General features: G+C 45.6%; 1 protein-coding gene and 1 long non-coding RNA gene across 2 annotated transcripts; both read right to left on the bottom strand.

Moving 5' to 3' along the window:
* Positions 1-46,419: 46,419 nt before the first annotated feature.
* On the bottom strand, positions 46,420-181,563 carry LOC138285433 (uncharacterized protein C4orf17-like). The gene is made up of 7 exons (XM_069225383.1): positions 181,494-181,563; positions 168,790-168,930; positions 158,825-158,965; positions 83,025-83,106; positions 80,772-80,937; positions 53,470-53,513; positions 46,420-47,060 (listed from the first exon to the last, which is right to left on the bottom strand). Exons 2-7 carry the CDS (start codon positions 168,871-168,873, stop codon positions 46,780-46,782), a joined length of 798 nt encoding a protein of 265 aa, XP_069081484.1. The 5' UTR covers positions 168,874-168,930; positions 181,494-181,563; the 3' UTR covers positions 46,420-46,779.
* A 230-nt stretch (positions 181,564-181,793) lies between these two features.
* On the bottom strand, positions 181,794-287,122 carry LOC138285385 (uncharacterized). Its single transcript, XR_011201588.1, has 3 exons — positions 287,045-287,122; positions 244,956-245,159; positions 181,794-182,012 (listed from the first exon to the last, which is right to left on the bottom strand). It is a non-coding gene; the product is annotated as an uncharacterized lncRNA (long non-coding RNA).
* Between the last annotated feature and the right edge of the window lie 1,236 nt (positions 287,123-288,358).

The following is a 288,358-nucleotide window of genomic DNA, read 5'->3' as shown; positions in this document are numbered from 1 at the left end:
CGTCCAGATAAATCACCACACTGTGATTCAATAGGTCAGAAAACACGGAGTACATGAACCGTTGAAACATGGAGGGTACGTTGGTTAAACCAAAAGGCATGACTCAGTGTTCATAATGGCCAAATGGAGTACAAAAGGCTGTTTTCCATTCATCTCCTTCTTTGACACCTAAGAGATGATAGGCACCCCCCAGTTCCACTTTTGTAAACCATTTGGCACCTTGGATGGCGTCAAGTATATCTCTAATAATAAGGGGTAAGGGATATCGATCCTTGATGGTTATTTTATTAAGCCCATGAAAGTCAACACAGGTATGCAGACCTTTCGTTTTCTTTGGAACAAAGAAAAGAGGAGCCCCTGCAGGAGATGAAGAGGAGGCGATTAAACCATTCTGTATATTATCATCTAGGTATTCTTTAAGTACGTTTTTTTCTTGTTCAGTCAACAAATACATCCGTCCAAAAGGAACCACGTCTCCTCGAATCAAAGGAATGGCGCAGTCATAGACCCGATGAAGAGGTAAACCAGGTTTGCAAGGCTTCTGGAATACATCACAGTATTCTTGGTAACAACTTGGTACTCCCTGTATCATATTGATATAGAACTCGTATATATTAAACCCTTTGGGGACCAATAAGAGTTTGTGGAGTAACAGTTCTATTGGCAAAATTATGATGATAAAGATATTGTTCTTGTTTCCCAATTGATATATGGGTTATGCTGAGTTAGCCAGGGAATTCCTAATATCATGGTATGATTTGGAGAGGAAATTAGTTCAAAGGTAATGTGTTCCTGGTGTCTCCCAAAACGCAGACAAAGAGTGGGTGTAGTATCCACCACTGGTCCTGAGGTTAAAGGGGACCCATCAACTGGGTGGGCTTGTTCCAGCATTTCTTTAGGAACTCGTGGTATACCTCTTTCTTTGGCCCAAGACTCATCTAAATATATGCCGCTGACTCCATAATCCAATAAAGCAAAAGCCTGCTCTTGACTTTGGGAACACTGTATCGTAGCGGACAGTATAAACAGAGCTGAGGTATTTTCTCTGGAGGAACATATTGAAGGTAAGTCTACTCCTCCTGTCCCCTTCCTCCTCACAGGGGGCAGGAGCTGGCGTTTCCCAAAGGTCTGGAAGGACAGACAGGACACATTCGGAACAAGTGGCTATCTTGGCCACAATAAAGACAAAGGCCCTTTTGTTGCTTATCCTCTCGTTCTGATTCATATAAAGGACCATGGACTAGGTCTATCTGCATGGGTTCTTCTTCTGTAGACTTATTCGCCTCAAGATGGATTTCTTCAGGATGACGGGTTGTGGAATGGGGTAATCCGGACTGATACTGTAAGCAAAGCTTTCGCCATTCCATCTTACGTTCCCAAAACCTAAACTCTATACTCAATGCTTGATCCATCAGTTCTTTCAGAGATCTAAATTGAGTAAAATGCATCAATTCATCTTTTATTTCTTCTCAAAGTCCTCGGCGAAACAGGGTTACAAAAGTGCGTTCCATCTAAGTGGTCTCAGCTGCTAGCTGTTTAAATCGGGTTATGTATTGTAATACATCCTGATTGCCTTGCTGTATATCACGTAATGCTTCTTCAGCAGCTGCCTCCAACCCGGGTCATTCAAACATCTGCTTAAAGAGTTTAAGAAAGGCAGGATAATTAGCTAATACAGGATCCTCAGCAGAGACCAAGGGGGTCGCCTAAGCTAGTGCGGGGCCAGACAAGGCACTGATCAAATAACCCACCTTGGCCTTGTCAGATGAAAATCATAAGGGACGAAAGGCAAAGAAGACTGTCAAAGAGTCCAGAAATTCCTTTACTTTATGCGGATCTCCAGAATATCGAGGTGTTGAGGTGGACACAGGAGGTATATCCACAGGTAGAGAAGACAAGGCATGCAGTAGTGTGGTATTCTCTGCCCGCAGTTGTTGTAATTCTTGAGCTTGTTGTTGCACAGTATGGAGCATGGATTGTGCATTTTCTACAACATCATCCTGTGGTCCCTCCATGGTCTTCAGGCAATGCTGATTCTTTTGGCATTGCAATCTGTCATGACCTGCACGTCTCTTACCACCGTAGGCTGAAGAACTTGGAGGAACACCCGGTTGTTTACTGGTTCTGAACTGGCCAAGATAGGGGCGACCCTTTCTAGTAGCCACTGTGCTGCTGACTGAAAAAGACCGTCCCCTCCAGAAGGAGTCGCAGCAAAACGAGCACAGAAAAACGGTCCGTGGCGGTTCCAGTGTCCTGAAATGCAGACTGCCGGCCCGACCGAGGTCCGAAAGAGGGACGCTGCGGTAGTCTGGGCGTCACAGGATTGGTGAATGTTTCGTTATTTTGTGATCAGCCAGTTAGAAGGTGCGAGATACAATGGAAAAATATATTTTAAAGGAGTTGAAATCATAGAGGATACAATTACATTTTCTCTTTTTCTTAGCTCAGGTGGAAGTAGGGAATGTATAGTTGCTCCTACTACCCATTTGTCTGTTTTACTAAGTCAGCCCTGAGTTTCAGAATTATATTTGTCTAATATGTTTCAGTGATTGCATTTTACAGAGTGGGGGGGAGGGAAGAATGTGCATGTGGCCTGCAGGTTGCAATTTGCATCTAGTCTTCCTATCCCACTTTCTGCCCTGGAACATCTAGTGCCCTTTTCTCCAAAATCCCTCACTTTACCTGCCTACCAAGTGGTATCAATACTTTTGTTTTCTTTTGTATAGTGAAACGGTACTCACCAATTCTGATTGGCGTACACACCTTGAACAGATTGGTCGGCAGTGGTACAACCCTATGAAATTAATCTGATTGCCACACACACCAGGTACAGCCTGGTCGGCAGTGGTATAACCCTATGAAACTGTACAGTTGTTGGCCGGTGGCAGCTGTAGTGGATCCTATTTAGTTTTAATGAGGAGTTTAGCTTAGCCTTTTGGCTTGCAGGCCTGTGCCCCTGACTTTTAACCTGCTTAGCTTGCTCTGTCTTAGCCTATTTATTATAATTATCTCTTTAAAAATAGCTGCAATGTTTATAATTAGTGAAATGTTTTGATTTTACGTTATCCACTCTGTAAAAGCGTCACTATCAGCGTCTAAGTTAAGTGAGATACGTAGGTATTCACATCAAGTCCTTTTCCCACTTACGTGTGACAGGAACATAATGACTTTTGGAGGGAATTGTTTATATGATTGCCACCCCAAGCATGCCTCCTTATCTATTGTTTGGGAACATACCTGCATCAGGGGTCCTACAAGATCTGTATAAATGTATCTCACGCAGACAAGGTTATCAGAGGGATTACTACCACATGTGATTGATGCTGCACGTCGCCTTGATGCAGACCCAGGCTTTGTGTCCCCAAGGAGTCTGATCTAGAGACCTCATTCCAAGGTAATAAGGGTTGGGGGGGCTTTTGTTATGGGCACGGTACTGGCAGATTAGGTTTATCACATCTAGCTATCTTTAGGTTAGAGATTAGGTTCTCCATGCAAGGGAACTAGGGCCTATTTCACATCTTATGTTTATTGCAAGATGGTGGGGGTCTTTGTATTCACGACTCTTGTTTTTACAATTCTGCTTCTTGCATTGTTCATTAGCCTAATCATTACAGTTCATGCATTTTACAGTAGATTAAAGTCATGGTAATAAACCTATTGAAAATCTTCCTGCATCTCCTTCATTGCCTGTGTGTGACTGAAACTTATTGTTCATGTGAGAAAAGGGTACACTCCTTTCCACCACGACTCCCCTGAGATGTCGCACTCTAGAGTCAATGCATAAAGGCAGCCAGAAATCACCTTTTACTGTTTATGTTTTTGGTGAGGTACTGCTTGTGGACCGGGAGGGTTGGGTTGACAGATGCAACTTGTTGTAGGATTGGCCTAGTCGCCTACAAACAAAAGTGCTGTCATCCCTATACCAGCATTCTCGCCCAGAGTCCAACTACGACACAGCCAAATATCTTGAGTTTCCCAGGTCCAAGAGTAATTAGCATGCGTAGTCCAGGTTTTTCTTAGCATTCAGTGCATTCCATATTGGGCGCTGGTCTTGCAACCTTATAACATAATGCAGGTGTCTCCAACCACTAGATCAAGAGCTTCCAGTTGCACATAAATAAGCACCGGATCAATAAATACCTGTTGGCTTTCCTTGTGAAGTTAACTGAAGGCTGTGTTCATTTTACATTGTTATTGTCAGTCTGCAGGCAGCAGGGCCTGATAATGAGCAATGATCCAGCTTTATAGCCCACGGTGGAGCACAGAGGTAAAGAACCAAGGCCCATATTTATACTTTTTGACGCTAAACTGCGCTAACGCAGTTTAGCGTCAAAAAGTTTTGCGCCGTCTAACGCCATTCTGAAGCGCCATGCGGGCGCCGTATTTATGGAATGGCGTTAGACGGCGCAATCAGACCGGCGCTGCCTGGTTTGCGTGGGAAAAAACCACGTAGACCAGACAGCGCCGGCGTAGGGGGAAAATGGCGCATGGGCGTCTTAAAATGGGGCAAGTCAGGTTACGTCGAAAAAATCGTCTTAACCCGACTTGCGCCATTTTTTAACGACGCCCATCCCCCATCAACATGACTCCTATCATTGTAAAGATAGGAGTCATGCCCCCTTGCCCAATGGCCATGCCCAGGGGACTTCTGTCCCCTGGGCATGGTCATTGGGCATAGTGGCATGTAGGGGGGCACAAATAAGGCCCCCCTATGCCACCAAAAAAAAATATAAAAAATAAAAAATTATACTTACCTGAACTTACCTGAATGTCCCTGGGGTGGGTCCCTCCATCCTTGGGGGTCCTCCTGGGGTGGGCAAGGGTGGCAGGGGGGGTCCCTGGGGGCATGGGAGGGCACCTGTGGGCTCATTTTGAGCCCACAGGCCCCTTAACGCCTGCCCTGAGCAGGCGTTAAAAAGTGGCGCAAATGCGCCGTTTTTTGCCACGCCAACTCCCGGGCGTCTCTTTTGCCTGGGAGTATAAATACCACGTAAAGGCCTGGGAGTCATTTTTTAGACGGGAACGCCTCCCTTGCATATCATTAACGCAAGGAAGGGGTTCACGCTAAAAAATGACGCACATTCCAGGAACTTTGGCGCTATTCGCCTCTAACGCCATAGTATAAATATGGCGTTAGTTGGCGTTAGTTTTGCGTCGAAATTGCGTCAAAAAAAACGACGCAATTTCGGCGCAAACGGAGTATAAATATGGCCCCAAAGCACTGAGGTATTTAACTCTTCTATAAAAGTCCTTGTCAACTCAATATTGGAGCAGAGAACTACATAATAGTTCTTATTGTTTTAAATGGGATAAAATTAAAATGAAGGGTTAACTTAATGATTTTAATTTTCACCCATTTAAAAGAATGGCATTTGCAAAACAGCAGGCATCTGGCGCTCAGGGGCCGAAATACACGTGCCATATATATTTTTCCAACTGTCCTTTCCTTTGTCATTTTTCAGAGTCTAATAGCTCCTTCCTGTCACCAAAATCACCTACTCGTGTTTGATTTTTCTTGTCATTCAATGCAGCTTTTTTTTCTCTGTTTCTAGTACACTGCCCCCAAGTGTAATGGCATGTACACATATCCTGCCTTTGCGGTCTTTCTATCTAACCAGCCTGCATCACCTGTATCCTGAGTATTGCAGCTTCACGTTTTGCATTAGACTGCTGGGCTTGAATTACCCAACCCCTGACGTATGCTTGCCTCGTTATGACTTGCTTTCAGGTCTGCACCGGCTGAAGGTGGCACACATGACATTAAACCACTTGGTTCTCATCCCGTCAGTACCTTGTTGTTTGCTGACCCCTGCCTTTCCTCTTTCTTTCAGTTTTCTAGACTCTGTTTCTTTTTTTAACTAACCCGACAGCCACATTCATAGTTATTTTACAACGTTTTGTGAAGAATTCTAGACTGAACAGGCCCATTTGGAAACTTGCCTTTCTTTGCCTTTCCTCTGCCGTCTGAAACGCCCTCCATCCTATGTCTAAATACCGTCAGCCACTGTTAGCGCGTCAGACCTTAATAAGTAAACGTACAAGGGGACGTAAATAGGTCGATGAACCTTTTGACTTACATTTAAGATGTTGTGAGAAAGTAGCCTCTTTCTAGCCTTTTTACCCCCACTTTTGGCCTGTTTGTGAGTGTATGTCAGGGTGTTTTCACTGTCTCACTGGGATCCTGCCAGCCAGGACCCAGTGCTCATAGTGAAAACCCTATGTTTTCAGTATGTTTGTTATGTGTCACTGTGACCCTGCTAATCAGGACCCCAGTGCTCATAAGTTTGTGACCTATATGTATGTGTTCCCTGTGTGATGCCTAACTGTCTCACTGAGGCTCTGCTAACCAGAACCTCAGTGGTTATGCTCTCTCTGTACAAATTATCGCTAACAGGCTAGTGACCAATTTCACCAATTTACATTGGCATACTGGAACACCCTTATAATTCCCTAGTATATGGTAATGAGGTACCCAGGGTATTGGGGTTCCAGGAGATCCCTATGGGCTGCAGCATTTCTTTTGCCACCCATAGGGAGCTCTGACAATTCTTACACAGACCTGCCACTGCAGCCTGAGTGAAATAACGTCCACGTTATTTCACAGCCATTTACCACTGCACTTAAGTAACTTATAAGTCACCTATATGTCTAACCTTTACCTGGTAAAGGTTGGGTGCTAAGTTACTTAGGCCCGTATTTATACTTTTTTTAGCGCCGCATTTGCGCCGCTTTTTGACGCAAAACGGCGCAAACCTACAAAATACGATGGCATTTTGCAAGTTTGCGCCGTTTTTGCGTCATAAAACGACGCAAATGCGGCGCAAAAAAAGTATAAATACGGGCCTTAGTGCGTGGGCACCCTGGCACTAGCCAAGGTGCTCCCACATTGTTCAGGGCAAATTCCCCGGACTTTGTGAGTGCGGGGACACCATTACACGCGTGCACTACACATAGGTCACTACCTACGTGTAGCTTCACAATGGTAACTCCGAATATGGCCATGTAACATGTCTAAGATCATGGAATTGCCCCACCAATGCCATCCTGGTATTGGGGAGACAATCCCATGATTCCCCGGGTCTCTAGCACAGACCCGGATACTGCCAAACTGCCTTTTCAGGGGTTTCACTGCAGCTGCTGCCAACCCCTCAGACAGGTTTCTGCCCTCCTGGGGTCCAGCCAGGCTTGGCCCAGGAAGGCAGAACAAAGGACTTCCTCAGAGAGAGGGTGTTACACCCTCTCCCTTTGGAAAAAGGTGTTAAGGCAGGGGAGGAGTAGCCTCCCCCAGCCTCTGGAAATGCTTTCATGGGCACAGATGGTGCCCATTTCTGCATAAGCCAGTCTACACCAGTTCAGGGACCCCTCAGCCCTGCTCTGGCACGAAACTGGACAAAGGAAAGGGGAGTGACCACTCCCCTGACCAGCACCTCCCCTGGGAGGCGCCCAGAGCTCCTCCAGTGTGCTCCAGACCTCTGCCATCTTGGAAACAGATGTGCTGCTGGCACACTGGACTGCTCTGAGTGGCCAGGGCCAGCAGGTGACGTCAGAGACTCCTTCTGATAGGCTCCTTCAGGTGTTGCTAGCCTATGCTCTCTCTTAAGTAGCCAAACCTCCTTTTCTGGCTATTTAGGGTCTCTGCTTTGGGGAATTCCTTAGATAACGAATGCAAGAGCTCATCAGAGTTCCTCTGCATCTCTCTCTTCACCTTCTGCCAAGGAATCGACTGCTGACCGCGCTGGAAGCCTGCAAAACTGCAACAAAGTAGCAAAGACAACTACTGCGACACTGTAACGCTGATCCTCCCGCCTTCTCAACTGTTTTCCTGGTGGTGCATGCTGTGGGGGTAGTCTGCCTCCTCTCTGCACTAGAAGCTCCGAAGAAATCTCCCGTGGGTCGACGGAATCTTCCCCCTGCAACCGCAGGTACCAAAGAACTGCATCACCGGTTCTCAGGGTCTCCTCTCAGCACGACGAGCGAGGTCCCTTGAACTCAGAAACTCTGTCCAAGTGACTCCCACAGTCCAGTGACTCTTCAGTCCAAGTTTGGTGGAGGTAAGTCCTTGCCTCCCCACGCTAGACTGCATTGCTGGGAACCGCGTGTTTTGCAGCTACTCCGGCTCCTGTGCACTCACCAAGGATTTCCTTTGTGCACAGCCAAGCCTGGGTCCCCAGCACTCTAACCTGCATTGCACGACCTCCTGAGTTGTCCTCCGGTGGTGTGGGACTCTCTTGTGCAACTTTGGGTGAGCACCGATTCACTCCACTTCGTAGTGCCTGTTCTGGCACTTCTGCGGGTGATGCTTGCTTCTGAGAGGACTCCTTGTCTTGCTGGGCACCCCCTCTGTCCCCTCACGCAATTGGTGACATCCTGGTCCCTTCTGGGCCACAGCAGCATCCAAAAACCCTAACCGCAACCCTTGCAGCTAGCAAGGCTTGTTTGCGGTCTTTCTGCGGGGAAACACTTCTGCACAACTCTTCACAATGTGGGACATCTATTATCCAAAAGGGAAGTTTCTAGCCCTTGTCGTTCTTGCAGAATCCTCAGCTTCTACCATCCAGTGGCAGCTTCTTTACACACACAGCTGGCATTTCCTGGGCATCTGCCCACTCCCGACTTGATTGTGACTTTTGGACTTGGTCCCCTTGTTCCACAGGTACTCTCGTCTGGAAATCCATCGTTGTTGCATTGCTGGTGTTGGTCTTTCCTGCAGAATTCCCCTATCACGACTTCTGTGCTCTTTGGGGAACTTAGGTGCACTTTGCACCCACTTTTCAGGGTCTTGGGGTGGGCTATTTTTCTAACCCTCACTGTTTTCTTACAGTCGCAGCGACCCTCTACAAGGTCACATAGGTTTGGGGTCCATTCATGGTTCGCATTCCACTTCTAGAGTATATGGTTTGTGTTGCCCCTATCCCTATGTGCCCCCATTGCATTCTATTGTAACTATACATTGTTTGCACTGTTTTCTATTGCTATTACTGCATATTTTGGTCTTGTGTACATATATCTTGTGTATATTTGCTATCCTCATACTGAGGGTACTCACTGAGATACTTTGGCATATTGTAATAAAAATAAAGTACCTTTATTTTTAGTATATCTGTGTATTGTGTTTCCTTATGATATTGTGCAAGTGACACTAGTGGTACTGTAGGAGCTTCACTCGTCTCCCAGTTCAGCCTAAGCAGCTCTGCTAAGCTACCTTTTCTATCAGCCTAAGCTGCTAGACACCCCTCTACACTAATAAGGGATACCTGGGCCTGGTGCAAGGTGTAAGTACCTCTTGGTACCCACTACAAGCCAGTCCAGTCTCCTACATTGGTTGTGCAGCGGTGGGATAAGTACTTTGTAACTACTTACCACTTTTGTCATTGTACTTTTCATAAGAGAAAAATATACAAAACAAGTTCAGTGTATGTATACCTAACCAAAAAGTTTTGCTTTTCTTCTCTCACTTCTTTGCTAAGTGCTGAAAAGTACCTCTAAACATTCTAAAAAGTTCTTAAAAAGTTTTAAAAGTTTTTTTTCTGTTCTTTAAAAAGTTCTAAAAAACTTGTTCTTTCTTTTTCTATCCCTTAAACCCTTTCTAAAATGTCTGGCACAGGCCAAACTGTTGATCTGTCCAAACTTGCTTATGATCACTTTAGCTGGAAAGGAGCAAGGAGTCTCTGCATTGAAAGAGGTTTAGGGGTAGGGAAGAATCCCTGTAGAGAACTGTTGGTTAATATGCTCATTGAACAAGATAAGACCAGAGTTGGCACTTCTGTTGAGAAATTAGCTGATGGTTCCCAATCTGACCCTGGGGCACCCCTAGCAAAGGATTTAGAAGGGAACCTTCTCAACCTGCCCATTAGCAGACCACCTAGCATAACTGGTACTGATGTGATTTCACACCACAGTAATAGTGTTATCTCACATAACAGTAAGAGTGTTCCTTCCCATCATAGTAGGAGTGTTACTTCTGTTAGCCAGGTTGTTAGAGTGCCATCTGTTAGGGACAGGTCTCCCTCTGTTCATTCTCACCATACTTCTGTGTCAAGGAATGTCCCACCCACCCACCCTGATGACAGAGTGTTAGAAAGGGAGTTCAATAGATTGAGAGTGGAACAATCCAGGCTGAAGCTCAAGAAGCAACAGCTGGATTTAGATAGACAGTCCTTGGAGATAGAAAGAGAAAGACAGAAATTGGATGTTGAAAGCCATGGTGGCAGCAGCAGTATTCCAAATAGTCATCCTGCAAAAGAGCATGATTCTAGGAATCTGCACAAGATAGTTCCCCCTTACAAGGAGGGGGATGACATTAACAAGTGGTTTGCTGCACTTGAGAGGGCCTGTGTTGTACAGGAGGTCCCTCAAAGGCAGTGGGCTGCTATCCTATGGCTATCTTTCAGTGGAAAGGGTAGGGATAGGCTCCTTACTGTGAAGGAAAGTGATGCCAAAAATTTTACAGTTCTTAAGAATGCACTCCTAGATGGTTATGGCTTAACCACTGAACAGTACAGGATGAAGTTCAGAGAAACCAAAAAGGAGTCTTCACAAGACTGGGTAGACTTTGTTGACCATTCAGTGAAGGCCTTGGAGGGGTGGTTACATGGCAGTAAAGTTTCTGACTATGAAAGCCTATATAAGATGATCCTGAGAGAGCATATACTTAATAATTGAGTGTCTGATTTGTTGCACCAGTATCTACTGGACTCAGATCTGACCTCTCCCCAAGAATTGGGAAAGAAGGCAGACAAATGGGTCAGAACAAGAGTGAACAGAAAAGTTCATACAGGTGGTGACAAGGATGGCAAGAAGAAAGATGGTGAGAAATCTCAAGATAAGCATGGGGATAAGGGTAAAACCAAAGATCCCACTTCAAATCTTAAACACTCTTCAGGGGGTGGGGATAAAATAAATTCTTCATCTTCTTCTCAACCTACACAATTTAAAAAGCCTTGGTGCTTTGTGTGTAAAAACAGAGGCCATATGCCAGTGGATAAGTCCTGTCCAGGTAAACCCCCTGAGCCTACCACCACTAATACATCAAGCTCTAGTGCCCCTAGCAGTAGTGGTACTAGTGGTGGGACTGCTGGCAACAGTCAAGTTAAGGGTGTAGTTGGGTTCACTTATGGGTCCATAATAGAAACTGGGGTAGATAGTCCCAAGACAGTTTCTGTCACACCTAGTGGCATTGGCCTTGCCACACTGGCTGCTTGTCCCCTTACAATGGATAAGTACAGGCAGACAGTTTCAATAAATGGTGTTGAGGCCTTGGCCTACAGGGACACAGGTGCCAGTATCACTTTGGTGACTGAAAACCTAGTGCATCCTGAACAACACATCATTGGACAACAGTATAAGATTATTGATGTCCATAACTCCACTAAGTTTCTTCCCTTAGCTATAATTCAGTTTAGTTGGGGTGGAGTTACTGGCCCTAAGCAGGTGGTAGTATCACCTAGCTTACCTGTAGATTGTCTCTTAGGTAATGACCTAGAAGCCTCAGGTTGGGCTGATGTAGAGTTTTATGCCCATGCAGCCATGCTAGGCATCCCAGAGGAATTGTTCCCTCTCCTTTCTACTGAAATGAAAAAGCAAAGGAGAGAAGGCCTGAAAACTCAGGATCCCTCTCCAACAACAGGTAAAAAGGGTATCACAGTATCCCCTAACCAATCTGCCAATCAGGATATCATTCATGTGGTGGGAGAAGCCTCTCCTGGGGTGGCACCTGTTCCAAGGGAATCATCAGCTAGCAAAGCTGTACTCCCTGAGGTAGGAGTACCTCTCTGTGGGATAACTAACATTGGTGACAAAAAGAGCACCATCTTAGTTAACATGGAGCATCCCTCCAACCCTCCCAGAGAAACTTTAGTGCAGAAACTCTGCACTGCCTCACAACACTTAGGACAGCATCCCTGCCCTAGTGTGGAGCTCATAGGACAGCATCCCTGTCCTGCTCCAACTCAAGAGAAACAGCATCCCTGTTCTCTCTTCCAGCCATATGGACAACGTTTTTGCCCAGTTATGGCTTTACTGAGACAGCATCCCTGTCTGGCATTTCCATCACTACAAATAGGTTCAGTGGACAATTCCCACTGCTCTAAACTAAAACTTATTGATAGAAACTCTGAAAATACATCTTCACATTGTTGCTTAGCTAAAAAACTTCAAACAGGGAGGTTTACATCCCCACAGGGAAGTAACCATATAGTGGATGATAAAGGGAGTAACCAGTCTATTGCAGAGCTACTCTCTACTTATCACCACTTAGACAATAAAGTCTCAACTGGCCAAGGTTAGCCTTATTGTCCTTTGTTTGGGGGGGGGGGAGGTTGTGTGAGAAAGTAACCTCTTTCTAGCCTTGTTACCCCCACTTTTGGCTTGTTTGTGAGTGTATGTCAGGGTGTTTTCACTGTCTCACTGGGATCCTGCCAGCCAGGACCCAGTGCTCATAGTGAAAACCCTATGTTTTCAGTATGTTTGTTATGTGTCACTGGGACCCTGCTAGTCAGGACCCCAGTGCTCATAAGTTTGTGACCTATATGTATGTGTTCCCTGTGTGATGCCTAAATGTCTCACTGAGGCTCTGCTAACCAGAACCTCAGTGGTTATGCTCTCTCTGTACAAATTGTCGCTAACAGGCTAGTGACCAATTTCACCAATTTACATTGGCATACTGGAACACCCTTATAATTCCCTAGTATATGGTACTGAGGTACCCAGGGTATTGGGGTTCCAGGAGATCCCTATGGGCTGCAGCATTTCTTTTGCCACCCATAGGGAGCTCTGACAATTCTTACACAGGCCTGCCACTGCAGCCTGAGTGAAATAACGTCCACGTTATTTCACAGTCATTTACCACTGCACTTAAGTAACTTATAAGTCACCTATATGTCTAACCTTTACCTGGTAAAGGTTGGGTGCTAAGTTACTTAGTGTGTGGGCACCCTGGCACTAGCCAAGGTGCTCCCACATTGTTCAGGGCAAATTCCCCGGACTTTGTGAGTGCGGGGACACCATTACACGCATGCACTACACATAGGTCACTACCTATGTGTAGCTTCACAATGGTAACTCCGAATATGGCCATGTAACATGTCTAAGATCATGGAATTGCCCCACCAATGCCATCCTGGTATTGGGGAGACAATCCCATGATTCCCCGGGTCTCTAGCACAGACCCGGGTACTGCCAAACTGCCTTTTCAGGGGTTTCACTGCAGCTGCTGCCAACCCCTCAGACAGGTTTCTGCCCTCCTGGGGTCCAGCCAGGCTTGGCCCAGGAAGGCAGAACAAAGGACTTCCTCAGAGAGAGGATGTTACACCCTCTCCCTTTGGAAAAAGGTGTTAAGGCAGGGGAGGAGTAGCCTCCCCCAGCCTCTGGAAATGCTTTCATGGGCACAGATGGTGCCCATTTCTGCATAAGCCAGTCTACACCGGTTCAGGGACCCCTCAGCCCTGCTCTGGCGCGAAACTGGACAAAGGAAAGGGGAGTGACCACTCCCCTGACCAGCACCTCCCCTGAGAGGTGCCCAGAGCTCCTCCAGTGTGCTCCAGACCTCTGCCATCTTGGAAACAGAGGTGCTGCTGGCACACTGGACTGCCCTGAGTGACCAGGGCCAGCAGGTGACATCAGAGACTCCTTCTGATAGGCTCCTTCAGGTGTTGCTAGCCTATCCTCTCTCCTAAGTAGCCAAACCTCCTTTTCTGGCTATTTAGGGTCTCTGCTTTGGGAATTCCTTAGATAACGAATGCAAGAGCTCATCAGAGTTCCTCTGCATCTCTCTCTTCACCTTGTGCCAAGGAATTGACTGCTGACCGCGCTGGAGCCTGCAAAACTGCAACAAATTAGCAAAGACGACTACTGTGACACTGTAACGCTGATCCTGCCACCTTCTCGACTGTTTTCCTGGTGGTGCATGCTGTGGGGGTAGTCTGCCTCCTCTCTGCACTAGAAGCTCTGAAGAAATCTCCCGTGGGTCGACGGAATCTTCCCCCTGCAACCGCAGGCACCAAAGAACTGCATCACCGGTCCTCTGGTTCTCCTCTCAGCACGATGAGCGAGGTCCCTTGAACTCAGCAACTCTGTCCAAGTGACTCCCACAGTCCAGTGACTATTCAGTCCAAGTTTGGTGGAGGTAAGTCCTTGCCTCCCCACGCTAGACTGCATTGCTGGGAACCGCGTGTTTTGCAGCTACTCCGGCTCCTGTGCACTCACCGAGGATTTCCTTTGTGCACAGCCAAGCCTGGGTCCCCGGCACTCTAACCTGCATTGCACGACCTCCTGAGTTGTCCTCCGGCGGTGTGGGACTCTCTTGTGCAACTTCTTGTGAGCACCGATTCACTCAATTTCGTAGTGCCTGTTCCGGCACTTCTGCGGGTGCTGCTTGCTTCTGAGAGGGCTCCTTGTCTTGCTGGGTGCCCCCTCTGTCCCCTCACGCAATTGGTGACATCCTGGTCCCTCCTGGGCCACAGCAGCATCCAAAAACCCTAACTGCGACCCTTGCAGGTAGCAAGGCTTGTTTGCGGTCTTTCTGCGGGAAAACACTTCTGCACAACTCTTCACGACGTGGGACATCTATCTTCCAAAAGGGAAGTTTCTAGCACTTGTCGTTCTTGCAGAATCCTCAGCTTCTACCATCCAGTGGCAGCTTCTTTACACCCACAGCTGGCAGTTCCTGGGCATCTGCCCACTCCCGACTTGATCGTGACTTTTGGACTTGGTCCCCTTGTTCCACAGGTACTCTCGTCTGGAAATCCATTGTTGTTGCATTGCTGGTGTTGGTCTTTCCTGCAGAATTCCCCTATCACGACTTCTGTCCTTTTTGGGGAACTTAGGTGCACTTTGCACCCACTTTTCAGGGTCTTGGGGTGGGCTATTTTTCTAACCCTCACTGTTTTCTTACAGTCCCAGCGACCCTCTACAAGGTCACATAGGTTTGGGGTCCATTCGTGGTTCGCATTCCACTTCTAGAGTATATGGTTTGTGTTGCCCCTATCCCTATGTGCCCCCATTGCATTCTATTGTGACTATACATTGTTTGCGCTGTTTTCTATTGCTATTACTGCATATTTTGGTATTGTGTACATATATCTTGTGTATATTTGCTATCCTCATACTGAGGATACTCACTGAGATACTTTGGCATATTGTCATAAAAATAAAGTACCTTTATTTTTAGTATATCTGTGTATTGTGTTTTCTTATGATATTGTGCAAGTGACACTAGTGGTACTGTAGGAGCTTCACTCGTCTCCTAGTTCAGCCTAAGCTGCTCGGCTAAGCTACCTTTTCTATCAGCCTAAGCTGCTAGACACCCCTCTACACTAATAAGGGATACCTGGGCCTGGTGCAAGGTGTAAGTACGTCTTGGTACCCACTATAAGCCAGTCCAGTCTCCTACATTGGTTGTGCAGCGGTGGGATAAGTACTTTGTAACTACTTACCACTTTTGTCATTGTACTTTTCATAAGAGAAAAATATACAGAACATGTTCAGTGTATGTATACCTAACAAAAAAGTTTTGCTTTTCTTCTCTCACTTCTTTGCTAAGTGCTGAAAAGTATCTCTAAACTTTCTAAAAAGTTCTTTAAAAGTTTTAAAAGTTTTTTTTCTGTTCTTTAAAAAGTTCTAAAAAACGTGTTCTTTCTTTTTCTATCCCTTAAACACTTTCTAAAATGTCTGGCACAGGCCAAACTGTTGATCTGTCCAAACTTGCTTATGATCACCTTAGCTGGAAAGGAGCAAGGAGTCTCTGCATTGAAAGAGGTTTAGGGGTAGGGAAGAATCCCTGTAGAGAACTGTTGGTTAATATGCTCATTGAACAAGATAAGACCAGAGTTGGCACTTCTGTTGAGAAATTAGCTGATGGTTCCCAATCTGACCCTGGGGCACCCCTAGCAAAGGATTTAGAAGGGAACCTTCCCAACCTGCCCATTAGCAGACCACCTAGCATAACTGGTACTGATGTGATTTCACACCACAGTAATAGTGTTATCTCACATAACAGTAAGAGTGTTCCTTCCCATCATAGTAGGAGTGTTACTTCTGTTAGCCAGGTTGTTAGAGTGCCATCTGTTAGGGACAGGTCTCCCTCTGTTCATTCTCACCATACTTGTGTGTCAAGGAATGTCCCACCCACCCACCCTGATGACAGAGTGTTAGAAAGGGAGCTCAATAGATTGAGAGTGGAACAATCCAGGCTGAAGCTCAAGAAGCAACAGCTGGATTTAGATAGACAGTCCTTGGAGATAGAAAGAGAAAGACAGAAATTGGGTGTTGAAAGCCATGGTGGCAGCAGCAGTATTCCAAATAGTCATCCTGCAAAAGAGCATGATTCTAGGAATCTGCACAAGATAGTTCCCCCTTACAAGGAGGGGGATGACATTAACAAGTGGTTTGCTGCACTTGAGAGGGCCTGTGTTGTACAGGAGGTCCGTCAAAGGCAGTGGGCTGCTATCCTATGGCTATCTTTCAGTGGAAAGGGTAGGGATAGGCTCCTTACTGTGAAGGAAAGTGATGCCAATAATTTTACAGTTCTTAAGAATGCACTCCTAGATGGTTATGGCTTAACCACTGAACAGTACAGGATGAAGTTCAGAGAAACCAAAAAGGAGTCTTCACAAGACTGGGAAGACTTTGTTGACCATTCAGTGAAGGCCTTGGAGGGGTGGTTACATGGCAGTAAAGTTTCTGACTATGAAAGCCTATATAACATAATCCTGAGAGAGCATATACTTAATAATTGTGTGTCTGATTTGTTGCACCAGTATCTAGTGGACTCAGATCTGACCTCTCCCCAAGAATTGGGAAAGAAGGCAGACAAATGGGTCAGAACAAGAGTGAACAGAAAAGTTCATACAGGTGGTGACAAGGATGGCAAGAAGAAAGATGGTGAGAAATCTCAAGATAAGCATGGGGATAAGGATAAAACCAAAGATCCCACTTCAAATCTTAAACACTCTTCAGGGGGTGGGGATAAAACAAATTCTTCATCTTCTTCTCAACCTACACAATTTAAAAAGCCTTGGTGCTTTGTGTGTAAAAACAGAGGCCATAGGCCAGGGGATAAGTCCTGTCCAGGTAAACCCCCTGAGCCTACCACCACTAATACATCAAGCTCTAGTCCCCCAAGCAGTAGTGGTACTAGTGGTGGGACTGCTGGCAACAGTCAAGTTAAGGGTGTAGTTGGGTTCACTTATGGGTCCATAATAGAAACTGGGGTAGTTAGTCCCAAGACAGTTTCTGTCACACCTAGTGGCATTGGCCTTGCCACACTGGCTGCTTGTCCCCTTACAATGGATAAGTACAGGCAGACAGTTTCAATAAATGGTATTGAGGCCTTGGCCTACAGGGACACAGGTGCCAGTATCACTTTGGTGACTGAAAACCTAGTGCGTCCTGAACAACACATCATTGGACAACAGTATAAGATTATTGATGTCCATAACTCCACTAAGTTTCTTCCCTTAGCTATAATTCATTTTAGTTGGGGTGGAGTTACTGGCCCTAGGCAGGTGGTAGTATCACCTAGCTTACCTGTAGATTGTCTCTTAGGTAATGACCTAGAGGCCTCAGGTTGGGCTGATGTAGAGTTTTATGCCCATGCAGCCATGCTAGGCATCCCAGAGGAATTGTTCCCTCTCATTTCTACTGAAATGAAAAAGCAAAGGAGAGAAGGCCTGAAAACTCAGGATCCCTCTCCAACAACAGGTAAAAAGGGTATCACAGTATCCCCTAACCAATCTGCCAATCAGGATATCATTCCTGTGGTGGGAGAAGCCTCTCCTGGGGTGGCACCTGTTCCAAGGGAATCATCAGCTAGCAAAGCTGTACTCCCTGAGGTAGAAGTACCTCTCTGTGGGATAACTAACATTGGTGAGAAAAAGAGCACCATCTTAGTTAACATGGAGAATCCCTCCAACCCTCCCAGAGAAACTTTAGTGCAGAAACTCTGCACTGCCTCACAACACTTAGGACAGCATCCCTGCCCTAGTGTGGAGCTCATAGGACAGCATCCCTGCCCTGCTCCAACTCAAGAGAAACAGCATCCCTGTTCTCTCTTCCAGCCATATGGACAACGTTTTTGCCCAGCTATGGCTTTACTGAGACAGCATCCCTGTCTGGCATTTCCATCACTACAAATAGGTTCAGTGGACAATTCCCACTGCTCTAAACTAAAACTTATTGATAGAAACTCTGAAAATACATCTTCACATTGTTGCTTAGCTAAAAAACTTCAAACAGGGTGGTTTACATCCCCACAGGGAAGTAACCATATAGTGGATGATAAAGGGAGTAACCAGTCTATTGCAGAGCTACTCTTTACTTATCACCACTTAGACAATAAAGTCTCAACTGGCCAAGGTTAGCCTTATTGTCCTTCGTTTGGGGGGGGGGGGTTGTGTGAGAAAGTAGCCTCTTTCTAGCCTTGTTACCCCCACTTTTGGCTTGTTTGTGAGTGTATGTCAGGGTGTTTTCACTGTCTCACTGGGATCCTGCCAGCCAGGACCCAGTGCTCATAGTGAAAACCCTATGTTTTCAGTATGTTTGTTATTTGTCACTGGGACCCTGCTAGTCAGGACCCCAGTGCTCATAAGTTTGTGACCTATATGTATGTTTTCCCTGTGTGATGCCTAACTGTCTCACTGAGGCTCTGCTAACCAGAACCTCAGTGGTTATGCTCCCTCTGTACAAATTGTCGCTAACAGGCTAGTGACCAATTTCACCAATTTACATTGGCATACTGGAACACCCTTATAATTCCCTAGTAAATGGTAATGAGGTACCCAGGGTATTGGGGTTCCAGGAGATCGCTATGGGCTGCAGCATTTCTTTTGCCACCCATAGGGAGCTCTGACAATTCTTACACAGGCCTGCCACTGCAGCCTGAGTGAAATAACGTCCACGTTATTTCACAGCCATTTACCACTGCACTTAAGTAACTTATAAGTCACCTATATGTCTAACCTTTACCTGGTAAAGGTTGGGTGCTAAGTTACTTAGTGTGTGGGCACCCTGGCACTAGCCAAGGTGCTCCCACATTGTTCAGGGCAAATTCCCCGGACTTTGTGAGCGCGGGGACACCATTACACGCGTGCACTACATATAGGTCACTACCTATGTGTAGCTTCACAATGGTAACTCCGAATATGGCCATGTAACATGTCTAAGATCATGGAATTGCCCCACCAATGCCATCCTGGTATTGGGGAGACAATCCCATGATTCCCCGGGTCTCTAGCACAGACCCGGGTACTGCCAAACTGCCTTTTCAGGGGTTTCACTGCAGCTACTGCTGCTGCCAACCCCTCAGACAGGTTTCTGCCCTCCTGGGGTCCAGCCAGGCTTGGCCCAGGAAGGCATTTTCAAATGAGTGCATTATTTTTCTCTCTATTAATACATTTTCTACGCAAATTCATTACTCAGAATACATTAATATTCGTTAATAATTTTATTAGAACACTTGCTTTAGCACCACTGTCTGGCAAACTTTGTCGTTCAGTTCCTCTAACCCCATCCATTCACTTCCAGACCAGTTTCCTCAGTGCCTCTCTGCTGCGCTCTCTGACACAGGTTTTATCCATCGTGTTGAAGTCGCTCAGTCTCGTTGTCCCTGCAGCCCTTAGTTCCCTCTCCCTCTGTGCCTCTATGCCCAGCTCTTCCTTGACATCTCCTCTCTATCAACGCAGCCATCCCCGTCTCCCCTCGCCCGCCCTTTCATCTTTTGACTGTCAGTGTGCACCTGTCGGTCGTCTCTGCCCCTTGTCCCTCAAGGCCATTGTCCACCTTCTGTGCTTCTTGCTCCCCCCGTGCCAACACACTCTTGTCTCACCTCTAAAGCTTTTTTTGTGCCCCCACAGACTATAAACTATATAGGACCAGAAACCGCCATAAATAGCGCTTCTGTATATCACACAATGACTAACTGACCTGCCACGACTTCAGTTACTTTTTCAAGTTAACACTTCATCCACATTTTCTACTCATGTCAGGGAACCCGCCCCACTAGCTTGCAGCTACAGCCTGTAGCATTCTGCTGCCAAATGTGCTTTTTATGTACCGTGGAGTTCTCTGCATACCCTTTCCTGGAGCTGTTAACCCACGGCCTGGCACAGAGTCTGTCAGCGATGCCAGACAATCCCAGCCTTGACATTGGTTGCCCCAGTGCCCTCTTATGAGTACTTCATCGTGTGAGTTCACTGTCCTTCAGGACAGGCAGCGCCGGTCACGCACCTCTCCAATGGTAGTTCACCCAGCAGGACACGGAGTAGCTGAGTGAAAGACTTGAGGTCCAATGTTCCCCCAAGTTGGTGACCTCCCAACTCCCCTCCCCCACTCCGTCGTTTAGAGGTGGTTATTCCATGCTCCTCTCCATTGCGGTGAAGTTTCCCTGTCTCTCCTGTCTTTCAGTCAGTGGTTCCAACCTCCTATCTGCTCCCAGGCCCCCGCCTGCTTATTGCAGTGTGTCGTCTTCCCCTCACCCCCAGTTCTCCCTATCTTTTAACTCCCCATGGTGTTCCCTAAACTCCCCCACACCCCGGCCTCCTCCGTCAGACTCCTTGTCCCTGTTACCTCAACATCTCCATATTTCTATCTGCCCGTTTTACACTTTCTCTGTGCCAACAATCTCCTCTCCTCGTCAATCCTCTGTCTGTCCTATTTGCATCTCTCTTACCAACGTGCTGCTGACCATCCTCTCTACCCGGTACACCGTGCTCGGCGCTTGTGTCACATGCCTGTCTGTCACCTCTGCCCCTCAAGTACCGATGTATCCATACGTCTGTCCGCCTTGTGCCACCGGTGCCGAAGCCAATAAGCTCATGTCTGTCCTGTCTGTTGTTGCGCCTGTCCCCTTTCCCCGCCTGCCCTCTCTGCCAGTACTTCAGTGTAGCCCTGCTCTTCTGTGCCCTCTCTGCATCTCAGGTGCCACTGTCTCCACACACCCGTTTGTCCCCCACCACCAGGACCAGTGTTAATACGAAACTCTCCGCCTCCTCTATCCCCGATACATTGCACTCCCTCTGCCCCCGGCGCCATTGCGACATGCTCCTCTTGTCTGCCATTTCTGGGATCAAAGTCTCCCTGCACCTGCCGGCCGTGTGCCACCAGTGCCCATGTTAACATGATACTGCCCACCGTCTCCGCCCCTTTTTCTTTTGTCCCTTTGCAGCTGTCTGCCCTTTCTGCCCTCGATTCCACAGTCAGCACCGTGTCTGCCATCTCAACACCTCTTTTACCCATGTCCGTGTGAGCCTATCCATCCTCTATACCCTCTAGTAACCTATTCCAGCCTACCCTGCATGTCCCTTATTAACTCCTGATGTAAGTAAATTACAAAGAATTGGTGCATTTCATTCAACATGATGAAATTGGGCTGATATCTTGAAACTGCGCCATTTAGCGCCAAGCACGTAGCAAGTCTTTGCCAGCAAGGAACTTTTTGCCATCATCAAAGAACTCACCAAACCCAAATCCTGCGCCACCGACCCTCCACACTCCCAAGACCTCTGCACCTCCCTGTCAAACTACTTCCACCGCAAGATCATAGACATACACGAAAGCTTCACATCAGCGTCTCCCACCATCACCACCACCGACACAGCGAACAACACAGCACCCTGCCGCACAAACGTACTGAACTCCTGGACCCCTACCAATGATGAAGGCACCAGCAAAACCATGAGCTCCATCCACTCAGGCTCCCCTACAGGCCCCTGCCCCACCACGTCCTCAACAAGGCCAGCGAAATCATGGCTCCCCAGCTCCGTGCCGTCATCAACTGCTCCTTCGAGACCTCAACCTACCTGGATATGTGGAAACACGCTGAAGTCAACGCCCTGCTAAAGAAGCCCAAAGCAGACCCCAGAGACCTCAAGAACTACCGGCCCATCTCCCTCCTCCCCTTTCCTGCAAAGGTCATCAAGAAGATCGTCAACGGCCAACTGACCTGCTTCTTGGAGGACAAAAATGTTCTACATATCTCCCAACCTGGATTCCACAGGAACCACAGCACCGAGACCGCACTCATCGCCGCAACCGACGACATCAGGACCATGCTCGCCAAAGGCAAAACCGCTGCCCTCATCCTCCTAGATCTCTCGGCAGCCTTCGACACCATCTGTCACCACACCCTGGGCACACGCCTCTACGACGCTGGGATCCGCCAAAAGGCCTTGGACTGGATTACTTCCTTCCTCACCGGCAGAACCCAGAGAGTCCGCCTCCCTCCGTTCCTGAAGCCACCACGACCATCTGCGGCATTCCCCAAGGATCCTCTCTCAGCCCTACTCTCTTCAACATCTACATGGCTCCGCTCGCCAACATCGTCTGATCCCACAGCCTCAACATCATCTCCTACGCAGACGATACCCAGTTGATCCTCTCTCTCACCAAGGCCCCAGCCACCGCTAAGACCAACCTCCACGACGGACTGCATGCCTTCTCCAACTGGATGAAGATGAGCAACCTCAAACTGAAGTCAGACAAGACTGAGATCGTCATCCTCTGCTCCAACCGCTCCGCATGGGAAGACTCCTGGTGGCCAGCTACCGTAGGAACCGACACAACACCCACCACCCACGCACGCAACTTAGGTTTCATCCTTGACTCATCTCTCACCATGACCCAGCAAGTCAACGTCGTCTCATCCGCCAGTTTCAACACCCTCCGCATGCTCCGCAAGATCTTCAGATGGATCCCCACTGTAACTAGAAAGACGGTCACCCATGCCCTCTTCAGCAGCAGACTGGACTACGGCAACGCGCTCTACGCAGAATCAACGGCCAAGCTCCAGAAGAAACTGCAACGAATACAGAACGCCTCCACACGCCTCATCCTCAACATCCCTCGCCGTAACCACATCACAGTTCACCTCAGAGACCTACACTAGCTTCCCGTCAACAAGAGGATCACGTTCAAGCTCCTGGTCTACGCTCACAAAGCTCTCCACAACGCAGGCCCTGCCTACCTCAACGAGCGACTTACCTTCCACACTCCCACCTGTCAGCTATGATCCGCCAACCTCGCCACCGTCCCTCGCATTCATCGGACCACAGCTGGCAACAGATCCTTTTCCCACCTCGCCGCCAATACGAGGAACTCCCTCCCGGTTCACCTACGACAGACCCAGGACCTTCTGACATTCAGGAAACACCTCACGACCTAGCTATTCGAGCAGTAGCAGCCCCTTTCCCCCCCTTGAGCACCTTGAGACCCTAACGGGTGAGTAGTGCGCTTTACAAATTGATTGATTGATTGATTGTCATATTTCTTTGACAATTCCACCTTGGTATGTACAGCTCTTTTATGAGGGGGATAAGCGAGGAAGAAACTATGTTCTCTATGTCATCATGTTCCTTTTCCGATCATTATTCTACCTCCTTTATTCCTCCGTGCCACTGTACTTCTTCCTGCCCAGGCCTACTTCCTCTGGTGAAGCCATACACCTGCCAGTCCATTCTAATCTGTGGCCCATGCAGATGTCTGCCCTTGACTCCTGTGCAACATGCCTGTCCCTAACGCCTCTGCCACCATGCGCCTCTACACACACTTTGGTCCCCTTTTATCTGTGCGACCATGGCCCTTGTATATACTCTGTGCCAGCATGGCCCCGCACACTGTCGCTTCTTCATGTACCTTCATTGTCCACTAAACCTTATCTGATCAATGTCTCCTCTATGCCACCTTGGCACTGCCCTTTCTCTCCACCTACTGTTCACTTTGTGTTTTCGCAACACTGCCCAGCCTCATGTTCCTAGTGTGCCTCCTATCATATTTCCTGTCCCTTTTGTCACCATGCTCTTTCCTGCCCTCTTCCCTGTCCCTTCTTTGCCACCACACTCAGCATGCTCCTCACAATTTCATCCTGCAGTTCCATCGTGCAGTTTCAACCAGACCTGTACACACGGTCCTCCACGCACCCTCCAGCCTCTTTACTATTGTTGGTAGTTTCTGCCACACCTACTGTGCCACTGCCCCTCTGCATATCTCCTGAACACTGATCCCATTGTGCGAGTTGGGCACTGCCCGCCCTCTCTGACATCTGTCCCTTCTATGCAAGTCCCTTTTTACTCTCGTGCCAATAGACTACTGCCCACCACCTGACAACGGTTTCTAATGTGCAGCCATGCATGTTACCCTATCCAGACCTTCCTGTCTGTGCCATGCTCTCTAACCCTCCAGGATGTAGAGAAGGGCTAAGACTTCAGCTGCAAACCATAGCACACATGTTGTGCTTCAATATCAATCCTTGTCAAAAATAATATATTGTCATGATCACTTTATTGCATGCAATGTAAGATCTTTATATATATATATATATATATATATATATATATATATATATATATATATATATATATATATATATATGCATAGTCCACAGTCCTGCCTTCCACGATCACATCCATCCAGGAAAAAAGCCCTCACTCTGAGATAATGCTATACAGGAAATGTTATTCAGAGCTCACGCGTATCGACCATCACAGTCTTTTCTGATAAAGTGAAACAAATCAATATGGGGTCTGGAAAAATTTAAATTAGCTGTGGGGCAAAAGGATAAGCCCAATTGTAGCAGGGAATGTTCATCCTCACTCAATTCATAGTCAGAAAGATTTATAGCAGTTAATGTATCCTCACCCATTATTTGTTTCGCTTGTTCTGACGAGAGTTCCTCCCATTCAGCATATTTCCTTGTTTTGCTGTACCCGTCCCTCCTTGTTTTCTATCTCCTTTGTTGCCTCCTGCTCCTTTTGGGGTTTTGTGACAAGGGGCTTGGTTAAATATTTAGAGGTGGAAACACTTGTAATAAATTCCAGTTTCCTTAAAGAAATCATGTGCCTGAACTCCTGGCATACTGCATCATATTTTTTCCCAATGTTATCAATGAAAAGTATGGACTCATGTTTGACGATATTATACTCTCTTATATTTGTTTGAAATTTCCCTTTTCATAATATGTCACGTAGGATGGTCAATATTATTAAATTAATTTAAATAATATGCCACTGGCCTTTTAAAGGGGATTAGCTGGAGTGAACATGTGATGTTTGCGGGTGTAATAAAAATAGCTAATTCATGTTCTGTTTTGTGCGAGAAGAATTGCGGTTTTATGTTACAGAATTGTTTTGTTAATGTGTTGTGAACCCTGTGTATTTCTTTGTTTATGTTCAGTTTATATATTGTGATGTTTTGCCTTTAAAAGAAATGGCGGTTTGGTCCACACTTGTTATCGGGCTCTGAGGAAGACCGTGAGGGTTGGTACAGGTGAGCTCTGAATACAATTTTTCCATATAGCATTTTTTCGGAGTGCTAGAACTTTGGCATTGTTTGATGAATCTTCACAAAATTTTCCAAGAAAATACAACGCTCACTTCAGCACCTGGTTGGAAATTTTCCGAGTGATCCGTCAAGCAGGGTCTGAGAAAAAGGGGGGTCCCAAAATGCTTTTTCCTGTGCACTTTTCCATAGGGATTTTGAATAGCAATAGCGCCTGAACCACTGTACGGAATTACACCAAATTTGGCAGAAAAGTAGCTCTTAGTTCAGAAAGAGCCCTTTTTGCTATTTAGTATAAATCCGTTCAGTAGTTTTAGAGAAATTAAAGAAAATCCAAATTTGTATATATAGGGACATGAAGGCCTTGTGAACCCTCCTGATCTTGTGCTTGGATCTGATTGGCTGCCAACACTTCAACAAGGAAGTGTTGGCAGCCATGCTGAGACTCTTCTTCAGCCGAGTCCCAGACAAAAATGAAAAAAACCAAGCATTTGCAATGTAACGGGTCTCGCATTTCTCCGAGATACAGCTATTAGCCGTTGTAAACTCCCAACCGGACGTTTCTTGCCACATTAAATGGAAAAAAAGAGCGCAATCGCGCTGCTACAGTTTACTCGTAGTGAAACCTATCAGCAAAAGTGCAATTATCTACGTAACCAGCAAATGTGCAAATATGTAACAGGGTTGATGTCATGGAAAGCGCTCGACTTCTGCCAAGCGAGATCACGCTGCAAAAAAAGATAAAAAGTAGTCTACAAACCGGATGGAAAACAGCGAGCCTCGCATGTTTTCAGTACTTGGTCACTGCGCTCGAGGAGGACTAACCACCGGAAAAGGCAGGACGTATGCGTGCCTTCTACTAATGAAAGCAAGCAGATTTTGAAAGGCAAGCCCACGAACCAATTAAAGCCACTGACATGGACGGGGGTCCAAGCCCTTTTCTAACTACTAAAGCGTCTTGCAAGCGAAACGCATGCGCAAGTGCATGCAACGCAGGCTCAACCCTAAAAAGGAGCATGGTATGGACACCCTGACCCCTTATCTCATTTTTTCCGGCAGGGGTGTGGTGTAAAATTAAATAAAAAAACAAGGGTGGGCCCCTGCTCTTGTTTTATTGAAGCCCTGAGTGGGCTAGGCCCTGGGGACATTGCCATATTGAATGCGGGTGTTGCCTGCTCCCCACAGGGGACCTCCACCTCCCTGGGCCTATTATAAAACACATGGGGCAAATGTTTGAAATTCAATGCAAATTCAATGGAGGGGGGCTGCACGGCTGCCCGCAGCCCCAGGGACTGCCAACTCCCCAGGGCACATATCAATGCGGGGGCTGCCTGGCCCCCCTGCAGCCCTGGAGACCGCCACCGCCCTGGGTTTATCATGTTAGGGGGGGACCGCATGGCCCCCCTCAAGGAGCCATTAATGGCCCTGGGGACTGCTACCCCCAGGGCCAAATTCTGCTATGTCCCGGGGGGCCCAGCCCAGGACACTGCTGTTTGATGTGACTTGGCGGGAACTGACAGCTCCCACCAAGTTAGAGAAAACACTCCGGTCGGATGAAGTGAGAGCTGCCAAACACCTCTCACATCATGCAAACTGATGTTTCCTCTGTTTCCCTGCCCACCGAGATGCAGGCAGAGAAACAGAGGAAAAACTGATTTCACAGAGAGGGAGGTGACAGCAATGCCAGCTCCCACAGGAGGTGGAGAGCTCGCTGGGACTGCGGGGTCCTTCAGGCTCCCCCCAAGGTCCCCAACATTTTCACTGGGTACCCTGGGGGGGATCCAGGTCAAATGGCCGGGCCCCGGGGGATGGGGTCCCTAGAGCTGAGATCGTCACTGTGGAGGTGGGCTGTGTGGACTAAATAAATAAATATTTAGGCTGTGCCTCAGCGATGGGGTCCCCAAGGCAGAGATAGGCCCGGAGAGGGGAGCCATGTGGCCCACCTCCCCAAAAAAAACAATTGAACATTTAGCCTGGGTCCTGGAGGATGGGGTCCCCAGGGCAGAGAACAGTCGGGACAGGGGCCACACAGCCGCACAGCGTGGGGTTGAATGATTATATGGGTTGGCCACAGGTCCTGCAGCCAACCCCTGCTGCACACAGCTGAAGCTTGGGGCTTGTTTTATATGCAACCTCAGATGTCCAATAAGACTTGCTTAATCTCTTAAGGGAGTACATGCGTAATAAACTAATTGTACGTGCATTCTATTGTTTAAACTTTCCAGTCACCCTCATAGGCTGTTAAATACTGTAGTGATGCAATCGCACACGGAATGTTAAAGTGCTGTTGACTTGCATCGAGGCACTTGTCTTTCTGCCTGTGCGTTAAAAAGCCTTGTTTATTTTAAACTGTGAGGATTGACCCTCGCCACGGATGTGTGTGTGTGCAGATAGTGGGTGGATCAATGTAGCAGGCCAATCATAATGCTTTTGTTCGAGTGTCATCCTGGCTGTGGGTAGCAGCACTTAATGCCCAAATGCCAGTGCTGTCAAAGAAATTCAGACTATCACCTCAAAAGTGCTTAATGTATGATTTGGAGGCAGATTTTTGAGTTTCCATAAGCTGATCATCTTAAGAGTTATGCATGCATTGTAAGAAGGTCAGATATATTGTGGTCTTAATTAATAATACACAAGTAACTAATTATACGGCACAAACCGATAATTTAGTCTTACAAGAACCCTTTTCAACAATTAGAATAAGGAAGAGCTGTAAAAACACATGTTTACAAATGTATGCACTGTAGTCAGCATGCAGCTCCTTGACACAAGTTCATAACTCACTGAGCTATAATTTTAGAACTGTAACTTGTGACCTGTGGATGACAAAATGATCTCTCAATCATAAGCAGTAATTGACTGAGCTATCTACATAAAATACAAATGTATGCCCTGGATGCTACCTATTGTGGTTTGCAGCAGGCATATTAACTCTCCATGCTAGATGATGAATCAAACCTGGGACTAGATTGCACAGATTTCTTTAGCAAGTGCATCAAGTTGTTTAGTATCCATTTATCTTCCTTATCAGGGGGTTTACACCACTGTCAAGGCCGTTTTAGAACTTCTCATTGTTCACAGTTGTAAGTTATAATATATGTTTTTTAATAGTCATAGCTTCGTGGGAATGCACAGTTTGCTGTATGTTGCGTCAGTTTCTTGCCTGCTCCTTCTTGTAGGTCCTCCATTTCGCCACTGATGAAACCCACCTTTTCCACACAAAATGCCCCTTTTTATTGCTGCTTGGGAGAGACCAGCATGCTGAGCTTTTCCTATTTGTGTTCAGCAGCAGCTGACACCTGTAGTAATCGCAGGACCTCCAAAGCTTGGTCACGAGGCTTTGGTCACACGAGACTATAACACTGGCCAAACCTGCCACTAAACACTCATGGCAAGCCTCACAAGCCTTCCCGTGTGAAGCCTAGTTTTTTTCCCTTTGACTTCTACTCTCTTGTGTCATCTTTTGTCTCCTTCACACCTTTTCCTATCCTATCCATTCTTAATTTTAGTTTTCTACTCCTTTCCATATTCTTTCTCAAGTCTGTCTTTTCTCTCTCAGCCCGGTGCCCATCCGCGCTGCCCTGCCGTCAGCTGGTGGGTGGTCATTGCCTCTCTAAACACTTGCCTTACTTTGAGGTTATTAAGGTTTCTTTAGCAAGAGCATCAAGTCCCTCTCTTTCTCGTACTCTCTCTCACCCCATTCTCTCGCTCTCTCTCACACTTCCCACCTCCCTCATGTGTGCGTATGTCTTCTGCTCTCCACTTCTTTCTCTCTTTCTCCCACACTCTTTCTGCTCCTTTGTCTGGAGTTCATTCACCACTTCATGCACAATCTACCTATCCCTCTCTGTCTTCCTGTCTATCTATTCTGTGCAGCTCTCATCCCTGCCTATCCGCCATGCCACATAATTCCACAACACAAATCCACTACACACCACACAATTCCACCCCATACAATTCCACAACAATTCCAATCCAACCCACATAATTCCACTCCACACCACATACATCCACTCCACTACACACCAAAACACGTGGGTAAAAGACATTGGGGGTTATTCCAACTTTGGATAAGGTGGTAATCCGTCCCAAATGTGACGGATTTACCACCAGCCGTATTACGAGTTCCATAGGATATAATGGACTTGTAATACGGCTGGTGGTATATCCGTCACTTTACCGTCACTTTTGGGACGGATTACCACTTCCTCCAAAGTTGGAATAACCCCCATTGTCATTTACAAAGCGAATAGCTCTGACTCTTGCAAATGCGAGACCTAATGGCATTGCTAAGGCTTTTTCATGGTAGAATGGAGGCCAGTTTAACTGCTGGTGGGAGCCGCTTTTGTTGCTGGGGCCAGGCTGGATTCGGTTCCAGCCTGCAGCGCTTCAGTGCTTTACAAAAATACTTCATAAACAGTGTTAAAGCAAGCCCAGTTAGACCACACTCACTTCAGAACCATTTGTTTTAGCATTTGAGTTGTTTCCTAACTCCTGCAAGGGCATAAAGAGCTGAGCTGACCTTCATGAATAAGGGGGGAGGGGGGGGGGGGGTGACGGGTCTGATGTTGCTTGGCTCACAGAGACTAGTTCATGAATAAAGACTCTTCAAAATTAAAAAAAAGTGGATTTATTTAAAATGCGGCTGTTGGACTGCATTTCAGTTTAGCATGTTAAATCCTACCATTGCATTGAGTGACAACTTAGAAACATGCACGCCCCTCTACCAGTGCTCTGACGACGATGCTATTAGTGATGGACGCCTGTTTTCTTTTGCCCCCTAGATGTGGCCTCGGGTGTTAGTATAGATGAAGTAACATTACAGTCTATTGTTTTGTGCAGAGTACATTCTGAACCGATGTATTTAAAGGTGCTCTCATGTGATGACTAAGAACAAGGAGGCACTGTGAAAAAAGTAATTGCCTAGGATCACACAACGTGGTCAAGTAGCCAGGACTGATGCAAGGTTTCTTGACTATAATGTTGTGAAATTCGGCCACTACATGTTTATCTCTTTCTCTCTTCTGTTTGTGATCAAAGCTTAGGGCCATATTTATACTCCGTTTGCGCCGAAATTGCGTCGTTTTTTTTGACGCAATTTCGACGCAAAACTAACGCCAACTAACGCCATATTTATACTATGGCGTTAGAGGCGAATAGCGCCAAAGTTCCCGGAATGTGCGTCATTTTTTAGCGTGAACCCCTTCCTTGCGTTAATGATATGCAAGGGAGGCGTTCCCGTCTAAAAAATGACTCCCAGGCCTTTACGTGGTATTTATACTCCCGGGCAAAAGCGACGCCCGGGAGTGGGCGTGGCTAAAAACGGCGCATTTGCGCCGCTTTTTAACGCCTGGGTCAGGCATGGCGTTAAGGGACAAGTGGGCTCAAAATGAGCCCAGAGTGCCCTCCCCTGCCCCCAGGGACCCCCCCTGCCACCCTTGCCCACCCCAGGAGGACACCCAAGGCTGGAGGGACCCACCCCAGGGACATTCAGGTAAGTTCAGGTAAGTTTTTTTTTTTTTTTTTTAAATAATATTTTGTGGCATAGGGGGGCCTGATTTGTGCCCCCCTACATGCCACTATGCCCAATGACCATGCCCAGGGGACAGAAGTCCCCTGGGCATGGCCATTGGGCAAGGGGGCATGACTCCTATCTTTACAATGATAGGAGTCATGTTGATGGGGGATGGGCGTCGTTAAAAAATGGCGCAAGTCGGGTTAAGACGATTTTTTCGACGTAACCTGACTTGCCCCATTTTAAGACGCCCATGCGCCATTTTCCCCCTACGCCGGCGCTGTCTGGTCTACGTGGTTTTTTCCCACGCAAACCAGGCAGCGCCGGTCTGATTGCGCCGTCTAACGCCATTCCATAAATACGGCGCCCGCATGGCGCTTCAGAATGGCGTTAGACGGCGCAAAACTTTTTGACGCTAAACTGCGTTAGCGCAGTTTAGCGTCAAAAAGTATAAATATGGGCCTTAATGCTGTGTGTTTAATTCTTTGAGGTGCTAAATAAGAGCACTGTGTTAAATTACAATTGAGCTACGCATGTTTTGAAAGGATTGGTGGTGGTAGTGTTTGTGGAGGTTAATGTTTTTAATGCATAAGCTAAAATGAAAAACAGAGCACCCACGTTTAGTGAGTACATTGAGTCAAATTGCCCCATGAAGCTACATTTTTATCCATTGTCATCCATGCTTTAAATAGTTAATCCACCCTCCTGGCCCCATTCTACTATTTATTTCACATGTAAAATGGACCATATTTGCAAATTCTTCAAAATATTCTTGAGAGGCGAGAAGCTCCCAATCACCTCTTGCAGTGTTCAGGTTCATTCACTGCACTTGCTCGTTATGTGCAGTATGAGGTCTAGACTGACAACGTTTTCCAGGGCTGCTTTTGATTCCCAATCCGGCCATGGAGAAGTGGGAATATATTGCCTCAAATTCACCACTTTGTGATTCCTGCAAATTGTTTTATTTCCCCTGCCTTTCTTGTGTTTTTCTTTTCTCGTCGGTGCTTTCATTGATGCTGCTCTTGAGTCAGGGCCAGATCCTTTACAGTCTAGTGCCACCCAAAGTCACTCTTCCTATTACAATGGCACCTGGTGCTCCGAAGCTCGGCAAAGTCCTCTATGTAATTCCTGTGATTGTTACCAGCATTTCCTATTGGAGCATCAGGTGAGATGCAAAGGTTAATGGGGGCACCATTACTTACGGTATATTCATTCTGTGTGTGCTTGCGTTGCTAAATATAACTGTTGTACTGCCTCAGTGAGCATTACCACATCTGCTACTCCTTTTTACTACAAACCAAGATCAACACTGTGTTTTCTTTTTCTCTTCCTCCTCACAACTACCACTTACCCTCACAGGATCCCATTGACTGAGGTTAATTCATCTCACAGCCTGCACATCTCTTCTGGTCTTCCGGTGGAGACTGGTGGATTTGTATCAAGGCCCTTCCTTAAACCTTCCAATGACTCTCACGAGTTAGGAGGGTTTGGGGCCCTAATAAAAGATGGACTCCGATGCTAGTCATCTCCACGCTTTCAATCAGGTCTTAGTAAGATCCAGAATGGTTTAGAGGTCGCTCGACAGGATCGATTTTTTTGTTGACTGAGTTGAGTAAAATGCAAACAGATTCCAGAACAACAGCTTCTAGTACTTCGTCCGGGTGAGACAGAGCACTGAAAATCAGGCAGGTAAGGGCTGCTGGTAATACCAGGACTGGGGTATATAATACAGCAACCGGAATGGCTCCTCCAGAGAAAATGTCAGAGTCTCCATTTCATAATAGAATGCAATCCTTTCGTACTGGTACAGAAAAGGTGGCCTTTGTTCTCTCATATGTAACTAAAGAAGTCCTCATCTGGGACCAAGTTTAATAAACTGAGACAGTCCCATCTTGTCAAATTGTTTGACCTTTGTTTACATTTTCAACATGTTGTTTTTACATTTAGGATGTTTGACAGAGGTATAACTTCATAAACCACTCATTTGGAGCTATTGATATTACGTCAAGGAAAAAGAGAAATATTATCTTCATCAGTCATTTCTAATAGCTGAGAGCCGAAGCCAATTGGTTGAATAAGACTGCAGTAGGCATATTTTAGAATGGTCCTCAAGAAGTATTGAAAGATCCATTAGCCTTAGTCAGAAATCGTATTACGGAGAGTGATGAGTTATTCAAATTAATGCTACTTATTAATATATATTGGGAGACATCATGGTTGGGCTCATATGTCATAATTCCTCAACCTAGTGGAATCCTACGATATGCACAGCCTTTTTCAGATATATGCAGCATTGTCACGCCCTATAAAATTATATTATAAATTAGAGCAAACAACCTGATTTCAATCTGCTTGAGGCTAACCTCCTTTGAGGGGTGGGGGCTAGACCAGGAAAAGATTTAGGGGAATATTTATGAGAGGCTCTCAACTATATCTGTGAGGCCACGCAAAGCCACTTTGCATGGCTTTGAATGGCCTCATAGATATGAAGTGAGGCAAGGCAGCGGAAATCACTGCGTGATATGCTACCCCGCCCTACGCCAAATCCCCATAAATATGTCCCTTGGTCTCTCTAAAGCTCCTTGGTGATCAAAGCCCCCGAAGCCTGTGGCCAACTTTGATCGGAATGAGAGAAAGATGTGAGTGATCTTACAAATGAAGTGTGGCAGGAGGCCAAGATGCCCTCCAGAGAGGTTCCCATGGCTAACCGATTTCAAATGATTCAACTACGATTTCTGAATAGGGTCTACACTACCTGCCTTAATCTCTGGTGCTTTAGGAGGATCTCCTCTCCAAACTTCCTCAGGTGGGGGAGTGGCATTGGGGATTTATTTCACATCAGATGGTTCTTTCCGGTCCTACAACGCTATTGTGAGTGTGTTCTGTCCATCTTGGGGCGTGGGAGAGACAACTGGGGTGGGATTTGGATCCATAGCGAAGCTCACTCTCCTACATATAACAACCGATGTTGATTCCACCAGATACAAAGCCACCCTACTAAGCACAGGACAACTAGTTGCTAAGTGAGAGATAGCAAGTGAGTGGAAGAGAAAATCAACCCCAACACTTGGCGACTGGGCACAGGGAATAGATGACAAACATGTCAAAATATGGAGTGATTGGCAAACCTACAGAGATATAGATGTGGCCTACGACACTCCCAGGCATGTGTTGATGTTTCATGGTTAAGAAAGCAAAGGCACCGGCCATATTCACTGATATTGATGATAGGAAGCGATTGCCTTGAACCACTGTCATATGGAAGCAACTTATGTAATAGTTGTGGCGATGCTGGGTGTGGTTCTAAAATGGAGGGAGACGTACTTTGTTGACATGTTACTAAATGCCAATAAATGTTTCATAAAGAAAGACAACCTTACTAAACCTGACGCAGAGCATTTCTGCATATTTATTCCTTCAAAGCTTTTTATTGTAAATATTTGCTTTTTTAGTCTTTTATAACGAATAGTCTTGCACACCCGAAACATTTAAACCGTGTTTTTGTTTAAAACAAACTAGTGCATTAAAAATAGGGAATTGTGTACACTACAGAAAAAACACAATGACTATAACAATATTTAAAGGAATGTACAGCTTATATCCATCACATGAATCCTCAGCTGCTTTTGTTGGGCCTAAAAAGCCTTTCACAATATACAAGGAAAGGAGTATGAATGTAAATGAAATTACAAGGGGCGGGCTTGGGTTTGTCAGGGCAACAATTTTTATTCTGCATGAAGGCCTCTTGGAGAGACAGACACAGAGACAAGAAGACATGACTAGAGAACCCAGAGATGCAGAGAGGGAAACAAGGACAGAGGAACAGGGACAAACAAGGACGCAGGAAAGTGGATATTGGAAAAAATGTCATCCAATGGAGGTTTTTGCATTGCATTCTGAGATCTGTAGTTCTGTTTCATTATAAAATCAGGGCCCTTATTATAGACAGGGTGTACTGTCCGTGTTCACGCCACGGCACATCTTTAAGCAGATGAACCAGGTACAAAGGAAGACAGTACATTACAAATAATGTGCTGCCCTTGGGCAGCCACAAACTCATGCCATTAATGAAATACGGGGTGGCTATTTGAATCAGCTGCTCCGTCGTGTTCTATGCAGATGGCAATCCACCTGCACTTCAAAGAGGCAACAGAGATCCCCTGCAGGAGGGTGCAGTGAGTGAATGAACCCACTCACAGGAGGATGTCTGGGAGTTCCATGAGACTCTCTTTAATCCCTCCAGAGGGTTGCCTTCGGAGGGAGCGTGCCTCACTTACTGTGCACCATCTCTTTGTGGCACACAGACAGTGCACTTCCTGACTATTTTTTGCCTCTGCACCCGCGTCCATAGTACGGCACGGGTGCAGAGACAAAGTGGTTCCCTTACTTGCATGGGACCAAGCCACCATGCAAATGAGGGAATACCCCCTCAGGATACTGCTACATGTGCATCAACGCTATCAGTATTACAGTTGAGGGCGCATCAGAGCCTGCAGCCCCTTTTGCAATAACTCAGGAGCCCAGGGGGATGCAAAAAACAGGTACACACACCTGTTTTGCCTCTGGGGCACTATATACAATACAGCTCTGGGACAACAAGTTGCAGAATTCAAAGAACAAACCTGCACAATATGAGCTACTCATATATTAACATATGAAACGTGATAGCTCTGCATTCCGTAATAGGGCGTCTGCATGATTTTGGCTTAGCTATCCCAGTTCCATGTCCGCAATGGAGACAGCCACCCTTTGACGATCAACTATGCAGGCTGCCAGTAGCAGGCTCACACTCTCATACCTCCTACATCCTTTTATGAGCACCATCATTTTGAAACCTCCCATATGTGTCTCTAGTGGTGTGCATCCTGAATATTGAACCACCAGTATCAGTGGGACAGCAAATCAAAGTCAAAATACCAAAACAAAATTTTTACAGAAAAGAAAGTCTAGATTTATACTTACGTGATATATATATCTTGAAGGCACATTGATGTGGAGTTAGGAATAATAAATCAATACTTCTCTCTATTTACCTACCTTTTGATATTCTGTCCTCAATATTATTATATCTCAATATAGCTGGTGTTGATATTCAATAGTACAACTATCTCTAGATAACTTTTCTGGCTGAGCTCAAAGACATGAAAACTGCATCCCACTGTATCTGCTGATCGATCCTCCTTTTATGATGCCTTGCTCCCAGGCACTGCAACTCATGATTTTGATCAGCTTCCTGTTCATCCACGGCAGAGTGCGTCTGGTGCTACTATGCCATACTGTTTAGAGACAGTGCTCCTCTGCCAGTTATCCAATCTCCCATGCCATGAGCTTCTCCTCTGCTCTGCCTGACTCCCAAACATCCGATGCATTAGGTTCACCATGCTCAGTGCCGGGTGATTCTACTGCAGCAAAATTGTCCATATTACTTTTGTTTAGGTAAAACACACAAACAAACGTAATATGGAAACACAAATAGCAAGTTTTCATAGGTTCATTTAGCCCCAACACCATGTATACATTCTGACGTACACCTATCAGTCTTTTTGGTTCGAATGAAATAATTTAAGACTTAAAGTTGCAGAAAGTCCTATTTTATTAAATGAAATCTCAGGACCTGAATCAGATTGCTTTGCATACAAGACTCTGTCTTTCAACTCGGTTTGTGACAACTCGAGCCAACCATTGAATGTTAGCCATCAACACTTGGGGTGCTGGTCCCGGACGTCCAAGTGTGTCATGGAAACAGAGAAACTGCAAGAACCAGAGTGCTAGGCACTACAGGCTGACCAATGTCAGGAAGGACAAGGGGTCACGTGGCATGCGCAAGAACCTTGATAGCCTTCTGTGTCTGAGACACGGTTTGGTTGGTCCTAGAGAATCACACACTGGCTTTAACATCAGATACTCCTAGTACTAATATAAGCTTGCTCTTTATGTTCTGTATATTTTATTGTGTTCCTATAGGTTAGGCTTGCTGTCTACATGCAGAAGTGCGGAGAGCCAGTGCCTTCCCACCACATGTGCATCGAAGAGGACTACATAGCTTGGTAGTCTGGAGTTTTTACTCCATGGCTTTATTGAATGCAATACATCGCAATCTCCAGAATACTGGAAGGATGCTGCATGTTTCATGGTGTAGACAGCTTGGTATATTTTGTAGAAAATGAGATTGGCCACATATGGAAAAGAGACAAGATGGCCATTTTATCTCTTGATTCCAGGGGCACATGTGGGGTGATGTACGCACGAATATGTCTTTTTATATTGCTTCAGGAGGTAAAAAGCCTTGTAAAGTCGAAAAAGGTAGTTGTGGCAAACAAAGGCAACTGAGTCCTGCTGTGTGGGGATGAAGGTTGAATGTTTGATTGTGTACTGAAGAAAGGAATGAGCTACTCAGAGCAGGAGGTCTTGGGGCTTACAATTTCCTGTTTGTTGATAGATTGTAAGCAGAGAGTATCACATGGCTTTTGCACACTGCAGTGTGTGTGAGTGTTGGAGTGTAAAGTTTTAGTAATGCTTTTAGTGACCCAGATGTCAGCTCCAGGTGACATTTATATACACATTTTAAAAGCCTAAGATAGGAAAAAGCTGCATTAACACATATTTTAAAAGCGCTCATGTTTTATTTTGTGGCAAACACAATGTACCTACCAGAATTGACAACGTGCTAACAAGATTAAAATAATGTTGAAGTATATTTTAAACATTAGAATAACTGCTAATAATGAAACAAATTTAGTTTACATTGTTTAACGTGATTTATTAGCATAGATTCATGTGTGCATTAAAAACAAATGTACTTCTCTGTCATACTTAACGTAATGCTCTCACAAAGATTGCAACTATTAATGAAATGTTTTTGAATATACTAATGATATATTATTAATGGTGAATTTATAAGTTTGCATATGATGTTTGTTTTATTGATAACAATATTAATGCATTATATTTCTTGTATTAGCATAACTAGGCCTGAAGTCTTTGTATTTGCAGTCATGTAAAAAGTGATGAATCCTTTTTTTTCCCTCTAACATAATGTGTGCATTAAAAAAAAAGTACTTCTCTGTCATACTTAATGTAATGCTTTAACAAAGATTGCAACTATTAATGAAATGTTTTTGCATATACTGATGATATATTATTAATGGTGAATTTATAAGTTTGCATATTATGTGTGTTTTATTGATAACAATATTAATGCATTAGTTCTTGTATTAGCATAACTAGGCCTGAAGTCTTTGTATTTGCAGTCATGTAAAATGTGCTGAATCTTTTTTTTCCTCTAACATCAATTTTTCCATTAGGTTGTTTCTCATGAATATTAAAGGGCCTCATTGTTCACTGTACAAGACTTGTTAACCATTGACCTTGATTCTGGTACATTTAGGCCTGTGGACTGAAAGCTAAAGCAGTTGATATTGTTAACCTAAACACTCACATGAGAACTGTTGAAATAGCTTACACCCTGAGAAGAATGTGCATTGTATCAAGTGAGGAACAAAATTGTAGTAAACTATTGGAGTCACTCAGAAAGAGGAGATGACTCTGGACCAAACCTGAGAATTGTCTGTCATGCTGCAAATTTGATTTGTGCTCAAATTGTAATTGGACATTGCCCCTTTTGCGTGATGTGGACTCATCGAACTGACCAATCAAGCTGTTTTGAGTATTTCTAATTAGGGAAGGACTTTGTATGTTTCAATCAGTCCCCCTTAGAGTGTTATTCTGTTTCCTTGCTCCCTGGATGTTTCCTGATTGTTTCCCTGTGCAGCCTGTGTTCTGCACTTTCCCCTCATGGTGCTTCTAATGGACCTTGCTGATAATCTAAATGCTTTACTGATGAAACTGAATTGAATGCTGATCCTAGGAGAGGTATATTCTATTGCGAATGCTGTATTTTCCCATGAACTACGTTTCTTTACTAGAAATTAGCATGCTGACACCTGCCTATTTATTTTTCTGGTTAGTTTAACTTGCATGAGATAGATGATTTTTCAAATTATTTTGTCTCTCTTGTTGACTTTTGCTCGCATGTGTTGGCCCGCTCCCACACATGCTTGACCTAATTTGGCAAGAAGTAGGGATAAACCCTGATTTCTAAATCTTTGTAATTTGATTTGACTAATGTATTCACAGTCTGATTTAAAGAGTATTTCTATTTCTCAAACTGTGCCATTAGTGATATGCATTATCCTTCTTGAATGTCTAATGGAGTTGATGTTGAGTAGATTAAACTTGTTTCGTAGATCTGGTCAACCCATGGTTTTTATTTACCTTTACAATTTGATTTTGTACACAATTTATATGACTTTGGCTTTCTGGTTATAAAATAAAGCTTTGAAACTTTTATTGATTGGAGTTTTTTTCTGTGGCCACATGAGTCATGGTGTTTCAATTTATTGTGGGGTTTGAAAAAATTGGGTATGGTTAACCACATCCAAAGATCCTTCGACCTCAGAGAAGTGTTTTCAAATTCTTTGAAGGATGAGGAAAAATGCATTAACATGAGGAGGGGATAGTGCAAACTCACTTTTCTTATCTGCATTGGGTGGGGTGTGCCTATCTAATCCTACCTAGCCTAGTGGTGGACTAGCAGGCACAAAAAGCAGTGGTGTTTGTACTTGCCCCATAATGTACTGAGTAAGTGCAGAGTAAACCCAACTGTTTCCGGAAGGATATGTGAAAGGTCTATGTTGTATACTTACCTTTAGGAAAACTGTGTATGTTCACTAAGGGTTGTTTGCCAGGTCAGTTGATGATTGCTCCATCCATCCACATAAAAAGCAGTCCCTTGTTCTTAAGCATTTCATGGTTTTTGCTATGCCCCTTATCGCCAGTTCAGCACTGAAGCAAGTAACCAGAGACCTACCCTGCCATTGGCAATGAGTACTGCTCACATAGGTCGCTGCCATTACCCTGACTCAGAAAATATAGGGAAACCAGGAACTGACAAAAAGAACAAGTTACTTACCTTCGGTAATGCTTTTTCTGGTGGATACAGTATCTATCTGTGGATTTCTCACCTTTTGAATACTCCTAATGTGCTAGCATTCATGGAAATCTTTTCTGTCTTGTTGACGAGGACATCACAATAGTACGGCTCCGCATGCGACTCCATCTGACATCATCGGAGCCATAAAAAGTCCTCGTTGGTGTGCTGACGTCAGTTTCACCCACTTTTTTTTGACCATGCCTTTGAGGAAAACTGACGAACACCAACAACATCACAAGCACAACAGGTGCAAACTCATTACAGAACTACAGAATATATATATATGTATGTATATATATATATATATATATATATATATATATATATATATATATATACGTATATATATATATATATATATGTATGTCCTTATACATTCATTTGAATATATAAACATATCCAGAAATACATATATACAATATACATACAACTAATATCATTCCTGGTATAACCAGTCAGGCAACAGGGAGGTGGGTGGGACCATGAGTAATCCACAGGTAGACACTGTATCCCTCAGAAAAAGAGTTACCGAAGGTACATAACTTGTTCTTCTGATGGATACATCTACCTGTGGATTCCTCACCTTTTGAATAGAATCCCAAAGCAGTACCACACTCGGAGGTGGGTGCCTGTCTGGTTATACCAAGTACTCCTGCAGCACTGAACGGGCAAATGACCATCTCTCCTCACTTCAGAGTCTAAGCAGTAATGTTTTGCAAAAGTGTGGAGGGAACCCGAAGTTGCTGCCTTGCAAATGTCAACAACAGTTACACCTCTAGTCAAAGCAGAAGTGGCAGACTTAGCTCTGGTCGAATGAGCTCTAATGCCCTCAGGAGGATCTTTCTTTGCCAGCGAATAACATATTTTTATGCAAAGAATGACCCACCTTGAGAGTGTTCTTTTGTGGACAGCTTTGCCCTTCATCTTGCCATTTGGCCTTTGAAGAGCTGATCATCTGTCCTGAAGTCTTTCGTACTGTCCACATAGAAGCTAAATGCTCTCTTCAGATCCAGACGATGCAGGAAACTTATTAGTCAAACCCTTAAGAAACCTTAATACTATAGGGGACTTAAACAAAGAGGGTTGATCAGGTAAACAAATAAAAGCGGACAGTGCGGCTAGGTGACTGTTCAGTGCTGCAACTGTGCAACCTTGTTGCGCTGATGAAAGAGCAAATTGCAAATTTTAGATAGATGGGTCTTTAAAGGATCAATGTGTCTCCCCTCGCACCATTTAACAAATTTTGCCCATCTGCCCGCGTAGACGGTCTTGGTGGAGTGTCACCTGGCCGATAAAATAACATCCACCACTTCAGGGGAGAGAGAAAAAGAACACAGATTGCCCTGTTCAATCTCCAGGCATGTAGGTGCAAGGTCTGGAGGTCAGAGTGTAGAACCTGCCCCTGCAACTGTGAGAGGAGGTCTGCCCTGTGAGGGAGACAGAGCAGAGGGCACAGTGAGAATTGTAGGAGGTCTGTGTACCACACCCTTCTTGGCCAATCCAGGGCTATTAATAGGACGTGGGCCAAGTCTTGGCGAATCTTCCTCAGAACCAGTGGAATCAAGAGTATGGGAGGAAACGCATAAAGCAGCCGGTCCCTCCAGCTCAATTGAAACGCATCCCCCAATGTTCCCTGCATTGAATACTTGAGGCTGCTGAACGATGGGCAGTACGTGTTCTTATGAGTGACAAACAGGTCTATCTGAAGGGTCCCCCCCAACTGGACGACGTGAAGAACCACCTCCGGATGGAGACACCACTCGTGATCGGCTGAAAAGTGCTGGCTGAGAATGTCCGCACATATGTTGAAAACTCTGGGCAAAGGGTTTGATGCCATGCAAATCTGATGGTCCTGAGCCCAGGACCAGAGTCGCAGAGCCTCTCTACAGAGAAGGTACAACCCTACCCCTCCCTGATATACCACATTGTGGTAGCATTGTCCTCAAGACTTGTACTGACTGACAGGAAAGGAATGGGAGGAAGGCCTTGATAGCCAGACGTATCATCCGTAACTCCAACAGATTGATGTGAAACATTTGATCTACTGGAGACCAAAGACATTTAGGCCCTCATTACGACCTTGGTGGGCAGCTGAAGCCGCCCGCCAAGATCGGACCGCCAGGCGGCCGCCAATGTGGCCGCACCCCCGCCACGGCCATTTGGAGCTCCCCGCTGGGCCGGCGGGCGGAAACCTAGTTTCCGCCTGCCGGCCCATCGGGGATCTCAGCCGCAACACAGGAGCCGGCGGTGTTGCGGCCGTGCGACGGGTGCAGTTGCACCCATCGCGCTTTTCACTGTCTGCATAGCGGGGCCCGCGACTCCCGGTACTGCCAGCCTTTTCCTGGCGGTTCAAACCGCCAGGAAAAGGCTGGCAGTAGGGGGACTCGTAATCCCCTGGGCAGCGCTGCTAGCAGCACTGCCCTGGCGGATTACTACCGCCGGAGCCATTGTGGCGGGAAACCGCTGGCCCCGGCGGTGCGACCGCGGTGCTTCCGCCGCAGTCGTAATGACCCCCGGAAGCACCGCCAGCCTGTTGGCGGTGCTTCCGTCATAACAGCCCTGGCGGTCTTGGACCGCCAGGGTTGTAATGACCCCCTTAATCTCCAGATCCCCCCAATGCGCTCCTCACCCTAGAGTGGAAGCATCCCTTATGACTGTGGTCACCGGAGGTGGAAAACAAAACGCCATTCCTTGCAATAGGTTGCCGTCCACACTCCACCATCGAAGATCCGCTGCAGTGTCTCTGGAGATTGTTATTGACTCCTTAAGATCTCCTTTGTGCTGAAACCACTGCTTTTGGAGGCACCACTGGAGAGCCCTCAGTGCCAACATGCATGAGTGGCCAGCAGAATACAGGAAGAGAACAGACGTAGGACCTTTAGGACCGGAACATCCGCTCCATTCTGAAACATTGGAGGCATAGCCTGAATGTCCTGAATTCTCTGAGGAGGAGGAAAGGCATGATTCAATGTTGTGTCCAGTACTGCACCTATGAACAGGAGGTGCTGAGAGCACTCCAGATGAGATTTGGGCACGTTCAACGAAAAGTCTAGGTTGGACAACAACTGGGTTGTCATCTGCAGATAGTGCAACACTAACTCTGGGGACTTGACTTTGAGCAGCCAATCATCCAGGGAAGGGAATAAGAAAATTCCCTTCCTTCTGAGATGCACAGCAACCACTGCATTCGCCTTTGTGAAGACTCAAGGTGCGGAAGTAAGGCCAAATGGAAGGACCGCAAACTGGTAGTGCTGCGACCATATCATGAAACGGAGATACTTCATGTGTGACTTTAGAATGGAGATGTGTAAATATGCATCCTGCAAGTCGATAGAAACATCCAATCTTCCTTGTCCAGCGCAAGAACCAAAATCCTCAGGTTCAGAATGGGTCTCAAACAACCGTCTTTCTTGAAAATCAGGAAAAATATTGAATAACATACCTGGCCCCTTTGCTGCTCCGGAACCAACTCCACTGCACCCTTGAACAGCAGATTTTGAACTACCTGCCAAAGCAACAGCAGGTGCTCTTTTGAGCAAAAAGTTTGTTGGGGACGGAAGGGAGGGGGAAACTCCCAAAAGGGAAGGGTATAACCATTTTCTACAATGCTTAGCACCCACTCCTGAAGAAAATGAAGCAACCTTCCCTCCACACCTCTTCACTCTCCCTACATGCTGCTGAAAGAGAAGAGAACTAGTGCTGCTTCCCTGACAGGTTCCCAGCGGAAAAGGAAGAGGAGGAGGAAGGCTGCTGGGCGACCCCATGTGATCTAAGTCTTCCACGACCTCTGTAGGAACTGTAGAGGGGGTTGACAGGCTGGTGACCCTGGAACTGATACCTCCCTCGAAAGGATTAGCTAGGGCCAAACCCCCTGAACATATGGAATGGTTTGTAGGTTGTGGAGAATGTCTGAAGACCCAAAGATTTAGCAGTTACCTTACTGCCCTTAAATCTTTCTAAGACCGAGTCACATTGGCACCAAAAAGTCTAGATTCATCAAATGGAAGATCCATTAGAGTGGACTGTACATCAGAGGAAAACCCAGATCCTCTGAGCCATGCATGCCTTCTGGTCACATTTGAAGTCCCCATCGCTCTAGCAACAGAGTCCACAGTGTGAAACCTGATTGTATCACATGTTTCGCTACCGCTTAACTATATTGCAAAAGCCCCGCAAAATGGCCCTGTACATCCTGCAGCAATATAGGAATGACCTCTTTTGCTGAATCCATCAATGCACAAATGTACCTGCTACGCACACAAGTTCCATTGACTGACGTTAGTGCCATGCTTCCTGAAGAAAATGTATTTTTTGCCAATTGTTCCATACGCTTGTATTCTCTATCGCCAGGAGTTTTAGGAAAGGATTCAGGAGCTGATTTAGATGAACAAAAAGCTTGCACCACCAAGCTTTCAGGGGTTGGATGCTAACCCAAGAACTGCCGGTCACCTGGTGCAACCCTGCACCTTCTGGCTATGGTTTTGGAAACTGCAGAAGTAGTAACACGCTTCTTCCACATATCTAATATTGGCTCTGACAATGCGTCATTAAATGGACGAAGGAGTTCTGATGACGAGGTAGAAGAATCGAGAACCTCAGTCAAAATATTGGATTTTAACTCTGAAGCAGGCAGAAGCAAGTCTAAAAGTTCTGCTGCCTTTCTAATTACTCCATCATATGAAGTAACCTCCGGAGGAAGCATACACCCAGGGGATAACAATTCCCACTCAGGGGGATGTATCAAGCCCATCTGCTGTCTCTAGTTCTTAAAAGTCACGAGAAGGCACTGGTATCGCTCCTTCCTCCAGAACCTGCTGTTCCTCCAAATACTGCTGTTATTTTAACAACCTCAAAGCTTCCCTCTTTGATCTCAGCCTAGATTTCAGGCACTGTGTCGATAAGAGAATTTACGAACATTGATGAAGTCTGCTGTGGCAAAGGTGAAGCCGTAGGCAGCGCCGGATCCCTATTCTGCGCCGGAGTAGATTGAGTCGACACCGGTTGAGGTCTATCCAATGTCGGTATTGGTGCTGCCAGGGCCGTAATCTCCGACTGTGGTGGTGTCTTCTTCGGCGCCGATCCAGTCCACTCATGTGGAGCCAAAGGCAGAAAAGGCATGAATGGAACCTGCCTATATGGTGCCGATATGCCAAGATTAAATGCCAAAGGACCTATCGGAATAGTAGGCACACCAGAGGGGATCATTGCACTATTGAAAATGCTAAATATAGCATTTAAGAAATCAGACGGATCTGTTCCCGGAGCCGGAAAGGCTGGATACTCTTGCTCCTTTTGTGGAGTTTGAACTTGACCTGTCACCTTATCTTCCACCTCCTGACCTTATGCGGATGCAGGAGAAAATTGAGCCACAGTACTTGAAGGCGACGCTGATATCTCCACCAAAGACGGCACTGGTGACGCCTCAGGTGACTTCTGTTGAGAAGAGAGAGTGAGACTCACTTCACAAGTTGTGCAGAGCCGAGATCTCAAAGTCGAAGATACAGATCGAGAGCTGTCATCTCAAGATGAGCGACACCTTGATCAATGACAACCTCATTTCTTGTGCGATCTCGAGGATCTATGCGAAAAAGAGTCCTCCTGAGGCCTGGAACTTCGTCGGCCTCTCTTCTCTTTCTTTCCTTATGACAGAAAGAGCTTTGCCTCTCTTTCTTTAAGAGGCTTCGGATTTATGCTCTGACAAGACGGGCATCCTTCAACATTGTGGTCCGAACTCAAGCACCAAAGACAATTCTCATGCGGGTCAGTCACTGACATATGAGCCCCACAATCCCTACAGGGCTTAAAGTCAGAATTCCTAGGCAGTCATTGTAGCAATAAAAATATCTCCCTCAAAACAATTGTAACACAATGGAGAGTAGAAGGTTTTTTTTGCATCAAAGGTGCATAAAAAAGGGAACTACTTTTTATGGCTCAGATGACGTCCGACAGCGTCACGTGTGAAGCTGTACTATTGTGACTTCCTCATTAAGGTGGGGAGGTAGAAAGAAAAGATTTCGGTCAAATGCTGATGCAGTGGGAGTATTCAAAAGGTGAGGAACCCACAGGTAGAGGTATCCATTGGAAAAGTACACATACCATGCATGGTTGCTAAAAAAAAACTGCATTTTAAAGTTATTTTACGCTTCCACTCTCATGTTAACCACATTTAGAGGCTGCCATGACATTTCTAAATCACAATCTAACTGGCGATTGATGCAGACGCGACATTATAAAGGAAAGCCAAAAGTCCATCGCAGGACTCATAAAGTCGTAGGGGAAGCAAACATGCCACTGTGAGCCTGGGCATGACACGGTTGACGCCTTGCTCATCTCCCTAAGGTGCTAAAAAGCCTATTTGCTGATGAGGGCCTTAGTTTATGTTCCTGTGGTTGCCTCGTTGACCCTGGAACCCGCATTATCTAGGAATATATACCAGAGGTACCAAAGGGAAAGCCAGTGCAGCTGTGGCGATCCCTGACTAGTGCTGAATGACAATTGTGAATAATACATTGGTTTCTTTTCTAAATTTACAGGTAACGTGGCATTTATCTCAATGTTTACTTTTTTATGGTTGTGTACCCTAGCCCTTTCACGAAGACTAAACACACCTTCGAAGTATCGTTTTCTCTCTGTATTATGGAGTGTTTATTTCTTAAACGTTTTACCATCTCATAGAACACAAACATTTGTATAAAGATTTCATCACGTACAAAATCATGTGACAGCAAAAAGAAAAAAATACATGTTTCCAGTATCAGAAGAAGTGCACCACAATACATCAGCAACCCTCGGCTCCTTAATAGATACAGCCAGTTAATTTTGTATCTGCATTTATAGTGAATGGTAGAAGTCATGACTTCTTTGTTTTCCTGTTTCTATATGAATAATAATAATATTTAATATATTTCTACACACAAATGTCATTGAAACTAAGGTTAAGGAAAAAAATCACAATAAGCGAAATTCAGTGAGCTCTTATAGTGTGGAGGCATTTATCAGGAGGGTAAATCTATTGAGTTTGCATAGAGCGGCAGACAACAAGAGATTTTGCTGCCTGGGCTTCGTTTGCACGCAATTCGTTGGCCTCCGGATCCTCCAAGGAGGGTTTTCCTGCTGATGTTGAAGACTTGGAGAAATGCAGACGGGCCTTTCCGTTCACTCCTGCCATGGGTTTCGGGTTCTGCTCCAGAGTCTTTGGCCTGCTGGGAGGAGTCACATGGGTACTGCTCTCTAGACCTGGGGCTGTGTGTTGCCACGTTGGCACATGCTGCTTTACATCTTTGTGGTTTTCTAAAGATAAACAAAAACTGTATTAAAGACACTGTACTACTATTTTGCATTGGATGTTTACCAGGGCCTTCCTCGGGAGGCCACAACAGCTTGCACCACCCATTGCTACTGCCAGCACTGCCAATGATAGTACCTACACAACAACTACCCATCACGCAGCTACAAGTGTGACAATCCAGACTATAACAATATAGAATATAGCTATAAGAGTGGCTTGGGCGGCAGCTATTAGATGTTTTCAATGCATATTGTATAACAAGCAACTGTTGCTCTCCTCATCTCTGAATTACACAAATAGTCATAAGTGGCGCTGTTATCAATTACGTGTCGATGCCATGCACCGGAAACCACCGGCTCAAATTAGCACTGACATGTATATGTTCAGAACTTCCAATTTTATAGAATATGAGAAATATGTTTGTCATTTTACTGGGCCCGATGATTTTATTTGTTACATGAGAGGGCCAGGGCATTAAAAAAGTTTGAAGACCATTCCACTAGATGAGCACTTCCCAAACTGTGGGTCACGACCCACTGGTGAGTCGCAAGCTGATTTTTGGTGGGTCAGTAAAGTCTGAGCACTAAATAAAGATGACTTTAAATTTTGTGTTTATCTTGTTACATTTGCCTGCTTGAAAGACAAAGGTCAAATGTCAGGCTATGACTTCAGACAAATTGCTGTTTCTTCTTTTAACATTGGATTGATGTTTACTTTTCTTTCTCTGATTGCAAAATGAGAGAGGGTTATAAAGTAAATTATGTGAGAATCTTGCTGGAGTACTAGGAGTGTGAGAGGAAAGGATGTAGAATATGTTTTTTTGCAAAGCACAACAAAATGTAAATACCTGTAAATGAAATGTATGCGTTCAGCAGTTAGGAAAGCAAAAATGAAGCACGTCAGTAAAATTATGTCTGTGAAAAGTAGGTGGCCATTTCAACAGAAAATGTGCTTACTTAAATGGCAATGGGGTACTGCACGATGTTTATGTTATGTTAAAACATCTCCCCTCCTCATGTCTATTAAAGGTAGGTGGGCCACGAAAGTTTGTTGTTCTATAAAGTGGGTCATGGTTTTAAAAAGTTTGGGGACCACTGCTCTAACACATGCTAATGGTTTTCACTATGCTGTTGATGTTAATTGATCTAGATACTTTCACACCCAAAAATAACTTTTTGGGGACAGTAATTTATATTAGTAGAGCATATGAGATATGGAAAACAAACTGAAATGCTACGGCAAAATAGACAATGGCGGTGTTTCTCTTCGTAAGGTCTGGCTGAGAACAGCTTTATCTCTTATTGCTTACGATATGTATGCACAACAAAGGAGACTCTATTCAATTGCACATGCCAATGGTGGGGATTGTGCGTGGTCCTCTGGTTCTGATTGTCATTAATTTAAGTCTAGCTGTAAAAGAGCTTTAGTTCTCACTGCCAGCATAATAGTTATACAATAACCATGTTAAGGGAAATAACCACACACTAAACCCTAGTAAAAATTTCCTAAATTCTGGTTGGTATCTTTGTCAAATCCTTTGGACAATAACATATTACACTGACATTTATCCTAGAGGCAAAAACCTACTATAATTCAATGCATCCTAGGCACAGTACCTGAGCCAACTACTCTGAATTCTAGAACGTCGTCCAGCACACTGCAATGTACTGCAGCGACACTGAAGCACTATGCTACAACACAGGAACATTAATCCGTCATGATGCAATGTACCAGGGATATAGTAACCAAGCCCACTACACTGCAGCCGGGTGTGAAATAAACACACCCCACTGTACCACTGGAACAATAACAGTTTAAACAGAAGTTCTTTATGTTGCCTTTCACCCTCACACTGCACTACATTCTAGGTTCACTAAACCATCACAGTGTAGTGCACCTTAGCATCACTAACTCACCGAACTGCACAAATAACCACAAACTCAGCATCATTCACAGCATCCTATAGACAATGCGTCACAACACTCAAGTCTTGGCATTCTAGGGATAGTTTCCCTCCCTCCAGACTAGACTAGTCACACCACAATACCTCATTGAGCCCTAGCAAAAGTGATCCATTTTATGCAGGATTATCTTTGTTACATTCCTAGGCCCTGGACCCATTACCATGACCTGCATTCTAGGGGCACTAACCCATCAAAGTGAATTCCATTTTAGTCCCCTTAAACCGTGACACTGCCTTGCAACATAGGTGCATCAGCAAAGCGTAATTAAGTGTATCCTAGAAACAGTGACAAACTATGTTGCCATATACTGTAGGGACACTAACCTACTGTGTTGTAATGTAGCCTGATCCACCACACTTCACTATAAGGACACTAACAGACCAAACTAAACTGCCCTCTGACCCACCATACTGTACAGTATCCTAGAGACAATAAGCCACCACAGTGCATTATATCCTAGTGGCACTAACTCACCACAATGGATCGTGTGGCCTATAGATATTGTCACAACACTGGAGTCTAAAGTTGCTAACACCCCAAATGGCACCGCGTTCTATATAGAGTAACCCACCTCACAATACCTCAACATATTGCATACCAAAGTGTCACAAACAAATAATGAAACTGTAAAATATGAGCAGTGTTATCTTTTCATTTCCAAGCAACAGATAAAATGTATGCTTGTGCAAATAGCTTACCAACATAAAAGAAAGAAAGACAGGTAAACAATTTCTAAAAGCAGAACTCATAAAAATTGGAAATATGGTCCTCTAGTGAACTGAGTAACCGAGTAGAAAAAACAACTGAAAGGACATTTGCCACAACTGCTACACTGCCTGAACCAATGATTATAATCCTTTTCCGTTGCACCTTTCCAGGTTTTAACACACATAGCCGATGGCAATTTAAAACACAAAGGCTTGTTAGAAGCGAGTACCGTCACTCTCTCCTGACTTCTTTAAATAGTGTTCAAATCTATCAGCGAATGTGAAGAAATGCATGAAAATGGGCTTATGTAATGGACTTGGTGATCCCTTCCAATTTTATTGAACTCAATCTTTGTGAAACTTGGTTATGGAACTCTCAGGGCTCATGAGCAGCCATAATGCCACGAAGCAAGTGATGATTGACAGTCGTCTTGGGTATTTTGACGAAATGGAGGATAGAGCAATTAAGCAATCTGCTGAAGAACATCTAAAACTATAAATATAAGGGGGCAGTAGAAGTGCTCACAGGACCTTCTATAAACTGTTGGTAAAATGTACACAGCACCGGGTCTGAGAGAGCACAGTGCGCATGTGTGTTTGGCCGGCCCGAGGAGTGCTGTCCACTCTCCCTCCTTGCTCGTCATGGCCCATGGCCCCTTCCCTTTAACAAACGGGGGAGGGTGTTGGGTAGGGGGGGTGACGCGTGTAACGAGTAAAATATTATGCGGTGTAGTGTTTGTGCGAGTCCAACTTCAGTTGATGTGTGTTCCAAACTTTCCAACTATGTGAGTGACTCCATATCTGTGTCCTTTCTGAATCCGGAGTTGCCTTGAGCTAGGCAGGAAAAGCCCATCATGTAGCGCTGGTCTTTTTCTCTGCATTCTGAAACTTGGAGTATTTTCCAATCGTAAATGCAGGGTTGAAAGCATGATGAATCAAAGTAAAAACAGACAAGGTTAATGTGCCTTATGCACATCCATTCATGAAGGGGCTCTGGAGAAAATATTTTATTATGAGTAATAAATATTTAAACAATTTATAATGTAATTTGCATAAGTGTAGATGAAATGAAAAAATAAGACTGCTACATAAAATCTTTAACTGAACTCGGTGATTATACATTTTCAGTCGCTCTTGTACAGTGCTTTAAATGGGCTGGTACTCACCGGTACGGAGTACCGGCACTTTTTTATTTTCTCCCCTTGAGTACCGGAACTTTTCCTCTGAGAAGGAGAGTACCGGTACTCACGGGGGTCCTGGCATTGACGCAAGTCGTGCTGCTCATGAATTCCTGCCTCGTCAGCAGTTTTAGTTTCAAATGCCTCTCAAAGGGTGGAAGCCGGGGCTGAGCTGCTGTAAGAGCGCCGGAGCAGCGGCTCTTGTTTGTAGGACTCGGTGAGCTACCGGAGCTGCATTGGAAGTTACCAAGGAGGGGAGAGGTGAGGCTGCAGGGCGCTATCTTCAGCTTAAAAGGTGAGGGTAAAAGGTGATTGTGAAACCTAATGGGCAGGGGTGTGGGAAGCATTGTTCAGGGCAGTGCAACTTGTTTAGTAAGCCCGTTGTTTAAAATGCCTGCACATTTTCACCCATCAGCGTTTTAAAGTGAGGGCGTTTGCGTGAAAGAAAATCCCTGCCCTCTCCCCCATCTTTCCCGATTAACCTCAAAGAAAAACTACATTAGAGGCAAAATAAATTATTTTTTGTAGCGTTCTACAATTGGCAACCCTTTGCTTTAGATGGAAAACCAGATCCAAACCAATTGTTACATGGAAGATGTGACATTTTCATACATTTTTGAATTTTAGAGGCCAAACCTGTGCATTCTGGGATTTGTAGTTCTTTTTTTCGTTCTACGCAAGATAATAAAACAATCTCAGCAATAAAGCATGTATTGTAAAAATCAGGGATGGATTTAAAATGTTACATTGGAGGCCATTTGGGACTACCAGCCCCTGCTCACATATTTTATGGGAGTCCACACACATTATGCATAGAACAAAGATCAACAATGACCATGTTTTGTTATTTGTTTATGGTGAATACTGAATCCTTCAGGGCACTGCTTCTGGTGCAGGATCTGCAACATTTTTGAGAGCTGCCACTGTTCGGCAGTGTATGTGTAAAAAGACAACATGTGAGCAGTGCTTAATTTGAGCCGGTGGTTTCTTCTCCGGTGCGGGCCTGGCACTTATTTTTGAGGGCCGCCACTTATTTTTCTGCCTCAAGAATTTATTGCAAGCGAACGACAGAAGAAGAGAAAAACGAAAATGCTTCACAATGGGAGAAACCAGAAAGCATGTGAGAGATGGAAATCAAAAGCCAAAAGTGTGCGAGTTTGCAGGCACAGTTATGCCTGTGAGAATGAAATGTGGAACTTGTGTTTGTGTGAAACTGAAGGTGATTCAGAGTCTGAAATGGATGTTTAAGTCAGGGGCATCTTAAGGTTTTCTTGGCCCTTGGCCAAACTTATTTAGGGGCCCCTGTTTGGAACAGCTTAGAATTTATGATCCAGTTTCAGCTCTTTTGTGCCCTCTTTGGCCAGGACACTGTCAGTGCACAGACACACTCAGCGAAATTCGAAATGTGTTTACATCTAGTATTCTGGGAAAGTGACGTGAATTTAAGTTTGTAACACAGCATCAGCTCACTATTACTATAAATAATCTCTGTGACACTCTCCCTTTTCTCATGTGTGAGGTACTATTTTGAGATACGATAAACTTTTTTATGGAGGTTACATTCATCATAAACACAACATTTGCCTGTAAAATGCAAACATCACCTACATTACAAATATATTTAAGGAAAACACTATTTAAAACAATCTGTTTAAGAATTAGTCAAGGTCATCAGGGCGAGACTCTCTCCAGAACAGAGCTGGCTCTATCAGAGCTCCCCCTGGAAAGCTGGATCAACGTGTCTGCCATAATGCTGTCTGCCATAATGCGCAGAATGAAACATGCAGATCACAGATATGTTTATGTAGGTAGCTCAGTTGGTTATTGTTTTTGCTGCAGAGATCCTTGTGTTACCTGTCGTTAAAATCCTTGGGATTTGGCTTAATGATTCATGAACCTGCATCAAGGAAATACATGAAAACAGCAAGGCATACATTGGGAATGTTGCTGTTTTTTCATCAATACATTGTTATTCTAAGATTGCTAAAGAAGGATTACTTTGATTAATAATCACCACGTCTTATGTAAGTACTATATAAATGGCCATTAGTGTAAAAACTCATGGACAGATACATCGTTCATTCTTACAGTGCATGCAGGTTTCTGGCACACAAAGCTTAGAATTTCCAAAAACCTAGCCCCGCCCCTTGCCCCGCCCTTAGCACCACCCTTATGCCCACCCCAAACTCCACCCCAGTCCACCACTCTTTTTGGTGAGTACCTGCACTTATCTTTTTCCATTTAAAGCACTGCTCTTGTATATATGTAAGCAAAAAGGGTCCAGAGCAAAGCGTCCATCCCAAACTTTCAGCCTCGGCACTCTCAGAAGGAAACACGAGTAGAGGCAGTGCTCCTTCTGGAGGGACCGAGTGGGGAGAGTTAAGCAAGTGTTGAATGCTACCCGAGGGATTACCGGTGCGTAGCCTATTAGCAAGCATTCCTCCCATCACCTTTTGAATGTGTGATATAATGACGACAAAACATATGAGAAATGCAGATGCCATGTCCAAGTTATGTCAAATTTACATTAAAGGAATTATAAGCAAATTTCCATCCACTTACCCTGTTTGCCATTAATTTTCGCTTCGACAATTCGACTTGCAGGCCTACAATGAGAACAGGAATCCTGTCAGATACACTGTGCAATACAAAAGTTGATACTACACTTCTAATAAGGGAGGCAAAGTGTAAGCCAAACATCCAGGCAAGAGATTTCTCTCCAAGCTTACTAAACTCTTCTTTACGTTCCCAACTGCCATCTATGTCATGGGATGATCATTCCTTTCAGTGAAATTCGTTGTTCTAGAGAATTTTCACAGAAGACGGGCCGAAACAATGAAGCCTCTTCCGGACCACAAAACATTACAGAGCTGCTAAAGCCTCATTCATAACTTTTGGGAATTTAATTAGGTTTTGCCATCAGGTTGAGGGTTTTGTATTTTGTCCTCAAAACGCAAAAAAATATTTTCAACTGTTTAAAAAAAAAAAGTACTTAGTTATGTATAAATTATTAAATTTCCATGTTTTGTGTGGTGCTGATATGTCTTCTTGTGGCACTTTCCGGTGCTTTAATGTTGAGCTTCTTACTAAACCTTTAGCCAAGAGAAACAGAAACTCAGTTAGGTCTGAGAGATCTGGCATGGCGTAGATTGGACAAAGGTTTTTAGGGCCGTATTTATACTTTTTGGCGCACAACTACGCCAACGCAGTTGTGCGTCAAAAAATTTAACGCCGGCTAACGCCATTCCAAAGCGCCATGCGGGCGCCTTATTTATGGAATGACGTTAGCCGGCGGAGCTGACTGGTGTGCGTAAAAAAAAATGACCCACACCAGGCAGCGCCGGCGTAGGGGAAAATGGAGCTTGGGCATCAAAGAATGGGGCAAGTCGGTCTGAGGCAAAAAATCTGCCTCAACCCGATTTGTGCCATTTTTTTTTTACTCCCACCCTCCATTGACATGACTCCTGTCTTAGCAAAGACAGGAGTCATGCCCCCTTGCCCAATGGCCATGCCCAGGGGACTTCTGTCCCCTGGGCATGGTCATTGGGCATAGTGGCATGTAGGGGGGGCACAAATCAGGCCCCCCTATGCCACAAAAAAAAAAAAAAAAAAAACGTACCTGAACTTACCTTAAGTTCCCTGGGATGGGTCCATCCATCCTTGGGCGTCCTCCTGGGGTGGGAAAGGGTGGCAGGGGGTGTCCCTCGGGGCTTGGGAGGGCACCTCTGGGCTCCTTCCGAGCCCACAGGTCCCTTAACGCCTGCCCTGACCAGGCGTTAAGAAATGACGCAAAAGCGGCTGGACGTAATTTTTTTGACCCGCCCACTCCCGGGAGTATAAATACGGCGCACATGCCTCGGAGTCATTTTTTAGAAGGGAACGCCTACCTTGCATATCATTAACGCAAGGAAGGTGTCCACGCTAAAAAATTACGCAAACTCCAAGATCTTTGGCGCTAGACGGGTCTAACGCCAAAGTATAAATATGGAGTTAGTTTTGCGTCGGATTTGCGTAAAAAAAAAACAACGCAAATCCGGCGCAAACAGAGTATAAATATGCCCCCTAGTGTCCTGCAAGCACTTGTTAGAGGGGTCTGGTGTTTTCTTCCTGGAGAGGGTACTCCTGGAACTTTCTGTGTGAAAGGTAAATTCCTCTTTGAAAAAGCTTGACTTTAGGGCTTTTTATTGCAGTACAGCAAGTTTATATAGTTACTTCCGGATTCGTGGGTTCAGTACGCCAATAGTTCTGCCCTTGTACTGACTATAGCTTGGGAAATATTAATGTGCCTAAAGGTCAGGTCCTAGATTATATTGAGGTCCAAAAGTATATATATGCAAGTGTAGGTTTATTATACTTTACTCCAGTTACAAGTCCCTTGACTATATCTTTAAGGTAGGCAGATGTGGAATTAAGAGTAGTAAATTTATACTTGCCTACATATATTTATCTTCTTAATATTTTGACCCTGCTTTTTAACGCTCATTCAGTGCTCCTCAGTGGTCTAAACACAAATTTCTTCTAATGCAGGACTCTATTTGGCTTGAAATACATTGGAGCATGAGCATTAATCTCAACCTCCATATGATGTTGCCCGGAAAAAAGGAAGCTGGAAATGTGGTACCATGGTTGGCTTTTTGCAAGTGGGTTTTTACAACATGTATTAGTGCCCTAGGAACTGTGGATCAGATATTCTAGTTCTCCAGTATTGGGGTATCTTTCATAGATTCACATTCTTGAATCATTCCCATCATTGAAGTGGAAGTCCCACGGTATTATAGTATGCAGTATATATCGGTATAATAGTCTGTAAAGGGAATGCAAAGTTCAGCTTAATAGCCTATCTATGTCCTTTTTAAAAAAAGGAAAAAAGTTGAAAAATGACCAATCAGGCGACAGCACCCTTAAGAATTCTCCCAACAGAGGCATCTTCCCTCAGATTTTCACCACACGTCGTGTGTGAGGGAGTCTCCCTGGGCTCTCCTTAGTTTTGTTCCTGATTTGGTGATCTCAAAATTGCTATGTCTCCATTCCAGCATGCCAGAACTAGTTATGAAAGGACTCTTCAGGGCTTGTGCCACTTGTGGGAAGAACAGACTACATTCTGAAGATCCTCATAGAGAATGTATAAATTGTCTTCATCCATTCCACAAGGTGAGAGACTGCAAGATATGCAGAACTGTTTCGACAAAAACCCTGAAAGACCGTGAAGGAAGGCTTTTACTTTGGCTACAGAAACTCAAAACCAAGACTGCCATAGTTTCTGAGGACGAAAGTAGTGCGTGTGCCATCTCCTCACAGACTTCCAGGAAAAGGGAAAGGTCTCGCCATGATTCCTCACAGTAAAAAAGCCTTAAAAAAGACCAACAATGGAGCTGCAGAAGGCTCCTCGCATGAGGAAAAACAAGAAAAGGCCTTCTTCAGACTCTTAATCTGAGCCCTCAAATCCATCTTCAACCCTTCTGTTAAAGCCTAAATCATTATCGGAACCTGTCTCAAAGAAGTCAAAAATCACTGCTAAGGTATTGTCGTTGACACCAAAAACTTCAAATCTATCATTGACGGCAGAGATTAGGAGCCCAATGACGATTTCACCATTGTCATCTACCCCATCAGCGATGACATCGCTAACTGTAGCTATATCAATGAAGATTACCTCGTCGACAACGACCACCACACTGTCGACGAGATCTATTGCAACGGTGACAAAAACAGCGCCAACACCGTCAATGACCGCATTGTCCCCAGAGAATTCACCTGCTTGTTTGATCAGGCATCCAAGGCCTGATTCGGTAATTTCTCAGGCCGCACAATGCAGGCCAATGAATCCTTCCACCCCAATAACGTCTGCCAGATAAAGAGGGCAGGCAGCTAAACAATATTGGCAAAAGAATTACAATCATGTCAGGTATGACTGTCAGGCTGCAAACTCTCTGGCCTTCTGGGGTGTGATGATTGCCAAATGTGGTCAGACATCACCACATACCTGGATTTACTGCCAGATGATAAGAAGACAGACGCCACACACATTTTGCAGGAGGGCGAAAGAGCGGCATCCAAAATTATTGATTGTGCAATGGATATTGCATCCATAGGCTTCTGGCAATTGGTAGGATTGGCTGTACTTCAACGCCAAGATTGGCTCGAGACCACATCTTTCTGCCCAGAAGTGCAAACTAAAATCCTGGATATGACCTTTGATGGCAGCTCTTTGTTTGGAAAGCACCTTGATGACACTCTACAGACCATAAAGGTGGACACAGAAGCAGCTCGATCCCTCAGAACTCTCCAGTTCCGTACGATGCATTTTCGTGGTGCACATCGCTGTGGATCTTACTCACATCGTGGAGGGTACCAACGTTACCAGCCACAATCTTACCAGCAGTCCTCTTGACCAGCCTACCAACAACATCAATTTTCCCATGAATAGCAAAGGTCCAAAATCCCCTTCCTGTGAGAATGCCCGGAAAGAGGCTAAAGGTTTGGTGATGGGAACTCAAGTAGGGGTATGGACTGTCCCTGTAATAAATCCTACATAGGGTGTACAACCAGAGCATTAAAGATTTGGATACAGGAACACTACCGCAATATACAAAAAAATGACCCCAAACTTCCTTTGGTCGAACATTTTGTGAAATGTCACCCACATACACGAACATTTACTTTTAGTGGCCTGATGCACTTGAAACCACATCCTATTCTTGAACTGCAGTTACGAGAAAATAAAAGCCGACTCATCATTCGTTATGATACTGTACGGCATGGTCTTAACAAGGATCCTGAGTGGCACTATTGGCTTTATTAGTAAAGCTTGATCAATATTGCCTGACAATTTTTATACCACTGATGAACTTCATACCAATGGTCTACTTATCTTGTTCTGTTATGTGCAGTCTGAAAGCAGGCCCAAGTATATCACTTTGTTTTGAAGAGCTGTTGATAACCTAAAGGGACCCCTCTGAATCCACAAGGACAACCCTTATATTTAACATCCGACTGTCTGCAAGTTCACGCCTAATTATTCATTAGTGGCCATTCATGTTCATGTTATTTCTGTATTTGAAAAGGATACTGTTTAATCTAGGCCTGTTACTTGCAAAGCTATTCCTATTATATATGAGTACTTCTCTTTTGTTATTTATCAGTTATTTGTTTGAGTCACGAGTATATTTGTTCTTCCTTTCTCCTTCTACTCTAATCTTACCTCTTACTGTGAACATATCAAAGACACATTTAAATTCTCCATATATTAGGATAGTTAGGGGCCAGATGTAGGTAGGCTTTTGCACCTCGCAAACGGCGAAAAACGCCGTTTGCGAGGTGCAAAAGCCCTCAAGCGATGCAGAAACACATTTTGCGAGTCGGAACCGACTCGCAAAATGTGTTTCCGACTCGCAAATAGGAAGGGGTGTTCCCTTCCTATTTGCGACTCGCACCGCGATTTAAGTTGATTTGTGACCGCGAAAGCGGTCGCAAATCAACTCGCAGTTACCATCCACTTGAAGTGGATGGTAACTCATTCCCAAAGGGGAAGGGGTCCCTACGGGACCCCTTCCCCTTTGTGAATGCTCACAAAATTATTTTTTCAGAGCAGGCAGTGGTCCTATGGACCACTGCCTACTCTGAAAAAAACCGAAACAAAAGGTTTCGGTATTTTTTTCTATTTGCAGCTCGTTTTCCTTTCAGGAAAACGGGCTGCAAAGAGAAAAAAAAAACTGCTTTATTTAAAAGCAGTCACGAACATGGAGGTCTGCTGACTACAGCAGGCCTCCATGTTTGCGAGTGCCTATACTCGCTATGGGGCCGCAATTTGCGACCCACCTCATGAATATTCATGAGGTGGGTCATTGCGACCCCATAGCGAGTTGCAGTCGGTGTCTGAGACACCGTACTGCATACCAATTTGCGAGGTGCAAATTGCGAGTCGCATGGACTCGCACTTTGCACCTCGCAAATTGGCGTTTTGCTACATCTGGCCCTTAGTGGTCCTAAATACATAGTCAAATTCAAGTTCATGTTATTGGTCCCCAATTTCATATTTCATTAGTGTATAAGTATCAAGATTATTTTCCCAGAATATTATTTTGCAACTATACAATAATTACTACTTAGGTAGCTTATAACTAGTCGGCACCCCTTTTTGACTTCTATTACATACACAACATGGCCGACTTTTAAGCCATGGTTTGTAATTGCACAATCTATACCACTGTAAATATGCTAGCAATAACAGGGTTAGCCTTTGTACAATTTGTAAGTCATCAAAAATATGACGATCAACCTATAAGGCAAAGTACGCATGTGACATATATCTTGGGTAACATGCCTACTCGCGTCTTTCACCGTTTCTAACATGGCGCTCCGTTCACATTCTAGTTTCCTCACATTTCGTGTTCCTAAAATAGAAGTAGGACTCGGACGCAACTTTCAATTAAATAAATCCTATTGCGCATGCTCTCGTTCTAGATGATCTCAATATGGCGCCTGACTAACATGCTGCACTGTTAAGCCCGTATTGATTTCTTCCCGATTTCGCCAATGGTATTTGGGTGAGTCTCGGAGATACAGCTACATTGCTATACCCGCAATTAACTTTTTAGACCATTCCATGTGGGTCTTTTTTGTTAATATCATTTATAACTTTCAAGTCTATATCAGCAGACAATGCTAACTATAAAGAATGTAGATAATTGTATAGTAGTAACTCACTAGTTAAATTCACAATACATTAGTAGATCATCTTCTCTTTCAATATCATTCCTTTAATAGTACACTTCAATGTTACGTAAATTCACTTTGACATATTATTATAACTATTTACTGCCGATTAAACTGCTTAGTGCCATTCTGTTTTTGTAATTTTCTACAATACTTAATGTATACTAGCCATTTATTTCTGGTATATTTCTTGTATCTAGACTACATATATTGTTATCATGAACAATTTCAAATGAATATCTCAATGGTATGATTTTCCTTTGTTTTTATTTGAATATCTTTAACAAGGAGTGCATGATTAACTAACCTAGTGGGACTATTTGGATATCCTGGATCATTTACCTTCACATTATATTTTAGCTTGTTGTACCAGCACCATTGTCAACTTTACACTTGTCTATTGACCTTTTGGTTCTCTAATCCTAATATTTGCATAGGTTTTCTTGATATTTATTCAATCTTGACTAACAGGGAAGGGGTTATAGTAAGTAAACACTCTCTTGTCTCTTTTCCCCTAAAGGTGTTTCAGACTAGGTTCACAGGGCTCATTTTCAGGCTTTCCTCTTCGTACACAATTCTACTATCTTTGCGCAGTCAATTGAACACCAGCACTGATGGGTGAGGGCCCTGCACGACCTTCACTTATTCCTAATTCACTAATACTTGGAAGATTCTTTTCTAAGACCTGACTCGCTCATTTTCCATCACTTGCAGCCTTGAGAAAGCCCTAGGTGAACATACCACAAGGGGCGAAACACGTGTTGGCTGTTTTCTTTGTGCAACCTTCAAGTTTCTTCCAATACTGGTTATCAATAAATAAACCAATAAATACACTTGAATCATAACACGTGGACTCAATGAATTCTTGACTGCTTGCAAAGTGCATTATGCAAATTTATTTTCTCAACATTAATCAAGTGGGTTCTCAACTCTAGTATTTACCAACAACATCAACCCTATTGAGTTCCACCATTGGCAGTCTACTCTAGCCAAGACAAAGGCAGCCCGCTTCCACCAGAGATACTGCTAGGAAGCAGTGACAATTTCAAAGCTATAATCCCTCCTCACCATTCAGTGGGTGCCAGAATTTCTCATTACGTACGTCAGTGGAGCAAAATAACTAAGGACAAAGGGTCCTGGATCAGCATGGCCATACTCTGGAGTTCACTCAATTTCCACCCCAGACTCCACCGACAAAATTCCTCTCAGCTCGCCTTCATTTTCTTTGCATGGAGGCTGTGATCATGTTGACAAAAGGCGCCACAGGTCTTGTCCCGCATTCCCAAAAAGAAAGGGTATTTTACTCAATTTTTCCCTCTTGAGGAAGAAATCAGGGGAGTGGTGTCCCATTCCCGACCTCAGGAAACTCAATAGGTACCTGAAGAAACAATTTTTCTGTATGGCTTTTCTTCAGGAACTTCTCCAGCTTCTCAACCATGGAGATTTTCTTACAAGCCTTGATCTCCAAGATGCCTACTTCGACATCCCCATCCATCCCAACCATCACAAATTCCTCAGGTTTACAGTAGATGGTACTCACTACCTGTTCAAAGTCTTTCCCTTTGGTCTCTGATCAGCTCCCCGGGTTTTTACAAAATGTCTTGCTCCAGTGGCAGCTCACCTATGACAACAGGGCATTCAAGTCTTCCCTTATCTCGACGATTGGTTGATGAAGGCTCCATTTTTCCTTCAGGCATTGAGGGATAGTGTTGAGTGTCTTCATCTCTTTCAAACCCTGGGTCTTACAGTCAATTTCCAGAAGTCTCTCCTTACGCCTTCCACAAGGGTAACATTTCTGGGAGCCACTCTCGACACATTACTCAACACGGCATTCTTGTCCATAGACAGACAACAGAAACTTTCCATTCTGGCTTGTTTGCTTTAAAAAAAAGTGCACTTCAGTCTGCCTGATCTGATCACTTCTAGGCATGATGTCTTCAGCCATTTTCTTAATACCTCATGCTCATCTCAAAAAGCGAACTTTGCAGGAGCAATTGGGCAAACAGTGGCTCCAATCGGAAGGGCAATTCGACGACATCATACAGATAGATCACACCTGTCATGAAAGAAGTTCTTCCCTGGTGGACAAGCTCCAACAATCTCTCTGCAGGGCTGACTTTTCTTCCCCCGTTCAGAATACGTCATTACAACAGATGCTTTTCTGGAAAGATGGGGAGCTCATTTACAAGACCTACAGGTTGAAGGCAGGTGGACTACAGAACAGTTGAAGATGCATATCAACTTCCTGAAGCTCAGAGAAATCTCACTGGCTTTCTTGCAGAGAGTTCAAGGTTCCTAAGTGTTGATAAGAACATACAACACAATGAGTATGCATTTCTCCAACAAAAAGGGAGGTACATGATCCAGGATTCTGTCCCAAGAAGCTCAAACTATCTGGCGTGGAGCACTATGACCTCAGGTGGACTTAAGGGCAGAACATCTCCCAGGAGTACACAACTCTCTAGCAGATACCTTAAGCAGAACGTCCCCGAGTTCTCACAAACAGGAATTGAACCAACTGGTCCTGGATGCTATATTTCAACAATGTAGCAAGCCCAATCTCAATCTTTTTACATCACAGGAGAACAAGAAATGCTGGTTTTACGCCAGCAGGTACCCTCAAAAGGGATCCTGGGGGAACTCCTTTTAATGCATTGGTCTGGAATTTATGCCTACGCTTTTACCTTGATCCCACTTATTCCCAGGGTTCTCTGAAAAATCTAATTGGAACCATGCCAGTTGATACTCATAGCTCCACGATGGCCCGGACAAAACTGGTTTACGGAGCTCCTCATGCTGTCAGTGGACAAACACATTCAACTCAAGCCTCAAGTAGACTTGTTGTTGATGAACAATCATCAGGTCCTTCATCCAGACCAAACTTCTCTGCATTTATCAGCTTGACTCCTGAACACCATGAGCTACAATACCTAGACATGCCAGAGGATTGTCGGAATATCCCTGCACAGGTTAGAGCTGATCCTACCAACAAAACATATTGCCTCAAATGGAAACGTTTTTGTCTTTGGTGCAAAAAATCTAAAGTACATCCTACCACATCCCTTCCTCGACAAGTGTTACCGTATTTAGGCCCATATTTATACTTTTTAACGCACAACTGCGCCAACGCAGTTGTACGTCAAAAATGTTAACGCCATTCCAAAGCGCCATGCGGGCGCCTTATTTATTGGATGACGTTAGCCGGCGCTGCGGACTGGTGTGCGTCAAAAAAAATGACTCACACCAGGCAGCGCCGGCGTAGGGGAAAATGGAGCTTGGACGTCAAAAAATGGGGCAAGTTAGGTCTGAGGCAAATTTTGGCCTCAACCCGATTTGCGCCATTTTATTTTACGCCCAACCCCCATTGATATGACTCCTGTCTTAACAAATACAAGAGTCATGCCCCCTTGCTCAATGGCCATGCCCAGGGGACGTATGTCCCCTTGGGCATAGTGGCATGTAGGGGGGCACAAATCAGGCCCCCCTATGCCACAAAAAAAATACAAAAAAAAATACTTACCTGAACTTACCTTAACTTCCCTGGGATGGGTCCCTCCATCCTTGGGTGTCCTGTTGGGGTGGGCAAGGGTGGCAGGGGGTGTCCCTGGGGGCATGGGAGGGCACCTCTGGGCTCCTTCTGAGCCCACAGGTCCCTTAACACCTGCCCTGACCCAGGCGATAAAAACGGCGCCCATCAGGCTGGGCGCCGTTTTTTAAGGCCTGCCCCCTCCTGTGCGTCAAAATGACGTCACAGTATAAATATGGGGCACAGGCCTTAAAGTCATTTTTTAGAAGGGAACGCCTACCTTGCATATAAATAACGCAAGGCTGGTTCCCCCTTCTAAAAAATGACGCACATGGTGGAACTTTGACGCCCGCGGGGTCGGACGTCAAAGTATAAATATGGGGCATTGTTTGCGCCGAATGTGCGTCAAAAATGTTGATGCACATTCGGCGCAAACAGAGTATAAATATGCCCCTGACTGTCTCTAGCCAAGTCTGGTCTAACACACTCCTCTGTCAAAGTGCATTTGGCTGCTATTTCCAGGTATAGATGAACTTTGGGATCTCATTCCTTATGGTTACACAGATTTATTGTCCAATTTCAGGGCATATCCACCAATAAAACAATAAAATCACCGCCACCTGCATGGCAGCTTAGCACTGTGTTATCCCAATTGATGAAAACTCCATGTGAACCAATTCACAGAGCTGAACCTAAGTTCTTCACTTGGAAGGAGGTGGTGTTACTAGCCCTTACCTCTGCTAGGAGAGTAAGCGAACTTCAAGTGTTCACTATTAGGAAACCTCTCCTACAATTCAAAGACACCCTGGTGACCCCCCGAACGAATCCCAAGTTCATACCAAAGGTTCCCACTAATTTTCATCTGAATCAACCAGTTATGCTTAAGACTTTCTTTCCTAATTCGCAAACACCAACGGAACGCACTCTTCATTCTCTTGATGGCAAGAGATGTTGGAAATTCTACTTGCAATGAACACAATATATCCGCACTACTGATCATCTCTTTGTGGCCTATGTTAACAACAATAAAGGCAGACCAGTCTCCAAATTCACCATAGCAAATGGATTTTGTTGGCCATCCAGTTCTGGAACTCTAAGGCGGGCAGGCCTTTACGACAAAAGACTAGAGCACAGTCTACTAGAGCAGTTGCCACAATTGCAGCCTTATTTGCTGGGGTGTCCATTTAAAATGTATGCCGTGCTGCATCCTTAAAGAGTAGGCACACTTTCACCCAGTACTACTGTTTGGATGCAGCACAGACTTCTGATACAGCCGTGGGTCAAGCAATGCTTCGGCATCTTTACCAATAAAGTGAGTCTGTTACTACATATTATATAATGTTATACCCACCATGCACTGTCATATTCATGTCTAGTTGTTACTATGTATTGCACTGCTAACTATTCTGATTCAAGTGTGTGAATCTATGAAAGATGCCCCAATACTGGAGAAAGAATGTGTCACTTACCTGTAACTTCTGTTCTCCAGTATAGGTATCTTTCATAGATTCACATGTGGCCCACCGCCTCTCCTTAGAGGCTCTCCTACATGGTCAGCGAGGTCTATCCTACTAGTGCTTAGAAGATCTGAGGGAAGATGCCTCTTGTGAGTGTTCTAAAGGGTGCTGTCACCTGATTGGTCATTGTTCAACTTTGGTCTTTTAAAAAAAAAAGACATAGATAGGATATTAAGCTGGACGTTGCATTCCCTTTACTGTCTAATTTACTGATATATTCTGTTTACTATAATACTGTGGGACTCTCACTTCGACGATGGGGAATGATTCAAGCATGTGAATTTATGAAAGATACCAATATCGGAGAACGGGAGTTATAGGTAAGAAACAAATTATTTATTTATTGCAAAATATTGTTCGCAATTTGTGACTAGTATTTGTTTAATCAGCAAATTATTTTCTGCACCAGCCTATTTATAGTGTGGTGTGCCACATGCCATCTGCTATTTTCACACTATGCAAGAAACATGCATTGAGTCATAACAGACTACAAGTTCCAGGGTGCAACAGGTTTCTCACAAGACCAATTACTATTACATTCAGAGAAGTAAGGTGGAATAGCACTGCACTCAAGGATTTACATTTTGATATTTTACATATTGATTTATGAGGAGTATCCACTCCTAGGAGATTGACTGTAAACTGCACTATTTGCTCCACCAGAGAAGCAAGAAGAATTCTCATTTGTACAGATGTGTTTATGTTTTCTATACTGACAACATCGTATTAAGGCACTAACACTTTGCTGGAGGGGATTGCTTTTTGTTACGGTGTCATTCTTGTTTCGTCTGCTATAGTCCTTTCTGAAAAATCTCTTATTAAGTCTCTACCAACTGTTTTCTGAGGTTAACTAGCTGAATCCAATACACCTATTCTCAAGTAATAATGTGAATAATACAAATTGAGGAGCTTATTTACAAGCCGCTTGCGCTGTCGGTGCACCACTTTTTGTGACACACTTGTCACACAGGCTGCAGGCCCATATCTGCAAGGTCACACAAAGCCACTTTGCCTAGCTTTTCATAGTCTTGTGGATATGGAGTAGGGCAACATAGCAAAAGTTGCTGTATTGTATTACTGTGCAACAAAGAGGCGTTCCATGGGTGTTGCAGTGGGTGTTCCCACGCAACACCCATGGATTTTGACGCATTCCCAGATTTACAAGATTTTGTAAACCTAGGAATGCGTCAAAAGCCTGCGCCTCCCCACAGGAGGTGTAAGGGAGGCACAATGAGGAGAAATATCCTAATTCTCCTAGTTGTTTCCTTTTTCTATATGTGCTGGCTTCTGCAGCACATACAGTAAGAGGAAATCACCTCCAATGATTGTTTTGTGCAGGAAGGTGTCCCCTCTTGCACAAAATCAATCATTCCTACATCGCAGACACCTTGCACTATGGTGCAAGGGTGCCTGCATTGGTGCATGGCAGCCAATTGTGCACCAGTGTAGGAAGAAAGGACAGGAATGTGCTGTATCTCATAGATACAGTACATTCCTGCCCTTTTCTTTTTACGCAGGGCAGCGCTGCAAGAGTCCTTGCAGTGCTGCCCTGCACCAAAACTTTGTAAACGAGGCCCTCAGTCTCGACTTTGTTTTGATTTGATAGCATCAATACCATTTGATAGCATCAATACCATGCAGACTGGTCTGGCCAAACAGCAAGTTGGAGATGATAAGAAAATCTTGCCACCAGAGGCTTCCAATAATCAAGAATATGCACACAATCCCACAGTAGATGGAAATATAAAAAAATTTTCATCACATTTAGGACATCTGGTGCCCTTGCTGTCTAATCTGTGAAGCAGTTCCAGGGTCAGATAGCTTCTGTGTATAAAACTGAAACTTAGAAGACAGAGCCAGGCATTACTCAAATGCGTACTTTTTCAGTATAAGCTTTTCTCATCATTGTCCATCAGTGTATAGTGTCTCGCAATCTGCACCATGTTTTTCTCTTGTTGTCAGCTCAGTTTCAGTGTATCCATCTGTAGAGCTCTACAGTGCCATGTGATACAACTCTGGGCCTGATTACAACTTTGGAGGACGGTGTTAATCTGTCCCAAATGTGACGGATATACCACATACCGTATTACGAGTTCCATAGGATATAATGGACTCGTAATACGGTAGGTGGTATATCCGTCACATTTGGGACGGATTAACACCGTCCTCCAAAGTTGTAATCAGGACCTCTGTCTCTGATCTGCCCTCACCAGCAAGTCCTCAGATTCCTTTGGTATTCTCTGTGTGCTCCCCTAGAGGTATTTTGATATCCTTCATAGAGCAGAAAAATCGAAAACCGTTCCTCATTTACATTAAATGTTTCAATAGCCTTATCAGGGGAATCCAGGGTATCTAGTTCAAACAGAGCCATCACTGTCACATAGCAGCCCCCAGTCCATTTGGACATATCTCTCTCCCCATTCAAACATACAAACACAGATTTTGTCTGCTCCAACCTTTAGGATTCGTCAAGAGTAGCTCCTGTAACACCACTTCTAAGGGTCCATGACCGGGTGGAGCACCACTTGGAGGGGCCTACTCACTCCAGCAGAGGCCGGGTGCACAGTTCAAGGTCTCAAAAGCTTATGTCCCTGTAGCTCATACAGTAGACCAATCAACTTTCCCTTGGAATCCTTCTGGAAGTCTTAGGTTCAAGCAGCAAGGCAGGTCTCTGGCAGCAGGGTGGTTTTCCGGGGAGCAAGGCAGGCCTCAAGCAGCAGGGCAGGCCTCTGGGGAAAAAGGCAGGCCTCAAGCTGCAGGGCAGTCCTCTCGGTGTCAAGGCAGTCCTTCTGAAATTTTCCACAGGTCCAGGAGTGTACTGAAGAAGAGGCTCTGGAGGTCCAATATTTATTCTTCGTGCCAGTCTTTGAAGTGGAAGGACATCCTGGTTCTTTCTTTCCCCAGCCAAGGATCCAAGAAATCTGGGGTGACAAAGGGCTAATGTCAGGAACCTTTGTGAGTGTGCTGGAGGCAGCCCTTGGACATGTAAATGGGACTGGGAGCAGCTCCACCACCAACCATCCAGGTAAGATGGCCCATCCTGCGAACACATAGGCCCTCATTACGACCCTGGCGGTATAGAACCGCCAGGGCCGCGGCACGCGGGAGCACCGCCGACAGGCCGGCGGTGCCCCGCGGGGCATTCTGACCGCGGCGGCTTAGCCGCGGTCAGTAAAGGGAAACCGGCGGTCTCCCGCCGGTTTCCCGCCGGTTTCCCGCTGCCCCCAGGAATCCTCCAAGCCGGCGCAGCTTGCTGCGCCGGCTTGGGGATTCCGACTCCCCCTCCCGCCATCCAGTTCCTGGCGGTTCTCCCGCCGGGAACCGGATGGCGGGAGGGGGAGTCGCGGGGCCCCTGGGGGCCCCTGCAGTGCCCATGCCAATGGCATGGGCACTGCAGGGGCCCCCGTAAGAGGGCCCCTACAAGTATTTCACTGTCTGCTTGGCAGACAGTGAAATACGCGACGGGTGCAAATGCACCCGTCGCACCTTCCCACTCCGCCGGCTCGATTACGAGCCGGCATCCTCGTGGGAAGGTCGTTTTCCCCTGGGCTGGCGGGCGGCCTTTTGGCGGCCGCCCGCCAGCCCAGGGGAAAACTTGAAATACCCGCCGCGGTCTTTTGACCGCGGCGCGGTATTTTGGAGGGCGGAATTCTGGCGGGCGGCCTCCGCCGCCCGCCAGAATCAGAATCAGGGCCATAGTCCCCCTTTGTCTCACTGTATGGAAGAAATTCTCAAAGCCCAGCAGCTAAGCTATTTACAGTCATGTGATCCAGGATGCAAGCATCAGGCACCAAATGGCTAAGACAAGACAATGCCGACTTCCTAAAGGTGGCATTTTCAGAATTGTGATTTAAATCTGACTTTACCTCAACAGTGATTTGAAATTACAATTCTTTTGAGTCCAGATTGTTCCCAGTCAAAAGTTAGCACTTATTTCATGTAATACGATAACTCAATGTTATTCAATGGGAGAGATAGGCCTTACAGTAGTGAAAATTGAATTTTTGAGTTTTTACTACCAGGACGTATTAGCCTCACAACCACGTCTTTTTAAATACACTCCGATCTGTGCAGTGGGCTGTTTAGGGCCTACCTAAGGGGTGAAGTGTATGTATTAAGAAGGAAGGTTTAGGCCTGGCAAAAAGTTTATCGTGTCAGGTCAAATTGGCAGTTTAAAGTTGTACTAGAGGCTGCAATGGCAGGCCTGAGCCATGTTTCAAAGTGCTACTTTAGGGGGTTGTACAATTAGTGCTTTTGACCCAGTACTAACATTTAAATTTCTGCCCCTGTGTACATGAGTGGTACTTTAGTAAGGACTTATAAGTAAATTACATGTGTGAATCAGGTCTAGGACAATTTTACCCTGTTTGAAGGAGAGAGCACAAGCACTTTAGCACTGGCTAGCAGTGGTAAAGTGCACAGAGTCCTAATGCCCACAAAAATGAACTTCAGAAAACAGGAGGGGTGATGGCAAAAAGTTTTGGGAAAGACAACACCATGGATTTCAGGTCTAAGAGTAGTGATCTTAACTTGTTGATACTTGTCTGTAGGATTCCATATATACTGCACTGGAAAAAATATGAACACCGTGGCAGTATCACCATCTTGGCTATGGGTATCCGGCCTGCCACCAATAGTGGTAACAAGACCCACAGAACCAGTGGCCTAGACAGACCTGTATTCACCTTAACTGTATCCAATTCCTGTTATGTCTGTTCTGTATGTTTCACCATTATCCCCAGGTATCGAAAGGGATGTGTTTCCAAAGGAATTTACAGCTGTGAGAGCCTCTGCGAGGCAGCTCTGCCAGGCTCCCCAGTGGAAACACAAGGGACATTTGTACATTGATGTGCAACCCAGATTGTTCACCATATGTCTTCAGTATATCCAAACCTTGTTGGTAGAGCAACTGTGTGTTTTGTGGTGGCATATGAATGGCTTCACTCAATGCCAGAGTGAATAGTACTGAGGACAACAGCACCCCTGTTGCATGCCTCATTTTAGTTTCCATTCTGCCAAATTATTCCATTTCTCTTCTCTCCAGGTAAGGGATTTGTATATAGGAGCTGAACCATTTTCAGAAACGTAGGCCCAAATTGCATAGCCCTCAGCACTGTGAATAGGTAAGGTAAGGACACTGTGTCAAAGGCTTTTTCTTTGTGCAGTGGCACTAGGACAAGGGGTTGAAGCCCACATCACAGCCTTGCAAACGTAAGCAGGGGAAACATTCTAGCCTTTGCCCACAAGGCCACCATGTCCCTCACTGATTGACCTTGATTAGGCAGAGTCCTGCCTAAAATGCCGTAAGCCAAGGATATTGTACTTCTGACTAAAGATCACAAAAACACTAACAGTGTCAAAAAGAGCAACATCCCATCAAGGTAAATTAAAATGGCTCTGTAAAACATCCCGTGAATGTAAGGCCACAACTGCAGGAGCCATGGGATCAGTGAGAAACACAGACAGCACACATTCCCACTCAAAATGAAACCTTGTGACTTTAGGCACAAACGCAGAACCAGCTTAAGAACCTCTGAAATCTGTGTTACATCAGACAGGTTTCCTTGGTGTTGGGCACACTGAAACTTCGGATCCCACCCAAACCTCAGAGCTACTCTCACCAAGATCAAAGACTGGGACTGAAACATCAGAAGAATATTCCGTATGTCCTAGAGGAGGTCCAAGGGAGGAAAGGCTTGGAACTGAACTGCACACAGAAGAGCTCTCATAAAAGGAAGCCTCTGTGAAGTAGCTAGGTGTGATTTAAGCCTGCTAATAGAGAACCCCAAAGATGTCAGTAGGTTTGCTGTCATTTGTAGGTGGTCTATGACTGACTGCGGCAAGCCCGCCTTCAACAGCGAGTCATTTAGGTAGAGGAAAACATTTATCCCAAACCTCTGAAGACGGGTAGTGACCACCACCAACACTTTTGTGAACAACCATGGGACACTAGTAAGGCTCAAAGGGAGCAAGTTAAACTGAAAATGCTCCTGACCTGGAACCACAGGTAACATCTGTGGGACTGCAGGAGAAGCACATAAAAGTATGTGCCATGTAGTTCAAAGGCAACCATTCAGTCACCCAGGTCCAGGATAGACAGAACATGGGCCAGTGTGAGCATTTTGAAATATTTGGAAGGCATTCAGAGGGCAAATATCCACAATAGGATGAAGCATTCCAGCCTTTTTGGCACAAGAAAATAGTGAGAGTGAGATTCCATCCTCTTTCCGAAGCCTACACCCTCTTGAATGCCCCTTTGGACAGTAAAGCCTGCACCTTTTGTAGCAAGATGGGTAGGTGCTCATCTGAGAATCACTCTGATGTGAGAGAAAGTTGTGGGTTGGAAAGAAATGGAGGACATAACACAGATGGAATAGCTAGGGACCTAAGTGACAGATGTGCTTTAATGTCACCTTGGGAGAAAGTGTCTGATTCTGCCTCCCAAAGCATGATTTTGTGATGCAAAGGGCAAAACAAATTGGTTTTGAGGCTAATACTGTAGAGATGTGAGACTCAGATGAGGGTTGTCCTTGGTGCTCTATTTGATGTCTGTTTGATCACATCCCTTGCCACAAAAGGACAGGGGTGGCTCTTGCAGGTAAGGTGGTGCTTGATGCTGCTAAACACCACCCCTCTGGGGTAACCATGGAGCAAAACAGATAGGGAAACTGCTCAGCAGGGGCGGGAATGTCCAAGGAATGTGCCATAGCTCTATTTTCCTCACAGCGCTCAAGGGCAGGGTTAGTCTTCTTGCCATATAGGTGGGGCCAATTGAAAGGCATATGCATAAAGGATGCCTGCACATCAGTGAGTGCCAAGTTCAACTTCAGACCTAATTACATACTTGGTGCCATCCTGGCTTTCCTAAATAGTTTTAACCGAAAAAGGCCAAAAGCTCCTCTAGGAGTTTTGGCAAGATCTCACTTGCATTGTTGCAGATGGCACACTTACAATGGCCTAAAAGGCAGACAGCACTGACCGACATCAATGCCAGTCTGGTCAAAAGGTTATTTGCTTCTCAAATGCCTTGATCATTTTGACTCCCTTTCTGGAGGAGTTGTGCGGAACAAATTAGTATTTACTTTTCTGGTAAAAGGCTGAACCATCAAACTCACAGCAATAGGATGTTACGTAAGAAAACCAGGGTTGCCAGGTGCTGGTCTGTAGCACCTCGCCACTTGCCTGTTCACTGGTGGGCAAGAGCAAAGCTTCTCCAAAGTGCTCATAAGAGTATTAGCCAGGGCTTCATTAAATGGAACTAAGGACTCTGGCCCAGGGTGCAACGCAAAACGTAATTAAAGTTAACTGACTTCAACAGAAAGCAGTTGTACATCTAGGACCTCAGCCACACGTTTAATAACTAAGGCAAATAAAACACTGTTCTACGTTGGTGGTACAATGATTGAAATCCACCCAGTATCAAGGGAAGTATCAAGCACCCTGGCCTATTGTAAATTGATGTGTAACCAAATCCTTCTTGACCCAAACCAAGATTGCACTATGACTCCACTCCAGCACTCCTTGTTCCTGTACGTTCAGACTTAGATAAAACACTTCCTCTACCGAGGAGCCTTCGTCAGAGGCTCTATCATCTTTTTGGCATGGATTCTGACCAGTGTTTGCCACCACCTGACAATGATGATGGGGGCAATTTACCCTTCACATTACAATGACTCTGGTGTCATGGTTCCTAAACATTCAGACACAGATAAAACACTTCCTCTACCAAGAAGCCTTCATTAGAGTCTCCATCATCTTTTTGGCACGGATTCTGACCACTGTTTGCCACCAGCTGGCAATGATGATGGGAACAATTTATCCCCCTCACATTACAATGACACCAGTGTCATTGTAATGTGGGGGGTAAATTGTGTCAGAGGAAGTGTTTTATCTGAGTCTGAACGTACAGGTATCAGGTGCACTGGAGTGGAGTGAAAGTGTGTAGGAGGCTGGCCTGGTTTGTTCTGGGTACCAAAGGTTCTTACACCTTATACAAGGTCCAGTTATCCTTTATTGCTGAAATGTAGTCAGTGTCTAGAGGCCAGGCTGTGTAGGGGTAGATGTAGCTGAGCAGCCAAGGCTTATTTAGGAGACATGCAAAGCTCTTACAATACCACTGTAGTCACACAGTACTCAAACACATGAAAAAAAAAAGCTCAGTGTTACAAAAATAAAGGTACTTTATTTTTAGTGACACCATGCCAAAAATACCTTAGAGACTATACTCCCTCAGGAGGTAAGTAATATACACAGTAAATACACTAGAATGCAGATATAGCTGTTAAAACAGGTAGTAAACAGTGCAAATAGTGAAAATCACAATAGATTACAATGGGCCTAAGGGGAACACAAACCATATACTAAAATAGTGGAATGCGAAAGTCGGTTTCCCACCTAGGCAAGTGTAGTGTGTAGAGGGGCGCTGGGAGTGAAAGAAAACACCAAAGGTAAGTAATATAACCCACCCCAGAGTCCAGGAAAGCAGGAGTAAAACACAGTACGTTTCCTAGAACACACAAGAAGTTGTGATAGAAGATTATACAAGAACCAGAAGAGACTGCAAGACACCAACAATGGATTCCTGGACCTGAAGACCTGTAAAAGGAGACCAAGTCCAAGAAGCACTAATGAGTCCAGGGAGAATAGGAGCCCCTGATAACCCGGAAGAAGGTGCAAAAGAAGAACCACCGGTAATGAACAGTCAGTACTGCACCCAAGAAGATGGATGTGGGTTCCTGGTTGGTGCAGATGATGTCCCACGCCGGATGGATGATTGCAGTCTGGTTTGCATTGCTGGATTCCGCCAACAAGCCTTGGCATACGCACAGCATGCGGTTAGCGTAAAATGTTGCTGCCCAGGACCAGGAGGGACCTGGTGTCCTCTACCCAGGAGGGGCAGAAAGATAGGGCTCGCAGCAACTCAGAGAGCTCCCAGAAGACCAGTCAGCGTGCACAATCAATCAATCAATCATTCGCATTTATAAAGCGCACTACTCACCCATAAAGGGTCTCAAGGTGCTGGTGGGGGGGGGGGGGGCAGTGCTCGAAGAGCCAGGTCTTGAGCTGCCTTCTGAAGGAGAGGTGATCAGGTATGGCGCGAAGGTGGCTGGGCAGAGAGTTCCAGGTCTTTGCTGCCAGGAAAGAGAAGGATCCTCCTCCGGCGGTGGCTTTGCGGATGCGGGGTACGGCTGCCAGGGCCTGTCCGGTAGAGCGTAGAGTGCGCGGAGGAGTGTAGAAGGAGACGCGGTTGTTGATGAGTTTGGGTCCGAGGTTGTGAAGGGCTTTGTGTGCGTGGGTGAGGAGTCTGAAGGTGATCCTCTTGTTGACTGGGAGCCAATGGAGTCTCTTCAGGTGTACGGAGATGTGGTGGTGGCGGGGTATGTCCAGGATGAGTCGTGCGGCAGCGTTCTGGATCCGTTGAAGTTTCCTCTGCAGCTTGGTGGTGATGCCGGCGTACAGAGTGTTCCCGTAGTCCAAGCGGCTGGTGACGAGGGCGTGGGTGACGGTCTTCCTGGTGTCGGTGGGGATCCAGCGGAAGATTTTGCGGAGCATGCAGAGGGTGTTAAAGCATGCCGAGGTCACCGAGTTAACCTGTCTGGTCATGGAGAGGGATGAGTCCAGGATGAAGCCGAGGTTGCGTGCGTGGTCGGTGGGTTGGGGAGTGCTGCCTAGGGCGGGGGGCCACCAGGAGTCGTCCCATGCGGTGGGAGTAGGGCCGAGGATGAGGACCTCCGTCTTATCTGTGTTCAGTTTCAGCCAGCTGTCTGTCATCCAGTTCGCTACTTCCTTCATGCCGTCATGTAGTCTGGTCCTTGCTGAGGTGGGGTTGTTGGTGAGGGATAGGATGAGCTGGGTGTCGTCGGCGTAGGATATGAGGTCGAGTCCGTGTTTGCGTGCGATGTTCGCCAGGGGGGTCATGTAGACAGGATTCCTACAGCACAGGGACAAAGAAGGTGCAAAAGGAGGCCCACGCAGCACTACACCAAGGGATCCCACGCCAGCGGAGAACCACTCAGGAAGCTGTGCATCATAGGATAGAGTGCTGGGGGCCAGAGCTGTACGTGCATGATGAACTTCGTGGAAGGATGCCAACAAGCCTTGGCAACTGTAGAACACGCGGTGCACGGGGGTAATGTCTTGCATGACGAGGCAAGCTCTTACCACCACCAAAGATGGACATCTGGACCTTAGACCCGTCAGGACCGCTTGAGTCTACCAACCGTGTTGCTGGATCCACACACTTCTTCAGGAGAGAGGACCCACACCACCGGTCTGATGCAGGCTGAAGACAGGTAGTCCTCAGAGGATTGCCTACCTGGAAACAGTTGCAGTTGCTGGCAGGAGCTGAAGATACAATATTGCAGAAGTCGTCTTTGCTTCTTTGTTGCAGTTTGTAGAGTTCCTGGAGGGTTCAGATGCAGTTTCGTAGGTATAAGGGGAGGTAAAGGATTCAGAGGATTCTTGCTGGAGTCTTGCAATCCATATCTGAGGAGACACCCAGGAGACAGACCCTATATAGCCCTGAAAGGGGGATTGGCTAGCTACACAGGTAAGCACCTATCAGGGGAGGGCTCTGACGTCACCTACTGGCACTGGCCACTCAGATGCTGCCAGAGTGCCCCACCACCTTGAAATTCAAGATTCAAAACCCAGGAACACTCTTGAGGAGCTCTGGGCACCACCCCTGCGGTGGTGATGGACAGGGGAATGGTCCCTCACCTTTCCTTTGTCCAGTTTCACGCCAGAGCAGGCACTGGGGGTCCCTGAACCGGTGTAGACTGGATTATGCAAGGAGGGCACCATCTGTGCTCTTCAAAGCATTTCCAGAGGCTCTCAGAGACTACCCATCCCATGCCTGTAACACCTATTTCCAAAGGGAGAGGGTGTAACACCCCTCTCCCAAAGGAAATGCTTTGTTCTGCCTTCCTGGGCATGAGATCCTCAAGCAACAGGAGAGCAGAAACCTGTCTGTGAGGGGGCAGCAGCTGGGCTGCCTGGAAAACCTCAAAAGGCTGGTATGGCAGTACTAGAGGTCCACCGTGGAGCCCCCAAAGTGCATGGAATTGTACAACCAATTCTAGAATCAGTATTGGGGTACAATTCCCAAGTGTTAGACACCGTATATGGCCTTATTCGGAGTTACCATTGTGAAGCTGGACATGGGTATTGACCTATGTCCAGTGCACGCATAAAACGGTGCCCTGCACTCACGAAGTCTGGGAAAATGGTCTTGGACGATGTGGGGGCACCTCTGCTAGTGCAGGGGTGCCCTCACCCACAGGTACTTTGCACCTAGCCTTCAGGGTTGGGAGGCCTAACATATAGGTGACTTATAAGTGACCTGGTGCAGTGTAAATGGCTGTGAAATGGTGCATGCACCATATCACACAGGCTGCAATGGCAGTCCTGTAAAAGCCTCTGCATGGGCTCCCTATGGGTGGCAAAGTAATGCTGCAGCCCATAGGGATCCCCTGGAACCCCAATGTCCTGGGTACCTAAGTACCATATACAAGGGACTAATAAGGGGGCACCAGTATGCCAATTTGGGATGAAATACTGGGTTACCAGTATGTAGTGACAAATTTGGGAAAAGAGGGAGCATAAGCACTGGGGTCCTGGTTAGAAGAATCCCAGTGACACAGTCAAGCATACTGACAAACAGGCCAAAAACCATAAGCACTGGGGTCCTGGCTACCAGGATCCCAGTGACACAATCAAACACACTGACAAACAGGCTAAAATGGGGGTAACCATGCTAGGAAGAGGCTACTTTCTGACATAGTGCGACCTCGGTTGGGGTCAAGAAGGATTTGGTCACTGGTGTCAATGTAATGTGAGGGGTAAATTGTCCCCATTATTATTGTCAGGTAGTGGCAAACCCTGGTCAGAATAAATGCCAAAAAGATGATAGAGACTCTGATGAAGGCTCCTCAGTAGAGGAAGTGTTTTATCTGAGTCTGAACATACAGGAACCAGGTGCACTGGAGTGGAGTCAGTGCAACATCGGTTGGAATCAAGAAGGACTTGGGTTGGGTAAGACACAGGAGTCATCAGAGGCTATACCTCCGGTGCCAGGACTGCTGTTGATGAAAAAGGTATAGGAGCAGGGGTGGAAGTTGGCGCTAGCTAGTATGGAACCTTAGGGAAGTCTCAAGGGGCTTAGACAGCAGCATGGATGGACGCACTACCGGTAAGCCGACAGGAGGCCCTTGCAGATTTTTGGGGCCTGAGAGTGTGCCAGATACACAGCATAGCCTCCTTAAAGGATATAATCTGCTGCAGCATCACATAAACCCTGGAAATTTGGGGCGTAGTAGGACCAGTTACATCACTGACTCCTCAAATGGGGATCAGGAGCAAGATCAATGACACGCTTGATGCCCTCCCAACTTCTCTGGGGAGAGAGAGTAGTTAGATTCGGCTGAGTCCCACTTTAACTGCTCATATATCTTCTTTGACTTTGCCCATGAAGAAGATCTGTTGCAGGAATAGCAGAGAAAGCGGAAATGGGTCTGAGCCCTTGAGCTGGAGCCAATTGTGCACGAACTCTGTGACTTCTTTTGGTATCCGGCAACATACAGTGTCGCTTCACGATCCTGTATCACATTCGGATGCATAAGAGCATATTCTTCACATGGCTTGGACTTGTGTCCTGAGCCCAAACAAGAGAGGTAGTCTTTGTGTGGGCCCATCACCAGCATCTGCTTTCCGACAGTCATGGCACAGTTTGAATCTTGTAGTCTTCCGTAGGGACATCACTCCCTGGCACACTGGAAAAAAATAATTTTAAGAAGATTTGTCAAGTGGAGTGGAAGCCCGGAGCTGCGTTTGAAGGAGCAGGAAGAACGGAATAGGCACTGGGGCACAGGGGTGGCACTTAAATGAGGCTCTGCTCCATCACTTCTGGGCGGAATGAAGTTAACATGAAGCCGCCCTGTGCAACCTAGTGGTGCACTGGAGAACTGTTATCAAAATTTCTGGGTTCAGTCTGGTGCCTAGGGGATATTCTAAATGGGAAAATCTGTGTCTATAGGTATCTATCAAAAAGGTCCCCATAACTGCGTGCATGGCAGGAGACTAAGCAAGCAAAGCCATTCTGCAGGAACTGCAGTACCAGCATTAGATCATATTTCCATGGAACAACCTCCTTCTCATGCACCACTTATGGAAGGAGGTCCATTGATTTGATACTTTGCAAGTGGATGGCCTCCTAGAAGCATGGACTGCTGTGACCACAAATGAAGACAGCGCCAAGCGCTCCACCTCCAGGAGTTGACAGGCACATATTATCCAGGGACAGTGCTGAGAGAATGCGAGGACAGAGATATAGGAAGGATCTGCTCCAGTGCAGACTCAGTTTGATGGAGCGCAGTAAACCAAGCCTTTTAATGCCAAAATGGTGTTCTCACTCAAACTGCTCTTCCCATCATCCACAAGGGGTGCGCTAAGAATTTGCGAAAGCAAAGAAGATGGAGAAAGCAAACAGAATGGTCTCTCGCCAGGGAAAGTCAAAATATCCTATCCTAAACCTCACTCTAACTGAAACTGAGAGAAGAACAAGGACAGTGAGGAACTCATAATGCACACAAATAGATCAATCAATGGAAAGATGAACCTGCTGCACATCTACATGAAAATGTCTTGGGAATTACAGTAATCCTGTAATGAAGGGAACACCTGGCACAGAGGGTTCTCCATCATATTGTTTACATCTCTAATGAGGACTGATGACAAGGAAAGCAGATGGATTCCTACCCATAACACCACCTGCCAGGTCACTATGCCAACATCTTGCAATGAGGGCCCTTCTGAGAAGTTCGCAAAAGCCTTGGACATGGAATTGTCTGTTCTCAGAATCACTTCCATGCTCCAGACGGATTCCATAAATGTCCAAAGGGCCAGGAAAACAGCAGAGAGCCCCTTCCATTTGGAGGAGCAGCCCAAGCCCTTCAGAGACAATAGACCCTCATATGAAAGCAGACCCCGAATGCCTTCCTAGCTGGAAGCCGAAACATGGATCATTAACATCACTGGTTCAGAGGCCTGCAAATGGAATCCCGGTTCAAAAAGATTATGCACTATCCACCACTGTAAATTCCAGATACTGTCCTCCGACACTAGAGTCCTGCTGTCATATTTGCTTAATGCCATTGTCCCTCATGCGATGAATGTGCCACGGACCATAAAAAAGTAGAAAATGTTTGCTTACATTCTACTACTTTTCCTTATCTCAAAAAATGAGGGAGGAGCCTAGATAGTGACATCTTAATTGGCTTCTGCAAAAGAGGCTGAGGGAGCATTGCAGGAGAATAGACCCATTTCTTTTATAACCTGTCTTTTACTAAAGCAAGCACATCCTATGTTTGTGGGGAAGAGGTTCTGATAGCCTTATTGTCATGGCTTGCAGGGCTACAGCACTTTTTTATTACCCCTTGTTACAAGCACTCAGCTGTGGCTCGGGTCCACAACTGTGTGGAGGATAAGTAACAGCCATTATTGCCCGAAAGTACAGGCAATAATCTTAGATTCATGGATAGATGTAGGAAACTAATAAACAACAGTAATACCTTGCAATGACAATGCAACTGAAGATTTTTAAAAAGGAACTAAAAATATACCTACACACGGTAGCTGTTAATAAAGAGTTGAAGTACCACCTGATGTTTTAAAATGTTAGGGACATCTAAGGGGTGTCTAAGATAGTGGGTCACAAACAGTAGTTGGAATGTGCATAGGAAGATGTGTAATATAAATTGAATTATGTGCCCCAGATTTGAGACATAATGTGTCTTTTTACAGACGAGCGCAAAGCGCTCTGTTCCGTGTTGTTATCTCTATTTGGGCTTCAAACCATGCCCATGTCACATCAGGGTCTTTCATTGGTTCTTGGGCTTGCCTTTTAAAATCTGCTTGCTTTCAATAGTGGAAAGCACGCATACGTCATGTCTTCCAGTGGTTAGCCCTCCTCGACCACAGCGACCAAGTACTGAAAACATCCGAGGCTCGTAGTTTTCCGTCAGGGTTGTGAAATCTCGTTCTCTTTTTTCGCAGCGCGGTCGCGCTTGGCAGAAGTCGATCGCTTTGCATGACATCGACCCTGTTACATAGTTAATTGCACTTCTGCTGATAAGTTTCACTACGAGTGAACTGTTATTTCCGTTTGTGTGTCTGCTTTGCACTGATGGCGGCAGTCAGCTCGCTTATGTGAAACTTTTACTTTTCAGTTTATATGGCAAGAAAAGTCCAGTTAGTTATGTGAAACTGTTTTATTTTCATTTTCAATTTATGTGGCAAGAAAAGTCCGGTTAGGAGTTTACAATGCTAATTGCTCAACCTCAAGCAAACGCCAGACCGTTTGAATTGCAAATGCTTGTTTAAAGAGTACCTTCGAACAAGGAGTGCTTCTTCGCACCAGATTACTGGTTTTTATTGTTACCAATTCCCAATTTGATTGATACTCAATGGTGTGGTGATACATATTTTCATATTTTTGTAATATTCGGCTGGTGACTATCACTATATTGTAATATCATATCACCATGACTACAGTCATTAATTTGATGTAGGTGGTGGCCCCTGGCAGTATAATACAAGAATATTATCCAACAAAAATATTATGCCTTAGATGCCATTTATAAAAGCATCATCCCATTGCCTTTAATAATAGACAATGTACACCCAATGGGACAATAATTCTGTTACTGATATTTATGACACATATTTATGCCAGGTAATATTTTGCAAAATATATTCTGACATTCAACAAGCAACATGCAAGGCTGAGATAAAGAGGCAAGTGAAGGTGGTGGAAGAAAAAAGATTGAGGTGGAATTAATTCAGCCTTGGTACAATATATCTCCAGCATTCGTCAGCAGTTGTGGTGGACTGGGAAGTAAAACTGTAAGTCCTAGCACTAAAATCTAAGCACGGGGTAAGTACCATAATGAGAAAATTAGAAATTAACAGTAAGTAAAAGATCGTGTCACAGTCAATTGAAATGCACCAAAACCAATTCTCAAAGTTGCATTGATGTGGTTGAACACCAAGCTGTTTAAGTCCATTCTGTTGATTTTCAACAAACCGCTATGAGAGTCATAATAAGTTACCTGGTGTGTGGGGCTCTCTCTAAAGCCTCTGCTTCCATGGTGGTCAGCCCGTTCATCCGGCTCTGGATCTCCAGGTTTTCCTTGGCATATTTGCCTTCAACATCTTGTTGGCAAGACGACTCCATGTCCATGATTGAGCGAATCATGTCAGCCACCTCCTCCTTTTCTGATATCACAAGAAACATTATAGGTTACCCGGGCCAAAGTTCACAACATCAAAACAAGCTTATGCTGTGAGCTAGGCCTGAATTACAGTTGGGATGTAATGGAAAATTCTCTAATTTCTAGGCAAAGTAGTAAATCTACAGGAGAATCAACTTGCAGAATTTATTTCATCCTAGGTATATATTGTACAATACACTAAAATGCCATTAGATTCAGTGCTTCCTGCAAAAATCATTGGATTTATATATTTTCATCCAGTTCTAAACCAGGTCTCAAACCCTCCTTACGTGTGGTCCTTTAAATATGGTTAGCCACAACACTAATACGCTGTGACACACCCCTGCAATCTGAAAGGGACATATCTCCGAACATTAAAACCTATAAATACAGAAGAACTAAATTGACAGCAGGGAGAAACTAAAAAGAACTTAACAAATCAAATTAAAAATAATACCACAGGAAAGTGGTCTTAACCTCAGTAAAGTGGGATTAACCTCAGGGTGATAAATTAATCTTATGGAACCAAGTAGAATCCCTGATGTTACTCCATACATGTGGCGAACTTGCTTTTTCTTTGTTGTGATTATGTACAAACAGTGTCAATCAAACCAGGATAGTAGCCAGAAAATTAAAATACCCCCACTACTAATGATTAGATATACAGACAAAGGACGACCACTGGGAGGCCGGAGGGTGATGACTTTGAACCAGACACTCACAACAGAGTTTTTTTCACCTCAGATATCCCTGCCAATGGGGTTTTCCTTACAGCCATATTTTCTGCACACTTGCAATGCTCTTTTCCAGACCTTTTCCATCAACTCTGCACGCCTTTCAAACCAGACACCCCAATAAAAGTAGAAAGTTCTCTGAATTTTGTACATCATGAGACTTACTAGAGAGCTCAGCAAATTGGCAGAAAATTAAAAAAGAGAAAACCGTTTACTGAAATTTCTTTCCAGCCTCTCTCTTTAAATGTCACTTCACTCTCACTTCAGTCTCTTCTGCCAGCCACTCACTTTCCTCCCGTGAAACCAGATGTCCTGTTTCAGAATAATTCAAGTTTAACTCTGATATTAGGATATGGTTAGCTAATTTAAACGGTTTCTTGTCAAATGTCCTGCATTAATTGTATAAAAGGACAGTACTTCTGATACCACTGGTCTAGTGCACTATAAAATAATGTTAAAATAATCTTGTCCTCATTTGGCAGGACTGCATTGTACATGTTGACCCCTAAAAAGAGAAGCAGGAGAGGGTGATCTACCAACAGTCACATGGATCGATGACAACAAGGGTTGATAGAAGTCTTGTGAGGCAGTCAGCAGGAATGAAGTTTGCAGGCGTGTCTTATAAGGTGGGGTTTTAATCTTTCTGGAACTTCATAAAGTCTGTCTCACGGTGGAGGTGAAGGGAGAATGAGTTCACTATAAGGGGGCTTCGGCACACAGGGTCCCATCATAAACTGGTTGTAAATTACGAGGTGGATTGAGAGTCTGTATGTGGCTAATGAATATTCATGAATTCTGTTTTTGTGCTACACGCCGGGTAACCCCACACCATTGGCAAAATAAGCTCTAGCTGTGAGGAGGTAATTCCCTAAATTTGCAAGTTATGTTAACACGTTATGATAACACCTAGGTGGTCGAATGTGTCAATCTACACAACATAAATAATAGCCCTTGCTTGCTCACTCAATCACCCGCTCACTGGTTAATAGGTACTGCTGAGGAAGCACCCAGGGAAATGTCACCTAATCCACAGATGAATTCAGAAATGGTTTAACAGACCACTTCAGCATCAATACAAGTTACTACCAGAACAAAATAAGAAAGGATTATTTAGATGCAAGCCATTGACAGTGAGATCACACTGGGAGCCAGAACCGCAGTGGTGTGCTCTGGCACTGGAGCACTGTCAAACTGAGATTTCCTTTGACCAGTGACACTTTCCACACTTCAAAGGTTTGATACACTTGCACCCGAGTACTCTGATAAAACAAAAACCATCTAGCTATCTATCTATACATGTACAACTTCAACCAACCCATAAACTGTACATAGATTTCAAAGGAAATATGTTCTCTACCTTTTGGACTGGCTGTTTGGATCCAGTGCCGAGCATCTGCAAGGGAATCAGTCTGCAAGATGTGACAGAGTTTTGAAAGGATCTGCCGATAAACCAAGAAAGCAACCACATGAAACCCAGTGTGCAAGGCGCACAACACTCACATGATAAATCTATTGCAACTCGGTTTTAAAGTGACTAACAATACCGGCACAACAAAACATATTTATATTATCACAGGACTGTTAGAATTACAGGGAACTAAAGCCTGATTTTAGGCTTGGTTTCGGTGCAAGTTAAATTTGTCAGCCGTCATAACTGCACCAGAGTCATCTCGTCTGATATGCAGTGAATTCATTCGTACTCCAGTGCGGTTTTTTAGTCGGGCTTGAAAGTTCACCTGGCAGCTAGACATATTGCTACCAGATTTTCAAAACAGAGTGGGCTTTGACTTCACCCAGAGAAGTTTTTCTATCTTTACTCATACTATTGACTGTCTAGTGTAGCATTCCATTTCCTGTGAAATGCCTTCATTGCAATGCACGAGGCACTATATTAAATCTAATAAGCAGTGTCAATGCCAAAAAGGTCTCGCTTATAAATGAAGAGCCTCTGTGTGCCACTGAGACACTCAATAGGTCATCATAAATGTACTCTGTCACTCAGCTCTACACTCATACATCCAATCAACGATCCACTGACTCATTCTTGCATTCACACCCTACCCAACTGCAATAAAAGACAAACAAATTCAGCAACATATGAAATGGTATACATTCTGCTTCCCTCCTCCTATCTGTATTGCTGCCAAAGAAAGACAAATCATTATGTTATCTAGTTATCAAAGACATGTTTACAGCATTACAATGTCTTCTGTGTACCCCTGAAAGGTCAAAGTCAGGCAGCAGGAAAAATAAACAAAATCACAGCTTGTGTGGATAGCAAGCATTTTTTGTGGAAGCACACAACTTCTCCCTATTTAAAACAAACACCTGGCTCCCAACATCTAGGCAGAGCCAAACACCACTTTCTAGTGAGGCACACATAATGTTAAACAACACCTGTGCTGTCAAGCCAGACCATAAAAAGTATTCGGAACCATCATGCATTAACATATTATCCTATAGGAGTACTGTATATAGAAAGCAATGTTTTTGTTTGTTTTACTGCCACAGCATCTTTAAATGTTTTAGTCAGGGCTGAAAGTGAAAGCAATACCTATAAGATTTTGGAATGCTTGCTACTCTTTTAGTTCATCGGCACACTGTCTTTCTTCTTTATTGGACTGTTGGAACTGTAGATCAGTGGTTCTTAACATGTGGTCCAATGACTCCGGTGGGGGGGAGGCTTTCGGGGGGAGGGGGTAGGAGGCCATGACACCTACTCGTGGGGCCCGCAGCTGCTCAGAAAATTAAGTATTATCAACAGAATAATACATAAACATGAAAACCCAGCGCAAACATGAACGTTTTCGTACGCTCTGTTATGTGAAGGAACTTGAAATTGGAAGCTAAAAATTAAGTTAGTATCTTTAATTTGATTTGTGGGAGCTGCGCAAGTAATAAAACTGATTATAGTATATACAACTGGTGACGTTAATTTAACCAACACTGGAATACCCCAACAAAAAGAGAACATGCATTAGGAGCAAAAAGGACAAAGTGATATGCGAGAATTAAGCATATCGCTTCGTCTTTTAGAAATAAAACTACATTTTGAAAAGCTCCAACCTTCTCATTAAAATGCAAATTTCAATTTTGATTTTTTGTTTGTTTATGACTTAACTACATTGTTTCATAATTTGTGTATTTATTTGATGGGTAGCTTTTTCTCTATTTGTGTGTATTATTTTGAGGTTCAAGTCATAGAAATTTCTTAGGTGGGTGTCCCCGGCTTCCAATATAATTCAGTGGGGGTCCATCAAAGTCATAAGGTTACGAATCGCTGGTGTAGATATTGCACTGTTCAAGATTGCTCTCGCAACTAGGCCAAGTAGGTAGCAGCAGCGCAATATGGTTAGATCTCAGACACTTGGATGAAGTGAGGTGAACTATTTATTTATAAACATAGGCTACTGTTGTGTTTGTTCAGTTCAGGTCACCTTGTGGTTCTGCAACCTCCCGGGATTTCTTTTTTGATAAAAAGGTGTAACATGCAGTTGTTGAAGTGTGGCAGATGGAATAAATGTATGTGACAATCATTATCTGCTCTTTATGTTTTGTAAATTTTGGTGGCAATAGCCCTGTGTATATGTTTGCACATTAATCACCGTTTTGGCAAGCTACTTCAACCGGAAAGGCCCAATTGGTTTTAAAACAGTATTTAAAAACCAAAAGGGGAAATAAAATGGCACATTCTGACCAGATAACAAGAGTCCTTGGGGCATATTTGAGAAAAATGGTGCTGCACACAGTGCAGCGTCGCTTTTCTTGCGCCCTTTACTGCCCCACCACTGCCACCATGTGTGCGCCGTATTTCAAATACAGTGCACCGTGGTGCAGGGTAGGGGGTAATAGTGGCATTTTTTTATGATGCTATTGATGCACTCTGAAGGAGTAGCGCCAACATTTTGACGCTACTCCTGCGGAGTACATAGGGGCCCATTGTAAATGGTGTGCCCCTTTTAACGCCTGCCCTGAGCAGGCGTTAAAAGTGCCGATAAAAATTTCGCAAGGAAATCTGTTAGATTTACTTGCGCCTTTTTTTGCCCCCCTAAGGGGGGAACGCCCCATTTGCATACATTAAGCCTGGTTCAGGCATAATGTAGTGCAAAAGGTTACAAAGTGGTGCAATTTAGAACTGTGCGGGGATTTTCACCATCTAATGCAGGGATACTCAAAGTACGGCCCGCGGGCCTCATGCGGCCCCTCTGACCATCACATGCGGCCCCCCTGGGCAACAGGAGCAATGGGCAGCTGTTTGCTTGACTCCGCACTAACAATAAAAATATTAAATAGACACACAATCGTTTATTTCAAAGGTAATTGGTGTTAGAGAAAGGAAATAACTAGGGACTCCTGCACCTAACTTTAGAAACGCCTTTATTTTTAAAGACATTGTTCAGTATAAGTGTAAAACAGTCTCTTCAAAATTAAAAAAGTGTATTCAGTTAACATGCAGATCCTTTTCACCTTAGTACAATTTATTATATCAATGCATTGAGATGTATTCATTTAAAAGTGATAGTTTTCAAACATAAATTTGGAAACATAAATTTGGAAACATTAATTCTTGCCCTTATTCTGAGAGGAGCATCAATAGTAAATTAAAGAGGCAAATCACTTGGTATGTGCACTTTATGGGTGGCCTGGGTTCCTATCATACATGAACAACAGTATAATTTATTAAATGAAACACAGAAGCAACTTTTGTGCAGTGCATTCCATGAAATCATGGATTTCGAGGTCCTCTTATATGCAATAATGCAGAAAAAGGAAGTGATATTAAACAATTGACTAGGATTACACAATTTAGAAAAGTGGGTAAACTGGGATTAATTCCAGGCTTTCTGGTTTCTCATTGTTTATTTCAGCCACTAGATGTATATCCTTTGCTTCTCCTACACGTACCTTGCCACCAATCCACCCAGCCACCCCACCCGACCGCCACTTCCCTGGCATCAATGAGGCCCCCAGGCACATCACAGACCAAACTTTTTGGTCCCTGGGAAAATGTTTGCCAGTACCTATGATCTAATGAAACATTTGCATTAAAAAAATTACGCTAATGTGTCGATAGATGGCGCTGGGGGATCTTAAATATGCCCCCTTGTGTTTTCCTTTCTTACCTGCTAGCGCTGGTGACATTTCTTGAAAATAAATGTTCAGCATCATATTCCCATTTAGGTATATTGACAGAAGAAACATACAGCTCTTGGTTGTCATTCATGAGAAATATTTAGGCTTCCCACGTTCCCAGAAGACAATGTTATGAGAAAAAATGTTTTCTGGGGGACGGTGGAGATAATTTCTTCAGCAGATATCTACATGAATATGTGGTGGTATGATGCAAAGTGGAGCCTTACCTCCCCGCAGGCCGTTTTGATAGTGGCTGCCTTCATTCTAGAGCTTTGTCTGCAGGATCAATACATACCACACTCCCTACATCTCAGGCTAGTGTTCGGCCCCTGGTTCGTACTGATGGTGCAGTACTGGTTAATTGACAGCTAAGCACCTGGGCTGCAGAGATGAATGCCACGGCAACATGTGTGGTTGCAGCGCTTTACTAGGTAGGGCTGTTGTACACTTTGGTGAAGTCCAGGTCTTGGATTAAGTGGGTGATTCTGATCCAAAAGTTAAAAGGTGAATTTTGCAGGCGCCTGGGGTACCAAACTGTGGGCTACATAGTCAAAGGATACAGAACTTGCCAGCGGAGCTAAATGAGAGTATAAAAAGCGTAAGCCATCCAAGACCCAAAGGAATCTTACCACATCTGTGCACACTCTGGGGGGGGGACTATGCTCAAAAGGGCGGCCCAGAGTCAGGGGGCCTCTTCTATGGGTCCAACAAGAATAATATTCGGGGCACCTGCACATTTGCCATTAGATGAATTATGAATATTATTCACCCAGTCAAAACTGGTATATACAAGCCTGCTAGGGCATATGCGTTGGTCGATGCTTAAACTCTAGCTGTGAATGCGACTTGCAAATAGGAAGGGGTGTCCCCTTCCTATTTGCGACTCACACCGCAATGCCAAATTGCTTTATGACCGCGAACGCGGTCGCAAAGCAAATCGCAGTTACCACCAGTGTCACACTGGTGGTAACCCATTCGCAAAAGGAAAGGGGTCCCCATGGGACCCCTTCCCCTTTGTGGATGTTGGCAAAAAAAAAAATCAGAGTAGGCAGTGGTCCAATGGACCACTGCCTACTCTGAAAAAACGAAACCAAATGGTTTTGTTATTTTTTTTGTTTTGCAATTCGTTTTCCTTTAGGGAAAACGGGCTGCAAAATAAAAATAAAAAAACTGCTTTATTTAAAAAGCAGTCTCAGACATGGAGGTCTGCTGTCTTCAGCAGGCCACCATCCCTGTGAGTGCCGGGACTCGTATGGGGTTGCAAAATGCGACCCACCTCATTAATATTAATGAGGTTGGTCCTTGCAACCCCATAGCGAATCGCAGACGGTGTCTTAGACACCGTTCTGCATCCACATTTGCGATTCGGAAATTGCTACATCTGGCCCTAGGTTTTTATAATGCTAAATCAAACATCCGCAGGACAGACACACATTTCATCCCTATTAGCTTTCTTAACTCAAGCAGAGAAATAACGCAGGTTGATGGGTGATCTGAATGTGCCCTTTGTTGGCACATATGTATTAGCAGAGAATCTTTAACAGTAATAACCTATGTGTTTATATTACAGAGGGCATAGGTTTGCCACAGGACAATTTATGGTTTTGAAAAATGTCAGTTTATCAGAGAATATTGTGGTGTTAGCAAGATGATATTTGTATTGTGTTATACGGTTCAGGTAAATCAGAGATTAGGTTTCATGCACATTTCCAATTTCAACAGTCAACATGACTGAAGGAGTAGTGTTCAAGTACCTTTCTAGGGGAACCTCAGAAAGTGTTAGCAGGAGCTGATGATGGACGCAAAGTGAAGACCTCAGTATTTCAAAGAACACTTTCCTGCCTTACAACTCTAGAGTTAAGCTTTCCACTGAAGTTTCATGCAACAGAGAAAAACATCAGCAACTGACAATGATTTTCAGTCTAGTTTCAGTTCACTTTGGCATGCAGGCTGCTCAGACGCTGCCGAAGGCGACAAACTCATTCAAGGAGCAGTGAAAAGAATAGCAATATTTTTCTCTTTTTCGTAAATGCATTCATAAAAAAGACTTAAGTACTTTTTTCAGCATGCTCACTATTCTAACTGTACACAAAATTAAATTAGCTTAGTTCTGTAAAGTAATTGCAAATAAATAATTTGTTGTCGCATTACTTTTGCATATAAAAATATAGCGGTTTTCATAGACAGAACTAGATTTACTAAATGTTCCAGTGTTTTAGTAAACCGGGAAATCTTTCATACTTACAGCAGTACGCTGAATTAAAAAAATACGTTTTTATTGACATATATGATATTAAAGAAATAATACAGTTAAAACTACAGTTCCATGTAAGGTCTGAAAGAAAACGCAATCACAACTGATCTGTAACTACAAGAATTTATTGAACGGAATGCTAGCTTACACAGATTGAATGACCTTTTTACGTAGTTAATTAAAACAAGAATGGATCTAAACTGTTTTTTAAAGGCACAGCAATAAACTCCCGCCCAAGGTGGCAACAATGTTCAGGTGAGCTGCCTCTCCTCTGCTCCCCGATTGCAGGCGGTGACGGAGTTGTGACTGGCTAGCCTTTACCAATCCCTCGCCTGATTATAGCAAAGGACCAGTGGTGTCGCGCCGAACATTCGGCTCGGGCCGCAGCATGCGATCCTAAGACGCGCAGCGCCCCCAGTCTGCTATGTACTTTAAGAGGCCCCTAATTGGGCATGGTGCCTCGTTCTTTTTTCAGCGCACTGCGTGTCTAGGCAGGTCTGACCCCCCCCACTCACCTGTTCTTTTCTTTTCTTCTTTCTCTGGGCATCTGGTTGTGCCTTCCTTTATGTTTTTTCCCCCTTCCCATGTTACCCTTCTCTTCCAAGCATTCCTTGTTCCCTATTCTCTATGGTTCTAGTCCATTCTGTTCTATGTGCTTTTCCCTATCTAAGATGGTGTCCTTTTACTTCCTGTTGGTCGTTTCCTGTTTGTTGGTATTTAAGGGCTGTGATTCTTTCTCTCCTTGCGCTGCAACATTTTCTGTTTGGATGGTGTCTTCGCTCCTGCTTCCTTGTATTCCTGTGCTGCTTCTCGTCAGTTCCAGTATATTTTCCTGTATTTTGCTCCTGCTGTTACCTCTTCTTTTTTGTTCCTGTTGCAGGAACCTATGTTTGTGGCGCTACTTCTGAGGGACACGGCCTGCTCTTGGCGTACCCACTGCCTGCAGCACCGTGGCTACCAGAAAGAGTCGCCCCTACTTGGGCCAAGGCCGAACATTCAAGAACAGGATCCACGCCACTTGCTCTGCGGCCTCCAGGGTAAAGCAGCATGTAAGTCGTGGCAGATTGCAGCACCCAATACTCCAGACGTCGTCTAACATCATGGATGATACAGTGGCGGCTGCTGCAGATCCTGATCAATCTCTTCTGGCAACCATTCAGCAACAGGCTGATGAACTGCAACAACTACGCAATGAGAATGCTGCTTTATGACAAGCTTTGTCCTTTCGCAGTGCGGATGTTCCGGCCATCTCCACCTTTACTCCTCGTTTCTCCGGTGAACCAACTAAGCTGTGAGAGGTCCTCGATGAATTAACTGTGTATTTCGCCTTCCGACCTACCCAATTCACCCATGACAAGACTAAGGTGGGATATCTTATCAGTGCATTATCCGGTCCTGCCTTGGCCCTGGGCAACCCCGATGGTATCCTCCAATGACCCAGTATTATCAGACTATCCCACCTTCGTAAATCGGTTTAAACAGATGTTCAGTCATCCAGGATTGGAGGCCTCTGCAGAAGAAGCCTTATGTGACATCCAAAAAGGCTCACAAGATGTCCTCCAATATATTACCCGCTTTCGACAGCTAGCGGCTGAGACCACTTGGGTGGAACGAACTCTGGTAACTTTATTCCGTAGAGGACTTAAAGAAGAAATTAAAGATGAGTTAGTACACTCCACCCGAGTTGAAGATCTTCGTGGTCTGATGGATCAGGCTCTTTCCATCGAATACCGTCTCCAAGAGCGACGTATGGAGAAGAGAAAGAGTAAAGGATCTTCTCAGCCAAGCACTCCACGTGTCTCTATGCATCGTCCCGAGGAACCTCACCCTCCCGCCCGAGACACCCAAGGTGAACCTATGCAGGTGGATACCACTCGAGGCCCACTTTCCGTTAGCGAGCGGGAAGACAGACGTAGGAGAGGATTATGCCTGTATTGCGGTGCTGCCGGCCACATGATCCGGACCTGCCCTGTTCGTCCTCAAAGGCAATCGGGAAACCCCACTTCCCGTCCTCTGTAAGAAGGGACGGGACGGGATCATCAGCTATACCTTCCATCAGTTCATTCAAGGACAATGCCACAACTTTGTTTATGTTACCTGTGACGTTACATTTACCGGACGGCCGTCAAGAGAGAACACTGGCTTTACTTGATTGTGGTACCAGTGGCATATATATGGATAAGACTTGGGCCACGACTCAACAAATACCAACACGACCAAAAGAAATCCGAGAACAAGTTCACACAGTGGATGGGTCCTTAATATCCTCTGGTCCAGTTGATACCACCACCATGACACTGAGTTTACAATTTGGAAACCACCAAGAACACATCTCGTTTGATCTAATATCATCCCCCAATCATACTATCATTTTGGGAATTCCGTGGTTCATAAGACATAACCCTTCTGTAAATTGGGAAACCCAGACTATTTCCTTGTCCTCACAGTTTTGTCATTAGAACTGCTTTGCTTTATACACTTATTGGTCACCCAAGAGGTTGATGCCTACTGAAAGTATTACTGGATGTTCCATCAATACAGTTCAAGGAGTTCCCGATCACTATCTAGAATTTCAAGATGTGTTCCAAAAACCAACCAGACCTGTGTTACCCCCACATCGAGATTACGATTGTGCTATTCCCTTGGAACCCGGAGCTCTCGTTCTCTTTGGGAGGATGTATTCACTCACGGAACCTGAAAGAGAAGTACTAAAGGAATATGTGCAAGAAAACTTACATAGCGGTCTTATTGTACCATCGACCTCTCCTGCTGGGGCTCCTCTCTTTTTTGAACCCAAGAAGACGAAGGATCTTCGTCCCTGCCTGGATTTTCGTGGGCTAAATAAAATAACTATAAAAGACCGTTATCCTTTGCCCCTCATTAAGGATATACTAAAGGCAGTCAGAGGGGCTCAACGATTTACCAAACTGGATCTTCGTGGAGCCTACCACCTTTTGCGTATTAAAGAAGGAGACAAGTGGAAAACTGCTTTCCTGACCCCATTAGGTCATCATGAGTACAGAGTTATGCCATTTGGTCTTACTAATGCCCCCTCCATTTTCCAGAGATTTATGGATTCAGTATTTTCTGATCTCTTGAACCATACGGTCGTCATCTATTTAGACAATATCCTTATTTATTCTAGACGTCCTGAACTTCATCCCTATCACGTTAAACAGGTCCTCTAAAGACTCCGGGAACATCAACTGTCCTGTAAACCAGAAAAGTGTGAGTTTGACAAGACCGAAGTCAAATATTTGGGATATCACCTTAGTCCCACTGGCATAGCTATGGACCAAGAAAAGGTACAAGCCATCCTAGATTGGCCTTCTCCTTCCTCTATTATGGAAACACAATGTTTTCTAGGATTGGCTAATTTTTATTGCCAGTTTATCTTAGACTTTGCAGAACGAACCAGCCACATAACTCAAACATTAAAAAAGGAAAATCTAAAGAAAGGCTTTGTCTGGACCAGGGCAGCTGAACAAGCTTTTCAGAGTCTAAAAAAGGGCTTCACTCAGGCACCGATATTGAGGCACCCAGATACCAACAAACAATTTATTGTTGTTACAGATGCTCTGAAAGAGCCATCGGAGCGGCCTTACTCCAACAACAAGAAGATGACGGTCTTGAACATCCTGGGGCATATTTATACCCTGTTTGCGCCGGAATTGCATCTGTTTTTTTGACGCAATTCCGACGCAAAACTAACTCCATATTTATACTTTGGCGTAAGACGCGTCTAGCGCCAAAGTCCATGGAGTTTGCGTCATTTTTTAGCGTAGACACCTACTTTGCGTTAATGATATGCAAGGTAGGCGTTCCCGTCAAAAAAATTGACTCCGAGGCATGTGCACCGTATTTACACTCCCGGGCAAAATTCACGCGCGGGAGTGGGCGGGTCAAAAAAAATGACGTCCAGCCGCTTTTGCGACGTTTTTTAGCGCCTGGACAAGGCAGGCGTTAAGGGACCTGTGGGCTCGGAAGGAGCCCAGAGGTGCCCTCCCATGCCTCCAGGGACACCCCCTGCCACCCTTGCCCACCCCAGGAGGACACCCAAGGATGGAGGGACCCATCCCAGGGACATTAAGGTAAGTTCAGGTAAGTATTTTTTTTAATTTTTTTTGTGGCATAGGGGGGCCTGATTTGTGCCCCCCTACATGCCACTATGCCCAATGACCATGCCCAGGGGACAGAAGTCCCCTGGGCATGGCCATTGGGCAAGGGGGCATGACTCCTGTCTTTGCTAAGACAGGAGTCATTTCAATGGGGGTTGGGAGTCGAAAAAAATGGCGCAAATCGGGTTGAGGTGAAAAATTTGCCTCAGCCTGACTTGCCCCATTTTTTGGCGCCCAAGCTCCATATTCCCCTACGCTGGCGCTGCCTGGTGTACGTCATTTATTTTCACGCACACCAGGCAGCGCCGGCGGCTAATGCCGGCTAACGTCATTGAATAAATACAGCGCCCCCATGGTTCTTCAGAATGGCGTTAGCCGGCGCAAATTTTTTTGATGCAAAACTGCGTTAGCGCAGTTTTGCATCAAAAAGTATAAATATGGCCCCCTGTGTTCTATTTGTCCCATGTACTTTCTGCGTCGGAACAACATTACTCAGTACTTGAAAGGGAGTTGTTAGCCCTGAAAACAGCCTGCCTTGAGTAGAGACAGTTTCTTATGGGTTCCAAAGAGCCCTTCGAGGTGAGAACAGACCATTGTAATCTACAATGTTTACATAATTTTTTATGCCAGAACAGTCGTCAGGCTCGTTGGGCCTTTTTCGTCAGTCAGTATGACTTTTATGTCACCTATATTCCTGGATCCCAAAACATTCTGGCTGATGCTCTGTCTCGCCGTTATCCAGATTGTACTTCTACCCCATCACAATATCTACTTGAGCCCAGTAAAATCATCAGAGTAGCTCAGTCTTTCCTGGATGAGGTACAACTGGAATATTCCAACCTGACTGATCAAGAAGTAAAGAAACTGAACATATGTAAACTGCAAGGGTATTATTATTATAAATACTTGTTGTTTCTCCCTAATAATGGAGCCAGAGAAAAGGCACTACAAATGTGCCATGATTCGCCAGTCGCTGGTCATAGAAGCATTAAGGCCACACAAGAACTACACTCGCGAACTTTCTGGTGGCCTACTTGGAAATCGGATGTCGAAAGATAAGTTCAGGCTTGTCCCATATGTGCTCAAGTAAAGATTCCCCGTACCAGACCTGCAGGATTACTACAACCATTACCTGTTCCACCGGCTCCCTGGCACACCATTTCTACTGATTTTATGTGTTCATTACCTCCATCAGCAGGGAATCGGGTTATCATGGTCACCATAGATTCCTTTACTAAGATGGCTCACTTCACTGCTCTGAAAAAACTACCTAATTCCCTAAAACTAAGTCAGATATTTATCCATCATATTTTCCGTCTCCATGGACTTCCACACAGCATTGTATCTGGCAGGGGACCTCAGTACATCTCCCAGTTTTGGAAACATTTTTGTAGGACACTGAATATCAACATAGCACTTTCATCGGGTTTCCATCCTCAAACCAGTGGACAGACTGAGCGTCTCAACCAGGGATTGGAGCAGTACCTTTGCAGCTTTTGCAATTCTACTCAGAGCAACTGGAACACTTACCTCCCTATCGCTGAATTCTCTTACAATAACTCTGTCCATAGTGCCTCCAAGGTCACTCCTTTTTTCTGTTCTTATGGCTATCATCCTACCTCTTTTCCTACTACTCCTCAGTCTACCTCTTCTCTTCCTGCTGTTACTTCTTTCTCCAGACGACTTTTACAGATCCATAGATTGATTTGCTCTAACCTGCTGAACACCAAGAGATACATGAAGAGAATAGCAGACAAGAAACCGAGGGATGCTCCAGAATATCACCTTCAGGATAAAGTGTGGCTTTCATCAAAATTTCTACCTTTCTCAGAATAAGTTCACACCTCGTTACTATGGTCCTTTCTGAATCCTTCAGCTGATTAATCCTGTCACTGTCCGTCTTCACTTGCCTCGTACCTGGAGGATTCACCCGGTCATTCATGTTTCTCAGCTCAAAACCTATGTACCTGATCCTTACTCTCGTCAGTTTCCCTGTCCTCCTCCTGTGTTAGTGGATGATGTACCTGAATATAAGGTACAGGAGATTTGTGATTCTCGTATCTTTCACCGACGTCTTCAGTATTTGATTAATTGGAAGGGTTACTCTCTCAGTGAATGCTCTTGGGAAGATGCATCTTCTGTTCAAGCACCTCTTTTGATTTGTCATTTTCACCGCTTATTTCCGCACAAACCTGGGCCTTCGGGAGGGGGAACTACTGTCGCGCCGCTGCACGCGGCACGAGCCGAACATTCGGCTCGGGCCGCAGCACGCAGTCCTAAGACGCGCCGCGCCCCCAGTCTGCTATGTACTTTAAGAGTCCCCAAATTGGGCATGGGGCCTCATTCTTTTTCAGCGCACCGCGTGTCTAGGCAGGTCTGACCCCAACTCACCTGTTCTTTTCTTTTCTTCTTTCACTGGGCATCTGGTTGTGCCTTCCTTTATGTTTTTCCCCCTTCCCATGTTACCCTTCTCTTCCCAGCATTCCTTGTTCCCTGTTCTCTATGGTTCTAGTCCATTCTGTTCTATGTGCTTTTCCCTATCTAAGATGGTGTCCTTTTACTTCCTGTTGGTCGTTTCCTGTTTGTTGGTATTTAAGGGCTGTAATTCTTTCTCTCCTTACACTGAAACACTTTCTGTTTGGATGGTTTCTTCGCTCCTGCTTCCTTGTATTCCTGTGCTGGTTCTCGTAAGTTCCAGTATATTTTCCTGTATTTTGCTCCTGCTGTTACCTCTTCTTTTTTGTTCCTGTTGCAGGAACCTATCTTTGTGGAGGTTTTTTCCCCTTTCAGGGTTTTTTGCCCCTATGGCGCTACTACTGAGGGACATGGCCTGCTCTTGGCGTACCCATTGCCTACAGCACCGTGGCTACCAGAAAGAGTCGCCCCTACTTAGGCCAAAGCCGAACATTCAAGAACAGGATCAACGTCACTCGCTCTGAGGCCTCCAGGGTAAAGCAGCACGTAAGTCGTTACAAGTGGAGGGTGAAATTGGTGGACACAATCCTGAAACTAGTGGGAGAACCATGAGGGAGAGCTGGTCTGGGCTTGAACTGGGGAACTGCCAACCAGGGACAAAGACACTGTAAGCTAGGACGTCGGGTGCCATAGCAATGCAAGGCAGATGGTCCCTTGTGCTGGGCAACCAGTAGGCTAGATCTAGGTAGAGAGCACCAGCATCCAGTCAAGATGACACCAAAAGGTCCAATGGGTAGGAGAAAGCAGCAAACTGATATAATTTAGAGAAGACATGTAGAGTGCTGATACCACAACACAGCCAAGAACTTTAAGTGTTACAAGGAGAGGAAAGTAGATATGAAGTGATTGACATAACATAGGGACCATTCCTATTTGTATTGAGAGCAGAGTGTGACTGTTGTCGGATTCTCCCCAGCCCCGGGACTTGCACAAAAACATGCTAGCTGGGCTCTGACTAGCTTCACTTGACCCGTGTGCCGCTTTCCGCCGTCCCGTAAGTGTTTTTCGTTTTTTTCGCTTTTTTCAGCACCTCGCCGCCGGCGCTTCTGCCCCCTTTGTGCCCCCCTGATTGCTGTCTCCCCGATCGTATATTGTGCCATTTTGTTTTTCTGATTTTGTGCTTTTCTTATTGTAACTGCTTGTATTTTGCTCGTTTTCAGTGTTTTACCCCTTGAGCGCTCCCCGTTCCCTGCCGCTGCCTCCCTGCGGCCCCGCCCCCCTCGCGCCCCCATTTGCCGCTCCCTCCCGCCTCCCGCCTCCCAGCTGCTCCTCCCTCCCCCCTCCCTTCTTAATGGCTGGCGCTGCGCGTCCGCGCCGGAGGCGCGCCAGAGGCAAGCCCGTCTGCGCCCGTCCGCGCCTGGACCGCGCCCAGCGCCACACCCCCTGGCCCTCGCGCCCCCCGCATCCGCTACTCGATCAACGAACTCCGCGCCTTCAACCCCGGCCCCTCCACTGAATGCTACCGGGCATCCCCGAAGCACACTAAGGGGGTTATTCTAACTTTGGAGGAGTGTTAATCCGTCCCAAAAGTGACGGTAAAGTGACGGATATACCACCATCCGTATTACGAGTTCCATAGGATATAATGGACTCGTAATACGGCTGGTGGTAAATCCGTCACTTTTCCGTCACTTTTGGGACGGATTAACACCTCCTCCAAAGTTAGAATAACCCCCTAAAGGACCTTTTTCCTGCCGTACCTGCAACTTCTCCTGCATCAGAACGACCAATCCAACTACGAAAACATCCAACCCCAACCACCTGAACTGCATCCTCATCAACACCCGCTCCGCACGAAAACACGCCATCGAGCTCTGGGATTTGCTCGACACCACTGCTCCTGACGTGGCTTTCCTGACCGAAACCTGGTGGAACGACTCCTCGTCTCCGGACATCGCCATCGCCATACCGGACGGCTACAAAATCACCAGAAGAGATCGAACCAATGGAATCGGCGGCGGAATAGCCATCGCTCACAAAGCTACCGTCAAAATCAACACCCACTCGGACGACACCCTCAGGACAGCCGAACACCTCCACTTCCAGATCCACACGGACCCCAACACGACCCTCAGAGGAACCCTCATTTACCGCCCTCCAGGACCAAGAGCCCCCTTCAACGACACCATCGCTGACCTTGCAAGCACCCACGCCCTCGCTTCCCCGGATTACATCCTCCTGGGAGATCTGAACTACCATCTGGAAAATGCCAACGACGTCAACACCGCGTCACTGACCTCCAACCTCCTCAACCTCGGTCTCCGCCAGCTAGTCAACACACCTACCCACATCGCCGGTCACACCCTTGACCCCCTCTTCACCTCTAGCAACCACATTTCCTTCAGCCACACCTCCGAACTCCACTGGACTGACCATCACTGTGTCCATTTCACCTATAAGAAAACCACAGAGCAACACCGCATCCAGCTACCTCCCCACCGCCGCTGGGGCAAAGTCACCCAAGAACAACTGACCAGCACCCTCATCAACAACCTTCCACCCGACGCAATCGACCCGAGCACAGCCGCCATCAACCTCCATCAATGGATCCTCGACTGCGCCAACACCCTTGCCCCTCTCAAGAAATCCACCACCATCCAAGGAAAGAAAAAACCAGCCTGGTTCACAGACGATCTCACCACCTCCAAAAGCAACTGCCAGAAACTCAAAAAGAAATGGATCCAAGAACGCACACCCGACAACCTCGCCGCCCTCAAAAACGCCAACCGCGAACACCACCAAGGGATCCGCACCGCCAAGCGCGCCCACTTCACCGAACGCATCAACAACAACGCCCACGACTGCAAAGAACTCTTCGGCATCGTGAAGGAACTCTCCAATCCGAAAGCCAACTCCAACGACATCCCGCCCTCCCAGAAACTCTGCGACGACCTCTCCACCTTCTTCCACCAGAAAATCACCACCATCCACGACAGCTTCATCACCGGTCCACCGCCAGACCCCACCCCCGACGTCTCCTCCCGCGACTGCCGCCTCACCGCCTGGACCCACGTGGACGAGGCAGAAACCTTAGCAACCATGAACACCATCCACTCAGGCTCCCCCACGGACCCCTGCCCCCATCATGTTTTCAACTCAGCCAACGCCACCATCGCCCCCGAACTCCGCAAGATCATCAACCTCTCCTTCACTTCTGCCACCTTCCCGGAGAGCTGGAAACACGCAGAAATCCAACCCCTCCTCAAAAAACCCAAGGCTGACCCCAACGACCTCAAAAACTTCCGTCCGATCTCTCTCCTCCCTTTTCCAGCGAAAGTCATCGAGAAGATCGTCAACACTCAGCTCACCCACTTCCTCGAAGACAATTCCATCCTGGACCCCTCACAATCCGGATTCAGACGAAACCACAGCACTGAGACCGCCCTCCTCGCCGCCACAGATGACATCAGACATCAAATGGACAACGGCGAAACCTCAGCCCTCATCCTCCTCGACCTATCAGCCGCTTTTGACACCGTCTGCCACCGCACCCTACTGACCCGCCTCCAGGAAGCCGGCATCCAAGATAAAGCCCTCCACTGGATCTCATCCTTCCTCTCCGACAGAACGCAGAGAGTCCGTCTCTCCCCTTTCCGCTCCAAAGCCACCAACCTCATCTGCGGCGTCCCCCAAGGATCCTCCCTCAGCCCCACGTTGTTCAACGTCTACATGGCCCCCCTCGCTCAACTGGCCCGCCAACATCATCTCAGCATCATCTCCTACGCCGACGATACCCAGCTCGTCCTCTCCCTGACCAAAGACCCGATCACCGCCAAAACAAACCTCCACGAGGGACTAAAATCCATCGCCGATTGGATGAACAACAGTCGCCTGAAACTCAACTCCGACAAGACGGAAGTCCTCATCCTCGGACGCACTCCCTCAGCCTGGAACGACTCATGGTGGCCCTCCGTCCTCGGACCCCCACCCACCCCTGCCAGCCACGCAAGAAACCTCGGCTTCATCCTGGACTCCGCCCTCACCATGTCCAAACAGGTCAGCGCCGTCTCCTCCTCCTGTTTCAACACCCTTCGAATGCTCCGCAGAATCTTCAAGTGGATTCCAACAGAAACCAGAAAGACGGTGACCCAGGCCCTCGTCAGCAGCAGACTTGACTACGGCAACGCACTCTACACAGGCATCCCAACCAAAGACATCAAACGCCTCCAACGTATCTAAAATGCCTCCGCCCGACTGATCCTCAACATACCCCGCCGAAGTCACATCTCCCCTCACCTAAAGGAACTCCACTGGCTCCCGGTAGACAAGAGGATCACCTTCAAACTCCTGACCCACGCTCACAAGGCACTTCACAACACCGGACCCTCCTACCTCAACACCAGACTCAACTTCTACACTCCAACACGTCAACTCCGATCCGCCAACCTCGCCCTCGCCATCGTACCCCGAATCCAGCGCAAGACATCCGGCGGCAGATCCTTCTCCTTCCTCGCCGCCAAGACCTGGAACTCTCTCCCCACATCTCTTCGCCAGACCCAGGACCTCCTCGCATTCAGAAGGCTCCTCAAGACCTGGCTCTTCGACCGCTAAACCAGCAGCGCTCCCCCCCCCCTCAGCGCCTCGAAACCCTGACGGGTACATAGCGCGCTTTATAAATACTATGATTGATTGATTGATTGCTACACGTGGAGCTTGTAGTCAACATCTTTATTGATCAACGTACAACATTCAACTGACGTATCATTATCTCATAACCGTTAATGACCACACCTTAACACCTCCCAGAATGATTGTGTAATCTTTTATTGAGTCCACTGCTCACAATCCTAAGACACAACATCTCCCCCTTGTTAAACAAAAAAACACAAACAAAAAGACATGAAAAAAATAGCAGCATTACATTTCTTCAATCAGCCGTCTAGGTGGTTGTACAGTTGGCTAGACCGTCTAATATGAGGTAGTTGAGCTGGTCCTGGGGTTGACCCGAAGGGTACAGGGTCTAGTGTCTGATCAGGGCTTTTAGGTGGAATTCCCTCTTCTGAAGCCACAGAAAATGATGGTTAGTTAGACAGATGTTTGAAATGTGACAAGTCCCTTGTGATGGATTTGCCGGGATGGTGTGCCATTATCATGTGTCCCTTGCGCTTCACAACTTTCAAAAGTTCAACATCAAATAGAGGATCTGTCTTTCATTTCCATTTTTTCTTGATGAGAACACTATTGCCCTTATCAAACATGATCTCCTGAGTTAGACGAGGTTGATCAGCACATGTCTTCATCTGACATTTACGAGCCTCGTTATCATTTAGGTTTCGCTCAGGGATCCACTGTGGTAACTTAGTTCTTATTGCTCCCCAAACATCAGGTTGGCAGGGCTCTCTACAGTGGTAGAGTGAGGGATGGACCTCTAGGCACAGAGGACTTGACATAATGCTTGACTCACCCCAATTCCCTCCAACGATGCATCCTTGGATCACTTGTTTCAGGGTCCCTATAAACTGCTCCATAACACCGTTGGCCTGAGGCCACAAGGGTATACTTTCTGATGCTTGACACTGAGTTTAATCTGACACTGCTTAAATTCCTTGCTGTTGAATAATGGACTACTGTCAGACCTGGAAGTGTTTGGAATGCCCCACTCTGCAAATATGTAGTCCATCTGCTCAATATCTTTGTCATGAATTGCTGATAACTTGTCCTCCATCATAGGAAAACGGGAATGTTCATCAATGGTGTCCATTTGCCAGGGGCCCAAAGAAGTCTGCAACCATTCTTTCCCAAGCATGCGCAGGAAGACTGGACATGGTTAGTGGATGCTGGGTCACCTTAGGAGACATGCAATGGCATAAATGATACTTTTTTAATTTCCTCTCAACTTTCTCGTCCAAACGAGGGAACCACACTTGATCTCTCTTGGTGGCTAGAGTGCCACAATGCTCTTTATGAGTGAGTTAAATGACTTGCTTTCTCAGACTCGCAGGTACCACCATCCGGGATCCTCTTAACACTATGCCTTCTTTAGTGACAGACAGTTCATCTTGGACATTTCAATATTTTTAAAATTCAGCGTTGTCACTTAAAAGTCGAACATTCTGTCTCCATGATTGTGCTAAATTTATGTTTTTGAGGGCAGGCATGTCCATATGGGCATTCATAGCAGCAGCAATCTGTTCAGTTGACAGAGCCGCTGTTATGCTTGACTTTACATGGAAGTTGATGTATTCCTCAGCAGCTTTCGATGTTGAGCTGTGCCACTGTATGGGTACTCTTCAGAAATAGTCTGAAGGGTTTTAATTCTTGCCTGGCTTGTGCACAATTGTATAATCATGCTCTTGTCAATGCAACCTGCCCCATTTCAATGTGAGGGGTCATCTTGGCCTCTGGATTTTCAAATATGGTGACCAAAGCTTGGTGGTCTGTGACGATCGTGAAATGCTTTCCATACAGAAACACATGAAAATGCTCACAGGCCCCTACTGCAGTTAGTCTCCCTTTTTCCAGCTGGGACTAGGCACTTTCTGTGTCAGATAAGCTTTGACTGCTGTACGCCACAATGAGTCTCTGAGCATTTAGATATCCATTATACTGAGCAAGGATTGCTCCCAGCCCTACCGGGCTTGCATTAATAGTGATCTCAGTGTGCAGTTTTGGATCAAAGTAAGCCATCTTAGTTGCATTTTAATTTTCATGCTTTATGCTTTTAAAGCTGTGGTCACATTCAGAGGACAATCAGAACTGGACATTCCGTTTTGTCAGATCTCGCAATGGGGCACTCACTGTGGCAAGGTCAAAAATGTACCTGAAACAATAGATGCCCGTGCCCAAAAGGATTGGGTGACATCTTGTCTTGTGGGAGACTGGTTGCTAATATTGCTTGCACTTTATCAGGCTCTGGAGTCATCCCTCCTTCAGAAATTACATGCCCTAAGAACTTGAGATTTATTTTGTGAAATTCACACTTTTTGCATTTAGGCCCATATTTAACGGAAAATGACGGAGTACGACACTGCGCCAAAATTGGCAGTGCCTCGCTCTATTATTTTCATAACACAGGGATGCACCGTCTTTAACTGAATATCGTGCACCCCTGTGTTGTCCCCTGCGCTGGCGCTAAATTGAGCTGCTTAGCGCTAACACAGGCATCCTTGCACCATCGTGAAAGGATGTCTGCTTCGAGGGGTTTGATTGCTTATGTGTGGGAAGGTGTCCCTTCCTGCACATAAACAATCACTAATGGTGATTTGGCACTTCTGTGTGTGCTGCAGAATGCAACACACACAGAAGTGCCAAAGCATCATTTTGAAATGATTGTTTATGTGCAGGAAGGGACACCTTCCCCTACATAAACAATAATTTCTGGCATTTTGCTCTTTATATGCATGCTGCAGAATGTAGAACACATAGACAAAGCAATAACCAAGGAGAAATAAAAGTATTCCTCCTTGTTGCACCTTGCTAACGCCATCCCTAGGGTAACGTTAGATTTTGGCACATCCATAGGTTTACGAAAACTTGTAAATCTGAGGCAGCGTCAAAAAGCAATGGGTGTTGCTGTTGCACACCCACAACAACACCCATTGCACGCCCCTTCCACGCAAAGGGCTGTGTGTGAAGGGGCTGTATTTACAAGGTGGTGTTAAGCCACAAAAAGTGGCTTAACGCCACCTTGTAAATACACCGCAGGGCGTTGCGCCACCAGAGCGTCACATAAGGTGACGCTCCAGTGACATTAGGGGCTCATAAATATGCCCCTTAATGTGAGACCTATATCTGTAAGAAACTGACAAACCTGCTTGAGAGCCTTATCATGTTCCCTCTGTGTTGTTCCAAACACCAGTATATCACCACTGCAAATGAAGGCATGTGTAACAGGTTGAATAACTCTGTGTTTAACATCCTGGAATATTTCTGCAGCAGATGACACTCCAAAGCTCAAACTTTTCTTTCTGAACAAACCAACATGAGTCGAAAAAAAAGTAATGTACCTGCAGTTTTCTTCCAGTTCAAGTTGATAGTATACTTTGTGTAGATCAAGAAGGGAAAAAGTAATGTACCTGCAGTTTTCTTCCAGTTCAAGTTGATAGTATACTTTGTGTAGGTCAAGAAGGGAAAACAATTTGTCTCTATTCAGCTGCATGATCAGATCTAGAGTGTGTGGACCAGGAAGTCTCTATCCCTCGATTGCTTTGTTGGCTTGATGCACCTCTATGCAGATGTGCACTGCACCCTCACTGTCCTTTTTTGACACTGCCACTACGGGCAACAGCATGTCTTAGCAAGGCTTCTAGTTCCTTCTCAACCGCTTTTTGTAAATAAAATGTTATTCTGCAATGTCACTCTGCATCAGGCCGGATGTATTTTAAGCCGCATCAGGCCGGATGTATTTTAAGCCTTCTAAGGCCATGAAACAGGGATGGGAACAGACTTACAATTTCAGATTGCATATTTAGGTTGTAATTGATAGATATCAGTCCCATGTCAGCAGCAGTTGCAAAGTTAAGGAAGCATGCACTGGATATAGTGCCTTGAAGAATGAGAATTGGGGCCTGTACAGATGTCTTCTTGTGCCACAAGGTTGGTGTGATTAATCCTTGACTACACAATGGTTTGGAAGCAGCCCAGATGTACAACTTTGTATTGGACCCTGTGAGTTGCGGTACAAGCGACAAACGGTTAAACTAGTCAACTGACATGATGTTGACCAATGCCCCGCTGTCAATTACAAAGATTATGGGACAACTGTTGACTTTTAGTTTTATCTTGGGGCAATAACCTTAAGAGTTCTTTTGTTTCGTTAACTCACTTGTTTTTGTAGTTTGTTTGTTCCTTTTGCATGTGGCAAGGCCCACATGTGCATGTCGCTCTTTTTTAGACACTCTTCGCTGTCATTCGATGATGATGTTGACTGATCCTTGCAGGATAAACTTGATGATGATTGACTTCCTTTAGGTTTTACCTGTCTCAATTGAGCTCGCTTTTTGTCTCTGTGTGGCGTGGCAAGTCTGATGACTGGACATTTGCTTTCGTGTGGAAATGAAAACCCACTTGGGAAACACAATCTTTCTTTCTTTGAAGATGTCGACTTACGGGCATCGGATTAAACTTAGCTCCTAATGCTTCTTTGATCTGACGTACATTGTCTCAGTCTGAGATTTTCTTTATCACTTCTTTCACTCCATCACTAGCAAGGTTATTTTTATTAGTATTTTTCTTGCCATTTTAAACATCTGATGCATTTTGGTACATAGTGCAAATCAACATCATCATCAGTACAGTAATAAAGGCACTGCATATCAAACAGTGCTATTTTAATAGAGATCTTATAGTTACTCCCCAGTAGCATTGACCATGTATCGTTCAGGATGGGAATTTTCATCTGTGCTCACAGCAGTCTGCTTGTATCCTCAAAGCAGCATGATATCTTCCCTCAGCAGTCAATGAAGTTTGAACTAAGGTTCAGGTATGGCCTGTAGGCAGTGTATATATGTATATCCCAGATAACTGTGTATCCGGAGCAATGGAGGAAAGAGGAGCCGCCTGGATAGGTCATATGAACTTAGTTTTTCACAGAGGATGGAGTATAATATAATACAATGTAATAGCCAAGTTAAACAGGTCACAAGTCAAAAGAATGTAATTCGAACTAAAACTTCCCAAGAGGAATAAACTGTTTCTATGAACGGTACATCTGGGGGGGGGGTTGTCCAACAGTAGGTATCAGATTCTTATATGCATCCTACGAACAAGTTACTTACCTTCGGTAACACCTTTTTTGGTGGATACACTAGCTACCTGTGGATTCCTCACATAATGAATTTTCCCCATGTGCCAGCATCCAATGGAAATTTTCTTCTAGCTCTACACGTCGACGAGGACGTCACAATTGCCCGACTCCCACACTACGCCATCTGACGTCATCCAGGCAATAAGAGGTCCTCGCCGGCGTGCTGATGTCAGTTTTTACCATTTTTTACGTGCCTTTGAGGCAAACAGGTGACTACCAACAATACATATTTGAAATTAACTCCATAATACCATATACATAACTACAAAACTATATTTATATATATATATATATATATATATATATATATATATATATATATATATATATATATATATATACATATATATATATATATATATACATACATATATCACATATTAAAACAATGGCAACAGTATATTCATATCAATAATATACAGATACACACCCAAGGAAATCTTGATAAGACCATCCAGGCAATGGGGAGGCGGGTGGAACCGTGAGGAATCCACAGGTATCTAGTGTATCCACCAGAAAAGGCACTACCAAAGGTAAGTAACTTGTTCTTCTGATGGATACAACTACCTGTGGATTCCTCACATAATGAATAGAGTCCCAAAGCAGTACCGCTCTCGGAGGTGGGTGCCTGAATTGTCACACCAAGAAATCCTGCAGCACGGACCGTGCAAAATGGCCATCCCTCTGGACTTCAAAATCTAAACAATAATGTTTAGCAAACGTGTGGAGGGATGCCCAAGTTGTGGCCTTGCAGATGTCAACCGCAGGAACACCTCTAGCTAAGGCCGAAGAGGCCGACTTAGCCCTGGTGAAATGGGCTCTTATCCCAACAGGAGGTTCCTTCTTTGCTAAAGAATAACACAATTTGATGCAAAGAATGACCCACCTGGAAAGCGTTCTCTTCTGGACAGCCCTGCCTTTCCTCTTCCCCACGTAACCGATGAAGAGCTGATCCTCCTGTCTGAACTCTCTCGTCCTGTCGACGAAGAAGCTCAGCGCTCTTCTTGGATCTAGTCGGTGTAGCCTCTCTTCGTTCATCCTTTGATGGATGAGGTGGAGGATAGAAGGAGGAAGGTGTGATGGACTGTCCTACATGAAAGGGTGTAACAACCTTCGGTAAGAAAGCCGCCTGGTCCTTAACACCACCTTGTCCCTATAAAAGGAAGTGTATGGGGGTTCCACACTAAAAGCCTGGAGCTCCCTCACCATCCTAGCTGACGTAATGCCAACCAGGAAAACCATTTTTAAAACTAAAAACCTTAAGGAACATGAATGCATTGGTTCAAACGGTGAACCCATCAGAAATGCTAACACTAATTTCAAATCCCACTGCGGCATAACAAATGGAGTGGGCGGAAACTTGTTAGTGAGACCCTTAATGAACCTGAAAACTATTGGGGACTTAAACAAGGAGGGTTGGTCTGGTAGACACTGAAAGGCTGACAGCGCGGACAAGTAACCCTGAACAGTCGCAACTGCAGAACCCCTCTGCGCTAAGGACAGCGCAAATGACAAAGGGGGTCATTACAGCCCTGGCGGATGGTGTTAAAGCGGCGGTAAGACCGCCAACAGGCTGGCTTTTTTTTTATTTGTATTATGACCATGGCGGTTACCGCCATGGTCATCCGCCGCTTCACCGTTCCGGCCGCTGGGCTGGAGACCTGGGTCTCCAGCCCGGCGGCCCTCACAATACCGCCGCCGGTATTTCGACCCGGCTTACCGCCGTGGATTTCCAGCGGTAGGAACCGCCATGAAATCCATGGGGGTAAGCCCTATCAGTGCAAGGGAATTCCTTCCCTGGCACTGATAGGGGTCTCCCCCACCCCCCATTACCCCCCACGAGTCCTCCACCCACACCCCCCACCCCCCTGCCACCCTCCAAAGGGGGTACACACCCCCTCCCCACCCCACCCCAACATGCACATACACGCACCTCTACACGCACACACCCCCAACATGCACATACACGCACCCCTACACACACACACATACACCACGAGAACACATACCTGCACACATACATGCAGACATGCACACCGGCCGAACCGCAGACATTTCCCATAGACACAGCAGCACCCCTGCACACATACACGCACTCACACACCCCCTCTACACACTCACACGCACACCCCCATGCACGCACACAACACACAACACCCCCCCACCCCCTCCCCTAACGGACGATCAACTTACCTTGTGCGTTGGTCCTCCGGGAGGCGACGGGATCCATGGGGACATCACCGCCACCAGCACACTGCCACCAAAACAGCGCCACACAGAATCGTGGGATGTGATTCTGTGGGCGGTGTTGTGTTGGCGTGGCGGTGGAGGTTGAGCAGCCTCCACTTTCCCGCCGACCGCCAGTGTAGCTGCTGGCAGATTTCCGTACGGAAAACGTCGGTACGCTGCCAGCGGTCATAATACGCGGAGCGGAAGACTGCCACGGCTGGCGGTCTTCACCGTGGCGGTAACTTGGCGGTCTTGCGAAAAGACCGCCAATGTTGTAATGACCCCCAAAATGTCCGATACGTAGGCACGCAAGGGATCAATTTGATTCTCTCCACACCAAGTCACAAATTTAGCCCACCTGCTTGCATAGATAGATTTGGTGGAGTGTCACCTAGCCGATAATATCACGTCCACCACTTCTGTTGGGAGAGAAAAAGTACTCAGATTGCCCCCTTCAGTCTCCAGGCATGTAGGTGCAGGCTCTGGAGCTGGGGGTGTAGAACCTGCCCCGGTGACTGCGAGAGGAGGTCTGCCCTATGAGGGAAACGGAGCAGAGGGCACAGAGAGTGTTGGAGAAGGTCTGAATACCACACCCTTCTTGGCCAATCCGGAGCTATTAAGATGACTTGGGCCCAGTCTTGGCGAATCTTCCTCAGAACCCGAGGAATCAAAGGTATGGGGGGAAACGCGTAAAGCAGCTGGCCGTACCAGGACATCTGAAACGCATCCCCCAACACTCCTTGCACCGGATACTGGAGACTGCAGAACAACAGGCAGTGCGCGATCTCCCGAGTGGCAAACTGGTCTATCGGAGGAAACCCACACATCTGAAAGATGTAAAGGACCAGGTCTGGATAAAGACGCCACTCGTGATCGGTCGAGATGTGCTGACTGAGACTGTCCACACGTATGTTCAAAAGTCCGGCCAGATGGTTTGCTACCAAGCAAATCCGTTGGTCCTATGCCCAGGACCAAAGTTGCAGAGCTTCTCTGCAGAGGAGGTACGACCCCACCCCTTCCTGCTTGTTTATATACCACATTGGGGTAGCGTTGTCCGTCAGCACCTGGACCGACTGACCATGAAGGGAAGGGAGGAAGTCCTTGAGAGCCAGATGTATCGCCCGCAATTCTAACAGATTGATATGAAACATCTGTTCCACTGGAGACCAATGACCTTTGACCTCCAGGACCCCCAGATGAGTTCCCACCCTAGAGCGGAAGCATCTGTTATCACTGTGGCCACTGGAGGTGGCAGCGAGAACGGCCTTCCTTGAGAAAGGTTGCCGACCGCAGCCCACCATGGAAGATCTGCTGCAGTGTCTCTGGAGATCCTAATCGATTCCTCGAGATCCCCTTTGTGTTGAAACCACTGCCTGCGGAGGCACCACTGAAGAGCCCTCATGTGCCAGCGTGCATGAGTGACCAACAGAATGCAAGAAGCTAACAGACCGAGCAGACGAAGGACCTTGACGACTGGAACGACTGCTCCATTCTGGAACATTGGAATCAACGCCCGAATGTCCTGAATCCGCTGCAGCGGTGGAAAGGCCTGATTCAATGTTGTGTCTAGTACTGCCCCTATGAACAGGAGGCATAGAGAGGGCTCTAGGTGAGATTTGGGCACGTTCACCGAAAAGCCCAGATTGAACAACAACTGGGTTGTCGACTGCAGGTGACGCAGCAGGAGCTCCAGAGACTTGGCTTTGATCAACCAATTGTCCAGGTAAGGGAATATTGCTATCCTCCGCCTCCTGAGCTCTACTGCAACCACCGCCATCACCTTTGTGAAGACTCGAGGTGCTGAAGTAAGACCAAACAGAAGGACCGCAAACTGATAGTGTTGCGATCCCACCACAAACCGGAGATACTTCCTGTGCGACTTGAGAATCAGGATATGAAAGTTAGCATCCTCCAAGTCGACAGACACCATCCAATCCCCTTCGTTCAACCTCAAAAGCACCTGTGCTTGAGAAACCAATTCAAAATCCTCAGGTCCAGGATTGTCCTCAACCGACCATCCTTTTTGGGGATCAGGAAATATCTTGAATAACAGCCCTGACCCCTCTCCTGCTCTGGAACCAACTCTACTGCACCTTTCGACAAAAGGACTAGAACCTCCTGTTGTAATAAAAGGAGATGGTCTTCCGAACAGAAGGATGGGCAGGGAGGGATGGGATGGGGAAACTCCTGAAAGGGAAGAGTATAGCCTTTCCCCACAATATCGGTGACCCAGGAGTCCGATGTTATTGACTGAGAAACTGAGATAATCTCCCCCGTACAGGAGATGCATGCGAAGGGATTGATGGAGGACTGAGGCTGCTTTCCCTGCTGCACCCCTCTGGAGGAAGAGGAAGAGGCAGAGTGCTGCTGAGTGGCCCCTCTGGTACGAACCCTACCCCTTCCCCTATATGATCTATAGGGGTGAGTAGAGGCAGCCTGCAGGCCTGTCTGCTGAAATCTCCCTCGAAAGGAAGAGCCACGCCCAAAACCCCTGAACCTCCTGAATGCTCGTGAAGGAGTGGAGACGGAGGCCTGCAAGCCTGATGACTTTGCAGTAGCCCTACTCTCCTTGAACCACTCCAAGCCAAAGTCAGCCTTTGTCCCGAAGAGTTTATCCCCATCAAAGGGTAAGTCAAGTAGGGTTGACTGCACATCGGGAGAGAATCCTGAAGATCGTAGCCAGGCATGCCTTCTTGTTGCTATGGACATGCCCATTGCTCTGGCCACGGAATCAGACGTGTCAAGTCCAGATTGGATGACCTGAGTTGCCGCCGCCTGAGCATCCGTCAAAAGGTTCAGAACCTCCTGAGGCAATCCAGGATGTGTCATCTTGGCCTCGTCCATCAGGGCATAGATGTACCTGCCCAAGATACAGGTTGCATTCATTGATTTCAGGGCCATGCTGCATGAAGATAATGCCTTTTTTGCAGATTGGTCCATTCTTTTGGATTCCCTGTCTGAAGGGACCCCTGGAAAAGATCCTGGAGCTGTGCGGGAGGAACATGAGGCCTGCACCACCAAGCTCTCTGGAACTGGATGTTTTGACAAGAAACCTGGATCCCCAGGAGCCACCCGATACCTCCTTGCAACAGACCTATTCACTGCTGTCAAAGTCACAGGCTTCTTCCACACCTCCATTATCGGGTCTACGAGTGCCTCATTAAATGGAAGAAGTGGCTCCGCCACCACTGAAGAAGGGTGCAACACATCAGTGAGAATGTTAGTTTTTATTTCAGCAGCTGGAACAGGAAGGTCAAGAAAATCCACCGCCTTCCTCACCACCGAATGGAAAGAAGCAGCCTCTTTGGTGTACTCCCCAGGAGATGCTCCAGGGAAGTGTCCAACCCACTGGCAGTGTCCAAGCCCTGTAGGTCTCCCAGGGGCTCTGCGATCTCACCCTCTTCCAGAACTGTCTTTTGTATTCCTGCTCCTCAAGCAGCCTCAGAGCCAATTTCCTGGAGCGCAACCTGGCCTCAATTCTCGGCGTCGATAAGGCGTTTGCTGACACCGAAGACCTTGGTCGGCGTCGATCCTCAGATCCATCCGACGCCAGATCCATCGGCGCCGTAGGCTTCTTCAGCGTTGATTGAGGTTGTGGTGAGCTCATCGGCGCCGGGGCAGCAGACGTCGTCGCCGTCACAGGTCTTCTAGGTGACGCCATAGGTACCGGCGGCGAGCCAGCACTTCCCGTGGGAAGGAAAGGCATGAAGGGCGTCGGTCTGTACAAAGCCGGAACACCCATGTCATATGCCAAATGACCTGAAGGTCCAGACGGGCCACCTCCCGAAGCCATGTTGGCAAGAATGCTAAACATCGCATTTAGAAATGCAGAAGGGTCTGTACCTGGCACCGGGAACGCCGGATATCCCTGTGGAGTCAGCGCCTGAGGTGACACCGGCGTCGGTTCGGGCATCTCCGTCTGCGCCGGTAAAAACTCCAGATCCTGATGAGGATCGGCCTCATAGACAGATAGAGGAGATGTAGGAGAAATAGGAGTCGTCTGAGGCGGAGGTGTTACTGTCAGACTAACCTCCCATGTCTTACGGCGTCGAGCTGATTGCGACCTCGAGCGGGATCGGTCCTTACTCGACCGACGTCATGATCCATGCCGGTGCCGGGAGTCTCGATGACGTCTGTGCAACTTCGAAGATTTAGAGGAAGACGTACGATGGTGATGTCTCTCTTTCTTCTTTGATTTCGCCAAGAATAACTTGGCCTCCCGCTCCTTGAGTGCTTTCGGATTCATACGCTGGCATGAACCGCACTCCTCGACTTCATGGTCAGAACTCAAACACCACAAGCAATTTTCGTGTGGGTCTGTCACCGACATTCGGCCGCCGCACTCCCTACGGGGTTTAAAACCCGATTTACATGGCTGAGACATAGTAACACTCGAGTGAAACAGTAGCTCCGTGGAGCCTCAAAGAAATAACAGTTGCTCGAAGGCACGGAAAAAAGGGAACTGACATCAGAACGTTGGCGAGGACCTCTTATTGCCTGGATGACGTCAGACGGCATTGCGTGGGAGTCGGGCAATTGTGACGTCCTCGTTGACGTGCAGAGCTTGAAGAAAATTTTCGTTGGATGCTGGCGCATGGGGAAAATTCATTATGTGAGGAATCCACAGGTAGTTGTATCCATCAGAAAGTGTCTGCATCCTAAATCCCTGAGTCTGGGGGTGGGTAAAGGGTGATAGGACTGAGAGCTCGGAGTGGGATAAGAATGGGCCTTCAATCCAGGCAGCTGTTCAGTGTGCCATCAATCGTCCCTCCTCTGTTCTCCTCATCCATCTCATCTCCCTGGAGGCTATCCATGGGGCATTCAAAGCTCCTCAATCTGAATCTGAGTCACTTCCCAGATGTTCCCAGCTCCCTAAAATTTCCGTCCAGACCCCACTAATGGGCGTCTTCGGCTACCTCATGCATTATCCCTGCGGAAAGCGCTTTCCTCTGTTTCTGCCCAGGCCGTAACATCTTGCACCCATGTGTCAAATCTGCGACTTCCTGTCAATTTTCAAACCATTGCTATCCTGCATTTGGATAAAGCTAGTGCCATGTCCAAAAACTTGGACCCTACTTTTTAGATCTAGGAAATCTTCCAAGTAGGCAGGCCTCTATCTGGTGCGGAATATTGCACCCCAGTGTGTGTTGTAGTCTGTTGAGGACTGCATTCCAGTACACCTGCAGGATAGGGCAAGTCCTTGTTATGTGGCAGAACTCTGGATGAAGCCCACACAGGGGTAAGCTACGTGACCAACTGCAAATTACCTGTAATCTATGAGGTGTAAGTTATGTCATTGTGTAAAAAATTTAATTGAGTATATTTAAGCCTCGTGTTGCATGAAACCTTTTTGGGTAGGCCACTATCTTGCTCCATTCCTTGTCTGTTTCTCGCGGCCCAGGATAGTCTCCCAACTGGCCTTCAAGCCTGTCTGCTGCCTCCTCCCAATATCACTCAGGGACCTGCAGACCCACGTGACCAAATGTCTGACTAAACCCATAGAGAGTAAAAGTTGCAGTGTCCCGTGGGGGGCGGAGCTCGTCTTGTCCATTGTCCCACAGGTCCATAAAAGTCTGCACTAAGGCCTCATAAGTCAGGAACTGACCGCTGGCCAATCACCAGCAAGATTATTTAAGTATTTGATGATTTTCTCATCATTTACTTCTTCCAGGGCATCTACAAAGTCATCGAAAGTCTCGATCCAGGTGATCCGTTGCAGCAGCACTGTACTCCATATCTCTTACGGCAGCTACCGGGAGCCTTCACGATCTCAAAATCTCTTGAGTTGTACTAACAGCCACAAGCTGCCGACTTCCCTTGTCTTAGGCAGCCTCTCTGGGGACCAACAACCTTGCAAGCACAACCCTCCTATTCGTTCTCCAGTTATCTTATCCAATTTGAGAACGCAAGGCCAGTGAGTAAATTTCATTACTCGAACCTGGTTGTTGCTACCTTCTAGCATTATATCTGGTTGTCACTGCCTTTTATGTTGTACCTGGTTGTCACTCCCTTTAGCGTTCTCCTTGTATAAAGGATGGCTCAGTGTTGTGGCGCAACAGTGTTCTCTCAGTCTGGCCAGCAAGTCTTGTCAGGCTTTTCCAGCGGTGCTTCTCTGTTAAGCCTTTGAATTCTCCACAAGGCTTCGTACTGGCTGGAGTGAAGCTTGCACTCCACATACAACAACTGTAGGTCTCTTTGCTCCGGCCTGGGTACACATGGCATGCACAGGCAGTTTGCTGTTTTCATGCAAACTCTCAGCGAGAGCAGTCTTATTTCTTCGAGGCACATATCCTCTACATGTTGCCAGTTGTCACGTCCTCCCCAGCCTGGGAATATGTACAAGAACACAACACACACAGAGCTTGTAGTAAACATCTTTATTCATCAGATTACATCATTCAACTAACTTCTCACTATCTCATAACCGTTAATGACCATACCTTAACACCTGCCAGAATGATTGGGTAATCCCTTCATTGAGTCAACCCCGGGCCGCAGGGCCCTAATGTTCACAGTCCTAAGACACTACAACTGTAACCAAAGTTTGCTTAGAGGAACAAATTAAGACGGTATGAAGTGCTGGATCCTAGGGTCAGATTGTGTATCAGTAAAAGGGGCCACAGTCAGGCTCTGAAGTATACCCCTTCTCTGTACTGAGCCGAAACTGCATGCTACATTCTGCATCTTCAGCCAGCAGGAATGCTCTGATCTATAATCTCTAACCATAGGGCTAGAGGAACTGAAGAGGCGAAGGCAACGCAATTTCATGACTTTATCTATCTGAGCTACCTGCCATGGGCTGACCGCTCAGGAGATACTGGGCTCAGGCGGAGGAATGGCAAAAGGCTCCATTAGGCGGTAGGGGAGAGCCACAGTGGAGCAGCAGAAAACTCAGTGAATAGAGGACTTCTGCCAATGCACAGACCGGTGCATAGTGGGGAGCAAGCCCCAAGCTCCAAACTGGTAAGGAATAGCAATCATGTGTGAGATATTCTTTCAAACAGTCAAGCTTCCCAGTCAAGGTGAGCAATTTGAAGCAGGCCAGGGCCAAAGGTTGAGCCAGTTCTGTGCTATTGACCGGTACCCAAATTTATCAGCAGCCACTCTTCAAGAGAAGAGGAGAATTTAGGACAGTGATGCAGGAGCTCAATAAGTAAAAAGACTGCTCTACGTGGATACCATCAGAGAGAACACAATTCAGATGGAAAGGAATGGAAACCACAATCTCCAGGTCACATGAGGGGAGAACCATACTCAACATACAGGATTGGGTGGGTGATACAACCAACCTAGATTACCCTCAAACTCACTAGGTAGCAACATCTGCCATGAACACAGAGAAACAGCTCAACAAAGAGGAAATGAAGAGCCACTATGGCAGAAGAGGTTGACAGGTCTGTAAGTACTAAAGACATCATGGGAGAGAAGCAAGGTTGAACATAAAGATGTCATGGTATACAGCCACCACTATGGTTAATGAAGAAGATGTGCCATGGCGAGAGCCAGAGTGTGAAGATTAGTAAATGAATAATCAAACAAGGTGTTTCAATCTGTAATTGTAGAGAATGAACCAGTTACCTGATTAAGTACCCAGGAAAGGGCAAAAGAGGGATAGGAGAATAACTATATTTAGGATGCGCACTGAAGCATCCGAAGGTGCTTACCGTGGTAGTAGTTGTGCATCAATCCATGATGAACTGGAACACTAATAGCAACCTGGATCATGGAGAGTGTGGTGTCACTTGTACACCTGCCAGGCATAACCCACCTGATAGACACCATTTGAAGTGGTGAAAACAGATGTAGATAATCAGCTGTACCATAGCCATTCAAACGTGTCTCTTTGAATGCAAGGGGCCTTAACTTTCCCAATACAATAAATAGAGTGTGAAGGTATCTTTGATAATAGGTCATGGATATTTTCTTTTTTCAGGAGACATATTTGTAAAAAGGGTGGATCAGTTCTGAATGAAACACAGGTAATTCCAATTTTAGGAGTCACAAAACCACAAACTGCAGGGGTGGCTATCTTTTATAAACAGGACCTAGGGATTGAGAGAGTGTAGGTTATATAGGGGGTCATTCTGACCCCGGCGGTAAAAGGCCCTTACCGCCGGTCAGAAGTCCGCCATCCTACCGCCGCGGCCGCGGTAGACCGCCACGGTCATTCTGACCACCAACTATGAAACCGCCAAAAATCCGACATCCAGGGAAGGCCGCCACATCAGCGGGCCGCGGAAAACTGGAGATGACCAAACCTCCACCGTCACGCCAACACAAACACGCCCATGCCATTCTGACCCACGAATCCACGCGGCGGTCTTTCAACCGCGGTATTCCATTGGCGGTACACACCGCCGCGGTCAAAATACACACCCAGCTCCAAAACACTGCCACATTGGACATTCTGAAATACGCACACCTGAGACACATACAAACAACGCTCCCACACATCCAATCAACTATAAAACACCCACCCACATCACCCACAAACCCCCACTAGTTGGAAATCGGAGCGAAGGCGAGAGCGAGAGAGATAGAGAGAGCGAGCACAGCAATAGAAAACCCCAACACACACAGGAACCCAACTTCGTCACCCACACCACATCTACGCACACATCACCACATATCACCACGCACATCACCACAAACACCACCCCACACCTCATCCACACCACCCCATGGCACCCCAAAGACACCCAAGGTTTTCGGATCAAGAACTCCGGGTCATGGTGGAGGAAATCATGAGGGTTGAGCCCCAGCTCTTCGGCACACAGGTGCAGCACACCACCATAGCAAGGAAGGGTGAGCTATGGCAAAGGATCGTAGATAGGGTCAACGCTGTGGGACAGCATCCCAGAAATCGGGAAGATATCAGAAAGCGATGGAACGACCTACGGGGGAAGGTGCGCTCGATGATCTCCAGGCACAACATCGCTGTGCAGAAGACTGGCGGCGGACCCCCACCCACCCCACCCCAATTCACAGCATGGGAGCAAGAGGTGGTAAACATCCTGCACCCTGATGGCCTCGCTGGAGTACACGGAGGAATGGACTCTGGTAAGTCGAATCTCAACTACTTCACCCCCCCCCAACCACCAGCATGCCAATCCCCCCCCCCTCACCCCCAATATCACCCCCCAGCACATACCCTCCCTGCCAATGTCTCACCAGCACAACCCACCCTAAACAACACCAACCCCTGAATGCCAACACAAACCATAGACAGCCACCACCAAAGCATGACCATTGCACATACCCATACACCACCCCCAAACCCTCACAACACCTCCCACAAGGGAATGCCAGCACTGGGGGACAAGGGCACTCAAAATGCACGCCATGGCACACACAGAAACAATAACCATACTCCTTCACCCCTGCAGGGCCCGAACGCCAACACACCGCCACGGAGGGTCCCGAGATGTCCATCCCACCCCCAGAACAGGCCCCCAGCGAGGACAGCAGCTCTGTCGACCTAGAACCTGACGACCAGCCCGGACCATCGGGGACCTCTGGACAGTCGGTTCCCCACACACAGACACAGGCCACAGCAGACCCAAACCCCTCTGGGAACACCAGCACAGCTCCCACCCAGCGGGCCCATGCCTCTGTCTCGCGGACGCGTCAATCAGCGGTGTGTCCGCCACTACAGGGCACCCAGGCTGACCCAACACCCCAACAACAACAGGGACTTGGGGGCAGTGGTAGTGGGCACACCGTCCAGGGGACAGAGGCCCGGGGAAACAGGGCAACTGGGAGGGCTGCTGTGCGACAGGGGGGGGAGGACAGGCCCAGGGAACCGACTCTCCAAGAGGCCCTCACCACCATCATGGGAGCATACCATCACTCCCAGGAGACGATGGTGACGGTACTGGCCAGGTTCACCGAGATCCAGGCACAGCAGGAGGAACGCTACATGGGGTTCAGCAATGAACTCCGGGACATCGCTACCGCTATGGGGACCATAGTCCAGGCCCTCAACCGGATAGAAACCACATTGCGGGACCGCAAAGGGCCCCTGTCACTAGCCAGGAACAGCCTACCACCTCCGCCGGCGCTAGTGGTCAGGAGGCCCCCACACAACGACGGGCCCCCAGAACCCCACCTCCTGCTGAAGAACAACCACCCCGCAAGAGGAACCTGAGATCTCAAAGGAAGACAAAGTAGGATGCCAAGACCCCTGCCAGCCTAATATCCCCCCGGATGTCATTCCACTGTCCCACAGTGTCACCCTGTCCAACCTTGAACTGCCCCTGCTCCATCCTTCCACAGCCATATGAACAATGCACCTGTGCGACCGAGAACTGGACTCAGCCATGGACATAACTCCACCCTCACCCTTCACCGTTTTAATACCATGTACCAATATATAGCACTAAAAATAAATCACGCATTGCACATAAATCATTCTGGAGTCAGCCTGTATTAATTACAAATGTATAACACATTACTTATCAATAATGTTCTGTAATTTATGTGTGGACAACATACCGATGTCTATAAGCATTAGTCCATGGGCTAACCAAGCTGAAGTCACGCAGTGGGTCATACAGCACTGAAAAGGGAAGGGAAAAGTAAACTTCAGTTTAAAAGAACTGGGGGGAAATACACAAAGTAAAGATGCAGGGGGCATTCAGTAAAAGTTAAATGGCGTGGGTGATTCCTACCTGTGTGCTACTGAAAAACCCTGTTGGATAACTCTGTCCCTGTTGTCTGGGTCGTCCTCTTCGTCTTCCTCCTCTTCACTCTCCGCAGGCTCCACAGCTGCTTCAACACCACCATCTGGACCATCCTCCTGCAGGAAGGGCACCTGACGTCGCAATGCCAGATTGTGAAGCATACAGCAGGCCACGATGATCTGGCACACCTTCTTTGGTGAGTACATCAGGGATCCCCCTGTCATATGTAGGCACCTAAACCTGGCCTTCTAGAGGCCAAAGGTTCTTTCAATGATCCTCCTAGTTCGCCCATGGGCCTCATTGTACCGTTCCTCTGCCCTGGTCCGGGGATTCCTCACTGGGGTCAATAGCCAAGGCAGGTTGGGGTAACCAGAGTCACCAATTAGCCACACACGTTGTCTCTGTAGCTGTTCCATCACATAAGGGATGCTGCTATTTCGCATCACATACGCGTCATGCACTGACCCAGGGAACATGGCATTCACATGGGAGATGTACTGGTCAGCCAAACAGACCACCTGGACGTTCATCGAATGGTAACTTTTCCTGTTTCTGTACACCTGCTCATCGTCTTTTGGGGGTACTAAAGCCACATGGGTCCCATCAATGGCACCAATTATGTTGGGGATATGTCCAAGGGCATAAAAATCACCCTTCACAGTGGCCAAATCTACCTCCTCAGGGAATACAATATAGCGCCGCATGTGTTTCGTCAGGGCAGACAACACTCTAGACAAGATTTTTGAAAACATAGGCTGAGACATTCCAGATGATATGGCCACTGTTGTCTGGAATGAGCCACTTGCCAGAAAATGGAGGACTGACAGAACCTGCACTAGAGGGGGAATTCCTGTGGGTTGGCGGATGGGGGACATCAGGGCTGGCTCCAGCTGGGCACACAGTTCATGTATAGTGGCTCAGTCAAGTCGGTATCGTAGTATGATGTGGCGTTCTTCCATTGTCGACAGGTCCACCAGCGGTCGGTACACGCGAGGATTCATCCTTCTCCTCGCAAGTCCCAGCGGACGGTGCCTAGGAAGGACAACATGGAGCACAGAGTCAAGCAAGTCACAGGTACGTTCACCACTGCATGCATAGCAGACGATTATCTGTGTATTGAAAGGCGTGTATGTGTGGCAATGCAAGGCCTAGGCCTGTGTGACGCAGTACAAATTATGCCATGTGGGGCCTTGAAATGGCGGCTGCCTGACCTGTGAAGTGGGACAATGGGATGTGAGGTCAATGCGCTGGCGTGGCACACCGTGGCGGTAGGCGGTCGAAGACCGCTATACGAAGCCGCATTGGCTAACATTGAAGCCTATGGGTTTCAGAAGCCAATAATGAGGTGCGCCGGTGGTCGCGGTACGCACCGCCGCGGTACGCACCGCCGCGGGCGTGACCGCCATTTTCTATCTGCTTAATCACTCGAGACCTGATCTTCCACAGGAGAGGACCTATACTGCAAGTGCTGCTGTGACCTCGGTCTGGAAGCGACGATGGCTGCTGCGACTGGGGAAAGGGTCCCCGCCTTCAGTTCCGAAGAGTTGGAGAAGCTCGTGGACGGGGTCCTCCCCCAGTATGCGTTACTCTACGGTCCTCCAGACCAACAGGTAAGTCCACTGGGTGCACATTGAATGGGCTATGCCTGTGTGGAGTGGGGTGGATGCTAAGTTGGTGGGGTGGGGGGCGAATGAGGAGTGCAACGCACGACAGATGAGAGCATGTGCCATATGGCAAGGTTGGGGAGGGGGGGCCAATCGCATCTAACATGCAGGAATATGATGATTTCTCCTTCCCACCCTGTACATGTCAAATAGGTCAGCGCCCATCAGAAAGTGGACATATGGCGTGCCATCGCCAAGGAAGTCCGGACCCTGGGGGTCCACAACAGACGGGGCACCCACTGCCGCAAGAGGTGGGAGGACATCCGCCGCGGGATCAGGAAGACCGCCGAGTCACTGCTGGGGATGGCCTCCCAACCTAGGAGGGGTGCCAGTCGTACCCTGACCCCCCTGATGTCCCGGATCCTGTCGGTGGCCTACCCTGATATGGATGGGCGCTTGAGGACATCACAGCAGACACAAGGGGGTGAGTATCAGCACATTCTGCTATCTCTCTGCGCAGTGGAGGCGTCTGGGTGGGGGAGGAAGGTTGGGGGTGACATTAGGCCAGGGCGCTTTCTGTAGTGTAGTCCTCTCCTTTAGGCATGGCCCTGTGCTCCCGGCCCCCACCTCTGTAGGGTGACAAGTACAGCTATCGATGGTCCAGCATCACACATGTGCGCCTTTGTCGTCTCTAGACCTGTTGTCCTAGTCAGAAGTACTGAGTAGTGTACCCCGAATGCGCGGCTTAGTGCATGAGGCTCCTGTGTCTGTCCTCTCCGCCAACGGTGTTGACATTGCATGCACTCAACCTGGTCTTTGTTTTTCTCCCCCCACCCTTCTTCTTTGTCTTCTTGTGCATGTGTGCATTAGCATCATCAGGCGGAGGAGATTTGGCATCGGAGCACGAGGGAGCTGCAAGTCACAAGGCCCCGGTGGGACCAGGAACAGACACCGAGGGCTCCAGTGATCCGGAGGGCGAGGGGAGCACCACAACGGGGACCGGTGGTGACACCAGCGACAGCGACACGTCCTCGGATGGGAGCTCCCTAGCGGTGGCGGCAACATCCGGGCCCCCCGCCTCTACAGGTACAGCCGCCACCCAGCGCACCAGCCCCGCCCTCCCAGCAGCCCCTCAGCCTACGCTCCGTGCCCGCTCGCCCAGGAAGGCGGGCGTCTCCTTCGCCCCAGGCACCTCAGCCCCTGCCCCTGTTACCCCTGCTGCCCTCAGTGAGGAGGTCATTGATCTCCTCAGGACACTCATTGTTGGGCAGACTACCCTTTTGAATGCCATCCAGGGGGTAGAAAGGGAGGTGCATCGGAGCAATTGTCCCTGTTTCCAGCCTCCCTCTTCTGACTGCCTCCAGCCTGTCTCTGTCTCCTGTTCCTCAGCCTATCCCATCCACACCATCAGACCAGCCTGCACACACCTCAACACCCAAGGGCAGCTCATCCAGACACAAGCACCACAGAACCCACAAGCATTCACCCAAGCAACACCCAGATGCAGACATTCCAACAGTCACTACCACCTCTGTGTCCCCCTCCTCCTCGTCTCCCTCCTCCCTCCCTGTGACGTCTACACTCACACCTGCATGCACACCACCATCAGCCAGTGCTTCCATCACCAGCACACCCTCCAGTCCAGTCCGCACACGTGCAGTCACCACCCCCACTGCCATTTACACGTCCCCTGTGTCCTCTTCCACTGTGTCTGTCACCCCCTCTTCCAAGACACACAAACGCAGGCAGCCACCCACCCAACAGCCATGCACCTCACGACAGCCTCCAGCACATGCACCTGCACCCAAAGACAGCACACCTGACTCTCCTACAACCACATCCTCTTCCTCCACTTCCATCTCCACTTCTCCTACCTTTTACCTTGGTCTTAAGAAACTTTTCCTTGCTAATCTTGACCTCTTTCCCTCAACTGACCCACCCCCTCCATCTGCAAAGAGTCCCAAGAGCACCTCAGCCACCACCAGCCCAGCTTCGAGTGTCACTGTGGTGCATGGGTTCTGGAGCCCACCCTTTGCCAGCAGTGACACCTCAATCAGCAGCAAGGGGACAGCCAGCCCCCCACCAGGCAAGAAGACCAGGAAGCTGAAGGGCCGCCGTGAGAGGACTGACACGGCTGCCCCCAAGGAGCCAAGTACGCCCACTTCACCAGCCACAACAGCTAGGGGAGGCAAGGGCCCGAGAGCCCCATCTAAGGAGCGAAAGGGCAGCAGGGCTGAAGAGTCAGCCAGCAGGAGCGCGGAGCAGGAGGGGCCCACAAGCCCCATCCCGGGTGTTAGGAAGGACACCAAAGGGCCCAGGACTCCGTCACCGAAGGGTCCAGCAACAGCACGGTCGGAGGGCGACTGAGCAGGGAGTCCAGGCCAGGTCTGGCTCCCTTGACCTACTGGACGAGCACCGCTGAAGAGGGCCCCGCCGTGCAGAAGAGCACCGCTGAAGAGGGCCCCGCTGTGCAGAAGAGCACCGCTGAAGAGGGCCCCGCCGTGCAGAAGAGCACCGCTGAAGAGGGCCCCGCCGTGCAGAAGAGCACCACTGAAGAGGGCCCCGCCGTCTCAAGCACCGCTCCGCTGGGCCCCGCCATCTCAAGCACCGCTCCGCTGGGCCCCTTCATCTCAAGCACCGCTCCGCTGGGCACCGCCGTCTCAAGCACCGCTCCGCTGGGCCCCGCCATCTCAAGCACCGCTCCGCTGGGCCCTTCATCTCAAGCACCGCTCCACTGGGCCCCGCCATCTCAAGCACCGCTCCGCTGAGCCCTTCATCCAAAGCACCGCTCCGCTGGGCCCTTCATCTCAAGCACCGCTCCGCTGGGCACCGCCGTCTCAAGCACCGCTCCGCTGGGCCCCGCCATCTCAAGCACCGCTCCGCTGGGCCCTTCATCTCAAGCACCGCTCCGCTGGGCCCCGCCATCTCAAGCACCGCTCCGCTGGGCCCTTCATCCCAAGCACCGCTCCGCTGGGCACCGCCGTCTCAAGCACCGCTCCGCTGGGCCCCGCCATCTCAAGCACCACTCCGCTGGGCCCTTCATCTCAAGCACCGCTCCGCTGGGCCCCGCCATCTCAAGCACCGCTCCGCTGGGCCCTTCATCCCAAGCACCGCTCCGCTGGGCACCGCCGTCTCAAGCACCGCTCCGATGGGCCCTTCATCCAAAGCACCGCTCCGCTGGGCCCTCCATCCCAAGCACCGCTCCGCTGGGCCCCGCCGTCTCAAGCACTGTTAACGGTTCACTGTGCCCACCATGCATCCTCCTTGACCAGTGGAGACTGTAATCCACCTGATGGACTGTGGCTTTGCACTCCCCAGGATTGATCAGTGGGCAACCCACCCACTGTAGAGACTTGAGAGACTGTGGCTTTGCACTCCCCAGGATTGATCAGTGGGCAAGCCACCCACTGTAGAGACTTGTGAGACTGTGGCTTTGCACTCCCCAGGATTGGTCAGTGGGCAAGCCACCCACTGTAGAGACTTGTGAGACTGTGGCTTTGCACTCCCCAGGATTGATCAGTGGGCAAGCCACCCACTGTAGAGACTTGTGAGACTGTGGCTTTGCACTCCCCAGGATTGTTCAGTGGGCAACCCACCCACTGTAGAGACTTGTGAGACTGTGGCTTTGCACTCCCCAGGATTGATCAGTGGGCAACCCACCCACTGTAGAGACTTGGGAGACTGTGGCTTTGCACTCCCCAGGATGACCGAGTGGGCATGGTGGCCCCTTTGTGGATCTGGCGTCGTGGACTCATGTGGCTGTGGTGCCCCCCCCCTTTCCTTCCCCCTAAGGTGCCTGTAGTTATTTCATCAGATGCCCCTGCAGTGTTCTCTCCAAAGGACTCAGGTCTCCTGTGTGGGCTTTGCCCTTGTGTTGCTACACTTTGGCCCACGGACACTTTGAATCTCGTTAGTTGTGCAGGACTTATTGCCTCGGTTTTTCGTATGAACTGGATATTGAATTTGGATTTTTGAGTTGTTATTGCTATTTGACCGTGACTTATCAGTGTTTTTTTTTCCCCATAAATTTCGAGTCACTATTTAATTATGTCCTAGTTTTCTTTACGGGGGTTTGGGTGGGTTCACTGTGACTTGTTGCTCTGCATTGGTGTGTACATGGTTTGGGGGGGTGGGTGTATCGCGTATGTGTGTGCACGTGACCTTTCGTCCTCCCCCCTCCCCTGTGTCGTAGGTGCAGTACTCACCGTTGTCGTCTGCGCCGGCGTTCGTACTCGTGGTAGATGAGCAGGTAGACGAGAGCAGGTAGGATGTTTAATTCGGGTTCCATGCTGTCCTCCTTCCTCGTGGAGTGCGTAGAGGTGCGCGTTTTCCCGTTCGTAGTCTGTTTCCGCCGTGTTTTTATCGGCGGTGCTCCCGCCCCGGAAAAGGTGGCGGATTGGCCGGTCATGATAGTGTGGGCGGAACATTGTCTGCCGCCTGGCTGTTGGCGGTGACCGCCGCGCTGTTTGTCGGTCCCGCCGTGGCGGTCGGAGTGTTAATGTGGCGGTCTCTGTTGGCGGTTCCCGCCAGGGTCAGAATTCCATTTTTTGGACCGCCGGCCTGTTGGCGGGTTGGCCGCCGCTTTATCACCGACCGCCAGGGTTAGAATCACCCCCATAATCTATATTAACCTGAAATGTTTATGAACTAATGTGTTATAATGCCGCTTAGAAAATGTGCTAATGTATTTTGCCATAACGTGCATTTGAAATGTGCCCACGGGGAGTGGCCGTCAATGTATACGGGGACTAATGAAACTGACTAATAATGTTGAAATTGATATGTTATGATGTGGTTTTACACTAATAATAATAGGTATATGTTATAGACTTTTTCTAATAAATCATTAGGCCTTGGTTAGCATGAGTCGAGACCTAGCTGCCTGACTCTCATATTAAATGTATTTTTCTAACGAGCAATGTGCTGACTTGCTAAAGGACATGAACTCTTGTTTTTTCCAAAAGCTAGAAGCTGAATGTAAGATCGGTTCTCATGAAATTCATCCTGCCTGAAGTAACATTTTAGCTAAATGCAACAGTGTAGATTAATACTGTGTACAAGGTCGCCTAAACCGGTACGGACAATGGAGCCACTGACCGAAGATGTGCAAAGGACCACAAGACGATTAAATCATACCGGACATTCCACCCGCTAAAGACGTCAATCATGAGGACCAATAAAATACGTGAGAACTGTTATGGGGTAACAAAATTCGATGACCTAATGTGAAGTTAATTGGTTAAAGATAGTGGGGTGCAACACCTTGTCCAATCAGATTTTAGGGGAATGTACAATGAAAAAGGGATAAAAACCTATGACACAGGGAGTTGCTTAGATTGGTTAGGGAAATGCTGATGATATGATCCAGAAACTTTGTCACTCTGTTTGGTGACTTGCTGATTTTACTTAAAATAATCCTTGTCCTTATATTGACCTTTACACTTTACCTCCTTATGAGGGAAGTGCCCCTTTTGCCCTGCCTGCCTGAGCTGAGTTCCTAGCTGATGGCGAATCAACTGATGTCCTGAGGATGAAGACAGAACCTGAGTGCTGACCAAACTTGGAGGGTAACTATATGACAATTAAATTGTGATTGTCTGTTTGCTTTTCCTTTCTAGGTACCAACTGCTTCTCTTTTGACAGGGACCATAGTCAGATGTTTTCCAAATTGGTGTTACTAAATTGTTTTGCATGAAGCCCAACATGCCAATGTTAATTCGAGGTTAGTTGAGAGGGTTCACTAAACTGACGCAAATAGACAAATGACTGAATCCATGCTTTGTTGAACAAAATGCGTTAATATACTCTGCTGGGAATAATCTGTGCTGACGCTGTGTTATATTCTAATGTTTGTGATTCTTGCTTTGATTAAATCTTATCAGAGTTGCCATATTGTGACTATGCTATTGTGCTTCTTTGTTTTGAGATTAATAAACTTACTAGTAGTATTGAAACCAGTAGGGAGTAAAAATTACTAAAATTCATACTAAACTGGTGTGGTTATTCATGACTGCAAGGTCATGGTGTTTTCAGAGTTATATTAATGTCTTTGACTAAAGTGAAGTGCATTGTTATGATAAATATTGATGACGTTATTGACATATTGATTGACATGTTTGTTTGCTATCTCGTCCTAAGGTGTCTTCAAACAGGGTCAAAAGATTCATTGGCCTAAAACGAGTCCCAAAGTGAGTAAATTAATCATAAAGGAACGCGTTAACAGTTCTGGTAGCAGAGCAACGGTTTAGGCCCTTTTGGGGCCCTAGGACAGAGGACCATTGTTTTAAAATAGTTTTTCTGAGATAATGCAAATTGGAGGTATGATGCGTTTCTAAATTCCCCATGACTTTCCCGGAATCTCGGAGCCTGCCTAAGTGAGATGGGTATGTTCTCGGTGTTTTAGCATGTGTGGTGTAGAATTTGCACTTGCTCAGCTTATGCTCATTGCAGGTGATTTGTGAAGCTCGTGTGGTTTTAGGCCAGGTAATGTTGTTTGAGTAGGAGTGGGTGTACTCCGCAGTTTGAGAATAGGGAAGTCGGCGTACTTCATGTGAGTGTGGCGCTCTGTGCTAAAAAATTATCCACGTTGTTGGTAATGTACGGACCCATCGTGGTCTAAGACTCCGGAGTATATTGACAAGTGTAGGAGACACTTGGGTTTATGTTGTAATTTGTGCGGTTTAATAAATAGGTCAATCGGGCATGGTTGACAAGTCGAGTTTGAGTCAAATTGTGTGTATGAAACCTTCGATGGAGATTTGGCAAGTTGTAAGGTGCACTAGTCGAGAGTAAGATTTGCGGGTCGAATTCTGCTTGCAGGTGCGGGTGCGAGTGCGGGAGCTGAGGAGAGAGTAGCGGCCGAGGATTCAAGTGAAATCTCTGTAAAGTTCTGAAGCAAATGTGTTACCCTTCCTGTAGTAAACCGACAAATTTGGGTTTTTGTGGTTAAAGGTGCTCGCAATATAGTGCATTAGTTTTTGTGTGAGGAGGACAAGCCACAGGACTTTGTCAGCCGCAGTGTGTGTGAGTGTGACGTCAGTGGTGCCGCGCTGGGATAGGTCAGTTGCCGAGAGGGGTCGCGCATGGATTGGCAGCCGTCCGTGAAGAGGCAATAGGTTGAGAAAGGTGGGTGAAGAGTGTTCTGGGAATTAAAGTCACTTCCTGATTAGATTCTAAATAAAGTAAAAGACGCAAAATGAATTTTTCAAAGCTTTAAAGAGCACTTTGAAAGGAGACGCATACATTATGGCGAGTGAGGGGGAGCCGACACCACCAGAGGGTACTCCACCTTATATAGTAATGGAGGAAAAGGGAGTTGCGCCATGTCTTTGGATGAAGCAGTGGCGAAAATTGACTAAGAAAGAGGGATGTTTAGCGTTTCCGGAGCACGGAACGTTCAATACAAGAATTTTAGAGCATTTGAGATGGATGTTAAGTGTACAAAAACCACCTCCGAGGCCAGCCCAGTATGAGGCATTAGCAGTCTGGGATTTAATGGCCACATGACAGAGACAGCAGAAATTTGAGAGGAGAATGAAAAGGGCAAAGAAAACTTTAGCCGAGGCTAGATGGGACAACGAAAGCAAAATGTGGAGAAGGGGAATAGTTGACGGACTCAAATTGTTTCCAGCAATAACACAAGAAGACGAGACACAGGGAAAGAAAGCCACCTGTAAGACAGACAAGGGCTCTGGTAAACCTAAAGAGACTCAAAGGTCTTGGATAGATGAAGATGATTCAGACGATTAAGAATTTCTTAATCAGTTGTTACATGATCGCCCGCTACCTTATGCAATAAATGACAATGCCCCGAGCACTAGTCCTGGGAACCCGACGCAGGGTAAGGAAGTTACAAATACAGTGCAGACTAGTGATACGGTTTTGATACAGAATGGTGTCAGTGTACCCACTGCGCCAGACATGCAGATACAGTTGCAACCTCCGCCACAGATACGGAGGATTGATCCAGATGTCCCAGTATTAGAGACAACTACGAGTCTGATGGTACCGCCCGATCCGATATATACAAAATCAAGGTTAGTGCAGATTGAGCCAACTCTGCAATTGCTGCCCCAGCCGCAGCAACAGCTGATTCCGGGTTATAATCCAGTGGCAGGATCTCCGTTAGTACCTGCACCAGCCACAGTGAGTCAAGCTTTGGGTGTAACTGCTCCACGGGGTTTGGGACCTGGTCAGACACCATTACCATTATCATTACCAATCATGGTTGGTCCCCCAGTACCATTGTATGCGCAGGGTAAACCTGGCGTGAGTGATCAAGGAACAATGACCCAAGAGGCAATAAGAGGAGAGTCCATAGGAACTCCCCAATTAATGACACCAAGGGAACAATCAGCAGAAGGACTTAGGTCCTTGTTAGAACTTAGTCCGATTGGGGCACCTTTGGAGGCAATGAGGCAAGCAGGGTTAAGTGTGCTAACCCCACAGACAATAAGTACAAACTCATCACAGTCACCATTGATGCATGCAGGGAACATTTCACTGCAAGGTTTTTCTGTGCAACAGTTGAATGAGTGGTTAGAAAAGAATTATGCTTTACAAAATACTGCGGTAACCGCCGATAAGCTAGAAAAAGAAGAATACCTGAATTTTGTGAGACTGGGTGTAGAAGCTGCGGAACTAGTGGGAGGAACAATGGGGGTAAACAGATTAGAATCATACACAGAAGCAGAATTGAGGTATCTGTGCCCCAAGATCACTAAAGAAATGGGCAAGGTACATCAGAGGTTGGCGAACCTGGCAGACAAATACAATATAGATATTGAGAATACTGAACATTTGAAAAGAAGCTACAGATTAGACTTTGATTCTAAAGATTTTGAGCACATGAGGTCTATCGGAATGAAGGCGCATCTTAAAGAGATACTGCAAAGCGCGCAAATTTGGGGAGCCTTAGAGAAGTGGGAAGGCAGATGGGCAAAGAAAAGAGATAAAGAGAAAGGTGACAGTCCGGTACCAAATCAGGCTAAAGCCACACCGGACACGGGGACAGTAAAAATTTTACCAATGAGAGAAACTGCTGGAGGGGTTCTAGTCCATGTGCCATGGTCTAAGGGAGACATTTTGTCATTCACAAATGATTATCCCAGATTGAGGGAGAAGCCGATAGAATGGTACCAGCAGACAGATAGGTTTGTGAAGCTTGCGAAGTGTCTCTGGGAGGACTTGAATACCTTGTTTGAGATTATAGTTCCACCTGACTTATGGCTTGAGTGTAAGAGGGGTGTGGACTGGCCGACACAGGAACCGGCAAAGGATAAGGTGACTGGAGCACCATCTGAGGAGGTGATGAAATACTATCATAAAGTGATTGAGTTTTTGAAGCAGAAAGTGTCGCCGAAGGTGACTGATTGGCAGAAAATTGATCGAACCTCAAAGGAAGCTAAAGAGTCGATTCATGCTTATCATGAGAGATTGTTGAAAGCGTTCAAACATTACAGTGGCACGGAAACCATAGAGCCGAAAGACATGAATCATCTTGTGTTTAGGTTTGTTGAAGGACTGAGACCAGAGATTAGTCAGATGATTAAGAATCATTTGATCTGTTGGCAGGCAAAGCCGTTTGATGAGGTGATGCAACATGCAAAATACTGTAGTGATGAGATTGAGTTGAAGCAGAGAAAGTTGAAAGAAAAAGGGATGGTGATGCAGATCAAGGCAGCGCAAGCAGGGATACAGGGAAATGGAGTACAGCAGATGATACAGCAGCAACCGCAAGGGAATGGCATGTTTCAGACACAGCCGAGAGGTCGGGGTCAAGGTTTTGTGAACCGCGGTCCAGATTTGAATACTGTTATGGTTCAAAATGATGTGCAGGGAATGAAAAAGATGTCACCATGTCACGCATGCGGGGGCGTGGGGCATTGGAAGCAGGAATGACCCATGGTGGTGCAGGATGGTGTTGTTCAACAAAGCACTGATGTCGGTACATTTAAAAATATGAGGGGTCCAAAAATGAGAGGACAAAATCAGAACTTCCAGAATAACATGGTTCAGATGCAGGGGTTACAGCCCATGCAGCAAGTGCAAATGCTGCGCTTTCAACCAGCACAAATGCAGCAGGTTCAACAGCAGGTTGCCATGGTACCTAGACAGCAAATGCAATTACCATTAGCTCCAATGGGACAGCAACAGGTGATGCTTCCTCAACAGGTCACAGGCCAAAGAATGAGTCAAAATAACACAGTACAGCAGTTCCCATTGTGTGGTGAGGATGGATTAAGTGATGAATGGTCAGATGATTGTTCAGACAGTGAAGAATGCAGGCTTGCAGCGTCCCTAGAAGAAGATCAGAGGGGACCCTATGTAGAGGGAAAGGTGATGGGTCACAAGGTTTCATGCCTAGTTGATACAGGAGCTACACTCTCTACAGTCAGAAGTGCAGAGGTTCCGAAATTGCCACTTTCGGGGCGAACCATAAGGGTGGTTGGTGTAGCAAATCAGTTCCTGACAAACCCGATTACAGATCCGGTCCAAGTTGAAATTGGCAACTTCCAGGGATTACATACATTTGTAGTCTGTGATTCTAGAACTGTGTCCCTACTGGGAAGAGACTTACTGTGCAAAACAAAATGTTCGATCACCTGTTCCAATGAAGGAATTGAAGTGCAGACAAACAGTGACGATGAAGGGGACGATGGACAGTTTACAGATCTAGAGTTGGAGAGTACAAATGAGGAATACCCTTTGATAACCTTATTCCCGATGCTTACAGTGACTGACTTGCCACCTGAGCTGCAGGGAACAGTGACAGAGAAGGTGTGGGACCTGACAGGAAAAGAAGTAGGACTGATAAAGGGTGTAGAAGCGGTTAAAGTGCAGATTAAACCGAATGCAGTGTTTCCTCAGGTACTGCAGTATCATATGGCACAAGATGTCCTCATCCAGGTATCACAGATAATTGCAGACTTTGTAAAGCAAGGAGTTCTGAAAGAAGTAATGAGCAGCCCATGTAATTCACCAATAATGGGTCTGAAAAAGCCTTGTGGGAAGGTGGAATTGTACAGGACTTGAGAAAAGTAAATGAGATTGTGGTAAAATGTTGCCCTATAGTGCCAAACCCAGCAGTGATCATGTTTCAGGTTCCGTGTGATGCATAGTGGTTCACAGTTGTGGACCTGTCTCAAGCATTCTTTTTGGTGCCTCTTCATGAGGACAGCCAATTTCTCTTCAGTTTAAAATTTCTGGATAAGGTGTACAGTTGGTGCAGAATTCCTCAAGGGTTTTCTGAGTCACTGTCCATCTTCAATCAGATATTGAAGAAGGATTTGGAGTCGTTAGAACTGCCTTTCAGTTCGACTCTAGTGCAGTACATTGATGATTTGTTGATTGCGTGCAGAACAAAAGATGACTGCAGGTATGACACAATTGCCTTACTGAACCATTTGGGAAAGAACGGACATAAAGTGTCCCCAAAGAAGTTGCAATACTGTCAGAAAGAAGTGAAGTACTTAGGTCACTTGATTGAAAAGGGCTCCAGGAGAATATCCAAAGAGAGGGTGACAGCCATACTGCAGATGAATCCCCCGACAACCAAGAGAGATGTCAGAATGTTTTTGGGAATGGTGGGCTACTGTCGTCAGTGGATTCCCAACTTCTCGATTATCTCCAAACCTTTGGTGAAATTGACAGGTAAAGAAGTTCAGGATGACCCGGGTACCATAATCATGTCAGAGGAAGAGATTGAGGCATTCATGGAATTGAGAGAGTGCATGTGCAGGGCGCCAGCTTTAGGTATGCCTGATTACACAAAGCCTTTCCTACTGTTTTGTCATGAACGTGATGCTTGTTCTTTGTCTGTCTTAACACAGGTCCATGGAGGTGCAAACCGCCCAGTAGCATATTTTTCAGCTACTTTGGACCCATTCGCAGCAGCCTTACCGGGTTGTTTGCGTTCAGTTGCAGCAGTTGGTCACAGCCTCACACAGTGTGAAGGCATAGTGATGGGACATCCCTTAACAATAATGGTTCCACATTCAGTTGAAATTCTGTTAACCCGAACTAAGACTCAGAAAATGACAAATGCTAGGCTGACGAGATATGGGACCATTATACTGGGGTCTCTGAATGTCTCCCTCAAGAGATGTACAATATTGAACCCAGCAACTTTACTTCCTGTTGAAAATGCTGATATTAATAATGCTGAGGAAGTGGAACACGATTGTTTTGAGGTAATACAACTATGCACCAAACCCAGGCATGACATTAAGGATACACAGTTAGAGGAAAATGATTACATTATGTTTGTTGATGGTTCATGCTTGAGAGACTCAGTCGGAATACTGAGAGCCGGTTATGCTGTGTGTACAATCACGGGTATTCTAGAAGCCTCCTGGCTCGAAAGAGTGTACTCTGCACAAGTGGCTGAATTAATTGCCCCTACTAAGGCATGCCATGCAGCTGCAAACCTGAAAGTCACTATCTATACTGACAGCAGATGCGGATTTGTAATTGTACATGATTTTGGCTAATTATGGTCACAGAGGGGTTTCATTACCTCTTCTGGCTCACCAGTGAAGAATGGAGAAAAGATGAAGGATTTGTTGCATGCAATTCAGTTACCTCTTGAAATTGCTGTGGTGAAATGCAACGCTCATGTCAAGTCCCAAGACTTTGTGTCAATGGGAAGCGGCTATGCAGATCAAGTCGCAAGGTTTTGCGCATTGAAATGTATATCGTTCAAAGAACAGTGGGAACTATTACCTGAAACTGAGAATGAAACATGCTTAAACTTTGCATTAAGAGTGGTTGATACATTAAATGAGCTAAGATCACTGCCGGGCCGTGCTAGCAGAGAGGAAAAACGCTCCTGGCAAAGAATGGAATGTGTACAGAGGGCTGACGACTTGTGGGTCTCAGAGGAGGAGAAATTGGTTTTGCCAAACAGTCTTTTGTCACAGTTTGCACGGCTTTACCATGGTCAGGCACATCTTGGGAGAGACGCAATGATCAGATTATTCAAAATTGATTGGTTCAATCTGAAATTCAAGCAAGCCGCAGAGGTTACCTGTCACAGGTGCATCATCTGTCAACAGATGAATGCAGGGAAAGGGACTGTGGTGACTTTGAGCCACATAGGGAGAGCTGGAGGTCTGTAGATGCCTGTATGTGGAGGCTTGAGGTACGTGTTGGTGATTGTGTGTGTTTTCAGTCACTGGATTGAAGCTTACCCTACTCGTAGAAATGACAGTCTCACAGTAGCAAAGCTGTTGCTTAGAGAGTTATTACCACAGTTCGGATTTCCGGTCTCTTCAGAAACAGATAGGGGCAGACACTTCGACAATGAGGTGAATAAGCTCTTGTGTGCTGCATTGGACATTGAGCAGAAGCTGCATTGTAGCTACCCGCCCTGAAGCCTCAGGACTAGTGGAACAGATGAATGGTACCTTGAAGTCGAGAATAGCAAAAATTTGTGCAGCTACCAATATGAAGTGGCCAGATGCATTGCCCTTAGTGCTGATGTCAATGAGAGACACACCTGATAAGAAGAGAGGACTATCCCCCCATGAGATTTTGATGGGCAGAGCTATGAGGTTGCCCGCAGTACCTGCAAATGCTCTTGTGAATATCACGTATGATATGGTGTTGGACTACTGCAAGGGTCTAGCTGATGTGGTCCGCTCTTTCTCTCACCAGGTGGAAGCTAACACATTGCCACCAATCAGTGATCCAGGTCACACCTTGAGAGCCGGTGACTGGGTGGTTGTCAAGAAACACGTGAGGAAGTCGTGTTTGGAGCCGCGTTGGAAGGGACCATATCAAGTAATACTGACGACAACCACTGCTGTGAAAAGGGCAGGCGTACCAAACTGGATATATGCCAGTCACACAAAGAAGGTGACATGTCCGACTGATGAGGAACTTGAAGTGTCCGAAACAACAACTCCAGAGAAGGAAGTCTCAGGGCCGGAGAGTATTCAAAGGGGAACTGAGACTGAAGGAGAGCCCACTGAGGACGGCTTAGTCCCTCAAGCAGTAAACAAGTTTTAGAGAGGTGACAGTGAGCCTATCTCAGTAGAGGCAGAAGGAGAACCAAGACAAGGAGAGGTTCTCCCAGAAGTAGACGGATACAGGTTAGAACTTGAATCCGTTACAGACACTGAAGACGAGAGGGAAGGAGCAGAAGGAGGTCAAAGTACATCAAATCCTCCGGAGCCGCTTGCAGGTCCGTCAAGAGAAAGCACCATAGCACAAGAGGAGGGTGCTGTTCAACGTCCTGAAAGGCCAGGCAGAAAGAAAACGCATAAAGGTGATAACTGGCCAAGGAGACAAGATGCAAGAGAGAAAGTGGTCTTTGGTGACACAATAGAGGAAGAAATTGACACAACTAGAAAGGAGGATCTCAGTGAAGGGGAGTTTCAGAGTGAACGCAGACTGAAAAGAAAGAGAGTCGCAAATAAAAGATACGCGGGTCCTGAATGGGCATATGCAACGACATCTGAATGGCGACAAGAATACTTAGCGTTCTGCTTTGATCGAGAGGTACCAGGTCAATACTACAGCACCTGAAATCAACCTGAGAAAAAGACTGCGTTAAAAATTGAAACTGAAAATCAAAAGGCTGAAAAGCTGAGAAAAGAGACTGAAAAATTACCGGATGTGACACTGATAACCTGAATTGACTTTGAAAACCGATTATGACAAGCTTCTAACTTGATTTGATAAAAGGGTCCTGGGGTGAGTGAAACGCTGTAAATACACGCAGAGAGAAAGAGAGACTTTGCTTTAGAGAAAAAAAAAAGAGAGCTTTTATATCGTCCTCAATTTGATTGTTTGCTTTATAATTTTCCTGCTATCTGATTCTTTACAGATCATGGCTTACGCTAGAGGTAGTAGCAATAAGGATAGGGTGTGTGGTTGGTTAAGTGCTTTGGTTAAGTGCTATCTTGGGTGGTGTGTGTGCAATAATAATTATAGGTGTGATTGTGGGAATGCCATAGTTGGATAAGAAAGTGACTAACAATGCTTCAAAACCTGAAACTGCTACACTAACACCGTGGGAAAAGTTTGAGCAGGATGCAAAATACTTGCATGAGGGAACTAATCCAAAAGGGGAACTCTCTACTAATGTCTTCTATCGCTTGCTGAATGAGTATGTTGACACAATGGATGCAAAGAATTGTTATGTGTGCACAAAGATTCCTTCATCAGTACAAGAAGGGGTCACCTATCATAGCCTGCCTCTAACATATGGGATAAGCTGTAGTTTGCTGCTAACTAGATTCTATGACCAGGAACATGTGCAATATTTTTATTCAAACTTAGATGTAGTGTTTTCCTTCGTGCCTGTGATTGAGTTTTTAAATAAATTAGCTAAAGAGCACAGCATAAAATTAGTTAGGGGTTTCTTCAAGCCAACATTAACATTTGGGACAGCTTATGCGCACCGTAATAATTTAACCTGTTTATTAACACCTGTAGAGAAGAGCTTCTTAGATCACACTGATGATAGACGCAAAGCACTGAAAGAAAGGCTAGAAAAGGGGTTAGAAAAACGCACATATGCAAATGATTATGCTTACACCGCAATAAAAACGCAGGGCAAATTAGCTATAGACGCATTACATGTAGAAAGGCTTTGTATATATAGGCCAAAATCTGAGCACAACACTTTATTTGTGGAAATGAGTGAATGCAGGCATGTGTTTTTGTGTCAGAGTAAATGGACGTTCATGTTAAAGTGACAGGATCCAGCGATCCCTGGGATCTATTATATATGTGGACTTAATGCTTATTACCGTCTCCCTAAGGGATGGTATGGGACATGTTATTTGGGAATAGTTTTCCCAAAGATTTACCAGACTGATGACTCGAAGCAAATACCTAAAATGTCTGAAATACAACATACTAGACAAAAGAGAGAGACAGCGGCTGCTGTCGTTGGTGACATATTTGGAGCCATAATTCCTTCAGTAGGGGTTATCTTAAACTTCATAAAGATTAGAAAGTTGTCTACTATTGTGGATAACATGCTGACAAACTTCACAGGGGCTATTCTCCTGATGGATACTGAACTTGCTGCGGAAAGAGCTATGACTCTTCAAAACCGGCTTGCTTTAGACATTCTTTTAGCGAAGAGCGGCGGAGTCTGTAAGATGCTTAACGAGCGCCATTGTTGCACTTTCATACCTGACAATAGTAAAAAGATTAGAAGTATGCTTACTAACCTAACTAGAGATAGTGCAGATTTGAAGGAGCTGAAGGAACCTGGAGTTTGGGAGAAAGTTGGAAAAGGAATTGCCAGAGTAGGGAATTGGTTTAGTAATATTTGGAACGGGGTACTTGCAAAAATATTAGGGCGGTCTATTAATTGTTCTGATTTGTTTATTAGGTTTATGGGGAGCATGCAAAATTAATGAAAGAGTTAAAAGAAATTTGAAAAAACAAAGTAAAAGAAATGAAGAAAATGAAAGGGAGAAAATGTTCAATGAAATTTGGGAAAGCTCACACAAAGGGCAAGATGTTGAAATGCGCATTATGCGCAAAGTGAAAAATTAAAGTGAAAGGTTGCAAGAGAAAGGTTAGTGTGATGACAAGTGTCATCAGAGGAGGGACTGAGGGAGTGTCGCTTATATAATCTATATTAACATGAAATGTTTATGAACTAATGTGTGATAATGTCGCTTAGAAAATGTGCTAGTGTATTTTGCCATAACGTGCGTTTAAAATGTGGCCACGGGGAGTGGCCGCCAATCTATACGGGGACTAATGAAACTGACTAATAATGTTGAAATTGATATGTTATGATGTGGTTTTACACTAATAATAATAGGTATATGTAATAGACTTTTTCTAATAAATCATTAGGCCATAGTTAGCATGAGTCGAGACCTAGCTGCCTGACTCTCATATTAAATGTATTTTTCTAACGTGCAATGTGCTGACTTGCTAAAGGACATGAACTCTTGTTTTTTCCAAAAGCTAGAAGCTGAATGTAACTGTAGTAGATCCGTTATCATGAAATTCATCCTGCCTGTAGTAACATTTTAGTTAAATGCAACAGTGTAGATTAATACTATGTACAAGGTCGCCTAAACTGGTACGGACAATGGAGCCACTGACCGAAGATGTGCAAAGGACCACAAGACAATGAAATCATACCAGACATTCCACCCGCTAAAGACGTCAATCATGAGGACCATTAAAATACGTGAGAACTGTTATGGGGTAACAAAAGTCGATGACCTAATGTGAAGTTAATTAGTTAAAGATAGTGGGGTGCAACCCCTTGTCCAATCAGATTTTAGGGGAATGTACAATGAAAAAGGGATAAAAATCTATGACACAGGGAATTGCTTAGATTGGTTAGGGAAATGCTGATGATATGATCCAGAAACTTTGTCACTCTGTTTGGTGACTTGCTGATTTTACTTAAAATAATCCTTGTCCTTATATTGCCCTTTACACTTTACCTCCTTATGAGGAAAGTGCCCCTTTTGCCCTTCCTGCCTGAGCTGAGTTCCTAGCTGATGGCCAATCAACTGATGTCCTGAGGATGAAGACAGAACCTGAGTGCTGACCAAACTTGGAGGGTAACTATATGACAATGAAATTGTGATTGTCTGTTTGCTTTTCCTTTCTAGGTACCAACTGCTTCTCTTTTGACAGGGACCATAGTCAGATATTTTCCAAATTGGTGTTTCTAAATTGTTTTGCATGAAGCCCACCATGCCAATGCTAATTCGAGGTTAGTTGAGAGGGTTCACTAAACTGACGCAAAAAGACAAATGACTGAATCTATTCTTTGTTGAACAAAATGTGTTAATATACTCTGCTGGGAATAATCTATGCTGACGCCGTGTTATATTCTAATGTTTGTGATTCTTGCTTTGATGAAATCTTATCAGAGTTGCCACATTGTGACTATGCTATTGTGCTTCTTGGTTTTGAGGTTAATAAACTTACTAGTAGTATTGTAACCAATAGGGAATAAAAATTACTAAAATTCATACTAAACTGGTGTGGTTATTCATGACTGCAAGGTCATGGTGTTTTCAGAGTTTTATTAATGTCTTTGACTAAAGTGAAGTGCATTGTTATAATAAATATTGATGACGTTATTGACATATTGATTGACATGTTGATTAGCTATCTCATCCTAAGGTGTCTTCAAACAGGGTCAAAAGATTAATTGTCCTAAAACGAGTCCCAAAGTGTGTAAATTAATCATAAAGGGACGCGTTAACAGGATCACGCATCATGATGTCAAATATGACTATGAGGGTAGATCTGTGACAATCAATATTGAGATGCAAAATAATAAATTCATGCTGAGAAATCATATACACATTTAATTTGCAACAGGAAGCATTCCTGGGGAAAGCAGTACAAGAGCAGGTAGAGATGCACAGAAGAGTCATCTTGTGTTGGAACCACAACACAGCGTAAGATCAGGGTCTAGACAGATTAGCACACTACACACACACACGCCCTCATCAGCTGAGTCTGCCTGCCAAACGTGTACCGCCAGAACACCGCTGGCCCTATTACGAGTTCACCGCAGGGCCGGTGGGCGAAACCAGCGTTTTCGCCCGATGGCCCTGCAGTGAACAGGGCCTTAACATTGTCGCCAGCTCCTAGCAGTATGGCGGGTGCAGCAGCACTCGTAATTCAGGCAGTGGAAAGCGCGACGGGGCTGTCGAAGGGGATCCCTGCACTGCCGATGCCAAGTGCATGGGCAGTGCATTGGCCCCCATGGGGCCCCTGGCACCCCCTTTCCGCCAGCCTTTGCATGGCAGGGCTACCATCATGCAAAGGCTGAGGGAAGGGGGACTGCAAGTAGCGCTGCCCTGGCAGATTGAGACTGCTGAGACCGCCAGTCTGGTGGCAACCTGGCAGTGTAGGTGGTCGGACCGTGGTGGATCTGACACGGAGGTAATGTGGCACGACCGCGGCGGTCCGACCGCCACAGCGTATCTTGCGGTTTTAAGACCGCCAGACTAGTAATGAGAGCCATATTGCCAAGACAATGTCTAAAATGATGTGGGTACCATTTACTGAGCAGAGGCTGATGGATGCATACCATTACCTCCACCCTGAGGAGAAAGAGTATTCACACTTACTCACAAGTTCACAGGTCACACACAAGAATTTATTAACTTTTTGTTTCCAAGACACTACTGGGAAGATTACTGAAATTCCCATTCACTCATAGCTTTAATCACTCTTTCATGCACAGTCAGGAATATTGAAATTATCTGAATTTCTATTTGTCAAGATTCAGATCCTTGCAGTATTCATGACTGTGCATTATAATGGAATTCAATGATGCTATACATACATACACATTAAGAAACAGATAATAAACTTTTCATTAAAAATATATTTTTGAAAGAAACATGAGAAAATGATGTTTTGTAAGAAAAGGATGATGAAATTGTAAAAGTGATTAAGCCTATAGGTGAATGGAAATTTCAGTGTGTCTTGGGACTGATATGCAGGTTGGTCCCATCAACGAGCTCAAGTTATTGTTAGTGTGTTCATGGGACAGAGGACACACCAAGGCAGCAGGCCTTTGTTTACTTCTTGGAATTAAAGTTTAAGTACAATATGTGCAGATTCTGGACAATACATTTGTTGTAAGATTAGAGGGAGTCCAGAAGGTGGTAGGGTCCATATCAGACCATCTCCACCAACACAGAATAAGGAGTTGCAGGCCAAACCACTCAAGGAGATGAAAGGCTACACACAATGAACTAATGGACACTTTTCTCAATGACGACTGGAATGCATTTAAAGAAACAGTTAGGGGGACGGCCTTGGCAGCTAGGGACTAGAGAGAAGATGGCAAGGGAATCAGAAACAAAAAGAAAAGATGATGATGGAATGCTGAACAATAACAAACATTTACCCCCAGTCAGAGATCTGGGCCTCAATCCATTGTTTTTTTGCTCACAACGCCAATCCAGTTTTGACCCAGTCATATCCAAATCAGTCTTGACCCTTTTCCCCATAGGAACAGTCCAGCCCAAACTGCCAAGCCAGGTCCTCTCTGGAGCGGAAAAGAGCTTCCTGGGACTGGTTTTGGGGTATCACTCGTCATCAGCCAGGCTAGTAAAATCCGGTGGCTTGGCAACAACCTGTTCCATTACGAACAACTTACAATTTATTTTTGTTTATTAATTTGTTTCTAGATGTTCAGCATTTTGGTCGTCCTATTTAGGTGAGCGTGCAAGCGCACAGAACTGTTGTATCTATCTATGGGCTTTTAACCAGGCCCACCACACAGCCGTCACTATCACTCGTTCATGCGCTTGCCTTTGAAAAATCCTTTGTTATCATTGGTAAATGCTTTATGCTTGTCCCTCCTTGGGGCAGTTTTGTTACTACCTTGGCCTTTGACCCTGTTACACGTATAATTGCACTTTTGTAGATACGTTTGACTGCGAGCGAACTTATTTTTCCTTTTGTATCTCTCCTTTGCGCTCATGCTCATGGCGGCCATGGTGCTTTGAATCGGCTTGCTTATGTCAACTGTTTTACTTTACATTTTTAATTTCTGTGGCAAGAAAGTCCAGTTAGGAATTAACAACAGTAGTAGCTCTAACTCAAGCAAACATGCGACTCATTGCAATGCAAATTCTTGTTAGGTTTACTCCCACGTTTCGCAGTTACAGGAGGTTTAGGTTGTACTGGAGCCCTTCTCTGGTGTATGTGTGGGTAGCATAGGTCATCTGAAAACAACAGACATTGTATTCCTGAGCTATTCAATATCAGACCAGTACCCTGGTATTCCTTGTATGGTTTTGGGAAGCCAGTTATATACTGAACTGGGTTTGACCAAGGTTGCACTTTTGTCTTATTCACTATTGCTTTTTGAAGGCCCCAGTTTACTTAATGTTTACCTGAACTTCACAGTCATTTGTGGCACATTTATATATCTTTATTCTTGCATGTGTTTACTCTACTGCAGCTTTCAGTAATTTAAAACCTAATATTGGCTTCCAGATTGAACTAAATGTTTGTGAAGGTCAATAAAATAGGGGAATAGTTTCCTATGTTTTAGATTTCTGTGTTTTCTAATTAGAGTCCATAATGTGAATATATGGTTTATAGATCTTTGGCCAGGACATCTAATCTTCTCATATGTAGAATGTTACTGTCAGTTAGCACCTTCAGTATTCTTCGTTCATAAGACTGTAAAAAAGTTTGCTAATATTACTGTTTACACAGATTCTCAGGCAGTTGTTTGGGTTGAGCGTTTCCCCCTCTTTATACAAAAGTGATCAGCACGTGAGACCATTTGCTGGTATGTGCCTTGACTGAAATGTGATATGAGCACGTTTTTGTATTACTTCCTGTTTTATTATGAGATATGTTTGAGATTCCTATTTACTATTTTACAGTGGTTTCAAAATTAGTTACTTTGAATTTTTTAACTTCCGCTTTATGTTGAAGCCTACCAAACAGCACAGCTGTCTGGTTGTGAAAATACTTCTTCTGGACATTCTGAAAGCTCCCCTGGGAATCCATTCCATCCATTGCTTTTGTCCTTATCTTGTCACATTTGCTGTGCATTCAAACAGAGGTCAAATGTCCGTCTTCCGAGGAAGTGTGGTGTTTACTTTTTTCCCCGCTTTCAAAGTGAGAGGATTAATGTGACAATCTTGCTGGGTACACAACAAAATATAAATGTCTGTAAATGAACTGTGCAAATATTTCAGACTATAAATCAGAATGAGGAAAGCACCAATCAAGCATTTGTTTTTGTAATTTTGAGGTGTAGGGTAAACAAATATTTTAATATGATCGGATCAATACACTAGGTGAAACCATTTCCACACATTATCATTTGTGCGCTGTATAGTTGTATCAGTAAAACTGTATGCGTAAATGTAACGGTAATTTCAATTGAAAATGTGTAATGAGAGTGCGCTACCACACCATGGATACTGTACTCTACGCCACTCAACTCTACGACGCTCTAAACCACTTTACTCCACTCTACGACACTCTATTCTACAACACTAGACTCTATAACACTACATGCCACTTTACACCACTTTATGCTACTCCATGCTTCCAACTCCACTTTATTACACTCCATGCTACTACACTTCACTCTACTCCACATCACTTAACTTCACTGTACCCTATGCCACTCTACGACAGTCCACTGAATGTCCCTCCACACCACTCCATTCTATGACACTCTACTCCATTCAACTCTGCAACATTCTACTCCATTCTATGCCACTCTATGACAGTCCGCTCCATGCCACTCTGACATTCCACTCTAAGCCACCCTACTTCCCTCTAAGTGACTCCGCTCCACTCCATTCTAGGCCACTCCACTCTATGTCACTGTACTCTACAACACTCTACTCCATTCTACAACCCTCCACTCTACTCTAAAAGACTCCACTCCACTTTACAACACTTCACAACAGTGTACTACCCCTCAACCTCACTCTATGACCCTCCACTGTCTGACCCTCCACTCTACCACGCTCCACTCACCACGCTCAACTCTACAACACTCTTCTCCACTCTACGCCAGTCTAAGCCACTCTATGCCACTCAATGTAATTCCCTTTACACCACTCCATGCCATTTTACTCCACTCTACAATACTCTACGACACTCTATTCTACAATGCTCTACTCTACAACACTTTACCCCACTCGATGCCGCTCCACAGTACAACACTTCACTCTATGCCACTCCACTGTATGATGCTCTTCTCCACTCCACTTCACCACTTCACTCTAGGCCACTCAATGCCACTCCATTCTACTTCATTCTACGCCTCTCTACTCTACACCCTTTTGCTCTATAACACTTTACTCCACTCTGCACCACTCCAGTTTACCTCCCACCACTCCACTCTACAACACTTTACTCCACTCCTACGATACTCCACTTCACTTACCCCACTACGCTCTACGCCTCTCCACTATATGCCATTCCACTCCACTCTACGCCACTCCATTCTATGCGAAAAGAACAAGTGATGGACAGAATGCCGAACAATGTCACTGGAATGAAGTTAGCCTGGCTTATGCAGGGTGATGTCCTAAAACCCACCCCCCAGGACACTTGTTTCCAGTCCAGGGAAGACCTGGCTTGGCTGGACTGTTCCCATGGGGAAAAGGGCCACAACTGATTTGCATATGGCTGGGTCCAAACTGGAATGGCATGAGTAGCATTAAAACAATGGATTTAGGCCCAGATCACAGTACGGGGGGTGAATGTTTGACATTGCTCAGTGTTCCGTCCATCACTTTTCGCATTTGTTGACCCAAATTAGAAGGGTATGCCCAGACGTGGGTCCCTTGCTCCCCCCCCCCACCCCCATGCCACTGGAGTCAAGCAAGCCTGGCTGATGGAGGGTGATAGCCTTCAACTGGTCCCTAGATATTTGTCTCCAGTCCATGAAGGACCTGGCTTGGCCATTCGTGCTGGACTGTTCCCATGGGGAACAGGGTCAAGACTGATTTGGATATGGCTCGGCTGGGCCCAAACTGGGGTGGCTTGGTGGGTACAAAAAGGATGGATTAAACTCAGATCTTTCTGACTGAGGGTGAATGTTTGCATTGTTCAGCATTCCTCCCATCATCTGTTCTTTTTGCCTTTATCGCCCTAAGTGGGAAGGGTATACCCAGACGTGGGTCACGCGCTCACTGCGCCATGGATTCAAGCTATCCTGACTGATGAAGGGTGATACACTGAAACTGATCCCAGGATGCTTGGTTCCAGTCTCGGGAGGACCTGGCTTGGCAGTTCAGGCTGGACTGCACCCATGGGGAACAGGGTCAAGACTGATTTGTATATGGTTGGGTCCAAACTGGGGAGGTGTGGTGGGCAAAAAAAGTTGGATTAAACACAGATCTTTGTGACTGGGGTGAATGTTTGCATTGTTCAGCATTCCATCCATGATCTGTCCTTTTTTACTCCATTCTGTGACACTCTACACCACTCTACCACACTCCACACTACACCACTCCAGTCTATGACACTCTGCCCCATGCTACACAGCTCCCTCTATGCCACTTTACTTTATTATACACTACTCCACTCTAATCTACTCTACGACACACTACTCCACTCCACTCTATGCCTCTTTGCTGTATGGTACTCTACTCTATGACACTCTACTCCACTCCATTCTAAACTCGACTCCACTTCACAACACTCCACTCCATGACACTCCACTCCACGTCACTCTCCTCTACGCCACTAACCTTTAGCCATGCTGAACAGCAACCACACTGGTGTACAACGTGACTCAAACACATTGTCAAAGCCAATAATTCTTGCTTGGGCAAGACATATTGCCTTTTCCAATGCTTGTTTTATTTCTTAGTTGCCTTAGCTTGCCTTTCAGGATGTGCTGGTATTTCACAACTTCTTCCAAGAAATTCAGTTTTGTCTGAATATTTTTTCTACCTCTCCATGAGGTGTGTAGTGGAAATATATGTGAAAAGGCTTTTTAAATAGTGTCCCATTCAGCTGATCATTATGTTTAAAATTTTAAGTTTCTCACTATTTTACCAGAAGGAAAGGTTGTTGATTGAAACATATATTTCTTTCTTCTTTATTGTAGATTCGCACTCCCTCAGCGTGATAAGGTATTTAATGCACCTCTCAGTTTACTTGGACCTGGAGTTTTAGGTTAGATCTAGGTTTGTGTTTTCTGTCATCCTTTCCAAACCATGGTTTAAGGAGGTTACTGCCTTTTTAATTTTTGTTTCCTATACAATAGATGTAGAGATTTTGCAGCTGCCCTAAGAAGGATTTATTCATATGACTGCCCCCTTGATTTGCGTGGATTGTGAACTGGTTTTACGTTTTGTTAAGGACAGTACAAGCCATACCTTTTTATTTATTAATTGGCATGAAGTCAAAAACAAACGTGCCCTTCAGCTCACCTCTATAAACAATAGACTCATTTTGTATTTATTAGCATGAAAAAAATATATGGCGATCTGAAGATGGAAGTGCTCTTTGCCAGTGAAACCATTACTCTCAGGGGCTGCTAAAGTGGCGATAGCATAGTCAATTGCACTATTACTAAGAGTTGAAGTGAATCTAAATTGCCCAGAGTAATTACCCTTCACGTTCATATTAAAAATTTAGGGGCAGCTTTATGAAAAGTGGCGCTGCACTTAGTGCAGTGCCACTTTCCTTGTGCCCTTTACCAACCCCCTTAATGCCACCATGTGTGCGCCATAATTAAAATACGGCGCACCATGGAGGTAGTCAGGAGGACTAGTGTCATATTTTTTTATGCTGGTCTGGGGCTTTGCAGGATTAGCGTTAAGAATTATGACGCTAATCCTGCAAAGCACCCAGAGGCCCATTGTACCATGTACAATGGGAGCCTCTTTTTAACATCTGTACTTAGCAGGCGTTAAAAAATGCTGATAAAAATGGCACAAAGGATTCTCATAGATTCCTTTGGTCAATTTTTATGGTCCCCCCTAGAGCCGGAACGCCCCCCTTGCAAACATTATGCCTGGCACAGGCATAATGTGACGCAAGCATTGCGCCACTTTGTAAACATGGCGCAGCATTTTTGCCCTTCCAAAGCCATATTAGCATTAAAAAAATATGTTGATGTGACGTTGGGATGGCGCAAGACCACCATAAATCTGGGCCTTACAGACTTAGGGTGGATTTAGAGTTTCAATGATATGGGAACTCTTCCTAAAAGTGGCAGACGTCCCAGAGTGTGTATGGGGCAATACCCTCTATTAAGGGCAGACTGACACTTTTTCGTGGACGTCTCACGTCAGTCAAACTCTATATCAGCCTCCTAGACTTTTGCATAGAGTCAATAACTTTTTGTAGCTTGAACTGGTGAAGTTGTAGCTCAACTCTGCACTAACTGGGAGCTTAGGTTGGATGTGGGCCCTAGTGGTAGCAGAGGTCAATGAAGGTCATGGAACATGGAACAGTTAAGTAATTCCTGCTTGATGTGGCCATTCAGAAGCCAGCTGATAACTGATTCAGGCCTCATCCCTTTGCCTGTCTTTATTCTGGATATATGCATAGGGCAGATGCTTGTGAATTCTGGATGGACATTCTCCCAGGAGTGGTCCCGAACAGAGATCTCAATTAGTACGGAGCTGGACTATGTTCTCTCTCAATGAGGGTACATCCTCTTCTCTCAGGGTACTTCAGCTCTTCATCTTACAAGCTAATGCAGCAGTATCCGCCTTGCCATTTAGTCCTAGAAGAAGGGCAGCAGAGTATTCTGTCCCTGGCACTTCGAATTTCTCAGTTGATCCTCTAATTCCAGAATGGTATAATATACTGGCACCAGAAGGTCTGTACTTATTAAAAACTGATGGCACTGCCAGAAAGTTCAATATCTACTCACAATCCAAACATGAAAAGTGAGCCTACGCAGTCTCTGTCTGGGCAGAACAGTGTTTGCTCTACAAAGGGCAGCCAACATGGTTTGATCCTTGAGGAAGTGGTGGCCAGATTTCTGGAGTAAATGTACATCAAAGCGTCAAAACCAGAAAATGGTAAAACCACTCAGAGGCTTGAAAAAAGAATGGCCTTAATCGTGGTGGGTTACTTATACCTCTTGCAAAGGCAGACAGATTGTTGTTGCACTGCAGTATGTAGTGTTTAAAATGCATAATGAAATATCCACAGTTTATACCAAATAGCTATGAAGCATGACAACTCCTTCCTTAACTGGGTGAGTCCATTTATCTTTTTTATTCTTGCAAATGGCAACTGCTCAAATTAAAGTGTGAGGCACTTATTAGACTACTACAATTTGAAATTCATCCTGTAGTCGTAAACTAGTGCTGCGAGAGGAAGAGTTAGTTGGCGATAACAATTTAAGGCACCACACCACTGTTCCATATTTAGGTACAATTGTTTGAAGAGTTAGCTGTAGGGTCCTCTTCTCCAAATATCGAACTACTCAGCAGCTTCACGTCATTGGATGACTTTTATGATGGAATCCAGGGTGTCTGGTCTAGTTATAAAGATCATTGACCTCGCTGTGTATCTGTGATGTTTTATCTGTTTCTAGGTAGAGCTTCATAGCACTGTCAAAGAAAGACTGATCTCTGTTTAGGTCAGTTTATTCAAGTGACTCTTAGTAATTTTAACACTTGGCTGACACTACATTTTTAGCCCAAAATACTGGTAAGAACAGCCACAATGTATAAAAGACGTGCTACTCCTCAGCCAGGGGTAACCAAAATGCTGCCAAGCATGTCCACAATATATCATGATGGAATGCTATTTTGCCAGAGACAGCCAAACTGCTGCCAGGAATGCCCTTAATATAACAAACTACTGTGCCAGTGGTAGACAAAATTATATCAAGTATGCACACATTATGTAAAGACTGGGCCACTACTATGTCAGGTTCAAACAAATTGTTGTGAAGAATGCCATTAATCAATGAAACATTAGCTGCTAATATGCCATGGGTAGACAAAAAGTTGTGAAGTATGACCCTCTGTACATCAAGGATTGGCCACTAAACGCTATGTAGAAATCCAACAGTATGTCAATGATTGGTAACTATTATGACATGGATTGCCAAAGAATTTTCAAAAATGCCCCACTGCATCAAAGATATACCTGCATCATGGCAAGTATAGCCAAGATGCTGTATGATTACTCTCAATATGTCAATGATGGGCCACAAATATGCCAGGAAGAGCCAAACAGTTCTCACGAATGCCCCAATGTATCAAGAATGGGCCATTATTATGCCTGGGAAAGCCAAAAACACTGCAGAGGAGTGATTTTTAACCTGTTGTCCAGGGACCCCTCGGGGTCTACAAAGCCTACTCAGGAGGTCCTCGACTGCTTAGAAAATGAAATAATAACATATTAATAAAGTGTATATCAATACATAAGCAAAAGGTGCAATTGAACATTTTAAAATGTTCTGTAAATGTAAGGGAATTTGAAATTGGAGGCTGGAAATTCAGGCAGCATCCTTTGCTTGATTTGTGGGAACAGTACAAGAGTTCCAAACAGAATATATTATGGACAGTGAGCCAATTAGGCTTTTAGCCGACGGGCAGTCCATGTTGCGGTTGCTCCTAAATCCCACCTCAACTTCATTCTACCCAGGCTGTCACTAGGAGGGAATGTGGGTGGGGGAGTAGAGAGGGATTATGTCCCAGGCTCCATGCTTTTGCAGGGCCCACCCTCTTGCTATAAAATCTATTGATTAATTTGATAGTAAACCTACCATTTTTATGTCTCGTCTATAGCTCGTCTATAGCTTTGCCAGACCACCTATTATGTACAACACAACAGAGTTGGCTCTGGATCAGCCCTTTGCTCGTGATTCAATGGCTTTCTCGTCTATCTCAGTTCCCTACTCTTTATTCGATAGCCTTTCTTTCTCTTGTTCTGCGTGCCTCTCTCCTACAGCATAACTGTTTTACGATGTTACTGATTAGATGATTTGTATCCTTTAATACTTTACAATGAGGAAATTACATTTTTTTCAGCACTCAGAGGAAACGCATGTGTTTACTTACTGTAGCTCTCACATGTCCACTTTCCCCTCACATCCTCATGCTTTCCGTGTTGCTTCCCCAGCTCATCCGCTGTGGTTTTTTTTCATTCCCCACCACAGCTTTTCCATTGCGGCTCTCACCCCTCCCTGTTCACTGTCCTCCATTACTCCGCCGTCCCTGCTATTTGCTACCACATCGCTGCTATCTCTTCAATGCACTTTCACACATATCTATTAATTACCAACTCCAGGACTGGCATCCACCATCTCGGAATGGTAAAAAATTATTGCAGCAGTGTCATGACACATGCCTTGGTGATAAACGTGCACATATATATCATCATTGCCTATTTAGGGTCGAGCCTGCGTCGCATGCGCCTGCGTCTGCGTATCGCAGCAAGACGCTTTAGGTATTAGAAAAGGGCTCGGAGCCCTGTCGACGTCACGTCAGTGTTTTTCATTGGTTCGTGGGCTAGCCTATTAAACTCTGCTTGCTTTCATTAGTCGAAGGCATGCATACGTGATGCCTTTTCCGGTGGCTAGCCCTCCTCGAGCGCATCGACCAAGTACAGAAAACATGCGAGGCTCGTTGTTTTCTGTCCGGCTCATGGACTTCTTTTTCTCTATTGTCCTAGCGCGATTTCGCTTGGCAGAAGTCGAGCGCTTTACACAGTTAATTGCACTTTTTCGGGTTACGTACATAAATGCACTTTTGTCGATAGGTGAAAAGTCGGGTTAGGAGTTTACAACGCTATCAGCTCTAACATGAGCAAACGCGAGACCCGTTGCATTGCAAATGCTTGTTTATGTTTGCCGATGCTGTTAGGCATCAGCAAACAAGGATTTTTTTCTTTCTTTTTAGCATCAGCAACAAGGTAGGCAAATCTAAAACGTCACCTTAAACCTTTCAAAGGTGATATACACCACACTGCCCTTGCCAATGCTTGCTTTCTTTCGGTTTTGGTGTACATGACAATCACAAGTGTATGCTGAGGAAACCTGAGTAATTGATTAAGATACCAACAGAGCCTTTGCAGTTAAGAGGGACACTCCATGCTTGCCCTCTATACTAACCATGACTATAGTCAGTTCACACCAATTGCCCTAGACGGGCACTGTAGAGAATGCGTTAGTATATAGTTGCATGACAGGGCTATTTATCTGTTCCCTGTATAGGGCTGGTGGTTTACGTGTCTCCTGTAAAAAGACCTTTCTACCCTTCTGCAATCCGGAAGCTTTAAAACATACGGTGATCCTGGTCAGATGCATAAGTGACCTATATGTGTGAAGTAGGATGATCCAAGAGTGAGTGTGCCACGGATAACTGTAGAAACACTGGAATCTGTTTTGGATCTCCAACTGTCAGCTAGGTGTAAAACATTGGGCGGGGGGAGGGGGTGTAACTTGCCAGACTAAGTGTTTGTTGCTGGTAATGCTGGGGCTTGATGGAGTATGCCGACTAGAATATGTGGGGATGACTGGAAATAGAGGTCTCTTTAGAAGTTCAGAGTTAGTCAGGGGCCCTGACCTGCTTTTGTTGGAGGTGCTGCTCCCAAAAGCTTGATGGTGTGAAGGATTAACCCTCTTTTATGCCCATGAACCCTGCCTCCTGCTATTGCTAGATCTCTTAGTCGACTATCCCACGCCTATATGCACTGTTGAACTTTAAATAGGATTAACTGGCAATGCCTTTCACTGGTTCTTCTCCTAATTTTCAACCAGTTTTTTCATATGTGTAGCTCCAGGTCCCAAAAGATCCCTGTCAACTGTGGAGCCCCCTTGGTTCCATACTGTCCTGTGTCATCTTTAACCTCTAAGAGGAGCTGCTTTGTTCTCTTCTTGTGATATCGGGTTTCACCAATGTGCCCATGATGCAGAATTCTACTTGAAAGCCTCTTCTGTTTCAGACATGCTACACCTCAAACACTTTCTTCACATTATCTAGACCTGGCTGTCCAGCACCTTCCTTAAGTTTATCCCATCTACGACCGCATTCTTGCTATTTGTAAAGAACAAGAAATAGTGCAAACATGGTCCAATTACATGAACTTTGATTGCTTTGAACGCCAACATTAACTAAATGCCAAGTCACTTGGATTCACTCTGAACACCAATTTCACCCTCAAGTAATACACTGGCAAAGAAGCAAAGGCAGCCTGGTACCACCTCCCTTATCTTGAGAAAGGTAAATCAATTCTTCCAGGAAGTGGCTTCAGAAGTGTTCTCCAAGCCCTCATATACTCACATTTGGAAGGTGGTAATACCCTGCTCTATAGCCTCTCAGACTCCGCACCCCTTAAGGGCATCTTATACACCACAGTCATCCAGAGCCTGAAGAAATATGAGCTTATCACCCCATCCCAATGGAACTCCATTGGCTCCCCTTGCTAACCCACATCATCTTCAAAACCAGCTGCATCATTTACAAAGTCATCATGACCAGCAACCTGGCTTATCTTGCAGACATGGTCACCATCTCTGGTAGTTCTCGGTGCACCCATAGCCAGGGCACAAATACACTGTAGACTAAGAAGTGTAAAAAATAAATAAATATGGCTGTAGGTCTTTTCCATTTATGCACCCAGGATGTGGAACAACATGCTCGTATCCATCAGGGCTGCCTCAACACTGCTCCAATTTAGTACCAAGTTGAAGACACACCTATTTAAACAATAATACATCATAATGCATTAGCACTCCAAAAACCAGCTACCACTTACTGACTTTATGCTTGTCTTTGACCCAGTGCAATGCTACAGTACTTTTTGGCTAGGTTTGCACTGTACCACATACATACATACACACATACATCCATACATAGATGCATACATACATACATACCCTCTTTGGGTCATTATTAGTAATTAATTCCCAGTGCTACCTCTCCCTCCTGCTGAGAGTAATTTTGTATCGTATTGCATCATAATTGTATTTCTATAGCGCTTACTACCCCTGATGAGGCTTCGAAGCGCTTTTTGGAGAGTAGCACACTACTCCGGAACCCAAGAGGAATTAGTGGTGGATTAGTATAGGGAAATATGAGTACAGTATCAGTATTATTATGAGTAAATTTAAGCAGAGGATATGTGAGTTTGTTAGTTGGATTGACTAAAATAATGGAGAGATAGAGGAGGGAGGAATCCAGAAGTGTTCATTGGGAGTTATAGTAATAGGATGAGGCTTGGGGTGAGTAAAAGAGAGATGGAGGAGGGAAGAGTCTGTGGAAAAGGTTAGGGAGATCATAGTAGCAGGAGGGGTTTTGAAGGAGTCAAAGGTGAGATAAATGAGGGAGAATTTAGTAGGGTTGTTTTGGAGATCATGGTAGTAAACTGAGGTTTGGGGTGAGCTAGATGCGGTAGAGGAGGGAAGAGCTTAGGCAGGGGTATTTTGGAGAAGAAAGTAGTAGAATCGGTTTGGGATGAACAGAGTGGGTATTGAGGATAGATTGATAGAGACATGGGGTGATGGGGAGACAGAGTAAAGCTTACAAGAGAGTACATTTATATTATTTGTATTTATTTATTTATTATTTTATTTATATATATATATATTTTTTTTCTTTTATTTCTTTTTTACTTATAATGAAAACATTTTTTTAACTATTTAAAATTTGAATTGTATTTATATATTTTATTTTGCTTATTTTTATTTAATTTTTCTCTTGCACAGTAGGAGTAGAGTAATAAATAAATAAATGTGTAAATACATAGTAAGGGAATATATGTGTAGGGAATATAATAATGGGTATTATACTATGAGAAGAAAAGTAGTATTGTATAAACACAGACTTTCAAGATTTTAATATTTGAAGTTAATAAGTGTACTTTTCTAGCATTCATTTATCTTTCTTCAATTTTTGAATAGCAACATGCTTATGATAATAAACCATTTGATCATTGTGATATAAAAATGAAAGCAGGGATGCATAAGTATCTAATATAACAACTTGTCTAGGAGCTATGCAATGACCTATGAACATGTTAAGCATAGAATAAAATACACATATAAATGTATATACATACACACATGCACACACACACATACACACAGAAACACACACACACACACATATATATATATCTAATAATATATATATATATATATACATATATATATATATAAGTCCAAGTGCTCGAAAACAGAACTCAATCAGCCCAAAGGGGTGGTGCAAGTACTGGCACGAGCAAGCCGGTAATTAATATAACACAAAAGAAAAAATAATACTCGCACACTCAGGATTCAAGGAAAAGCAAAAATCAATTTAATCCAAACACAACGCGTTTTGGCTGACAGAGCAGCCTTGGTCACGTATTATTTTTTCTTTTGTGTTATATATATATATATATATATATATATATATATATATATATATATATATATATATATATATATATATATATATATAACTGTGAGTAAATATACATTTGTTAAACTGGTTTAAAGAGTATGTGTATCATTTATTATTATGAAATAGTAACAATACATATTTCTTAAAGAACTATAGATATCTAGAATATACACATATTAGATTATAAATATTTATCAACACAGGCATATGCAGTCCATTGCTGTTTGAATATGGTGGTTATGAAGGAAGGAGCCAACTCTTGAGGAGTCTTCTGAAGGCAAGATAGTTATTCGTGGATCTTATATTTGGGGGTAATGAATTCCATAGTCTGGCTGCTTGAATGGAGAAGAATGTACCACCTATTGTTTTTTTCTTGTATGGTTGTGTTCTAAGGCGGGGTGCCAGTCTTGAACGGAGGTTTCTTTGTTGAATGTATTTGGTTATTTTGTTTATATTGAAAAGAGGTCCTGTTCCATGTATAGCTTAGTGGGTGATGCAAAGCAGCTTGAAGGTGGATCTTCTGGCAACGGGTAACTAATGTAGTACTCTCAAGGCAGGGGAGATGTAGGCTTGGCTTTACATGTAATAATAGCCTGGAGGCTGAGTTCTAAATATGTTGTAGCTTTTTCATAATAGATAGAGATGATCCATGGTATAGGCCAGTGTTTCCCAAAGTGTGTGTCGCGGTTCCCTGGTGCGCCATCAGAACTCATCAGGGGCGCCGCACACTTCTAGGGAACACTGAAATGCTTTCATTTTCATACTACCGTATGGCCCCATTCTAAAAATACATCACATTTAGAATGGAGCTGTACAGTAGTATGAAAAATAAACGAATCACAGTGGAAATAAATCGAATTTGTTAGGGTTTTGCAATGTTATGTTGTAGGTTGTAAAACCCATCAAGTTTGATTTGTTTCCACTGTGAGTTTCTCTTTCGTACTACCGTACAGCTAACAAAGCTGCATGGTAGTATGAAAGAGAAAGATTTGCAGTGGAAACAAACCAAACTTGATGGATTTTACAATAGACATCGTAACATTGCTAAAACCTAACAAGTTTGATTTATCTGCACTGCAATTCTTTCTGTTTCATACTACTGTGTGGCTCCATTCTAAAGACAAGTTACGTATAGAACAGAGCAGAACTGTAGTATGAAAAAGAAAGAATCACAGTGGAAATAAATCAAACTTGTTAGGGTTTTGCAATGTTACATAGTAAATTGTAAAACCCATCAAGTTTGATTTGTTTCCACTCGGTGTCTAATTATTTATGAATAAAAACATACCTGAAAGCTCTCCTCTGAAACATGTGGCTGCGGCAATTAAATATGCATGCACAGAACATTGAGGGAGCAGTAATCCTAAAGCCATCTTGGGCCTCTTCAATCCATTTACAGCCTCTCCCTGCCCCTTCATTTCACTCTTGCAGCTTTCTTCCAATGTGGAGCTTTTCCATCCTTCTCTTCCTTTGTCTTCCCATATGTGCCTTTGCTCACAGTAAATGCCTGATGCAGAAAACTAAGGCCCAGGTTTATGAAAAGTTTGCACCGCATTTGAGTCATTTTTTATGCAAAAGGGGCACAAACCTAAAAAATATAGTTATATTTTGTAAGTTTTTGCCACTTTTGCGTTAAAATATTATTGCAAATGGGGCGTAAACATTTCTAAAATATGGGCCTAAGTGCCAGTCCTTAAAAATAGGTGCTGGTGCCCCCAACTAGAAACCCAGTGCTTAGTTTGTAAATAAAAACGTGCTGGTGCTCAAAGCTCTCTTTTTAAATAAGTGGATGCTGCATTTAAATGTGCAAGCCTTCTCGGGCCTCTTTAATCCATTTACAGTCACTCCCTACTCCTTCAGCTCACTCATGCAGCTTTCTACTTTCTCTCTTTGTGATGCTTTTTAGTTTTTCTCTTTCTTCACATTTCCCATATGTATCTTTTGCTCTTAATAAATGTCTGATGCAGAAAACCGTAAACCACCTGCTCAAATTAAGCCCTGTGGAAAGCACTGGCTCAAATTAGACAGTGTTTGCACTGCAATTCTTTCTCTTTCATACTACTATGCGTCTCCTTTCTAAAGATGGTATGTTTGGAACAGAGCAGTATGAAAAAGAAAGAATCACAGTGCAAAAATCAAACTTGTTAGGGTTTTGTAATGTGCATTTGCAGCCCTGAGTAGCCCACATGGGAATGCCATGTGGGGATATTATGGACGCCACTGCTGTCAGCGCCTGCAATGGTTTGGACCAGAGCGTGACGTCTTGCCTAATAAATAAAGAGCATGTCCATTTAGGCAGGGTCAGGCTCAATCAGGATAGTGATATTGGAGTGTTACTTCTGTCCATGTTCTGCAGCTACTCAGGAAAAGAAGGTAATCATGAAATTAAAAAAATGTCAACATTTAAGAGGAAAGTGGGAGATAAAAAAAAAAGCATAAGGAGAATGTATTTCTTCCCTTGAGGTCTGAATCAGGTCTATTGTCATATGTGCGACTTCCAAGTGTGGTGCTGCAGGATCTGAGATCAAAAATGCTAGTGTGCTTTTTTTTTTTTTAACTTGCCAGGAACAAGGAGAAAGCGCTATGGCAAAAAGAGCGTGACAAAAATGTTGTGCACTGGCCTGCAGCAGCAGATTACTGGCAGTGAGTACGTCAAGTCACTAAAGACAAGTCTGTATCGCAAAAGCCCTTTATTGGCTTCATCCCAATTATGTTTTAGGGAGACACATGGAAGTGCTCCTGAGTGCAGGCTTACATCCACTTAAATGTAAAAAAATAGTGACATAACAGGGAGCCGTGGCCAACGACGAATAGGTCAGGGAAGCCACGGGTCGAAAAAGTTTGGGAACCACTGGTATAGGCCATTGGCATAATCCAGTTTGGATAGTACAAGAGAGATAGTAGTCTGCACCTTGTGTGGAAATTTGAGGTGGGGGAAGATGCGTCCCACAGTCTTCACGGTGAAGAAGCCTGAGCGTGATAATTTGTCGACTTGGGCCATTCTTTGCTAACTTAGAGTCCATGGTAACTCCAAGGTTTTTAACTTCCTTGGATACTTGAGGAGTTGGGCCGAGATCGTCAGACAGGCGCTCAGTGGGTCATAATTTTTCTAGTCACCAAATGTGAGTATTTACGTTTTGGAAGTATTTAGATTGTGATGGATCCAAGTCATCCCTTGATCAATGGCTCTGAGGCAACTGAATATTTGTGAGTTTTCAATGTTTTTGGGGCATTCCAATTTAAGTAGTATTTGTGTGTCATCTGCATAGTTTTAGCATGTGAATTGAAAGTAATTGATAAATTCCGGTAATAACATCATGTAGATGTTGAAAAGCATTAGTGAGATGATTGATCCTTGGGGGACCCCTGCTTTTGTGACGTAGGGTTTGGATGAGAAGGGGGGAAAATAGATAACATTAGTTCTGTTTTGAAGGTAGGATGTAATCCAGTTGAGAGCAGTCCCTTCTATGCCAGCTTTGTGGAGTCTTTGAACTAGGGTGTCATGCTCAACAGTATCAAAGGCAGCTGAGAGGTCCAAGAGAAGTAGTGCAGCAACTCCATTGCAGTCAACTGTGTTTTTAAGATCATCCCAGATTGCTATGAGTGCCGATTCAGTGCCTCTTCTTGAGAGGAATATAGTTTGGTAGTCTGAAAGTATGGAATTGTCTTCAATGAATTGTGACTTTTAGGCGAATGCTGCTCTTTCTATCAGTCTGCCCAGGAAAGGTCCGTTTGTGATTGGTCTGTAGTTGTTGGGGTCCTGCGGGTCTAGATTTCTTTTCTTTAATAATAACGGACATATGTATGCCTTTTTCAGGTCTTCAGGAAAAGTTCCTGTAGTGAAAGAGTTATTGATGATTCTTCTTACAGGTGTGGCAGCAGAAGTAGATTAAAGAATGTTCTTGAAGATGTGTGGTGGACAAGGGTCAGAAGGGCAACTGGAAGTGCTTGCTTTGACCAAATCCATAAATTCACCTTGTGATGTTTGTTTGAAGGAGTGCAGAGGTTGGGTTGGTTTATTCTTGTAGGGGATTTTAGGAAAGGGGTGGGTGCTGATGTTTTTCTGCTGTTTTAAATTGGAGTCCAATTTGTCTGCCTTGGTTTTGCAATGAGTTGCCAGTTTATTTGTGAAATCTTGAGTAGTGGGATGACTTCATTCCATGCATTTAGGTTTTCAAAATTCATTGAGAATTCTATAAACTTCTTTGGTTGTGAATTTGGCATTTAGAATTCTGTCTGAGTAGTACCTTTTTTAGCTTTTTTGATTGATGATTTGTATATTATGTTGTTTGTGTAGCTGAAGTTTGTCCTGAATGTTGTTTGTTTTGAGCCAAGTCCGTTGCAACCTTCTGATTTGTTGCTTTATCTTTTTAAGTTCTGTGTGTCTCCAAGGGGTTGGTTTTCTTTTGTCCTGTTTAGTTTTTCTGAGTGGTATTAGGATATCGAAAGCTTCCTGCAGCCACTCATAACGTTTTGGAACAGAATTAATTGCATCTAAATCTGTGTTGGCTTTTAGTTGTGTTTCTAAGTCTTCTAAATTGAGTTTGCTCCATGGTCGATAGATGCATGTATGTAAGTTGCTAAGGGGTGTGTTGATTTGTGGTGTTTTATGTCAGAAGGTTATCAAATGGTGGTCTGACCATGTTATTGGTGTGATGCTATGAAGGGTAACTAGTTCAGGCTTTGCACAAATGACATCTAGGATGTGTCCAGTGATGTGTGTGGGATGGTGTACAGTCTGATGTAGGTTCAATGCGACTAGGCCAGTGGTGATAGCTTTTGGATGGGGCACACTGGGTTTGTCAAACCAAATGTTTAGGTCCACAACAATGCATAGGTTTGAGTATAATGTTATAAGGTTTGAGACTGTATCTAAAAAAGTGTCTGGGAATGTTAAGTTGTTAAGTGGAGGTCTGTAAAGGAGGAGAAAGTTACAGGAGGAAGTTGGTGTAGGGTTGCATCTGGTGAGGAGGGCCTCACAACCTTGTATGGAAATGTCTGTTTTACTGAGATTTATTCCTTGTTTGAACATAATAGCTAGTTCATCTCCTCTCTTGCCTATGCAGTTTTGTGTGATGGTTTGATAGCCCAGATGAACTGCTTCATGCAACACTGGGGCCATGTCATCTCCCAACGATGATTCTGTTACGAACAGTAAATCAGGTTGTGTGTCCTTTAGCAGGTCATAGATGTGGTGCTTGTTTTTTTAGAGTGATCGAGCATTTATGAGCAGGCAGTTTAGGAAATGTGTGTTAGTGGCTGTGTTGTTTTGCTTTGGAGAAGGGTGGGCAGTATATTTTGAGCTTGTAGCAGGTGTGTTGTTATTTGTGACAACTGTGTGAAGGTTACAATAGTCCTGTTTTTCAATATAGTGTTCCTCTTCCAGCAGGCTTAGGAGGCATTTATTTTGTTGGTTCTGTGTGTGTTGGTGGTGGACTTGGTGGCTGAGAGAGACATGAAGAGTGTACTTTCTTTTGTAGAGTAGCCTTATTATTTTGAGTTCCAAAGTTCGGAGTCCATGACAGCCAAGTGTTGAAGGGGTACATTTAGTTTTTAAAACCCTATTAAGACAGCCCCAGGACATAAGAGGCAAAACAATTCAATCAACAGGATTAGGGTCCAGGAACCTCTAACTGCCATGTGGCTTCCAAACTGGTTCTGAATGTTTATTTTACCAAATCATGTCTTAGCATTACTTTATGCTTTTATAAGTATACCTTGATATTTACATTTTGAAATAATACCCTATCACTTCAAAGTCACAGGACAAAAAACCACCTTATTTTTGTAAACTTGTTTGGACAAGGAATCACCTCACAACAAATATATCTTACTTTTTGAAGTTTACCTGACAACACCATCCCTAGGAAGCAGAAAGAACCTAAAACTAGCAGTTTTATATAATTTTTAACCTTCATGCACAAAACTGTTTATGATTTAACATCTTCGGATATATCTAGCCATTGTTTAAGGTGATCTTTTAATTTTGTTTTTTAATTAATACAAACTACTACTTCCTCCAAAGGACACAAATGTCTATCACACTGCTAAACTTCCAGTTTCTGAACACTCCATGTTAATTTGTTTTCACTACTCACATTAAATTCATAGTCCAGATCTTTAGAATCATCAGGGTGGTTCCTGGGGGATCTGCTCCAGCGTTGTGCAGGGTGTCTTGTTGGAGGACGGGAGGCAGGGCTTCCTGGAGCCGGGGGACTGTCCCTTCTTAAAGGATCTTCCTATGTTAAAAATGAAAGTACTTTAGTGGGACACATCTTGCTACATCAAATCATACGTGTATCTATCAAGTCATGGGGTGCATGCCTAGCTAGATGTAAGACAAGGACTTCGGTTTGGGCTGTTGAACAACCACACCAATATTTGCTGCAGATTTGTTCTGCAATAACAATGGATGATATAAGGTGCTTGATGTGGGGGTTGATATAGTTGTACTCTTCAAATGAAGGTTTATTTTGTTGTCATAATGTTTTTACTAGACTTTTGTTTACACTTCTCTAGAAGAGAACTCTAAAAATATAGAGCAGAACAAAGTATTAGCAATGGAATTCATAATACGGTCAGTATGAGAACATCATTTTGTCAGACACTACATCAATTCACAGAATTATGGAGAATATACTTATTTAACACTACACTACAATATTCCAAAATAATGCATAACCAATTAAAATAAATTGACCTCCTAGTGATTATTAGTTAAACATTACAGATTCCCCTCTAGTGAATTGTAATAGGGACTACTGTGACCACAACAGTGAGGGAAAAATTACCGGACAGGTAAGTGCAGAGAGGGAGGTTACTATGTACCTTTAAAATATATACATTATACACATATATATGTCTGTGTGTGTGTGTGTGTATGTATGTGTGTGTGTGTGTGTGTGTGTGTGTGTGTGTGTGTGTGAGAAAACAGAGCAGATTGCAGACGCCCCCTAACTTTTTGCTCCAATTGTTCACTTTTTGCTGGTGTTTTCCTGACTCTGATGGTGCCCTGGGTACAGCTATCCAGGCCCAGGGCCTGTGCTCTGTGTAAAATGAGTATGCAAATTAGGCTAATTATAATTGGCTATGTCAACTTACCTATAAGTCCCTAGTATATGGTAGGGCATGTAGGTTTAGGGACCCCAGCATAGGTGGTGCACCCATAGGTGCACTGCTGAGGTGCCCAGTGTAATTTTAAAGGCAGACCTGCCCTGCTTGCTGCTTTTAAATTAAAGTTATATGCAAATTAGACTTTGGAATTAAAAGTACTTCCAAAGTCTTAAACTACCTTATTTTTACTTATACGTCACCCCTAAGGTGTGCCCTATGTGCCTCTACAGTTGGGTGCCATGTAACTATAAGCAGGTAGCTTACACTTATAAAAATAGTGTTACAAGACCTGGTGAGGTAAAACAACCAAATGTGTTTTTCCTTAACTGTAGTGAATGGCCTCCATAGGGCTAAATTGGGGAGACTTTATTTTAATTAACGAAGTCCCCTTAAGTGTCAGATACCTTGAGTTTTATATCAAATTAATTGTTATAATAAATCCCACAACTTAGAGTTGTTGGATTTAATAAAACTAGTTCAGGTAAAGAGTTTTAAACTCTATCTAAAAAGCTGCCTACTTCAGCTCTGTAGTGCCCTTCTCTGATTGGCCAGCCTTTGGCAGCCTGGCCAGGCTGCCTTGATGAGGTCTGAAGTGGCCTGTGCTGAACACAAAGGATGTGCCTGGGGGAGGAGATCTACCTCAGCAGATAGGGAAGCAGATAGGAGGTAGGGCTGCCAAACTGGTCTTAAAAGGCAGGGAATGACATTTTGAGCAACTCAGCACCACCCTCACATCCTGGAATCCCAGACAATTAGGTGTCCTTTTGATTAGATTAGGATAGGACAAGAGAGGGGTGTGTTAAGGATTTTTAGCCACACCAGTGGGTGGGCTCAGCCAGATGTAACCTCCAAAATTCAGTTTTTGCCACAATGGATTTTTGAAGAATGTTGCTCCCTGGGACTGATTTTTGCACACTTCCCAGGCAGTGGTCATCACAGGGGAAGGACCCTGCATCTGTTTGGAGAACCAGGACCCCCCTGTTTTTCACCCAGGAGCAAGGATAAATATGGCAGAGCTGCACCCACACCTCAGATCCCTACCGGATCCCTACAAGGAACAAGACAAAGAAGAAGGACTGCCCTGCTGGACCCCTGACCTGCACCTGGACACTGCACTCTGAAGGACTGCACCAGCTGCACTCTTGGGCTTCACCACTAAAAGGGCTTTGTCTGTCTTCTACTGCTTCAAGAAGGGACTCCCTGTTTGCTACAGGTACAAAGGAGCTGCCCAGAGTCCCCTACATCACGTCCTGCAAACAGAGCCCAGCTGACCAGCTTCCAGTGGCCATTTGAGGATTGTGACCAGGTGCATTCTGGGAACTGTAGTCCCAACTCCCAAGGAGCAACCCAGAGCTTCTGGAACCTTGGATCAAGTTGTGGACACTTCAAGGACCCAAAAAGTACCTCTGGAACCTCTGGAAGAAGATTCAGTAGTTTGGAGACGTTTGGAGCAACTCCATTGTAGAAGTTGTAGTCCCAGACCCCAAGAGGCAAACCAGAGCCTCTGAACCCTTGGCTTGTGCTGTGGACCACTTTCCTGAATCAAGAAACACTTCTGAAAGTAAGTGTGACAGTGTTACCTCGTGGGTGGCCTGAACTCTGGACTTTGACCTTTTCCAGTGTGACCTTTTTTAACCCTTTGAGCGCTAGTTGCTTTTATGCGCTAAAAAACATTAATTCTTGAAAGATGTATAGTTCCGGTTCCTCTTATCCGATTTTAATCATTTTTATGTAATTTTAAAGATAAAAATCAAATCTATGTTTATAAATTGGTGATAGGTTTTTATCGTGTTTTGTGTTTTACTTATTTACTGTTTTGGGATTTTTAAATGCTTTACACACTTGTCTCCTAAGTTATGCTTTGTAGCTCATTGCCAAGCTACCAAGGGTTGAGCTGGGTTTAACTTATTAAGACCTAACTGCACCTAAGTGGAGGATCGTGGCCTGTTGTGAAGTGTTGTTACTTACCTGGCCTTACCAATAATCCACTTTCCAACATTTTTGGTGCACAGTGTTGGGATCCAGTACTTGTGTTTAAAGTCACACTACAGTTTTAGTGTTAAGTTAAAAATCCTCTAAATTGACCTAGAGTATTTTTGATTTTTCAAATTTGGACTAATTTTTTGATTACTTCATTTTGGATTTTTCTAAATTGTTCTGCTCAATTGGTACCAACGTTTTTTTTTTTATTGATATAAAACTTAAGGGGGACCATGAAGCTTGATCTGGCTAATCTACCCACACTTACTGCAACTGAGCTAAGGGTGTTGTGCAGCAAGAGGGGATTAACTGCTGCTAACAACCTTAGGAAGGCTGTGATGGTCAAGTGTCTTGAAGCCTGGGTAGCGCAGAAGGAGACAGAGAAAGCTTCAGAGGTAGGAAGGGAGAGGGAAGATGTCCTCTCCAACCTCCAGGAGGAGGAGGCGTATTGCCTCACTGTAGTCTAAGAAGCTAGGGCCCCATCCAGAGCTAAGAAGGAGGGAAAGGTCTGTGGCATCGGGCCAAGAAGAAGCAGACCTGGACCTTAGGGAAAGGGAACCTGAGGCCCAGGTAGCCCTTATAGCTATGGAGGCAGAGAAGTTGTCCCTAGAGAAGGAGAAGTGGGCAAGGATTGAACGGGGAGATGGTGGCAGAGACAGAGAAGTTGAGGTGTCCATGGATAGGGTTTTTTGCCCCAGACTAGCTAAGGGGGTTGTTCCTGCTTATGTAGAGGAGGATGATATAGAAAAATGGCTGGGGCCCTCTCCAGATGAGAAGGGTTAAGCCTCAATACTGGGGTTCACTTCTATGGGAGCTGGTCCCCAACTCTGGGTGGGATATGCTTCTGACCTTAAGTGGGCACACCAGAGCCTCTGAACCCTTGGCTTGTGCTGTGGACCACTTTCCTGAATCAGGAAATACATCTGAAAGTAAGTGTGACAGTGTTACCTCGTGGGTGGCCTGAACTCTGGACTTTGTCCCTTTCCAGTGTGACCTTTTTTAACCCTTTGAGCGCTAGTTGCTTCTATGCGCTAGAAAGCATGAATTCTTTAAAAATTAATAGCTCCAGTTCCCTTTAGCCGATTTTAATCATTGTGGTGTCATTTTAAAGATAAAAATCTAATCTATTTTTATAAATTAGTTTTAGATTTTTATTGTGCTTTGTCTTTTACTTGTAGGAAAGTACCCCCTTTTTGGCATGTTACCCCCAATTTCTGCCTGATGTCAGTGTGTTTGACTTTGTCAGTGGGATCCTGGTAACCAGGACACCAGTGCTTATGCTCTCTCTCCTCTCAAATTTGTCACTGCATACTGGTAACCCAGTATTTCATCCCAAATTGGCATACTGGTCACCCCGTATAGGTCCCTAGTATATGGTATCCAGGGCATTGAGGCTCCAGGGGATCCTTATGGGCTGCAGCATTATTTTTGCCACCCATAGGGAGCCCATGAAAAGGCTTCCTCAGGACTTCCACTGCAGCCTGTGTGAAATGGTGCATGCACCCTTTCACAGCCATTTTCACTGCACCAGGTCACTTATAACTCAGCTATATGTCAGGTCTTCCAAACCTGAAGACTAGGTGCAAAGTACCTGTGTGTGAGGGCACCCCTGCACAACCAGAGGTGCACCCACGTCATCCAGGACCATTTTCCCAGGCTTCGTTAGTGCGGGGATGCCATTTTACGCGTGTACTGGACATAGGTCAATACCTATGTCCAGCTGCACAATGGTAACTCCAAATATGGCCACGTAAGGTGTCTAACACCTAGGAATCGTACCCCACTACTGAATCTAGTATTGGTTGTACAATTCCATACACTCTGGGGGCTCCACAGTGGGCCTCCAGTCCTGCCATACCAGACTTCTGAGGTTTTCCAGGCAGCCCCAGCTGGTGCCACCTCACAGACAGGTTTCTGCCCTCATGTTGCTCAAGCAGCTCGAGCCCAGCAGCGCAGAACAAAGCATTTACTCTGGGAGAGGGGTGTTACCGTGTGTTTTGGGTGTGCCAATGCTTGCTGGCGGAATCTAGCAACGCAAACCAGACTGCAATCCTCCAGGAAATCTACAAACTGCAACAAAGAAGCAAAGATGACTTCTTCAACATTGTATCTTCAGCTCCTGCCAGCAATTGCAACTGTTTCCAGGTCGTGCATCCTCCGAGGACTGCCTGTCTTCAGCCTGCACCAGAAGAAGCAAAGGAATAAGTGAAGGAGTCATTTCTCTGCTTTAGCAGGCACTCCTCGGCAGCGACGGCCGGTGGCCTGGGTCCCCTCTCCTGATGACCCGCGTGGATCCAGCAACATTGGTGGTGGACTGAAGTGACCCCGACTGTCCCAAGGTCCAGCTGTTCAACTTTGGTGGAGGTAAGAGCTTCCGTCCCCACGCAAGACAGTACCCCCGTGCATCGCATGTTTTGCAGTTGCCAAGGAGTTCCTCAAGCACAGAACAGATCAAGCCCCCAGCACTCCATCCTGTGACGCACAGCTTCCTGAGTGGTTCTCCTGCAGCGTGGGATCCTTTTGTGTCGTGCTGCATGGGCCTCCATTTGCACCTTCTTTGCCCCATGCTGTGGGACTCCTGTGCCCGCTGCTTGGTCTTCTGAGGGCTCTCTGAGTTGCTGGGAGCTCCCTCTGTCTTCCCGTTCTGGGTAGAGGCCACCAGGTCCCTCCTGGTCCCGGGCAGCGCCATTTTCTGCTAACCGTGTGTTTTGCGTGTGCCAAGGCTTGTTGGCGGAATCCAGCAACGCAAACCAGACTGCAATCCTCCATCCGACGTGGGACATCATCTGCACCACCAGGAACCCACATCCATCTTCCTGTGTGCAGTACTGGCTGTTCTTCTTTACCAGTGGTTTTTCTTTTGCACTTTCATCTGGGTTAGCAGGGGCTCCTGTTCTCCACGGACTCTTCAGTGCTTCTTGGACTTGATCCCCTTCTTCCACAGGCCTTCAGGTTCAATTAACCCTTTGTTGGGGTCTTGCAGTCTCTTCTGGTTCTTGCATAATCTTCTATCACATGTTCTTGTGTGTCCTAGGACTTACTGTGATTTACTCCTGCTTTCCTGGGCTCTGGGGTGGGTTCTATTACTTACCTTTGTTGTTGTCTTACACTCCCAGCGCCCCTCTACGCACTACTCTTGTCTGGGGAGGGGAACGATTTTCGCATTCCACTATTTTGGTATATGGTTTGTGTTACCCCTAGGCCCATTGCTATCTATTGTGCTTTTCACTATTTGCACTGTTTTCTAATTGTTTCACAGCTATTTCTGCATTCTAGTGTATATACTGTGTATATTACTTACCTACTAAGGGAGTATAGTCTCTAAGGTACTTTTGGCATTTGTGTCACCAAAATAAAGTACCTTTATTTTTGTAACACTGAGCATTTTCTTTCATGAGTGTAAGTACTGTGTGACTACAGTGGTATTGCATGAGCTTTGCATGTCTCCTAGATAAGCCTTGACTGCTCAGCTACACCTACCCCTAAACAGCCTGGCTTCTAGAAACTGACTACATTTCACTATAAAGAGATAACTGGACCTGGTATAAGGTGTAAGTACCTTTGGCACCCACTACAAACCAGGCCATCCTCCTACATTACTTAGTTACTGTTTTGGGATGTTTAAATGCTTTAGACACTTGTCTCGTGAGTTAAGCCTTGTTGCTCGTTGCCAAGCTACCAAGGGTTGAGCTGGGTTTAATTTATTGAGACCTAACTGGACCTAAGTGGAGGTTAGTGGCCTGTTGCTAACTGTAGGTACTTACGTGCCCTTACCAATAATCCACTTTCCAAATATATAAATATATATATATATATATATATATTCACTTACAAAAACAAAGGTTACAGGGACGATATATGTAGGTTATGAATTTACTCTCACAAAACCAGAGAAATTCAGCAGTTATAATTAGAGTTATTTCAAGTAACTATAACTCGCGGCCTAAGGTAGCTATAACTTGTGCCCCCGCCATGCACAGTTTTTTCTTCAATATTTTGACTTCTTATGTTTCATTGATATTTTAATTGACGTTATAAAAGTTGTCATGAGGGCTGTAATATTTAGGGTAATCAGAGACATGGCAAGGGTGCAAGTTATAGTTACCTTAGGCTGGGCCGGGTGCCGCAATGGATCCCCTTCCTTATCTTTTTTCAGCCCCATGGAGGTAGCGGCCTTCGGGACTGTGGGGGTGCACATGGCCCCCCTTATTGTGAAATAAATAGCCCCAGGGAGGTGGCGGAACCCGGGGCTGCAGGAGAGGTGGGTGCATAGGCACCCTCCACATAAGTTTCAGATTTAGCCTTGGGAGGTGGCGGTTTCTGGGTCTATGAGGGAGGCCTTACAGGAGTCCCTCATTTTAAATAATGATTTTGACGAGGGGAAGTGGTGATTCTTGGGTGCGGGGGATGCAGGCACCACCCCAGCACTCTCCTGCACATTTCTGCATGGTAGCTAAAATAAAAGCCCTAGGAGGAGGCCCCATGCACTCCACACTCTCCAGGACGGGAGACCCAGACCCAGATCCGTGTATTTCCCCGATATTTTAAAGAAAATGCTTAAAAAATGCTTTTTGGCCCTGGTGGGGTCTGTTAGGGACCCATGGACCAAGCTTAGGGGCTAAGAGTGACCCTACCTGGAACCTTTTCTATTTTTTCACTTTATTTCTGGGAAGATGACTGCCAACACTTCCTTGTTGAAGTGTTGGCAGCCAATCAGATATCAGCACAAGGACAGTCGAATCCATGGGAGATCTGTGTCCCTAGATAGCTATATTTGTGCCCTATAATATCTCTAAAAACCCTGAACAGATTTACACCAAATCACAAAATGTGTGCTTTCTGGACCAAGAGCTAACTTTGTGCAAAATCTGGTGTAATTTCGTCCAGCGGTTTGAGCTGTAGTCATGTTCAAAATCCCTATGGAAATTGCATGTGGAAAATGTGTTTTGGGACCCCTCTTTTTCTCAGCCCCCGCTTGATGGATCACCCCAAAACTTTGAAGACAGCAGCTGCACTAACCAAAGTATACGTTTTGAACATTCATCAAGTGGTGCCAAAGTTATTGGCAAAACAAAAACGCTCTCCCTATGGAAACTAAGACCCAACTATAATTACCTATTGGCGAAATCCAGTAATAAATATATATGTGTATATATATATATATATATCTATATATATATATATATAGATATATATATATATGTGTGTGTGTGTGTGTGTATACATATATTTATATATACATATATATATATATATACGTATATATGTATATTTATATATATACTGAATGAAATGTTGGCAATGAAAGATAGATGGGCACTCCAAGGGTGGAATCCGGGTCAATTTCTTTATTTACAGCAACACTGGCTCTGACACACACATATACATATATTTACATTTATACATTTGTAAGGTATGTATACATGGGATTAAGTATAAGAAGTGCATACAAACTTCCCTATCAGTATTTTGTCCCTGATATTGTGGTCACAATATCGTGACCCATCGATATTTTGGATTTAATATTCCCAGCCTACATCCTCTAGTGGAACAATATGCTAATGATCAACCTCATTTATTTATTCCTAGGGACCGGGGTAATTCTAGGCGAATGTGGAAACAATGGTTTCATCTGAATTGTTAGAGAAACGTCCTGACTTTTGGAGGCCGAGAAAACAACAGTAGAGGATTCTTATTGTTAGTAAGCAAAAAGTATTTACAGAAACATAATTTCATTGGGGAGGCGACGGTAGTTCTGGCGACAGTGATAAAGTGATGCATGGCGACGAAAAGTGCACACATAGAGAATTAAATGGTTGCAACAGAAAACTTCCAATCTCCAAGCCATTAGGTACAGTACAAAGAAACTGAAAAGCTACCACGCATAAAGATTTGTCGATGTTTCAAACCTACAGGCCATTTGGAACGCGTCTTCTTAAAGACAGGAACACCGGAGGACCAGATAGAAACCTTTACTAATGTATGACCTTATGTAAGTGGTCTCTCAATCTGTAGTGTCAGTAGATGAGCATGCATGTTGAGGTGTGAGCAGCATTTTGAGGTGTGAGCAGCATTTTGAGGTGTGAGCAGCATTTGTAACTTCATCGCCTTATCCAAAATGGAACTTTCCTCTAGCGGAGGAACCACAGCGTGTGCTTCTCTTACTCTGGAATGGGTTACCTTTTCACATGTATAATGCGATTGTGTTCATCCACTGACACTGCGGATTGTGAGACAAGTTACTTACAGTCATACAGTTGTAGAGGTTGCTACTTTTACCAAGACTTTAGATTGTGGTTGTGTTACTTTTTAAATGCAAACCCGACTCAAAGTATACTGCATGGGATTTACAATCCAAAATAAACGGAGATTGTGTTTGACTGTAACCCCAAATAATGCAACACAGTACAGTGCACTGCCCACTACATAGGTAGTGCATGGGTGTTCCCAGGCCACCACCCATGAGTTTTTAAACAAATCCTTATCTACACAGAATTGTAGACATGGATTTGCACCAAAATCCTGCACCTGCCTGATGGAAGCGAAATGAAGAGAAATGTTTCAATTTCGCCTCATTTTTCCATTTTTGCATGTGTGCTGCATTCTACAGCACACACACAAAGAGGGAAATGCCTTAAACCATAGTTTTTGCACTATATCGCTAGGGTGTCTGGATTGGCGCAAGGCAGCCAAAGGTGCACCAGTGCAGGGAGAGAGCAGAATAGAACCACATCTTAGTAGATATGGCACAGTTCTGCTCTCTTCCATTCATGCAACGCAGCACAGCAACTTTACTAGCTGCACTGCATTGTGTAATTTTTGTGGCCCTATATGGTGAATGGAGGGAGTCTGCGGAAAAAGATACATTATCTGAGGATTCACTTCAAAGTTAAGCAAACTATGTAAAGTTTTGCTTGGGAGTCACGTTTTGCATGTGGAAGGACAATCAGTGATTATTTGTCATTCTTACTTGGAATTTGCAGACCGGGCACCGGACGCCTTGAGGGTGCTTCTTTTCAGGGAGGCCTCTGCTCTGCATGGATGAAGCGCTCATCGCCCGAGGGGGCGTACACCCAGCAGCATGGGTGGGGCCGTTCTTTGATGGATCCTCCTATGGAAAAAATAAAGCATTCTGTTAAAGCAGAAGGGAGATTTGACATGATGCTGCTGCAGAAGGTATCATTTACTACGTCATATTTCACTGTCTCACTAAAGTTATCCCAAACCACGTCATGCCCAATATGCTAGAACTGCCTTCTGAAGAGTCAGTTCATCAGAAAATGACAAGGGAATCTCTTGTTCCACTGACAATTTTCTCCTAGGTTGAGTTCGCATTGGATAGTTAACAAATTATTTCTCCTGGGTCCAGTTGTGACACATGAGTTTTGGGACACTGGATACATGTGTCTAGCAGAAAATACATAAGAAAGCTCTAAGGTTAAATAAAAATACTGCTTGACATCAATAGCCACCAAATAACCACAATGAAAGCTATTAGGAGCCGGTTTCAAGCTGCAACTGTAATTTGCTTACATAGCTGTGCAAAAGGTGTGCAAAAGCCACAATCCAGCAACTAGAACCAGTGGTCAAATGAAATTCCTACCAGGGTCAGCATTTTTTCAGATATGAGGTCAAATGAATGTAGATGCATTTAAGAACCAGTGTACTTTTTGTGTGGGACATTTAGGGTCTGATTTAGACTTGTCGGATGTTATACAGCATCAAAACATGACGGGTATCCAGTCTGCCATACTACAAGTGCCATAGACTACAACGCACTGTTAATAAGGTGGACGGGACATCCGCCATACTTTTAACAGAGTGTTATATCTGCCAAACTCTAAATCAGCCCCTTTGTATTTGAAACTACTGCAGTAGCAAGCTATTCTTTCTGTTGTCTTCGTTTTAAATGTGCCCAAATGCTGAACCTAATTTGGGTAGTTGATCATGTTTTGGAGAATTTTTTTTTTTTTAAAGTGTGCCTTAAATTTTATATCAACGTTTCTAGCATGGTAGGCTTGAGGATACAATGTTTTGTCATAAACAAAAAATGGGCAGATTTAACTTCACAGAATTTGGCTTTGATGCACTATGCTTCTTTTTCTGCTTATTGGGACAAATTCCAAGATCTCTGCCAATATTGGCTGACCAATTCTTTGAAAATTAAAAACCCTGACATGGATTGGATTAAGATACATGTTACCTCAATGGTATGGGCCAACTGGGCAAGCCCCTGATGTTTATAAAAGACCGAAGTTACCAAGTACTTACCATTTTCCTCTAAAATAACATATATTGCACACAGTTCAGGGACGCTGGTAGTAGGGGTGCGGAGGGGGGTGTGTGTGATGCAGTATCTCCACAATTTTTTGCAGAAGGTCAGAAAGAGAATGAGCCATAAAGAGGCCTTTACATGTTCGGGTTTATGTTGTCATATTTGCCGTGAGTTCAAAGACCGAGGTCAGGTTTCAGACAAGGTCTTCTGACAAACTGCTATGTATTTAACACAGAGATCAGTGTTTATTTTTCATTTTACTGGTTCCAAAGTAAAGGAATTTTGTAATGAAAAAAAAGCCACACACTTGCTTGGGTATACAGGGAGTGCAGAATTATTAGGCAAGTTGTATTTTTGAGGATTATTTTTATTATTGAACAACAACCATGTTCTCAATGAACCCAAAAAACTCATTAATATCAAAGCTGAATATTTTTGGAAGTAGTTTTTAGTTTGTTTTTAGTTTTAGCTATGTTAGGGGGATATCTGTGTGTGCAGGTGACTATTACTGTGCATAATTATTAGGCAACTTAACAAAAAACAAATATATACCCATTTCAATTATTTATTATTACCAGTGAAACCAATATAACATCTCAACATTCACAAATATACATTTCTGACATTCAAAAACAAAACAAAAACAAATCAGTGACCAATATAGCCACCTTTCTTTGCAAGGACACTCAAAAGCCTGCCATCCATGGATTCTGTCAGTGTTTTGATCTGTTCACCATCAACATTGCGTGCAGCAGCAACCACAGCCTCCCAGACACTGTTCAGAGAGGTGTACTGTTTTCCCTCCTTGTAAATCTCACATTTGATGATGGACCACAGGTTCTCAATGGGGTTCAGATCAGGTGAACAAGGAGGCCATGTCATTAGATTTCCTTCTTTTATACCCTTTCTTGCCAGCCACGCTGTGGAGTACTTGGACGCGTGTGATGGAGCATTGCCCTGCATGAAAATCATGTTTTTCTTGAAGGATGCAGACTTCTTCCTGTACCACTGCTTGAAGAAGGTGTCTTCCAGGAACTGGCAGTAGGACTGGGAGTTGAGCTTGACTCCATCCTCAACCCGAAAAGGCCCCACAAGCTCATCTTTGATGATACCAGCCCAAACCAGTACTCCACCTCCACCTTGCTGGCGTCTGAGTCGGACTGGAGCTCTCTGCCCTTTACCAATCCAGCCACGGGCCCATCCATCTGGCCCATCAAGACTCACTCTCATTTCATCAGTCCATAAAACCTTAGAAAAATCAGTCTTGAGATATTTCTTGTCCCAGTCTTGACGTTTCAGCTTGTGTGTCTTGTTCAGTGGTGGTCGTCTTTCAGCCTTTCTTACCTTGGCCATGTCTCTGAGTATTGCACACCTTGTGCTTTTGGGCACTCCAGTGATGTTGCAGCTCTGAAATATGGCCAAACTGGTGGCAAGTGGCATCGTGGCAGCTGCACGCTTGACTTTTCTCAGTTCATGGGCAGTTATTTTGCGCCTTGGTTTTTCCACACGCTTCTTGCGACCCTGTTGACTATTTTGAATGAAACGCTTGATTGTTCGATGATCACGCTTCAGAAGCTTTGCAATTTTAAGAGTGCTGCATCCCTCTGCAAGATATCTCACTATTTTTGACTTTTCTGAGCCTGTCAAGTCCTTCTTTTGACCCATTTTGCCAAAGGAAAGGAAGTTGCCTAATAATTATGCACACCTGATATAGGGTGTTGATGTCATTAGACCACACCCCTTCTCATTACAGAGATGCACATCACCTAATATGCTTAATTGGTAGTAGGCTTTCGAGCCTATACAGCTTGGAGTAAGACAACATGCATACAGAAGATGATGTGGTCAAAATACTCATTTGCCTAATAATTCTGCACTCCCTGTAGTGTGGAAGAAAATGTTGTAGATCGCAAATGCTTTCTAGCGCACATCAACATTTTTAATACTTGTATATGAACTGTCCAAGTTCATATACAAGTGAAAATATATCAGCAGCAAGGGAAGGACAAATGAGATACAATTTTTTGTAATGCAAAAGCGTAATAGAAACAGATCAAAACAAAGACACTTTACTTGTGTGATGTGCAAATGATGAAAGTGCGCCTCTGATTTCCATACGGGAAAGTTTCTGTGCCGTAGAGGTTTAGCAAGAAAAGGCCATGCCCGGTGCTAATTTAGTAGCCATTTCAAGAAGTCGTTTTATTTTAAAATGTGACCTTTGTAAATGGCAATACATTACCACCATACATTAGTTACATATTCAGGACAGTGTGGTCATGGGCGTCAATTCACTAAAATGCCTGGGGTAGCAGAAGTGACATCACATACCACACCCTTATACCTTTACTTTGATTCACACTCATGCTTAACATACATACAGGGAGTGCAGAATTATTAGGCAAGTTGTATTTTTGAGGATTAATTTTATTATTGAACAACAACCATGTTCTCAATGAACCCAAAAAACTCATTAATATCAAAGCTGAATATTTTTGGAAGTAGTTTTTAGTTTGTTTTTAGTTTTAGCTATGTTAGGGGGATATCTGTGTGTGCAGGTGACTATTACTGTGCATAATTATTAGGCAACTTAACAAAACAAAAATATATACCCATTTCAATTATTTAATATTACCAGTGAAACCAATATAACATCTCAACATTCACAAATATACATTTCCGACATTCAAAAACAAAACAAAAACAAATGAGTGACCAATATAGCCACCTTTCTTTGCAAGGACACTCAAAAGCCTGCCATCCATGGATTCTGTCAGTGTTTTGATCTGTTCACCATCAACATTGCGTGCAGCAGCAACCACAGCCTCCCAGACACTGTTCAGAGAGGTGTACTGTTTTCCCTCCTTGTAAATCTCACATTTGATGATGGACCACAGGTTCTCAATGGGGTTCAGATCAGGTGAACAAGGAGGCCATGTCATTAGATTTCCTTCTTTTATACCCTTTCTTGCCAGCCACGCTGTGGAGTACTTGGACGCGTGTGATGGAGCATTGTCCTGCATGAAAATCATGTTTTTCTTGAAGGATGCAGACTTCTTCCTGTACCACTGCTTGAAGAAGGTGTCTTCCAGGAACTGGCAGTAGGACTGGGAGTTGAGCTTGACTCCATCCTCAACCCGAAAAGGCCCCACAAGCTCATCTTTGATGATACCAGCCCAAACCAGTACTCCACCTCCACCTTGCTGGCGTCTGAGTCGGACTGGAGCTCTCTGCCCTTTACCAATCCAGCCACGGGCCCATCCATTTGGCCCATCAAGACTCACTCTCATTTCATCAGTCCATAAAACCTTAGAAAAATCAGTCTTGAGATATTTCTTGGCCCAGTCTTGACGTTTCAGCTTGTGTGTCTTGTTCAGTGGTGGTCGTCTTTCAGCCTTTCTTACCTTGGCCATGTCTCTGAGTATTGCACACCTTGTGCTTTTGGGCACTCCAGTGATGTTGCAGCTCTGAAATATGGCCAAACTGGTGGCAAGTGGCATCGTGGCAGCTGCACGCTTGACTTTTCTCAGTTCATGGGCAGTTATTTTGCGCCTTGGTTTTTCCACACGCTTCTTGCGACCCTGTTGACTATTTTGAATGAAACGCTTGATTGTTCGATGATCACGCTTCAGAAGCTTTGCAATTTTAAGAGTGCTGCATCCCTCTGCAAGATATCTCACTATTTTTGACTTTTCAGAGCCTGTCAAGTCCTTCTTTTGACCCATTTTGCCAAAGGAAAGGAAGTTGCCTAATAATTATGCACACCTGATATAGGGTGTTGATGTCATTAGACCACACCCCTTCTCATTACAGAGATGCACATCACCTAATATGCTTAATTGGTAGTAGGCTTTCGAGCCTATACAGCTTGGAGTAAGACAACATGCATAAAGAGGATGATGTGGTCAAAATACTAATTTGCCTAATAATTCTGCACTCCCTGTACATGTTCACACACTCTTTCACATAAACACACTCTCACCAGCAAGCATGCATACAAGATACATTTAAGAGCATTTTTTACTTACCTTAGCTTCCAGATAGGGTAATGTTCCAGCTAATTGTACCCCATTTTTTAATTACACAAATAGTGAATAATATTCACTATTTGGGTAGTTAAAAAAATGACAGAAAACCAGGAAAGTAGGTCCTCAACCTACCTCCCTGAGGACAAGCTGCCCCTGTGTTCCAGGAACTCATTCTGCCACCTCTGAGGCCAGGGGTCGCAAAGGCAGTGCCAGGGGCTGCATTGGGCAAGCCAGGGGTCGCAGCTGCGACCCCTAAATGACGTTCATGAGTGTGGTCCAAAATGCACCAGTGGCCTCATCCTGCTCCCCCACAGTTTCCCTGCTGAATGGGCCGTGCTCATTTGCTACACTTGAACTCTATTGCTTCAGTGACATAAAATTGACAGCAGCACTGCCCTTCTGAAATCTGTTCCAGGGCAACTGACACAGCTGCAACCAAAGTCTGGCTCTGCCTAATACTGTATTATTCTTAGGGAATGTAACTAAATAATTGGAGGAGTTATTGGCCCTTTAGCTTATGCTAGCGCAGGTTTTAATAAAAATTATTAATGAGTGTTTATGTATTTTGAATAATGAGTTCATGTAGAAAATGAAATATCGTAGAAAAATAATGCACGCATTTGAAAATGTGATCACAAAGAATGGCCACCAACGTTAACGAAATGTACTAATCAATGATTAATACTTATGAAATATTGCATATATGTTAGACGAATGCAGTAATATGTCATATTGAGAGTTATGAAGTCTGTTTTAGCTTTATTAATTGTAGGCCCTAACTTAGCAAGTGTCTTGGCCTATTTTGCCAGGCCTGATATAGAAGCTGTATTTCTTAGCATTTAATAAAAATGCTGCACAAATGAATTAAACTATGAAATGTCTATTGTATTCCAAATGTGCTCATAACGGAAGCTTTCCGTGAGAACCAACTGTTAGGAGATGCTGTTCTTTCTAATGCAACATTTTATGTGTGAAATGTGTGAGTGACTTTCCTAGGACAAGAACAATGAAGATACTGACTAGAGTGAAAGCTGCAACAATATTGTTACCTGACAAGCTGGATGATGAGAAAATCGCAAGACGAACCAATCAACAATATGAGAACAGAGAAATATTAGACTTCATAGATTTGATATAGTAGTTTTATTGGACAGAGTGTGAACATACGATTAACTGACCAATAGGGAATTAGGGGATAGTTTAGGTGGCTTTGATATAACAACGCCGCAGAGGGAAAGATTCAGATTTCAGACTAGAGAGAGAGCGACTAGAGAGTTTAGGAGACTTTAGGAGAGAGAGATTATTCCGATATTCTGGCTCATTGGCCTCATATTCCCTGAGAGCCTGATGCCTTGCTGATCGACTGATGTCCTGAGAACGAAGACTGATTCTGCTTGCTGACCCATACCGAGGATAGGTATAAAATTGAAATGTGATTATTATGCATATTTGCTTTTTCTTCCTAGGTACCACCTGCGCTGTTTTGTCTATGACTCTATCATATTTAGATGTTTTTCAAATTGGTGTTACTAAATTGTTTTGCATGAAGCCCAAAATGCTAATGCTAATCAGGTGTTAGTTAAGGCTCCTGACTTATGACAAAAGAGATATATGCTTGATGGATTTCTCTGCTTAACTCCATGTATTTCATCTCATTGACGCAGCTGACTCTGCTATTGATTTGCACCATAACTTTAGAATGTGTTGTAGTTCAAGCTCTGATTAGATTGCGTTTCTTCCGCCGCTTTGGACAACCAGTGTTATTTTTGCATGTGTTTCATTTGATTTTGAGATTAATCTACATGATCTTAGCATTGTTAATATAGGGAAATAAACATTGTAAACTTTACTAAAGGTGTGGTTCTTGATGACTGAAAGGTCATAGTACGTGATAACTACTGACTCCATTGATTATTGATTTTATTGATTACTAATGATTGTTGACTATTGTGTGTAGACTATTGATCTATGTAATGGAGCTATGGTAAGAACTTGTTAATTGCGCGTCAAAAGGTTCATTGACCTATTTGCGTCCCCTTGTAAGTTTAGTTATTAAGGTCTGACGCGCTAACACTTGCTGTAGAATTGCATGCCCCGATAAATGTCAGTCTTCAGACAGACGTGGAATTGCTGCAGCTGTTTTAAGGCTCGCACATGTACGTTCACTCTCTGTTTTTAAAAGGCCACAACACGGAGAGAACTAAGGGAATTATTTACAGTTTGGCAGACTGGAGACAGCTGCAGAAAATGGTCAGTTATCTCCTCCTCCCTTTATATTTAAATAGGACAGACAGGACACCTGGCATTTTTTGCCAATGTCCAGCACACACCAACCTCTGAATAACACCCTCCCTTTGCTCTCTAGATTTCTTGTGAGTTGTCCTCATACTCTTCCTCTCCACAGGCCTTGTGAATGAAGTGGGTCCCACTCCAGAGATAGGATACTTCAGTTTAGGTATAATCCTAAGCAACCACACCCACCCTAACTGTGCCATTAACCCATTTGTCGCCAAGGACGTAATGGTTATGTCCATGGCTGCGCCCGTGTGGAGCCATGGACGTAACCATTACGTCCTGGGACTGGCCCTCGGGGGAAGCACTAGCACTCCCCCTGAGGGCTGCCCCCCCAACCCCACAGGCCAGGGCTGAAAGGGGAATCCCTTCCCCTTCCACTCCCGGGGCCCCGCCCCCCCCCCCATGACGTCAGCGCGCAATTGCGCGCTGACATCATGAAAGGGTGAAAGACGCGCTGGAAGCCATTTGCTTCCAGGGCGTCTAAGAAGAAGGTGAGTTTTCACCTCCGTGCGGGGGGGGATGCCTCTGAAAGAGGCATCGAGGGAAAGAAAAGGGTTTTCCTTTCCCTCGATGCCTCTTTGAGCATTCCTGCTGCCCGATCACAATGCGATCGGGCAGCTGGAATGCCCACTAGACACCAGGGATTTGTGTATGTGTGTCTTTGTTTTTAGTGTGGGCGAGCGACCCCTTGTGCAAGGGTCGCGCCCCTTAGGGGGCCAATGCATTTTTCATAGTTTCTGCCCCACTTGGGGGCAGATTGGCCTTATTTTTAGGCCGATCTGCCCCCAAAGGGGCAGAAAGCCACTAGACACCAGGGATTTTATTGTTGTTTTTTTTTTTTTTTGTGTTGAGGAGCGGCCCCTTGGGGAAGGGTCGCCCCCAGGGGCCCATATGTATTATTAGGTAGTTCTGCCCTCCTTGTGGGCAGATAGGCCTATTTGTTTAGGCCTTTCTGCCCCCAAGGGGGGCAGAATCCCCATAGCGCCAGGGATACTATATGTGTGTGTGTGTGCTTTGTGTGGGGGTGTGGCCCCTTGGGCAAGGGTCGCTCCCCTTGGGGGGCCAATGTATTTATCGCTGTTCCTGCCCCCCTTGGGGGCAGATTGGCCTTATTTTTAGGCCGATCTGCCCCCAAAGGGGGCAGAAAGCCACTAGACACCAGGGATTTTATTGTTGTTTTTTTTTTTTGTGTTGGGGGCGGCCCCTTGGGCAAGGGTCGTCCCCATGGGCACAAATGCATTATTGGGCAGTTCTGCACCCCTTGGGGGCAGATAGGCCAATTGTTTTTTAGGCCTTTCTGCCCCCAAGTGGGGCAGAATCCCCATAGCACCAGGGATAATGTATGTGTGTGTGTGCTTTGTGTGGGGGGTAGCCCCTTGGGCAAGGGTTGCCCCCCAAAGGGGCAATGTAATCTGGGTGATTTCTGCCCCCCAAGCAGAGAACACTAGACACAAGGGAAAATTTAAAAATGGTTGGTGGCGGGGTGTTTGTCAACTGGCGAAGTATTTGCTTTTATGATAATGACAGTTTTTCTCCTTTTTGTTCTAGTTCAAGGCTTTTGCTGACTTTGCTGTGGCTTGTTGCAGTTTTGGCAGTAGTTGTCCTGCGGTTTGCGTAGTTGCATGTTTTAGGTAAGTAAATACATTTACTCCAAGTGAGTATTGCTGCCATGCATGAATGACATGTTTGTAGGTGGTGTACTGAATGCAGGATTGTGTGTGAAATTGTCCTTAGATTTATGCACAATGATTATTCTGTTGTCTTATGTCTAATTTGCTTTTTTTTTCTTCTCTTTTTAGTGGGATAGCATTGGTGATTGCTGTGGCTGTGCAGAGTCGTTGCTGGTGAGTCAAGCTTTTTCAGGCAAGTGAGCAGTATAGTTAGTGAGTTTATAACTCTTAGTGATAAAGCTACACTTTGTTACTTATCTTACACAGTGCTGGTTGTTGGTGGTGTATTTGTCCAGTTAATTTTTGTAGGAAGGATCATGGCTAGCCGTAGGATGACCGCTAAGCAGGTTGTTAGTGTGCTTTTTGAGTCATCTTCTGACCATGAATATGAGACTGACTCTGCATCTGAGGCAGAGGAGGAAGTGCAGGATTCTGGAAGTTAATTTTCTGTCAGAGAAGAATCATCTGATGATGAAGCCACTTTCAGTGCTGATGAAGGGCCTGTTTTAGAGGAGGACACTGATGTGCCGATGGTGCAGGACCCAGCGGCTGAAAGGCTTCCCATTGGAAGACCTGACACGTGGGTTGCACCAAACATGGAGCAGCCACAGTTGCCTGCGTTTACTGGTTTTCCAGGGTGTCGAGTTAATACGTTAAACTTTTTGCCCATCAACTTTTTTGAGTTGTTTATGGACAATATATTTTTGGAAGAGATTGTTGAGCAGACTAATTTGTATGCAGAGCAGTTTTTGAGGGACAACGCTGCCAGACTTAGGCCACACTCTAGAGCTAGCCAGTGGATTCCCACAAATCTGGAAGAGTTGAAAAAGTTCTTCAGGTTTGCTAGGTTTCCCCAGGTGCCGGCTGAGCTAGAGGCCAAAATCCACAGCTAGGCACTTTGTAAAAAACAGCTCTGTTTTCTTTCTGAAAATGTGATGTGTCCACGTCGTGTTTTGGGGCATATCCTGTCGCAGGCGCAAGGCCTACCCACACAAGTGAGGTACCATTTTGATCGGGAGACTTGGGGGAATGCTGGGTGGAAGGAAATTTGTGGCTCCTCTCAGATTCCAGAACTTTCGGTCACCAAAATGACAGGAAAAAGTGTTTGTTTGGCCAAATTTTGAGGTTTGCAAAGGATTCTGGGTAACAGAACCTGGTCAGAGCCCCACAAGTCACCCTATCTTGGATTCCCCTAGGTGTCTAGTTTTCATAAATGCACAGGTTTGCTAGGTTTCCCCAGGTGTCGGCTGAGCTAGAGGCCAAAATCCACAGCTAGGTACTTTGTAAAAAAACACCTCTGTTTTCTTTCTGAAAATGTGATGTGCCCACGTCGTGTTTTGGGGCATATCCTGTCGCAGGCGCTAGGCCTACACATGCAAGTGAGGTACCATTTTTATCGGGAGACTTGGGGGAACACAGAATAGCAAAACAAGTGTTATTGTCCCTTGTCTTTCTCTACATTTTTTCCTTCCAAATGGAAGACAGTGTGTAAAAAGGACGTCTATTTGAGAAATGCCCTGTAATTCACATGCTAGTATGGGGACCCCAGAATTCAGAGATGTGCAAATAACCACCGCTTCTCAACACCTTATCTTGTGGCCTTTTTGGAAATACAAAGGTTTTCTTGATACCTATTTTTCACTTTTTATATTTCAGCAAATGAATTGCTGTATACCCGGTATAGAATGAAAACCCATTGCAAGGTGCAGCTCATTTATTGGCTCTTGGCACCTAGGGTTCTTGATGAACCTACAAGCCCTATATATCCCCGCAACCAGAAGAGTCCAGCTGACGTAACGGTATATTGCTTTAAAAAATCTGACATCGCAGGAAAAAGTTACAGAGTAAAACGTGGAGAAAAATGGCTGGTTTTTTTACCTCAATTTCAATATTTTTTTTATTTCAGCTGTTGTATTCTGTAGGAAACCCTTGTAGGATCTACACAAATGACCCCTTGCTGAATACAGAATTTTGTCTACTGTTCAGAAATGTTTAGCTTTCTGGGATCCAGCATTGGTTTCACAACCATTTCTGTCACTAACTGGAAGGAGGCTGAAAGCGCAAAAACTAGTAAAAATGGGGTATGTCCCAGTAAAATGCCAAAATTGTGTTGAAAAATTGGGTTTTGTGATTCAAGTCTGCCTGTTCCTGAAAGCTGGGAAGATGGTGATTTTAGCACCGGAAACCCTTTGTTGATGCCATTTTCAGGGGAAAAACCACAAGCCTTCTTCTGCAGCCCTTTTTCCCCATTTTATTTTAAAAAACGAAATTTCCACTGTATTTTGGCTAATTTCATGGTCTACTTCAGGGGAACCCACAAAGTCTGGGTACCTCTAGAATCCCTAGGATGCTGGAAAAAAAGGACGCAAATTTGGCGTGGGTAGCTTATGTGGACAAAAAGTTATGAGGGCCTAAGCGCGAACTGCCCCAAATAGGCAAAAAAAAGGCTTGGCATCTGAGGGGGAAAAGGCCTGGCAGCGAAGGGGTTAAGGGTCTGACATACTCAGCATCCTCCTGAACACACTAAAGCCATCAGTGGACCGAAGGCCGCTTTGGCAAGTGCCAGAGAAAGGTGCATAACACATGAAATAACGAAAAGCATGACTAGGTGAAATGGTCTTGATATTAGCTATATTGTGTTTCCTCTTTTTCCTTACTGAGATACACCAGAACAGATAACAGGAGAGTAAATAAAAGTGTGTTGGTGATCAGTCTCATATACATATAGAAGGAAATAGACATTAAGGTTTTTTTCTCTGAACCCCAAGGAGAATTATTGCTTTAAAAATCACGTTTGTCCGCAACCACTTTCAGTGATATGATTCATCATCTGGTTCCTCCTTACTACTACCAGTGAGTTAAGCGAGTAGCAAACTCCCCAAGGAGTACTAAGTGGAGTGGAGGCTTTTTTATACTCTTCTTTTATGATGAAAGGTGCAAAATCGCATTCATAGGGTATTGGTATATACTACTGGTAGAGGAAAAGCCAAAAAAGTCATAGTGATGCCTTCAAGATGGGAGATTTTTAAAAATGCATAGGACAAGGTGATTTATCAGAATTGTTTTATAGTTTGCCTTGTATTTGTATGGTTAAATCAATATTCCTTAGTGAAGACCCCTTTTGTGACCCGAGCAACTGGGAATACTAGAATATATATATAAGTCCTCGGTGCATGATCAGCTTAATATAACCTTTCCTCTCTTGAAGGAAATGGTTGGGACGAGGTAGATGGATGTGGGTGTTAATTATCGAGTACATTCATTAAAAAGAGGTGAATACACTGAGCCAGGGGAATTAATTTGAAGAGTAATCTATGTAACAGCTTTGCCAATACTCGTTTGTGGAAGGAAATTACGGTTTTGAATCTTAACAGAAAACTTAAAAACGCATTGAGCAAGTGTTCCAAACCTCTGCTTTGTCACCAAGTTTTGCCCCGTCAAGGAACTGCCGTCGTTCATGTTTCAAAGGCTCCAGCTCTAAAATGATAAAATCAAACTAATCAAAATTAAATCGCAACGAAAGCTTTTAGAGACAGCGCACATTTTCAGCAGTTACAGAACAAGGCAAAGGCATGCAGAGCACGTCACACAGAAGACACGTTCCTCGAGGAGGGTAGGGGGAGGGCGGGGGGGAGGGGGCACTGAGCCCTTACGCCCTTCCAGTCAAGCCTTACTGACTGGCGCCAACAGCTTCAGCACTCACGGGAACAGGGTCGCGGTAGGCCTCGACCTCCGTCCTTCAGCCTAGGGACACCCAGAATTGTATGCAGCGGGTTTAAGATGCCTTCCTGCCCTCTGCTTTTGGAGGGCGGCTGCAGGTATCGCAGCAGTAGCTCCCTTTCTCGAGGCGTGAGCTTAGAGGCGCTACATGGCTTTCCGGTATACAAGCCATCGTCTTGCACGCTGCAGATCGGAGCATTGTTCAGCCCTGCGAAACACAGAAAGAGGTGTTGAACTGTAGCAAAAAAAGCATTTTTTTGCAGTAATAAGAACATAAAATGGAATGCACTTTTCACTGTAGAGTGGAGCAGAAATGGTGCATTCTTTGCCCGTTGTTAAATTATAATTACATGTATCTATAGCTTTGATATATAGCTCTTACTACCCCTGGTGAGCAGTGAACATCTATTGTATTCACCCTCTGTGTCCTCCATCACTAACGCCAAAAAACGCTCACCAGGAAGGGGACAGAAATGAGAGTATAATGGAGGAGTCTCAGGCCCTATTTTATACTTTTTAGCGCCGCATTTGCGCCGCTTTTTGACGAAAAAACGGCGCAAACTTACAAAATACAATTGGGGCATATTTATACTCCGTTTGCGCCGAAATTGCGTCGTTTTTTTCGACGCAAATTCGACGCAAAACTAACGCCATATTTATACTTTGGCGTTAGACGCGTCTAGCGCCAAAGTTCATGGAGTTTGCGTCATTTTTTGGCGTGAACACCTTCCTTGCGTTAATGATATGCAAGGGAGGCGTTCCCGTCTAAAAAAATGACTCCCAGGCATGTGCGTGGTATTTATACTCCCGGGCAAAAATCACGACCGGGAGTGGGCGGGGCAAAAAAGCCCCGCATTTGCGCCAGAATTTAACGCCTGGGTCAGGGCAGGCGTTAAGGGACCTGTGGGCTCTGAAGGAGCCCAGAGGTGCCCTCCCCTGCCCCCAGGGACACCCCCTGCCACCCTTGCCCCCCCCAGGAGGACACCCAAGGATGGAGGGACCCACCCCAGGGACATTAAGGTAAGTTCAGGTAAGTTTTTTTTTTTTTTTTTGTGGCATAGGGGGGCCTGATTTGTGCCCCCCTACATGCCACTATGCCCAATGACCATGCCCAGGGGACATAAGTCCCCTGGGCATGGCCATTGGGCAAGGGGGCATGACTCCTGTCTTTGCTAAGACAGGAGTCATGTTAATGGGGGATGGGCGTCGTAAAAAAATGGCGCAAATCAGGTTAAGGCGATTTTTTTGACTCAACCTGACTTGCCCCATTTTGAGACGCCCATACGCCATTTTCCCCTACGCCGGCGCTGCCTGGTGTACGTGGTTTTTTTCCACGCACACCAGGCAGCACCGGTCGGCTAATGCCGGCTAACGCCATTCTATAAATACGGCGCCCGCATGGCGCTTCAGAATGGCGTTAGACGGCGCTAATTTTTTTGACGCTAAACTGCGTTAGCGCAGTTTAGCGTCAAAAAGTATAAATATGGCCCAATTGTATTTTGTAAGCTTGCGCCGTTTTTGCGACAAAAAGCGGCGCTAAAAAAGTATAAATATCGGCCTCAGGGGCATATTTATACTCTGTTTGCGCCAGATTTGCGTTGTTTTTTTGACGCAAATCCGACGCAAAGCTAACTCCATATTTATACTTTGGCGTTAGACCCGTCTAGCGCCAAAGATCTTGGAGTTTGCGTCATTTTTTAGCGTGGACACCTACCTTGCGTTAATGATATGCAAGGTAGGCGTTCCCTTCTAAAAAATGACTCTAAGGCATGTGCGCCTTATTTAAACTCCCGTGCAAAAATGACGCACGGGAGTGGGCGGGCCATAAAAAATGACGTCCAGCCGCTTTTGCGTCATTTTTTAACGCCTGGTCAGGGCAGGCGTTAAGGGACCTGTGGGCTCGGAAGGAGCCCAGAGGTGCCCTCCCATGCCCCCAGGGACACCCCTTGCCACCCTTGCCCACCCCAGGAGGACGCCCAAGGATGGAGGGACCCATCCCAGGGAACTTAAGGTAAGTTCAGGTAAGTATTTTTTATTTTTTTTGTGGCATAGGGGGGCCTGATTTGTGCCCCCCTACATGCCACTATGCCCAATGACCATGCCCAGGGGACACAAGTCCCCTGGGCATGGCCATTGGGCAAGGGGGCATGACTCCTGTCTGTGCTAAGACAGGAGTCATTTCAATGGGGGTTGGGCGTCGAAAAAAATGGCGCAAATCGGGTTGTGGCGAAAATTTTGCCTCAGACCTGACTTGCCCCATTTTTTGACGCCCAAGCTCCATTTTCCCCTACGCCGGCGCTGCCTGGTGTGAGTCATTTTTTTTGACGCACACCAGTCAGCTCCGCCGGCTAACATCATTCAATAAATAAGGCGCCCGCATGGCGCTTTGGAATGGCGTTAGCCGGCGTTAACATTTTTGACGCACAACTGCGTTGGCGCAGTTGTGCGTCAAAAAGTATAAATATGGCCCTCAGTGTTTAATTTGTACAGGTGTTTCAGGTAGTTTACACAGCACACATTTTTGGGACATTTAATGTATTTTTCATCATCAGCCTTTGACCAATTAAAACAGAGAGAAAAGGGTAAAGAACAAACAGGAAGGAAAGTTAGGAAAACAGGAGCTAAGCGAGAAAGCAGAGCTGAAAAAGAATTGCATAAGTGAACTAAAGAGATGAGAAGTGTAAGGTGGTGGAAGATAGCGCCATGAAGTGGAATTAAGAGTGTACAGACTTGGTATTCAGCAACACTGGCATTTGGCAGAGCCGGCAGTTTGCTGCCATGGATGACTTTGGACACCTGCACTTATGATATTATTTGCACATTAAGCAGTGAGATGCGTACTTGTTTCAAGAGCACTGAACCAATGTGGTTCTTAGAACTGCAGTTATGTGAATAGCAGACACGTTCATGCCCAGTCTTGTTTTAAGTATGAACTAAAAAAGTGGGAAGGACTGCTGGTGGAGTACAAGTGTAGGGCTGCAGGAGGTCATCTCTTCGGGAGCAAGTAGTTGATTTCCAAATATTCTGCAATCTCATAAAATGGGTTTTGTCATTGCTGATGCGTATTGCAAAAAAGGAAACAAAGGGATGTGCATTGAAAAAGGCACACGTAATTGCAGTGGAATAATTATTGTGAGAATACAGGGATAAAAGTATAGAAAAATATACTGTTTTGCCTGCCATTTCTTATTTTGCCAGACTGGCAAACACTAGAACAGTGGTTCCCAACCTTTTGACTTCGGTGGGCCTCAGCTTTATCATTGCTGGAATACGGGGACCCCCACTAAATCATCATTGGAATCTGGAGACAACCCCACTGAGTCATTACTGAAAGCTGAGGACCTAATTTGTTAATATTATTTAATTTTCTAAGCAGTCACGGATCCCCTGAGGAGGCTTTGTGGACCCCCAGGGGGCTCCAGGTCTCAGGTTGGGAACCACTGCACTACAAGAATTAGATATTTGCTAACTCATGGCTTTGGCAGGTATGTATGTAGCCACACGGCAACAAAGTTCTTTGGAGGGTCAAAGGGAAGTACAGTCAATTACTGGGAACAGAAGTGTACTGTTACTCCTCTGTGTAGTAGCACTCTTTAAAGAGGGGTGTCTTCAGCTCTGTTAAAATGGTGCAGCTTTGTGGCGGCCCTAAAGAATACGGGGATGTTGTTTCAGATTCTGGGTGCATAGATGCCTTTTTGATTTGTTTACATTGTTTACAGTGAGCTTGTCTGTAAAATAAACAGGGGTAATGGCTGTGATGGCTTTGTAAATTATGCAGCTTGTTTTTGAAGATGGTGTACCAGTAGCATAACAAGAATGCCATGAGCCTTGTTACAAGAAATCAAAATTTCCCATATGACTGCTGTTTCCCATATGACTGCTGCAGAGGGTAGCCAAATACTGCAATTATCAGGGTTCAATGAGCATCCCTAAGGGTTCTGGCCACTGCACCTGCTACACCCGTGGATTGTGCTGCAAGGGGTGCCAATGGTGTTCCTTGCCGATTGAGGTAATGTGATCATATTTCTTCAGGCCTGAATGAAAAGTGCTCAGGCTTGTAGGATACCACTTAGGGGGCTAATGTGGAGCCTGGCAGTATGTTGACTCACTTAAACAAGCATTTGCAATGCAATAGATTTCACATTTTCTTGTGTTAGAGCTACACATAAATTGGTCAAACCTGCCTCATAATTTTGGCTTTTCCAGACATATAATTCATGTGGCCCAGGATTTAACTAAAGCACTTCCATTCACATTCTTCCTCTATCTTAAAGCATATACAATTATCCTATAAACCTTTATCAGAAATAATTACAGTGTAATGCTCAAACACCATATAAAAAATATAATTTGGGACGGATTGGAGGGTGAAAGGAAAGAGGGAGCCGAGAGCAAAGAGGGAGAGGACAAGTGGCATAGTAACAGTGTCATGGGCCCTTGAGTAAGAAAGGAAAATGGTTGACTGCCATTTCGGTAGGAAAATACAGCAGTAATTAGAGTTGAGTGAGGTGCATTGATCTCTGGGCCCCGGTGCCACTGCACCTGTTGCTCCATTGATAACTATGCCTCAGGAGAGAAAGCAGATGGGGCAGAAATATAGAAGTGAATACAACAGACAAAGGGAAGAAAAAGAAGGGGGTCGCAAAGAAATAAAAGTAAGAAGGGAAAGAAAGAACAAGAAAATGAAAACACAACTAAGAAAAGAAATACGGCAAACATGTGAAACAAAATTAAAGAGGGAAGGAAGCTAGCTAAGGAAAGATAAAGAGGAAAAATAATGAAAGAAATGTGAAAAAAATAGAAAAATGAACATTAGAGAAAAAAAAAATGGTGAGGGAAACAAGCAGCAAAAGAACCCGGGCATGTATGTACTGACACATTTCCCACAGACACAGAAAGGGAAAACCACTTTGACACTTTGGGTCCCGACAATTAACTTGTGTCTTCCACATACAGACGGGATATAAAGGGATTTATAGTAAAACGTGAATTGACAGATAAAGATAAGAAAAACACCTGAGAAAGGAAGGAAGAAAGATCTAAAAAAATAAAGTGAAAGGACACATACTGAGTCAAAGGAAAGGGCTAATAAAAAAGTCAGAGAAAGAATGAAGGGAAAAGAAACAAATAGTGAAGGAATGAATGCCTGATGAAGAAAAAAGAGAGGAATGAAACAAGGAAATAAATAACCAAGTTTTTGCAAGTTTGAAAGAGGAAGCAGCAAGAGGAAGAGGGAAATAAAAAAAAGGGAGAGGAGTAGAAATAAACAGTTGAAAGAAAGAACAAAACTGTTAACATGTGGATTATAAGAGCTGGAAACAGAAAAGTGGAGTAGAAAGAAAACAGTGAGAGTAAACAGGGTAAATGAAAGAACAGAGTGAGATAGGTGAAACAGACCCTCCCAAATAAAGATGGTAGCTAAGAATAGATTTAATTTGCTCCCCCACTTCCTCAAACAGAAGTCAGAGTGGGGAACAGTAAGGGGCACTGCAAAACAGCAGGAGGTGCATTAGCAGAGTTGTATGTGAACCCCAATACAGCAATATTGGGGTGCGTCAGATCAGGATTGGGGATATAGACAGAGCTGTGTCCTGGCCCAGTGATGGAATAACAGAAAGGCAGCGGATGAGGAATGAGAAACAGAGCGCCGTGTAATTCCTGGTATTGGAATAATTGGGCGCTGCAGATTAGGGTTGAGGTGCACTGACAGAATTGTATGTGGGCTGCAGTACTGGAATAGTAACAGGCACACAAGGTCAGAAGTGAGGTATGTTAATGGAGCTATGTGTGGAACCTAGTACTGGCTTGCCAGTGTTGCCGGGTGTTAGCCTGGAGGTGCCCTGGTGAAGCTGCTAGTGGGGCCCAGTATGGGAGTGGCATTGCCTCTGAACCACAGAAGTGAAGAGTCCTGAAGGGTGTGTGTGAGCCTTAGTACTGAGAAGAAATGTGCTCTGAATGTTAAAATTGATGGATTCTGGCGGAGCTGTGGTGGTTCCCATCAACAGTGGCATTGGATGTTAGACTTGAGGTGCACTGCCTGAGCTGTGTTTTGCTCTTTTGGGTCCAGTTTGTTTTGGCTTGGCAGTGGTACTGAATATTAGAATTGAGCTTCTGTAATAGAACTGTATGTGAGCGGGTTCCAGTATAAGAAAGGAAGTGACCTCACCGAGGTAGAACTGAGTTGCACTGGTGGAGCTGCACCCGAGGTCCCAGCACTGGAGCAGCAGAGTGTATTGACTGCGAGAACTGAGGTGCTCTGGCAGGCAGCGTGTGTGGGGTTCCTGGCAATGGCACGGCTGAGGAATTGGAGTGTGTGATTTGTGGTGCACTGGTGGAGCTGCGCCCGAGGTCCCAGCACTGAAGCAGCAGGGTAAAATGATTGCAAGAACTGATGTGCTCAGGCAGACAGCGTGTGTGGAGTTCCTGGCACCAGCACGGCTGAGGGCTTGGAGTGTGCGATCTGCGGTGCACTGATGGAGGTGCGCCTGAGGTCCCAGTACTAGAGCAGCAGAGTGTACTGACTGCAAGAACTGAGGTGCTCTGGCAGGCAGTGTGTGTGTGGGGTTCCTGGCACTGGCGCGGAGGAGGGCTTGGAGTGTGTGAACTGAGGTGCGCTGACGGAGCTGTGAGTGGGATCCCAGTATGGAGCAGAAGTGGGCACTGTCTCTAAGGATTGCGGAGCCCTAGTAGAGCTGGGTGCCTAGGCTAGAAGGAATTACAAGCGATCCTCCGTCCTTGCTCTCAGGACACAGGCAGGCACACTTGATACAGAATATCCAAGCCAAGAAATGGCGGGAACCAGGCAGCTGAGAGAGGGTGCAGAGAGCACAAAAAGACCAATTGTGACTGAGATAACAGCCTGATTTATAGCCTTGTTTACAGCTAAGCTCAGAGGAAGAATGCTCTGCAAATGAAAAGGGAAGCTTCCCTGGACAGAAGCAGAAAACAGACTAAAAAAAAAGTCCCCTACAGAGCAGATAAATAGGAAAAAGAGTATTTATACAGTAGTTGGTCTCTGCTCCCACACAGAAGAAGGATGGACAATGAGGCATGACTGACCACTAGCAAGCAAGGATATTTAAATGACACTGAAACTAACAAACAAAATAGGTGGAAGCCCACAGAAGAAATATACGTAAAAGTATACAAGAGGTCATACACTTCCGCTCGACCTAAAAAACTAGCAAGTAATATTTTTTGCTAAAGTTTTCATAAATGCAATGCAGACCCATGTTCGGTACATAAACTCAATTGGCCAGTCCACTTCATAAAGCTGGAGGAGAATGGTAAAGAAATGTCCTAGCTGAATTGTGTTTTTTTCAGAAATTATAAAAAGCTTTACAAATGTGACTATTCAAAAGAGAGAGACCAGTTGTTTGATAAAACCTAGGTACACAGGAGAGGTGCCTAGCAGCCATCAGCTTTCTTTTCACTTTAAACGAAAGGTTGATGCAGGTGAAGTAGGAGTAGGAAGGTAATAATAAATTTAAAACGCTTTTAAAATGTAGTACATCGGTCAGTATGCACTAGACCGTTTGTGAGGCTGCATTAGCCTGCATAATTGAAACAACATCTATCTCTATGTAACTATATACTGATCAGTCTCCTGCAAGGCTGACCTAATGCTGTGGGTTCCGTCGTGCTCTCTGTTGGGATGGGAATGTCCCATGCATGATATGTCCTACGTGAACATGCACATGAGTCTTGGGAAATTTGTAGATTTTTATTTTGGTCTTAGCACACACAACCATCATGCATGTGCACTGAGAATCCCTGAGTAAGGTACTCTGACCCACAGTGTTATGTGGTCTGGAAGAGCACACTAAGTATGCCTCCCTTTGTAAGTATGACCGTTAGCTCACTGGGCTATATAAGGAGCTATCAGTGCTGGTACAGTGAATTCCTAGTTGCATGAGAAGCTTTCTTATCTGATCCCTGTGTGGACAAGTGGCATCCTGACCTCGCTGTGCAAATTGTTTGTTCAGATCATTACAACTGGCTTCTGTGCTACGCCCATGTGTGCGTGAGTGTAGCATGAGTAAGGGCACATGTGTACATTATTCAGTGTGTAACAGAATTGTGCAAGAAATATGTAAGTCACGTTGATCTGTATCTACAGTGAAATCCATCTCAATTCCTCAATGTGGACGTATATGCAAAAATGGAGATGGGAGATCCTGTTAGACTAACATAGTGTATTGCTCTCATCCCCGAAGTTTCGTAAAAAGCACCATACTCTGTGGTGTAGGAGGATGGAGACATGGTTCTCTGTAGAAAGACAGCACCAACCTGCTGCTGAGATGTGCCCATGTGTCCCTGAACTGGAGCCCCTCCATTAGTTTAGATGAGATGTGTTGACCACAACCATCTCTTTTTTTTCCACTAGAGGTGCTGCCCACAATAGGATAATGGATTTAAACGTGGGGATTGATCTTTCTTTTGTGCCTGTGATGCAGGGTTGATGTGGGAAACAGCCTCCCAGCCACACCTGTCCTTCCTGCTGTCACTCAGAAGACAAAGATTGTGTGTCTTGCCTTAAAACCAAAATCATGCAACTCTCAAACTGTTTCTGGAAAGAGAGCATACAAAGAGACTGTAATGCTAAATGTATGTTCTAGGACTTCTCATTGACTCAGATCTGCACCACACAGCCCAACCAGTTAAAGGGTAGGTGGGGAAGAAACACTCTAAGTGACTCAACTCTTGACCGACCTGAGATGTCACCGATTTGGGTTAGAAGGAGCAGCTGATACAGCCCAGTTATATCCCATTTGCTGGAGTATACCCACAGAGAATATATTAATACAGCTAATGCAGCTATTTAGAAATATTATTCTTTCCTTATAGTAGATTTAGTAGAAATTGATCAGTATTTCGTTTTAGTGAGGATAAGGTGTTAATCTTATTACAAGGGCAATCCCTCCTTTAGCATTCTAGCCATTGGGAGATTATTGTCTGTACTGTTGAGTTCTCACTCTCTAATCCCAGGCACCTTCCTGAGTAAGCCTCATCTACATCTCTCATGAATTTGAAGTGTTAGCGGCGTGTACTTGGTGTTCAGTTTCCTATAGGTGTAAAAGGTCAGGCTTTAGCACCCCAGTGGTATACAATCTCAAATCAATCCTCACTGGGTCCGATATGTGCAAAACACACTCCTACCTGTTCTGCCTGATGCAAATATATCCTAGTACTAAGATGGTCCAAGCTCCCACAGTGCATCTGACCTACCCCATGCAAGTATGTCCCGGAATGAGATACCCAACAAAATGTCACCTCTGTACTTATCAGCCCAGTGCAAAGCTTCTCCTGGACCTGAATCATCCACCGAGCTCTCACAATGTACCTCTATTCCGAGCTGCCAAATGGAAAGCTGTCCTACTACTGAGACAACCACCTGTCCTGCCCAGTGCTTAATTTGTAAATAAAGAGGTGCCGGTGCTCAAAGCCCTTTTCTTAAACAGGAGGCTGCTGTAATTAAATCTGCCAGCACTGAATACTGAGGCAGCGTAATCCTGAAGCCATCTCGGGCCTCTTCAATCCAGTTACGGCCACCCCTGCCCCTTCAGCTCATCCTGCAACTTTCTACTTTCTCCCTTTATGACGCTTTTTCGTTTTTCCTTCTTCCGACTTTCCCATATGTGTCTTTTGCTCGCAGCAAATGCTTGAGGAATAAGAATAAGCCCCGGCCCTCACAAATAAGTGCCGGTGCTCAGCACCGGAAACAACAAGCACAAATAAAGCACTGGTCCTGCCCCAGGCAAGGCTCTCCTAATAATAACACATCCATCTGATGTGCCCCAGGCAAATCAGTCGTAGTTCTGAGATGTCCAGCTGCCCTTTCCCATGCAAAGCAGTCCTGGTTTTGAAACAACACAAACTCTCAGCCTTCAAATGATCAGATCTGCCCCTCAGAAAGTTTGCCTAGCTAAGAATGGACCTGAGCTCCTACAATGCATCTGACCTGCTACACTCCACGTTGTCATAGTACCAACCTCTCACAGTGCACCTCACTTATCCCTTCACAGCAAAAGTACCTCTACACTGATGTATCACCTACAAAATCTGCCCTGACATTGAGGCTTCCACTAATCTCTTAGTGCACTGTTATACCAGATTACTGATGTCCTTAGTGCTCTCAAAGTTAACTTTTGTCCCGACCCATAGAAAACCCAGGATCCCAAAAACGGACTCACACATAATTCATTTTTATCATACCCTGCCCTCTTCAGTGCTATACCAGTACTGTCCTTCCCACGCAGCTATCACAAAATAGCTTTATCTTCAAATGTAGTAAGTACTGGTGTCACAGTGATGTGTAATAAGACCTATACAAAGCTTCACAGTACACATATTTGCATTATTAATATTGTACCTGAACTGATAACATTATTATTATTGGCTGTGAAGCTCTACATCAGCTCTGACTGTGGCACTCCAGTGTTGAAATTAAAGGTGAGATCTCAGACATTAACTGTATCTTTGCTCACACCATGTGCCACAAACCCCATGCTCACCCACCCTGAGCTCTTAGAGGTCACCGGTGTCACAATACTAGAGAGCACTCATAACGTACAGCTATTCTGACCTAGAAGATGCACTGCCATCTCAGTAGTGAGACATCCAGAGATATTTCATAATGCACTACTATCCTGATCTGCACTATGCATTTATCACAGTATTTAGCTTTCCAGAGCTCTCACAGTGTACTACTGTCCTTCACTGGTGCATGACCTGATATGTGAATACTGAGACATATACAGAGATCTCTCGATGAAACCTAAATTCTGATCTGCACCACGCACCATTATCACGGAAGTCCCATGAATCATTACCACATTAGTGAGTTAGATCACCTAGCTCTCATAATATACCTCTATGCTTCCCTCTAGCACGCACTAAGTCAGTACTGAAACATCCACAAAGCTCTCAAAATGCATCGCTATTTTGAACAGCACCATGCACATTATCCTGGCACGGGGACGCAGACAGGACTCTTACAATGCACCTGAATTGAAATGTGCAGCAGTATAATAGTGCTGATGCCTTCACAACCATTTTTAAAAGTAAATCTGGCAGTGTATTTAGGTGGCAAATTGATGCATCTTCCTTTGTCTGGAGAGATGGTGCAGCCTGTCAATTAAGATGGTGCAGAGACCTGCGATAATTTAATGTTCACAGGTTTGACTATTAAATAGATACATTTATCATTTCATTCTTTTCGGATCGAGAGAGTTGGGTAAAATAACACTGGGCTCTATTCACCAAGATCATTTCTGTTGTAAGTTTATGACCAAATTTAACAGTTTTACACTTGACAGGAATAAAAAAAAAGGATTCCTGTCAGGCATAAACATATGTACATGTGCAGAAATCTCCATCCCGAGTGGGGAGTTGTATGCATCTGTGAACCCACCCCAAGGGGTGGGATAATATTAGCCATGGAAGTTGGTGAATGTCCACAAACTTACGTTTTTTGGGTATTCACAAACTCCTCTCATTTCCCTCACCATCCTGCAGACAGTAAGACTTTTACCCTAGCCAAGGGCTGGTGTCAATCTCATTCCCAGGTGGGAAGGGCAATGGAAGAGCTCCAGATTTGCTAGAGATGTACGGATACAGCTTTTTCCATAGGGAAAATATTTTCCCCATATGGAAAAGAAAGTGTGCATTTCAACCTGTGCATAATTCAACCTGTGCATAGTTCTCATTATGGAGAACCTGTACACGAGAAATAGAATACTGGTGGAAATTACCATAAGTACACTTGAAAACCTGTACCTGGAACCGCTTTCTGGACTCTGGGCCTGATTTAGAGTTTGGGGAAGGGGGTTACTTTGTTTGTCACAAATGTAACAGATGTCCCGTCCGCCGTATTACAATCGCATTATAGCCTATGCTGATCGTAATATGGAGAATGGGATATCCTGCACATTTGTGAAAGGGTAACCCATCTGCCAAACTCTAAGTCAGGCCCATAGTTCTGTGAACATCTGTGAATTTTAGAAAGTTGGAAATTAACACTAAGGTGATAGTGCAAATCTCTGCTTGTAATTTAGGACTTATTTGAGAATCAGGCCTAGTATTCATAGCGTGTTAAAATGTGGAGGATAGCCAGTTGGCATCCTTCACACTACCTTAATAGTGCAGGGGATGTCAACAGGTCACCCTCTGTACCCAAAAAGAAAATGCTCTGGTAAAAGTATCAGATGCATTTTGCGTTCATAAATCAACTCGCGATGGGAGGGATGAGCTTCCCTCACTTCCTGAGTTTGATTTCTCTTAATTTTGCTGTAATGTCAGAGCGCACAGAACACTAACAAAACAAAAGTGAAAGCATATCGTGCTAATGGAATGGCCTGCTTTCACTTTTGATCAGTGCAGGGGGGGCATAACTTTATCCCTGAAACACTAATCAACACAAGAGAGGTAGCTTTGGAAAGTGGCTAATGTCCCCTGTCCTGATAAGTCTTTCCTTAATGGTACCCAGTTTGGGTAACGTACTAGACATGCGATCCCCAAGCAGTGATCCACTTCACTAGATTACCAGGGATCATTGACCTGGACTGGTTTTGAAGGGGGTGGTATGGGCCTGTGTTCCACCCCAGTCCCATGGGCACAACAATATTTCTGCCCTTCCTTGGGGCAGGTAGATGGTGTTTAACCCCAGTCTCCCTTTGTGGGGCAGAAAGCCCAGTAGACACCAGGGTCTATTGTAAGTAGACTTTGTTTGGAGTGGCCTCCCAAGGACATGGGCCTGTACTCCTCTTAACACTTGGAAAATCAGTCTTTGGGGGCAGATAGGGGGCTATACATCCTGTTTGCCCTTGCTAGGTGGACAGAAAGCCCACCAGGCACCAGGGAATATCATCTGTACTGTTATTTTGGGGGGAGCACCCTTTTCCCCGGGCATAGTCTTGTGCTACCCCATTCTATGAGTACAACTGTTTTTCTGTTCTTCTTGGAGGGCAGATACCCCCAATCTGCACCCTAGTGGGAAGAAAAACCACTAGACACCAGGAAATATTGTTCTTACTGTTTATTTTGGTGGAGCAAACACCCTGAGCCTGGACCCGTGCTCCCAGCCCATTCCCATGGGCACAATGTTCCTTTTTCAATCCTGTGGGGGTGTTTGCCCCAATCTGCCCCAACAGTGGGCAGAAACCCCACAAGACAGTAGGGAATATTGTTTTTTCAGGGGGATGCAACCCCGATGGGCATGGGCCTGGGCCCTGCAAGCCTGGACATGACAGACTTTCTGCCCGCCCTGGTAGGTAGGCAAATGGGGTGAGCATTGTTTATCCTTGATCTGCCCCCAGAGGCAGCAAGCCCACTAGAGCTAAAGGAATGGTGTTTACTGTTTTTTTGTTTTGTTTTCTTTTTTAGGGGGAGCAGCCGCCAGGGCACCCCTGGGGCACAAAAGCCTTTCTGCCCCCTGGATGGCACATAGGGGAAGTTTGAGGCAGAAAGCCCACTAGACACCACGAATAAAAGGCAAAAAAAGAAAAGTAGGAGTGGGGGCAGTGCCCCCACCCCAGAATGAGACTTTCTATCACCCTCAGCAGATTGAGTTTACTTCCGATCTGCCCCCCAGGGGGGCAGAAAGTCCACTAGACCACTGAGGAGAAATGGTCCAAAAATTAAGAAGTGGGGACCCACCAAGACATCGAGCTGTGCCAGAAATTAATAATGAGCCCACCAGTCTTTCTGCCCCACAGGGGGTTAATTGGAGAGTTAATGCCAGTTTTGCCCTTGTGGAAAAGGGGAGAGGAACAAAGCCCACTAGAGACCAGGAATTCATTTTTTTTGTGTAAGAAAAAAAATATGGAGTGTGAGTGGGCTGCTCAGAGCTTCCCCATCTCAATGACAAGCAAGAGGAAAGTTTGATTCTTTTGGGTGTAGTTTTGACATACGGACCGTCAGAGTGAAGGTTAAACCAAAATTCCTCCCAATTGCTATGCTGAACGGTTGCACTATTAGGACCCGTGATTGGCTGCTACCCAACGAAACATACTAAATCCAGAATTTTTTGTGTGGTGTGCCTTACATGGATCGTGCTGTGCCTTAAATGGGTACTCCAAATTTGTTTTACCCAGAATGCCTTTCAAACCTCAAACTGTGGCAAACAAATATGCATTTTCCTCTAATTTCTTTGAGGCAAAGTTCTGGACTGTACGCAAACAACAAAAATTCTTACCACCCTGCATTCCTACACTTCTCCAGATAAAAAGCTACTTGTGTCGGTTGGCCAAATAGTCCCGGTACAGCAGGCCCCAAAACACAACTTGGAGATGTCCTAATTTCCTGTAGAAAAATTTGGCAAAGGGAGTTAGTTATGGTATTTGAGCCCAGGCTCAGCTGCCACTCAGGGAAACCTACCAAACACAGACATTTTGGAAAACTAGACACCAACAGGAACCCAAGGTAGTGTTCTTTGCATGGATCCCACAAACGTTTCTTAACCACAATGCCGAGCAAACCCTAAGCTTTGCCTCAGATTATGCATTTTCCTCACATTTGTGACAGAAACTTCTGGAATCCACAGGGATCCACAAAATTCCAAATAGGTTTGATCCATTTCTGTCATGGCCACTAGGTCCAGCCACACAAGCAGAGCAGTACCATTTTTATCGGGACGAGTGAGAGAATGCAGGGTAGTAAGAATTTTGTCAATGTCTGCAGATTATTGAACTTTCTCTCAAGAAATATGAGAAAAATTTATGTTTTTGCAGTGCTTTGAGGTTTTGAGGACCATGGACGTCATTTTGGGGTCGCCAAGGGTCGCAACAGCGGTCCCTGGCTTGCCCTTTGTGACCTCTAGAACTGCATTTGCGTCCCCTGGCCTCAGACGTAGCAAAATCAGTGCCAGGAACACAGGGGCAGCTTTTCCTTATGGACATGGGTTAAGGCTCCAAACTCCTTGTTTTTGAAATATACTAATAGTGAATACTTTTGTATTATTCATTACCAGTGTAATAAAAATTGAGTACAATTTGCTGGAATATGACACTCTGGGCAGCAGAGGTAAGTAAATAATACTTTTAAATATATGTTGTGTACATGCATGCAGGTGAGTGTGTTTTTTGTGAGAGAATGTGTATGTGTGATTGTTTCTATGTATGTAAGCATTTGTGTGTGAGTGAGCATAATGGTCAAATGGTGTTTGATGTCACTTCCACTACCCCTGGCATTTTGGTGAGTTGATGTTCATGTTGAGGACATTGTGCCTAAGAAAAGGTAGAAGAATCCACTCAAGTCACACCACCCTGGACTCCCCCAGGTGTCTAGTTTTCAGAAATGGGAGGTTTCTCTCAGTGGGGGCTAAGCTAGTGGCCCAAATCCGCAACTACCAACATTGAAAAAAACAGAGCAAATTTCCTTGGTGAAATGTGGTGTCTCAAGGCCGCTATTTGGGGCCTTTTGCGTCACAGGCGCTAGGTACAGCTACACAAGTAGGTACTGTTTTTATTGTAGAATCCGCGAGAACACAGAATACTAGAACATGTGTTATTACCAATTGGATTTCTCTGCATTTTTGGCTTTTAAATGTAAGCCAGTGTTGAAGAAAGAAGACATTTTGTAAAATGCCCTTTGCATCACATAACAGTATGGGTAACCACAAATTCAGAGGTGTATAAATAACTTGTGTTCCTAAACTCAAAACCTTGTGCACGCATCAGTAATACAAAGATTTCCTTCATACCAATTTTTCATTAATTATATTTTACCATAAATATTGCTGTATGCCGTATGGCTGCAGCTTGGTTGTTGGCTCTGGGTATTGCGTGTTTTTGGATAACCTACAAGCCTTTTATGTCCTTGCATCGAGGAGGGGCTATTAAATATAACAATGTATTGCTTTTTTCAATTGGCCATCATGATAGAAATTTGACGCAAAAAGCTCTCATCCATGGCTATATTTTGCTACTCATTTTTATTATTTTTTGTTCAATGATTAGTTTTGCTTTTGGTGAATTCGGAATTTGTCTACTTTTCAGAAATGTATATCTTTACAAGATGAGATACGAGTTTCACATTTCTTTCCACCACAATTTTTTTTTTTAAATGGACATCTGGAAAAGAGAAATGCAAAAACTGTGGTAAAGAAAAGTAGTTTTTTTTCTGCTAAAAGGTGGGAAGTCAGTGATCCAAGCACAGCTAAACGTTTCTTGAAGCCATTTAAAAAAAAACATACAATTTGTTATAAAGCATTTATTTTCCATTTTTTCCCCTAATAAACAACATTGAGCTATATTTTAGGTATTTTCTCAAACCCTGGGGACCATTTTTTTCCCCAATATGTTAGAAAAAAAGGACACAAATTTGGCATGGATAACTTATGTGGCAAAATAGTTATGAAGGTGTAAGCGCAAAGTACCCCAAATATCAAAAAAGTGCTAAACACTGTGGGTGGAAAAGCCTCAGCAGTTTAGGGATTAACTCGAGGTATGTCTCTATGAATGTGCTATGCAAAGTAATTTTTATTACATCTGTGTACACGTGTCAATATAGGGAATATAGCGTATTGCAAAAAATGGGGCAACAATAAGTCTCCAGTCCAATATGAAATGTTTTGTGTGCTGTTTGAAAAGAAACTAAAATAGGGTGGTTAAGGAGCTCAGTGAGTTAAGCACATTCTGAGAAGAACTACATTTAATCTAAGGGTAACAAGTTTCAGTCTCACTAGGGCAGATTAATTTGATAAAGTACCTTATGTACAGATCTGAGTGTAACTCCCAAGTCTCAGCTGTCAGGCGTGGCAAGCTGCGTCCCTCAGCATCCTGCTGCAAAAGATTAACTCTACTTGGACCCTGATATAATCTACTACCCCTCAGCAGCCTGATGGAAGTTACTACTTTTCAACACCCTGAAACAAACCATCCCCACTCAGCAACTTAACCACTCGGGTGCCGTGGACATAACGGTTATGTCCTGGGCAGCACCGCTCGGGTGCCCAGGATGTAACCGTTACGTCCAGACCAGGGGTTCATGGGGGAAGCGCTAGCACTCCCCCCGGGGGCCAGGCACCCCTCTCCCTTGGGCAGGGGTGGAAGGGGAATCGCTTGCCCTTCCACCCCTGCCCGTCCCCGACCCCCGTGGAGTCTGATGACATCAGTGCACGATCGCTCGCTGACCTTATCAGAGGCTGCCCCCCCGCGCTGGGCCGAGAGAGGCATGAAAGGAGAGGAAAGGCCTTTCCTATCCTTTCATGTCTCTCTGCATTTCTCCTGCCAGATCGCAATGATATCGGGCAGCAGAAATGCCACTAGACACCACTTGTCTTTTTGTTTCTGGCATAAGAGGAGCGGCCCCTGGGGCAAGGGCCGCTCGCCAGGGGGGCAAATTATTTTTGGCCATTTCTGTCCGCCCTGGGGGCAGATCGGCCTGTTATAATTAGGCTGATCTGCCCTCAAGGGGGGCAAAACCGCTAGACGCCAGGGATATTTTTTTTTATTTTTTGTTTTGTTTTACTTATGTGGAGAGCGACGCCTTAGGCAAGGGTCGCTCCCTTAGGGGCAACTTTACTTTAAGGCCATTTCTGCCCCCCTTAGGGGCAGATCGGCCTATTTTTATTAGGCCAATCTGCCCCCAAGCGGGGCAGAATCCACTAGACACCGGGGATTTCTTTTTTTTTTTATACTTGCGCATAAGGGGAGTGGCCCGTTGGGCAAGGGCCGCTCCCCAGGGGGGTAAATTATATTTAGCCCATTGCTGCCCCCCCAGGGAGAGATCGGCCTATTATAATTAGGCTGATCTGCCACCAGGGGGGTCAGAAACCGCTTGACACCAGGGATCTTTTTTTTTTGTTTTGTTTTATGTATGTGGGAAGGGACCACTTAAGCAAGGGTCGCTCCCTTGTGGGCAAATTTACTTTAAGGCCATTCCTTCCCCCCTTGGGGGCAGATCAGCCTATTTTTATGAGGCCTTTTCTGCGCCCCGAACACCCTGGGGGCAGATCGGCCTATTATAATTAGGCTGATCTGCCCCCTAGAACGCTAGACACCAGGGATATATTTTATTTATGTTTACTTTTTTTTTATATATTGGGAGCGACCCCTTAGGCAAGGGTCGCTCCCCTGGGGGACAAATTGTCTTTAGGCCATTTCTGCCCCCCTTGGGGGCAGATGGACCTATTTATATTAAACCGCTTAGGCACCAGGGATTGGTATGTGTGTTTTGTTTGGGGGGGGCAGCCTCTTAGGCAAAGATCACTCCCCATGGGGGGCACATTACTTTTGGCCATATCTGCCCACCCTGCCTATTTTTGAAAGGCCCATCTGCCCCAAGGGGGCAGAAAGCCCACCAGAGACCAGGGAAGATTTGTTTTCCAAAATAAGAGGGTGGGGGTATGGCCATACCCCCACCCGAAATAAAGGGGTCCAAAGTTGTTCTCCCCACTGGTGGGCAACTGGGGCAATTATTCCCGATCCACACCCCGGGGGGCAGAAAGCATACTAGATGCCAGGGAATTAAAAAAAAAATAGTGGGGTGGGGCTACCAACCATTAAGGGCCTGGTTACGCCCCCACCCCAACTGTAGGAGGTAACAGTCTTTCAGCTCTCCCCCTGCAGACTAAAACATCTTATCCCATGGCAAGCAAGAGGACATTTGATTCATTTGGGTTTTGGTTTTACATTTGGGCCATGAGAGCTTGGCTAACTCTCAAAATCGTCCCACTCAGAATGGTGAGGGCTGCACTTTTTGGACTTTGGGACGCTGCCATGTAGAAAGATCCACAAGACCTAGACACATCTGAAAACAAGACATCTGGGTGATTCCAGGGTGGAGTGCTTCCCATGCACCCCGCACTATTTTCTTACCCACAATGCCCTCCAAACCTCCAACTTTGCTGGAAATCACACATTTTTCCCACATTTTTGTAATGGAACCTTCTGGAATCTGCAGGAATCCACACCATTCCTACCACCCAGCATTGTCTCATCAGGACTGATTAAAATTCTGCTGCACTTTTCAGCCTAAAAATGTTTTTTTTTTCAAACTGCCCTTTTGGACCTGTCACAGGCACTTGGTCCACCTACACAAGTGAGGTATCATTTTTACTGGGAGAGAAAGGGGAATGTTGGGTTGTAGGAAATTTGTGGCAGTGTGGTGATCCCACAGCGAAATGTGTGAGAAATGTGATTTTATTTAGCTAAATGTAAGGTCTGCTGAGGATTCTGGGTAAGAAAACATTGGGGGATCCATGCAAGTCAAACCTCCCTGGACTCCCTCGGTGTCTAGTTTTCAGAAATGTCTGGGTTTGGTAGGTTTCCCTAGATGGCTGCTTAGCCCAGGAACAAAAATGTAGAATTCAGAGAGGTTCAAATAAACACTGCTTCTCAACAACTTATCTTGTGCTCATTTTGGAAATACAAAGGTTTTCTTGATACCTATTTTTCACTCTTTATATTTCAGCAAATGAATTGCTGTATACCCGGGCTCTGCGTACCTAGGGTTCTTGATGAACCTACAAGCCCTATATATCCCCACAACTAGAAGAGTCCAGCAGAGGTAATGGTATATTGCTTTTAGAAATCTGACATTGCAGGAAAAAGTTACGGAGTAAAATGTTGAGAAAAATTGCTGTTTTTTTCACCTCAATTTCAATATTTTTTTATTTCAGCTGTCATTTTCGATAGGAAAACCGTATAGGATGTACACAAATTACCCCTTGCTGAATTCAGAATTTTGTTTTTTTTCAGAAATGTTTAGCTTTCTGGGATCCAGCATTGGTTTCACACCCATTTCTGTCGCTAACTGGAAGGAGGCTGAAAGCACAACATTTTTTTAAAATGGGGTGTGTCCCAGTAAAATGCCAAAATTGTGTTGAACAATTGGGTTTTCTAATTGAAGTCCAACTATTCCCAAAAGCTGGGAAGCTGGTAATTTTAGCACCACAAACCCTTTGTTGATGCCATTTTCAGGGGGAAAAACACAAGCCTTCTGCTGGCATTTTTTCCCATTTTTTTGAAAAAAAACGAATTTTTCACTGTATTTTGCCTAATTTATTGGTCTCCTTCAGGGGAAACCACAAAGTCTGGGTACCTCTAGAACAGTGGTTCCCAACCTGGGGTCCGCGAAGCCTCCTCAGGGGGTCCCGGCTGCTTAAAAAATTTAATAATATTAGGTCCCAGCTACCAGTAATGACTCCATGGAGGTCCCAGTGTTTGATTCAGTGGGGGTCCCCGGGCTCCAGTATTGATAAAATGGGGGTCCACAGAAGTCAAAAGGTTGGGAACCACTGCTCTAGAATCCCTAGGATGTTGGAAAAAAAGGATACAAAGTTAGCGTGGGTAGCTTATGTGGACAAAATGTTATGAGGGCCTAAGCGTGAACTTCCCCAAATGGCCAAAAAAAGTCCTGGCACCTGAGGGGAAAGGGCCTGGCAGCTAAGCGGTTAATTCGAGCAACCATCTTTGTGTAAACTATCACCTTTTAGATACCTTAATAGCTTCCTCCACCACCTTATTTCAAGCCCCTGTTTACTTTTAAAAAAGAGCTTAGTTAATGGGCCATGCCATGCTTGCACAAGTTCCTTTGAAATTCTATTGAGGGATGTTACCATTATAGCGCTGTTACCCTCGCAGATGGCAGCATAAATGACATCAGTGATTAAATCTCATATTGCATCACAAATTGCCTTTATGATATCACCGATGGCATTCACACAACGATAGGGAGGCAATGAGGTTGAAGCCTTGCCACACTCAGTGCTTAATTTGTGTTGGTGGTTTCCAGTGCTGGGCACCGGCACTTATTTTTGAGGGCCGGCACTTCTATTTTTGCCTCAAGCATTTACTGTGAGCTAAAGACAAATATGGGAAAGATGGAGGAAGCGAAAAACGAAAAAGCGTCACAAAGGGAGAAAGCAGAACGGTTCAAGAGTGAGCTGAAGTGGCAGGGAGTGGCTGTAAATCGATTAAAGAGGCCGGAGATGGCTTCAGGATTAAGATGCCTTAGTATTCCGTGCTCGCACATTCAATTGCAGCAGCCGTGTGTTTCAGAGGAGAGCTTTGGGCACCGGCACGTTTTTATGTACAAATTAAGCATTGGAAACTTTGTGATTCATGCTAGTCCAGCAGAGGGGGGCAGGCCACCAAGAGAGGGTGACCTCTTAAACTTGGAGGTTCTGACTGCCTTAAGAGTCCAGTGAAAGACCAGGATCTCCTCGTGTAAGAAAGTATGTGGCGCATTTTATTTACTCGTTCGCCTGGATACCGTGGCATAATCTTCAAGTATTGTTCCTATTTTTGTCGTGATTCTATTGACTCCGAAATATACTGATATTTGAAGTGACATTAGTCTCAAATGTGGCTAATTTGTCAGTCTACCGCCTCTCTGCAATTCAGTCAGGTGGTCAGCTACGGTTCTTATTACATTTACATGAACGATATGATTCTTTGTCAAATACTGTGGAGAACCTGCAATTTCAAAATACTTAGATATTTGCTAATTCATTTCTCAAATTCAAGAGACAAGCTCATGCGGAACTGCATGAGTTTGGTTTGCGTAGGCAGGCACGTCACTGATTTACGGTCTCATGAATCTATTCATCTGGGCAGTCAGCTGTCTGTGGTTGTCATGGTCTAATGTAATGCATTTCCAGCTTTGTGAAGACATCAAGCGGAGAGCAACGTGAGTTTAAATATTACTTCTCTTCTCCTGCCTCGCAGCGCAGTATTCAGAGAATATGAGCATGCTGTGCTGTGGGAGCTGTTAATGAGGCGCATAATGAGGCCCACCTCAAACCCCCTTTTTATGTCTCTTCTAAACAGATTATGGAGACAGGCTCACCTCCTATTATTCACTGTGGCCCTTTCATTTTATATACATGTGTTATAGCGGACCAGGCATAAAGGGAATCGAAGCAGGGGCATAAAACAGGTGGGGATGAGGACGTGTCTCTAAAAGGGGCTAGCCAAAGAAATGTAACTTGCAAGATGAAGTAAAATGTGAAATGCAGGCAGGGACTGCATAGCTAACATGCTTTATCTGAATGACTTTTTACAATCGTTGAAAAATCATCAGTGCTTTACCTCTACAATAAAGGAAATTAATGCAGGCCCAACAGGGTCCAGTTTCAAAATCAGCTTTGAATTACTGCTGGGTATGAGACATGGCTGAACCCGCCCACATAAAGTCCTGCACTGTAAAGAACAAAATAATTGCAATACATAGGAAACAGGTGTGTTAGACCTGGCATCCTTGGCGTGGTCTCCCCTTTCTTTTTGGCTCTGCTTCAGATGTTTTGACTGTATACTGGACTTTGTTTTTGCTGGTTAAGGTACTCTGGGCACTTTACCACTGCTGACCAGTGCTAACGTGCAAGTGCTTCCTATGTAATTTGTATGTATAATTTGCTTTTCCATGATTGCTATATTTGATTTACTAGTACATCCTCAGTAAAGTGCACTAGAGGTGACCAGGGCCTGTAACTCCAGTGCTACTAGTGGGCCTGCAGCACTGATTGTGCCACCCACATGAGTAGTCCTGTAAACATGGCTCAGACCTGTCACTGCAGTGTCTGTGTGTGCAGTTTTAAACTGCCAATTCGACCTGGCAAGTGTACCCACTTGCCAGGCCCAAACCTTCCCTTTTTATACATGTGAGGCACCCATAAGGCATGCCCTAGGTAGCCCCATGGGCAGGGTGCAGTGTGTGCTAAAGGTAGGACATGTACTGATGTGTTTTACATGCCCTGACATTGAAGTACTGCCAAATTCGGTTTTCACTGTTGCAAGGCCTATCTCTCCTATAGGTTAACATGGGGGGCTGCCTTTAAAAATCTTTTAAGTGTAGTTTTCCTTTGGGAGCAGATCAAGATCTGGAATTTGGGGTCTCTGAGCTCTCAATTTAAAAATGTTCTTTTGGTACAGTTGTTTGTTAGGTTTTCAATTTGAAAATGCCACTTTTAGAAAGTGGGCATTTTCTTGCTTAAACCATTCTCCGACTCTGCCTGTTTGCGTATTCCCTGTCTGGGTCAAAATGACAGTTGGGCTGCTTTTGAATCTCCACTAGACAGTGACACAAAGGGAGCTGGGGTGTAGCCCGCATATCCTGATGGGTAATCTGGGAGAGAGTGGATGGAGAAGCTGACACTAAAACCTGAATGGGCTGTGCCTTCCCTTACACAGTGCAGTCTCCAGCCCCTGGTGTGTGTCTGGGGCCAGGCCTGGGCAAGACAGGATCTTGTGAACAACACAGACTTTCCTTTGAAGTTTGCCTACTTCAAAGGCAGAAAGGATTATAAGTAGTGGACCCAAACCCCAGAATTTTAGATTACTTCTGGATTCAAGAGGAACCTCTGCCAAGGAGAAGAGCTGAAGAGCTAGTGGAGGAGTACAGCCCCTTTGCCTGTGGCTGTGCTTTGCTGGGTTGGCCTGCTATTGTTGCTTCTGCCTGAGAGAGGCCAAAGACTGGACTTTGTTGTATATTCCTGCTTGGGAAGTATCTCCAAGGGCTTGGATTGAGCTTTCCTCCTGTTTTGAGGTCTAAGGGCCATCAGAGACTTCCTCTGCCAGCACCGGGACTCTGCTGAGACTCCTACCCTGCCAAGTGGTGCCCTATCCAGTCCCTGTGCCCTTGAAAGGTGAAGTTGGAAGAACCAAAGTGGAAATCCATGGTCAGGAGCCATGCAGGGAAAATTTCAATGCTACACCTGCAATGCAGCTGTAAAAATGACGCACCACCTGCAGCACGGCTGAGAAATCAACGCACCACCTGCATCGCGGCTAGGAAATTGACGCATCACCTGCACCACAGCTGGAGAAACCCCATAACATCTGCTTGCCACTGCTGAAATTGACACAGGCCCCACGCAGCATGGTTTGTCATCACCATATGGCTGGATTTTGCACGCATGGGTGGGTGTCAAAATCGGTGTGAACCTGTCCAGATCCTAGCTGCCATCCGAAAATCTTCACACTGCTCTCTTGTGAGAGAGAAAAACGATGCATCGCTTAACCGACCATAGAAGAAATGACACACTGCCTCACTTGCGAGTACATTTTGAAGCAAACCAGGTACTTTGTGTAACATCTATGCATCCATTGTTTTCTATGGAGTAAAACTCTTTTTAATTTAAAAATTCATAACTTTACTTGTGTATGGTGGATTTGTGTTGTCTTGGTCTTGTTTGATTTAGATGAATATTGGCTATTTTTCTAAACTGGTGTGGTGTCCATTTTGTAGTGTATTACTGTGTGTTTTGGTACAAATACTTTACAAATTGCCTTTTGGATAAGCCTGACTGCTTGTGCCAAGCTACTAAGGGGGTGAGCAGGGGTATCTTAAGTGTGTATCTCCATTGCCCTGACTAGAGTGATGGTCCCTGCTTGGATAGAGTGCAAACTGACTGCCAACCAGAGACCCAATTTCTAACAATGTGCAATGAGAAAATATCTTTAAAGATATATGTGCTTATGTATAATGTTACAAGCATAACTGGTAAAACTGTATCAGGCAAATAAAAGATTAGAAATGTTGAATGAATAGGGAGAAAGGTCCTTACTAGAGCAGAGGATGAAAGTCCATAACCATGAAAGATATGTAATACATTTCAGGTGTTATCAGGATAATGACTCAAGTCAAGACTGCTTAACATATGATAGGTCCTTAAATATGCAGCGATTTCTAAGGTATTAGCCGAAAATAATCCACAATTATGCGTGCAAAATCATAGATTTCAGAATTAGCCAAAATATTGTCTGGATATCTGTAGACTATACCAAGCTGAGAAGAGGCATCATAAATCATAAATTAGAAATTCAAGGTTGTGCAGTCACCCTAACCATTCATTGGTTAGTAGTTCTTATTACTACTACTAGTAATCTTATTGGATTCACGTTTGAAGTGTTAAGAAAGGGAGTTTTTATGAGGAGAGGGGCGCCCAGGGGCGGTCCATAGTTATGTGCATGTTTTGCTTCTGGAACAGGGAGCTCCCATGACATTTTGAATTTTTGAAAAAAGGTATTTTTTATACATAATGCAGGAGAGTTTGTAGGACCGTCATGCATCAAGTGAGAACCGTTACATCTTTTCACACAGGCGTGATGTGGTCGGTACAGCAGATGCCACAAGACAGTTAAGACAGCAGTGTGAACCTTTGCTTTTTGGGCATCATACTTGTCTTTAGGAAGGTCGATCAGTAGGGCATTACCATAATTAATTCTGTTAATACACTTTGGGGCATAATTACAAGAAAGTGGAGCATCATTGATGATGCGTCACTTTTCTTGCAGCCACCTACCGGCACCTAACAACACCATGGTAGCAACGTATTTATGATGTGGCACACTGTGGTGGTCATTAGGCCAATAGCATCAGAATTTATGATGCTATTGTGGCGGTTTGCTGCAATAACGTTAGAAAATTTCACGCTAGTGCAGCAAAGTGCAAGGAGGCCCATAGGTTACTATAGGTGCATCATTTCAACTCCTGCTTTGAGCAGGTGTTAAAAAGGTGGCCAAATATGGCGCAGTGAAGTCTTGTAAATTTCACTGCACCATTTTTGCAGACCTTCTAATGCCGGATCGCCCTCTTGCATACATTATGCCTGGCACAGGCATAATGTGGCACAAGGGGTTAGAAAGTGGTGCAAAGCATGCATTGCATCCCTTTGTAAATATGATGCAGCAAAAATGCCTCCTTAACTTCACATTAGCATTAAAAAACATGACGCTAATGTGGCGCAAGGAGTCGCTAAGGCCTCGTAAACGTGCTCCATGTTTTTGAATGAAACAGTTAAAATGTTGATTATAAATGAAGGAATCTGGTGTTCTTAAAATCTTCAGTTGGTGTTGTGCACTTTTAAGCAAATGTTTAATTATGTTCATCCAGATTGAATCTCTTCTTGAGGATACATCCCAGAGATGTGACTTTGTATACTAGAAATGGTGTGATCCCTAGTGGGAGACAGGGAATCAAGCTGAGGCATATCATGATATCAAGTAAAATGTGAAGTGCAGAACAGACATGAGCTTAAATTTAAGGAAGTGCTCTATCTGCTGCGAGGCACTTTATTCAAGTACTCTATGAGTTAGTGCATGATCTAAAGACAGTTCAGTTCCAAAGCAGGAAGTATTGGTTGCAAATTCCAGCTGAGCTCATACATTACTAGAGTTTCCCATTATGTGGGATTATCATAATCTGGACAGAAAAATACAACTTTTGACTTCAATGATGCAGAGAGCCATTCACCCCCTATGTTAGTATTCATTCACGCTGCATGTATCTGGATAACAGGGCACAGCCAAAGTGTTAAATAAAAGGGAATGTGGTCATTCAGAGCTCACTCCCAGATAAGACCTGTGATGTCCTGTTGTGCCTCCTGTGTCAGAGGAACCTACGACCCTTCAATAGCAATGAGGTCCAGAACCCACCAGGGATCCCACCTGGGGGGCGCTCCATCATCACTGATGCACCGCCTGCACTCATCAACTCAGCAGACCTGCCTGCCATCACCTAGCCTGGTGGATAAATCAGGCAGGTGCCAGCACTTCAAGCTGGCCCCTCATACCTGGCAGAGGAGCTGGCGCCTTCCTCCAGGACCACAGGCTACCTCAACTGCTAGCAGAAGACTGATGTTACAGCTGCAGCAGGTGTTTCAGGCACAAGCAGCGAGAGGCACACACATACATATGAAAGTATGTCCATATGTGGCTATCCTCCACCTCCATGCCTGACCAGCGTTGTAAGGAGATCAGACCTGCTTGAAAGAAAGTGAGCTGCCTGATGTAAGGATATCAAACTATTAAGGCACCATATGAAGGCATACTGATGCCACTGCTTCCTCCTCAACATATTAGAGACTATGAAGACCAGCTGCAGTAAACATTATTCAGAGCACATAGAACTCAGGCATGGCTGATGAACCTCAAGCACAGGGCACCAACAAGCACTGCTTTGCATGGCTCCCCCACACACAGGGGTGGCACATATGCATTAATGTTGGAGTTAACACCAGTTAGCAAGTTGGAAGATCCAGCAGCTGCAGTTCTCTGATGGGAAACATGGATCAGCCATCTGAAAAACCATGTTTGAGCAATGAGAGAGACTGTGAAGAGGCCCCTTTTGCTGCACTTTGCAGCAAAAGAGGTACACAATTTGTTGAAGAAGCTCCCAGGGACAAAGGCTAAACATCACAACAACATAGCATTAGCCTCTCAGAATGCCCATTTTGATCTGCTGCTCAAGCATGACTGCAAGTGATTCAGACTGTGACAGGTCTGGTTGATGAAGTAGAAACAATTGATGGATTTAATGTCTGACTAAGGGAAATAGCCAGCACCTGTACTGACGACTATCAACAGGAGCAATCCAGAGCCCAGATCATTCAGGGACGAAACTCATCAGAGCTTCTATGCCCAATACTGCACCAAGCAGAGATAAGACTTCGAGGACATACTAAGCCTAGTAATACTCCATGAATTTTCCTACAGGAAGGCAGAACAGATGGAAGTAGCCCTGACAAGAGGATTAGCACATCCAAGCAACCCAAGGTACACGTTAAGAAAGTGGCGGTAGACATCATAAAGGAAAAAGCCTCACTATGACACCTGAGTAGGGCACAGTGAGACACAATGTTGCAATGTAGAAAGTGTGGACTGGACGCCCACATGCCAGAAAAGTGTCCCATCCAAGGGAAGACCTTTTCTAAATGGGGAAAAGCAAACCATTTTGCTCAAGCATAGGAAGGGGGAGAGTGAATGCAAAAACCTTTAAGGTGGAAATGCGGCACAGAGGCCCTGTAACAACAGACACTGAAAGATGACTACTAACCAGCCACTGCCTGGCTATAATGCAAGACAGACATAATTAATACAACAGCGACAACAAAGAGGTCTTCTTGGTATTATAGAGCAGACAGGGCCAGAACAAATTGAAAATCCAATCCATATGTATGCTGACCATCAGAGGTATGCTGGTAAAATTGTACCTCAATACTGGTTGTCAGCAGCTACTGCTTGACCCGACCAGCAGATATATCACTTTCTCACCTCACTAAGCAGAGACAAATGTTTCAGTTTTGGAATCTTCTTGGCAGCTGAGGTATTCTCAAACACCGTTTGACCCTGTCAGGACTAGAGGGTGTCCTAAACATAAGTGACAACATACTCATCAGTGAAAACCACCACCACGTACAGGCAATACTTAGAAGACCAATGGAACAAGGTCCGGAGCTCCACATAGACAAATGTTGATTTTTTGAAACCCAGATTGAATTTTTGGGATATGTTTTCTCAAAAGACAGCCTGTAGATGGACCGACAAAAATTTAAAGAATGCAAAATGCCCTCACCTCCCAGAGGGCCATTGAAAGGAGCGGTTTCCTTGGTATAGCCACTTGTAAATGGGTTGTCCCAAACCTTCCTGCCTATCTGAGCCCCCGAGAACACTGACAAGCAAATTCTCTGTGTGACTTGAGTACCCAGATGGACGAAGAGTTTAACAATAGTAAGCGGGTACACCTCTGTGATATCACAATGTTGTACTTCGATCCCTTGAATGACAGAACACATTGTAAATTCAAGCCTTGTAGGCCTAGGCCCAGTCCTTATCCAAGAACACAGGGTGGAGCACGGAAGGTGATCACATTCGTAAGCAGAGCATGACATACACTGAAACCAGGAATGCCCAAGCTGAACGTGAAGCCTTAGACATCAAGTGATGATATCATCACTTCCAACTTTACCTCTAAGGGTGGGAGTTCTGAGTCATAACCAACCACAAGCTGCTTGTTCACCTGTTTGCTGGCACCTCTGAACAATCCCGGCTGAGGTTTGAGAGATGGGTGGTTCATCTGCAGCAGTACAATTTCCCGGTAGTGTACAAGCCAGGAGTCAACATTGCAGTGAACGAGGAATAACCGCAACAGGTGATGACACAGAGGAGTACATCCACTTGATCACGTGAGAAGCCTGACTGAAGATTGCGATAGCCTTGCAAAATGTGTACAGAAAGCATATGTATATGTAAAGGCAATGCAGCAACACAACATGTGGGACTCCCATAGATGGGACTGAACTAACAGACTAACATTCATGCAACTGTGTAAAGTTAGAGATGAACTAAGCACCATAGAATAGTTTCTCCTCCTGAGGGGACACACATTGCAGTGCCCCACTCACTTCTGAAAAGGTTCAAGGAAGTGGTGCCCCACAGACACTGAGAAGCTGCCACAGCAAAGTCACGACTGAGGGAAAAGCTGTGGTTTCAAGGAATGGATGAGACAGTAGAGAAAATGGTAATACCATGCCACGCTTGTGAGCTGACCAGTTGCACTGGGTAGGACACCTCACTTCCATCATAATGCTGGTCTCTTAAACATGAGCACTGGGTGATACTGTGTTGCAAAATATATCCTCAAAAAATGGTGTAAGCTCCATTTAAGGTCTTCTTGCTCAACTGCAATGCAAATTTTCTTGTTAAGGGAGCGCACAAAGTGTTCAACATCTCCACTGGCCTGGCGCCATTGCAGCATTATTTTCTATTGTTTAATCGTTAGGCGATCTAGGCATCTGCTAAACTCAGCCACTTTGATTTCTAATTTTTGTAGACAGTCCAAATGTGCAAATGTTTTCTGCAGCAGAGGGCATATATTATGAAAGGATGTTGGCATTGTCAACCATGGGGAACTTGGAAGGTCCTTTGACCAATGCCATTGTCAGTCCAGTAGGACCCAACTGACACCCCGCCACTCTTGACATCCCCCCGATGGCTGTGGGGATTAAGGACCTTCAGAAAAATGACTACATGTTTGCCCACCCAATTTGGATGGGCAGACATTGTCATTTTTGACTGTTCCTTACCATCAGGTAAGAACCTTACCTGGTGGTAAGGAACAGTAAAACATTTCAGTGCTCCTGTGGCATTGGAGAAGCCCCCCATGGTGAGGTAAGCATTAATTTATTTCAGGATTTTCTTTTTGAAACAAAAGAAATACTGTTTGTTACAGGGCTGCATCCTTTCAATGCAGTCCTGTAACAAACAGTAAAATGCATTGACAGAAACTGCTATGATGGAGGTTCCTGTCAATGGCTGAATAAATGACCACCTGCTCTGCTAGGAGGTGATTTATAAATTTGGCAGACAGTAGTCACGGCCCGGCAGACAGAAAATCCTTCGCCAGGCCGAGTACTATTGGTGACTACTCTGTGCAAAAAAATTAAATCGGTCCCTTTGCCTGCAGCACCCAACGTATACCTCCTTGTACCAAAGACAATACAAAGGAGAGTATTCATCCATGCTGCATAAACCCAGATGCCTGGGAATGGCAAGAGGGTTAAATTAGGGGCAGAGTGGCTTCTCAGGACTCACTTCTAGATGAGACCTTTAGGGTAATGTATTCTACCCCCTGCATCGCTGGGCCCAGTGACCCTGCAAATAAATATTTTCATGATCTTGGGACCCCTACATTTTACACAACTACTGAAGGGGCCAACTGATATTATACCGGTATTCTACCTCCTGTGTCGCTGGGCCCTGTGACCCTGCAACTGAATTTTTTCCTGATCTTGGAATGCCTGCATTTTACACTGTTACTGAAGGAGCCAACTGATATTGAATCCTTCCACGCAATACAGATGTATTTTAAGTCTAACATTCCAAGCCTTTCACTTGAACTGTCCGCTGTTTATTCCCACTTCATGCTGAGATCCACAAAGTTTATTTTTAAGAGAGCCTTTATTATCCTCAATATGTGCCATGTCCTTCATTCTAACTGTTACAACTGTTTTTAAAAAACTGGGTAGATCGCCAGTAATGGAGTGGATAATCTAATTCATTTCAAACAGCATAAAGCCTAACACGGGTGACTCAACAACAAAGAAGATAGGTAAAACCAATAGGTTTGGCTTGCATTTTGTGTCATAGTTAAAAAAATGAATAAGTCCTGCATGGAAAAGAGAAAGGAAAAAATTATTGCTTTATGTATATAATGCATTTCCGAGATAAAGAATTTAATGTGTGATGATTCATGGTACTTTTGAGGTGTAAAATAGTCCCTTGTGCATTGCAAGGTAAGAAATCCTTGCTTAGTCGAATGATACACTAAAAAGCCAACAGAATGAGATAAGAAAGAAATAGTATTTTGAGTGCAGCCAAAGCACACATTAGGTATGCTTTAAAGAACTTGTAACAGTAGATATGCAGATAGCTGTGCTATCAAGCCAAATCTTAAAACGGTATTCAAAAGCAATCAAAACTCTAAAAACTCTAAAAACACAAAGCAAACCCTGAAAGGTAAACAGCTTTTTGATATACATGTGAAAAATTGTTGGCCTTCAGCAACACATGAAGAAGCAGAATGGGAAAGGTCACAGGCAACTTCTTGCCCATTTCTGAGCACTGTTAGTGGTGGGTTGATGTTGGTGCTTCACCCTACACTCAAGTTGCAATAGCACAGAGAACCACTCTGGGTGCATATCTCTTTGTCACAGCATGTGGACAGCCTCAGGTGCACTTCCCTTGGTCCCAGTGGCATGGACATTCACAGGCATACTTTTTTGGCCACAGTGGCGTAAGCAGCTGCAGATTTGCTGTACTAGGCAGGAGCTGCTACTCAGGGGTGTCAAACTCACACTTAGACCATGCAGATCGTCCTGCTCCATCCTCCTTCCTTTGGCTGACCCCAACAAAACCGGCGTCTCACTGCTTCTGGCTCTTCCTGGACACAGCGTCTGCATGATTGACATACTCCTTCCCTCTCTTAGCAGGCGGTTTGGCTTCTAGGCACTTCAACTCAGAAGGGCAGCTCATTCCAGCAAACCAGGGCTTTGGTTGTTATCCCCGCATCACTGCAAAGATGGGTGTCAGGCAGACACTAGCTCCTTTCTTGCTTGGTCAAAGCAAACTTGCAACTGGAACACCAAGTGGGTCAACTGGTCTTGCTTTTATACAGTCAATGAAGTGAGGAGATGTGGGTCCCTTGTCTGCACTTTCAGAACTGGTTTGAGGTGGTTCCTTCTGGGGCCTCAGTAGAGTGGTGCAGAACGAGGGCAGGAAGTTGAGCGACTCCAGTTTCGGACTGACACCCAATCGTTTTCAGTTCTTCTTTATTGAGTCAGAGAACTCACTCCTGAGCGTCCCAGAGTGTGCTCTCCTTTAGATTGAGCTACGTTTCTTCTTTCAAGTGTCTTTTCCAGGCTGTTCTCCAGACACAGCTCCTGTGTAGACCGACGCTCCTCACAGCAGTTTAGTCTCTAGTCTGGGGCACCCATAAGGGAGGCACAAAGAGGTGTGAGTTTTTTACATCTGTCATAAACAACACTGAACAGTATTCAGGGGAAACACATAAGGCGGGTGTCACCTAAGGGCTCCCTTTTACTTTGAACAACAGAGACTGCAGTTCCACCCCTCATCTTCACCTTCATCATCTACCAATTGGCAGTGCTATGAAGACCCGAGGATCAACAGCTCCTCTTAGCAAAATTACGAATTTAATTTACCAAATATCTTGCTCCTCTCTTCCCCTCTACAATGTACTGGTCTCCTCCCTCCAGCTTCAGTTTTGCCAGTGCTAGAAACATTAGAACATGTAAGTACTCAGGGTTCTGCAACATAAGCAGTAGTCAGGAATCACAGTAAATACATAAATGCCCATATCAGTAACATTGCAAAACCTATGGCTAGTCATGAAAACATATCTGCAGAGCAGGTCCATCAGCCAAACATATATGGTACATCAAGAACCAAACAGTTTAGCATATAAACCCCTAAAGCCCATATTAGGAACTTTTAAGTATGTCCAAGGAAGGTACCTGTTTTTTTATGATGAATGGCATTTTCTGTGCCATTAAGGTCACTAGTGGGGCCCCCGGCGCTTCTAGGCACAAAGAGGGGCCACGCATTGATCCTGGGGGGTGGTATGCACCCCCCTCCGGTGCTGAGTGTCTGGGCCCCTCTGGGGCCGCGCCTGAATCCGGTGCCGACACGTTCGGTGGCCCCCCACGGGTCGCGACTGACCCTCTTGCGGGGGTGGGGCACACAAACAACAGATACCAAACAAGTTACTGGGGCGTTCGCGCCCCTAAGAAAGTGGCCGGGGGGGAAAGGAACTCCCTTTCCTCCCCCGTGCCCTGCGACGTTGTAGGCAGCCGTCCTCGTCCTCAGTTCGGCTGCCTAAAGGAAGAGTGGAGCAGGGGCCTCCGATGAGGCTTCCCTCCTGCTCTAAGGTGGCCGCACCCGACACGGCGCGCCAGCCGCTCTCCAGTGTGCAGGCACCAAGGAAGGTGTCTGCTGGTGCCCCAGGGGTGCGCCTGAGAGCGAGCTTCGCCCCGGGGGCACGGTTGGAGCACGCTCGCTCCTTACTTTCTTCTGTTGGTGCCCTGGGGGCACTTGGTGGAGTGCGATGCGCTCAAACTGAAAAAGCACCCGGGCTGCGGCAGGGAAGTCGGGCAGCAAGAGTGTGCTTCCTCGAACTGTGGCACGCTCGGAATGTAAAAACACCTGGTTTGTGGCAACGGCACTCCTACCATAAAGCCCTAAGAGCGCTAGAGGCCCAGTACAGTGCTCACAAGGGACTGGGGGGCCCTCAGATAAAGCACTGCCTCCCAGCACATGGACCAAAGACCAGGAAGCTGGAGCACTCCTCGTGCTCTGGATAGTTTTCAGGGGTCAGGGGCAACGGCACCCTGCCCCTGGAGCTAGAACAGTGGGGAGAGAGTCACAGGGCTTGCAGGCCCCAACAACAGGCCAGCAGAAGGGATGCAGATGGTGGCAATTCCTAGTGACCAGACAGGTCACAGATCAGCACTGCAGCAGCAGTCCAAGGTGGGTCCTGTTGGGTCCTTTCAGTAGCGTCCTGTGTCCGGATTCCAGTAAGTCTCTTTTAGTCCCAAGAATGTCTAAATTGTGGGGAAAATTCCCCTGTACTTATACTCAGTTCTGCAATGTGTTTTACAAAGTGGGTGAGAGGAGGTTCCAACCAGCTGCAACTGGTTCTGGGAGTGCCCCTCTCTCCTCCAGCACAGGCTCCAAACATCAGTGGGGGGTAAACAACCCTGTTGTGCGAGGCCAGGGCACAGCCTTTACAAATGCAGGTGTGCCCCACCTCTCCCTTCTCTCAGCCCAGGAAGACCATACAATATAGATGCACCTCTGTGATACCTCCATACTCCCTGTGTACAGGCTGTCTGAAAAGTATGCACAAAGCCCAACTGTCAGTCTGCCCAGACGTGGATTGGAGTCAAGCTGCAAAACACCAGAGTCATAAACACAGAGAAATGCTCACTTCCTAGAAGTGGCATTTCTGTAATAGTAATTGTTGGAAATGGCCTTTCTGCAGGGTTATCCCCATACTTTTTGCCTTCCTCCTTCTCTTTTTCTGACCTCATTTTTGCAGGCTTTAGGACTCTGCGCCCTTTACCACTGCCAATCAGTGCTTAAGTGCATTTGCTCTCTCCTTAAAACATGGTGACAATGGATCATACCCAAATGGACTATTTAATTTAATTTACTTATAAGTCCCTAGTAGAGTGCACTATATGTGCCCAGGGCCTGTAGATTAAATGCTACTAGTGGGCCTGTAGCACTGGTTGTGCCACCCACTTAAGTAGCTCCTTTACCTTGTCTCAGGCCTGCCATTGCAAGACCTGTGTGTGCAGTTTCACTGCCAATTCGACTTGGCATTTAAAAGTAGTTGCCAAGCCTAAAACTCCCCTTTTTCTACCCATAAGACACCCCTAAGGTATGCCCTACGTAACTCATAGGGCAGGGCGCTGTGTAGGCAAAAGACATGTACCTGTGTAGTTTACATGTCTTAGTAGTGTAAAACTCAAAAATTCGTTTTTACGCTGCTGTGAGGCCTGCTCCCTTCATAGGCTAACATTGGGGCTGCCCTCATACATTGTTTTGAGTGGTAGCTGTTGATTTGAAAGGGGTAGGAAGGTCACATTTAGTAATGCCAAAATGGTGATACAAAATCCTACTGACTGGTGAATTTGGATTTTATATTACTATTTTAGAAATGCTACTTTTAGAAAGTGAGCTTTTCTCTACACTTAACTTCTTCTGTACCTTCCAATCCACGTCTGGCTAGGTTTAGTTGACAGCTCCCTTGTGCATTCACTCAGACACACTCCAAACACAGGCTACTCAGCCTCACTTGCATGCATCTGCATTTTGAATGGGTCTTCCTGGGCTGGGAAGGTGGAGTGCTTGACACTTGCATGTCAAAGGACAGTAGCCTGCCCTCACACAAAGGACTCACCCCCCCCCCCCACCCCTTACTGGGACCCTGGCAGACAGGATGGAACTGAAAGGGGACCTTGTGCACTTTTAAGCCACTCTTTGAAGTCTTCCCCACTTCAAAGGCACATTTGAGTATTTAAGTAGGGTCTCTGACCCTACCTACTTAGACACTTCTTGGGGTAGACACTCTACCTCACAGACACTTCTGGACAACAAACCTGCTGGTGAAGAATCCCTGAACCAGACCTGCCAAGAAGAACTGCTTGGCTGCCCAAATGACTCATTGGGACTGCTTTTCTGAGAAGGACTGCTGCCTTGCAGTTGCCCTGCTGCCTTGCTGCTCTCTGGCTGTGTTGAGAAGTGCTCTCCAAATGTTTGGATAGAGCTTGCCTCCTGTTCCTTGAAGTCTCAGGACCAAAAAGACTTCACTCCTGCATTTGGACTCCTTGTGCGTTGAAAATTCGATACACACCCTGCTAAAAACAATGCACAGTCTGACCCGTAGTGAGAAATTCACAGCACGCCAAACCGGAACAACGCAGCCTGACTTCGCAAGTAGAAGATCGACGCAGCGCCTGCGTTGCGACCGGAACTTCGACGCACGGCCCACCGGATCGACGCACAGCCGACCCGGGACAACGCAGCCTGACTTCCAGAGAGGAATCGACACAGCGCCTGCCGTGAGGGAGAAATTTGTGACTTCGCTCCGCAAGCCCAGGATTCCACGGACCATCCCCGGGGTGCCAGAAAACCCCACAGCCCAAAGAGGAACCAAGTCTGCATGCCGGAAATCGACACAAAGCCTTCCCCTGCGTGGAAAATAATGACGCAAGTCAGAGTGCAAATGGGTGAAACCGACACACACCTCCCCGTTTTCCACACATCACCTCCTCTGCGGTCCCTTGCGGAGATTTTGAACGCAAACCAGGTACTTTGTGCCCCACCACCTCGAGTAAAAAAATAAGTAAAAAAACTTGATTGTGAAATGAGGGGGTAGTCGCTCATTTCACATTCACTACTCCAGATGGGGAGTGCCCCATAATCCCCCATAATGCTCTGGAAAGGATTTGTTAAATATTTGTTGATGCTTGTTTTACCCATAGAAGAAATGGGGCACCACTAAGCTTTTTTAATGTTGTGTGGGATGTGGAGAGTACCACAGCACCTGAGGAACATTACAAAAATACAGCAACTCTCCTGTGTCTTTGAATTCATGGCCCTGGTAGAGATTACCACATTTTAAAGTATTCCATTTTGAAATTATGTGCTCTTCAGCTGGAGTGTAGGGACCCCTTGTGATTAGTTCTGTACCTGCATTTTGTGGCTTGAATAATGTTGAAGAAAGACTCATGCAATCTTTGTGGTTGTTTTGCAAAATAATACTTTATTCTAAATATTTATGTGACAGGGATTTTTATTAATGATGGGAATGTATATACATGGAAATACAGTAGATTATAGTTAATTATCAATTATTGTGTTGATTTACTGACAAAGTCAATAAGCCAGCTTTATATATGTTCATGTTGAACCCTTGATAAAGCTAATATGCCCGCATGTTATAGTTTGGTGTTCTTACCCTTCAACAAAGCCAGTAGGTCTGTCTTACTTAAAATTACACTATTATGCTGTAGTTGTGCACTGGGGGTGGGTGCTGGGCGTAGCAGCTGGGTGATTCTAATTCCTTGCACTGTCTTTGGCAGTGCACAGTAGGGGGCTAGCCATCCACAGGGGGTTGGACGCTGAATAGCACAATGAAACACGGCTACGAACATCTTCTTTACAATAAAAAAATATATAAATTCACTGAAAAACAAGGTTTAAAGTGCCATTATAGTTAGTAATTATAATATCTTACTTTACACACAAAACCTTAGAATTTCACTAATATGCAAAAGGGTAGATAGACGGTATAGTTAGGTGAAAAAGTCAGTTAAAATATAACATTTTAAACTAACAAAACGACTGAAATTCATCAGTTATAGTTATCTCAAGTTACTACAACGTGTGTCCTAACGTAGCTATAACCTGTGCCCTTGCTGTGTACAGCTTATGGCCTCACATACTACATCACTCATGACATGTTCTATCACATTATTCATAACATCACTGATGACATCTAAATTTACGTAATTGATAACAGCACTGTGCATGGTGAGGGAGTGAGTTATAATTACTTTAGGGCACGAGCGCTAGTTTATGTTGAAGCCACACCACCTCAACTTTATGAAGGACGTTTGAAACAGTTGACTCTGACTCAAGAGGGACATTTATTAACACAAGTTACTGTAGCTTTGTGACAGAATTATGAAGCAACTGCTTCTGACTTGAAAGGAACTTCTAGTAAAGTTTTGAAGGGCCGTAGCCTTGTTAAAGACTTCAAAAGCTGTTGTTTCTGACTGGAAAAGGACATCTAGTAATTACTCGAGGTACTGTAGCTATGTGAAAGGCCATACTGATTGGCTTTGCCAATGCTTGTTTCTCTACTGTGGTATAACGAAAAATCACACATTAGTCCTTGTGATGCAACTCCAGCTAAATGCCATGCAAAATAAATAACTGCTTGATAAACATCAATGGCTTGATTTAGAGTTTGGCAGGTGGGTTACTCCATCACTAATGTGATGAATATCCTATCAACCTTATTAAAAGTGCCACAGAATATAATGCAATTGTAATAAGGAAGACAGGATATCCGTCACATTTGCAATGCAGTAACATTTTACACATTTCCGGCAAAACTGAATATGTTACGTTCTTCACTGCTTAATCTGCCTCGTCTAATGTAAAACTACTCACCTATCTGTAATTTATGTTCATTGTGATTTGCTACTGTATGCTGTACTTGTTTTGTTTACCTTTTAGGCCTGGCATAGAGACAGTTTTATTGTCCCGCCAGACCCATGTAATCAAAGAAATTAATTAACAAAAGTACATATAAATATAAGCTTTCGGTCAGGCTTATTCATTCGTTGGTCACTTCAACTGTCATTCACATTTTGCTTCCACCACAGTACACAGAATGCGGCAATGGGTCAACCCACTTCAACCATTGGCCTTCTTCAAATGTGTGACAGCATTTTGCATGACCATATGTGCACATTTACATAAAAAGAAGGACACATCGGTACCAGTACTGGTGGTCCAATAATTCATAATTGTTTTTTTCTACCCATTATTTATAAATTTACTTTTTAGTCCTCCTTATGTGCTCAAATTATGACCCTGATAACATGTGTGGTGGTAAGTGCCACCAAAATTGCACATACGGTAAATACCAATAACGCTAATTAAGAGTTTGTACTGTGCACAGCAGAATCGTTATTTAGCACTTGAGTTAAATACCGAATGTGTGCTACTTAGCACATGTGGTAAATATCAAATGTGTTATTTAGGGCATGTGCTACCTGTTGAATAGCACAACCACAAAACAACAGGAAGTGGCTATTTTCAGACGCTGGAAGGTGCTAGAGTGTGGAAATTAATCCCTAGAGAACAGAAACAGTGAGAGCAACACTCAAAAGAATCCTAGGACACCCTAAAAGTACACCCACAACTCCTTCTGGTGTGGGAGTGTATGGACATTCATTTTTTGTGGGCAAAGCACTTTGAATCAAGACAAACAGAATCCACTGCTATCCTCCGATGTCACTCAGTCATCACAAGTAGAAACATGGCAAACCTTTCTATCATGGACCCAGGTAGGGAAAAAAAGTACAAGTACTTTATGTGCTAAGAACGGGCAGTGTTTGCCCAGGAGGTGAGTCTTCTGGATCAGTAGGACATCTGGAGAGTGTCAGTGTGCAAAACAGAGAACTACTGTATGTTTCACTTGGTCCACCAGACAATTAACATTCCAACATGGGGCTCAGAAGGTTGCCACAATGGAAGTGTTTGAAATTGTAGCAATGCAGAGAGAGGAGAAATGAGATATTGAGAGAGCGTAGATTTATATAACCTATATTAGAGTACAATATCTATACTAATGTGTGACGATGTTGCATAGAAAACTACAAAAATAGTGATTTTGCTTAAACGTGCATTTGAATAATGACTATAATGTGTGTAGCAACCAATGTATACGTAAACTAATAAATAGAATCATTAATGCTATGGTTATTCAAGTTATATTAACAATTACAATATTGCATTTATATAAAAAAACCTTATAGGCCTTAAATTAGCATGAGCTGCAGTTTAGCTGCCTGGCTCTCATATTAAAAGCATTTTCTGTTTTTCAGTGTGCTGACTCGCAAAGGCCCATGACCCTGCAAATGTTCTTTTTCTTCCAACTTGGTAGATGCATGTATCTTTGTAATTCCGTTCCCATCCGCATACTTGTCGCCTTATTATAAGTTTGTATACAAGATTGAAACAAATGTAGATTAATGTAATGTACAAGGACGTTTAAACCATGGACAAAGGAACTCATGACCCGAGGAAACGTGCCAAGTGATGAAATAACCCCCGGATGTGCCACCTCCGAAGACGTCAATTATGAAGACCAATCAAACGGTGATGAATTATCATGGGGTGACAATTGGGATTACTTAATGTATAATTTGATAGGTTAAAGATAGTGGGGTATAGTAAATGTCCAATAGAATTTAGGGGGAATGTACAACGAAAAAGGGATGAAAACCCATGTCACAGAAGGGTCGAGAGAACTAGGTAGGGAATGCTATTGGTTTTATCCAGAAACTCTGTCACGCTTCTCCTCCTTATGAGGGAAGTGTCCCCTGTCCTTTAGCTAAGTTTAGACTAATGGCGTTTGACTGCTGTCCTGAAGACGAAGACTGATCCTGTGCGCTGACCCGATCCTTGGAGGGTAATTATGACAATACAATTTGTAATTTGTCTGTTTGCTTTTCCTTTCTAGGTACCAACTGCTCGTTTTGTCAGAGACCATAGCTAGATGTTTTCCAAATTGGTGTTCTAAATTGTTTTGCATGAAGTCCAACATGCTGATGCTAATCTGTGGTTAGGATAGGAGTTCACTTCGACTGATGCACATAGACAAATGACTGACATTACGCTATGCTGAACTGAGATGTATATGATATTTGTTGTATTCTAATCTATGTTCACGCCGTGCTATGTTCTTATGTTTGTGATTCTTGCATTAATGAAATCTTATCACAGTTGCCATATCGTGACTATGCTCTTATGTTTTCTGGTATTAAGATTAACTCTTTTGCTCCTAGATTGTAATCAGTAGGGAATAAAATTCATTACGTTTTATCATCTGAGTGGTTATTCATGGCTGAAAGGTCATGGTTGCGTCGACAATTTGATTAATGTCTTTATTCAAAGTAAAGTGCATTGTGGTGGTAAATATTGATGACATTATTGATATATTGCTTGACATATTGATCAGTTATCTCGTCCTACGGTGTCTCTCCACTGGGTCACAAGATTCATTGGCCTAAAACGAGTCCTAATGTGTAATAAATTAACATAGAAGGATGCATTAGCAGGTCTGGTAGCAGAGCGACGGTTTTGGCCCTTGGGGGCCCTAGGACAGAAATGTATTGTTTAATTTGTTTTTCTGTGATAATGCAAATTGGAGGTATGATGGGTTTCTAAGTTCACCATGACTTTCCCAGGATCTCGGAGCCTGCCTAAGTGAGTTGGGGATGTTCTTGGCGCCATAATGTGTGTGGTTTAGGGTTCTTGCGCTTGCTTAGCTTATGCCTTTTGCAGGTGATTGTGAAATTTGTGTGTATCTAGGCCAATTGAATGTTGTTGTAGTAGGAGTGGGCATACTCCGTAGTATGAGAGTAGGGAAGTCGGCATACTTCACATGAGTGTGGCGCTTGGTGCTCAAAATTATCCACGTGGTTGGTTGTTCATGTACAGACCCGTCGTGGTCTAAGACTCCGGAGTATGTTGACAAGTGAAGGAGACATTTGGATTTATGTTGTAATCTGTGCGGTTTAGTAGGTCAATCGGGCGTGGTTGACAAGTCAAGTTTGAATTGAAATGTATGTATGAAACCTTCGATGGAGATTTGGCAAGTTCTAAAGTGCATTAGGATGAGCCATTGACAAGTCGAGAGTAGAATTTGCGGGTCGAATTCTGCTTGCGTATGCGGGGACTGAGAAGGAGAAAGTAGTGGCTGAGGCTTCAAGTGAAATCTCTGTAAAGTTCTGAAGCGAATGTGTTACCCTTCCTGTAGTAAACTGGCAGATTTGTGTTGTCATTTAAGGTGCTCGCAGTCATTTTGCATTAGTTGTGTGAATTCAGTGAGGAGCGGACGAGCCGCAAGACTTTGTCAGCTGCAGTGTGTATGAGTGTGACGTCAGTGGTGCCGTGCTGAGATAGGTCAGTTGTCGAGAGGGGTCGCACACGGATTGGCTGCCGTCCGTGAGAGGCAATAGGTTGAGAAAGGTGGGTGAAGAGTGCCCTGGGAACTAAGTCACTTCTGATTAAAATACAAATAAGAGAAAATTGCAAAATGAATTTTGTCACGGCATTCAAGAGCGCTCTGAAAGGAGACGCATATATTGTAGCAACCAATGGGGAGCCTACACCACCCGAGGGCACTCCAGCTTACTTAGTTATGGAAGAAAAGGGTGTTGCGCCTTGTTTATGGATGAAACAGTGGCGCAAATTAACAGAGAAAGAGGGGTGTCTAGCGTTCCCAGAACATGGGACATTCAATCCAAAGGTGCTAGAAAACTTAAGGTGGATGTTAAGTACACAAAACCACCCCCGAGACCAGCTCAATATGAGGCTTTAGCGATTTGGGATCTGATGGCTCTTAAACATAGACAAGAAAGGTTTCAGAGAAGACTGAGAAGGGCAGAAAAATCCTATGCTGAGGCTAGATGGGATAACAAGAGTAAAATGTGGAGAAGGGGAATTGTTGACGGACTAAAATTGTTCCCAGCAATAGCACAGGGAGAAGAAACCCAGGGAAAGAAAGCCTCCTGTAAGACAGATAAAGACTCGACCAGTTCTAAAGAAAATAAAAGACCTTTGGAAGAGGAAGATGATTCAGACGATGAGGAATTCATGGACAGATTATTACATGATCGTCCACCACATTATGCGGTGAGCGACAGTGCTCCAAGCACTAGCGTGGATCCTGGGAACCAGATGCAGGACAAGGGAGTTGCTGATACGGTACAGACTAGTGATACGGTTTTGATACAGAATGGTGTCAGTGTACCCACTGCACCAGACATACCGATACAGTTGCAGCCTCCACCACAGATACAGAGAATCTACCCAGACGTTCCATTACTTGAGACTACTACAAATCTGATAGTGCCGCCAGACCCGATATATATATGAAATCAAAATTAGTGCAGATTGAGTCAACTCCGAAATTACTGTCTCAACCACAGCCACAACTGATACCAGGGTACAACCCAGTAGCTGGTCTGCCATTAGTGCCTGTCCCGGGTACTTTGGAACAGACCTATGGAGTTGCCGCTCCGAGAAGTCTGGGACCAGGTCAGACACCTGCCGCCATATCATTACTGATTACTGTGGGTCCACCAGTGCCATTGTATGCCCAAGACAAAACAGACGTATGTGACCAGGGAGTAATGACTCAAGATGCGATAAGAGGAGGGTCTATGGGAACTCCCCAGATAATGGCCCCAGGAGAACAAGCAGTTGAAAAACCGAGGTCTTTAATAGACCTTAGCCCGGTAGCAGCACCCATAGAAGCAATGCGTCAAGCAGGGCTAGGGGTTTTGATTCCGCAGACAATGAGTACAAACACCTCGCAGTCACCGATGATACATGCAGGGAGCATCTCACTGCAGGGTTTCACAGATCAACAGCTGAACGAATGGCTAGAAAAGACATATACTTCACAAAAGGCTGCAGTAACTACAGTCGAACCAGAAAAGGAAAGGCAAGATGAGTACCTAAACTTCGTAAGGTTAGGTGCAGAAGCTGCTGAATTAGTGGAAGGTACAATGGGGGTAAATAGATTGGAGTCATACACAGAAACAGAATTAAGATTCCTATGTCCTAAGATTACCAAAGAAGTGGGCAAGGTGCATCAGAGACTAGCGAACCTGGCAAATAAATACAATATTGATATCGAAAACATTAAGCACCTGAAAAGAAGTTACAGATTGGATTTTGACTCAAAAGACTTTGAGCACATGAGGTCTGTGGGAATGAAGGCATATTTGAAAGAATTGTTGCAAAGTGCGCAAGTTTGGGGTGCGCTGAAAAAATGGGAAGGCAGATGGGCAAAGAAAAGAGAAAAGGGTGACAGTCCAGGGTCTAATCAAGCCAAAGCCTCACCCGATGTGGAATCAGTAAAAATATTACCCATGAGAGAAACAGCTGGTGGTGTCTTGGTTCATGTGCCATGGCCCAGAGGAGACATCCTATCTTTTACCAATGATTATCCTAGATTGAGGGAGAAGCCGATCGAGTGGTACCAACAGACGGACAGGTTTGTAAAACTTGCAAAGTGTCTTTGGGAAGACTTGAATACCTTGTTTCATTGTTCCGCCTGATTTGTGGCTTGAGTGCAAGAGAGGAGTAGATTGGCTGACGAAGGAGCTGGCAAGGGATAAGGTGACCGGGACACCCTCTGAAGAGGTGATGAAGTACTATCATAAGGTGATTGAGTTTTTGAAACAAAAGGTGTCGCCGAAGGTGACTGATTGGCAGAAGATCGACCGGACCTCTCAAGAGGTTAACTTGTCACTACATGCGTACCCTGAGAGATTGTTAAAGGCATTCAAACACTACAGTGGTACTGAGACTATTGAACCGAAAGACATGAACCACCTTGTGTTTAGATTCGTCGAAGGGTTGAGACCAGAAGTTAGCCAGATGATTAAGAATCATTTGATTTGTTGGCAAGCAAAGCCGATTGATGAAGTGTTGCAGTATGCGAAATATTGTAGCAATGAGATTGAGCTGAAGCAGAAGAAGCTGAAAGAGAAAGTGATGGTGATGCAGATAAGGGCTCCACAGGCAGGAATACAGGGAAATGGAGTTCAACAGATGATACAGCAGCAACCGCAAATGAATGGTGCGTTTCAGACACAGCTGAGAGGTCGAGGCCGAGGGTTTGTAAATCGCGGTCCAGACTTGAATACCGTAGTTGTTCAAAATGACGTACAAGGGGCAAAAAGGATGTCACCATGTCACGCATGCGGGGGCGTGGGGCCCTGGAAACGGAAGTGCCCGAATATGGTCCAGGATGGTGTTGTTCAGAAAAGCGCTAATGTTGGTACATTGCAGAATGTAAGAGGCCCAAAAATAAGACATCAAAACCCGAATTTTCAGAACAATCTGGTACAAATGCAAGGGGTACAGCCCATGCAGCAGATGCAAATGCAGCGTTTTCAGCCAGCACAAATGCAACCAGTACTACAGCAGGTTCCTATGGTACCTAGACAGCAAATGCAATTACCAATGGCTCCGATGGGACAGCAACAGGTGATGCTTCCTCAACAGGTCACAGGCCAGGTAATGAGTCAAAATGGTACAGTACAACAGTTTCCATTGCGAGGTGAAAATGGCATGAATGGAGAGTGGTCAGATGATAGCTCAGACAGCAAAGAGTGCAGGCTTGCAGCATCCTTAGAGGCAGATCAGAGGGGTCCATATGTGGAAGGAAAGGTGATGGGCTACAAAGTCTCATTTCTGGTTGACACCGGAGCTACACGCTCTACAGTCAGGAGTGCAGAGGTTCCAAAACTACTACTTTCAGGGCGTACCATAAGGGTAGTCGGAGTAGCAAACCAATATCTGACAAATCTGATTACAGATCCAGTGTAAGTTGAGATCGGAAATTTCCAGGGGCTAAATAGGTTTGTAGTCTGTGATTCAAGTCCGGTATCCCTACTGGGAAGGGACTTATTGTGCAAGACAAAATGCTCGATTACCTGTTCCAATGATGGAATCGAAGTGCAGACAAATAGTGATGATGAAGGAGATGAAGGTCAGTTTTCAGAAGAAGACCCAGGAACAACAAATGAGGATTACCCTTTAATTACCCTGTTCCCAATGCTTACCATGATTGATCTACCTGTTGAGTTACAGGGAACGGTAACAGAGAAAGTGTGGGACCTGACAGGAAAGGAAGTGGGACTAATAAAAGGCGTGGAACCAGTTAGAGTCCAGGTAAAGCCAAATGCAGTGTTTCCCCAGGTGCCTCAATATCATATGGCACAAGATGTTCTCATTGAAGTCTCACAAATAATCGCAGACTTTTTGAGACAGTGAGTCCTGAAGGAAGTTTTGAGCAGTACGTGTAACTCTCCCATAATGGGTTTAAAGAAGCCCTGTGGAAAGGCTCGAATTGTGCAGGATTTGAGAAAAATAAACAAGATTGTGGTAAAATGTTGCCCTGTAGTGCCCAATCCAGCAGTAATCATGTTTCAGGTTCCATGTGATGCTGAGTGGTTCACTGTTATAGATCTGTCACAAGCTTTCTTTTCGATACCTCTTCATGAGGACAGCCAATTTTTGTTCAGTTTCAAATTCCTGGATAAGGTGTACAGTTGGTATAGAATTCCACAAGGGTTTTCTGAATCACCGTCCATCTTTAACCAGATACTGAAAAAGTATTTGGAACCCTTAGTACTGCCTTTTAATTCGAGTCTAGTGCAGTACATTGATGATTTGCTGATTGCATCTAAAACAAGGGACAACTGTAAATACGATACCATTGCTTTGTTGAATCATTTGGGAAAGAACGGACATAAGGTCTCACCCAAGAAGCTGCAATACTGTCAGAAAGAGGTGAAATACCTAGAGCATCTGATTGAGAGAGGGTCCCGAAGAATATCAAAAGAAAGAATAACAGCCATTTTGCGAATGAACCCTCCAACGACAAAAAGAGATGTGAGGATGTTTTTGGGAATGGTGGGCTACTGTCGCCAGTGGATACCCAACTTTTCGATTATCTCAAAACCTTTGATAAGATTGACAGGAAAAGAAATCAAGGATGAGCCGTATACCACAGCTTTGTCCAAAGAGGAGCTTGAGTCATTTATGGAATTCAGAGAATGCATGTGCAGGGCACCAGCGTTAGGCATGCCTGATTATACAAAGCCTTTTCTGCTGTTTTGTCTTGAACGTGATGCCTGTTCTTTGTCTGTCTTGACACAGGTCCATGGAGATGCAAATCGCCCTGTAGCATTTTTTTCAGCTACCTTGGACCCCGTCGCAGCAGCCTTACCGGGTTGTTTGCGTGCAGTTGCAGCAGTTGGTCAGAGCCTTACACAGTGTGAAGGCATAGTCATGGGATACCCCCTAACAGTAATGGTTCCGCATTCAGTTGAAATTTTGTTGACTCAGACTAAAACTCAGCACATGACAAATGCTCGACTCACTAAGTACGAAACAATCATACTGGGGTCACCAAGGGCCATATTTATACTTTTTGACGCAAAACTGCGCTATCGCAGTTTTGCGCCAAAAAAGATTAGCGCCGGCTAACGCCATTCTGAAGTGCCATGCGGGCGCCGTATTTATTGAATGGCGTTAGCTGGCGCAAGCAGACCGGCGCTGCCTGGTGTGCGCAAGAAAAAACACGTACACCAGGCAGCGCCGGCGTAGGGGGAAAATGGCGCATGGGCGTCTTAAAATGGGGCAAGTCAGGTTACGTCGAAAAAATCATCGTAACCCGACTTGCGCCATTTATTTTCGACGCCCATCCCCCATCAACATGACTCCTATCATTGTAAAGATAGGAGTCATGCCCCCTTGCCCAATGGCCATGCCCAGGGGACTTCTGTCCCCTGGGCATGGTCATTGGGCATAGTGGCATGTAGGGGGGCACAAATCAGGCCCCCCTATGCCACAAAAAATAAAAAATAAAAAACTTACCTGAACTTACCTTAATGTCCATGGGATGGGTCCCTCCGTCCTTGGGTGTCCTCCTGGGGTGGGCAAGGGTGGCAGGGGGGGTCCCTGGGGGCAGGGGAGGGCACTGTGGGCTCATTTTGAGCCCACTTGTCCCTTAACGCCATCCCTGACCCAGGCGTTAAAAAGCGGCGCAAATGCGCCGTTTTTGGCCACGCCCACTCCCGGGCGTCTCTTTTGCCCGGGAGTATAAATACCACGTAAAGGCCTGGGAGTCATTTTTTAAGACGGGAACGCCTCCCTTGCATATCATTAACGCAAGGAAGGGGTTCACGCTAAAAAATGACGCACACTCCGGGCACTTTGGCGCCCAAAGCGTCTAACGCCATAGTATAAATATGGCGTTAGTTGGCGTTAGTTTAGCGTCGAATTTGCGTCGAAAAAAACGACGCAAATTCGGCGCAACCAGAGTATAAATACGGCCCCAAATGTCTTGCTAAAGCGATGCACTGTATTGAACCCGACGACTTTACTTCCTGTTGAGAACGCTGAAATTAACAATGAGGAAGAGTTTGAACATGACTGTCTTGAGGTAACCGAGATATGTACCAAACCATGTCCAGATATTCAGGACACACAGTTAAAAGAAAATTACTGTATCATGTTTGTCGATGGGTCCTGTTTAAGAGAATCTGTTGGAACACTGAGAGCTGGATATGCAGTGTGTACCATAGCTGGTATCATTGAAGCTTCCTGGCTCGAGAAAGTGTTTTCCGCACAAGTGGCAGAATTAATTGCCCTTACCAAGGCATGCCACGCAGCTGTGAATCTGAGAGTCACTATCTATACTGACAGCAGATACGGATTTGGAATTGTACATGATTTTGGCCAACTATGGTCACAGAGGGGTTTTATGACCTCTTCTGGTTCTCCTGTGAAAATGGTGAACAAATAAAGGATTTTTACATGCAATTCAGTTGCCTCTTGAAATTGCCGTGGTGAAATGCAATGCTCATGTTAAGTCACAAGACTTTGGGGGTCATTCTGACCCCGGCGGGCGGCGGTTGCCGCCCGCCTGGAGGGAACCGCCATTCGGCCGCCCCGCTGTCAAAAGACCGCTGGGGCCATTCCAACTTTCCCGCTGGGCCGGCGGGCGCTACCTAAGGTAGCGCCCGCCGGCCCAGAGGGAAAGGGGCCTGCAACACAGAAGCCGGCTCCGAATGGAGCCGGCGGTGTTGCAGGTGTGTGACGGGTGCAGTTGCACCCGTCGCGCTTTTCACTGTCTGCATAGCAGACAGTGAAAAGCAGGCTGGGGCCCTCTTAGGGGGCCCCTGCACTGCCCATGCCAGTGGCATGGTGTAGGAGGCTGGACTGGCTTGTAGTGAGTACCAAGGGGTACTTACACCTTGCACCAGGCCCAGTTATCCCTTATTAGTGTATAGGGTGTCTAGCAGCATAGGCTGATAGATAATGGTAGCTTAGCAGAGCAGCTTAGGCTGAACTAGGAGACGAGTGAAGCTCCTACAGTACCACTAGTGTCATATGCACAATATCATAAGAAAACACAATACACAGATATACTAAAAATAAAGGTACTTTATTTTTATGACAATATGCCAAAAGTATCTCAGTGAGTACCCTCAGTATGAGGATAGCAAATATACACAAGATATATGTACACAATACCAAAATATGCAGTAATAGTATTAGAAAACAGTGCAAATAATGTATAGTTACAATAGGATGCAATAGAGACACATAGGGATAGGGGCAACACAAACCATATACTCCAAAAGTGGAATGCGAACCACGAATGGACCCCAAACCTATGTGACCTTGTAGAGGGTCGCTGGGACTATTAGAAAATAGTAAGGGTTAGAAAAATAGCCCACCCCAAGACCCTGAAAAGTGAGTGCAAAGTGCACTAAAGTTCCCCAAAGGACATAGAAGTCGTGATAGGGGAATTCTGCAGGAAAGACACAAATCAGCAATGCAACAACAATGGATTTCCAGTCGAGGGTACCTGTGGAACAAGGGGACCAAGTCCAAAAGTCACAAGCAAGTCGGAGATGGGCAGATGCCCAGGAAATGCCAGCTGTGGGTGCAAAGAAGCTGCTACTGGACAGTAGAAGCTGGAGATTCTGCAGGAACAACAAGGGCTAGGAACTTCCCCTTTGGAGGACGGATCCCCCACGCCGTGGAGAGTCGTGCAGAAGTATTTTCCTGAAGAAAGACTGCCAACAAGCCTTGCTAGCTGCCAATCGTGCAGTTAGGGTTTTTGGGTGCTGCTGTGGCCCAGGAGGGACCAGGATGTCGCCAATTGCGTCTGGGGACAGACGGGGCGTCGAGCAAGACAAGGAGCCCTCTCAGCAGCAGGCAGCACCCGCAGAAGTGCCAGAACCAGGCACTACGAGGATGCGTGAAACGGTGCTCACCCAAAGTCGCACAAAGGAGTCCCACTTCGCCGGAGAACAACTTAGGAGGTTCTGCAATGCAGGTCAGAGTGCCGTGGACCCAGGCTGGACTGTGCACAAAGGATTTCCGCCGGAAGTGCACGGAGGCCGGAGTAGCTGCAAAAGTCGCGGTTCCCAGCAATGCAGTCTGGCGTGGGGAGGCAAGGACTTACCTCCACCAAACTTGGACTGAAGAGTCACTGGACTGTGGGAGTCACTTGGACAGAGTTGCTGGATTCAAGGGACCTCGCTCGTCGTGCTGAGAGGAGACCCAGGGTACCGGTGATGCAGTTCTTTGGTGCCTGCGGTTGCAGGGGGATGATTCCGTCGACCCACGGGAGATTTCTTCGGAACTTCTAGTGCAGAGAGGAGGCAGACTACCCCCACAGCATGCACCACCAGGAAAACAGTCGAGAAGGCGGCAGGATTAGCGTTACAGAGTTGCAGTAGTCGTCTTCGCTACTTTGTTGCAGTTTTGCAGGCTTCCAGCGCGGTCAGCAGTCGATTCCTTGGCAGAAGGTGAAGAGAGAGATGCAGAGGAACTCGGATGAGCTCTTGCATTCGTTATCTAAGGAAATCCCCAAAGCAGAGACCCTAAATAGCCAGAAAAGAGGGTTTGGCTACTTAGGAGAGAAGATAGGCTAGCAACACCTGAAGGAGCCTATCAGAAGGAGTCTCTGACGTCACCTGATGGCACTGGCCACTCAGAGCAGTCCAGTGTGCCAGCAGCACCTCTGTTTCCAAGATGGCAGAGGTCTGGAGCACACTGGAGGAGCTCTGGGCACCTCCCAGGGGAGGTACAGGTCAGGGGAGTGGTCACTCCCCTTTCCTTTGTCCAGTTTCGCGCCAGAGCAGGGCTAAGGGGTCCCTGAACAGGTGTAGACTGGCTTATGCAGAAATGGGCACCATGTGTGCCCATGAAAGCATTTCCAGAGGCTGGGGGAGGCTACTCCTCCCCTGCCTTCACACCATTTTCCAAAGGGAGAGGGTGTAACACCCTCTCTCAGAGGAAGTCCTTCGTTCTGCCATCCTGGGCCAGGCCTGGCTGGACCCCAGGAGGGCAGAAGCCTGTCTGAGGGGCTGGCAGCAGCAGCAGCTGTAGTGAAACCCCGGGGAAGGCAGTTTGGCAGTACCAGGGTCTGTGCTACAGACCACTGGGATCATGGGATTGTGCCAACTATGCCAGGATGGCATAGAGGGGGCAATTCCATGATCATAGACATGTTACATGGCCATATTCGGAGTTACCATTGTGCAGCTACATATAGGTAGTGACCTATATGTAGTGCACGCGTGTAATGGTGTCCCCGCACTCACAAAGTCCGGGGAATTGGCCCTGAACAATGTGGGGGCACCTTGGCTAGTGCCAGGGTGCCCACACACTAAGTAACTTAGCACCCAACCTTTACCAGGTAAAGGTTAGACATATAGGTGACTTATAAGTTACTTAAGTGCAGTGTAAAATGGCTGTGAAATGACGTGGACGTTATTTCACTCAGGCTGCAGTGGCAGGCCTGTGTAAGAATTGTCAGAGCTCCCTATGGGTGGCAAAAGAAATGCTGCAGCCCATAGGGATCTCCTGGAACCCCAATACCCTGGGTACCTCAGTACCATATACTAGGGAATTATAAGGGTGTTCCAGTATGCCAATGTAAATTGGTGAAATTGGTCACTAGGCGGTTAGTGACAATTTGTACAGAGAGAGCATAACCACTGAGGTTCTGGTTAGCAGAGCCTCAGTGAGACATTTAGGCACCACACAGGGAACACATACATATAGGCCACAAACTTATGAGCACTGGGGTCCTGACTAGCAGGGTCCCAGTGACACATAACAAACATACTGAAAACATAGGGTTTTCACTATGAGCACTGGGCCCTGGCTAGCAGGATCCCAGTGAGACAGTGAAAACACCCTGACATACACTCACAAACAGGCCAAAAGTGGGGGTAACAAGGCTAGAAAGAGGCTACTTTCTCACACATGGGCAGTGCAGGGGCCCCCGGGGACCCCTAGACACCCGTTCCCGCCATCCTGTTCCTGGCAGTAAAAACCGCCAGAAACAGGCTGGCGGGAAGGGGGTCAGAATCCCCATGGCGTCGCTGCTTGCAGCGCCGCCATGGCGGATTCGCCCAGCCGGGGGAAATCCGGCGGGAAACCGCCGGACCCAGTTTTCTGACCGCGGCTTTTCCGCCGCGGTCAGAATGGGCAAGGAAGCACCGCCAGCCTGTTGGCGGTGCTTCCGTCGTCCCCGGCCCTGGCAGTCTTTGACCGCCAGGGTCAGAATGAGGGCCCTTGTGTCCATGGGAAACGGTTATGCAGATCAAGTCGCAAAGTTTTGCGCATTGAACTGTATATCGTTCAAGGAACAGTGGGAATTGCTACCGCAAACTGACAATGACACGTGTTTGAACCTTGCATTACTGGTGGTTGATACTCTAGATGAGTTAAAAACCTTACAAAGTCGTGCTAGCACAGAGGAAAAACGCTCCTAACAAAGAATGCAATGGGTACAAAAGGCAGATGATCTGTGGGTCTCAGAGGAAGGAAAATTAGTCCTGCCAAACAGTCTTCTATCTCAGTTTGCCAGACTGTATCATGGACAGGCTCATCTCGGGAGGGATGCGATGATCAAGTCTTTAAAAATCGACTGGTTCAACCCAAAATTCAGACATGCTGCAGAGGTTATTTGTCACAGTTGCATCATCTGTCAACAGATGAATGCTGGAAAGGGAACAGTGGTAACCTTGAGCCACATTGGGAGAGCTGGTGGTCCATTCAGCAAAATTCAAATGGACTTCATTGAAATGCCTGTTTGTGGAGGACTAAAGTACGTGTTGGTGATTGTGTGTGTTTTCAGTCACTGGATTGAAGCCTACCCCACACGTAGAAATGACAGTCTCACAGTTGCAAAGCTGCTACTTAGGGAACTAATACCGAGGTTCGGGTTTCCGGTCTCTATAGAATCAGATAGGGGCAGACATTTCGACAATGAGGTGATTAAACTCCTGTGTGCCGCACTCGACATCGAACAGAAGCTGCATTGTAGCTACCGCCTGAAGCATCAGGGCTGGTAGAGCAAATGAATGGTACTCTGAAATCGAGGATGGCAAAAATTTGCGCAGCTACCAATATGAAATGGCCAGATGCATTGCCATTAGTGCTGATGTGAATGAGAAACACCCCTGACAAGAAAACGGGACTATCCCCCCATGAGATCCTCATGGGCAGAGCTATGAGATTGCCAGCAGTACCTGCAAATACTCTAGTGAATATCACAGATGATATGGTGTTGGACTACTGCAATGGTTTGGCTGATGTGGTTTGCTCTTTCTCTCACCAGGTGGAAGCTAACACATTGCCACCGATTGGAGATACAGGCCACACCCTACAAGCCGGTGACTGGGTGGTAGTCAAGAAGCACGTGAGAAAATCGTGTCTGGAGCCACGTTGGAAAGGTCCGTATCAAGTAATCCTGACAACCACTACTGCTGTGAAGTGTGCCGGAGTTCCAAACTGGATACATGCCAGTCACACAAAGAAGGTAACGTGTCCTGTTGACGAGGAACTTGAAGCTTCCGGCACAACAGCTCCAGGAAGAGAAGTCTCAGAATTAGAAAACAGTCAAGAAGGAACTATGACTGCCAGAGGGCCCACTGAGAACAGTATCATCCCTCAAACAGTGAATGAGTTTGAGAGAGGTGACAGAGCGCCTATCTCAGTAGAGGCAGCAGGAGAACTAAATCAAGGAGAGGTTCTCACAGAAGTAGACAGATACGGGTTAGAACTTGAGCCCGGTACAGATCCAGAAGGAGAAGTAGAAGAAGAAGAAGGAGAAATAATAGAAAAGGATCAGAGTGTGCCAGCATCCCCTGAGCCAACTGCAGGTCCATCAAGCGAAAACACCATATCACAAGAGGAGGGTGCTGTCCAGCGTTCTGAAAAGACACATCGAAAGAAGACCCATAAGGGTGATAACTGGCCAGAGAAACCACTCTTCAGGATAAGAGACACAAATGAAACAATAACAGAGGAGAACGATACATCCCGAGTGGAAGACCTAAGTGAAGGAGAACAACAAGGGGAACGAAGGTTGAAAAGAAGGAGAGTCGCAAACAGAAGGTATACAGGTCCTGAATGGGCGTATGCTACAACATCTGAGTGGCAACAAGAATTCCTAGCATTCTGCTTTGACCGAGAAGTACCAGGCCAATACTACGGTACCTGAACTGATTCAAAGGAGAACTTGGTTAAAAATCGAAATTCAAAACTGAGAAAAGAGACTTATAGATTACCGAATGTGACATTAAAACCGGATTTGTCTTGAAAAACCTGATTACGACAAGATGCTAACCTGATTTGACAAAAGGGATCCTGGTGTGAGTGAAAACGCTGTAAATACACGCAGAGGAAAAAAAAAGAGTTTTAAAATCATCCTCTAGTTGATTGTTATTCTGCTATCTGATTCTATATAGACATGGCCTTCAATAGAAGTAGTAATAAGGGAAGTAAGGTGTGTGACTGGTTGGGTCTTATAATAGGTATTGTGTGTGCAATAATAATTGTGGGAGTGATTGTGGGAATGCCATGGATAGAGAAAGAGACTATTAACGCTACTTCAAAACCTGAAACTACAACCCTATCACTGTGGGAAAGATTTGAACAGGATGCAAGACACTTGCATGAGGGAACTAATTCAAAAGGGGTACTTTCTACTAATGTCTTCTATCGCTTACTGAATGAGTATGTGGAAACCATGGATGCGAAAGACTGTTTTGTGTGCACTAAAATTCCTTCATCTGTGCAGGAAGGAGTTACCTACCATAGCCTTCCTCTAACTTACGGGATTAGCTGTAGTTTGCTATTAACAAGGTTCTATAATCAAGAGCATGTGTAATACTTTTATTCAAATCTGGATGTTGTGTTTTCTTTTGTGCCTGTGATTGAATTCCTGAACAAACTAGCTAAAGAACATGATATAAAAATAGTTAGAGGGTTCTTTGAGCCGACGCTTACATTTGGAACTGCTTATGCACATCGCAATAATTTGACTTGCTTACTATCACCTGTAGAGAAAAGCTTTTTAGATCACACTGATGATAGACGCAAAGCATTGAAAGAAAGATTAGAAAAAAGATTAGAAAAACGCACATATGCAAATGATTACGCTTACACTGCAATCAAGACACAAGGCAAGCTAGCTATAGATGCATAACATGTAGGTAAGCTTTGTATATATAGGCCAAAATCTGAACAGGACAATTTGTTTGAGGGAACGAGTGAATACAGACATGTGTTTTTGTTTCAGAGTAAATGGACATTTATGTTGAATGGACAGGATCCAGCGATCCCTGGGATCTATTACATCTGTGGGCTTAATTCTTATTACCGTCTCCCTAGGGGATGGTATGGGACATGTTATTTGGGAATAGTTTTCCCAAAGATTTACCAGATTGATGACTTAAAACAAATACCTAAAACGTCTGAATTACAACATGCTAGACAAAAACGAGAATCAGTGGCTGCTGTCATTGGTGACATATTTGTAGCTATATTCCCTTCAGTGGGGGTTATCTTGAATTCTATGAAGATTCAAGAGTTGTCTACTATCGTGGATAACATGCTGACAAATTTTACAGGGGCTATACTCCTGATGGATACTGAACTTGCTGCAGAAAGAGCTATGACTCTTCAAAATCGGCTTGCTTTAGACATTCTTTTAGCAAACAGTGGAGGGGTCTGCAAGATGCTCAACGAGCGTCATTGTTGCTCGTTCATTCCGGATAATAGTAAAAAGATTAGAGGTATGCTTACTAACCTAACTAGAGATAGTGCAGATTTGAAGGATCTGAAGGAACCTTGAGTTTGGGAGAAATTTGGAAAAGGAATTGCCAGAGTAGGGAGCTGGTTTACCAATATTTGGAATGGGGTACTTGCAAAAATATTAATGGGTCTATTAATTGTTCTGGCCTGTCTATTAGGATTATGGGGGGCATGTAAAATAAATGATAAAATTAAGAAAAATTGGACTAAAAGATCCAGAAGAAATGAAGAAAGTGAAAGAGAGAAAATGTTCAATGAAATTTGGGAGAGTTCACACAAGGGACAAGATGTTGAAATGCACATTATGCGCAAAGTGAAAAATTAAAAGTGAAAGGTCAAAGGGAAAGGTTGTGTGATCACGAGCGTCATCAGAGGAGGGACTGAGAGAGTGTAGATTTATATAACCTATATTAGAGTAGAATATCTAGACTAATGTGTGACGATGTTGCATAGAAAACGACAATAATAGTGATTTTGCTTAAATGTGCATTTGAATAATTACTATAATGTGTGTAGCAACCAATGTATACGCAAACTAATAAATAGAATCATTAATGCTATGGTTATTCAAGTTATATTAACGATTACAATATTGCATTTATATTAAAAAACCTTATAGGCCTTAAGTTAGCGTGAGCTGAAGTGTAGCTGCCTGGCTCTCATATTATAAGCATTTTCTGTTTTTCAGTGTGCTGACTCGCAAAGGGCCATGACCCTGCAAATGTTCTTTTTCTTCCAACTTGGTAGATGCTTGTATCTTTGTAATTCCGTTCCCATCCGCATACTTGTCGCCTTATTATAAGTTTGTATACAAGATTGAAACAAATGTAGATTAATTTAATGTACAAGGACGTTTAAACCATGGACAAAGGAACTCATGACCTGAGGAAACGTGCCAAGTGATGAAATAACCCCCGGATGTGCCACCTCCGAAGACGTCAATTATGAAGACCAATCAAAGTGTTATGAATTATCATGGGGTGACAATTGGGATTACTTAATGTATAATTTGATAGGTTAAAGATAGTGGGGTATAGTAAATGTCCAATAGAATTTTGGGGGAATGTACTACAAAAAAGGGATAAAAACCCATGTCACAGAAGGGTCGAGAGAACTAGGTAGGGAATGCTATTGATTTTATTCAGAAACTCTGTCACTCTGTTTGATAACTTTGTGACTTATTAAACCATCCTCACCCATAGACTGCCCTCTGCGCTTCTCCTTCTTATGAGGGAAGTGTCCCCTGTCCTTTAGCTAAGTTTAGACTAATGGCGTTTGACTGCTGTCCTGAAGACGAAGACTGATCCTGTGCGCTGACCCGATCCTTGGAGGGTAATTATGACAATACAATTTGTAATTTGTCTGTTTGCTTTTCCTTTCTAGGTACCAACTGCTCGTTTTGTCAGAGACCATAGCTAGATGTTTTCCAAATTGGTGTTCTAAATTATTTTGCATGAAGTCCAACATGCTGATGCTAATCTGTGGTTAGGATAGGAGTTCACTTCGACTGACGCACATAGACAAATGACTGACATTACGATATGCTGAACTGAGACGTATATGATATTTGTTGTATTCTAATCTATGTTCACGCTGTGCTATGTTCTTATGTTTGTGATTCTTGCATTAATGAAATCTTTTCACAGTTGCCATATCGTGACTATGCTCTTATGTTTTCTTGTATTAAGAAACTCTTTTGCTCGTAGATTGTAATCAATAGGGAATAAAATTAATAAAATGTTATCATTTGAGTGGTTATTCATGGCTGAAAGGTCACGGTTGCGCCGACAATTTGATTAATGTCTTTATCCAAAGTAAAGTGCATTGTGGTGGTAAATATTGATGACATTATTGATATATTGCTTGACATATTGATCAGTTATCTCGTCCTATGGTTTCTCTCCACTGGGTCACAAGATTCATTGGCCTAAAACGAGTCCTAATGTGTAATAAATTAACATAGAAGGACGCGTTAACAGTTCCTTCACTCATCCAGCAATTGGTTGATAAAACACTATTGCATGTCATCTGGTGCCATCCGAAACATATGCTGTGAAATAGGATGAATGAGTAGGCTGTCTGTATGTAAATCAGTCCTAAGAGAACATTTAGGGGCAGATTTATGAAAAGTGCCACTGCACCTAGTGGAGCGCCACATTTCTTGCGCCCCTTAGCGCCCCCCCCAACACCACCATGAGTGCACCATATATAATATACGGCGCACCATGGTGGTAGTCAGGGGTACTAGCATCATTATTTTTACGCTAGTCTGGGGCTTTGCAGGATTAGCATAAACAATTTTGAAGCTAATCCTGCAAAGCATCCAGAGTCCCATTGAAAACAATGGGAGCCTCCCTTTAAATGCCAATAAAAATGACACAAAGAAATCTCTTAGATTTCTTTGCGCAATTTTTTCAGCCCCCCTTGGTGCCGGAACGCCCCCCAATCCATACATTATTCCTGCGCAGGGATAATGTAGTTGTGCAGTGTTTTTAGCCTTCCAACGCCACATTAGAGTAAAAATATTGGCGCTAATGTGTCGTTGGAATGGCGTTGGCTCTCTTAAATCTGGGCCTTAATGTATAATGTTGAACTAATAACAAAGAAAAACATTAAAGCTTTACTGAATCCCATTCCCCCAACACCCACCCCACCCCATAATTCTCTCCCAGAAGCATATGTCACCTCCCATTGAAAACTATACCATGGTAAACAAGACACAAAATCAAAAGGGGAGAGTGGTGGACCCCTCCTTCTTGAAGGATAAATGTGAAGTGAATTTGGGAAAAGGGGATTTTCAGGTAGAAATCATCCTTTGCTCCCTCACTAATGGGTTGTTGCAGGATGATTATAATGTAGGGCTGCAAGAAAGATCAGAGTTGTTGCTGCAGTTTAGTGACACCTACGGCGTCCCAGTGTGAGATCCCCACATGGTGGTTGTCGTACCTCCACACTAGGAATTTGTTGGGCCATTGATAAGGATGGAGGGCCACCCTTGACTCGGGGAGACCTTGAGGAGGAGTCAGAAGCTGGGCCATGGCGTCACAGCCGCGAGAGGGTCCGTTGGTGCTGAGACTTAGGGCCAGATGTAGCAAAGACTTTGCGACTCGCAAACGGTGAAAATCGCCATTTGCGAGTCGCAAATGCGTCTTTGCTATGTTGAAATGCATTTTGCGAGTCGGAACCGACTCGCAAAATGCATTTCCGAGTCGCAAATAGGAAGGGGTGTTCCCTTCCTATTTGCGAGTCGCAATGGTATGCATTTTCATTTGCGACCGCGATTGCGGTCGCAAATGAAAGCGCAGTTACCATCCACTTGAAGTGGATGGTAACCCAGGCGCAAACTTGTGTCTGGCACAAAAAAATTATTTATCAGGGCAGGCAGTGGTCCAATGGACCACTACCTGCCCTGAAAAATACCGAAACTAGGGCCATATGTAGCAAATTTGGAAATTGCGACTTGCAATTTGCGAGTCGGAGCGACTCTCAAATTGCAAGTCGCAATTTCCAATGCAGGACAGTGTCTCAGACACCGTCTGCGACCCGCTATGGGGTCGCAATGACCCACCTCATTAATATTCATGAGGTGGGTCGCAAATTGCGGCCCCATAGCGAGTCTAGGCACTCGCAAACATGGAGGCCTGCTGTAGTCAGCAGACCTCCATGTTCGTGACTGCTTTTAAATAAAGCAGTCTTTTTTTTTTAAGTGTAGCCTGTTTTCCTTAAAGGAAAACGAGCTGCACTTAAAAAAAAAAAGAAACCTTTTGTTTCGGAATTTTTTCCCTTGGACCACTACCTGCCCTGAAAAAATATTTGTGGGTCCATTCAGAAAGTGGAAGGGGTCCCATGGGGACTCCTTCAAATTTGCGAGTGGGTTACCATCCACTTGAAGTGGATGGTAACTGCGACACCATTTGCGACCGCATATGCGGTCGCAAATGGTATTGCATACCACTCCGAATCGCAAATAGGAAGGGAACACCCCTTCCTATTTGCGATTCTGAAATGCATATTGCGAGTCGGTCCCGACTCGCAATATGCATTTCTGAATAGGAAACTGGAATTTGCGAGTCGCAAACGGCAATTTTTGCCGTTTGCGACTCGCAATCAGTTTCCTGCATCTGGCCCCTAATGGTTTCGTTTTTTTTTTCAAAGTGCAGCTCGTTTTCTTTTAAGAAAAACGGGTTGCACTTTGAAAAAAAAAAGCTGCTTTATTTAAAAGCAGTCACGGACATGGTGGTCTGCTGTTCCCAGCAGGCCACCATCCCCGTGAGTGCCCTGAATCGCTATGGGGTCGCAAATTGCGACCCACCTCATTAATATTAATGAGGTGGGTCTTTGCGACCCCATAGCGACTCGCAGAAGGTGTCTGAGACACCTTTCTGCATTCCAAATTGCGAGTTGCAATTTGCGAGTCGCTGGGACTCGCAAATTGCAAGTCGCAATTTGGAAGATTGCTACATCTGGCCCTTAGTCTTCTATCCATTGGCGGCTGCCACTGGGCCATCTGAGGTTTATGTGGAGGTCACCGCAGGGTTTCAGCTGAGGCGTTTCTCTGTGAGCTACTGCCAGGCCAGTTCTGAGGAGTCAAAGAAGGTGAGTTGTATTTTCATGGATCACTCTAAGCCTTGCAGGTATAAGGAGAAGATATTGGAATCCCATTGCCCTCAGTAAAGGCTAGAAAAAGGAGGACGTTGGCATCTCTCCAGCGAAGGTCCAAATGATTATGGGCCTCATGAAAAATAGTGTCTCTGAAGTTTAGGATGTGAGCTATCTTTAGTCTAGGAGGCGTACCGGGTGGGGGTTTAGAAGTCAAGTCTTGGTGGACTTGATCGACTGCAAACCAGGGCGACAGATGGTTGGATGGCATCCAGCTTTTTAACCAGGCTTCTAAAAAGTCAGTAGCTTGCTGTGGTTCTGTCCCTTCAGATATGCCGATCATGTGTTTGTTGTTGCACCAAGACCAGTTCTTTGCATTTTCCGCTCAACAACAGAGTTCCACAAGTAGGCTGGTCATTTGAGTTTTAAGAGTTGCACCATTGTCCTCCACTGTAGAGAGCCAGGACTCACCTTCTGTGATTCTAGCTGCAGAATTTAGATCTTTTTGAAGGCCGGCTGCATCCTCTCGAACTGCACCTATTTTAGTTTCCAATGCTCATTGAGGGGATTGAATAGCTTGAAGGATGGTTACGAGGTTGCTGGTGGGAGCAGAGGTTTCCCCCCAGTGCTTCTCCAACAACTCCAGTAACAGGGCCAGTGGCATATTGGTCCATGCGACTTTGTGCGGATATCCAACAGTCCAATTTGTCCTTGCCCATGGCTCACGATCTCCCCCCTTGAGGCCGCAGCACACTTTCCACATCTTCACAGCAGCAGGAGCAGCCAAGCAGTCAGGGGGGAGCTCCTTCAGTCGAGGAAAGGATAGTTCTCAGGTGATGAATGTCAGGCCTCAAGAACCTCAGGTCTCTGGTCCTCCTGTAGAGTGGCTGGGAAGGCACTAGAGAGAGCAGTTAGTCCTTCAGGGCCATTGTCGATGATTGTGCGGCCACGTCTAGTGGCAGGGGCGAGTCTTAGGGTCAGTTCCAAACCCCAAGGGGTTGGTGGGTATGAGACAATCCTCGCAACAGCTGTTGGATGTGCACTCAATGGAGGTTACAAGGTAGGTAGAGTCAATCATCGGCCAAGAAGACGCGGTATTCACATAAGGATATTTCGTATTTCAGTGATTGAGCGTTTTCACCTGGGGTTATTCCTAAGAGTGAACCAAGGGTGTGTGCTCATAACTCCCTGCTGCTCCTTGACCAACTGATCAGCTCAGGGCCCAGCAAAGGAAGTTGTGCCATCACCAATTCAGGGTGTTAGAGGTTTGAAGCTTGCAACACTAGGGCATTCTCTCTTCCCAGCATTAAAGGATTAAATATACCTATTCCATTCAGCACTGTGGCGCAAGGGCCTCAGACTGGCCCATGCTCAGTGAGGAAGGAGCTGGGTGAGGTGACTTTGAAAAGTATCCCTTATTTCTCTGCTAGGGCCCTTCGCATGCAGCCTTGTTCCCCCCAGCTCCTCATGTACCCCCCAGGCACTCAGGGGTTCAGCAGGGGGGCAGTGAATGTCTTCCTCCCTGTGTAGGGTCACATCGACTCCTCCTCTGCAACAGGCTGAGTGTCTCAAACATATCTTGGAATGCAGGCAGGAGGCAGCCGGGGGCTGGAGATCCCCAATAGGGACAGAATGCCTATAGCAAGCAGGGAAGTGGTGAAGCAGTTTGGGAGTTTCTCTCCCAGGCAGTAAACGTTGATGTCGCACTTGGGGGAGCTGGGCACAATCATGGGCTGCACTTACCAGGATAGTTCCTGGCCAGATCTGAAGGCCAGGAGCAGCGGGTGGCACCACAGGTGGGTAGGGCAAAGGGAGAGGACCCCCCAGATAGCTGCAATGCAGAGGATTTGGCAGCATCCAATTATGTTGTCTCCTATCACAGACCTTCCTACAATTCGGAGGAGCCATCAGATCATGCTGGCCACCATTCTGACCCGACAGAAGTCAACAAAGGCATTACCCTGCCAGCAAAGTCTGTTACGGCATACGGCGCAAGTAGGGAACAGTGTGGGTCACTAATCAGGGCTCTATAAGGGCATCAATGGCTGTAAGTAGGGATGGATGAAAGAGGGGTCCCGGAGCACTCTTGGAGTCTGAGCTCCATCTTGACATCCTTGCCCACGCCCCCATTTTTGTGAATTTTTACTGCATGCTTTCAACTGGTGGCATTTTACAGTGGTATTTCCCACTGGTTTTAATAACTTCTCATACTTGTAATTGGGTGTTTTTACCACATGCTGTTATTTCTCACACGTGGTAAATAGCACATGTGGTAAATAGTGCATGGGTTAAATAGCACATGCATTAAACAGCTCAAATGGACTACAGACGTGCTGTATTTAGCACATGTGGTAACTAACACATTTGGTTTTTAACTCATGAGCAGTCATGTGCTGTTTACCCCTGCATGTGGTAATTACCACTGCGCCTAACTCATAATCAGGGCCTATATCTTGAGGTTAAAGTACTTTTGCGCAAATAAAAATCACTTTTTTGTCATGTGTATTAAAACTAAAAATACTTATTTTAAGTTCACCTGGCTGCTAGGAAGGGCAACAGCTCAATCAAAACTATGGGCCTGATTACAACTTTGGAGGAGGTGTTAATCCGTCCCAAAATTGACGGTAAAGTGACAGATATACCACCAGCCGTATTACGAGTCCATTATATCCTATGGAACTCGTAATACGGCTGGTGGTATATCCGTCACTTTACCGTCACTTTTGGGACGGATTAACACCTCCTCCAAAGTTGTAATCAGGCCCTATAACTTTAAATCAGGTTTGGATGGTCTTTGACACAGACCTGGTAACTATGATCAGAGCAACTAGAATTATGCAATTGTGCAGCCGTGGTGTTTTTTGCATATTTATGGATTTTCTGCATTTGCCCCATAATTCATCATCTACTGCATAACGTGCAGATGTTACAAAAAATGTGCTCAAATAGTTAAAAAGTTACTGAAAATGCAGCAACACGTGTGGCTGTGCAATTAAGGGCCCTTTGCAAACGTTGACTGGTTACCTTTCTGCTGCTTGCTGCTATATTTGGGTATTAAACTGGTACTAACGAGGTGCAACTTATGCCTGGACAGTATTAACAAGTATAAAAATGAAAAGATAATGAAGTAATAATACCACAAAATGTGCAGCATTATGCTGCATAATTTGCCTTATCTTGCCACATAATTTAGTCAACACTGCTGCCTAATTTGGCCCTCACCTGCTGCTTAATAATTCCAGTGGCCTTGATTATGATCAAGTATTAACATCTAGGGTACCAAGACAACTCACCGTTAATGTGACGCACAACCTTTGAGTGTGGGACATGCCTAGGCTGCGCATAGAAGTGCAGTGGCTGCACTGGTGGTTTATAGGGCAGAGGCTTCCTCATTTCCGATATGTAGCTGATGCTCATCTTGTGGCGTTTTAGTGCACTAGTGTTTTATGGGCTCTCGCTGTTCTCAGCTGGCGGTCACATGCAATTGAGAGTAAAGCCTGCAATGGAAAAACAACAAATTAATTTTAACTAAAAGCTAATCCTGAGGCTACCCATTTACATCCCATTAAATAGTCTATGCTTTATTTATATGCAACCATACATAAAAAAAACTCCTAGATTTCCATGTTCGTGTCAAAAGTTCTACTTCACACTTTTTTGCAATTGAAAATAACTACCTCCATTGAGCTTGAAACATTTAAATGGGTTAAGTATAACAAGATGTATATAAGCAGAAGGGCTATAAAGCTGGAGTCTGAGGTTGCTTGTGTTTCCATCTAAAGGGGACATGGCCTTGCTGCTCGTCTGAACAGTCCCAACTTATTTGCATATGACTGGTTTGTGTCTGGATTGATATACCGGGCAAACAATGATGGGCTTGAATGTAGCCTGAGTAGTTACCAGAGCCTGAGAATAATTCAAGCATTCCATCTATCACTTTTTTTCCTCTGTTGAAATGTCGGTCCATGCTCACTTTACCACAGGACCGAAGCTGCACTTCCCTGCTAAAGCTAAAATTGGTCTGAGGTTGCTAGTCTTTTCTCTAAGAACACCTGGCCTGGCAGCTGTGGTGGACTTGTCTGAGTGGATCAGGAGGAAGTTTGATTTGTTTATGGTTGGTCTCTGTCTGGAGTGTAGTGCGTAAGAAATGATGGCCTGAAATGCTGCCCTAATAATGACAAGTGGCTAGGATTAACTCATGCATTCAACCTGTCACTTACTTGTTTTTGTCACACAGCCTAAGTATGACAGTATGCCTACCAGACAGACTCTTGGTGCCTCTGCTGTAGTACTCAGAATGTAACTCACTCCACTTCACTGAGGAGGAAGCACTAGATACTGCTTGGGCCGACATAGGCTTCTGCCATACTTCTATACTGGTTCTGTCAAACTTCGTTAAATGGCAGCAAGGGCTCTGAGGATGAAATCGTAGAGTGAAGGACCTCCATCAACAAATTGGATCTTATCTCCGTTGTTAGGAGAGCCAAGTCCTACATGTCAACCACTTTATCAATAACTGCATGGTAAGAAGTCACTTCAGGTGGAGGCAACCCATATGGAGATAATAACTACCACTCCAGAGAAGTGTCCAAACCACTAGACAACTCTTTTCCCTTGAAATAAATAATCTTGCCTTCTTCAAGGTCTGGATCACCATGTGAGGCTAGATACTGTTCTTCCTCCAACTGCCTCAGAGCTTTTCTCCTGGATCTAAGCCTTGACTCCAGTGACGGCATCGGAAGAGTATAAATCGGTGTCTGCGATGTTGGCATCAGAGGCTCGGAAACAGGCGATGCAGAACCAACTCAGGCTGGAGTTGTCTGATTCAATGTCGGCTGAGACCTCTCCGACGTTGGAGCTGGTGCCACAGGCGCCAATGATTCCTGCTGAGTATCAGTCAGTGAAGGAACCATCTTCCTCGGTACCAGCAAAGGCCAGGGTAACTGAGTCATCAGTAAGAATGCAGGAACAGAGCCTGCTGGGACAGCCCTGGTAATTGCCCCAAAGAAAAGGACATTGGACCCCTAGGGCCAGTCGGCACACACGAGGGAGTCATGGCCCTGGAGAAGATGCCATCCATGGCATGCAGAAAACGGGATGGATCCGCTCCAGGAGCTGGAAGGGCTGGAAAGTCTCACTCCTGCTGCTGAGGGTGAGAATGAATTGCTGTTGTTGGTACCACCTCTGGTTCCGGATCCTGGGAAAACTGCTGCACCGGTGTCGCTACTGGAATTTCTACCAGCGAGGTGCCAGAGAACCTTCGTCTGACTTCGGAGAAGGCGAATGCGGCTGCAGGGTCGCATTTCTGGAGGACCATCGCTGAGGGCTATGGTGTCGACTCTTTTTATGTTCCTTCCTGGATAACCTCGAAGAGTGATGAGACAGTGACTCCGAACAAGGTCAGGACTTTCTGCGACTCTGTTTCTCCTTCTTCTTTGCCTTCACCAGGAAAAGCTTTACTTATCTCTCCTTTAAGGCCTTGGGAATCATGCTCCAACACAACGGACACCCCGATGTCTTGGTCAGAGCTCAAGCACTAAAGGGAATCCACATGCGAGTCCGTCACAGACATATGATCCCTGCATTCCCTACACCGATTAAGGCCCGTTTTCTTAGGGGTAAACATTGTCATCAACACATCAAAAGTGGCTATTCCCTTCAAAACAAAGTATCTCAGAGAGCAAAGAACACTGTTATGCATTGAAGGCACGCTTTGAATGGACATCAGCACACCAGCAAATAATTCTTATGGCTCCTATGACATCAGACAGAGTTCCATTGTGATGTCCTCGTTGATGTGGAGCTCAATGGAAAAGTTTCCATCAAGTGTCTTCCATTCAAAAGGATGAGTCCTGTTGCTGCTAATCCTACTGAATGGTGGGCTTTACTATCATCTTGTCTGTTTGAATTTTGGAGTGCAATGTTGCTCCACCCCCTCAACAGTTTTCTAGTCTCCCCTTCTCTGTTGCTGGATGGGTTTGATCTTCTACTATGTTCTACATCATTGGTATCTTTGTTATCCTCATCTTCAAGCTTCAACCAGGGGACCATGAGTCTCTCATTATTCCGATAATCAAAACTCGCTTGGGGAGTCATGTAGTCATTAGCAAGTCTGTCCAGTGCCATGCTGCAACTTTTCTAACATTACAGCAGGGTGCTGTTGTCACTTCCAGGATTGGATGGTGCCCCTACAATTGGGCCAAGAGGGGACTGGTGGTCTTACCAGTGCTCTCAACAAGATCTGCTGTTTGAATCACTACAAGTAGCTGTTCACTGCTGCCTTTGTTGTACTGTGTTTTGTGATTGTGCTAGGAAGCAACATCTAGCAATGGGGGTGCCACGTGAGGGTAGGACGGCAGGGAGATCCCCTCATGTTCAATATTTACCCATTCATGCCAGAACTGGATGGCTGCTTCTACCCTTGTGTTGCTTTACTGGCCCTCTATTTCAAGCTTGCCTTGGTATAATGTACCTATGCAATACCACAAAATAAAATGATGGATGGAGTGTTGAAATTTTTCAAACTCTCACCCCCAGTCATAGATCTGGGTTTAATCCATTGTTGTTTTGCTTGCCATGCCACCCCAGTTTGGACCGAGCCATATGCAAATCAGTCTTGACCGTGCTCCCCATGGGAACAGTCCAGCCCGAACTGCTGAACCAGGCCCTCCCTCGACTGGAAACAAGCATCCTGGGACCGGTTTTCAGGGTATCACCCCTCATCAGCCAGGCAAGCTTGAATCCTGTAGCGCAGCAAGCAAGGGCTCCACTTCTGGGCATACCCTTGCCACGTAGGGCACACATAGCAATACCACAAAATAAAATGAGGGACGGAGTGTTGAAACTTTTCAAACACTCACTCCCCAGTTACAGATCTGGGGTTAATCCATTGTTATTTTGCTTGCCATGTCACCCCAGTCTGGACCCAGCCATATGCAAATCAGTCTTGTCCCTGCTCCCCATGGGAACAGCCCAGCCCGAACTGCCAAGCCAGGTTGTGGTTTTGTAATGTACCTATGGACAACACCTTGAAATTTCTTAAACAGAATGTTAGAAGCCACCAAGCTCCCATTAGAGAACAAATTACTTACCTTTGGTAATGCTTTATCTGTTGGAGACTCCATCTAACTGTAGATTCCTTACCTTAGAATTGTCCTAAGGCGTCAGACTGGATCTGGAAATTCTTCAGCCGTACTCATGCACACTGATAGGTGGCGCTGTTTAGCTCCACGGCTTTGGCTTGCAATGTGCTGGTACTCATAGCCATTGTTAGTGCCACCAAAAGAGCTATTAGAGGGTGAGTAAACTGAGCGAACAGTTGTGCAGTGGCTCGTAGGGCACACACATTAGAAAGGTCAAGACCATATTGAGGTTCTTTTGCAGCATAATGAATGGTCTTGGAGGGAATAGGCGTTGGAGCCCTATTAGAAAAGAGACACAGTGACTTAAAAGAAGAAAGTTGGTTAGACAACCACAAGGACGCTGAAATGGCTGAAAGATAACTTTTGACATTACAGAGCCCAGCGAAAGAATAAACAACAAAACTTGGGTTGAGACGGCAGAATGAGGGTCAATATTCATTGAGGAACACCATGTCACTAATCTATCCCAACGGCAGACTTATACCATCTTGGTGGAAGGATGGCTGGCTGCTAGAATAACATTGCAGTCTTTGGGGGGGAAGGTCAAATGCTGTCAATGGCTGTTGCTCAAACTCCAAGCATGAAGGCTGAGCATGTGCAAATTCAGGTGCAGCACCCTGCCCTGAATCTTCGACAGAAGATCCTCCTCAAGGGGCATCAGAGAACCTGTACTCAGGAATTCAGGATACCAAACTCTCAGTGCCCAGACCAGAGCCACAAGAATGACTTGAGCCCGGTTCTTTCTTATCTTTTTTAGAACTCTGGCAAGGAGTAGTATTGTCAGAAAGGCATACAGGAAACCTGAGCGCCACTCAAGATGAAAAGTGTCTTCAAGCGAGAGCTGCCTAAGAAACTCCAAAGTGCAGAACTGCTGACATTATGTATTCTCTGCAATGATGAATAGATCTAGCCAAGGTACTCCCCACTGCTGAAAGTGCACCACCTCCAGGTGAAGATGCCATTCATGATGCACTAGTCATCGGGAGCTGAGTTTGTCCACTCTAGTGTTCAGAGATCCCGCCAGATGTAAAACCACCAGAGAAATGCCCTGATGTTCCTGGCATGCCTAGAGATACTGGGCCTCTTGACATAGGATTCACAACCCTCCTTGCCTTGTTTGTTTGTAGTACTACATGGCAGTGGTGTTGTCCATGAGCACACACACCAGCCTTTCCTTGATTGAAGGAAGAAAGGCCTTCAATGTCAGCCGGATCACAGTAGCTCCAACAAGTTGATGGGGAGCCTGGACTCTGCCGGAGATCAGAGTTCTCTGATCTTTACCTCTCTTAGATGGCTGCCCTAGCCCAGGAATGATGCATCTGTCACTACAGTGAGCTCGGGTTGGGGAAGGGACAGGGGTCTGCTGGTGACCCAACTGCAGTTCGTTAGCCACCTCTGCAGGACTTTTGCAGTTCCCTCCAAGATCTGGACCAAGTCGGAGAGATTCCCCTGATGCTGTGCCCAAAGGGACTTCAGGTCTCACTGCAGAGCCCTGTTAAGCCAAAAGAACGAGTTACTTACCTTCGGTAACGACTTTTCTGGTGGATACATTAGCTACCTGTGGATTCCTCACCTAATGAATACTCCCATGGCGGCAGCATTCGACGGAAATCTTCTTACTAGTCTCTGCACGTCGACGAGGACGTGACTCTAGCCCACGCGACGCCGTCTGACGTCATACAGGCAATAAGAAGTCCTCGACGACGTGCCGACGTCAGTACCAATCATTTTTTTTTTACGTGCATGAGAACAACCAGGCAATGCAATGAAAGAGCAAGGCAACATCCCATAACATTGTAAAAATACACAACATTGCATGAATAACTGTAAATCTTTTATATATATATAACTCTCTCTCTTTAAAATATATATACACATCAAGTATATACACAAAGATATATACATATATACATATATAAATATATTATATACAACATCTATTGCACCCTCGAAGACCAAGAGGAGCGTACTCAAGGATTACTTGGTAAGACCAGAAAGGCAACGGGGAGGCGGGTGGGACCGTGAGGAATCCACAGGTAGCTAATGTATCCACCAGAAAAGTCGTTACCGAAGGTAAGTAACTCGTTCTTCTGATGGATACAACTACCTGTGGATTCCTCACCTAATGAATAGAGTCCCAAAGCAGTACCACGCCCGGCGGTGGGTGCCTAAATGGTCAAACCAAGAAATCCTGCAGCACTGACCGTGCAAAATGGCCGTCCCTTCTAACCTCAGAATCCAAACAGTAATGTTTTGCAAAAGTGTGAAGGGACGACCAAGTTGCGGCCTTGCAGATGTCGACCACAGGAACACCTCTGGCCAAGGCCGAAGTGGCCGACTTAGCTCTGGTGGAATGAGCTCTAATGCCCTCAAGAGGATCCTTCTTTGCCAAAGAGTAACAGATTTTATTGCAAAGAACAACCCACCTGGATAGTGTTCTCTTGTGGACTGCCTTTCCTCTCCTCTTGCCCACGTATCCAATAAACAGCTGATCCTCCAGCCTGAAATCTTTTGTTCTATCAATAAAAAAGCTCAACGCCCTCTTTGGGTCTAGACGGTGCAGTCTTTCTTCCTCTTTGGAAGGATGAGGCGGAGGATAGAACGTGGACAAAGTAATTGCCTGAGCCAAATGGAAAGGTGAAACAACCGTCGGGAGGAAAGCAGCCTTGGTCCTCAACACCACCTTATCCCCATAAAAAGTTGTATAAGGGGGCTTTACTGATAAGGCCTGCAACTCACTCACTCTCCTTGCTGATGTTATAGCTATCAGGAAGACTGTTTTTAAAACCAAATACCTTAAGGGGCAAGAATGCATAGGTTCAAAAGGGGACCCCCATAAGGAAAGTCAGGACCAAGGACAAATCCCATTGCGGCATAACGAATGGCTTTGGAGGATATTTATTTAGAAGACCTTTCAAGAATCTGATAACAATAGGGGATTTAAATAAAGATGGTTGGTCTGGAAGACATATGAAGGCTGACAAGGCCGATAAATAACCCTTAATGGTAGCCACTGCACAACCTTTCTGCGCTAGAGACAGAGCAAAAGACAAAACGTCCGATAGATGAGCATGCAAAGGATCAATCTGCCTCTCTCCACACCACGCAACAAATTTAGACCATCTATTAGCGTAGATAGATTTAGTGGAGTGTCGCCTGGCCGCTAATATAACATCCACTACCTCAGGCGGGAGAGAGAAGGAACTCAGGTTGCCCCGTTCAATCTCCAGGCATGTAGGTGCAGACTCTGGAGGTTGGGGTGTAAAACCTGCCCCTGCGACTGCGAGAGGAGGTCTGCCCTGAAAGGGAGACGGAGCGGAGGGCACATTGAGAGTTGGAGAAGGTCGGAGTACCATACCCTCCTTGGCCAATCCGGAGCTATTAGGATGACTAGAGCCCGGTCCTGGCGAATCTTCCTCAATACTCGAGGAATCAAGGGTATGGGAGGAAACGCGTAAAGCAACTGGCCGCACCAGGTTATTTGAAACGCGTCCCCCAACACTCCCTGCATCGGATACTGGAGGCTGCAGAATAACGGACAATGCGAGTTCTCTTGAGTGGCAAACAGATCTACCCGAGGAAACCCCCACCTCTGGAAGATTAAACGGACTTGATCTGGATGGAGACGCCACTCGTGGTCTGCCGAGAATTGGCGACTGAGACTGTCCGCACGCACGTTCAAGACTCCGGCCAGATGGTTTGCTATCAAGCAAATCTGATGGTCCTTTGCCCAGGACCATAGTCGAAGAGCTTCTCTGCAGAGAAGGTACGACCCCACTCCTCCCTGCTTGTTTATGTACCACATCGTGGTAGTATTGTCCGTTAGGACCTGTACCGACTGACCACGAAGGGAAGGGAGGAAGGCCTTGAGAGCCAGACGTACAGCCCGTAACTCTAACAGATTGATGTGAAACATCTGTTCCTCTGGAGACCAAAGGCCTTTGATCTCCAGATCCCCCAGATGAGCTCCCCACCCTAGAGTGGAAGCATCCGTTATGACTGTGGCCACTGGTGGCGACTGCTGGAACGGCTTTCCTTGTGAAAGATTGTTGCTTGCAATCCACCACTTCAAATCCACAGCAGCATCTCTGGAGATCTTGACAGTACTCTCTAGATCCCCTTTGTGTTGAGACCACTGCCTTCGGAGGCACCACTGAAGAGCCCTCATGTGCCAGCGAGCATGCGTGACCAACAGAATGCAGGAGGCAAACAGACCGAGCAGACGAAGGACCTTGAGGACTGGAACTACCGCTCCATTTCGAAACATTGGAACCAAATCCTGAATATCTTGAATCCGCTGAGGCGGAGGAAAGGCCCGACCCAATGTTGTATCCAGTACTGCCCCTATGAACAGGAGGCGCTGAGAGGGCTCTAGGTGAGATTTGGGCTCGTTCACCGAAAAACCCAGGTCGAACAACAACTGGGTTGTTGACTGCAGATGATGCGACACAAGCTCCGGGGACTTGGCTTTGATCAACCAGTCGTCCAAGTAAGGGAATACTGCTATCCCCTTCCTTCTGAGCTCTGCCGCAACCACCGACATCACCTTCGTGAAGACTCGAGGTGCTGAAGTAAGACCAAACGGAAGGACCGCAAACTGATAGTGCTGCGATCCCACCACAAACCGGAGATACTTCCTGTGTGACTTGAGTATCGGGATATGAAAGTAAGCATCCTGCAAGTCGACAGACACCATCCAGTCTTCCTTGTTCAACGCCAAAAGCACCTGTGCTAGGGTCAGCATCTTGAACTTTTCCTGCTTGAGGAACCAATTCAAGATCCTCAGGTCCAGGATTGGTCTCAAACGACCATCCTTCTTGGGAATCAGGAAATACCTTGAATAACATCCTCGACCCCTTTCCTGCTCTGGGACCAACTCCACCACGCCCTTTGAAAGGAGGGCTTGTACCTCCTGTTCTAGCAACAGGAGGTGTTCTTCTGAACAATAAGAAGGGCGGGGCGGGATGAGGGGCGGGAACTCCCGAAATGGAAGGGTGTAGCCTTTTCCCACAATACTGAGAACCCAAGTGTCCGTTGTAACAGTCTTCCATTTGGTGAGAAAATGCTGTAATCTTCCCCCTACAGGAGAGGAGTGAGTGGGAAATGGTGGAAGCCTAAGGCTGCTTCCCCTGCTGCACCCCGCCAGAGGATGAGGAAGAGGCAGAGTGCTGCTGAGAGGCTCCTCTGGTGCGGACCCTACCTCTCCCTCTAAAAGATCTATAGGGATGGGAAGAGGCAGGTTGCTGATATCTTCCCCGAAAGGAAGAGGAGGAAGAGCCACGCTCAAATCCACGAAACCTCCTGAAAAATCTGGAAGAGGCCGTTGAAGAAGGAGCTTGGAGCCCTAACGACTTAGCCGTGGCCCTGCTCTCCTTAAAACGTTCCAAGGCCGAATCAGCCTTGGCTCCAAACAGTTTGTCCCCATCAAACGGGAGATCCAACAATGTGGACTGTACATCCGCAGAAAAGCCCGAGTTACGGAGCCAGGCCTGCCTCCTTGCCACCACAGTTGTGCCCATTGCTCTGGCTACCGAGTCGGTCGTATCCAGTCCAGTCTGGATAATCTGGGTCGCAGCAGCCTGGGCATTTGAAACAACATCCAAAAGACCCTGGGGAAGCTCTGTAAACGATGAGGAAATGTCATCCATCAGAGCATGAATATACCTCACCAGGATACAGGTTGCGTTGGTGGCCTTCAACGCCAGACTGCAGGATGAAAAAATCTTCTTGGACTGCGCCTCCAGTTTCTTTGAATCTCTGTCCCCAGGCACCGTCGGGAAAGAACCAGGCGCTGACTTGGATGAACAGGAGGCCTGCACCACCAAGCTCTCTGGCGTAGGGTGCCTAGACAGAAAACCAGGGTCAGTTGGAGCCGCCCGATACCTCCTGGCCACGGCTCTGTGAACTGCTGGGGAAGATGCCGGCCTCTTCCACACCTCTAACACCGGATCCAGCAGAGCGTCATTAAATGGCAAAAGAGGCTCCGCCGCAGCTGAGGCCGGATGTAGCACCTCTGTTAGAAGGTTTTGTTTAGCCTCCACCACCGGCAAAGGCAGGTCCAAAAAACTAGCTGCCTTCCGTACCACTGCGTGAAAGGAAGCAGCCTCCTCAGTATATTCTCCCGGGGACGAAAGGTCCCACTCAGGGGAAGTGTCCAGCCCACTGGCCGACTCCAGACCACGTAGCCCATCACCCGAGTCCTCTAGCTCCCCTTCCTCCAGGGCTCGTTGGTACTCCTGCTCCTCTAATACACGGAGAGCACGTCTCCTCGAATGAAGCCGTTGTTCAATACGCGGAGTCGACAATGCCTCCGCCGAAGTCGAAGATCGGCGCCGATCTTCAGAAGCCACCGACGCCGCGTCCGGCCCCACAGGTAACTTCGGCGCCGACGAAAGAGCAGTCGAAGCAGATGGACCCACCGGAGTCACAGGCCGAAATCCCGACGTAGACGGGATGGAAATCCCCGGGGCCAATCCCTCTGAAGCCACCGGAATGGCCACAGGCGCCGACACCGGCGCCGAGCCCACGTTCCCAAAAGGGAGAAAGGGCATAAAGGGTGCCGGCCGAAGAGGCGCAGGATCACCCAATGAAAAGGCCAAAGGCCCAGCCGGAGCACCCCCTGGAGCCATCTGCTGGAAGATGGCATACATCGCATTCAAGAATGCGGAACTATCGGCTCCAGGGGTGGGAAAAGCCGGATACTGGGGTGCCTGTCTCGGAGGCGACCCCGACGCCGGCCTCGACGTCTGCGACGCCGGAGATAACACCTGAGGCTCCAATACCTCAATCACCGACGCCTGTCCAGGTGAAGTCGGAGACGCCGGAGAGGGCAACGGCGTCGAAGGATGCGGCGTAACCGTGGGACTGATCTCCCATGTCCTTCGGCGCCGATCCGAAGACCTGGAACGAGTCTCCTTTGAATGACGCCGAGATTTTCTACGGCGCCGGGAGTCTCGATGACGCCGATGTCTTGGCGAAGAAGACTTCTTGTGATGCTTCTCCTTCGATTTCGCCATAAACAGCTTCGCCTCACGTTCCTTGAGGGCCTTTGGATTCATGTGCTGGCATGAATCACAAGTCGAGACGTCGTGGTCGGAGCTCAAACACCAAAGGCAGTCGGAATGAGGATCCGTCACTGACATCTTGCCTCCACACTCACGACAAGGCTTGAATCCAGACTTTCTCTGCGACATTATTACCACAGCGAAAGACTACGCAGCAAAAATACACTGTAACCACAAAAGTAACAGTTGCTCCCTCGAAGATAACCGTTTCGAATGCACGGAAAAAAGGGACCTGACGTCGGCACGTCGTCGAGGACTTCTTATTGACTGTATGACGTCAGACGGCGTCGCGTGGGCTAGAGTCACGTCCTCGTCGACGTGCAGAGACTAGTAAGAAGATTTCCGTCGAATGCTGGCGCCATGGGAGTATTCATTAGGTGAGGAATCCACAGGTAGTTGTATCCATCAGAAGACATGCATTACTAGCAGGATGCAAAAGGCCATGAGGCCCAACAGCCTCTGAGTCAGTCTCACTGAAATCCAGACTAGAGGCTGAAACTATTAAAATCATAACCTGAATATTCTGGAATTGCCATTCCGGAGGATAGGCCCAAAACTACACTGTGTCCAGGACAGTTCAGATGAAAGGAACCATTTGAGACAGAGTAAGGTGTGACTTTGGCATGTTTATAGTGAACCCCATCAAGTGCAGGAGGTTCGTCATAGTCTGGAGGTGGGAGAATACCATCTGGAGCAAGCCTGCCTTCAACAGCCAATCATGGAGGTAGGGAAAGACTGGAACCCCTGACCTCCACAGGTTCCTCTTGAAGTCCACCTGTTTCTTTTGCCTGAAATTGGACCTTGAGGGCCAAACCATCCCAGGATTAATGGGCAGCACAAAGTGCAGCCAGGTCCCCTCCAGCACACCTTTAGTAATGAAAGTCACCATCAATCTGAACTCTCTACTCTTTGGAGGACTCCTTTTATGGGTCAAAGTGAGGCAGTATTATAACTGTATGGACCAATATCAGAGTTTCTTCTACTGTATTTGGTGGTCTAACCTTCATACTACAGCATAACAGGGTTTATGACTCTGGTCTGGGCTTGACATGTCACCCTGGGATGTGTAGGAAATTAATGTTTGCTTGGGTATATAAACCCATATCATGCTCCCCTTCAGTGCTTCATTTGCCTGTTTAAGCTTCTTGCTGATTGTTGAGCCTCTTCCTCCTTATCCTTATCTCAAATGAACTGAATAGATTTTAGAGGGTGGGGGAAGAAAGTAGCCATATAAACTCAGCTCGTTGTGGGCCAAATAGATGCCCCTCTTCTTCCTTGATGCAATAGCAAATTTTAAGAGGAGTTGTTATTCCAAATGTGTTGTAGATATTCAAAGCATCCCCTGGTAGGCCTCTTGGTAACTATCCTTGCAAGTAAAAACATTTTTGGATTACTCAGAAAGAGGAAATCTCTTAAAGATTTCTAAGATGCTTTTCTGGGCTTTTTGTGGTGGGGCACCTAGGGACAGATGTGATGTGGACATAGCTTTGCATGTCTTAACTGGATGAAAAATGAGAATGTTTTGCTCATTTTCCCCTGAGCCTATGTGAAATCTGTTAAAAAAAAATAGAAAGTATACTCTTATCAGTGATCGTGAATAATGAAAGGCTTCAGGGATCCCTTGCTAAACACGGACCAACCTCAGGGGGAAGACTGATAGTTCTCACCTTCTGGTATTATTACATGACAGCACAACTGTGATAGACAGCCCAGTGATTACTTGGAACACACACAGAGGATAATAACTATGTACGATGAAGACTCTTGGAAAAAAAGGCTAACACAATTCATTAGACCTAAGTCACTGCACAAACAGTTACAATGTTAAACTCCACAGCACAATTGTTGTTGGAAAAGGTAATTGGAGAGAACAATCTCTGAAGCAGTATATGCCTTTAACATCCTAATTCAGGGACTCACAGGGTTTAGTGAAAAGAAGTGGAAACATATACTACAAATGTGGGGAGAGGCAGGAGTTACTACAGTTGGTACATTATGCAAAAATAGTATCCTCAAGGCATTCCAGGACTTGACACTATAATATAACATTCCTGAGGGACAGCTCTTTAACTATGGGAGGACGGTAGTCCACCTACATTACATACTGGAAATTAGTATTGTTATAAATGGGGTCTCTACTTGGTAGTCAGTTTGCACCCTGTCTAAGTAGGGACCCTCACTCTACTCAGGGCAAGAGAGTCACACTCCTAAAATAATCCCTGCTCACCCCCTTTATAGCTTGGCACGAGCATTCAGGCTTATCTCAGAGGCAATGTGTTACGTGCAAAAACTACAAATGGACACAACACCAGTTTAGAAAAATAACCAATATTTAGATAAGTAAACAAGACCAAAACAACAAAAATCCAACAGACACAAGTAAAGATATGAATTTTAAAAGATAAAATCCCAATAAAAGCACTTAGAAACCTAATAGCTCCAACTGGTGCTATCACGGCATTGTGATGGAGTTGTACTCAACAGTCCAACGCCACTCGCTAGGGAGTGTGGCGCTGGTCACGGAATCGCACGGACCCCAGGGGACAGTACTTTAGAAACAAGGCAGAGTGAAAGTCGTGGCACGCAGTTGGGGATGTGAGGCCTAGCTGGAGCCAGTGCAGCATTGCTTCTGTTCTGCTACACAGGAGGTGAGATGTTGGTCCCTCGCTGCTACGCAGGGAAGATGAGGTGTCAGTTCCTTTAGGAGGCAGCGGAGGTGACGCAGCGTTGGTGGTGAGTAGTTGGTTCCTTTTTGTCCAGCGGGGTCGATGAGTCCAGCGGGTCAAGACTCAATGAGGCAACTTTGTGGTGTTGCGGTCACACCATTGGGCTTCAGGGTGAGAGTCGGGTGTCATGGACGTGTGTGACAGGACACTCAGGAATCACAAAGTTGTGGGACTTCAGAGGCGCTGCGATGCTGTCAGGCCTGCAGTGTCGGTCCCGATCGTCGCACCTCAGTGGGGACCATAGCTTCTGGTGCAGGCAGTGGCATGGAGTCGGGCAGCAGTGCCGGTTCTGGAGTCGTCAGGAGTAGGTGTGCCTGATTCTTCTTGTTTTTCTGACGAACTTCACTCCCAAGGGCCCATGAACTGTTGTGGGCACCTTTTGGCAAGTCAAGACCCTCAGCAAGAGGAGACAGGAACTGGCAGGTGAAGTGTTTGATATCCCTGAGACTTCTTAACAGGGAGCAAGCCCAGTCCAGGCCCTTGGGGAAACTTCACAAGCAGGATACACAGCAAAGTCCAGTCTTTGTCCTCTTCAAACAAGAAGTAGCAACTGCAGGCCAACCCAACAAAGCACACACAGTAAATGGGCAGTACTCCTCCTCACAGCTCTTCTCCTTGGCAGAGTCTCCTCTTGATCCAGAAATATTTCTCAAAGCCTGGGGTTTTGGGTCCAATATTTATACTCATTTCTGCCTTTAAAATAGGCAAACATCAAAGGAAAGTCTTTGTAGTACACAAGGCCCTGCCTTTCCTGCCCTGTTCCCAAACACACTCTAGTGGGTTACAGACTGTATTGTGTAAGAACAGGCACAGCCCTTTTCAGCTCCAAGTGTCAGCTCCTCCCACCACTCTAGCCCAGGAATACCCATCAGGATACGCAGGGCACACCTCAGCTCCCTTTGTGTGACTGTCTAGAGCACATTTACAACCAGTCCTACTGTCATCCTGGCCCAAAGGTGCATTCCACAGCGAGGCAGAGGGACAGAATGGTTATGCATGAGAAGCCCATTTCCTAAAAGTGGCATTTTCAATCATGCAATTTAAGAAACACCTTCACTAAAAGATGTTTTCTAAATAATGAGTTTTAGAGACCCCAAACTCCACATCTCTAACCGCTTCGAATGGGAAATTACACTTAAAAGATATTTCAAGGCAATCCCCATGTTAACTTATAGGAGCGATAGGCCTTGCAATAGTGAAACTCGAATTTGGCGGTATTTCACTATCAGGACATGTAAAACACACCAGTACATTGTCTACCTTTTAGATACAATGCACTCTGCCCATGGGGCTACATTGGGCCTGCCTTAGGGGTGCCTTACATGTACTAAAAGAGAAGGTTTGGGCCTGGCAAGTAGGTGCATATGCCAGGTCGACATAGCAGTTTAAAACTGCACACACAGACACTGCAATGGCAGGTCTGAGACATATTCATAAGACTATTCGTGGGTGTCACAATCTGTGCTGCAGGCCCACTAGTAGCATTTGATTTACAGGCCCAGGACAAACATGGTGCAGTATAGTAGGGACTTACTAGTAAGTCAAACATACCAATAATGGCAACCAATCAGAATCAAAATTTACAAAGGTAGCACTTGCACTTTAGCACTGATCAGCAGTGGTAAAGTACCCAGAATACCAAAATGTGCAAAAACGCAATCCAGCACACACTAAAAAATATAGGAGGCAGAGGCAAAAAGACAGGGGGAAACCACTCCAAGGATACCAGGTCTAACAAGTGTACTCAGAGATATTTCAAGGCATGGGCAAAGTGGGCAATTGCTCATGACCCCTACCTTCCAAGAGCCCCTGGGAAAGTTAATTTTCTATCAATTGTTCTCTATTTAACCTCTTTTGTATCCTATGTTTATCCAAACCTCTCTACTGCCATGCCTAACTCTACCTCTGACTGCCTCTGCCATGTGAGAGAGCATAGTCTGGCTGTGCCGCTATGTCTCTGAAAATGAGAGTGAAAGGATGGTCACATTTCGAGTGGTCACAATTAGTGGTCACATTTTTATATAATGTGGAGAAACTGTAGTGTGCAAGCTTTCGTTTAAATGATGCACTTCTAAATATATACAAAAAGTACACAGTATATGAAATGTTTTAGTAGAATTAAATAAGAATTCTTGAAAATATGGTATGTTATATTGCTTAAAATATTACTCTGTATAATCATTTTGCATTTTATCCATAAGTAACAGAATTAATTTAAACTGAGGTATATTTTTGTTCACAAGTAACTTGGCTGGAGTGAAGGCCTCATATCTTTCCTTGCTTAACCTTCAATATGAAGTTGCTTTGCATGTTTTTTCTACGAGCTGCAGGTGTCAGAATACGAAGTTGAAAGGTCCTTTGTGCTCCAGAGATAAGAAGATCTTCCAGAGCTTGTATCCTAAGGAGAGTCATTTGGGAAGATGGTCATAACTTTTCTGATATTCCTGGAATGTGAAGGGAGAGCAAGTTCATCGTGTAAAGCTTCTGAAGCCGAAGTGCTAATTAAAAGGGATTGATAGACTTGTTTTTCAGTGTAGATATGTTCATAGTGATGTAAGCTTTAACCAATATTCAACTTAAAAGGTGTGATGTGTCCAGAGAAACACAAATTCCTTTCATCCTTAGCTGACAGCGGACCTCACTGAAATATTGCTAGACTTAGATTTTCTCTTTGGCTTTATGACTTTGCACCTCTCTCAACAGAACTTCTACTGAAGATTCTGTTTGTGGATTCTTTTTTTTAGAAATCTTTAATATCAGAATAAGTACATTTAGCTTAAATGGTTAGGCAGGAGAATGTTATTTTAGAATTTAAACACCAGCCTTTGCTTCTCATCTTTGACATAATCGCTATTGAGATACTTGATTTTTCATATGCTGCTGAAGTTCAATATTGTACGACGTTTTAACTCTTCATTAGTGATTCTGTACATTAATACCATGATTTTGAGACACATTAATGTAGGTTTAAATTTGAGTCTGTAGTAAAGCCTTTGAAACTTTGAGATTGTCTCCGAGACTTAGGGGGTGATTCTAGCAAGCGGGAACCGCCAGAAGACCGCCGCGGCGGTCATTCTGGGTTTCGCACTGGGCTGGCGGGCGACCGCCGAAAGTCCGCCCGCCAGCCCAGCGGGAAACACCCTTCCCATGAGGACGCCGGCTCAGAATGGAGCCGGCGGAGTGGGAAGGTGCGACGGGTGCAGTTGCACCCGTCGCGAATTTCAGTGTCTGCAAAGCAGACACTGAAATCCTTCGTGGGGCCCTCTTACGGGGGCCCCGCGGCACCCCCTACCACCATCCTGTTCCTGGGGATGGCGGTAGGGGGTGTCAGAATCCCCATGGCGGTGGAGCACGCTCCGCCGCCATGGAGGATTCTCAAGAGCAGCGGGAAGTCGGCGGTACACCGCCGACTTTCCGTTTCTGGCCGCGGCTGAACCGCCGCGGTCAGAATGCCCAGCGGTGCACCGCCAGCCTGTTGGCGGTGCTACCGCCGACCTCCGCCATGGCGGTAATTACCGCCAGGGTCAGAATGACCCCCTTAGTGTGTGGCTCACTGAGTTACACTGTAATTAAGTTGAATAACCTGATGCAGGTTCTCTCCATCCTTCAGAACTGAGAAGCAATTAATCGGACCCCAGAATTATTGATGGGCCCCAATGCTCTTTCATCTGTATCATTTGAAGGATATTTGGAGTCTCGAGGTAAGGCATATTTCAACTTTTTTTCTGTGACCGTGTTGAAATGTAACATATAATTTACTACTGTATGTCATCATGAGGGCTTGAATTGGCAGGAAATGGGTAATAAAATTCAAATTTGTTGCAGACAGGGGCTCCAAAATATGTCTTGTCCGGGACCCCCAAAACACTTAAGATGACACTGAGTACATTAAAAACTGTAAAAATATATGGGGTCATTACGACCCCGGTGGTCGGTACTATTATGAGGGTAGTACCGCCAACAGGCTGGCAGTACTTACCGCCATACTATGACACTGGCGGTATGGCTTAAGCCATACCGCCAATGTACCACACTGACCGCCACAGCGGTAACAGCCGCCGGGCTGGAGATATATATCTCCAGCCTGGCAGCTGTCACTGTATCGCTGGCAGTATCATGACCCCGCATACCGCCATGGTTTTTGTGGGTTTTTACCGCAACGAAAACCATGGTGGTAGGCACAATCAGTACCAGGGAATTCCTTCACTTGCACTCATAGGGGTCTCCCCCGCTCCCTCCCCTCCCCCTCCCCAGAGTCCTTCTCCACCCTTCCCCTTTCGACCCCCCTCCCAACATTCACACACATACACGCACATACATACACGCATACCCACATTCACCCATGCATGCATACTTTCATACACATACACAGCAACACTCACTAACATACATCCAGGCACACACGCAATCACACGACACAACATACATGCACAGACACACACATTCCTGCATACATGCATTACACATGCCTAACACCCGCATGCACGCATACAAACACAGTCACACACCACCCCACAAACACACACAACATGCCCCACCCCCTCCACTGTCGGAGCACCCACTTACCTGCTTGCAGGAGGTCCTCCGACAGGAAACGGGCAGAGTCACTACTGCCAGCAGCAGCGTCCGCCAGTAGAACACCGCCAGGCCACATTATGGATCACAATGCGGCTGGAGGTGCTCTTCTGGTGGGGCGCTGCTGCTGGCAGCAGAACCACCTTACCGCCGTCCGCTGCCATGACCGTTGCTGGAATTCCGCCAGCCTTCTGGAGGAATTCCGGCTACAGTCATAATGGCATGGACGGTCGGTCGCCAGGCGACGGTATGTTGGCAGCCGTCGCCGTGGCGTTAGGCGGCATTTGCCGCCAACGTCCTAATGAGGGCCATAGTCTTACAAACATGACTAGAGGGTGGAAATAGCAGGAAAGAACAAACATTTGCAATGCAATTGCTCGAGCTAGAGCTATTAGCGTGGTAAATTCCTAACTGGACTTTTCCTGCCACTTAAATTGAAAATCAAAAGTAAAACAGTTGACATTAGCGAACCAAATCAAAGTGCCATGGCCGCCAAGGAGAGACACAAAAGGAAAAAGAAGTTTGCTTGCAGTCAAACGTATCGGCAAAGGTGCAACTATCCATGTAATAAGGTCAGTGTCCAAGGTGGTAACAAAATCACCTCAAGGAGTGGAAAGCCTGGTAGATAATACAGAACAAACAGAGGAAAAAGAGAAAGAACAACATCAATGGCCTGTGATACATTAGTAGAAGCCTTGTAACAGAAAGGGATCAGTAATATCAAAGGGGATATATAACAAAAATTCTTATAATAAAAGTTGCAAGATAATTGTGAAATAACAAAATAGGTAACAAAAAAATCAATAAAAATAAGAAGGTGTATTAAAACCCTGGCTGAGAAAGCAACTGTTTTGCATGGAGCTGACTGACCCCTCTCCAGGTAAACCTGCTGCTTCTAATTTTGCCCATAATAAGATCGTTGTAATATACGAAAAACTATGAAGAGATAAATCTGAATTAAACAGGGCCGAGTGCACGAGTAAATTAATCTAAGAGTAAGGACAATTAATCACCTACAAATGCCTGACTTTGTCTCTGTTATAAATAAACTGATTCCTTTCTGTGATATGGTGAATTTTCCTTCTTGTAATACTTGCAAAATGTCTGTTTGGCGTGCTAGTCAACAGTAAAAGTCAGTAAAAGAAGAAAAAAGACACTGAGAACTATCAATGTAGCCCCATGTTGATGAGTAGATTCTGTAATCAGCCTCTGCTCTGTGCGTTTTAGGAAGCAGAGGGGAGAGCATGCAGGGAGCAGGTAGAGTCACTGCAAACACAGCAGCTGTACTGAGAGTGAGGATACATGATCATAGGTATGGCACCAGGGGCATAATACAGGCCCATGCGGTGCAGGGGACAACAACACTACAGAAGGAACCCCCACCCTTCAGAGGGACCCTCATTGAGCCTACATCCTATGAATATCCAAGAATCTCAGGGGGCCCTCAGTACATTCTTTATTGGAGCCCCATTATTTTTCATTACGCCTCTGCATGGTACTCCATGCCTCATGAAATAGGGCCATCAACACTTAACTGCCCCCACTTACAGCCCTCAGCTCCCAAACCTCCTCAACATGTTGGCGCCTCTATCTCACCTTGCGTTCCTTTCCACTACTCTTCGGGAGACACACCGCTGAACGGTACACTGAGAGGTTGCTGGGTCATGTACACATCAGTCAGCTGCCTCACTATGGCCCTCATTACAACCCTGGCAGTAAATCCCGCTTTCCGCCATGCAGAAGACCGCCAACATACTGCTGCGCAGCTGAATTCCGTTACAGGTATTTCAACCCACAGCTCAGAATCCGCCACAATACAGACACCCACACAAGTCCGCCATGCCAAAGGTCAGTGATAAACTGGCGATACCAAAACCTACACCGTCATACCAACAAGAATACGCCCACACTATCACGACCCATGAATCAACGCGGCGGTCATTCAACCGCAGTAAACCATTGGCAGTACACACCGCCGCGCTCAAAATACACACACACTAACAAAACACAACCACATTGGACAATTCCAAATACACATACCTGATACACATACACACACCACACCCACACACCCTATCCAATATAAAGCACACACCCACATCACCCACAAACATTGCAACCAAAAATTTGAAAGAAGGCCAGAGAGAGAGACTACCTAAAACACCTGCATCCACAGACACACAACACCATCACTTACACAACATCCACGCACCTTAAACAACACACACCAACACATCCCCTCACATATCACAACCAACACCACCTCACACATCACCCACACCACATCATGGCACCTCAAAGACACCCCAGGTTCTCTAAGGAGGAGCTCAGGGTCATGGTGGAGGAAATCGTCCGGGTAGAGCCACAGCTATTCGGATCACAGGTGCAGCAGACATCCATTGCAAGGAAGATGGAGCTATGGCGCAGAATTGTCGACAGGGTTAACGCAGTGGGACAGCATCCAAGAACACGGGATGACATCAGGAAGAGGTGGAACGACCTACAGGGGAAGGTACGTTCCGTGGTATCCAGACACCAGATTGCTGTACAGAGGACTGGCGGTGGACCCCCACCTCCTCCCCCACACCTAACAACATGGGAGGAGCAAGTCTTGGCGATCATGCATCCTGAGGGCCTCACAGGAGTAGCAGGAGGTCTGGACTCTGGTAAGGCAAATCTTTACTACTTTATCCCCCCACCCTACCTGCATGCCATCACATACCGCCACCCTTACCCTCACAACCATCACCCCAACAACCCACAGATACCCCAATAACACAACCCACACAACCCAATACCAAGCCCTGCATGTAACACCAATGCATGGACACCCATCACCAAAGCATGTCCAGTAGAGAGACTCACTCATGCCCCAAAATCACCAATCACACACGGGCCACTGCAATAATGCAAGCACAGGAGTAGAGGGTCACTCACTCATTGCACAAGATGGCACACACCTATACAATAATTATGCATTTACACCCCAACAGGACCCATACCCAACGTCACCGGACAGGAGGTGACAGACATATCCAGTACCCCCACAGAAGAGGCCCACAGTGACGACAGCAACTCTGCATGCCTGGATCAAGATGACCAGCCCGGCCCATCAGGGACCTCTGGACAGTCGGTTCCCCTGCCACAGTCACAAACCACCACTGAACCTCCCCCCTCAGGAAACACCACCTCAGCACCCACCCAGCGGGCCCATCCCTCTGTCCCCAGGACACGTCAATCAGCAGTGTGTTCACCACTACAGGGAACCCAGGCAAACCCTCTAACACAGGACGATCAGGAACCTGGGGGCAGTGGCAGTGGGCACACGGTTCAGGGGACAGAGGCACAGGATAACAGGGAAGCTGGGAGGACTGCTGTGCGACAGGGGGAGGACAGGCCCAGGGAACCCACTCTCCACGAGGCAATCTCCAACATCATGGGAGCTTACCACCACTCCCAGGAGACCATGAGCACAGTACTGGCCAAGTTTCAGGAGACCTAGCGGCTGCAGGAGGAACACTACCTGGAGATCAGGGAGGACTTGAAGTCCATCAACACCACCCTGGTCACCATTGTAGGGGTGCTGGCAGACCTTCTCAACACAAGGAGGGACACAGTGGCACACCAACGGGTCCCTGACACTAGCCTGGACGATGAACAGCCCTCCACCTCCGCCGGTGCTAGTGGACAGGAGGCACCACCACAGGAACAACAGGACACCAGCACCCCACCCCCTGCAGATGGAGAACCACCCCGCAAACGGTCCCTGAAATCCAGGAACAAGACAGAGAACATTGCCAAGACCCCCGCCAGGAAATAAGACCCCCCTGAATGTCACCCTTATGTCCCACTATGTCACCCTGTCCACCTTAAACTGCCATTGCTCCACTTCCTATGCCCCTTTGGACAATGCACCTGTAAACAAATAGACTGGACTCTGCCATGGACATTCCTCCACCATCACCCCAGCCTATGTTACAACCCCCTCCACTTATTTGCACAGAAATAAACACACTTCAATCCCAAAACAATCTGGAGTCAGTCTGTGCTTTCACAAATGTGCAATTGCAATATCTATGGAATATAGCAATGTCAATTTACTTGTTCACATAGCAATGTAACACAGCTGTAGGCCAGCAGTAAGCATAGCAGAGCCCACAAAGTGGGACCCAGATCTGTGAAATGGAAAGTCAAAGTGACAAGTTAGTGTCTATACACTGAGTGAAAATGACAGACATATGCTAGCTCCACCAATAGTATGAGATGTAGGAAGCAGTTACATCTTCTTACCTGTGTCTCACTGTCCACAGGCTCCACAGATGCCACAAGACCACCATCTGGCCCATCCTCCTGCAGAAAAGGCACCTGGCATAGCAAAGCCAGATTGTGCAGCATACAGCAGGCCACGATGATCTGGCACACCTTCTTCGGTGAGTAGTATAGGGGTCCACCTGTCAGATGGAGGCTCCGGAATCTGGCCTTCAGGAGGCCGAAGGTGTGTTCTATAATCTTCCTAGTTCGCCCATGTGCCTCATTGTAGCGTTCCTCTGCCCTTGTCCTGGGATTTCTCACTGGGGTCAGTAGCCATGACAGGTTGGGGTAACCAGAGTCACCTGCAAATGTCGAGGGACAACTGTTAGGCACACACTAACCCTTAGGGACAACCCCATACCCAGACACCTATGTCAAATGTACTGGGACCTTGGCCTCACCTATTAGCCACACACGGTGCTCAGGAGTTGCCCCATCACATAAGGGATGCTGCTATTCCTCAAAATGTAAGCGTCATGCACTGATCCAGGATACTTGGCATTCACATGGGAGATGTACTGGTCTGCCAAACACACCATCTGCACATTCAACGAATGGTAGTTTTTCCGGTTTCTGTACACCTGTTCATTCCTTTGGGGGGGGGGGGTACAAATGCCACATGTGTACCATCAATGGCACCAATGATGTTGGGGATATGTCCCAGGGCATAGAAGTCACCTTTCACTGTGGGCAAATCCTCCACCTGAGGGAAAACGATGTAGCTGCACATGTGTTTCAGCAGGGCAGATAACACTCTGGACAACACGTTAGAGAACATTGGCTGGGACATCCCTGATGCCATGGCCACTGTTGTTTGAAAAGACCCACTGGCCAGGAAATGGAGTACAGACAGGACCTGCACTAGAGGGGGAATTCCTGTGGGATGGCGGATAGCTGACATCAGGTCTGGCTTCAACTGGGCACACAGTTCCAGGATTGTTGCACGATCAAGTCTGTATGTGATTATGATGCGTCTCTCTTCCATTGTCGACAGGTCCACCAGAGGTCTGTACACCGGAGGATGCCACCATCTCATCACCTGCCCCAGCAGACGTGCCCTATGGAGAAGAACAGTGAGCAGAGAGTCATCGAACACTGAGGTATCACAATGTGTTATTTTCTGAAACGTTTGTAATCCGTAATGTGCCGGTATCTGTCTGTATTCCTGGCCTAGATAGGTGTGACGCAGTTTTTATCTATCCCATGTGGCCCCCTGAAATGGCGGCTGCCTGACCTGTAAGGTGGGACAAGGGGAAATGAGGTAACTGCGCTGGCGTTGTACACCATCGCGGTGGGTGGGCGGTCTAGTGGTGTGGATGGAAGATACATGGGGGGAGGCGGCTGAGGCCTGCATGTGCGGATGGTGAGTGTATGTGCACCAGAGCATGGGTGGGAACTGGTGGGCAATGAGTATGACGGTCCGGACGGGTGAGTAAATTCCTTTCCCCCTGTACCATTCCTCTAGGTCAGCACCCACCAGAAGAAGGGTATTTGGCGTGCCATAACCAAGGACGTCCGGACCCTGGGGGTCTACCACAGACAGAGCACCCACTGCCATAAAAGATGGGAGGACCTGCGCCGCTGGAGCTAGAAGACGGCCGAGGCCCAGCTGGGGATGGCCTCCCAACATGGAAGGGGTGCCCGTCGCACCACGACCCCCCTGATGTATCCCGGATTCTGGTGGTGGCCTATCCGGAGTTGGATGGGCGCTTGAGGGCATCACAGCAGCCACAAGGGGCACTCTCATTCAGCTGACTCTGTGCGCATTATGAGGTGTCTGGGTGGGGGAGGTGGGCAGTGTGTTCCCCTAGGCCAGGGCGAACTTGGTAGCTAAGGTCCCTTGTGAGGCAGGCTATGTGGCACCCCAACCCCACTAGTGGCTGCTCCCTGTGTGTTGTGTCCACCAACGGTAGTGGTGTTACATGCACTGAACATGTTCAGGCCCTGCCCCCGTCAGCCCTGCTGCCCTCAGTGAGGAGGCTATTGACCTCCTGAGATCCCTCACTGTTGGGCAATCTACTATTTTGAATGCTATCCAGGGTGTTGAGAGGCATTTGCAACAAACAAATGCATACCTGGAGGGCATTCATTCTGGGCAGGTGGCCAAACAAAGAGCATTTCAGGCTCTGGCCTCAGCACTGATGGCAGCCATTGTCCCTGTGTCCAGCCTACCCCCTCCAACTTCCACTACCCAGACCCAATCCCCTGTACCTCAGCCTATCCCAAGCACACCATCAGACCAGCATGCACACTCATAAACACACAAGAGTGGACATGGCAAACATAAGCATCACACATCCCACAGGCACTCACACAAGCACCATCCCCATGCAGACACAGCAACAGCCACTGCCTCCACTGTGTCCCCTTCCTCCACGTCCTCCTCCTCCCTCCCAGTCTCGTCTCCACTCACACCTGCATGTACTGCATCCTCAGCCACTACCTCCATCACCAGCACGCCCATCACCACACGCCGCTCACGTGCACTCACCACCCCCACTACCATTCACACATCCAGTGTCCTCTCCCAGTGTGTCTGTGAGCCCTCCTCCCAAAGAACACAATCGCAGGCACACACCCACCCAACAGCCATCCACCTCACAACAGCCTCCGGCCCATGCACCTTCACCCAAATTCAGCAGACGTACACCTCCTACAACCACTACCTCTTCCTCCACTCCCAAATCCACTCCATCTTCCCATCCCAGTGTGTCTAAAAATCTTTTCCTGGCAACCCTTGACCTCTTCCCTTCACCTCCCCCCGTCCTTCCTTTAGGGCCAGGCTTTCCAGGTCCCAGCCCAGCACCTCAGCCACCAAATCCCCAGGCACGGTGGTGCCAGCAACTGTGGGGTCATCGAGCACGCCACCCATCAGGGCTGCCAGTGTGCCACATATCGAGGGCAAGGACATTCCGCTACCTGCCAAGGTGAAGAAGGCGCCCACAACCCAGAGGGAGAAGCTGCACCTACCAGCCACCAAGGGCTCTGCAAAAACAAAAGGGGATAGTGGCAAGACACCTGTGGCACCATCAAAGGTGGGGAAGGGACAAAAGCAGAAGAGTAGGTCAGGACAGGGCACGGTGGCAATGACTGAGGGACCAGTGTCACCCTTCGGTCCACGACAACACCAACCTGTACGGCGGCGATCACTGCAAGCTGCCCCGCCACCTGCACCGCCACCTGCACAGCCACTGGCACATCTACAGCCTCAGCGACAGTCCCCAGCATCTTCCCCAGTGGGCAGCCGTCCTAGGCTGCAGGAGACGTCCTGCTGTGTCCCTCAGCAGGTGCTGACCCATGCACCACCGCCAGCACCGCCGCCACAGACACCGCCGCAAGCACCGCCACCAGCCCCGCGATGTGCTCGGACAGTGGCACCACCGCTGACATGGCTACCATCCCCAGTGGTCAGTTGTCCGTGGCTGGAGGAGAGTTCCTGGACCCTGGCCAGCTTCCATGAGGCATGACTTCCATCACTGTTTGCACCTGCAGGTGGAAGGCGAAGCCGCAGCAGTGTTGGGTATGTCACTGCCTCCATGGTGTATCATGCTACCTGTTCCTCGACAATCTCGTGGCACACACACCCAGGTGAGGGAATGGTACCGGCCACACTGCACGTGGAGCACTCTGGGCACCAGGCCCCCTCCAGAACCAGTGGAGAATGACATCCACTAGAGAGACTTTGGCTTTGCACTCCCCAGGATAAAGCAGTGGGCAAACCACCCACTGGAGAGACTTGAGAGACTGTGGCTTTGCACTCCCCAGGATAAAGCAGTGGGCAAACCACCCACTGGAGAGACTTGAGAGACTGTGGCTTTGCACTCCCCAGGATACAGCAATGGGCATGGAGTCCCCTCGTGCAGCAGTGGCGTTGTGCGTTCATCTTGCTGAGGTGCCCCCCTCCCCCTGAGGTGCCTGTTTATTTTCGATCTGATGCCCCAGCAGTGTTCTCTCCGTTTGCAGTCAGGTATCTTGTGTGGGCTTCGCCCATGCATTTTGGGACCAGTGGTCCATGGACAATGATTGGTACACTATCCGCACTTGTGTAGTTGGTGTACATATTTGTATATACTGAATTTTGAATTTTGACTATCAGATTTTTCATGATTACAATTGTTACAATCATTTCCTTTTGCCCTTGCGTTCTTCCAGGGGGTGATAGGGTGTATATGTAATGTTGCTGCATGTATTTGTGTGTATGGTGTTGTGGGTGATGGTGGGGGTATTGCGTGTGTATGTCACTCTCTTTTCCCTCCCCTGCCTCCCCTGTGTTGTAGGTGCAGTACTCACCGTGGTCGTCGACGGCGTCTGTCCTGCTCCTGATAAAGCAGGAGGAAGAGCAGCATTGGTAACACCTGTAGTTCGGGCTCCATGGGGTCTTGTTTCCTCGTTGGGTGTCGAGAGGTGAGTGTTTTCCCTTCTGAGTACTGTTTCCACTGTGCTTTTGATAGCATTGGTTCCGCCCCGGAAAAGGTGGCGGATAGGCCTGTTGTGATAGGGTGGGTGGTACTTTGTCCTCCGCCTGTCTGTTGGCGGTACTGTCACAGTGTTTGTTTCTACCGCCGTGGCAGTCAGAGTGTTAAAGTGGCTGTCTATGTTGGCGGTTTCCGCCATGGTCGTGATTCCACTTTTGTTTCTGCCGGCCTGTTGCCGGTATTACCGCAGCTTTAACACCGACTGCCAGGGTTGTAATGAGGGCCTATATGCCTAGCAGATTATGTTTACATGGCCTGGCATTTGGTCAGGCTGCCGGCTAAGCCCCTCCCACGTATGGCATTTCAAGTAGCGTCATCATTGAGGTAAAACTTATAGTCTTGAGCTTAGTCAGGCATAGGCTTCAGGGTCTCTAGAAAAGTTGGATCAGGGGGCTAACCAGACGAGGTAGGACATGCCTCATTTCATTCTGATCTATACCTAAGACTATAATTGCATTGAAATATCTTCGAAGATTTTAGTTCACCCTCAACTTATTGATGCAGCGGCCTTTGTTGTTAATGAATACAAGACAAGTTAAAACTCTTAATGAAAATTTAAAGAGAAGCTTGAATCCACATTTACACTTTTAGCCAGCCTAATGAATTCATAAAGACGCTCCATTGTTATCAGTGAAAATCCAATCTCTTGTTGACAGCTAGTGTTGTCTGAGCTCAGGAGGTTCACATAGCTGTCATGTTTTCACTTGGGAGAACAATGTAAAAATTGTATCCACTGATCAATGAAAAAACATATTAATTTTGCACAATAACAAATCAAGTATGATCGATAAGCAGTCAAAATTCTAAATTGGACTACTTTAGATGGAGATGGTGGTGATGTACACATTCACTGATTTTTTTTTTACTTTCTTAATTGGATGTCAGTTCATCTGAGACTCTGACTGAACTAGCCCCTCAGTAATGGCTGGCTTAGATGGGGCATGTTGCGTCACCACTCTCAGACTTTGATGTCATCGTTGAGCATGTAGTACAAAGGTTATACTTGGACTGCCTACTTGAAAAGGACTGCCATCGTCATAGGGGTGCCTGGTTAGAATAAAAATCTAAGATCTTGAAAATTTCTGAATGAATACGATCAATTTTATGGAGTAAAGCAACATGGTCAGCTAGGGAGTGTCCATTTAGAGTTTAAAAGTTAAGATTAGGGCGGTGCTAAAGAATAGCTAGTTAAGGGGAAACAACCAGGTTTGTGTGGCATCACAAACAATTGATGTATCTTTTTATGAAGAAAAAATGTTGCAGAGCGAAATTTTATAGTCCTGAATGAATCACTGAGGCTTGGCCTTCTTTGCAGATTTCCTTGAAGCAAGGTAGAAGTGCTTGTTAAGTACGTACACAACCAAGTTACCGAGCCATTGCGGAGTAGAAGTACATTTTACACGTGCACGTTACTTGGCCTGCAACTGCGAGGAAATCATAAGGGGAGAATTTGCACTCATAAATTGATTTACCCCGGTATAATATTATTCCTGCATGGTTTATTATTCCAGTAGGTAGATCTCCTACCAGGGCAAAGAGAGGCTGTTTAAGGAAGGGGTTGTCAAGGTAAGTTTGGGATCACCTGCCAACTCTCCAGTTTGTGTATATTCACAAACCTCCCCAGGACTAATTCTTTTTCTGAAATTGTCTGAGCTATTCTCATGTGAAAAAGAGGATTAAGATACCTTTAAAGGGTGGGATTAAATAGACAATGTCCCAAAAGAGAAAAAATATTTTCCCCAAGGAAATAAATGCAAAGGTATTTTCACATGTGCACCCGCACATTTGGAGATCCGCAACTGTCACCATCTGTGAAAGAACGCTTGGATAACTTTGTGAATTTAAAAAACTCTCAAGCCATGCATTAGCCATACGAGTGAAGATTTCTAAATTATTTAAAGAATCTGGCCCTCAGGCAGCAAAAAAGTAAGCGTTGTTTAAGCATTATGCACAACGATGTGAACACAATTTGTTGACCCTGAGTCGCCTCTTGGTTTTGGAGACCTTGTGTAGCATGCAGGTGGATAGAACTTGACCACTTGGCGAACTATGCTCCATCCAACTGTCTTCGTAAAGGAGACTTTCCAAACAATGTATGTTATGTTATGTTTTTGTGTGCTGGTTGGCACCAGAGAGGGCATTTCAAGGACCATTAATAAGTTTGTTCTGAATAATTCTAATGGACTTGCACTTGATACTGAACTGTGGTCAAACAATGACCTTTTCCAGGACGTGAATAGAATTGGCATAAAAACAGCTTCAGCAGTCTGCCAGAGCCTATGTTATGATCAGTTGCGGCTGGCGACTAGGAAAAAAACGTACCTGAACCTTGGTGCCTCCCTGCCGCTCTCCGCTGCACTCCATGCTCCCAGCCTGCCATGCACCAATCATGATGCTGCTCAAAGCAGCATTATGATTGGCTGGAGTGCCCTGCCTGGGCGCTCCAACACAGACTCAGGCTCTGGGCTTGCTCTCTCCAACCCAGCAACACAGTGCCGGGTTGGAGAGAGCCATTGTGCGCATGAGCCAAACATAAATGCTCACTGAGGGAGTGCAATGTGCACTCCTCTCACTGCACGTCAACCCCATGGCCCCGCCCCTTTAAAAATAAAACAATAATAAGCATAAGGATTTGCAGCTCCTGCTGCTGCTGGGGGGGGAGGAGTTGGAAGGGGGCAATGCTCCCCCTCCAAAGGGGAGGAGCCGCCCCTGGTTATGATTAAAAAATACATAGAGTTCCCTTGAAGACATTACACAATCTAATTGTCTCTCACATTTTGGATCAGTCAGTAAGGCAGCTATTCTATGTTTGGACAGTCAGTCATCATGAGTGATGGTATTTTACCTCTTTGTATCTCGGTCTGCCCTGAAAGGGGTGAGCTCCCAGAGTAAAGGATGGTAATCTGTGGCAACTACTACACACCAGCAACCATAGGAGTTGCTATGTGCAGTTGCAGGATAGTAAGCGAGGAGCACCATCTCTGCAGCATGCACAACTAAAATGAGGTTTATGCCACATGAAAAAGTAAAAAAGAAGGCCCTTATTTATTCAAAAGTTGTGCAGCGCCGTGCTGCACCAAAAATAGCAGCACCTGACTACACCACTTTTGAAACGTAGGGATGCGCCGTATTTACAGGAATACGGTACGGTGCACCCCTTCTCCGGTGCTGGATTAAGCTGCCTATAGTGCAAGGGTGTCTGCGTTGAGGGGATAGATTGTTTATGTGCAGGAAGATAAACCTTCCTGCACATAAACAATCTATAAAGGCGATCGCACACATAAAAGTACCAAAGCGTCATTTTGGAATGATTGTTTATGTGCAGGAAGGGACACCTTACTGCACATAAAGAATTACCCATGGCATTTTACTCTTTCTCTGTGTGTTGAAATCTGCAGCACACATGAAAAAGCAAAATAAGAAGAGGAATAACAGCATTTCTCCTTGTTTTGCCATGCTAACGCCACCCCTTGGGTGGCGTACATTTTTGGTGCTGCCACAGGTTTACAGTTACTCGTAAATCTGGGGCAGCATCAAAAGCAACTGGTGTTGTGGTGGAATGCCTACTGCAACACCCATTGCACGACCCTCTGACGCAGAAAACTGCATTGAAGGGGCCCAAATTTACAATGAGGTGTAAAGCCACAAAAAGTGGTGTTACACCTCTATGTAAATATGGAGCAGAGGTTAGCGCAACCGGAGCGTCACGAAAAGTGACGGTCTGGTGACACTAGGGGATCTTAAATCTGCCCCTAAATGTGCACACAAACTCATGCAGATTATGCCCCTGAGGACAATATGGAGGAGTATGTTTAGATCAGTATGAGTATACACCTGACGCTATGTAAATAGCAAAATTCTATGAATACTTGACAGTAACGATGTGATTCTCTGAAAAATATAAAATCCTAGTAATTTGTAGGAGAAACATTATATTGTGTAGAATTACACACTTTTTCCAGGAGTGTCTGCAAATCCACCCTCCAATATATAGAACTATCACACGCTCCTGATGGAATGCACAGAGATGGTCTGAGATCTCCTGCGACATTAATGGATCAGTTCACCAAAGACTTCCCACTCGTTAGACATCGGCTCTTTGTTAATGGTCTTTCAGAATATTTAACTCCCTCTTTCACACATTCGTTCCAAGTATTCATATAATGTACACCATGGGCAGAAACATATTTTGGCGACAGAATAAAAGATGTTATGCTTCCCAAAGGAATGGGACACATTTATTTTAACTTCACAAGTATGGAAGGTTATTTTATTGTTGCCAAGATCTGACAGTGTGACCTACAAGTCTCACTCTGATATCTGCAGCAGGCCCTAAAACCACTGATCCTTCTATCCAGACGGAGGGCGAAAGACCAGTTAAAGACAGGAGACACTATCCTGTTTGTGTTCTATATTTTAAAACCCCTTATTGGCTGACATCTGAACATATGCGCTCCAGCTACTACAATGTTAGAGTAGTATGCCACTGATCCCGATGTTTTGGCACTGATCGCACCTGTTTGTTCATTATTCTGTTTATTGGGTTCATAGAACTTTCAGCTCCCTAGTGCTTCAGTTGTAAAATAATACGTTATGGGCCTAAAGTTTTTATTTTATTTAATGTTGGGGTGCCCAATTCCCAGCGGTAATATTGATTCCACCTCATGCCTCCTTCATTTACCATCACACACTTCATGTCCCTTTATCTCATTCTTTCAGGCTCTTTTTCATCCCTGATTTATTTATTTATCATTTTCCATCGTTCTCTTCCTGCCACCGTCTCCCTTGTGTGTTTTCTCTCCCTTGCTCTGGGTCAGATGCTAGGAAGGAAAAAAAAGGGCTAGTCACCCAATATGAGTGCCACAGGCTCAAATTAAGCACTGGATGTCTCCTTAATTGAGGAAGGGTTTCCCTGTAAGTAAGTCACAATCCCTTGTACGTTGGGTTGTCTAACAGCAATGAATAGTACAGGCCTGACTTTCTGCTGTAAGTTGTGTGGTGGTGGTGGTGGTAGGCTGCTTAAGTGGTGAAACATGGCACCTCGAAAGCCACTACCTACTGCCTGCTTTGTGGTAGTATGAAACTGTCATTAGACAATTGGAAAAAGTTACCATGTAATAAAAGGTTCCTTTTTTAAAAACTTCTCCCTCCCTTGTTATCATGTCTATTATTTTTATTTTGACCGGAATTTAAAGTGATAAATATCCAAAATTAGGCCACTTTCCCGGACTATTGCCATGCTAGAAGATGTAACAGAGTAACAGCATGAAAGAAGAAACACTACATAAAAGTACTTTAAAGTATAAACCGTCCTTAAAAATCATTGTTGAGAGACCCGCTGTTCGGACACTCTATAAACATAAAATATTACACAGAGAATTTTAAGTAACTGTGCCATATTTTTCAAAAAGTATCTTCTCTTCTTTTCTGGGTACCATAGGGCATATTTATACTTAGTTTCAGCCGTTTTATCTTAATTTATTTTTACACTAAAACGGTGCAAACTGAACTCCTTATTTATATTTGACGCTAGAACCATCTAGTGTCAAAATATTGGAGTTTGTGTCACTTTTTGGATGTCTGAACCCACCTTGCGCCCATGAGGTGCAAGATAGGCGTTCCTGTCCAAAAAATTATGCTACTGTCTTAGCGCCATATTTATCCCCCTGTGCTAAAATGACGCACGGGTAGGAGGCGGACCCAAATAATGAAGTTAAGTTTGCTTAACATCATTATTTAACACCTTGGTCAGTCCAGGCGTTAAGGTACCTGTAGACCCATTTCCATGGCCAACTCCATGGAATGGGTCCACAGGTGCCCACCCCAAACCCGAGGAACACCCCCACCCACACCAGAGGGACACCAGAGGATGGGGTGAGGGGCCCATCCCAGGTGAGTAGGGTAAGTATTTTTTATATTTAATTTTAAGTGCTGTTGGGGGCCCTTACATGGGCCCCCTGCCTAGCACTGGGTGTAATGGCCATGCACAGAGGACACTGGTCCCCTGTGCTGGCCATTGGGGTGGTGGTTATGACTCCTGTCTTTACTAAGACAGTAGTCATTTTTGGGTGGTTGTGTGTCAGGGAATGACGCTAGGCTGTTTAGGCGCATTATTTTTGCCGCTGACTAGCCTAACGTAATTTTCTGTCTCACAACCTCCTTTTTCCATATCGCCCCCCTAACACGGCTAGAGTTTTTTTTTTCTTTACGCTAGCCCAGGCTTAGCGCCGACTTGCACCATTCCTTAAATATGGCACCACACTGCCGCTGTAGAATGGTGCAAACCGGCGCTAAACTTTTTGATGCAAAACCGCATTAGCGCAGTTTTGCATCAAAAAGTAGAAATATGCACCTATATTTTCAAATCCTGACAAAAATGTCTTCACCTTTACCTTTTGTTTGGAGCTACATTTCTATCCGTCAAAATCGTTGTCTTAACCCACAAAGTTTGACATTTGCTTAGAGTATGACTGAATTCAGGATCGAGTTGGTACAGAAAATAGACCCGGGCACCAAATTAAAAGTAGCCTCCATTAGTGAATCAGATAGCTAAAAAAGTGGGCTACATGTGCAAATTGTGGCAGTTTTGAACTTTTATATGTAGTAAAGATAGTACAAATTGGATGTGAAATACGTCTTCTTTATTGCATCACTAGTGCCAAACAGCTAATCACTCCTTGTCTCCTTACAGCTGTGCTGCTACCAGGGATACAAGCAAGAACGTGGAAGCTTGACAAGCATTGGCAAAGCCGATAGGTCATGCCTTTCTAACCTTTTGGCTTTATCAGTTGTTTTTGCCATGCAGCACAGCTGCCTAATGCTGTGCCACTTAGCTAAAGAATTTTAAAAATCTTTTGACAAAGCCTGGCACTATTTTGTTCTTTTAGTTACTAATCTGAGCAGAATCTGTAACTAAAATGAAACAAAATGTACAAAAGCATTCTTTGTGCTTGAAAGGCGGTGGGAGGAACCAACATGCGGTGTGCTGGTTGGGGACATAAGCAACTTAGAGGACAAGAGGTGGATGCAACATGGGGCACGGATGAGGGTGTAGGAGGCTGGCCTGGTTTGTAGTGGGTACCATGGGTACTTACACCCTATACCAGGCCCAGTTGTCCCTTATTAGTGAAATGTAGTAGTGTTCTAGCAGCTTAGGTTGATAGAGGTAGCTATAGCAGAGCAGCTTAGGCTGAACTAGGAGACATGCAAAGCTCATGCAATACCACTTATACAGTAGTTACATTGTACTTATACACAAGTAAAGACACTATCAGTGTTACCAAAAATAAAGGAATTTATATGGGTGACATACTACCAAAAATATCTTAGAGACAATACTCTTTCTGGAGGTAAGTATAATACACAATATATACACTAGACACCAAAAGTAGACAAATAAATAGTCATAGAACAATACAAACAGTAGGAAATCCTATAGAATGCAATGGGAGAAAATAGGTCTTGGGACAACACAAACCATATACTGAAAAAGTGGAATGTGAATCACGAATTCCTCCCTAGACAAGTGTAGTGTGTGCAAAATGGCGGGGAGAGTAAGAATACAGTAAAGGTAAGTAAATTACCCCACCCCAGAGCCCAGAAAAGCAGGAGTAAAGTACTGCAAGTTTCCTTAGGACACACTACACCTCGTTTTGGGGATTTTGCAGCAGCCAACCAAGTCTGCAAAGAACAACTGCTGGATTATTGGACCTGAAGATCTGCAAAGGAAGGGGACCAAGTCCAGAAGTCGAAAGAAGTTCCAGGAAGGACAGGAGCCCCTGCCAACCCAGAGGAGGGTGCAAAAGAAGAGTCCCTGGTTGGTTGAAGACTGCAGAAATGCACCCTAGGAAGATGCCAGCAGGTTTCTGCATGATGTAAAAGATGTCCCACGGCATGAAGATAGTTGCAGATGAGATTTCGTGTTGGAAAGCACCAACAAGCCTTGGCTATGGCAAAAGTGAATTTTTCATCAAAATGGCACTCAATGGACCCAGGGGGGACCTGGGGGCCTCAACTCTGTGGGAGGAGGAAGAGGGGGCTCTCAGCACTTTAGAGAGCCCTCAGGATGCCAGCCAGCACCCCCAGAAGCAGTAGGATCCGGGTTCAAAGGAGGTGCAAAACGCAGTTGATGCAGCACAACAAAAGACTTTCCCACACCGTTGGAGAACAACTCAGCAAGTTGAGCGTCGCAGGATGGAGTGCTGGGGACCTGGGCCAGGATGTGCATGAAGGAATTTTGCAAAGAGTGCACAAAGGCCTCAGGAGGTGAAGAAGACACAAAACACAGGGGTACCGTCGTTCTAAGGGAGGGCAAGGTCTTACCTCCTCCAAATTGCGTCAGCAGGACCTCAGGACAGTCTATGTCGATGATGTCTACCCTCTGTGTCCTTAGGAGAATGCTCGTTGCCATGAGAGGAGTCCTAGGGTACCGGTTTTTGCCTTGGAAGTTGCTTGGAGCAGGGGAGTGACTCTGTCACTCCACTGGAGATGTCTTTTGTCCTTCTGGTGCAGGATGAAGACAGGGGATCCCCAGATCATGTACACCATGGAAACTGTTGCAGTTGCTGACTTGGAGCTGAGGTTGCTGAAGAAAAGTGTCTCTTGTAGACACTTTGTTGCAGTTACAGCGTTTCTTGGAGCAGGCTGCGGTTGATCCGAGGTCAGAGGATGCTGAAGTTGTTGCAGAGGATTCCTAAAGGAAACTTGCAAGCAGAATCTGAAGAGAACCCACAGGAGAGACCCTAAATAGCCATGAGAGGGGGATGGGCTACCTCATCCGGTATGGACCTATCAGGAGGGGTCTCTGACGTCACCTGCTGGCACTGGCCACTCAGAGCCCTCCAGAGTGCCCCCACAACTTGCAAAGCAAAATGGCTGAAGTCTGGGACACACTGGAGGAGCTCTGGGCAACACCCCTGGTGGGGGGGTGATGGACAGGGGAGTGGTCACTCCCCTTTCCTTTGTCCTGTTTCCCGCCAGAGCAGGGGAGAAGGGGTCCCTGAACCAGTGTAGACTGGTTTATGCAAGGAGGGCACCATCTGTGCCCTTCAAAGCATTTCCAGAGGCTGGGGAGGCTACTCCTCCCCAGCCTGTAACACCTATTTCCAAAGGGATAGGGTGGAAGACCCTGCTCTCAGAGGAAATGCTTTGTTCTGACTTCTTGGGACTCGGCTGTCCAGACCCCAGGAGGGCAGAACCTGTCTGTGAGGTGGCAGCAGCTGTAGCTGCTGTGCAAGCCTCAGAGAGCTGGTTTGGCAGTACTGGGGGTCCATGGTGGAGTCCCCAGGATGCATGGAATTGGCTCCCCAATACCAGATTTGGAATGAGGGGACAATTCCATGATCTTAGACATGTTACATAGACGTATTCAGAGTTACCATTGTGAAGCAACATATAGTTATTGACCTATATGTAGTGCACGCGTGTAATGGCGTCCCCGCACTCATATAGTCTGGGGAAGTGGCCCTGAACTATGTGGGGGCACCTTGGTTAGTGCAAGGATGCCCTAACACTTAGTAACTTTGCACCTAACCTTCAACAAGTGAAGGTTAGACATATAGGTGACTTATAAGTTACTTAAGTGCAGTGAAAATGGCTGTGAAATAGTGTGTACACTATTTCGCGTAGGCTGCAGTGGCAGTCCTGTGTAAGGGTTTGTGTGAGCTCCCTTTGGGTGGCAAAAAGAAATGCTGCAGCCCATATGGATATCCTGGAACCCCAATGCCCTGGGTACCTAGGTACCATATGCCAGGGACTTATAAGGGGTGTCCAGTATGCCAACTGAAATTGGTAAATGAAGCCACTGGCCTACAGTGACAAATTTAAAAGCAGAGAGAGCATAAGCACTGAGGTTCTGGCTAGCAGAGCCTCAGTGACACAGTTAGCCACTACACAGGCATACACATTAAGCCACAAATTATGAGCACTGGGGTCCTGGCTAGCAGGATTCCAGTGAGACAGACAAAACATACTGACATATAGGTTTTTATCTATGAGCACTTGGGTCTTGTCTAGCAGGATCCCAGTGACACATAAAAACACACTGACACACACTCACAAATAGGCCAAAAGTGGGGGTAACCATGCTAGAAAGAGGCTACTTTCTCACAGAGGGGAGCAACACGGGAGCACAGGTGGAGGGATTGAATGGGTGAAAGAGCAACATGGTGCTGGCAGGGAGAAAGCACATGGGCAAGAAGGTTATGCGGGGATCAGTGAGAAAGAGAGGAACACGGAGTGTGTCAGAGGGGAGACAGAAGCACACATGGGAGAAATTAGTAAAAAACATGCACTTTCATAGAATGCTTAAACAGAAAGAAAATAGTAGCACTTGAAAAACAGAGTAGTGAAAGGACATAGTAATGGGTCCACACTCCAGGGACAGGACAACCACACAAAGAGGAAAGAAAGCTGTTGGAGGTGGCATGTTCTGGTTGGCTGAGGTACAACCTACCACTCCTGTCATGGATGGGTTATTACACTCACTTTATAACTTGCGCTCATCCTTGGACCCTTGTGTAGCTTAGCACACAGCTTATTACAGAGGCAATGTGTAAAGCATTGGCACAGCATGCCCACACAATAAGTACACTGATCGTCACTGAGCGTCGCAACTGAGCCTTCACATGAGGTGTATGTAAACAAAGTTTGTATTCAACACACAAGAATTAACACCATATGAACATCATGTAAATCTGGGTAAAAATCACATTCAGAAAGATCTAAAGTACTATGAGGCCCAACAGCGTTAATATGACATCAGCAGTATGTGCATGTGAGGAAAACAATACTTCCCCTCCCCTCACCCACATGTGGTACTACTGCATTGGTATCATGAAGCCCACCTCAGCGATCAGCCCAATTCAATATAAAATAGTTGTAGGATGCATCCCGGTTCCCAACGAGTGCAGCAATGTATACATACAGAGAAGTAAAGCACTTTGGAAATAGCTCTGCGGGCTAGGCTGCACCAGTAAATGTCCATGTCAACTGCTATTGTGAACAACTTGCAGGGCAATGCTACTGTGCGGTGAAATCAAGCCCATACACTCGCTCCCACACTCTCATTTCACATGGACATTAGTCATGCTAGAATACCCGCATTCGCACACACTCTCTTCCAGTGCCCTAATGCAGTGCTGTGGCGGCCGGCAGGTGAGGTGTAAATGAGTTTGCAGACCCCTCTTGGACCCAAACCTTCCTCTACCATCCAACCAACTTCTGCCCCCCTCAGAGTTAGAAATGAAGCAACCTTTCCGAGGACACTAGGCTGCTTGTGGCTGGTGGTTTCACTTAGTCAGGATCCCGGAGTAAAGGTACAGGGGAAGAAAGAGAGAATGGTTGATCAGGCAACAGTAGACAAAAAGAAGTTTGGTCCCCACTCGGGAAGTTCACTCAGGGGTCTCCACACTTGCTGTCCGGCATGGGCCCTCGTCTGCAAAGCAAAGGGGGAGGGTCACTTTGGGACACACTATTCACTCGGGTGCCCAGCCACACCAGACACCCCACTTCACAGATAATTACCAATCCTGCACCTCCTAGAACAGGAGGTACCATGTCTGGGGCCCGATGACATGGGCCACCCCAGGCATCTCAACTGCACACAAATAGTTTACCAAATTCTGTGCCCTCCTGGAATGGACACACGGTTTGGTGCATGATGACCTGAGTTGCACCAGACACTTCCGAAGGCACACACAGTGTTCAATACAGGGCGTCCTTGGGATGAGGCCCAACATCTGGTGTGTAATGACTTGAGTCACACCAGACAATTCCGGTTGTACACGAAAGGTCACTAATGCCGTGCCTCCCTGGAATGAGGCACACCATCTGGCACGGGATGGCTAGACTCGCACCAGACAATCTTGCTTGCACACAACAAGTTACCAATGATGTTCCTCCCTGGAATGAGACACAACATCAGGTGCGCAATAACTTGAGTCGCACCAGACAATCCCATTTGCACACAACACATTCCAATGCCGTGCCTCCTTGGAATGAGGCACAACATCTGGACCACAATGGCTTGAGTCTCACCAGACAATCCCGCTTGCACATGAAAGGTTACCACTGCACCACCTTGTGGTAATGAGATGCCACGCCTGGCGCAATGACTTGAGTTGCACTAGGTACTTCTGAAAACACAAGCACGTCTGAACACACAACCAGTTCCCGTTCCATAACTCCCTGGAATGAGGAACAACGTCTGGTGTGTGATGACTTGAGCCGCATCAGACCAATCCGGTAACACACACAGAGATGCCAGCTCAGTGGTACTGCTCGAAGGAGGATGTGGCACTGCTCCAGGTACGCTTTCACCTCCGGGGGTCACAATCAGTGACACTGACACCACACGCAATGATTATGCAGTCGTGTGTCACACAAGAGAATTGCAACACACTCGACAACAGCAGGACATGGTGTGTCCTGCAACCTGTAATCCATTCACTACCAAACAATTGCTTATGCGTGACATGGCCCCACGATGAAGGGCCACACTCCTTGAATGCGGGCAGTACTTTGCAGGATCCACAACAGGCAAATACGGTCTTAAGGCACAATTCTTAGTTCTATGCTCACACTGCTGCTACCCTATGGACTCCAGCAGACGATGTAGACACATAGCATCGTACCTCTCTCCAGATGACATGGTAGAAGGTGCAGGTCTCTCGAAGGAGGTCTTTGATGTCCCTGAGACCTCCACACAGAACAGGGGACAAGCCAACAAGAACTTGGAGAGCACAATTCAGAGTGTCACACTGCAGCTAACAGTGTGCCCAGGCCAGCCAAGATGCAGGAAGGGTGCACCTTTCCTTTCCAGGAAAGTAAATAGTCCTGTGCACAAAAGATTCCTGGGGCAATGTGCAGCACACAATGTGTAAGTGTGCACATAAAGGTAAACCATGCCAGGCTAAGCATATACATGAAAACACCAATGGGCAAGTGTGCACATATCGGTCAGCCATGCCATGCCCAGTATATACATGGAAGCGTGCACATACTGGTAGGTGCCACTTCCCAACTTATGTAAGGAGGTTGTGCATGCGCTTTCCCACTGTACTTACAGTGGGAAAGTGCCCAGGGCCCTAGGGCCACTCAAACAGGATCATCAAAGCCTCCTAGAAAAAGCAAAAAATTTTGGGGAACCAGTATCCCTGCGTGTCAGGTCTAACAAACGCCCACACAGCTAATGATTTATAAGCAAGCAAATGAGAGTGACAAGGAAGCCAACCAATGGTATGCAATGGGCGGGCTCTTAGCCCACTGTGAGATAACAATATCACTGGCAACAGACAGAGCAAATTTTGTTTTAGGCAAGACCTAAAAACGACCCACACAGTTAAAAGTCATACCAGCCCTTCTGGCACTGCTTAATAGCTTACGGGCCAGTCAGACCCTGAATGTACACTCTACAAATTAAGTGAAGCAGCAATTTTGAATTATTTGCCTACTGTCGAATACTGAGCCTCAAAGTAATCCTCGCCCAACACAAATATAATCAATTACAGTCCAGGTTTCTTCGTTTGCAGTGGATATTTAGAACTGTATGAATGACGTCAGCAGCAAAGATCATTCAATTTAAGAAATTTTTTTTCAGTAAAGTTTAGTACTTTGTATGTAGAAGTCACTCAGGTCTTAGACATATTTGAGCAGAGAAGGACTATGGGGGTCATTCTAACCCTGGCGGTCCGTGACCGCCAGGGCTAAAATGACGGAAGCACCGCCAACAGGCTGGCGGTGCTTCCCTGCCCATTCTGACCGCGGCAGTAAAGCCGCGGTCAGAAAAGGGGATCCGGCGGTTTCCCGACGGATTTCCCCTGTCTGGGCTGAATCTCCATGGAGATTCCGACCCCCTTCCCGCCACCCTGTTTCTGGCGGTTTTTACCGCCAGGAACAGGATGGCGGGAACGGGTGTTGTGGGGCCCCAGCATGATTTTCACTGTCTGCTTAGCAGACAGTGAAAATCGCGTTGCACCCCTGCAACACCGCCAGCTCCATTCGGAGCCGGCTTCTGGGTTGCAGGGCCTTTCCCGCTGGGCCGGCAGGCGCTCCCTTGGCGGGCGCCCGCCGGCCCAGCGGGAAAGCCAGAATGGCCTCCGTGGTCTTTTGACCGCGGAGCGGCCAAGTGGTGGTAGGAATGACCCCCTATGTTTCTAGAAAACCTCAACTATTCCTCACATTCAAAACGTTTTAAGCTGATGACTTAAAAGAAAAGGCACAATCAGGCCTCACCTCTGATGTTTCTTCATATCTGTAGATACAAATAGCAAAGGAGACCTTGGGGTTTTAGGCATTCAGTGGGACTACCTCTCAAGAAATCAAGCTAAGAAGAATTCATTTACATGATAATGCAGCTACAAAAAAGCTACCTACGCACGCAGCGTCATGCGCCATGCAGCTCCGTGAGTTAATACATTTAGGGGGTTATTACAACTTTGGAGGAGGTGCTAATCCGTCCCAAATGTGACGGATATACCTCCAGCCGTATTACGAGTTCCATAGGATATAATGGACTCGTAATACGGCTGGTGGTATATCCGTCACTTTACCGTCACTTTTGGGACGGATTAACACCTCCTCCAAAGTTGTAATAACCCCCTTAGTGCTTTTGTACTTGAAGGTTTGAATCTTATTGTTTGCCGCCAGCTTGCTATAACGTACATGCCACCATTTTACAACTGGCAAGTGGAGAATGTATTTTCGTTATTGACCTATATTGTAGCAGATGATATCGGAAGGCAGGTAAAATAAAGCTATTTCTGGTTTAAAAAATCGGGTTTCCCGTCTGGATGGGGTCGGTTGGCATGCATGCTACACGATCAGGCCTCATACAATGTATTTAATTTATTTTGGAAATTATAACATCAGTTGTCATGGTGGCAACATGTATTTAACCCATATTATCATTATTATCCTCTGAGGATTTAAAGAGCTATTTCTACAGAACAGGCATCCAGCTCTTTCTGCATCCTCCCTTGCTCACCTCGACTGCTCTAGTTTGTTGTAAAAACAGAGATCAACACAACCGTTACATAATGATAAAATACAAAGGTTTGAAAGTACCTGAAACACCTCTTGAAGCGCAGTACCTGAAATAATTTTGAAAAAAACGGTTGTCCTTTCTGCTGAAACTTCTCGCACTTCGTCTGAATCAGGTGAGACCCCCCCACCTGCGAGATGCAGCGGCAGCGTGTGCTACCTTTTTATACTTCCGCTCTATGTGGCTGCATTCCCTACCCTCCCTCCCTACCCTAACGCCCACTTCACAGACCAACGCCTGCTCGCCCTCTCCACCTGGGTGGCCCACCCGTTGTCAAGGCAGCGCGCTCATCACCTTGGCAGCCGGCTCCTCTGTGAGGACAGCGCTACGTTCTGCTGCCCGCTCTAGAGCTTTGAGCCTCTGACGTCCAGTTCCACTGTGTGACATCAGGCGCCGGGTCACATAAGCTGTCTTAGGACAGTGGTATTACAGCTCCTTGGTGGTTAATAACTCCTGGTCCCATAATTGAATGTCAGTGCCCACACCTACAAACACCTGCGCAATTTATTTTGTGCTGAAAATGACAGTGCTAACGTATGGCACGAATGGTCATATGTAAGCTGAAGGCATTTGATTTAGAATACAACGCAACATATTACAATACTACAACACCACCAAAGCACCCAGTGGTTCAATACAGTAAAACACATAAACAACACAAGAGTGCACCAATTAAACTACAACACATCGATAAACCCACAGCATATCACAATACAACACACCAGCAAAATACAACACAGTAACACAATGATAATACAAGAACTCAGTACACCACAACCCACAAGAGCAACAATGTGCCAACATAACACAACATCCCACAAAGCAACACGCCTACACAGCTACACAAAACATACAACCCTGGCGGTCGGTGTTAAAGCGGCGGTAAGACCGCCAAGAGGCCGGCGGAAAACAAAATGGAATTACGACTGTGGCGGAAACCGCCAACAAAGACAGCCACTTTAACACTCCGACCGCCACGGCGGTACAAACAAACAGCTTGGCGGTCACCGCCAACAGACAGGCGGAGGACAATGTACCGCCCACAGTATCACAACCTACCAATCCGCCACCTTTTCCGGGGCGGATTCACTGCGGACAAAAACACGGCGGAAACAGGACTCTGAAGGGAAAACGCTCACCTCAACACACCCCACGAGGAATCCGGACGCCATGGAACCCGAACTCCACATCCTGCCAGCCCTTATCTTCTTGCTCCTCTACCAGGAGCATGAACGCCGGCGGCAAAGACCACGGTGAGTACTGCACCTACGACACAGGGGAGGGGGGAGGGAAAAAACAGGGACACACACACGCAACACGCAACACCCCCACCCTCACCCACGACAACACACACACTAATACA

This window comes from Pleurodeles waltl, chromosome 1_1 (assembly GCF_031143425.1).
Source record: "Pleurodeles waltl isolate 20211129_DDA chromosome 1_1, aPleWal1.hap1.20221129, whole genome shotgun sequence".
Classification (NCBI taxonomy): Eukaryota; Metazoa; Chordata; class Amphibia; order Caudata; family Salamandridae; genus Pleurodeles; species Pleurodeles waltl.
Note: the sequence above shows the minus strand (reverse complement) of the source record. Positions and strands in the feature narration are given on the sequence as shown.

Excerpts from the sequence above, each read along its gene's own strand:
- LOC138285433 (XM_069225383.1), bottom strand. The coding sequence starts at position 168,873 with ATGAGCGCTTCATCCATGCAGAGCAGAGGCCTCCCTGAAAAGAAGCAC. Across the intron at positions 158,966-168,789 it reads GCCCGGTCTGCAAATTCCAA|GAAGATCCTTTAAGAAGGGA; the intron begins GTAAGAATGACA and ends TTTTTAACATAG. Across the intron at positions 47,061-53,469 it reads GAAAATTAATGGCAAACAGG|AAAACCACAAAGATGTAAAG; the intron begins GTAAGTGGATGG and ends GTTTATCTTTAG.